General features: G+C 39.2%; 7 protein-coding genes across 27 annotated transcripts; 2 read left to right on the top strand and 5 right to left on the bottom strand.

The window, feature by feature from the left end:
• Nucleotides 1-58536: 58536 nt before the first annotated feature.
• Nucleotides 58537-85179, bottom strand: Ppp1r36 (protein phosphatase 1 regulatory subunit 36). Its single transcript, XM_076848326.2, has 11 exons — nucleotides 84826-85179; nucleotides 84160-84224; nucleotides 77916-78002; nucleotides 76977-77074; nucleotides 76813-76879; nucleotides 74382-74480; nucleotides 69207-69341; nucleotides 60063-60105; nucleotides 59567-59745; nucleotides 59290-59481; nucleotides 58537-58797 (listed from the first exon to the last, which is right to left on the bottom strand). The coding sequence occupies exons 1-11, from the start codon at nucleotides 85141-85143 to the stop codon at nucleotides 58650-58652; spliced, it is 1431 nt and encodes a 476-aa protein (XP_076704441.1). The 5' UTR covers nucleotides 85144-85179; the 3' UTR covers nucleotides 58537-58649.
• Nucleotides 85180-90978: 5799 nt separating this feature from the next.
• Nucleotides 90979-93786, bottom strand: Hspa2 (heat shock protein family A (Hsp70) member 2). Of its 2 annotated transcripts, none has more exons than XM_076848327.2 (2): nucleotides 93698-93786; nucleotides 90979-93359 (listed from the first exon to the last, which is right to left on the bottom strand). In XM_076848327.2, the coding sequence occupies exon 2, from the start codon at nucleotides 93352-93354 to the stop codon at nucleotides 91450-91452; it is 1905 nt and encodes a 634-aa protein (XP_076704442.1). In that variant the 5' UTR covers nucleotides 93355-93359; nucleotides 93698-93786; the 3' UTR covers nucleotides 90979-91449. The 2 variants fall into 2 exon arrangements, with proteins under 2 accessions (XP_076704442.1, XP_076704444.1); XM_076848329.2 differs by lacking the exon at nucleotides 93698-93786 and adding an exon at nucleotides 93598-93655.
• Nucleotides 93787-98319: 4533 nt separating this feature from the next.
• Nucleotides 98320-124245, bottom strand: Zbtb1 (zinc finger and BTB domain containing 1). 14 transcript variants are annotated; one of them, XM_076850375.2, is made up of 5 exons: nucleotides 121160-123675; nucleotides 119666-119772; nucleotides 117013-117142; nucleotides 107489-109404; nucleotides 98320-100019 (listed from the first exon to the last, which is right to left on the bottom strand). In XM_076850375.2, the coding sequence occupies exons 4-5, from the start codon at nucleotides 109384-109386 to the stop codon at nucleotides 99983-99985; spliced, it is 1935 nt and encodes a 644-aa protein (XP_076706490.1). In that variant the 5' UTR covers nucleotides 109387-109404; nucleotides 117013-117142; nucleotides 119666-119772; nucleotides 121160-123675; the 3' UTR covers nucleotides 98320-99982. The 14 variants fall into 14 exon arrangements, with proteins under 14 accessions (XP_076706490.1, XP_076706491.1, XP_076706484.1 ...); XM_076850376.2 differs by having other exon boundaries at nucleotides 98320-102120; XM_076850369.2 differs by lacking the exon at nucleotides 98320-100019 and having other exon boundaries at nucleotides 105906-109404; nucleotides 117009-117142; nucleotides 121160-123674.
• Nucleotides 124246-125099: 854 nt separating this feature from the next.
• Nucleotides 125100-162694, top strand: Zbtb25 (zinc finger and BTB domain containing 25). 6 transcript variants are annotated; one of them, XM_076850385.1, is made up of 5 exons: nucleotides 136255-136261; nucleotides 138993-139172; nucleotides 142823-143321; nucleotides 149711-149744; nucleotides 162622-162694. In XM_076850385.1, exons 2-4 carry the CDS (start codon nucleotides 139000-139002, stop codon nucleotides 149735-149737), a joined length of 699 nt encoding a protein of 232 aa, XP_076706500.1. In that variant the 5' UTR covers nucleotides 136255-136261; nucleotides 138993-138999; the 3' UTR covers nucleotides 149738-149744; nucleotides 162622-162694. The 6 variants fall into 6 exon arrangements, with proteins under 6 accessions (XP_076706496.1, XP_076706500.1, XP_076706498.1 ...); XM_076850383.2 differs by lacking the exon at nucleotides 162622-162694 and adding an exon at nucleotides 150540-150935; XM_076850382.2 differs by lacking the exon at nucleotides 162622-162694 and having other exon boundaries at nucleotides 149711-150935.
• On the bottom strand, nucleotides 159131-160417 carry Akap5 (A-kinase anchoring protein 5). Its single transcript, XM_076848330.1, has one exon. It carries the CDS (start codon nucleotides 160415-160417, stop codon nucleotides 159131-159133), a length of 1287 nt encoding a protein of 428 aa, XP_076704445.1.
• A 4988-nt stretch (nucleotides 162695-167682) lies between the features above and the next one.
• Nucleotides 167683-235790, bottom strand: Mthfd1 (methylenetetrahydrofolate dehydrogenase, cyclohydrolase and formyltetrahydrofolate synthetase 1). 2 transcript variants are annotated; one of them, XM_076850377.2, is made up of 28 exons: nucleotides 235566-235790; nucleotides 219350-219434; nucleotides 210159-210218; nucleotides 209702-209755; nucleotides 207162-207298; nucleotides 206916-207016; nucleotides 204860-204996; nucleotides 203351-203462; nucleotides 197403-197530; nucleotides 196885-196982; nucleotides 196526-196699; nucleotides 194860-194996; nucleotides 193325-193371; nucleotides 192595-192702; nucleotides 192404-192478; nucleotides 189364-189466; nucleotides 185591-185667; nucleotides 184819-184959; nucleotides 183129-183197; nucleotides 182733-182844; nucleotides 182499-182638; nucleotides 179547-179588; nucleotides 176784-176884; nucleotides 175788-175965; nucleotides 172842-172949; nucleotides 172263-172415; nucleotides 169408-169501; nucleotides 167683-167904 (listed from the first exon to the last, which is right to left on the bottom strand). In XM_076850377.2, exons 1-27 carry the CDS (start codon nucleotides 235604-235606, stop codon nucleotides 169412-169414), a joined length of 2808 nt encoding a protein of 935 aa, XP_076706492.1. In that variant the 5' UTR covers nucleotides 235607-235790; the 3' UTR covers nucleotides 167683-167904; nucleotides 169408-169411. The 2 variants fall into 2 exon arrangements, with proteins under 2 accessions (XP_076706492.1, XP_076706493.1); XM_076850378.2 differs by lacking the exon at nucleotides 235566-235790 and adding an exon at nucleotides 235507-235529.
• Nucleotides 235791-244106: 8316 nt separating this feature from the next.
• On the top strand, nucleotides 244107-282442 carry LOC143394652 (uncharacterized). Its single transcript, XM_076849323.1, has 9 exons — nucleotides 244107-244417; nucleotides 245617-245745; nucleotides 260480-260736; nucleotides 268128-268263; nucleotides 270618-270929; nucleotides 272040-272240; nucleotides 277607-277816; nucleotides 278811-279026; nucleotides 282281-282442. The coding sequence occupies exons 1-9, from the start codon at nucleotides 244301-244303 to the stop codon at nucleotides 282440-282442; spliced, it is 1740 nt and encodes a 579-aa protein (XP_076705438.1). The 5' UTR covers nucleotides 244107-244300.
• Nucleotides 282443-288358: the final 5916 nt, after the last annotated feature.

Below are 288358 nucleotides of genomic sequence, written 5' to 3' on the forward strand. Positions count from 1 at the left end.
CTTTGAACTGCTTGCAGAATTTGCCTGGACTATGTAACTATCGTTTGGTGCAGCAAATTGTGGTAGTGCTGGCATATCTTTGCTGATGGTGTCACCAGTGATGCAATTTTTCCCAAGGAGCCGTCAATTGGCTTGGTGTCTTGGCATTTCTGTATCCTCCTCCCTTCTGCTAGTGATGGTCTAAAATTGGGGGGGCAATGGCTATATGCTGGACCGGTAGTCAGTGATGGGTATGATCCAATTGCAGTGGTATCAACCTAAGACAGGAGGCTGATGCCTAAAGGTCAGTTTTCTGATGACGGGTAAGAACCATATGTTGAATTGGACAACCTCCCAGGCACGGTCCTTAAGCCACATTGCTTGTTGTTTAATTAATCAGAAGGGGGGAGATGCTGAGAGCCATTAGCCAAGTAGGTATGACAATTTCCTTGCCAGCGTACCCCATGTTGCTTAGAAGAAGGACTCGTGGTAAAATGGACTTGCCTTGGACATTTTGCAGTGACATTGCATGTAAGGTGACCTTGCTCAAGGACCAGGGCGGATCCAGGTTTAGGGCGGATCATGGTTTAGGGCTCTCCTTGGGTTTAGGGCGGTTCCAGGTTTAAGGTATACCCTGCTGGGAATAGGGCGTATCCTGCTGCCTCAGGCATGCCCGCTCCTGGAGTTCCCGTTGAGTTCTCACAGGATTCAGAGAGTATTTGGGATCCAGAACGTGGAATTTGGCGGAGAACATGGATTTCCGCAGAACGTGCTTGTAGAGTGTCGGTGTGAGTTCGGGAATAAAGAATTGCTGTTTGAATCTACAAAGCTGAGTGGCTCGTGATTTTGTGCCCAGCCAGACTGCGGCACTTCCCCTGTTCCCCCTTCTCTACTGGTTTTTCTTTTATTGATTTATTGTTTTTTAATTGGTGATTTGCAGATATGCATAAGGGTGGAATTCACTGTGGTATATTCATATACGTACATAACATAATTTGATCACTTTCATTGTGTAGCTCCTCCCTTTTCCTTGTCCTTTCTTCATTCCCCTCAATCCCCTTCCTCCTCCTACTGACCTCCATTCTATTTACATGGCCCCCCCTTCCCCCTTATTTTGCTTTAGCTTCCTCATAGGAGAGAAAACGTGTGGCCCTTGATTTTCTGGGTCTGGCCTATTTCACTTAGCATGATGTTCTCCAGTTCCATCCATTTAAGCAGCAAATGCCATAATTTCATTCTTACATGTGGCTGAGTAAAACTCCATTGTGTATCTCTACCTACATTTTCTTTATCCATTCAGCTGTCAACAGCACCTGGCGGGTTCCATAATTTGGCTATTGTAAATTGTGCTGCTATAAACATTGATGAGCCTGTATCACTAGAGTCTGCTGATTTTAGTTCTTTTAGATAAATATCAAGGAATGGGATAGCTGGGTCATATGGTAGTTCTATTCATGGGGTTTTGAGGAATCTCCACTCTGCTTTCCAAAGTGGTTGTACTAATTTGCAGTCCCACCAAAAATGTATAACTTACCTTTTCCCCCACATCCTCACCAGCATTTATTATTATTTGTATTCTTGATTATTGCCATTCTAACTGGAGTGAAATGAGATCTCAAGGTATTTTTTTTTTTTTTAGAGAGTGAGAGAGGAGAGAGAGAGAGAGAGAGAATTTTTAATATTTATTTTTTAGTTATCGGCGGATGCAACATCTTTGTTTGTATGTGGTGCTGAGGATCGAACCCGGGCCGCACGCATGCCAGGCGAGCGCGCTACCGCTTGAGCCACATCCCCAGCCCTCAAGGTATTTTTGATGTGTATTTCCCTGATTGCTAGAGATGTTGAACATTTTTTCATATATTTGTTTTCATAGTGCTTTGATGAAGGTGAATGAATTTGTGGGGTTTTTTGGTTTTGTTTTTGTTTTTTTGAGAAATGTCTGTTTAGTTCTTTTGCACATTTATTGATTTTTTTTTTAAGTTAAGTTTTTCTGAGTTCTTTATATATTCTGGATCTTAATCTGCTGTGGAAGGAGTAGCCTGCATTCTCCCATTCTGTTGGCCCTTTCTTCACTCCTTTCCTGGGCAGAAGATTGTAAATTCAATGCCTTCCTCCTTATTGATTCCTGGTTTATTTCTTGAGCTTTAGGGGTCTTATTAAGGAAGTGAGTGCCTATGCCAATGTGTTGAAGTATTGAGTCTATGTTTTTCTCTAACAGTTGCAAAGTTTCTGGTCTAATTCCTAGGTCTTTGATATACTTTGAGTAGACTTTTGTGTAGGGTGAAAGACAGAGATGGAGTTTCATTCTTCTAGATATGGATACACAGTTTTCCCAGCCATTTGTTTTAAAAGGCTGTCTTTTCTCCAAGGTATGTTTTTGGCACCTTTGTTAAATATCAGATGACTGTATCTGTGTGGGTTTGTCGCTGTTTTCTATTCTGTTCCATTGGTATTCATGTCTATTTTGATGCCAGTACAATGCTGTTTTTATTACTGTAGCTCTGTGGCATAATTTGAGATCAGGTATTGTGATGCCTCCTGCTTCACTCTTCTTGCTCAGGATTGCTTTGAATACTCTGGGTCTCTTATTTTTTTTTTCTTTTTTAAAGAATATTTTTAGTTGTGGATGGACATGATACCTTTATTTTACTTATTTATATGTGATGCTGAGGTTCAAACCCAGTGCCTCACACATGTTAGGCAAACTCTTTACCACTGAGCTACAACCTCAGGCCTCTTATTCTTCCAAATGAATTTTAGGACTTTTTTTTTTTCTATTTCCATGAAGAATTTCATTGGTATTTTGATGGGGATTGCATTGAATCTGTGTATTGCTTTTAGTAATATGGTCATTTTGTCAATATTAATTCTTTGTACCCAAGAATATGAGAAGTCTTTCTATCTTCTAAGGTCTTCTTTAATTTTTCTTTCTTCAGTGATCTATAGTTTTCATGGTAGAGATCCTTCACCTTTTTGGTTAGATTTATTCTTGTTTGTTGTTGTTGTTTTGAGGTTGTGAACAAGATAGTTTTCCTGATTTCTTTCTTAGCAGATTCATTATTGGAGTATAGGAAAGCTATTTATTTTTGTATGCTGATCTTGTATCCCACTACTTTGCTGAATTTATCAGCTTTAAAAACTTCTGGAGTTTTTTTTTTTTTTTGGTTGGCTGGTTTGTTTGTCCGTTTGTTTTTTGACTGGGGATTGAACTCATGGGCACTCAACCACTGAGCCACATCCCCAGCCCTTTTTTGTATTTTATTTAGAGACAGGGACTCACTGAGTTGCTCAGTGCCTCACCATTGCTGAGGCTGGCTTTGAACTTGCAATCCTCATGCCTCAACCTCCCAAGTCACTGGGATTACAGGCATGTACCACCAAGCCTGGCTGGAGTTTTTGTTTTGTTTTCAGATATAGGATCATCTTATCAGCAAACAAAGATAATTAGAATTCTTTTTTTCCTACTTGTATCTCTTTAATTTCCTTTGCTTGTCTGATTGCTCTAGCTAGAGTTTCAATAACTATTGAACAAGAGTACAAGAGTGGTAAGGAAGGACAACCTTATCTTGTTCCTGATTTTAAAAGAAATACTTTCAGTTTTTCTCCATTCGTTAAGTTGGCTTTGGGTTAGTCATAGATAGCCTTTATGATGTAGAAGTAATTTCTGTTTATTCCTAGTTTTTCCAGCGTATTTTTTTTAAGAGAGAGACAGAAAGAGAGAGAGAGAGAGAGAGAGAGAGAGAGAGAGAGATTTTTTAATATTTTATTTTTTTTTAGTTTTTGGTGGACACAACATCTTTGTTTATATGTGGTGCTGAGGATCGAACCCGGGCCGCACGCATGCCAGGCGAGCGTGCTACCGCTTGAGCCATATCCCCAGCCCCCAGCATATTTTTAATATTTATTTTTTAGTTATAGTTGGATACAGTATCTTTACTTTATTTTTGTTTGGTGCTGAGGATTGAACCCAGTGCCTCACACATGCTACGCAAGCGCTCTACCTCCGAACCACAACCCCAGCCCCTCCCAGCATTTTTAACATGAACAAGTACTGGATGTTTTTGAAGGCTTTTTCTGTATGTATTGAGATAATCATGTGATTTTTGCCCTTAATTCCAGATATTTCTCCTGTTGGTTCTCTCTGGAGAACTCTAATACAAATAAGTATTAAAAAGGTAATAAATAGGTAATAAAATATTTACACTTCAACAAATAGGTAATAAAAAGTAACACAACCTCCACTGGACCTTCTCTTTTTCTCTGGTTATTTACCTCTGGAATCAAGTCACCATGTGAGAAAGCCCAAGCCACATGGATTCAGAATCCACATGTGTGTGGTCCAGTGAGGCCCCCTGGGGGCAACATCCGCCTCTGCACACGTGCATAAGTATAGGAGCCTCAACTGCAGCCCCAGCCTTCAGCAGCATCCGCCACCTGAAGCCCCAGATGTCCTGGAGCAGACAGCAGTTACCTCAGTTTTCCTTCTGAATTCCTAACTAACAGGAGACATAAGATAATGAATAATTAAATCATTATGTTCGAAGTCTTGCTCAAAAATTTTTTTTTATTGAAATGATTTAATTCTTAAAAGACCAAGATGGGTATGATCTCTAAAGAGGGTGAAGATTAAAATTGCAATATGAGATTTGCAGTCAAATCTGTGAAGACCAAGCACGTCTTTTCTAATCTGAAGATGCACTAGGTTGGCCTCAGTGATGTCCTGACCAGGGGCTATCAACGATGAGACATTGTAGGGTCCAGAACACCATTTAATGTTTGGTGTGGACAATTGTCACTTTCCCTCTCCACATCGCTGGTCCCTCAGGGGTCTGGCCTCCTACCTGCACCTCCAGCTGTGGTCTTTCCACACTTTGAGAGGAACTGATGGCCAGCTTTGAGGGAGACGATGGCCAGGTGAAACTGGCTGCCTTCCAGATCTTCTGAAATGAGGAGAGTTAGATGGGCCCCACCCAGATCTCGAGTCATGCTCTTCTGCAGAGGCCCTGCAGAAATTGTCAGGCCGCAGGCTGTTCAGGAAGAGATAGAAGCTAGTCCCAGCTAGCCACCGCAAGGAAAGGGAAGCCCAAGCTCTGAAGTGAGGGTTTGAACCTGCAACAATCATTTTTCATCACTTTAGCTCAGGAATCTGACTTCAGGCCAAAGAAAAGAATTCTAGCCAGTCTTACTGAGACTCGTTTTTTTCATCTGTACAAAGGGGAAAGAAATAGCTCACAGGGTTGCTGTGGAGATTCCCTAAATCCTAGCCATAGAGTCAGCTTGTGTTGATTGTACATCTACTGTATGGCACCACTGTCCCATCAATGCTGGGACACAGCAGAGAACAAAACAGAAAGAATCCTACCCCCACGGAGCTGATGTTCTGGTGGACAGCCCACCACAGTGCTCTCCAAGCTGTCAAGCCGTGTGCCCATGTAAGGAATTACTCTCATTCAAAGATAATAGTGAGCCCAGCACAATGGCGCATACCTGTAATCCAGTAGCTCAGGAGGCTGACGCAGGAGGATCACAAGTTCAAAGCCAGCCTCAGCAACTCAGGTGCTAAGCAACTCAGTGAGACCCTGTCTCTAAATAAAATACAAAATAGGGCTGGGGGTGTGGTTCAGTGGTTGAGTGCTCCAGGGTACAAGGACTGGTACTCCCCTCCCACAAAAAAAAAAAAAAAAAAAAAAGATAATAGTGAATGTGATTCATGTATTACAGATGGAGAACTAAGTCACAGAAGTTATATAAGCAATGGTAGCACTGAGAAGGAAAGGGAGGTCATCTCTCAATTCTGTTCAGAGTCTATTCCCTGTGGAAGAAATGTGTCCATTGAAAACCAACCATGGAGCAGATAAGCTGTGGAAAAAATATTTACCAGGCTTCTTCCACAGAAGGATTATAAGCAAGCTTTCACTCTGTTCCATATTGTTTGACTATGTAACAGTCAACATTTATTAACAATAGAATGATTTTTTTGTGGTTTGAAAACAAATAAGACTATGGCTTGAAATAGACCCACAGCTGTTATGTCAGAGGCAAACTTTGTCTCAGTTGTTTTGGAGACAGTGATCTTGTTAAGAGAAAAGCTGGGGATGCATTTGCTGGGGATTAAACCCAGGGATACTCTGTCAAGAGCTATATCCAAGTCCTTTTTTTTTTTTTTTTTCTTTTAATTAAAAAAAAATTTTTTTTTTAGTTGAGCATGGACATAGTACCTTTGTTTTACTTATTTATTTATTTTATGTGGTACTGAGGATCGAACCCAGAGCCTCACATGTTGCAAGGCAAACGCTTTATCACTGAGCCACAACTTCAGCCCCAATTTCAGTCTTTTTATATTTTATGTTGAGACAGAGTCTCACTAAGTTGTGAGGGTCTTGCTTAGTTGCTGAGACTGACCTCAAATTTGCAATCCTCCCGCCTTAGCCTCCAGTGTGAACCACCACATCTGGCTTTGGTTCCTTGTTGCCATTCTGACTTTCCTCTTTCTCAAATCCACACCCTCCTTGAATCTTTCCAAATTCTGGAGCACACTGTTATCCTTTGAATATGAGTAGTGTCCCCCAATGTCCATAAGTTGCAGTCTTGGTCCCAGGGTGGCACTATTAGGAGATGCTGTCGACCTTTTAGAATGTGTAAGGTTCTTGCCCTGGAAGGAGATTATGGGACTTGCCCTGGAAGGGGATCATGGGACTCCAGTCTCTTCCTCTTCCTGTTTTTCTTCTCCTTGTTTCTTGGCTCATGAGGTGAGTGGTTTTGCTCTGCCATGCCCTCCCACCATGATGTGTTACCTCACCAGCAGTCCAAAGAATGGGACCCTTGATCATGGTTTGGAACCTCCAAGATCATAAGCCAAAATACATTTTTTTCTCTATAAATTAATTGCTGCAGGTATTTCCTATAGTGACAAAAGCTGAGTAGTACACACACGCACACACATGCACACACACATACACACACACACACACACACTTTTAAACATGCATCATGAATTCCAGTTGAATTTCATTATTTAAGCAGCTACCTCCTTCCCCATTTTATCACTTTTCCTTTATACTTACAGAGAGCCAATTTATATCCCTCCCTTCCAAAAAAAATTTAACAGAAGCACAAAAATCAAGCAACTCACTTAAAATTTTTCACTATGGTAAAACGCACAATATTTATTTTAACCACTAATAAGGTATCATTCTGTAGCATTAAATATATTCCCAGTGTTGGTTATCATTGCCACTATCTTATACCTAAACTTTTTCATCATATTTAACAAAAATTCTGTGCCCATTAAATTATAATTTCCCCTCTCCACCTTCTTCCCATCCATGATAACCTCTATCCTACTTTTTGTCTCTAGGGACTGGCTTGTAGGTACTTCCTATAAGTGGGATCACACAATATTTGGAATCACACAAGGCTTGTCTATGCTTTAGCATACATCCAATTTTATTTCTTTTTATGGCTGAATAATATACTTCTGAATGGATATACCACTTTTTAAAAAATTCATTCATCTACCAATGCTTCTGCCTTTGGCTATTGTAAATAATGCTGCTATGAATATTAGTGCACACATATTTGAGTCCCTGCTTTCAGTCCTCAAGGACATGTACCCAGAAATGGAATTCCTGGGTCACATGCTTCTATAGTTATCCCTTTGAAGTAACCTACTTTCTAGGATTAAAAATATAGATTGTCATTATGCCTCTATTTGCTTCCATAAAAGACTCGAGAAGCTTAGAAAAATGTGCACAATAAAAATAAATATAAAGTTAAAGCTTTCTGGTTAGTGCTGGGCAGGTAAATCTGCCCCATCTGAAAACAAATGCATCTCTCCTCTGCTCTTGGTGTGTGCTGCTGCCACATTCAAAGGGCTGCTTCATTCGGTTCTGCCTCTCTAAACGGAGCACTCCTCGTGGGTGGGCCTTACCATGTTCATGGAGCAGGTAGAAGATGGCGCCTCAACCACACTCCGCCTCTCATGGATTCACAGCTCTTGCTGGGTGGGCCTGGGAAGAATCTAGGGCAACCTTCTCAATTTCCAGATGAGGACTTACTTAAGAAAGTAAGACGAGGTTGGAAAGACGCGGAGTGTTCAGCAGCAGAACTGAAATTCCAACCCAGGTGTCCCCAGACCAGTCCTGTTCTCCTCCAGGCCTGCGCGGCCTCCCATCTCCACAAGCTGGCTTTCCTGTGCATCAACCATGCAAATCATTTTGTTCTCACTCTTTTTAAACTGTTCCAATAGTTATGTAGTTTCAAAATCCAGAAGGCTCAAAGTACTATTATGGGATACTAAACAAGGCCCACAGAACTATGACAGGGGAAGGGTGTCACCAATCCCGTTGCTGAAGCTTATGCTGTTACTTATTTTAGAAAACTTTCCATTAGTTGGTTCCTCAAAGAGACGTATTGCTTCCTGGTTTCCCTTGGTGATTTTTAAATTTTTGCTTAACCATTAGTATCCAGAAGAGACCGTACACAATTCCAGCATAACCAGGCTTGATAATGGCCTTAGTACTCTCCACCTATGAAGAAGCCTGTGTCAGCCAAACATTTACCCAGCTCCGGGTCACAATAGGCTGGGAGCACAGATCCACCAGCTCCCGCTACAGCTCGGTTTCTGTTCTGATGTTAACATGAACACAGTGGCTTGGTTTATTTGTGTATCTATCTCGTCCTTCCCTAAGCCAGTCCCCTCAGAGGCATTGCCACTTCCTCTCTCCCCCACCATGAGTCACCTACCTAACCGCACACTGGTGGTTTCCAGGATTTCCTCTGTCTTTCTAGATGTATCTGGTGTGCATTTACAGGCCTTTCCTGGAAGAAGAATGACAGATCTCGCTCAACTTATTTCAGTTCTACAAACTCCATGGATGTTGTAGAGACCACCCTAGTCCAAATCCCAGCTCTCATTTTATAACCTCCATTAAGATTCAAACGTTTTTTTTTGGTACTGGGGATTGAACCCCGACTGAACCTTCTGCCTCAGCCTCCCAAGTTGCTGGGATTACAGTTGTGTTTCCCTGCTCACCTGTACCAACCTCTTTTTTTTTTGTACTGGCTATTGAACTCAAAGGCACTTAAACACTGAGCACATCCACAGTCCTGTCTCAACCTCTTTATGCCCCTTTTTCTCATCTGAAAAGACTGCAGATAGTGATAGCATGACTGACCTCATTAGGTTCCTGTGAGAATCAAATGAGTTAATATATGTGTCAGCCCTGGAAAAGTGCCCGATGCATGTTGTAAATGCTCAATAAATTATTGACAAAATTCCAAGGCAGACATTGCCAGGCTTTGGATAGATAAAGCACAGAGCCTATTTTCAAGAAGTTTATTCAGAAGAGAACATACATACATACATATGGAAAAGTAGTAACATTGCATATTTTTATCATAAACACTTTTAAACAAGATAGAAAGAGATCTCCATATTTTTGGATTCCGTATGGAAACTTGTTGCTGTAGCACTACCACCAAATACCAATGTTCTCATCTAGAATTTGTTCAATGCCACCATCCATTCATTCTCCACATGGATTGAACTGTTACCATGTTGTAGGTACCATAGGAGGCACTTAGAATATAAATGTGATATGAACATAAAATTTTAAATTTCTACATTTATACATTTTCTGTGTCCCACTCAACAGTGTCTGTGATTATCTGCCTGGTCCTGGGACTTCAAGGTATAGAGGAGAGGAGAGAAAGGCTGACTTGATCTACATAACTGAGGTAAGGAGGAAGTAAAGATTTGAGCAAGTTTGATAGAGAGATTTGGGGAGCAATTGCATTGAGGAGTGGGAATTTGGGGAAACTGATGAGTAAAGAGAATTTTAGAATTTTTCTGGGTTCTCTGTAACGGAATTCCTTCCTTCTTTGCAGCTTCTAGAGACTTCCACTAAAACTTCAGTTGCTTTCTGGGCATTGTGGCACATACTTGTAATCCCATCTACTCCAGGAGGCTGAGGCAGGAGGATCACAAATTTAAGGCTGTCCTGGGCTATTTAGCAAAACTCTGTCTCAAAAAAGAGCTGGGGATGTAGCTCAGTGGTAGAGAGCCTCTGGGTTCAATCCCCAGTACTGGGGGGGCGGGGAAGAAAAGAAAAGAAAGAAAGACTTTGATTGCTTTTCAGTGTTCATGGATGTCACACTGGTACTTCTTTTGAGTATGGTAACAGGGCTGAGACTGGATGTAGTTAGTGGCTAGCTTCCAAGAGAGCCCCAGTGAGCTTTGCCTGCTGGTACTCATGCTCTTGTGTCATCCCTCCCACTCTGAATTGGGATGTAGTGTCGGGTAATAAGATAATTTAGAAAGGAAAGAGTGGAACTTCTGAGGCTATACTACTCATTTAGTCTTCTACTTGAGCCTGTTGGATCACTTGCTCTTAGGTAAGCCCACGGCCATGTTGTGAGGATGCTCAAGCAGTCCTATGGAGACATCCATTGGGCAAGAACTGAGGCCTCCTGCCTACAGCTAGGATAATCTGCCAGCCAGGTAAGTGAACCTGCATGGAAGTGGATCCTTCAGCCCCAGGCAAGAACTGGATCCTGTAGCCCTGGCAGGCATTTTGCTGCTACCTCTTGAGAGCCCTGAGGCAGAATTGCTCAACTAAGCAACTCCCAAACTTCTAACCTACGTGAGGTGAACAATGTTTATTGTCATTTCAAATCTCCGAGGTTTGGAGTAATTTGTTATGCAGTAATAAATAACAAAAACCCTGGTCATTAGGCAATCAACTGTATTGAGATTAGCCAAATATAGCCTGAGTTTCCCAGGTCACCTCAACCTATGGATCAGAAGGGGATGTGTGGCAGGAGTAATACTCAGATTTCACTGGCTTTTTCTTCTTTTCAGTCTGTGCCTAGAACCTTCTGCTAAGTAACGTCCTCTGTCCCATAGAAAATAAGAAGTGTATTTGCAAATTGGGAGGAGGATAGGTGTCTTGTGTATTTATGAACACATGTTCTCCCAGCATGCCATCTTGTTATCTCTCACTGGATATGGCTTATGATTTTTAAATGCCACGGTCTCCTTCCAGGTGCTGCTATTGCCATAGGGGCCAGTACCCTGGGCTAAGCACCAAAGTCTCCTGAAAGGCGCTGCCTCTACTTTCCAGGTATTGACCATGAAGAACTCACTGGACCAAAGTGATGGTCTATGATGAAGTGTCAGGAAGATGCTTCCCTCCTCTTCTATGTGCTGCCTTTGCTTTAGAAAGATTTTACTGATATAATTCAGTTTTTACTCACACCAATCTCCTTAGGTCTCAGACATGTGTCCATGGGTTGGACAGGGACAGAATCACATGATTATATGTTGTTACCAGGATTCTCACTCTTCTTTAATGTCCCAGACTTGGCTACTGGACCAGGCTCACCATGGCTTCGGACAGCTCCAGACTTGCAATGTGTCGGTTTGGCCACTCCTAGAAGAGAGAACATCCTGCTTTAGAAGATGTGACTTCCAGGGAAGAGCCCTGATTGGCTAGGCTTTGGTCTCAGGCCCACCTCTCTGCGCCCACCTCTCTGCTGTTGTGAAGAAGAAGGCAGGGGGCTACAATGGGCAGCCCCACCAGGATCGCATGGAGTCCTGCAAAGGACAGAGGCATGCACTAACCCTAAGGAGGGGAAGGAATGCTGGCCGGTAAAAACACAGCTTTCCTGAACCCCCATTTCCAGAGCTGCCTAGCAGTCTGAACTCCATCAGCGGACCCAGCAATCCTGGTCATTCAAGGACTTGAACGAGGGGCTTGCTGTGTCCAGAGAGTCCTGTTCATCTGTACCACCTCCTTCGATTCATCCGTTGGGCCCCTTCCTGGGACAGCAGCTCAAGGGTTCGAGCGTCATAACTTTTGCACCTTCTTTATCATCTTCCTTTAAAATTCTCTGAACATTTCTCTGAATTACCTTTTCCTGCACCTCTACGTCTGTCCCTGAATTTCCAAATGTTACTCCCATATAACTAACTAAAAACGCTTGCACAGATTCCTAACCTGCAGCCTGTTCCTTAGCCTTATAAATCCAACTCTGGTCATCTTTAGGCAAGATGCGGTGGAGTTCTGGTATGGAAATGTTACACAGAACAGGTCAACAGGTCTGGCAGGCTTCTTCCTTCCTACCTCATCCCTTGCAACTTTGGGGTGGGCAGAGAATTGCTCTTTTTTGTAAGCAGGAGAATCTCCTCTGCTGACAGCAATCTATAGGTCCTTTACCTCCTGCCAATAGCCCCTGATGACTGGATCTAGAAACTGACTGATTCTTGTGGGATGCAACACTTTACCGTGTCCTCGCTGAATGCCGAATGGTGTACTCAGTGTGGGACGACATGCCCTGCCATCTTCCCTCAGGCTGTTGAAGAGATGTAGGTATATCTCTGTGAATGGTCAGGTGGTTCTTCAAAGAGCAGGACACTATAGGAGGAGCAGAGATTCTACCTAAGTAATGTTGTCATCACCCCCAATGACACAAAAGGGGAGTGTGGCTGAATTCATTTGCTAGGGCCACAGTAACCAAGCACCACAAAAGGGTGGCTTAGGACAATAGGCATTTATTGTCTCACAGTTCAAAAGGCAAGAAGTCCAAACCCAGGACCACTCTCCCTGTGAGGGAGCTGAGGGATCTGTTCCGGGCCTTTCTTCTATTCCTTGGCCTGTGGAGTGAATTCCCACCTTCACACTGTTCTCCTTGTGAACATTTTTCTGTGTCTAAATTCCTCCTTTTCATAAGGACACCAGTCTTGTTGGATTAGAGTCCACTCTAATGACTTCATCTTAACTTGATTCTGTAGAGGTCCTATCTCCAAATAAGTTCACATTTTGAGATGCTGAAGGTTAAGGACTCTAACATATCTTTTTTAGGAGGACATGATTCAGCCTTTAACCATTGCATACCTGGGCCTTGAAAATAAGATGGTCCTGTGGCCTTAGGTGTGCTCGTGGGCCCTCTCTCTCTCTCTCTCTCTCTCTCTCTCTCTCTCTCTCTTTTCCAAATTCTCTCTCTTCTTCCCCCATTTCAGGCCACTGTCTCCCTTAGAGGTTGAAGTGATCCTTGTCTACAGTAGAAGTTCTCTTCTGGGGTCTGGTCTTCTGCCAGTGGAGGGCCCTCTGCTGAGCCATTGCGATGTTGGAGGGTGGGTGCCCCATGGAGGGAGATCACATTTTGGTTCAGTCTCCTCACCAGTCAGAGGTGTGATAGATCTGCCCATGGCTGTTCCCAAACAGCTGGCGTGCAAACCACTCCAAGATGAGCACTGGCAAATCCTTGGCCAGCTCTCGGGTTGGCATGTGTGTGGTGCCCAGGTGAGTCTGTCATCCTGTCCAATGCAGGCACCTGCCCGGTCAGGGCACACCCACTCCTCTCTTGATGGCCTTTCCCGTTCTCACGGATCACCTCTCCCTCCCTTCTCCCTCCCTGCCTGCTGCTCATAGGCACCGTCCCTGGACCTTCTGCAGGTCCTCGTCAGAGAGGTGGAACTGTTTTGTTTGCACTTCTAATTTTTTATAAGTGTCGTATTCTAGATGTCATGGTTTTTATTCTCATCATCCTACTGATGTTGCTTGTGACTTTATGATTTTATTCTCCCTCTTGTATACCATACCATTTATTGTTCCTGGGGTCAGCTTACATTACAAGAGCCTTAAAAGAGCTGTAATTGATACTCTTCCACATCCTGGAGGGGCAGTGCGGGTCTGATTAAATTGACTTCTCATTCCACATCTTGCCATACGTCTCCCATGGACAGGGCAGTGGGAGTTTCCCAGAAGATGAGTTGCCCATGTCACCTGATGTAGCCCATGCACTGTGAGCTGGGCATGATGGTGCACGCCTGTATTCATCTACTCAGGAAGCTGAGGCAAGAGAACACTAAAGCTCAGGATTTCAGGGCCAGCCTGGGCAACATAGCCCAGTCTGTTGAATAATGTAGTGAGGATATGAACAGCCAGATGCCGAATGTGGGATTTTATGGGACAAATGACCTGGTTTCTTCAACACATAAATGTCACTAAAAGAAAGCAAGGGAGTAAGGGAGAAATGCCAATGGATTAAAAAATACTCAAGAGGCATATTGTTCTGGTTTAAATATTAGGTGTCCCCCAAAAGCTCATGTGAGACAATGCAAGAAGGTTTAGATGTGGAATGTTTGGGTTATGAAAGCTTTAACCCCATGGGTGAATTAATCCTCCCAATAGGGATTAACTGAGTGGTAACTGAAGGCAGGTAGGGTGGGGCTGAAGGAGGGAGTCCCTGGAGAATGCCACTGGGCATAGATTTTGAAGTGGAGTCTCTTTCTCTGTTTCTTGGTACCATGTTCTCAACTGCTTTCCTCTGCTACACCCTTTTGCCATGATGTTCTGCTTGGATCTCTGAGACCCTGAGCCCTAAAATAAACTTTTCCTACTTAAAATTGTTCTTGTAAGGTCTTTTGGACACAGCAATGAAAATACTGACTAAAATACATATTAACCAAATGCAATATGTGAACCATATTTAGATCATGATGTAAAAGATATTTTTCTAAGATAATCAAAGAATTTTAAACACAGGCTGGTTTTAGGTGAGATTATAGAGTTATTAATTTAAGTATGATAGTTCTATAAATGGTATGGCATTTGTAAAATTCTTATCTGCTAATACTGATACTAAAGCATTTATAGATAAAATGATATATGTCTAGTGTTTGTTCTAAGAGTCTAATGTAGGGATTGACGAGTTTTTTCTTTCTTTCTTTCTTTTATTTTTAGACAAGGTCTCAGTAAGTTGCCCAGACTGGCCTTGAACTTGTGATCCTCTTGCCTTAGCCTCCAGAGTTGCTGGAATTATGGGTGTACAACCACCACACCCAGCTTACAAGGTTTATCTATAAAGGGCCAGACAGCAAATATTTTATCCTTGAGGGCCACAGGCTCTCAGTTACAACTTCTCAGCCTTGGTATTGTGATGCAAAATCAGGTATAGCTGATATATAAATGAATGGTCATGGCTGTGCTCCAATACATCTTTATTTATAAAAACAAGAGGCAGGCTGGGGCTGGCGCTGTAGCTCAGTGGCAGAGCGTTTGCCTAGCACGTGTGAGGCACTGGGTTCGATCCTTAGCTCCACATAAAGATAAACAAATAAAATAAAGGCATGCTGTCCATCTACAACTACCAAAAAATAAAAAAATAAAAAACAAGAGGCAGGCTGGATTTGGCCCAGTAGGCTTTTATTTGCCAATCCCAGAACTACTGCAAAAAGGAGAGAGGCAGGTGGGTGAAAAGCATTGACAAAAATGTTGGTCATCGTTGTAGCTGGATAATGGATACGTGGGGGTTCATTTTTCAATGTTGTCTATTTTTATGCATGTGTGAATATTTCCATGATTTAAAAAGAACATGATTTAAAAGTTCCCGGAGGGATCTTTTTGCAAGGAAAGAAAACTATCGGCCTCTCTCCTTGTCCCTCTCACTTCTTTTCCTTTGCCTGTATTCTGCATGGGTCTGTTTCAGACACCCTCTTGCACACCCTTGCACTTCCTAAATGGGAGGGGTGCGGGGGTGGGGGGGCTTCGCAGCTGAACCCTGCCCAGTTCTACAGCCAGTACTTCTGGAGGGGTCTCCTTATTTCCCAGGAGACTCACAGGAACATTTCCTCTCAGAGCTTTTTATCCTTATAAACACTTTTCCTAAAATGGAGATTCCAGTCCCCAGGACGGAGCACACCACCCTCAGGGAAGCAGTGTTGTTTTCTTATTTCTCTGCAGGAAATAGGAATGTCCCGGGTGGGATTAGACATTTACCAGACAGCTCTGGTGAAGGGCTGGGAACTTTGAGAGTTGGAATCTAGTCAGAACATCTGGGAGTTCAAAGAAAAAAAATGTTAAGCTATTCGTCAGACTCCATAAATTCTTTTCAAAGTAGATACTGTAATTACAAAACAGAGAAGACAATGGACGTCTTGTCAGGGGAAAGGAATCACATACACTCCCAAGACACTGTCATGAATGCGTAGGCAGAGCCTGAAGTCTCTTCACATCAAGGGAGCAGATCTACTAAAGAAAGAAGAGTTATGGATCTTTCTTTTCCAAGATCCTTCAGGGTGTGACAGGGGCCCTGTAAAAGTGGCCCTAACCTGTCTTCCCCTGCAACAACTAGACACTCTTATCTGTCCCTCATCAATTTATCTGCCTCCATGTCTCTGCTTCTACCTGGGATGATCTCACTCCTGTCACGTACTCAACCTGTCCTCCTCCATCTGAATTCCAACTGATATGAGGGGAAGAGCCTTTCCTGACCACACCGACTCCTGGTAGCCTCTCCAGCACATTCTGATATACCTACTATTATCACATAATTGTGCAGTTATTATGTACCATGGAGGATAATTAAATGGCTGCTATAAGAGATGACCCCAAATTCTCAGGGACTTACCACAATAAAAGTTATTTTCATTCATAATCACGATACAAAGTGGGCGTGCCTGGCCAGGTAAGCATTCCAAATGATCATGCAGGGTCACCCAAGCTCTCCCCACGTTGTGGCTCCACTCTCTTTCAGATCCTTGTCATTCAATTGGCAGATGATGAAAGTCAGCATGAGGAAGACATGCTCGCTGCTTCTTTTGTACAAAATTATGTCTGTGAGATTCATCTGTATTGTCATATGAAGCAGTAGTTCATTCTCTGCTGTAAAGTAATCCATTGTGTGAATATACTATGATTGGTTTATCTACTCTGCTGCTAATGTGTATTGGGTTGTTTTCAATTCAGGGTTAGTTACTGTCAATAAAGCTATCGTGGGAGAGTCTTTTGGTGCACATATGTGTATATTTCTCTTGTGTATATGTGTATAATTCTACTAGAAGTAGAATTATTGGACCCTAGAACATACATATGTAAAACTTTAGCAGATGTAGATGTTACCAAATAGTTTTCCAAAGTGCTTATGTAAATTGACACGCCTACCAGCGCTGTGAGGACTCCAGCTGCTCCAGAGCCTTGCTAACTCTTGCTATGGTCTGTCTTTCACATTTAGTCATACAATATCTCCTTGTGATTTTAATTTGCATTTCCCTAATGAGTAATGTTATTGAGCACTTTTTAATAGGCTCATTGGACACTTGGGTGCTTTTTCTTGTGAATTTCCTACCGGACTTTTTTTTTTTTTTTAAATATGGCAGTCTTTTTTTTTATTGATTTAAAGTTGCTATTTATGTTGCAGGAATCAGGCAAGAAGCAGCAAATGGCACTCAAAGACTGGGAGAAACCAAACTTTAGCACTCCAGATTCTGAGCACCGTTTATTAGTTTTTTCACAACATTTATCTGGTGTCATGAATTTTCTGGTCTAAAATGATACATGGTTGTGCACAAGGTTTTTTTAAAAAAAGATATGATTGTGCATAAGAGTTTTCAGGTGGGAGAGGGCAGAGTGCAGTAAGGGAGACTGGCTTCTCTTACAAGGCCTGTCTCCAAGCCTTCCAAGCCTTCACTGGGGCAGCAGAGTTTACATTCAAAGGAAAGTAGTTAGATCCTAGGGAAAGTCCTTTACAATCCAAAAGAGTGAATGGTACTAATTAGATTCCCTGGAAACAGCTGGCTGGAAAGGGGAGGAGAACTCTTCCTTTCCCAGGCACTAATTTTCTCTGTGTCCTAGGTTTATTTTGTATCCAGGCCTGGGTTAGTTACCCACTACATTTACATATCCTGGATATAAATTCTTTGTCAGATATATGCATTGTTCTTACATTCTCACATTCTATAGCTTTTCTTTCTTTCTTTCTTTTTTGAGATGAGATCTCCCCATGTTGCCCAGGCTGGTCTGGAACTCCTGGGCTCCAGTGATCCTCCTGCCTCAGCCTCCCGAGTATCTGGGACTTCAGGCATGTATCACCAAGCCTGATTTCTTCATGGTATTTTTGATAAACTGAATTTTACATTTTAATGCAACGTTTTCTTTTATGTTTAGCACTTTTTGTGTACTTTTAGTACTTTTTGCCTACTCCAAGGTCATAAAGATATTCTGTTGTCTTTTAGTAGCTTTATCATTTTGGCTTTCACATTTAGGTCTACGATTTATCTGTATTTTATTTTTGTGTTTGCCGTCATGTAGGGATGAAGATTCATTTCTTCCTATTTGAGTGTCCAGTGGGTCAACACTGCTAACTGAAAGGACCGTGCTTTTCCCATTGCATTGCACTGAGACCTTTGTTGCAAAACATATTACTACATACATGTGGGTCTATTTTGGGACACTACTTTATTATTTTGGCCTATTGTTTTTATGCTTTCATTGCTATCAGTTTTAATTTTGTTAGCCTAAAAATCATAACTTAAATCTTCTTTTTTTGGGGAAGGGGGCACTCAACTATTGAGCCACACCCCCAGCCCTTTTTTGTATTTTATTTAGAGACAGGGTCTCATTGAGTTGCTTAGCACCTCACTGTTGCTGAGGCTGGCCTTGAACTCATAATCCTCTTGCCTCAGACTCCCAAGCTTCTGGAATTACAGGCATGTGCCACTGTGCCTGGTAATTTAACCTTCTTGTCTTTGTTGTTTATCAAAATTGGTTTTGTTATTCTTGGCACTTTGCGTTTCAGAATGTGCTTGTAAGTTTTTATACATATACATATAAATCTGCTGATATTTTGATTGGGGTTGAAAGAAATCTATAAATTTGGGGAGAGTTAACAGCTTTATACCAGTCTTTCAGTCCATGAACATTGTATATGCTCCCCCCACCCCCTTCTTCAATCTCCTTAGAAGAAAAAGTAGAAGAAAAAAACCTATGTTTTATAGTTTTCTTATAAGGTATTCCACATCTTTTGTTGTTTATTCCCTTTTTTTTTTTTTTGCTGTTATTGATAATAGAATTATTTTTTGAAACTTCACTTTCAAAGTGCTTATTGTTACCATATATATTGGTACTAGGGATTGAACTCAGGGGCACTCGACCACTGAGCCACATCCCCAGCCCTTTTTTGTATTTTATTTAGAGACAGGATCTAACTGGGTTGCTTAGTGCCTTGCTTTTGCTGAGGCTGGCTTTGAACTTGTGATCCTCCTGCCTCAGCCTCCTGAGCTGCTGGGATTATAGGCATGTGTCACAGTGCCTGGCTGTAGAAATATTTCTGATTTTTTGTATACTAATCTTCTATTCAGTGAGTTGACACACCTTCTTTTTTGTTTCTTTTTAAAACTTTACATATTTTTATTATTTATACTCTTGTATAATTTGTTACTTTTATTGTATTTTTTGTAGTTGTAGATGAACAGAATGCCTTTATTTTATTTATTTTTCTGTGGTGTTAAGGATCAAACCCAGTGCCTCATACTGTGCTCGGCAAGTGCTCTGCCACTGAGTTACAACCCTAGCCTGCATAATTTATTATTATTTGCATTTTCTATTCTAATTGGACCGAGACAAAATATCAGACGCACTCAACCTTAACCATTTTGGTCACTCCCATTCACAGTCAATTGACCAGAATTCAGTTTCTTGGCCACACCTAAATTCAAGGGAGGCTGGGGAGTTGACTGTCTTGATGTAAAGGAAGAAAAGGAAAGGTGCATTATTGAATCCAGCAAATTCCTCTATACTCTACATTGAGATTTTAACATTCATGGGTTTGCCCTGCCATTTAATTATGCTGCATGGAATTCTAAAGCTCTCCAGGTCGTAAACTAATGTTCAGCCAACTTATAACTTGAGGATTGCTTTGGAATGCTTTAATTTAAAAAAGAGATTGCATCAAAAACTAAATTCTGATAAACAGTGATACCTCTATAAAATGGAATGTTATTCAGCACTAAACAGATATGAGCTATCAAGTCATGAAAAGACTTGGAGGGGGCTGGGGATGTGGCTCAAGTGGTAGCGCGCTTGCCTAGCATGCATGAGGCCTGGGTTCGATCCTCAGCACCACATACAAAGATGTTGTGTCCACCGAAAACTAAAAAATAAATAATAAAAAATTCTCTCTCTCTCTCTCTCTCCACTCTCACTCTCTCTTAAAAAAAAAAAAAAAAAAAAAAAAAAGACTTGGAGGTCCTGGGGTATAGCTCAGTTGGTGGAGTGCTTGTCTCGTAGGCACAAGGCCCTGGGCTCGTACCTAGCCCCCCCCACCCCCCACCCCGGAAAAAAAAAAAGACATGGAGGAAACCTAAGTACATAGTACTAAGCAAAAGCCAACCTGGAAAGAATCCATACTTCATGGCTTCAACTATATGATATTCTGGGAATGGCAAAACTATGGATACAGTGAAAAGATCAGTGGTTGCCAGAGGTTAGGGATGAGGAGGGATGAATAAGCAGAGCACAGAGGATTTTCAGGGCAATGAAATTATTCTACATGATAATATAAAGGTGGACACGTGTCATCTATGATCAAAACTCATAGAATGTGTGCCAAGAGTGAACCCTAATGTAAGCTACAGACTTTGGGTGGTAATGATGCAGAATGTCAGTTGTCAGGGGTAATACACTGGTGGCAAGTGGTGAAGCTGTACATGTGGCAATATGGGAACTCTCTGCACTTTCTGCTCGGTTTTATTAAGAATCTAAAACTGTTCTTAAAAAATGACATTTAGCAGGGCACTGTGGCACACACCTGTATAATCCCAGGGGTTTGAGAGGCTGAGGCAGGAGTTTAAAGCCAGCCTTAGCAAATCAGTGAGACCCTAAGCAACTCAGTGAGACCCTGTCTCTAAACAAAATACAAAAAAAGGGACTAGAATGTGGCTTAGTGGTTGAGTGCCCCTGGGTTCAATCCCCAGTACCAAAAAAAAAAAAAAATCTGTCACGTGCAAAACATTGCCTTGTAATCATTTGCAGTCTTCTGTCCATGATGGACATAAAAATAACCCCAATGACACCTATGTTTCTGTGATTGTTAGATTATTGTTGAAATCAAACATACCCCACACATCTCTTTAAGACCTTTCAAACTATATTCCCTACTCTGTCCCACCTCTCATTTATATTATAACCACCCAAAGCTGAAGACATACATACGTAATCTATACCAAAGCCAGTTTCTTAGTTTTTGAATGACCTGGTTCACATTATTTGCTCTTGTTATGTTGCAATCTCATGTTTTATTTAATTGCTGTTACAAAACAAAATCCATCTAATTTGCTTATAAAATGATATAGGAGCTAAGCCCATGGTTCTGTCACCGAATACAGACGGCCAGTGTTGAATTCTGCTGAGTTCTGATTGGTTGGATTCCAGGGTAGTCTTTAATCTGTCAACAATGCCTGTTCATGAGCATACAGAATATAGTTAACTGTGTTTATAGTGATATGATGTACCCTGGCTTTATATTTACACAGAAAGCAATTTATTGTTTTGAGTACACACCCTCAATGCTTGGTTCCGTGGATTCCAAAGCTGACGTATTCCAAGACAAGCTCCCTTCAAACAGCATCGAAAAATACATATGCATTTCTGCTTCATGGTTTGTGTATGTGGTGCTTCTGTGAACAAAGTAGAAACTTGAGTGTGGAATGTTCTCCCATCAGACCAGGCTGGTATTTAATGAAACTTATCAAGATCTGAATTCAAGTACAATCTTGCAAGGGTTCAAACCTCAAAGGAGGAAGCACCTCATTATGCTCCATGAACCTTACCCTAAGTCTAGCATAGAAAGGGGACATGGGAAGTATCCATGGAATGAAGAGTGCACTCAGCCAGGTGCAAGTGGATTACATGCCTGTTATCCCAGAGGCTTGGGAGGCTAAGGGAGGATCACAAGTTCAAAGCCAGCCTCAGCAATTTAGGGAGGTCCTAAAGCAACTCAGGGAAACCCTGTCTTTTAATGAAATATAAAAAAGGCTGGGGATATAGCTCAGTGAGTAGGCATCACTGGGCTCAATCCCTGGTACCCACACCCCAAAAAAAGTGGACTCAGGCGGTGTTTCCTGGCTCTGTAGAACTTTCTTTCAACTTTACTCCCTCCCTCTTCTCTCTCTCTCTCCCTGGCTTTGCAGATGCTGAACTGTTTCCGAACAGTTCTCACCTCTCACCCCGCCTCTTCCACTCCCACCCACCAGCACTCAGGGCCTTTTCCTTAGGTGGCCTCTCTAGTTTTTGTTTGATTTGCTTTGTTTCAATAATATTTCAAAAGTGTTCTCCTCCCTTCGCCCACTTGCTACTGAATTGCATGCTTTAATCAGTGGCTTAAATTAAAATGCGAAGGCGAGAAATGGAAGTTCTGAAGGCAAATTGGCCTCTAAGGGTCCAAGAGAAAGAATCCCTTCTCTTCCTCCCCTGCGTCAATTGTGGTTCTTCTGGCACATTCTGGTCAGAATTCTTGCTGTGTGTTGGAGAGCGTGTGGTTTTTTGTTTTTGTTTTTCAGAAAACCAAGGACAGTGGAGCAAGGTAGCCTTAGAATAACAGGGAGAGTAGGGCTGGGTAAGAATAGTCCCAAATTCAGTGTCTTACTTAGAACTGGACCTCAGCCAAAGAGAACAAAGAGGCTTAGTAAGTTAGTAGGGGATCTACATATAAAAACCATGTTTTTAGATTTCATATAATTTTAGAATCATATTAAGAATAATAAAAGCACTCTTTATTGAGCATTTACTATGTGCCAGGATTTTTTGTTTTATTTTTAAGGTACTGGGGTGTTTTGAACCCAGGGCTGCTCTACCACTGAGCTACATCTCCAGCCCTTTTTATTTTGAGACTGGTCTCTTTAAGTTACCCAAGCTGGCCTTGAACTTGTGATCCTCCTGCCTCTGCCTCCTGAGCCACTGGGATTTTAGGCATATCCATCATGCCTGGCTTGTGCCAGGATTCTAAAATTCTTATAACAGTCCTATGGGGTAAATATTACTACTGAATATAACTATTGACTTGAGGCTTGCCCCATGTCACATGTCTGGTAATGGTAAAGCTAGGAAAAAGGACAGTTTTGCTTATCTAACCTAATATAATTTGATTGTATTCATTTTTATGAAGGCAATTTCATTGTAAGACAAAATAGATTATTTTAGGAGGCAAGTATTGGAATGTTCATTTAGCACAGTTCTTTTAAAGATTAAAAATAAGGTCTAGATGATTATGTTTATATTCTGGTCAGTTGGGTAATTTCTCCCTGGGGCCACTGGAAAAGTCAGTCACAGATCTGGAATCCCATATGCTCCCCTTCTGGCTGCTGAAGGGAAGGTGGAACTGGGTTTGAAGGGCAGGGCCCACTGACATTCTCAAAATGCCCCAGCAGGTGGCAGTGTGTCCCACATCAGCAGAGCCCAGAGAGGCCTAGGAGCTTTGAAGTACAAGTTTGTGGGGGCAAAAAGACCAGACCATCTGCCTGCTTCTCTTTCATTTGTTCTGTTGTTTTGTTTTGCTGGGGATGGAACCCGGGGAGTTGCAAGGCAAGTGCTCTATCACTGAGATATACTACCAGTCTTCATGTTTTTTTTTTTTTTAATTTACCTTTCTATACACTTTATTTTTTATTTTAATTTTTTTTGTGGCATTGTGAATTGAACCCAGGGGTGCACTAACACTGAGTTACATCCCTAGCCCTTTTTATTTTTGAGAGAGGGTCTCACTAAGTTGCCTGAGCTAGCCTCAAACTTATGATCCTCCTGAGCTGCTGGGATCATACGCATGGGTACCGTTGCACCAACTTTATACACTTTGAAATTTTCTTGGTAGAAACAATCAGGGTAGATTTAGTGAAAATTTTTAGAAATAAGAGCAGGTGCCTCCTTCCTTGCATGTCACCAGCTACCATAGGTGTTGCTCCCCACAGATCTGTCCATCCAGAAACAGTCCCAGAGGATTAGTTCCAATCTCCACTTTCACTCACCTGTCCCATCCCCCACCCCCACCTACCTGTCCACTCCTAGTGCATCCTGTGTGCATCCGGTGAGCAGCTCTAGCCCTTGCCGCCTGTCCTCAGCTGTGGTTCTTCTGGGGGATCCACGTACACTTCCAGGAAGACCAGGAGGGAGGCTGTCTGGGAAGAATTCTGGTGCCCAAATGAGTAGCTTGAGGTGTCAGTTGTTTGCTGTGAGAAAGGAACTATATAGGCTTTGCCAGGTCTGTGCTCACATATCCATCAGAAAGCTACCCCAAGTTCAACCGTAAGCCACCATGAGAAGCATCTCCCTCCCATCCGTAGGCTTTTTTAATTTAAAAAAAATTTTTTTTAGTTGTCAATAAACCTTTATCTTTATTTTACTTATTGATTTATATGTGGTGCCGAAATCAAACCCAGGGCCTCACACATGTTAGGCAAGCGCTCTACCACTGAGCCACAGCCCCATCCTCCATCCGTAAGCTTTTTGTAAATATTTTTTCTATTGTCTGTCACATAGCCTGAAATCCCAGTAAGGGTGACATGCCTCTTTTGATTTTGAAGATGATCAGGTTTTCAAGAGCTTCTTTCTAAAAACACAAATGTATGTGGGCTAGGTAGCTTCGAGATGGGATATAAATACTCTGGAAATGGGGAGAGTGACTTAGGAGATGGGCGATGTGACAGAATGTGGATGACGATGCTAGGAGACTCTTGGGCAATTTTTCTAATAAAAACCTAAAGCATTTTCGCATGCAAAAATCATTAATTTGGGCTGGGGTTGTAGCTCAGTCGTAGAGAACTTGCCTAGCATGTGTGAGGCACTGGGTTTGATTCTCAGCACCACATAAAAATAAATAAATAAAATAAAGGTCCATCAACAGCTACCAAATAAATTTTTAATGGGAATGTTACGCATTTCTAGAAGTTTTGTTTCTAAAACAGACCACTTTAAACAACACCTCCAAGTTCTGGTTGGAGGGGCAGGAATTTGGCAGTTAGGATCTCACTCAGTTGTTGAGGGTCTTGCTAAGTTGCTGAGACTGGCCTCAAACTTGAGATCCTCTGCCTCAGCCTCCAGGAGCTGGGATTACAGATGTGAACCACCATATCTGCTTTGGTTTCCTTTTAGATAAGTCTAGCCTTAATCTGTTATCAGCAACTTTAATGAGAATTGCTAAATACCTACTGTGTGCCAAGTGACACAATGGACTCTATGGATGCATTATGTTCTTGTATTGAACTATTTTATTAATAGGAAACCAAGGCTTAGTGCAGTTGACTTTCCCAAGGTCACCAAATGTGTAAACAGTCGCCAGGATTCAAGAATTTGCTGGAGTGATCTTGGCCACATTAGTTAATGCCAGAGTAAATTGACAACAGACCTTGGGTAAGTGACCAGTTACTGGGAATCTCCAAATGACCCTTAATCTTTGTCCCAGGTCTATATTGAAATGCAAGAACAGAAAATTTGTGTAGCCTATTCTCTTGACTTCCTGGGTTCTCAAATGTTTCCATGTGAGAAATGCTATATTTGCAAGGATATCATATTTCTATACCCACAGTCAGGACTGGGGTTCTGACAGGGGGACCTCCAGGTGGACTACCACGCAGTCACAATTCAAGAGCAGGATCTTCTCAGTCCCTGGGACACGAGGTCATCACAGCCAAGCTCTGATTCAGATGGCGTGTCCTTTTCTATTCCCAGCACATAGACCTTGGCGCTCTTGCCTTGTCCTGCACGGACCTCCTGGGGGCTCCTCCTGCAGGTTTTAGGGCCCACCCACTTTTGCTGACAGGACAGCACCTGTTGTCATTCCAAGTAGGGTTGGGGATGATGAGCATAGCACATCAGTCTTCCAGTGATGACAAAGGACACGTTGTGCCCAACCAAGAGACAGCTTGTTCTGCTCTGAGCAGCAGGGGCCAGCCCATTGCAGTTTGTTTCCACAGGATGGAGACGACTCTCCTGAATACATTCTACTGGTGTATTTTTGTTTCTGCTTAAATCATGATGCTCAGTGGCTCTCCACCCACTTAATCAACAGGTTTCTATGCTTCGGGGTGAGAGACAGGCCGCTGAGAACAACCAGGCCAGTGCTCAGCTCTGGCTGCCAGAATCTTTTTTTTTTTTTTTTTTCTTTTCTTTTAATCCCTTGGAAGACAGTAGTATTGAAAAGTGGTATCCAAAGTGGGGGGTGTACCCAAGACAGCACAATGGGGTACAGAAAGAGAAAATAGGACATTTATTTTCATTTTTGTCTATCCTTTAAAGTACCTATTTGTGGATATATGCTTTATAATACATGTACAATATTAGATGTATAATGTTTTTTAAAAAGGTAGATAGTTTTGAGACTATCCCACATATATATATATATGCTGTCCATCCAGAAATAGCCCCAGAGGAAACTGGCTCAGGGCACAGTGCCTGTAATCCTAGCAGCTTGGGAGGCTAAGGCAGAAGGATCTTGAATTTAAAGCCAGCCTCAGACACTTGGTGAGGCCCTAAGCAACTCAGAGAGAACCTGTCTCAAAATACAACGTAAAAAAAAAGCTGAGGATGTGGCTCGGTGGTTAAACAATATCCCTGGACCCATATATATATTCATATATGTTATACATATACAAGTTGGCTGTCCATAACCATGCATTCTTAAAAAAAAGTGCTTTGTACTGAACATGTGAAGACTTTTTCTTGTCATTATTCTCTAAACAATGCAGTATGACAACTCTTTATATAGCACTTACATTTTATTACATATTACAAGTAAACTAGAGATGATTTAAAGTATACGGAAAGATGTGTATCGATTAGATGCAAATACCATGACATTTTATTTAAGGGACTTGAGTATCCACGGATTTTGATATCCAAGGGGAGTCCTACAACCAATCTCCTGCAGATACTGAGGAAAGTTTCATGTGTGTGTGTGTGTGTGTGTGTGTATATATACATAGAAGCATATATATGCTCAAATTTTTTATAAAGCATGAATATATATAGTTTGAGACTCTCATATGTATACATATCCATATATATATAATATATGTGTAAATGCTCAATTGTTGTCATTAGGATATATGATAAAAAACTAAGGCCAGGGACTAGGGTTGTGGCTCGCTTAGTACATCTGAGGCCCTGGGTTTGATCTTCAGCACCACATAAAATTAATAAAATAAAGGTATTGTGTCCAACTACAACTAAACAATAAATATTTTTTTAAAAATGAGGTCAGTGCAAGCCTAGCATGTGTAAGGCCCTGGGGTGATTCCTAGCACAATACACACACACAAAATCAAGGCCACTGATCTTGAAAAGCAAGACTTGACTGTTGTTGTTGTTTTGTTTGTTTGTTTTTGTACCAGGGATTGAACCCAGGGGTGCTTAACCACTGAGCTACATCCCCAGCCCTTTTTTGTATTTTACTTAGAGACAGAGTCTCACTGAATTGCTTAGGACCTCACTAAGTTGCCGGCTTTGAACTTGCGATCCTCCTGCTTTAGCCTCCAGAGCCCTGGGATTACAGGTGTGCACGACTGCGCTGAACTAAGACTTGGTTTTAAGAGAGAATTTTCACCCCTAAATTCCCAAAGCTCCCTTTTATTATTAAAAGCATAACTGAAGCTGAGTGTGGTGGCACACACCTATTGTCCCAGCTACTCGAGAGGCTGAGGCAGGAACCCTTGGCTTTGAGAGCAGCCTGGGCAACCCAGGAAGACCCACATTGCACACAGGCAAAAGTGCATCACCTTTCACTACAAACCTCAGGTAGAGATAACTTAAATACCTACCCTCTGGGGAAAAGGCAGACCACATTTCCAGTGTAGGAAACTTGGAGAAAAAGGAGGAAGAGAGGCCCATGGCAGCCGGTGTTGGGGGAGAGGGGTCACGTCTCACTCCGCTCCAGGTAGGTCTAGGAGGCTCCCAGAGCAGAGGGCTGCTGCTTCTTTCCTTAGACTCCTTAAGAAAGGTCCTCACTGGGGACATGGGCCACGTAGTCTGAAGGTGGGCCTGGGGGTGGTGTCACAGAGTCCTCCGCCCTACGGTAGTAGTGTAGGGGGGGGACTGAGGGTCCTAAGTCCCCAAGGGGGTGGACACTGAAAACTAGTGGATACAGGATTGACACGAGAGGTCAGACAATGGAAACCAAACCACCAGAGGGGCTTCAGACACAGGGGCCCAAAGAGCTGGGTGGGTCCAGCTTTGCCAGTGAACAACCTGGCTCAGGAGGCTGAGTCGGATCCGTCTCTCTACCGTGACGGCCCAGAAGGACACGGAGCATGGCCCGCAGATCCTTCACCCCCATGAGGACACAGGCATTTCCCTTTCTTTCCAGATTGGGTTAAATTGGTGATGAGTTAAATTGTCCCCCGGCCCCCAACCCAAATCTATATGTTGAATTCTTAACCCTTAGAACCTCAGAAGGTGCCTTTTTTTTAACAGGGTGGTGGCAGATATCATGAGTTAGGAGGAGGTCAGTGCAGTAGAGTGAGTCCTGATCCAATTGCTTGGGTCCTTCTAAAAGGGGAAGTTTGGAGCCAGACACTATAGGGAGGACTCAGTGAAAGACAAGGAGGAAGATGACCTACAAGCTGAGTGGGCCTGGGCTAGACCTTCCCTGCCTGCCCCCAGGAGAAACTAACCGAGCCGACACCTTGAATCTGCATTTCTGGATTCCGGAACTGAGAGACAAGGAATTTATGTTGTTCCAGCTTCTCAGTTTGTGGTGCTGTTACAATAACATTGCCAACTAATTGGCCGTCTTTGTTAAAGAAGTGAAACGGTTGGGAGAAATCAGAATTTCTGATTCAAGAGGGGCTGGGATAACCCAGAAAAGATCATTCTAAACTGAGAGAAAATGAGTTCTCTGGAGAAATATTTCATGGACAAGTGGAGTCCTCTGCCCCAGTAGAGGCAACTGAGGTCTCAGAGAAGGTAAGTGTCATGATCCATTTTCTGTCACTATAACAGAATACCTCAGACTGAGTAATTTACAAAGAAAAGAAGTTTATTTGGCTCACAATTCTGGAGGCTGGGAAGGCCTGGGGCATGGCGCCAGCATCTGTTCAGCTTCTGGTGAGGGTCTTCTGGCTGCTTCATAAAAGGCAAGAGAAGGCTGAGGAAAATAAACTTGCTTTTATAGCAACTCACTCTTAAGAGCATGAACCCGCTTATGAGAACTCACTCACTCCTGTGAGAATGGTAGCAATCCATTCACAAGGGTGTTCCTCATCCCCTAACCCCCTCTCAGGAGTCCAGCCCCCAACACCAACCCATTGCAGCTCAAGCCCCCAATATATACGTTTAGGGGAAACTTCCAAGCCATGGCAGTAAGATAGTCACCAACAAAGCAGCATGCCCTTTCTTGCACATCCTAGTAAACCAAATAAAATATCATTCCTGCAATACTTGAATCTTTCAGAGATACAGGCCTACCATGCCCCACTCTCTAAGTGTGACCAGAACTCACTTTCCTGTATATTTTAGTTTACAGACTGGTCACTGTCTTTTTTTTTTTTTTTTTAATATTTATTTTTCAGTTCTCAGCAGACACAACATCTTTGTTTGTATGTGGTGCTGAGGATCGAACCCGGGCCGCACGCATGCCAGGCGAGCGCACTACCGCTTGAGCCACATCCCCAGCCCCTGGTCACTGTCTTATAATAGATAGTGACCTCCTCATGCCTTGCCTGAGGTGGGTAGCAGGCATGTTGAAGTCTGCTTGTTCTCAGCTCACAAGAGTTGGCTGTTAAAGTCTCAGGAACTCTGGAATCCTGATGTTAAGCATAACCATTACCAAAAATTTAATTATCTTATTATAATTACTTATTATAACAACTTACAATCAAATAAATTACATTTTTAAAAAGTAACAGGCTGATTCAGGTGACGTGGCACATGCCTGCAATCTCAAAGACTCAGGAGGCTGAGGCAGGAGGATCGAAAGTTTGAGACCAGCCTCAGAAACTTATCGAGGCCCTAAGCAACTTAAGGAAACCCTTTCTCAAAATAAAAAGTAAAAAGGGTTGGGGATGTAGCGCAGGGGTAAAATGCCTCTGGGTTTAATCCCCAGTACCAAAAAAAAAAAAAAAAAAAAAAAGAAGTGAATGCTCAAAAATCATTACCTAGCCAGGCACTGTGGCACATTCCTATAATCCCAGCAGCTCTAGAGGCTGGGCAGGAGGATGACAAGTTCAAAGCCAGCCTCAGCAAAAGTGAGGCACTAAGCAACTCAGTGAGACCCTGTCTCTAAATAAAATCCAAATAGGGCTGGGGATGTGGCTCAGTGGTTGAGTGCCCCTGAGTTCAATCCCTGGTCCAAAAAAAAAAAAAAAAAAATCATTACATCTTAATTATTTATTTCCATCCATTTGTAGAAATACAGGTTGGTAGCTTGAAATCACCCGTGTTGTGGATATGGATACCATGGAAATTAGCAAATGCTATTTCCCAGCCCCTGCCCCCAGGAGAGCCTGTTGTGAACTCTCACGAGCACACTGCTCAGTGTAGACGCTGCCCTGGGCTCCATGTTCCGCAAATTAGTAGACCAAGTGCAAAAGCTTAAGAAACAACTAGTTCAACTGTGTGCCGGTCTGAGCTGGAGTTTTTAGGAATGAAGAAAACAAATCCAGACCCCACACTTACACAGAGGGACACACCCAGTGACAGTGACACCAGGAAATCCTCTTGCATCTTCCCAGAGTTGGGGTGGGACACTAAACAAGTAGTGACTTCTACCATGCGGCCAGCGCAATGGTTTCATTAATGAGGTTCTTGGCATAAAAATTAGCTAGCGAGATCGAAATAAACACACAGACTCAGTTACCTTTTTCTATGACCAGGTCCGAGACGGCTCCCCTCTCTGGTTCCCTCCTCTAACCGCCCAGCAGGGCAGCAAGGATTACTCAGGGCTAGCAGGAGAGAGAGAGAGCGAGCACGCCAGGGAGTAGCCTTTTATTGGGGAGCAAGAAATTCAGGGGAGAATTCCATCCAATGAAGGTTGAAGGGGAGGCCGCACTCCAAGGTCAGGGTCAGTGATTGGGCCTCCGGGGTCAGTGGTCAGTTACACCCCCACACGGACAGGTTCTCTCATCAGGAGAGGGCCGGGAAAGCTCCGACACAGCCAGAGCGCCTCAGACCCTAACCGGGAGTCACCCAGTCACGTGTGAGAATGGCTTCCAACAGTGACTCACCTTGATACCTGTGACACCTGCAATACCTGCATTGTCTTTTGCAATTGAGTAACAGTGCTGAACAGGGAACATCTGAGCAGGTTTCCACCTAACCATCCTCATAGCTATAAAATACCCCAGAGTGACTTTTTGCACTGCTTCCAAGAAAATGAGAGACTTCACATGGGCCCCAGGCCTCCAGGACTGTGCAATCTATTCTGTAAACACTCTCTTTCCACCTGCTCATGTGGTTTTGTTGGGGGGTGTACTGCGGATTGAACTCAGGGGCACTCGACCACTGAGCCACATCCCCAGCCTTTTTTTTTGTATTTTATTTAGAGACAGGGTCTCAATGAGTTGCTTAGTGCCTTGCTGTTGCTGAGGCTGGCTTTGAACTTGAGATCCTCCTGCTTCAGCCTCCCAAGCAACTGGGATTTCAGGCGGGCACCACCACACCTGGCTTAATGTGGCCTTTTAACTCTGGTTGAACCAAGTCCTTGGGGCAACAGCTCTTTTTGCACAGTAACAGGTATAAAAATAGCAGGCGACCCCACTTCAGCGATAGATGACTGTTTCAGGGACCACAGCAGTTACGCTCTGTGCTGTAGTAGTTTGGGGTTTGGGGGCTGACCTGGGCGGGCATCCAGCTCTACCACTTATCAAGTGCGAGGCCTGGACCAGGCATGACTTTCCCAAGCCTCCACTTTCTCACTTGTACAGGAGGGAAAGAAGAAAGATTGTCACAATTGAATGAACAAGAGATAGAGGTTTAAATACATATATTAAATCTCAAAATTACAATGTTAGCCAGGCTGGTGATGCATGCCTGTAATCCCAGCAGCTCAGGAATCTGAGGCAGGTTCAAAGTTCAAACCAGCCTCAGCAACAGCAAGGCCCTAAGCAACTCAGTGAGACCCTGTCTCTAAATAAAATACAAAACAGGGCTGGGGATGTGGCTCAGTAGTCGAGGGCCCCTGAGTTCAATCCCTAGTATCCCCGCCCCCCTCCCCAAATTACAATTTTAACCAATGCAATAAAAGGAAAATAGTCATTTAACTACAAAGAAGTTGGGATGGAGGTGTTACAGGGATGGTGACGACTCTAAATCCTTGTTATTTGGAGCAGAGCAATAGAAATTATACAGATTATTTAAAGATAAGGAGGTAGCCCCAGAAACATTAATAAAACAAAGAGCAGGGGCTGGGGATGTGGCTCAAGCGGTAGCGCACTCGCCTGGCATGGGTGCGGCCCGGGTTCGATCCTCAGCACCACATACAAACAAAGATGTTGTGTCTGCCAAAAACTAAAATGTAAATAAAATATTAAAAAAAAAAAAAAAAAAAACAAAGAGCAGTAGTTATCTTTAGGGTATGGGAGTCAAGTTGGGGGAAGATGTGGCCATTCTTTTCATTCTGGGCTTTCCAAATTTTTTATTTTCACATCCTGTTCACATATTACTCCAATTCAATTTTTTAAGTAAAGAAAATAGTTCTACGTTACATGAGCTAGATTTCTAATATGCCTCCCTCTAGAAAATTTAGTTGATTTCTTTCTGCTCTTTTTTCTAAAGTTGAGTTTACATGCCTTGCCATGGGGACATTGGAAATAGTTCATATTTATAGCCCCGATGTCTCTGTAAGTCTCTGTAGCTCTTTGAAGTCTGTCTTGTGTGTCTCTTGATTTATAAGATGCTGGCGAATCATTCCAAATAAAGCCTTCTTTCCTTGCAAAAATATGTAAAGAAATAGCAACCGATGATTCAGAGTTTGAAGCAAGTGTTTTCATCTCCAGAGCGCTAAGCTGCAAGTCTGAGCAACCTGGCCATGGCTTCAGAGCCAGGCTGCTTCCTGCTTGGTCCTCTCCAGCAAACCCAGCTCCCTAGAATTGAGGTCTCCAATCCTCCTAACAAAGCAAATTTAAGTGTTTTTTATACTCAGAGAAATAGTAAAATTTGTGGTTCTCTACCCTTTATGTTTCTAACGTAGCATGGTGGCTAGGAATATCTACTCTGGAACTGGCTGTCTGGCTTTGAAGTCTAACTCCATTATCTCCTAGCTGTGTGACCTCAGGCAAATTACTTAACTTCTCTGTGCCCTTTCTTTCCCAAATATAAAATGAGACAAATAATGGTACTTACATCATTGGCTTGTTATTAAATGAGTTAATACAGGTGATGTGCTTAGAACACAAGCTGGTACCAGGGCAGTTTTAGTTGGTCTTTGGTCCCTTTCTTGCACAGACTGACAACTCATAAGTGGTCAGTCTAAATTACTGTGTGACTATTTTCAGTGTGCTTGGGGTGTGACTGAAGCACATCCTGGGTGGCAGTGCAGCACTTTGGGGGGGTCCTGATTCATAGATGACATTGCACTGATCCTATGGAGAACAGCAGAACGTTTCAATGGCTGTGTGTGTGTGTGTCTGTCTGTCTGTCTGTCTGTCTCAGGATGACCTTGGTGGCTTGTGCACTGAACACTCACTCCCCTGAGGGCCTCCTGGGCCTCCTTCATCTGCTGGGCCTAGAAGGACCGTGTCATCCTTCGCATCACCATCCACTGCCGTACACTCTCCTCTCTGCCCACTTGGCCAGATCCGCTCATTCTGGAGGACTTAGCTCAAGCCTCTCCTCTGAGAGTTCTTTTGTGCACCTCCTACCCCACGTGGAACACAGTGTTCTTCCTTTGGGACTTGCAACCTTCATGCCTTAGCTCTTAATCACCACAACAACCCTTATAATAAACCAAACTGATCATTATCTCCCAGTTACAGATAAGAAAATTTAGGATTAGAGAAAAAAAAATTGACCTGTCGGAGGCCCTGATCCACTCTTCCAGACTTCCTTTCTGACTCTGCCCAACTCCTGGCCCATCATTTGGTTTTTCATTTATTTAAAGTCTCCTGTGACCCTTTTAATCATCTCTGTATCTCAAGCATCTATCCCTGTGCCTGGCATACCATGGGTGCTTACTAAATGTTAAATGGACAGAGCGATCTCGAATTTAGGCTCTGCAAAACTTTTACCATGGCTTTCCCCAGATTGCAACTTTTTAAGGAGGCTTCTAGCCTTGACCAGGTGGTTAGCAAATGCCTTATTAATCTGATAATCAAATATTTCCCTCATGGCTACTATGGGACAAGCACCAAGATTACACAGTAAACAAAGTGGCAAAGTCCCCTGCCTCTTGGAGTGTGTACTCCCCTTTCATTGAAGAAAGCTTCATGGGCCCCTCCCACTGGCAGTGCCACTGTGATGCCTCCCGCTGGGGAGATAGGACAGACCTCCTCTCAAGAGTTATATTCCAGATGAATAGATACATGGCTACTCCCACACTACAGCCAAAATGTAGTAACTTCCAGCACCCAGGTCAGCTGACAGCCCAGGGCCTCTGTCTCAGGTGCACAGTGACCTTGCAAGTGTGAGCAGCCCTTGTGTCTGGCAGAGGCCCTCGCTGAGCAGGTCAGGAAGGGCTCTTGGCTTCCTCCTCTGTGTTCACCCTTTGCATGTGCCCAGCTGTGGCCTCCTCCTCCTCTTGGCTTCTCAAGCCAGGGCAAGAGCCTGGGCAGGCCCCGTGATACTCCTATCTCACCTGGGCCGCTGTTAGCTTGGGGATCAAAGAGGCAAGTGCAGCCAAGTTTGCAGGGTGGGAAAGCTGGAGGGTGAGGCTAGAGCTGGCTCAGGGTTGGCAGAAGCTGGAACACCCAAGGTCAGGTGCAAGCAAGTACTCTCAAGGTTCTGACACTGACCAGGGGCCCAAGGTCACAGAATGCATGACACATATCCTTCCTGTCCTTTTCCCTCCATGCACAGATTTTTAACTATGAAATCCCTTGTATTCTAGAAGGGTGGAGAGGTGTATCTTGCTGCCTCAAAGAAAATCTTGCTATTAGATTCTGAAGGCTCCACACAGAACTCAGAGGGTGAATCCAGAACTGTAGTTTGATCTCGAATGTCTCTGAAAGACCATGTGTCAAAACATTGCTTGGCGCTACTAGCAGTCCAAACCTTTAAGAGGTGGGGCCTCGTATGAGGTTTTAGGTTGTTGAGGATGTTCCTTTGAAGGGGACTGGAACATCAATCTTTTCCTTTTTTCCCTAATTGGCCATGAGGTGAGGGCTTCCTCTGCTACATGTTCCTGCCATCAAAGGGCCATTCAACCACAGACTGAAACCCCCAAAACTAGGAGCCAAAACAAACTTTTTTTTCTTTTTAAGTTGGTTATCTCAGGTATCTTTTTACCATAACAAAGAGCTGAGTATAACACCCATGGGTCACATTAGCCTTTGATTCTGTCCTTCCAGTTACCTCTCTGCCCACCCTTCTAGCAAACAGCAATCTGTTTGTCTGACTGTCTTGTACCACACACGAATCTGGGCACTGATCTTCAGCATACTTTACCAGTCCTTTCTGGGGTCTCTCCCAACCCCTCACCTTCTCCCCTGACCAGCTTGGCACCCAGTGACGTCTCCCCCTGCTCCCTCCACCCTTGCCATGCCAGCTCCTGCAGCTAGCTGCCCTTACTTCAGGGATTATGTACTTGTGCTGGGGGCTACTTGTGACAGAGGCTCCTTCACCCTCAGATTTCTGGATTGAATTTTGATTTAGGAGCAGACTTGCGGCACAACAGGATTCTCTTTCTTGGTTAAACCAGTTGAAGGGGAAAATCCGGAAGAACTTCAAAGTGAAGGAGGGGACGCAGCGTCAAGGCTGGGAGGCCTTGGCTCACCTCACTTTTATACACCATGGGGCAGTTTTATGGTCCCCCTCGACCCCACCTACATAGTTCGCCTCTGATTTTGAAGATTCGGTTCAAGCAACCCCTCTTCTTTTTCTCCTCTGCTAAGCCCCCAGTCCACAGCCACCTCAGGCTGCTCTGAGTCTCTGGAGCTTCACCCAACACACAACACATCAAATTCCCACGACCCGAGTACCTTCTGGCTTGAGTGCTGACCTGCTTGTCACCAGCACGTGGGTGTGTGCTGAGCTGTTCCCAGTGCACAGCCTAGGTGGTGACCTCCGGGGCAGGCTGTTCCTCTGGGAACCTCCCACGGCCTCTTGGCATCTTCAAGGGTGGGGGTGGGGGGCATTTGCTTGCTGATGGATGGATCATTAAAGATGGAAACTTGCTCCGTCATCTGATTCACCTTCCTGATAACAGGCAGGTAGGTGGCACTTTGGGCAAGGGGCCCATATCTGGTCTGTTCTTTGCCAATTGTGCTGTCTCAGCAAAACCCAAGGTTGAACAGAGAGCCTCAGAAGAGTGGAAATTACAGGGAAGACTCTCCTTTTCTAGGCCTGTGTCCCAACGTGATGATAAAACATCCAGCTACACTTCCATTCCCAGCCTGGAAACCACACCGCACATGGAAGTCAGTGTGGGCGGTCATCAGAGGCCAGGGTGAGTGAACAGAGGCATCCTCAGGCAAGGGGAACCTCATCAAAGGAAATCTGCCCGGAGAATAAAGGCTCCTAGGTTTGTTTTGAAAGAAAGAAGGGGGGAAATATATCCTGGCTCCTTCAAGTACAAGAGACCTGGCACCACGTTGGACCATCCAAATATGAAAACCAGTAATTATGTGCTGTGGGCAGGGCCGGGCTGGTTTCTCGGTGCCACATCCATTTCCCGTGGTGGGCGGCAGTGCTACAAGGAGCAGCGATGCCAAGTTTCCTCAGCTGCCTCCTCCGCGTGGGGAGTTTAGAGGATAGTCAAAGCGTCAGGTTTGCAAACACAAAGTGAGCCACTGGGAAGGTCCTGCGAGCACAGGAGGCCAGGCTGCAACCAGAATGGCCAGTTTTTTTTTTTTTTCTTTTTTTTAAAGAGAGAGTGAGAGAGAGAGAGAATTTTTTTTTTTAATATTTATTTTTTAGTATTCGGCGGACACAACATCTCTGTTTGTATGTGGCGCTGAGGATCGAACCCGGGCCGCACGCATGGCAGGCGAGCGCGCTACCGCTTGAGCCACATCCCCAGCCCCAGAATGGCCAGTTTTTGTTTGCTTGTTTCTATTCTTTTAAAATATTTTTTTAGTTGTAAATGGATCTTTATTTTATTTATTTATATGTGGTGCTAAGGATCGAAATCAGGGCCTCACACATGCTCGGCAAGCGCTCTACCACTGAGCCACAACCCCAGCCACTGTTTCTATTTTTTTTATGGATATTTAGCCAAGCCATAGAACATTCTCCCATGGTGGAAGCAGGGCAGGTGAAAACAGATCTCCTGGATAAAGAGGCACTGAAGGCAGGCAGGGCGTGAGGAAGCACCTACTCAGATCTGGCCAGTGATTCCACAGGAGCATCCGGGGATTTCTGAACCCATGGCCCTGGCCCTCTCCTGTGGCCCTGCCATTAGCAGTCTATTAAGGGAGAGGAGCCCTGCCAAATCGACTGAATAGAAGCAACCTAATGGCTGGGTGCTGCAGCACACACCTGTAATCCCAGCCACTGGGGAGGCAGGAAGATTGCAATTTCAAGGCCAGCCTGGGTAACGTAGAGAGACCCTATCTCAAAATAAACAATAAAAAGGGCTTGGGGTGTAACTCAGTGGTAGGGCACCCCTGGGTTCAATCCCTAGTACTAGAAATAAACAAAAATGACCAGATGTAGTAAAATTAGCCATTGGGTACCTTCATGTGTAGACCTATGGGACAGGGAGGTACCAAGGAGGAAGAAGCTATGGACCACAGGGTTTGGAGCTCAGAGGGTGAGATGGCCACTGGTATGCCAGTTTAGCCAGTTTGTCCCTTTGAAAAGGAGTCCTTCCCAGTCATTACCCCAGGTCATCCGTCTCCTTCTGCTCACGTGACTGGCTTGCTTAAGCCCAGGGGAGGAGATGGTCTTCACAGAGTTTCTTTGAGGTCAAGTTTCCCAAGGGACCCCCCCCCCAATCTCTTCAGCTTCACTTCCCAGAAGGTTCTGGAATAGGGCCCTGTTGATAGCTAGTGCTTGGTGATCTCAGTGGGAAGCTTGGACAAAATGTGCTCACCTCATCTAAACCTCCACATTTTTAGGAGGCACCCACTTACTGAGATGTGTTGTTCAGCGCTGTGGGAGTTCCTTCTCACATTGCGATGGTTGGCACGGACTTCACTGCCTTGGGAAAGAGAGATGCCAGTTAGCTGGAGAACAATGCGCCTCTCTTGTTCTCCTCTTTCTATGGAGCTGACTCACCAAATAGTTCCTGAATTTTTTAAAGATGGAAAATAACCTTTTAAATAACTTAAATAATTTAAACAATTATTTTAAGATAGTACTTGCTAACATAAGAATATTTGTCCATGGGATAAAGGTGGAAGGAAAAAGCTACCAATTTATTAAAAGAATTTGTAACTGCACAACTAAGGACCCTTCAGGAAACATGCTTCCACTCTTCTTTCTCTGCCCCATCTTTTTGTTTTTAAAATTGAGACCCGTGGTGTATGAGTATGTGTATCACGTGTTTTATTTTGTCACATTACAAATAGTAATAACAAATTTTTCTTTATATACTCATAGAACCACTAACATATTGAAGACATGGAATATTTCCATTAAGAAAAAAAAAGATCCCCTTGTGCCCTTTCTGAGTCAATACTCTCAATCTCCAGCTCTAGGCAAATACTGGTTGGCTTTCTGTCATTATAAATTACACTTGTTTTTTGAGTGTTCATATAAATGAGATCACACAGGATGCATTCCTTTTGTGTGTGGTTTCATTTAGTCAGCATGTTTTTGAGGCTCATGCATGTCCCGTCAAGTGTAAGTGTAAGAACCTCACTTCTCTTGATGGCTAGGTAACAATCCATTGGATGGCTATACCACAATGTATCCATTCACCTGTTGATGAACATTTGAGTTGTTTCCAGTTTGGGGAAATCATAAAGCTACTATGAACAGATTTTTGTGCAAACATGTTTTCATTTCTCTCTATTTTTGGGTATGTGTGTGTGTACCAGTGAGTAAAATTGACCACTGAGCCACATCCCCAGCCCTATTTTGTATTTCATTTAGAGACAGGGTCTCACTGAGTTGCTTAGTGCCTTGCTTTTGCTGAGACTGGCTTTGAACTTGTAATCCTACTGTCTCAGCCTCTTGAGCCACAGGGATTACAGGCATGTGCCAGGGTGCCCGGGATGTGTCTTCATTTCTCTTGAGTCAAGGCCTAGGAGTGGAATTTCTGGATCATAGGTATGGATGTGTTTAAATTTATATATCTTACATATGAAAAGTGAAGTGTTTTCAAAGTCGTTGTACCATTCCACAGTCCTACCCATTGTGTACGAGTGGTCTAGTTCCTCCACATCATCACCAACACTTAGTATAATCCATCTTTTAATTTTAGCTCTTTTATTGGGTTTTCCATTACATACAGTCCTAAATTCTACATTTTAAAATTTATTATTAGATCATGCATGTTTATAGTATTTGTAAATGTCCTTTTTAATAGATGCAGTGTGTATTATTATATGGATGAACCATTGTAGTTAAGTAATTTCCTATTGGTGAACATTTAGGTTGTTTGTAGTCTTCTTTGTAAATAATACTTTTAAAACATCTTTTTCAGAATAGGCATTTTTTTTAGTAGAACAATAGATAAGAAAAAAGAAAAAAAGTTTATAATTTTAGCATCTAGAGAAAATCATTAACTTTTGGATATGCCCTTCTAACCAATTAGCTGTCTAATAACATTTTTTTGAGTCTATGTTCTTATTCACTGCAACAAACTGATAAACCGCATTTTTTTTTCTGTAATGGGACTTAAACCCATTAGAGTGTGTTTAAGAGCCTCACACATGCTAAGCAAGTGCTCTACTACTGAGCTACATTCTTAGTCCTTTTTATTTTATTTTCTCACTAAATTTCCTAGCCTGGCCTGGAACTTGAAATCCTCCTGCCTCAGCCTTCTGAGTTGCTTGGGATTACAGGGCACAGGCCACCGAACCCAGCTTGATACACTACATCTTGAAATGTGACGTGTATATCTGTGTGTTTAAAGCCATCTCCCCTTTTAAAGGAGAGGGATCATAGTGCAACGTGAATCTTTTTAGGGCTCTTGATACCAAGAGTTTCTTTCTAGCACCGTGAGCCAAGAAGAATTCTAGTGTTTCAACCTGTCCAGTGGGCAGCTGCTTCCAATAGAAGGAGTCAGAACTTCAGGATAATTTCTTGCAGACCTCAGGAAAGACTCCAGAGAACCACAAGAACCTCAAAGAGAGCCCCTGCTTGTCCACCTTCCCTCTGGCAAACACAGACATAAGCAAACTCTTAAGAGCATTCTGATGCAATCCTCCCATTTGTGAATTTAGGGGAAGAATGCATTGCTAGACACACGCTCTCTGGATCAGGGAGGAATTTTCTAAATGCTGGGTGTGTGTTAAAAGGAAGGAGCTGGTTTGTTAGGACAAGCCCCAACAGGCAAATGTCTCCAAGCTCCAGGCTGGTGAGTACCTAGTGAAGATAAAAACCACCAGTCTCAGGAGGGCAAAGAAGGGAAGAGAAAACCGCAGCTTTATTTTTGTCCAGAGATTATAGTGTAGGAGTGAACAACTACTTCCCAGGAGGACTCAAGCAGCAACACCTGGAAATGTGAGATGATGTTGTTGTCATGCCTCCTATGTGTCAGACACAGAATCAGGTGCTTTATGAACAGCAACCCCTTGAATATTTGCAGTGAACCTATGAGGTCATTGGTATTATCAGCCCAATTGTAGAGAAATTGAAGTAGATAAATTAAGTAACTCCTTTGAGGTCACACATACCCACATATGGACCCACATACCCCAGTAAGGCCAAGCAGCTCCCACAACAGTACTAATACAGTGCTCTGGGAATGATACCTCTGCTCTGCTTATAATATCCAGACCTGCCTCCCTAGCTGATCACACTGGTGCTTTGGAAAATGTGTACTTAAAGAATGTGAGTGATTCTCCTGGGGCACCTGGGAAGGAGGTAGCATTGTCTTGAGAAAGGGCACTGGCCTGAGGTCTGCCCTCAACTGCCCATTATCCACTGGCAAGTCACATGACCTCTCTGGGCCTCTGTTAGCCCCCTGTGACGCCTTCTGTACCCACTTTCCCATTCAATCATAAGGGTCCTGGTGAGGGTTCGCTGAGACCAAATATTTGACCTGCTAGGGCAGACTGCCTGCATGGAATCCTAGATCTGCCCCTTGTTGGCTGTGGGACCCCAGGTCATTTCTTTAACTTATGATGCCTCAGTCCTTCCTCTGCGGAATGGACCTACCGACCTCATAGGGTTGCAGTAAGGATTAAAGAGTGAATGCCTGGGACCTAGAAAGCAGTACATAATGTCATTATTTCCATTGGTAACATGTAGCCTTCCATCCCCATGTGCAGGCTAGCTTCTCCTGTTTTCTTGCTGTCTCAGCCATGTCACACCAGCCTCTGGCTCTCTTCAGAAGTTTGCAACAGAGGCCAGATACATGCTTGGTGTTGTTCTTTGAAAGTGTCTATCTCAGGGCCAGTGAGAGAGTTACTCCTACTCACTGAGGAGAGAACTTCCTGGCTCTTGATTCACTGCAAGGTCACTGTGTCAAGGGCAAGGAACACCCAGCATCAGTTGCCACCAAGTCTGAAGTGAGATTCTATTGTGTGTATTCACAAAAATGCACTTGTGCTCTGAAACCAGGACCCAATAAGGGATGCAGGAAGAAGGGAAGAGGAGGGTCCTGTGGACACAACCCATCTGCTCTTCATTTTAGAGACTGATGAGAATGCAGTTTCCTTGTTTCTGTATTTTAATAAAATCTCTCCAGTGGTACACTGCTTTATAACCAGCAGACAAACCACATTAATTCAAACCAGGTGAACTTTATACAATTTTAGCATTTTAGAGTAGTTTACTCAATTCAAAATGTTTTCTAATTTCCCTTTATTTTTTCTTCTTCAACCCATGAGATATTTAGAAGTGAGTTGTTTAATTTCTAAATAAGGGATTTTCTGATATCTTTCATTTATTGATGTCTGGTTTAATTTCATTATGAATGGAATTGAATAACGAGAGAACATACTTTGTTTTCAGTTCTTTAAATTTGAGAATGTTTGTTTAAGGCCCATATAATAATGGGAGCTCTTCTGTGTGCATCTGAAAAACATGGGTACCTACTATAGTGGAGTAGAATGTTCTATAACATTCAGTTATGAAACAGTTGTGGGTGGTGATGTGGGGATCTTGTCTATCTGTGATCCTTTTCTATATATTTTGTCCACTTATTGAAATCTCCATCTATATTTATGGTTCCTCCTATTTCTTTTTTTCATTTCTACCTGATCTTGTTTTGTTTTGTTTTGGTACCAGGGATTGAATCCAGAGGCACTTAACCACTGAGCCACATCCCTAGCCCTTTCTAAATATGTTATTAGAGACAGGGTCTCCCTGAGTTTCTTAGAGCCTTGATAAGTTGCTAAGACTGGCTTTGAACTTGTGATCCTCCTGCCTCAGCCTCCAGAGCTGCTGGGATCACAGGCCACCAGGCCCAGCTCCGATCTTTCATATGCATTTTGAAGCTCTGTTGTTAGATATATACACATTTAGAATTGTTATGTCTTCTTGATACAGCTATTACTTTATCATTATGTAATGTATCTGTTTATTCAGGTAATAGTTCTTGTTTAAAATCCACTCTGGTATTCTTTCAATTAGTATCAGCCTGATTTAGTCCTTCTCCATCCTCTTACTTTCAATCCATTCCTTTTTATATTTAAAGTGTGTTTCTTATAGTCATAGTTGGGTCTAGCTTTTTAAATATTCAATCTGACAAATTCTACCTTTGAATTGGGGTAGTTTAGACTATTCACATTTAATGCAATTATTGGTATGTTGGATTTAAGGCTACCATCTTGCTAGTTGTTTTCCATGTGTCACATAATTTTCTCTTCTGTCTTCTTTTGAAATGAGTATTCTAATTATTCTATTTTATCTCCACTTTAATTTTTTAATTGAAAGTGTTTCCCTGCTTACTGAACCCAAATTAATGATCCTTTTAATGTATGGCCAACTGCAGTTCCATTTTATTTTAATTAAAAGAGTATGGACTTTGGAGTCAACCAACCTGACTTTGATTTGAAACCTGACTCTCCGACAAACTGGTTATGTGGCCTTCATCAGTTTAACCTCCTTAGAGTTCAATTTATCCATTTGTACAAGTAAATGACCAATACTGCTTTTCAGAGTACCATGAGAATCAAATGAAATGTTTATTTAAAGTACTAGCATAGGTCCAAAACATTAAAAATAATCTTACTTAATGTTATTTGCTTTTATTTTATCTATGCGTTTGCTTTCTAAACAGCTCTCTTTCTAAATATACATGAGCCATTATCAGGAGGCACATACCTGGCCTATTGGCTAACCGATCCTTACCTTCTTTCCTGAGCCTAGAGCAGACATTGCTAATCAATCACAGAGCTGTTTCTAAATAAGCTCAGATATAATGTCTCTTCCTTTCCCATTCTTTCTTCTTTTTTCTTTTTATTAATGCCATACTGTTTCTCAATGTTTTGTCAGCCAGTTGTAGATTGACCATAAGAAAACCTAAAACATACATGAAGTCTTTTAAATGCATTTATTATTTAATTGGGTTAAATACCTCCTTTCTCCAATAAACTTTTACTTTGTTCATTTATGTGCCAAACCCTTCTTGAAAAGGTACTGCAAAAGGAGAACTTCAGTTTCAGTTTGTTCAGCTCAACGGTCCCAATTGCTGAATCAATGAGGTTTTTATTTTGTATCTGTGAAACCAGACACCAAGGGAGGGAAGGGGTTGGAAGAAGGGGAGCAGGCCAGAGGTTAGGGGCAGAGTCTTAGGGCTGTCTCATCACATTCTCCTTTTAAAACCACGCTCAGGCATGTGACAAGGACATGGTGTCTTGTGACAGGTACCAACTATTCCTCATGGAGCCTTGGGTATCATTTAGCTATGGATGGACAAAGGAGGATCTGTCTTTTGCTTGGAATGAAAGCCCTGACCTTGTATCATGGGAAAGCACTGAACATTCTTCATTCAGCTGCCTCTCCCCAGCCCTGCTCTGGAAAAAATGACTTCCTGTTAATGATGCTGGGGCTTTTTCCACTTCCAGAGACTTGGTGGAAGTGGAAAAAGCCCCAGCATCGGGTGCCCAGGAACATCGGGAAGCTTTGTAACCCTCAGATCCTGAGCCTTCTGGGCTGGGACTGATCTTGTCAGTGGCACCACCGCCGCCTCCTTGTGACCCCAGGGGAGGCTGATTTATAATAGAATTCACTTCTTATCACTTAGGAAATCATCACAAGAGAAAAACATGTTGCCTGAAGGAAATTAAAAAGTGATCCCCTCTCCACTGCCAGCCTGGATCCGCAGGGACAACGGGTGCCCTCGGCCTGAGCTCTTCCTCCCCCAACCTCCTCTTACTCTGCTTTCCTCCCTCTTTCCGGTAATGAAAAACAGTAACAATATTTAGGGGCTTGGAACTTCTTGAACGTTCCCACGTTACTTGAAGAGAGTTCATGACTTTTCACCAATTCGGAACATAGATTAAACTGGAATGAGTGTCTACTTATTTTTTCCCATATTTTTAATTGATGCATTATAATTATATGTAAGGGTGTATTCATTGTTACATACTCGCACGTGCACACAATATAGCAATATAATTTGGCCAATACCGTTCGCTAGTACTTCTCCTTTCCTTCCTCCTGGTCCCTTTCCTCTACTTGTGTCCCTTTAATTTTCATAAATTAAAGGGGCTGGGGTAGAGCGGTAGAGCTCTTGCCTAGCACATGTGAGGCCCTGGGTTCAATCCTCAGCACCACATAAAGATAAATAAGTAAAATAAAAGTATTTTATTTTACGACTAGAAAAAAAAATTTTTAAAAAAGACCCCTCTACACACCTTTATTTTCCCTTTTCCTCTCTAGTTTCCACAGATGTAAGAAAACAGATGACCCTTGACCTTCTGACTTTGACTTATTTTGATTAACATAATATTCTCAAGTTCCATCCATTTTCCTGAAAAAAACAATTCATCCTTCTTTGGCTGAATAAAAATGAGTGTCTATTTATAGTATATTTGTGTGATTTGGGGTGACACTACCAAAGTCTTTAGAAACAAAGTTCAAGGAAAGAGTTTCCTTCTTTTTCATTTACTACCAAGGCTTGCTCTGGCATTTTCTGTTTTACTATTTAGAAAATGGTCTTATTCCAAATGTAGAAAAATGGTTATAAACACACACACACACACACACACACACACACACACACGATTCTTATCCTAAAATCTTTCTGCAAGGCAGTGAGAGGGAGGGGTACAGTTTAAATCCATGGCCTCTGAGTTCTCATTGCCTCAAATACTGCTTCATGTTCAAGTGTATCCAGGAATGTCATAGCTCTATGCCAGTACTACTTAGGCAAAATAATAATAAAAATCCTCCCAACGTGAACAGAGCATCTCCTTAACGCAAGCTGCTTTCCTTTGACATGCAATCTGTTTTCATCCTCATCACATCCTCCGAGCTGGGCATTTCCAAGCCCTATTTGGAAAACTTGAGCAACCTACCCAGGAAGATGCTGCTACTATGGCGGAGCTGGTATTTGAACACAGATCTGGAACCTGATTCAGCCCTCATTCCACTACCTGTGATACATAAAGAGACAGGTTACTATCCAACACCACAATTATGAACTAACTGTGTATGTTTTTGTCTATTGGAAGATGGAGTTATTCATATAATTTACATGAATAATTTCCAGACACAGAAGGTGGGAGAGGAACTGTAAATCCTTCTTAGAGATTACCTACCAACCTTAGGAGAACTCTAGCAGAACCAGGAAACATGGCTCACCACCGTCAGCTCCTGGGATACCTGGTCCTTGTCCCCTGGTGTGTCTCCTCTTCCCTGGACTCCAGCCCTACTACGCGTAGTTCCTGGACCTGGCAGAAACTCTCACTTCCTGGCTGTCCTCTCAGCTTCACCTTAAGAAATTCTCCTCTCTTGACCTGCTTTCTTCCGGGCTTACTTATGTGTCTGGGCTTCTGTCAGCCTTTGGTGATTTCCCCAGGCAAAAAATCATCAGTCAAGCTCTCTGCTTCCATAGCCATTTGCACCTGAAATAGAGCATCTAGCACATGATATTAACATGAATTATTTCTGTTTCTTTTTTTGTTGTTGTTAGATAATGAGGTCTCTAACTGCAGGAAACTAGAGTTATTTGTCTTTCTAAGGGCCTACCAAAGGTCCTCAACCATGGTTAGTTGAATTGAATAGGGCTTGGGACGTTGCTCAGTAGTAGAGCGCTTGCCTGGCCTGCATGTGGTCCTGAGTCCCATCCCCAGCCTGCAAAACAGCAATCTGGCTTACCAGCACAGAATTCAGGCATGCATATATTTGAGGACATGTTATGGAGACTATTTGTTTATACCTCTGTAATATTTATTTTAGTCAGCTTTCTCACTGCTTGACAAAAAAAAACCTGGCAAGACAATTTTAGAGGAGAAAAAATTTATTTGGGGGCTGTGGTTCAGAGGTCTCTGTCCATAGCCAGCTGACTCCATTCCATGGAGCTCAAGGTGAGGCAAAACATCATGGCGGCAGAGTGTGGTGAAGGGAAGCAGTTCATATGATGATTGGGAAGCTGAGTGAGAGAATCCACTCCCCAGATACAAAATATATACCCCAAAGCTCATCTCCTCCAGCCACACCCTGCCCATCTTCAGCCACCACTCAGTTAATCCCATCAGGAAATTAATTTGCTGATTGGTTTAAGATTCTCATAACACTTTCTCTAAACCTTCTTGCATGGTCTCACATTTGGGGGACACCCAATATCTAAACTATAACATATTGAAAGGCAAAGGAATAAATATTCTCAAGAGCCACATCCAATTTGAAATGCACGTGATGGTACATGGGTGCCGTGTATGGGACAGCCATAGCTGCGTGTGCACAGTTTATAATTTTGGGATATAAATGATGGGATAGAATGAGGCAATTTTGAAATTATAACTAGAATATTGTGTCAGTGAGACGTTTAACATAAACATCACGTTCTGTCAGAGTTGACTCAAATAAAAACTATGAATTTAACTGTGAGTTTAAAATTGTCTTTTTTAAGTGTTAAGAATGGACTCAAGGTTCCCTTCCAGTGGCCTATTTTACTTTTTTTGTTTTCTGTACTGGGATTGAACCCACAAACCCTTAACCACTAAGCCACCTCCCCAGCCCTTTTTATTTCGAGGCAGTGTCTCATTAAGTTGGTTAGGGCCTCGCTAAGTGCCGAGGCTGGCTTTGAACTTGTGATCCTCCTGATTTGGCCCCCCGAGTCTCTGGGATTACAGGTGTGCACCACTGCACCTGGCCACCCATTTTACAATTTTTACCATCACAGATGATCAAGCCATAATCACCCTGTCCTCAGAGCTTTCCAAACATCGTCTCAGACCCATCTCCCCTTAGGAAGCAGACTTTATTAATCTCTCTACTTCTCTTATGGGGAAACTGAGGCAGTTTGAAGTGAAGGAATCTACCAGAGGCCTCGTAGGTGGTAAGTGGAGGAGCTGGGATCTGAACTCAAGCAGAATAGACCCGGAGTCCACATCCTATATACCTGCACGTATACTAAGTTACCAGTACTCTTCTGAACCTCAGGCAAACACGTCCTTGGATCTTGTGTAACCTGAATTAGTATCACAGGTTCAGTTCTTTGTTTTCAGTTGTACCCTCTGTAGATGACAGAATATGATATTCAGCTCTCTCCTGATAATCCCACCATCAACCCCTGAAGATAGCTTTTAAGTTGTTTGTGAGTTTTTCTTCTATGTTTGAATAATTCTAGTTAGCTTAAAATTTCTCCAAAAAGGTGGGCACAGTGGCACATGCCTAGAATCCCAATGACTAAGGAGGCTGAAGCAGGAGAACAGCTTGGGCAACTTGATGAGAACTTGTCTCAAAATGAAATTTAGAAGCCGGGCATGGTGGTGCACACCAGTGCCTTGAGAGGCTGAGGTAGGAGGATCTCGAGTTCAAAGCCAGCCTCAGAAACTTAGTGAGGACTTAAGCAACTCAGTGAGACCCTGTCACTAAATAAAATATAAAATAGGGCTGGAGATGTGGTTCAGTGGTACAACGCCCCTGAGTTCAATCCCAAGTCCAAAAAGAAAATAATAATAATAATTTAGAAAAAGGGCTGGGGATGTATCTCAGCAGTATAATTGAACCCCTAGGTTCAATCCCAGCACAAAACAAAACAAAACAAAAAAGCGTCTCTAAGATTCTCTCCTCCCTATAGCTTAAGCCACCCACATTTTTCCGTGCATACTTTACTCTGGGAGGTAGACTTCTCAAATTATAAAGTCTAAAAGTAGAGAGGAGTGTTCTCCAGTTAAGACCTGACCCATGCCATATGTGGGAAAAGAAATCAGGACTTTTGCTTATATTTTCTCATTAACATTCCAGAATTATGTTCTTTTGCTCTCCTGCTGGTTCTCTATTGCTGACTAATTTTGTACTTGTGTCAAAATTGCTAACTTTGAAAAATGACCACATTTTTTCTTTTTGATGCTAGCTCCTTCAGGCCACTTCTTATCTTGGATTTGCCGTATGGATCTTGTTCTTTCTAAATTTGTCAAGATCCATCTGAAAGGGTCGAACTGAGTTTAGTTCTCATCGTCTGTGATGTTAGCAACTCCGCCTAATTTGGTATCATCCACCAAACACAAGATACTTGTTCTCAACTCTATCATGTGGGTCACTGAAGAAAGTATTTATATAAACCTCTTTTCCCATAAATATACTTTTCTGGCTTCCAGATAACTTGGGAGTGGTGAGCTGAGATCACAATTTAATCCTTTCTAAGAACTGCAGTTGATTATCTAAACTGTATGCCTTCTTACAAAAAAAAAAAAAAAACAATCAAGATTCATTTCCAAATCTGAAGAAATGCTGATGTTTGGCTATTACTCAGTTCCTGGAGGACAACCAAAGTTGAATTTATTCTAAATACAGGAGAGACGAGAATGTGCTTTGGAAGCAAAGGCTTGGCCTGGATATCTGGAACCTACTCTCCAGACTACCATTCTTTTTTCTTATTATTAAGCAGAGCAAAACTGTGATTTGGTAGTCAGGGAGGGCAACTGTAAACTGAAGTACTGGACATCTTTAAACACAAGTTTCCATAACATTTATTTTGTATCTTGTCTCTTAGAAAAGTAAAGACAGGGCCTTTTTAAGGAAAAGAAAAAGAAGTCCTGGGCTGGGGCTGTACCTCAGTGGTGAATGGTTTGCATAGCATGTGAAAGACTGGGTTCAATCCCCAGCACTGCAAAAAGAAGTTCTGGGTCTTTCTATTTTCTTTCAAATTTTTAGGGAAATCTGGCATTGTTCATACCAATAAATCTCAGTCCTGGCTGAGATGATCAGGGCCACCAGGAGAACTTGGGAAAATGCACATGGTTGACCCTCCCCAGACTCCCTGAATCTCCAATATTGTGCCACTGATTGGAGGTAGGGCCAGGACATCTCCATTTTTCAAAACCCCCCCTAAATGCTTATGTTAATTATGTTTAAATCCATGTAATGAACCATGTAAAACAGATATTTTTAAAATGAAGTGAATTGTTGGGTGTGGGGACACACAGTTGTAATCTCACTGAATCCAGAGGCTGAGGGAGAAGGTTTGAAGGTTTGAGGCCAGCCTCAGCAACTTGTGAGACCCTGTCTCAAAATTAAAAAAAAAAAAAAAAAAAAGAATTAAAAGGGCTATGGATATAGCTCAGTAGTAAAACACTCTAGGTTCAACTCCTAGCATCCAAAAAAGAAAAAGAAACAAATCTAAATATGTTAATTTAGAAAGATCTCACATTGGCTATACAGAAGGTATAGTAAGTTTTCATTTGATATGAATTCATTATGAATTTGAAGAAATGTATATAGACTTATACCTTAGGTACACATACACTGTATCCATTTGAAAGTCTCATCCCCAGGTCATGACAGGCACCAATCAGAAAGAATGTCATGTGTAGTGCAGAGCACCTGTGCCTGTGGGGTGTGAGCCCTTTAGGTGATGGATTGCAGGAGAGAGGATCTCTGGGAGGGACCAGAGTAGATGGGTCATGGGGGGCTGGGGAAATGTCTGCTTACCAACTGCTGTGGAAGTATTTCAACATGCTCACAACCTATCGAGGATTCCTGAATTTATATGCAGGGAAAAAAAGTCTGGGATGATCCTCAATCAACATTGGTAATTAAAGCAGAAAGATGATTTGGGTAAAATCACCAGGAATATTTGGGAAATAGCCATGAGTATAGGGAGGGTGGATAACCAGCTATTATCTACAGGCAAGACCCCTCTGCTGAGCCAGTCCAATGAGCCCACTGCTGCCACTGCCCCTTGCAGACCCTGGAATACCAGTGTATTATCTTATCACTATTGAGATGTGCATCTCCCTCCCTCACTGGACTATGAGCCCCTTGAGCACAGGAATGGGATCCTATTAATGTTTGGATTTCTAGTGTCATGCCCTCCCCCCACACACACACACACTCCACAGGTCCACAGTTCTTGCCACAGAAGAAGCAGAATGCTGAATGAAATAAATGAGCAAATAGAATTTTCTGGATACACTAATAATAATAGGCAGAAAGAGTGAGAGCTGTATATAACTGGATGTGTCATTCCTGAACCTCAAAAACAAGAACAAAAAAATGCACACGCTTTCTCATTCTCCATTTCTCCACTGATGAATTGTCAGATGTAACTTCAACCAAAAACATGTGGCTTGGCTTTCACGGTGGACTAGCTTTGTCATTTTCTCTGAATTAAGCATTGTTTTTAGCAGAGATCTGTATAAAACCATGATTTCATAAAATGATTGTCTTAATTTTAAATGGTAGATTCTGATGAACCAAACTACCAACTCTATTGGGATTCCCTTCCCCCCACCCTTTGCCAGGGCCTGTGCACACCGGGCAAGTGCTCTACAACTGAGCTGCACACCAGCCCTGGGCTCTTTGTTTTAATTACTCATACCTTCAAAGAATTCCAAACACATACCTTAAACAAGCAACTTGAAACCAAACATGGTTCATAATGACCAGGATTCTGGAGCAATAAAGCAAAAATAAACTATATATTCAGAATTAGTTTTCATAATAAGCCAGGAGTCAGGAACACGTAAGAATCTGGCTCCACCACACCCACAAATTATGTAACAGTCTCAGATTTCATCTGCTTTTTCTAGGCCACAGAGAAGTTAGAGACTGGGAAGCTCTTTAAAAATGAAGGATAATGGCATTCTAATAACAATCATGATCCAAAGAAAGTTGATTGTCTTTGCTTATTTATGATCATTTATGATCCACCTCATACAATATACTATAAAAGGCAAAAGCTCAGAGAAATAAAAACTGATGTTCACACCAGAACCTGTATATGAATGTTTGCAGCTTTATTTGTAATAGTGCAAATCTGAAATCAATCCAGATGTCCTTCAGAGGATGAATTAAACTGTTGCATCTGCATCATGGAATACTACTCAGTAATAAAAGGGAACAAATTATTTGATATGTGCAATGAACTGGATACATTTCCAGAAAATGCTGAAAGTCAATCCCAAGAACTTACATACTATATGAACCCATGTATATGACATTCTTGAAATAAGATGTGTGTATGGCTATAAAAGAGTGACAGGAGGGATTCTTGTGGTGAAGGAATGTTCTGTGTCTGGGCTAGATCAATATTATGATCAATATCCACTATGAAATTATACTATAATTTTGCAAGATGTTACCATTGGGACAAGCTAGGTAAAGTTTTCATAGGATCTCTGTATTGTTTTTTACACTTTGATCTGGAATTATCTCAAAATTATCTCCAAATAAAATGTTTAATTAAAGAAGGAAACAAACAAGAAAAGGTATAAGCAGCACAAAAATAAAAATGGAAAATATGTATAAAAATGGGAAATAAAAATCTGAGCAACCAACCTTAAGCTCTGATAATTAAGTATTAGTTTTAAATTTCTGTGTTGTCTTGCAGTAAAGTGAAAAGAAGAAAACATGATAGGTTGAATACTATCATTCTCTGATGAAAGTAATCACAAGGAGAGATGATTTTTCCCCTCGTTTAGCAGTCAATTCTAACAGAGAAATTAACTTAGTTTAAAATACAACCCACTGAGCTCAGCCAGGTGCTGCTTAGTTTAATGATTATTAATCCAAGACTTGGTTATTTGGGATCCTAGGGAAAAAAAGAAACCCAATTTTCCGGTCGAGTCCTACACAGATGAATACCCAGAAGGAGTGGCTTTGGGGAAAACAAAACAAAACACATCATGCCCAACTGTCTTTTCCTATGCACGGTCTGAAAGCCCGTCATTTGGGATGAACTTCTTTGGACTAAGAAATTTTACTACCTGGATTTCTGAAAATTCAGGACCTGGTTGTTGCTGAAGTGATGCTCACAGAGGAGCTACTGGGCATTCAAGAGCCTCAAGAGAACATGGAGAGATTTATACCCTGAGCTTTCCCATCCAGGGCAGCCCCCAGCCCAACCCTCTTGCCTCCTCAAGTCTCACCTCTTACAAATATCCCCTGGCCCCCCTGCCTCATTGGTTTTCCATCTAACCTGGATCATGCCTATTAACACACACACATGTGTTCCAGTATCTCTGAAAAGCCAAAACCAAAACAAGTCAATAACAAAATAATGCCACCCCTTTGGCCCACTGCTCTGCCTATTGACTGTATTCCTTTCCTTTGCTTCGCAGCAAATCTCTCCTTCTCATAGTCCTGATCTCCACTTTGCCATCTGCCTTTCCCCACAGAACCTGTTTTGAGAGGGCGCCACACCTCCAGGCCTGCACAGCTGACTTCCATATTCCCAGATCGAAGGTCACGTCTCTGTTCTCATCCTATTAGTTCTCTCTGTGGCATTTCTCCCCAGCTCCCCGCTCCCTACTTCATGACATGCTTTTTCCTTCCACGATTCCTCGGTCTTGATTTTCCTCTTACCTCACAGGCTATTGGCATATTGTGAAGTTGATCTATGTTGCTGGAACTTATAAGGGATTTACTGCATTTTCCAGCTCCTCTTCTGCTCTTTCCAACATGTGGAAAGCTCTACAGCTAAGTAAGGACCCAGTGTCTTTTCTACTTGCATTAAATCTCTGCTTAGCCAATTGTATCCAATCTCAATGGCCACTTACTTCCAAATCTACATTTCCAGGTCTGATATCTCCCTCAAATCAGTAGCCTCTCACTGATCTCCCAGCCTCCATTCTCCATTCCCCACTGCCTTCAACCTCCAGCCTACTTTCCACACAGTAGCCAGATGAATCATTTTGAAAATAAATCGAATCATGTCACTACTTTACCTAAAACCTCCATCTGCTCCCCAGCCCTATTAATATGGAATCCTAACACCCTACCCACTTACAAAGCACAAATCATCTGGACCTTGCTAACTGCTCCTCATTCATCCAGAAAGACACGGACGACATCTACCTCGTCATGGGAGAATTTAGAGGTCATAGCATAGCAGGTGTACTATATAAATATTTCTTTGTGAATCAGAAAACCAATAATTTAGTAAGACAAACTTGTAATTCTAGACTGGTAGTGATAACTCTGTTCCTCAGAGTTCTGATTTGAAAAGTTAGCATCCATCACCAGCACTCTTCCTGGTTTGCTGTAAGAAGTCTTGGGGGTGGGGGAATTGTCTAGTTCTAAAAATCCACGCAATAGGCCTTTAATGGGTACATGTTACCACGGGAGTCCTGGGATGACACTTTGGGCTCCTCCCCCCTTGATTCTTGGTGTGAAACGACACAAGACTCTTGGATTCTCAAGCAGATGCTGCCTTTGTGTCTGCATCAGTGTGTGACTGTTGGCACATATTAAAGGAGGTGTGAGAAGAGAGATGGTGAGTGTGGGGGAGGAGATAATTACCCCAAGGGAAGCAACAGCACATTTATACAGTCAGAGGCTCGGAGAAGCAATACAAAAGAGCACGCCTGGAAATCTACTGCACTTCCACCCAGGCCTCAAGCCAGCTGCTGGCAGGGGCTGAAGTTGATTGGAGCAGTTACCCATCTATAGGATTTGTGCATTTTGTGATTTTTTTTTTGAGGGAATTTTTTTTTCAAACTTTTCATGTATGCTTTGGTCTGTGCTTGTTGCAAAGCAAAAGAATTATTGGGGGGGCCGGCGTTGTGACTCAGTAAAAAGAATTATTGGGGGGCCGGCGTTGTGACTCAGTAGTAGAGCGCTTGCCTAGCATGCATGAGGTACTGGGTTCGATTCCCGGCAGCACATAAAAATAAAAACAAAATAAAGGTATTGTGTCCATCTACAACTTAAAAAATTTTGAAAAAAAAAAAAAAACTGGGGAGGGTGTAATTCTCACCAATCACATCCTGGTAGTTCATGGAGAGCTGATACCTACTCGTTTTTATCTCCCAGTCTCCTTTCCACTTCTGCTCCCCCTGCAACTGTAAATATTTAAGTCTTTGCCTCTATTTTTTTTTTTAAAGAGCAAAAGCTTAGAAAACCACAATGACATTATTATACCTAACAAATTTACCAATAATTCCTTAATATCAAACATCCTCCCAGTATTAAATTTCCCTGATTGTATCACATACATTATATATGATATGTATTACATATATATCATAAAACAATTATTAGTTTGTTCAAATTAGGATCCAAACAAGGTCCACAATGTATTTGACTAATATATCCCTTAAGTCTACTTTTCTCACTTAAAGATTCACCCTTTATTATTTGTTGTGGAAACCAGGCCACTTTTTCTGTAGACTCCTCCCTTTTTAAAATTTTCCAACTGCATGCCTGAGTGCTATGTAGCATTTTCCTCCTTTCTTGGGTTTCCTAAACTGGCTATTAGGCTTAGAGACTCTGTTCTATGCAGTTTTAATTTTTTGGAGGGACTTCTTTAGAGGAAATGTTGTAGACTCCCTACATGATGCCCAGGTGTCTCTTAGGATGTCAGCTGCTACTGGCGATCATTGCCTGATCCATTATTCCATTTATGATTTACAAAATGATAATATTCTAGCTCTATCCCTTTGTTAATTTTTTTTAGTTGTTGATGGACACACAATACCTGTATTTTATTTATCTATTTATTTTTTGGGGTGCTGAGGTTCGAACCTCATGCCTCACACATGCTAGGCAAGTGCTCTACCACTAAGCCACAACCCCAGCCCTATCACTTCCTTTTAATTTATTTCCTGAAATAGTTCTACAGAGAAAAATTGTCCCTCATCCACTATTTGGGTTGCACTGTTCAGTTGGAAAGGGAAATTACTACCTGTCATTTGTTGGGTAGAAAGAGCCAAGGAAAAGAGAAGCTCAGAAGAACAGCTGTGCTGTTTTTATCAAAGCACTGGTGCAGGAGGAGGGGGAATGACTGATGGAAAAGAGATGTTCATTCCCCTCTCTGTGTCCTCATCACTTCTGAGGGGGTGATTTCGAGTTGGCCAGCTGCTTGGTCTGAGACTCCACTTCACAAGTCAGCCTTACCCGCTTGCTCTCCCGTTCTGTCACAGAGTTTTGCTCTTGACTTCCTAGTTCAGCTCTGAAGGCTGGAACCTCTTGATATGGTTTAGATCTGAAATGTCCTGCAAAAGCTCATGTGTTGAAGGCTTGGTCCCCAGTGCATCGGGTTCAGAGGTGACCTTTGGGAGGTCATTGGATCATGAGGGCTGTAACCTCGTTAATGGACTAATCCATTTATGGACTGAGGGCATAAGAGGCTATTGGGAGGTGGTAGAAACTGTAGGAAGTGGGACCTAGATGGAGTAAGTCACTAGGACTGTGCCTCTGAAGGGTATGATCTGTCCTTCTTCCCCATCTCTGCTTCCCATCAGCCATGAGGTATAGTTTTGCTATATCATGTGCTCCCCATCATGATGTTCTGCTTCGCCACAGGTCCAGAAACAATGGAGCCAAGTGACCATGAACTAAAACCTTTGAAATCTTGAGCCAAAATATATCTTTCCTTCTTTAAGTTGATTTTATAAGGTGTTTTGTCACAGTAATGGAAAACTGACTAATACACCCACCTTATACTTCTTCTTCTTCTTTTTTTTTTTTAGTTGTAGTTTGTCATAATACCTTTATTTTATTTTTATATGGTGCTGAGGATCGAACCCAGTACCCTGCACATGCTCAGCGAGCGCTTTACACTGAGCCACAACCCCAACCCCTCCACTGTATACTCCTTAAGTGTCTCATAAACCTAGCAAGGTACTGAGCACTGAGTAGGTTATCAATAAATTACTTTTTATAAGGTAACAAAATATTTACTTTATCATTGTTCTAATCATTCTAAAAAGAACTTTTAAAGTGCTTATTTGGTTACTGGGCTGAATAGAATGATACATTTCCACCCCTCAGTGAGTGGTAAATCAATATTGGACATCTTCAGAGATCAACATGAACAAGCCAGATATTTGAACTAGCCCTAAATGAATACACAAATATGCTTGAAAGGTAAAATATGTTATTGCCAAATTTCCTTCAGAAGGGTCACATCAGAGCATACTGCCACTCCCTCATTCATGTGTGAGAGTGCCTGGTTACCCACCCACTTGCCAATGTTGGTCATTATTTCTTTCAATCTTCGCAAATGCTATAGATAAAGAGTGAAATCATATAATCTAGTTTATTTTTCCAATTGTTTAATATTTTTTTACTGGGCACTTTACCCAAGGGTGCTCTACCACTGAGCTATGTTCATAGTCCTTTATTAGATTTTATTTTGAGACAAGGTCTTGCTAAGTTGTTCAGGCTGAACTTGAACTGGTGATCCCCCTGCCTCAGCCTCCTGAATCACTGGAATTACATGTGTGCACCACTAGGCCTGGAAAAAAATTGATTCTGGAAAGAATTTGATTCTAAATAGTGTCAATATTCTCAAACTAGCCAGTGGAGGTGGGAGAGGTGAAACCTCTACAAAGGTCCTCATCTCGAGTTGCCACCCACCATTATGCTGGGTTTCAGAGTGACCTGACTGAGGTTCTCAGACCTAGCACATTTTTCTTTTGCTCTGCTTAGGCCTCTGGGTTTGAGGTAGGAGAAGTAAAGGAAATGAGAATGAATCTTTGCCCAAAGAAGAAAAGGGAGATTATTTGCAAAAGAAGTGATCTGCCATACCAAGCCCTTTGGCATGGATCACCTAGACTGCCTTGGACATTATCGAGAGAGAGAGAGAGAGAGAGAGAGAGAGAGAGAGAGAGAGAGAGAGGGAGGGCATGCTAGCAGTATGTTGCTAGCAAACTCTGGACACAGAACAACTTTTTGAACCTACTGCCAATCAGACTGCTCTGGAGATGGAAGCACAACAGCCTGTCAATAAAACAAGGGGGGAGTTCACTGGGCTCTCAGCCCCAGAAACTTTCTTTTGCAACCTAAAACTTGTTTAGAGGGAGGTTCATGAATGGAGGAGTCAAATCTACTTTTCTTTCTTTGTATGGAGATTAGCTGAGATCAGAATGCCACATGTTAAGTCCTAAACAGGAATGGTTTGTATCTATGATGGAATTGAAGCCCAAAATAAATGCAAAGACAGAAATGTTGACACAGATAGGCATCAGAAGCAGAACCAGGGAGTAGGTGGCCTTAAAACGATGGCCAAACTAGAAGACAGTTCTGCAGCCACTGATAAAAGCTTAAGCAATAGAATAGCTTCATCTTTCCTAAGTGCTTACTACCCTCACCAACCCCACAGCTTACCTCCACTAAACAAGGCCTGGCCACTGGGTTTTCGGGTCTGAGCCCTGGTATCTTCCACCCATAGCTGCCTGTTCAGGCTCCATACAACTTCAAGAGCCATCTCCATATCCATCCCTCCATCCCCAACTTGAAAACCTCTCTCCTTTAAGCTGAGTAACACTGTTTCTCTTTATATCTGACTTCTAGCCTTCTTTTCCTTGCCCTGCTCAGGGAGAAACCTGAATGAAGACTGCATGTCAATCATCTCTACAATACCAGGTGCCACCTAGGTACTGGTTAAACTTTTTTCTTTTTCTTTTTTTTTCTTTTCTTTTTTCTTTTTTCTTTTTTTTTTTTTTTTTTTGGTGCATGTATGGGATAGTACTCAGGGGCACTTTACCTCTAAACTACATCCCCAGCCCTTTTGATTTTTATTTTGAGGCAGGGTCTTGCTAAGTTTCCCAGGCTAGCCTTGAACTGAACTTGTAATCCTCCTGCCTCAGCCTCCAGAGTTGCTGGGATTAGAGGGGGTGCTCCATCATGCCTGGCTTAGTGTTAAATTTTTAATTTGCCTTTTTTGTTTCTGAAATTTTATTTACACACATACCAAAGATGCTTTTTCATAAGGCAAAATTGGATTTAGAAATGAATGCTTCTTCACCAGTCAACTAAAATACTAGCTAAGTGGCCTAATACTCTTGAAGAGTCACACTGAAGTAGAGGAAGCAAGAAAGTAACAAAATAAACTAATAAAAATAAGAAAATGAGCTTTCAAGAGATTTCTGGAATTATTTAATAGTCTACTGAACTTTTAACAAAATAACTTGAACAAACAAAATTAACTTGAATAACTTAAAAAGTTTAATAATAATAACACACATATTGATCCTATATCAAGCAGTTAAGTTGAAGTAGTTTACCTCAAGTGCTGGACTTGATTACAGAAGTGGAATATACCAGATTATTTAGGGCATATTTAAGAAGACAATGTTTTCATGACTCCAGTGCATCCTGAATCTGGATGTTATTTCTCTCTACCAGGGACGGAAGTCTTTTAGATGATTTTGCATTTTCTTTTGGTTCAAGGGGGAGAAGGGTATGAGGGTTGAACAGACATCGTGGCTCCCCCAAAATGCCAACTCTGTAAAAAGAATTGTTGGTATAGCTGAGGTAGTATACTAAAACTAAGTCAGACAGACAGACAGACACACACACACACACACACACACACACACACACACTTTTTTGAAAGTTGTCTCTATTTCATGAATAACCACTGTAGTCTGACATATGAATCCAAAACTCAATCCACAGCAAGATTTTGTATTGACCCTTCCTAAATTTCCCAAAGATGATCCTTACAATGCATAACCATCAGCCTTAAAGAATCTGTACTTACTTCTCCAAATTACAACTATTTGGAGTCTAGCACAACTTTCTAATGATTTTTTTCTAATCTCAATGCATCTAACTAGAATTAATCTGGACAGGAAACAGATAGCCAGGAGCAGGGGATTCATGGAAACACAGATGCCTTGTCTTTATTCAATTCTCTGCAGAGGCATGGTGCTGAGCCCCTGCCCCTTCCAGGTCCAACCCTGAGGCTGTCCGGCCTCCCTCCTGAGTCACTTACACTGACATGGGCACAGAGTCCAGACTTTGCATGTGTTTTTGTACCCGGCCTGGGAGTTTGATGCCTACTAGATGATACTTTTTCTCAACGATATTCTGAGCTTTTTCTCTGAGAGATGGCAGCAGAGTAGACAGGACTGGAGAACGCATGTTAACGGCTTTTTTAATGGCTGGGCGTTTTGCCATCATTCGCCTGTGGGAGAAGAAAGATGCCATTTAGATCACCTTATCCAGCTGTCTAGATACAGCCTCAAGTTTACAAAAGACAGAGATCAAACCTGAATTGTACAAAAGTCATGCGTTTCTTCTCCCCTCCTGATTCTTCATCCTCCCGTTTCCTTCGAGGAATGTTGAACATATTGGAGCGGAAGAGCCTTCCTATTTCTTCCTCGATCTCTGTCAAGTGTTGACGTTGGAAGACAATCCATGCTACATATGTACAGAAAGTGAATAAGGACTATGACAAAAAACAGACAAGAATCACGATTTTCAGAAATCATAAGAAAAACTCTCAACTGTTCATATAACATTGCAAAGTAGCTACAAACCCAAATGACCCAATTTCTCAATATCCTTGAAAAGCCAAGAAAAATTGGACATGTACTCACCTTCATGGGAGGAAATTCAGACCAAAATCCTAAGGTGTACTATGTGGCTTGTTAGCATGTTTTTTAGAAAGCATATTCACCAAAGTAAGTGCCTAAGAAATGACTATTCATCATTGCTATGCACTATGTATCACAGCACAAAGAAAATCCCTAAAATGTGACTTACCTCGAAGAATTTCCAGTCTTTTTGTGTGTCTGACATTTTCTCCCTGCAACATAGCACATTATAACAATAGGCTGACAGGGAAGTTTAGTCTTTAATATTCTAGCTCTTATCTTTCCCAAAATGTAGGCTCATGACCTGTGGCTCCGAGACAATTAGCTACATGAATGCTAGCAAAAGGCAAAGAGAATACAAATGCCTTCTATTCAACTTCCTAAGTGACCCAGGTCAAAACCTCTGGAGTGTTTGGGCAAAAATTAACCAAAATCATCAGGCACGGTGGTGCATGCCTTCAATACCAGTAGCTCCGGAGGCTGAGGCAAGAAGATTGCAAGTTCAAACCCAGCCTCAGAAACTCAGCAAGGCCCTAAGCAACTTAGCAAAACCCTGTCTCAAAATTTAAAAAAATAAAAAAGAGTTGGGAATGTAATTCAGTGGTAAAGTGCCCTTGGGTTCAATCCCCAATACCCCAAAGGAAAAAAAAAAGCCAACATAAATTCAGAATAAACAAGCCAATGAGAAATTGTATATTTTCAAATGCTTCTGGTGATGTGAGTGTTGGGGACATGAGGAGAGTGGGAAGGTAATAAACAGGTTATGTGAAGTGATAAATAGATGTGGTTGCACAGAACTAGAGGGTAAGTATAGAATGAAGAAAAACAATGGTTTTGGCTGTTGGATGCAAAAAAGAAACAGAAACAAAATTAATAAAATCAACACCACACGATCAACAGACTAAGAACTATATTGTGCTCCTCCTTCTGAGTAACATCCGACATTAAGGAGCCTGGAGCTTTTTCTCTCTTGCTAAACCACACACCCAGACCTGAGCCTTAGCTCTTAAAGGCAGATATTTGCCCAGCAGTCCTTGCAACACAAATTCATTGTTAAGGCTATTGTACTGGGATGAGCAGGCTTAGTAAACCTGACCTTGCATCTTACACAGGTTGTTTTGATTTTGACTTTCAGCTTTAGGGAAGCAGGCATGTCCTGAAGAGTTCTTGAGAGTTGACTGTGGGGGCTGTGTACCTGCAGTCACTCCACCAGTCATGGAGAAGGAGGTCAGACCCAGGGTGCTCCAAGGTTGAAGCTGGTTTCACTTCTGCTTTTCCTTGTGCCTTCCTTGGATTAACTGTGATTCCTAGAATTCTAGTATTGGTCCTGGGACCAGGCTCTCCAGAACCATCCTGGAAAGTCTAGGGAAGATAATCCCCAATCCTCAGGACCTCCATCCTTCTTCCAGGGACTTTGGTTTTTACTGGCCCAAAGCGGCCTTCCACTGGGGCATGAGCCCAAAGAGCTGGCTCATCTTTTACAGCTCTTGTCCTACCTGCTTCTTTGTATACTGGATTCCTCATGTACAAGTCTTCAACACAAAATTAAGGCAACAATAATTAAATTAAGTGCAGACTATGGGCCAGATACCATGCTGAAACCTTTATACTGACTACCATATTTAGTCTTCATAATACCCATATGAAGTAGTCAGCACTATTATTCCCACTTACAACTAAAAAAACCAAAGTTGAGACTAAAAACCAAATATATATGTTTAAGTAGGGACAGATCTTGGGCTAAAATTCATGTCTGTAAGATATACACATCTGTCCTCATAACCAGAATGCTTGGGAAATGACTTTTTCTTTAGAATAGTTTGCAGATAAAAATATTGAACAACAGAGTCCAGCAGAAACTTCTTAGGGAAAGAAAGCTTCCATGTTTCTTTGGTTTATTCAGGCCTCACTGAAGAATTTCTGCCCTTTCATACCTCTACCAGATTGAAACTAGAGCCCATGCAGACCTGCCAAGCTGAAGCAGAAAACCAAACAAACTGTTTTTGGAATAATGAGTCAGCTTATGTTCTGGGAGAAAGTTTAGAGAGACAGCATCTTGGCAAGGTTTTGAAATTAGAGAGTGACGTCCATGAAACACACATTCTCCCACTCTTTCTCTCTCTCATTTTTTAGTTTAGAAGGAAAGGTAACATGAACGTCCTTCACTTTCCTTCAAATTGATTTAAATACCTGAATTCTTATCTCTCTTAAAACCTAAAGCAAACTGATGTGGCCCATACCAGGGAAATGAAGAATGGAAGACTGGGTCTTGCCATTCTGATTTATCTCTGTGAAGGAAACTGAAATGAGTCCAGGAAATGGATGTGTGACAGGGGCACTGTTTGGGATCTCACAGTTCAACCTCTGTAAATTCATCTGTTGCTGGTGAACTGTGGATCATTTTCTCTTTTTTGTATTTTATAATTTCTATATTAAGTACATAAAACCTAAAATCATTTAGAAATTTTTTGATTAATAGAATGTAAGACACCCCCTCCTCTGCCAAAATCACCTGCAAAATTGAACAAGGTTTGTAATACCACAATCCAATAGTAACATAAGGTAAGCCATAAATATAATTTTAAAATTTCTAGCAGCCATGGTAAAACAAACAAACAAACAGGTGGAGCTGAGGGTATAGCTCACTTGCTTAGCAAGCACAAAGCCCTAGGTTTGATCCCCAGCACTGCAAAATAAAAAAAAATAAATAAAATAAAATGGTGATGTTAATTTTAACAATATATTTATTTTATCCAAATTCCTGGAATATCATTTCAATATATACTCAATATTTTAAATTGATAAGGTATTTTATTTACCTTAAAGCTTTTTGTACATATTTTATATACTGCATATATTTCACATTTATAGCATCTCTCAATTTGAAGCTACATTTCAAATGCTCAGTAGCCACATGTGGCAAGTGGCTACCAAGCTGGTCTGCAAGAGCACTGTATAATCCACCTTTGAGGGCACAATCCAAAGGAAAGAAGGGAAAGGTGACCTGATAGTAAAACCAGAGATTTTTTTTTTTTTTTGCAATGGCCTATTAAGATTCTTTCTTATTCCTTGTTGCTACTTTAGATTGTTAGCTCTAAATCAAAATGAAGAAAGTATATTATTAGTTATTGTGAAAGGATATAAAGCCTAGAGCCAAAGTTTGAACCTAGGCTCTAGGCTGGGGAAAAGAAAAAAATTGTGTTTTCCCATTTGCCCACTATGACTTTAGGTGAAATCAAGTGTGTTAGTAAGTTTCCATCACCATAACAAAATTCCCAAGAGAGTTAACTTATAAGAGAAAAGGTGCATGGGGCTGGGATTGTGGCTCAGCGGTAGAGCACTCGTCTAGTGTGCGCAGGACCCGGGTTCGATTCTCAGCACCACATAAAAATAAAGTCATTGTGTTATTTCTACCAAAAAAAAAGTTTTCTTTCTCTCTCTCTCTCTCTCTCTAGAGAGAGAAAGGTTCAGTTAGAAAAGGTTCACTTTGGTCCACAGTGTTGGAGGCTTCAGTCCATCATCAGCTGGCCTATTGCTTTGGGTCTGCAGCAAGGTAGCACATCAAGGCCAAAGCACATATTGTAGCAAAATCACTCACTCACCTCATGAACCAGAGAGCAGAGGAAGAAGGGACCAGGGCCCCACAATCCCTTTCAAGGGCACAACCATAATGACCTAAGGATTTCTCATTAAGCTCCGCCTCTTCAAGCCTCTGCCACTTCCTATCCTGGGGACCAAGCCTTAAACTCATGAGTCTTTGAGAGACATTCAAGATCTAAACTAAATGAATGTCAAATTCTGCCCTATACAAGGAAAAAGAAGTTTCAAAGATGTGTTGGTGGAGAGGGGAAAGAGTCCTTAATGCATTTGACTGAACTGGGAGGCAGGTTTAAGAGTGATTTAGAGCTGTGTGTTGTGGCATGCATCTGTCGTCCCAGGCAGGAGGATAATTTGAGCCCAGGAATTTAAGACCAGTTTGGGCAATATAGTCACACCCACCACCCAAAAATTTTTTTAAAAGATGATGTTTTAAAAGAGCCTACTTTTCTCTCTATCTCTACCTCTACCACCAGCCTCTTTGGTCCACCATGAGGTGACAGCCACACTGAGAGTGTAGGAAGAAGGTTCATATCCTAGGATGGGGGTGAGGATGAAGCCTGTACTAGCTACAACCAAAGAACAGATCTAAGTCTATAGTTTACACCAAAAAGGAGGCTTTTGCATGTATCTCCAACACACAGATAAATTTTACTGAACACATTCTTCAAAATTTTGCTGATTTATGTGATACTGGATTTTCACAGATGTGTTTAGTATAGAGAAGCTTCTTCTCCTACTTCTCAAGCGACATGAAAGTACTAGATTAATAGCCCCAAATTAATTGTTCTACTGTAATCTTCACTTTAACCCCAGAGATAAATGGCTTGAGGTATTCTAGTCCAATATTAGCCATGTACATGTTAGAGGGAAAAACCAGAAAATCCACGTGAAAATATTAGCTTATTCAAGTTAAAGTGAAATAAAGATATGTTAAAATCAGCTAATTCTTATAACTGACAAAAATCACTGTCCTCATTTTCTACATAAAACCCACCAATGCCAGGCACGGTGGCACAGGCCTATAATACCAGTGGCTCAGGAAGCTGAGGCAGGAGGATTGTGAGTTCAAAGCCAGCCTCAGCAACTTAGCAAGGTCCTAAGCAACTCAGTGAGACTCTGTCTCTAAATAAAATGTTAAAAAAGGGGGCGGGGCTAGGGATGTGGTCTAGAAGTTAAGTACCCCTGATTTCAATCCCCAGTGCAAAAAAAAAAAAAAAAGCCCACCCAAAGAATACTATAAATCCCTGAATCAAGGATATAATCAACATCCATGGCCATTAACAACTCACTGGCAGAACTATCCTGCAATCTGCTTTCCTCTAAGTCCTTTGTTCCATACATGTCAGTCCTTTGACATATATGGAATTTGATACATAAATGGTGCATGGTGAGCTCTAAGCCTGTTCTTCTCCAAACTGCCATCCAATGGGCAGAAGAAAAGCAAGTGATGCTGCAGACGGTGGAAAAGGGACCAGGACCTTGTGCTAACCAGAGGCAATCACCTACTTTCAAACATCATAGTTTCTAAAAATTGTATTGTAAGAAGGAAAAAGGAGGAGGGGGAAAGGGGAAATATTGGAGGACAATAGTGACCAAATTATATTGTTATATCATGTGCATATACAAATATGTAACAATGAGCCCACTATTGTATATAATTTTACTGCACTAAAAAAAAAAAAAAAAAAAAAAAACATGGAAAAGATTGTAGCTGGGAGCAGTGGCACATACTTGTCATCCTAGGTATTCAGAGGCTGAGGCAGGAAGATCCCAAGTTCGAGGCCAATCTGGTCATCTTAGCAAGACCCTATCTTAAAATAAAAAGGGCTGAAGATATGATTCAGTGGTAGAACACTTGACTAGCATGTGCAAGGTCTTGTCTTTTGCAATCAAACCCACATTTGTTCTACTTTAGTCCCAAGCATTTGAATGCAGCTAAAGATTCTCCAGATGCTCAATGGTTTCTAGATTTGAATTAGCAGTACTTGATTTTCCAATGTTCCACTTATCTTTTTCTAAAATATAGGGGGAATTCAATAGTGTATTCAAATGGCCCAACAAATTAACACAACTGTCTAAATTGAACAATTAGCTGACAAACAACACTATGGTATAATTGCTTGAAAGGCTGAGCAAAGCAAAATTCTTATGAAAACACAAGAGTGCGTGTGGTACTGAAAGGATGCTGTAACGCAGTGGCTTTCAGACTCTTTAAATTGTAACTCACAGCAAGAAACATACTTAATATTGAGTCCCTAGAATACACACATTGACTGCTATGGTGTGAATCTGGTTTGTCCTTGCTGAAATACAAGCTGAGGCTTACTTACCCAAGGTGTCAGTATTGAAAGGGAGTGGGACCTTTAAGAGGTGAGTCTTAGTGGAAGATGGCAGAGTCACCACTGCCCTCTACAAGGGATTGATGCTGGTATTATGGAGAGTTGGGTTGGGTCTCATAGAAGTGGATTAGTTTCATAGCAGATTGTTAAAGAGAGAGCCTGGCCAGGCACAGTGGCACATGGGTGTAATCCCTGGGACTTGGGAGGCTAAGTCCAGAGGATCACAAGTTTGCGACCAGTCTTGGCAAATTGGCAAGATTCTGTCTCAAAAAATAGAAAGGGCTGAGATGTGATTCAGTAGCAGAACACCCTGGGTTCAATCTCTAGTATTAGTGGGGGGGGGGAAGCAAGCCTGCTTTCTCCCTGATTTCTTGCTTCCTTTCCCACCATATGATTTATCTTGTACACTGTGTCCCGACACCTGACTTCTCTGTCTTCTCTATCTTCACTCTCTCTCCACTTCCCACCTTTGATGCTATCTGCCATGAGGTCCTTACCAAAAGTGAAGCTTGGTACTATGCTCTTGGACACCAGTTCTATGAGCTCATTAAACATCTATTGTTTAGAAATAATAGAGAACCCAGCCTCAAGTATTTTGTTAAAGCAACTCAAAACATACTAAGACATAGACACAAAAGTATCCTGAAAAAAAAAATACATATCTTTATTTCATATGATATACTTGATTTTTTTTAAAAAAATTTTTAGTTGTCAGTGGATTTTTACTTTATTTATTTATTTATTTATTTATTTATTTATATGTGGTGCTAAGGATTGAACCCAGGGCCTTACACATGCCAGGCAAGTGGTCTACCACTGAGCTACAACTCCAGCCCCAGATATACTTATTTTTTTTTTCAGTTGTTTATTAAAGTATCCCTGGACTATGGATTTCTATTTATTACTTTCACACCAGATATACTTATTTTTTAAAACTATTTTATTTTCTTCACAACTACATTGATTTCAAGATCTACCAATACGCTATGACTTGTAATTTTAAAAACAAATTGGTTTAGGAGCATTACCATAAGAAAAAGTAGGCTGTGGATAGCCGAATGTGTAAGGACTATCTATACTTTTAAAAGATACAGAAAGAAATAATGACTGCAAGCTAGATATGTTGGTCCATGCCTATAATCCCATCTACTTGGAAGGCTGAGGCAAGAGGATCAAAAGTTCAAAGTCAGACAGGGAAACTTAGTAAGACACTATATCAAAAAATAAAAAGGGCTGGGGATGTAGCTCAAAGATAGAGTAGCCCTGACTCAATTCCCAGTACTGGGGGGAAAAATCAATAGGAATTTACCAAATTGGGTTAAAATGTTAGAAAAATTCAAAATTTAACCAGACATGTTACTGTGGAGAAAAAAATAGATATTATTAGAAAGTTTGATATTAGTTAAAAAAAAAAAAGCTTATATTCATAGTTCATCTGATATGTTGTAACAGATTTCAAATGGAGCAAAGTCACATTTCTTTAAAATGCTAATTTTAAAAAATTAAAAAGAAAGGTAATAAATTTAACCCAGGAACAGCAAGAACTTGTATGACTATCAAATATCAGAAAAAATGTGGACATGTTTGAATAATAAAAAACATTTTTCTAATGTTTAAACATATAAATATTCAAAAGAAAGCAACAAACTAAAAAATACAAATGGTCAATCCTTGGTATAGGATGTAAATAAAGAAATTAAAAAATTTTCCAATTCCCCCTTGGTAAATGGTTGAAACTAAATGAGTAGACAGTGAATAATTTTAAAAAGAAAAAGAGCGGAGACTCTAAAAGCCTGAAAAATATTCATTATGTAAAACATCTTTAAGCTTTTAATACACCTTTAAACTATCAAAAATATTAAAATAATAAAACCCAACACAACCAAATATGCTTATTGCTGAGGGCAATACAAAATGTTTTAATTTTTTTGAAATCACTTTTCCCAGCCTCCCATGCAGGAGGTCTGTGGAGAGCTCTGGATTCTTTTCAGTTGGTTGGTCTTGGTTGGTTGTTTGGAGATGGGGTCTCCCTATGTTGTCCAGACTGGCCTCAAACTCCTGGGCTCCAGTGATCTTCCTGCCTCAGCCTCCCAAATGCTGGGACTATCGGCACATACCACTACCTCTGAGATGAACCTTTTTGGAGCACAATCTGGCAATATGTTATGAAGAGCTTTTTAACAATTGTTTGTGCCCTATAGGTAAATACATTCTGGGTAATAAGCCATAAGGAAATAGTCCACATGAACAAAGTAATTTATGTAAAGCAATACAAACTACAATAAAACAGAAAAACTGAAACCATGTAAATGTTTACAAAAGGGATGGTTAAGCAATGGGTATACTATACAACAGGATAACTACAGCTGCTATGGAAAATGATAAGTGAAATTATGTATGCAGAATAAGAGAGGAGAGCACTCAGGAAATGTAGAACACAAAAAAATTCATAGGAACAACTGGGTAAGTATGTTCATGGACAAAGATATCTTTGAAAACATGGGGGATTTAGAGAGAGGTATATGATGTATTGTGTTCTTTTCCTATTGAGGTTTTTTTTTTTTTTTTTTTTTTTTTTTTAAGTTCTGGCTATGGCCATGGGATGGCTCTTGGGCTTGTCATGAAACTGTTCAGGGGAAGATTTGGAGTTAAGGATCAAAGTTTTTCTTCCTGTGATCTCCAACTTTCTGGTGATGAGACCCCTTTTTAAATTTCAATTACAATTATGCAGACATTGTCATCCTAAGACAAAAATTGTATTCCCATAGACAGTGTTATTTTATAACCCCCACCTCAGCAGCTCTTCCTGGCAGTTGCAAAACAAGCAGACATTCCACCCCCCACCAACATTGTTCTATCACTCGGTATATACTAGAGGCCACCAGTAGCCCTGCCTAGCATAGGAATCCCTCCTGGTTGAGAGCAAGATTCCACTGAGAAAGCAAGTCATTTAATCACAAACAGGGGAGAATTTTTTAATATCAGCTGAGTCGGGTGTCATGGCACACACCTATAATCTCAGTAACTCTGGAGGCTCAGGCAGAAGCATGGCAAATTTGAGGCCAGCCTTCAGGAATTTAGCGAGACCCTGTCTCAAAATAAAAAACAAAGGGCTGGGGATGCTACTCAGTGGTAAAACATCCTTATGTTCAATTCTGTACCTAAATAAATAGATATTAACTGAGATTCTGGGATGTCTTCCATACTCACTTGGCTCTCTCAAAGCAGACAACCCCCAGTGCTTGGGGAAGATTTTACCTGAGCCCAATTATTCTGGACAACAAAAAGGAAATGCTTTTCCCCTCAGTACCAGAAGTCAAATGCAAGGGTCCTAAGGATGTCATGACCTAATGGCATCTAGAGTGCACACTTACTTTCCACAGCACATGTGATGCTTATCAGGCATGCCCAACCCCAGCACGAGGACACAGTACTTCTGAGCCAAATATTTCTGTGCTGCTTCTAACTTACTTAAAACCAGCTCCATCTCTTTTTTCTCTACAAGGCCCCTAGAGGGAAGAAAAAGACAATATAGATTAATTTGAGTAAATGCCTATTAATTAGCATTTTAAAAGTCTGAATTATAAACTTTTTTGAAAGATATACTAGTGAGTCAACAGACCTGACTTACCAATTCATTTGTTTTATTTGAGCCATGACATAGGAAAATCCTCAAAGTCCCTTAAATCATTATTAATCACTAGAATCAGCAACTCAAAGTTTATGGTCAATTTTCACTTGTTTATAGATAGATTCTTTTTGCTATCTATGGAGCCTCAATTTTATATACAGCTAGTCCTAATATCTATAGAACAGCTCAACTAACAAGTGACCCATAACTGGTTGCTGAGGCAGCTGGCAGCTTTTCTTTCTACTGTGTTCTCAAAGCTGCTGTAGAGACTCCCTGCCACCTCAGCTTTCCCAGTTCCTGGTGTTTCTATTAAGCTTGGGGGCTTCAAGTACAGCACTGGGCCACTCTCAGTTCTGAGTTTAGGTGTGTTGCTAAAGAGGCATTTGTGGTCAACTATTCTGGGAACTTGGGTGTCAATTATAATAATATTGCTTCCCTGTGAAAACACAGCCCCAGCTCCAACTGAATTGCAAATGATCTTTGTAAAAGACAGTCTTTTCTTAGGTTGCAACATATCTGAATCCTAATTTTAATTTTTTTTTTTTTGCAGCACAATAGGGAACTATATTCTTGACAATACATTCCAGTGCACTGTTAGTCACTAGATACCAAATGAAATGCACAGTAAACAAAAACAAATTACTATCCCTTCTGAGGTTAACCACTACAATGACTAGATGAAGATATGCTGTGAGGGGAAATGGTGACTTTAAGGATAATATGGCTGTTTTAGAGCACAAAACATTATTACACATGATAAAAGGCTTGGAAATCACTAGAATAAAATGAGTTTCTTGAATAAATTTTGTTTTAATTTTTTAAGAGAGAGAGAATTTTTTAATATTTGTTTTTCAGTTTTTCGGTGGATACAACATCTTTATTTTTATTTTTATGTGGTGCTGAGGATCGAATCCAGCGCCCAGCGTATGCTAGAAGAGCGCAAATTTTATTTTTAATTTATTTAATTAGTTATATATGACAGTAGAATGTACTTTGATACATCATATATAATGGAGTATAATTTCTCATTCTTCTGATTGTACATGATGTAGAATCACACTGGTCATATAGTTATATACAAACATAAGGGTAATAATGCCTGATTTGTTCTATTATCCTTTCTAACCCCATACCTGTTCCTCTCTCTTCACTCCCCTTTACCTAATCTAAAGTAACTATATTCTTCTCTAGCTGCCCCCCATCATGGATTAGTATCCACATATCAGAGAAAGCATTTGGCTCTTTTTTGGGGACTAGCTTATTTTGCTTAGAATTAAGCTCCATCCATTTACCTGCAAATGCCATAATTTCATTCTTCATTAAGGATGAGTAATATTCCATTTTTTAAATCTATTCATCTGTTGAAGGGTATCTGGGTGGTTCCATAGTTTAGCTATTGTGAATTGAGCTGCTATAAACATGATGTGGCTGCATCACTATATAAGCTGATTTTAAGTCCTTTGGGTATAAACCAAGAAGTGGGATAGCTGGGTCAAATGGTGTTCATTCCAAGTTTTCTGAGGAATCTCTGTACTGCTTTTCATAATTTTTGCACCCATCTGCATTCCCACCAGCAATGTATGAATGTATCTTTTCCCAGTAGGCTCCAATTTTAAGTGTCCAAATGCCATGTAACCCAAACACACCCCTCCACATGAGCCCCAATGGCCACATCACAGTGCCTATCTCCCTGCTTCCTGCACCTTCAACCTTCCTTTGTCAAAGCTGCCAGTAGCTAGTAGCCTTCTTTTGCTGTAATCCCAGCAGCTTGGGAAGCTTAGGCAGGAGGATCTCAGGTTCAAAGCTACTCTCAGCAATTTAGCAAGGCTGTGGGCAACCTTGTGAGACCCTGCCTCAAAATAAAAGGCTGGGGATTTGGTTCAGTGGGTAAGTGCCCGTGGGTTCAATCCCTGGTACACAAAAAAAGAAAAAGAAAAATTCTATATCTGAAAAACCATTCCCTATAATGTTTCAGCCTTTTTACTTCATTCTGTAGCATTGCCTTAAACAGTCCTAAACACTAAATTAATAGTTCACCTGAAATAACATTCTTTAAAAATGCCAGGGTGCAGCTTAATGGTAGAGCATTTGACTAGCATGGCCCTGGGTTCCATTCCCAGAACTATTAAAAAAAAAAAAAAGTAAATGACAAGAATGACAAATTTTGCTGAAATTGATGCTTCAGTAAGAGAAAAATCAGCATAATACTATGAAATAAATATCTGAAAAGAATTTCAACTGGAGTGTGGTGGTGTACATCTGTAATCCCAGTACATCTGTAATCCTCAGGAGGCTGAGGCAGGAGGATAGCGAGTTCAAAGCCAGCAAAAGCGAGGCATCAAGCAACTCAGTGAGACCCTTCTCTAAATAAAATATAAAAAAGGGTTGGGGATGTGGCTCAGTGGTTGAGTGCCCCTGAGTTCAATCCCCTATACCAAAAAAAAAAAAAAAAAGATTTAAAGAACCACAGAAATGATCATATTAAACCTATGAGATTTAACCCAGCCATCAAAATATGCAACCTTAACCACTGTAATAAATTACCCTTTAATAGCTAAAGTCAAGTCATTTACTTAATGGAAAGTTATGCCACCATTAAAAAATCATAAAGGAGGTCATAACTTGAAAAATGTTTATGGTACAGTGTATATAAACTCAGGCAAAATTGTGTCTTGTTCAGAGTTATAAATGTTGATTCTGAATGGATGAACTCTGGAAACAGACCCATAGTTGATCAATAGAAGGTGCTGGGTGTGTTAAGCACAAGCTTTTGAGTTAGACCTGGGTTCTAGCCTCATCTCTACTACTTAGGAGGTATGTCATTTCAACAAATTACTTCATCTCTCTGAGCCTTAGTTTTTTCATCTTTAAATGGGGAAGAGCTTTCTTTTTCTGGAATTAGGGCTTTTAACCATCTAGTATTATCTAATGCATCTCCCCCTGCCCTTGGCTACACAATTTACTTTGCTGTATTTTTAATTTTTTTTTAATTTTGTTATATATGACAACCAAAGACATACAATTCATATTACCCATATACAGCACAATTTTTCATATCTCTGGTTGTACACAAAAGTAGAGTCACATCCTTGAGTCTTCATACACGTACTTAGAGTAATGATGACCATCGCATTCCACCGTCTTTCCTACCCCTCTGCCCCCTCCCTTCAACACCCTCCCCTTTTCCCCTTTGCCCTCTCTAGAGTTCATTTAATCTTCCCACCTCCCCACCCAAAATGCGTCTTTGACATCTTTCTCCATTTCTTTCTGCCCTCCTCTCACTGGATGCAAGCTTTCTTTCCAAGTGCGACCACTGGGTTAAGACAAGACACTATCTCGTTTATTTCTGTGCAACACTGTGAATTAGGGACTATTATCCCTATGCTAGTTGGATTGAAATCAATTTTTTTTCTGTGCTGATATCACATTGCAATCTATGTTTAATTCTAAATATAAGTAAATAGACTGACTACTGGAAAGCCTGAAAATGAAAGGTTATAATGCTTTTTTAGAATCAAACCCCAGAATCGATCATTTTAAGGCCTACTTTGCTTTTGGTCATTTCTGTAATTGATTCCTTCTAAGAAACAGTCTTACACCTCCATGTTCTAAAGAGTTTTCATGCATTTTAAAAATAACTAAGGAATTTTTCTTCTCTGTTACCTGTTAATTAAGATATAAAACAAATTTCTTTGCTAGATTAGCAATAAGCCTCAAAATTAGAAAAGACCACACAAAATAAGCCAAAATACCACCAAAGTCTAATAAGTTTCTACTTGGGAATAGTAAGAACCCTTGTATCTTCGAAGCTCACACTGGCTTTAGCCCTTTTGCTCGCTACCATAGAAACACTGCATGCTCTGGCTGTCTTACTGTGAAAGGTTGCCCTGAAACAACACCAGCATTGCACATTATGATAGCTTTACGGTAGCAGCAGTGTTTGAATATTTATTTGGTCCTTTACAAAACTGCTATCCAGAAACTATTTCTCTATCCATAAAATGTTTTTCAAACTGCTTGATTATATACAGGAGTTTTGCATTTCAAAATACTCTGTAGCAAGTTAATGGCTCTATTCAACATTCCTAACAGCTAAGTCACTGGGTTGGTTCCACATGTACGAGGAGGGCAGCTGGGCACTTGGAAAGTTCCATGCTTGTGAAAGGTCATGGCCAAGTCTGCAAGGCATTGTTCTGCTGTGGACTCCAAGTTCCCAGAGCTTGCCCCTGGGTGTATATCTCTAAGCCACCTCTGTGTAAAGCAATTAAGTTCTTTACAAGTAGCCTAAGAAAGTTTGGGGTATTTTCCTGTGATGACATTTTGGCCAATTCTGTTATTTAAAAAAAAAAAAAAAAAAAATCTTAGCTTTTTTATTAGATGCTTACAAACCCTTTAGCAAGAACTTTTGTTAGCATAGAAAGCATAACAAAATAAATCTATTTCTGCACTACTGGATATGGTAGCTACTAACTACATGTGGCTGTTGAGCATTTAATGTGGCTAGTTTCAATTGAGATATATTATAAGTATAAAAGACACCAGGCTTCAAAGAGTTATTTCATAAAAAAGTAAAATTAATCACTTCCTAGTATTGACTACTTGTTATAATAATATTTTCCAGTCATAGGTTTAAATAACTGTTAAAACTAATTTAACCTGCATCTTTTTAAAATATGGTTACTAAAATTTTTTAAATTACTAATGTGGCTTTCTTTAAATCTCATTATTGGGTACTGTTATTCTTTATTAGTTGGAATATTTTGTTGTATGGAATACCCATTATTCAATGAGCTTTAAAAACAGGAAAACTTCTCCCATGTACACCCAAAAGATTTTTAGAATTCCATTATCTCTTCACCTTAGGTAAAAGTTACTTTTAAACTGGCTGTGATAAAAAGCACTTATAGAACTTACTTACACCATATAGCTTTGGGGCTTCTTTTCTAGCGAGTTTTTTTCCAAATAATGAGATAAATAGTACAATAATGCCATGAGGAAATTGTCAAGATTCTTATTTCTATGAAGAAATTTAGAAAACAGAAAGAAAGAAATCAACACTAATCTATTCAAATATGAGGTTTTTCATAAAAAATATGGGCATAGGACATGAGTAGAAATACATGTTATCATGCCTATCACACAACTAATTTACTTACCATTTAAGATTCTATCTATTACACTACTGAAAGTTAAGAAATTCACTTTTTGTAAAAAAAAAAAAAAAAAAAAAAAGATTTATTTTTGGAAAGTCAGACACTAAATTCTTTTTGTTTCTTTTGTACTGGGAATTGAACCCAGGGATGCTCTTCCATTCAGCTACATTCCCAGCCCTTTTTTATTTTTTATTTTGAGACAGGTCTCACTAATTTGCTGACACTGGTCTCAAACTTGCAATCCTCCTGCCTCCGCCTCCCAAGTCCCTGGGTTACAGGCTCCATTGTGCCTGACTACTAAATTCTTACAGTTGTGCTTATTAATTAAATTTTTAAGAAGTTCTTACTATACAAGTTATATATATATCCATTGTTTAAAAAATGTACAGAAATTGGGGCTGGGGCTGTAGCTCAGTGACAGAGAGCCTGCCTCGCACGTGTGAGGCACTGGGTTCGATCCTCAGCACCACATAAAAATAAATAAAGATATTGTGTCCAACTACAACTAAAATATTTTTTATTATTGTTCAAAACATTACAATGCTCTTGACATATCATATTTCACACATTTGATTGAAGTGGGGAACTAAAATATTTTTTTAAACGTACAGAAATGTATAAAGTAAAATATTCTCTCTTCTATCCTACTCCCTGGTGGTGGCCACTATTAAGTCTTTGGAATGAATTCTTCCTAAACCTTCTAAAGCATAGTTGTTTACATATAACATCCTCCCCCACCAACATTAATACATATGTATAAATATATGCCTTAAAGTATTTTTTTATAGACATGATTTATTGCCACTTGCTTTTGTCACTTACATGTGTAGTGTGGACCTCTTTCTATGATGCTATGTATAGATGTCCCTTATTCTTTTAAACAGTTGAATATTCTCTCTTAAATTACTTAACTAGTCTTCTGTTGAAGGATATTGATGTCTTTTTAAAATATTATAGACAGAAGTGAAATTGTTAGAACACAGTACACAAGCACATTAAATTTTCATGTTTTGCTCTCCAAAAAGAATGCACTGATTTACAATGCTATCTCATTTTTCAATTAGAAGTTATTGTTTTCTTTATATTTTTATCAGACTTTTACTGCCTTCTTTCTAGCCCCTAAAGGACATTCTTACTCTGACATGCTTTCTTTTAACTGCACCTGTAGAGCAGGATGAAGGTGACTATTACAGATTTTTTTGTCAAGATATTAATAACTACTTATCTAACTTTGGGTTTCCCCAGAAAAAGATCCTGAAGCAAAGAACTGAGAGTAAGCAGATAAAGCAGGACATGATCTTAGGAAACATCCTATGGAGAGTGGAAATGAAATAGGAAAAGGAAGGAAGCCAGTGAATGGGGTGTTATCACCGTGAACTAGTATAATTCAGTTCTGCAGGGGCTCTGGGAGGTTGTATAGAAAATATAATGTAGAAAACAACTCTAAGGAATTGTCCTGCTTGCCAAGGTCAGTGCTCGGGCCAAGTGGGCCCCTGAAATGGAGCAAGATCTGAGGGAAGAGTCTCAGGTATTCATCACAAGCAACCTGCACTAGAAATCTGAGGTGATGTAGGAGAAGTGCCTATAGCATTGGGTGCCCAACTCTAATAGACCAGTCATATGTGCAGATGCCAAGAGAAGCCCAGGCACAGACGGCCATAGAAAGGAGACACTATTCTTAATTTTGTAGCTAAGGGAACTGATGCTTAGAAAAATCAAGAAACATTCTACAGGGGCTGGGGATGTGGCTCAAGCGGTAGCACGCTCGCCTGGCATGCGTGTGGCCGGGGTTCGATCCTCAGCACCACATACAAACAAAGATGTTGTGTCCGCCAAAAACTAAAATAAATAAATAAATATTAAAATTTAAAAAAAAAAAAGAAACATTCTACAGTAAATGGGTACATTCTGTGAATAGTATATAAATATAGTGCAGTCTGCATGGAACTCTGGCAACATGCACTCTATACTCCTTGCCCTGGGACTTTGTTGGGGTTTCCTGTGGGCTCCTGTGACTTCTGGATTCCTCTGCCAGACTTTTTGATTTCAGTCTTGTGACTGAGTGATGAGTTGATGGTTTACATAGAACCTGCTTCCTGCTGTTTCTCTAAAAATCAGATCTATCAGCACTTATCAGATGAAATTACTGCAAAGTAAAAGGGAAAAGACTTACAATGTCTTGCAAGCATTACACACCTCATAAACGTTGTAAAAGAACAGATCTTCTGCATCTCAGTATCTTGTAGCAAAAGCAAAGCAACAACTGAAAGGAGAGAAGATGGGTAATTGAAAGAGAGACAAAGTGCTGCCTTAGAGGTTCATACCAGGTAGTGTGTAAGGAGGAGGGAACAGCTACTCACACTTAACATCATCCAGTGTAACGTTGCCCTGCTGACCTCGTTTCTCTAAAGCTTTCGCTGACTTATCCTCTCTTGAAGAGAGCCTTTTATCTGTCAACCTGTTTTGGAACAATAGCATGTAGTAGTGTGTTTTTTTTGTTGTTGTTGTTCATTTATTTTTTGGTACCAGGGATTGAACCCAAGGGCATTTAACCTCTTAGCCATATCCCCAGCCTTTTTTATTTTTTATTTTGAAATAGGGTCTCACTAAGTTGCTAAGGCTGGCCTTCAACTTGCAATCCTCTTACCTCAGCTCTTGAGCCACTGGGATTACAAGTGTGCACCACCATGCCCAGCCCCTAGTGTTTTAAAAGGTTTTCATTGTATCTACTCTATCTTGCAGTGTGTGAATCATTTACTATAAAGTAAGGAGATCCTCAGAGTTATGCATGGGTTTCATTTAATGAAATATCATTTGGGGATGTATTTTATTAAACATTATATTTATTATGCTAGATGTGAAAGGAATACACACTGCCTGATATAAAATGTACACATAGGGCTGGGGATGTGATGCAGTAGGTAGAGTTAGTTGCCCAGCATGTGCAAGGCCCTGTTCAACCCCTAATATCATATGTACACACACACACACACACACACACACACACACACACATATTCCATCCAAAAGAGATCATTTCAATCATCTATTTCTGGATAGTTACAACATTCAGATTAAAAGAAAACTAAAAAATGAAATGTACTAACAGCCAAGTTATCACAGATACATTTATAGGGATGATTTGTAACTCCCACTATAATTCTGAGGTAGTGCCTCATTTTTCCTTTATTGGTACTGCATTTCAGCCTGAGATAATGGAACTTAGAGTTTGTAAAGACTTAAGTGATTCCACTGAGAGGCACCATTGGCAGCACTGGCATGGATGAGAAGTGAAACCACCTTTCTGAAGCGGGGCCATCAATTTCAGCAAAGTGAACGGCTTTGCCTTTCTTTCCTTTCTCCTTTAGTTCTACTGAAGATATAAAACTGTAATAGAAATGAGATGATTAGGAACTTGATGTTTTCCTAGGGAAAAAACTAATCACATCATGATCCTAACTCATACAACCTTAGGATAGCATATATTATGAGCAGAGGCCAAATATTTTTGGGCACAACAGTGTTCAGTTTAAGTATTTATACACAGAATGATTAAAACTTCAGATTTTACATTAGGCTCTCAGCCTCAGCAGTCTCCACAATACTACCATACACAAAAATTTCTATCTAAAAATCCTGTAGTACCTTCTCAAGAAGCAGAAACCTCACTAAGTTTGGAGGGATTTTAAAAATTTATCGAGTACTTGTTATGGGCCAGATGCTTTTAGGAATAATCTTATTTATTTATTTTTGGTACTGGAGATTGAACCCAGTGGCACTTTACCACTGAGCTACATCCCCAGTCCTTTTTATTTTTAATTTTGAGACAAGGTCTTGCTAAGTTGCTTAGGACCTTGTTAAGTTGCTGAGGCTGGCTTTGAACTTGATCCTATTGCCACAGCCTCCCTAGTCGCTGGGATTACAGGCATGTGCCCATGCCAGGCAGCACAATCTCATTTAATCCTCCTAGCAACTCTGTGAGAAAAATAATATTAACACCATTTTTATATCTGGGAAAAACTGAAGCTTAGAAGAGATTAAGTAACTTGATTGACATCACATAATAAATGGCAAAGCCAAGATGGGCACCCAGGTTCTCTAGCCACAGAGCTATGGGCTTAGCCACCAGGCAATCCTGCCCCCAAGAAGTCATCTTGGTAATTTTGAACCCCTCTCAAGAACTTGCCTGTCTCCAGGAAGTTTTCAGAACCCTTTACTTGACTCAGGGTTTCCTTACAGGCAGTATAAGACTTATTAGGCAGTAATGGATCTAACTAACAAGAGACCTCAAAAAACAACAAGTTTATACTGAGGCCCCTGAGACTCTTGTCAGCAATTGCTGACAGTGAACATGAGATGGTATCTGATTACAGCCAACACACGCTCTCAGAATATCAGCAAATGCTAACAGGAAAATAGAAGTCTTTCAAAGATCAGTAGGATATGGTTCCTACCTTAGAGAGAATACATTTTCCACAACTGTGGTGTTTGCTACATACATTGGTTTGGTGACCCAGTGTGGGTTATGAATTGCTTTTCTGCTTGGAAACAATATGGCATTGATAACCCAACCAGTAGCTTTATCTCTGCCCAAAGTTTTATGTGCCTCTGTTAAGCTGAAATGTAGATAGAGTAATGGAAGTACTTTCCCCCAGTTTTAGTCATTCTCTAAAGATGAATATCATATAGATCCTTATTGCCTCCTTATCAAATCTCAGCAAGGAAATATTTTGGAGGAGTACCTCCCCAGCAGCTTTGGCCAACCTCCTAATGTCCTGTTGTATCATATGTCAGCTCCAAAAAGTGAGTACATGATGTCACCTCAAGAGAATGGATTATTTGTATTTTTCCACCTTTCTTTTCCTTTCCTTTTTGAAGACACTGGCACCATGCTGGCCAATGGATGATTTCCACGCTTTTCATTCTTTCTGATGTTCCTCTTATCATTGGTCTCCAAGGATTGGGATCATGGGGGAGGGTGTACTGAGTTATTAGGGTGGGGGAAAGGCAAGAAAAATAAATAAATTTAAGAATACCAACTGTTAACAGTGGCTATTCCAATGAGGGGTGGAGGGCTGGGGCAGAGACGAGATAGTGGTAAAGAAATCTGTCTTCCATGTCTGTATGTTTCTGCATTATTTGAATTGTTTAATAATAAGAAGGTATGTTTATTACCTGTATAATTAAATCTTTCACCCCCCTCTACATGCTTACTGACTCACCTACTGTCCTAATCTCTCTATTCTGTTAGAATTCATCTAGGTCCTACCCCCTCCCTCTAAGATTATCCACCTAATTGGAATCTTGTTCCTCAGTGTTCCCATGGGAGGGGCTTTCTAAAGCAGAAATGCAGCCCATGTACTCAGTAAGGGTTCCTGGACAGGCCTGCCACCTCTGCAGCTTCTACTCCGACCACTGCCCACTCAGATATGTTCAGACTTTAATAAGAAATCAGCACCTATATTTCCACTGAACCCAAACACTAACTCTGGCCATAAAATATACAAAGGTCTATTTTCCTCCACCTTAGTACTGTCCCTAATAGCAGGACACTTAAGGTAACCTAAGTTTGCCAAACTGAGTTACTTAAACTTGAAAGAGCTTCATTATATTCCTTTCTACATCTCCTCAAACTGTCCCAGAATGTATGTGTGTAGGCCATATAATCTCTACTTGGGGTATTTAATTTTTTTTTAATTGGAGTTGTAACTTATAAGTACTAAAGCAAATAAATCCTAAGTATAAAGCGTGATCAAGTTTTTAATATGTATATACCCATGTAACTACCACCAACACATAAAAAAACATTTCCAGTACACGGGCAGGTTCCCTTGTACTGTCCCCCACTATGTGCCAGCTGATAATACCCCTAAAAGTAACTGCTATATTTTTACCTCTATCATGGCAATTCCTTTTGTTTTAAAAGTTTTACACATTTATAACCATTCATTCAACCATTTACTTTTTCGTTGGGGGGCTTTGGTGTTTGGGGGGTATTTATTTATTTTTGGTACTAGGGATTGGGCCCAGGGGCATTTAGCTACTGAGTTGCATCCTCAGCCCTTTTTCATTTTGAGACAGGGTCTAGCTAAGATGCTGAGGCTTGCCTAGAACTGGCTTGAGGCTCCTGCCTCAGCCTCCCAAATCACTGGGATTATAGGTATGTCCCACTGTGCCCAGCAGTATTTACACTTTGTATCTAGCCTTTTGGGGACAATATTATACCATGTGACTTAAATATTATTTTTAATACATTTAATCAACATATAGTAACTGGGGTACAGTGTGATATTTCAATACATTTATATAATATCATGATCAAATCAGGGTAACTGGTGTATCTATCACCTTAAACAATTATTACTTCTTTGTGTTGGGTACAATTATAAACCTCTCTAGCTATTTTAAAATAGACAATTACAACCAATATTTTAAGTCATACCATCTCTAAAACTAGGGGAAATCAAATCAAGTCATATTTTAATAACAATTTGGTAACAAAAGAAACTTTAGCTTGTGAATATGAATATTTTATAAATATGAAAAACTATGAAACTGATTATCTGTAAGTTTATTAGTAGGCTCAAATATGAAATAGTGCTACCTGAATTAGCACTGAAGATTAGTTTGAAATGTACTGCTAACTGGGCTGGGGTTGTAGCTCAGTGGTAGAGTGCTTGCCTAGCATGTGTGAGGCCCTGGGTTCGATCCTCAGCACCACACATAATAATAAATAAATAAAGGTATGATGTCTAACTACAACTAAAAAGAGTAAATATTTTTTTAAAAATACTGCCAATTAACTTCATTTATACAGAAGTTCAGTAAGTATGGTACAATTTTCATTAGAGAAGAGGGCTAAGATGGCCTTTATTTATATTTATTTTATTTTTCATTATTGAAGTTCAAACCCAGGACTTCACATGTGCTAGACAAGCCCTCTACCACTGAGTTACATCTCCTTACAGCCCTTTTGTAATTTACATCTTACAAAAGGGCTGTCCCTATCTATTCTTCATCATGTTCCTTTCTACACCTCCTCAAACTGTCCCAGAATGTATGTGTGTAGGCCACATAATTTTTTAAATTTTGAGACAAGTTCTTGCTAAATTGCTCAGGCTGGCCTCAAATCTGGGATTTTCCTGCCTCAGCCTCCTGAAGCACTATGTCACTACCTAAGATAGTCCCTTAAATATACATGAAGAGGGCTGGGGATGTAGTTCAGTGTAGAGTACCTGCCTAGCATGCTGGGTTTGATCCCCAGCACCTATATATGTCTATATCTACATATAGATACATAGAGATATACATATGGATGAAGAATAGATATGTATATCTGTATGTATCTATATGTAGATGCAGGCATATATAAGAAACTTTAAGACCCACATTCTATTTTGATTCCTGTGACTAGTCTTTCATTTAATACCACAGCTGTCTGTCTCACAGTCACCAAGTATACTGCTTTAGAAGCTGCCAAACAGAATCTTCTATGACATTTCGGAGGGAAAAAAAGCAAAACTAAAATTACTACTTTGGACATAAAAGATTCCTTAATCCTGGAACAAATATATTATATGAAACTTGATTTTGATGCTAATAAAATGTGAAGCCTTTTAATTATTTGTTTGATCTCCATGTCATTATATTTATAATGTAACTATATATACTTAGCAAAGTTCTTCCTGGCCTCCAGCCCCATTTGTCCAACAGCTGAAGAGTCATATCCATGTGAACATGTCATAGCAAACTCAAACACACATTTGTGTCTTTTAATCTGTATTTGAGTGAAGGGCAAGCCTAGCCACTCACTTTCTCCACTCAGACACCTGGGAGTCAATAAAGACACCTACTTCTCCCTCTCCTTTTATATCTAGCCACTTATATTCTATCAATTTTATCCAAACATTCTGTCAATTCCACCTCTTAAATATTTCTTTGTCCTTCACCCTTCTGTTTTTAACTGCATGGAGTTAATTCTGCTACTTACTATAACTATCTCTAATCCTGCAATCAACGGCCTTCTGATTGGTCCCCTACCTCTAGTATTCCTCCACTTGAATCCAGCTGGTTAACTGAACATCTCAATAAACATTTGTTGAGCACCCATTCTATAAAGTTCTGTAGATGGATCCTGGGACATGAAGATGAGTAAGGCATTTTCTGCTGCTGAGGGGCTTACAGTCTAGTAGAGGGAGACAGCTTGTACGTGGAAAGGGCTTTGGCATCAGACTAATTTTGGTTCAAACTCTCAGTTGTGCTACTCAATTTAATCTCACTGACCCACTGTTTCTTCACCAATAAAATGAGAATATTTTAAAAAATTTTTAAAAATATTTATTTTTTAGTTGTAGTTGTTTGGACATAATACCTTTATTTATTTTTATGTGGTGCTGAAGATGGAACCCAGGGCCTCGCATGTGCTAGGTGAGCACTCTACTCAAGTGCTAGGTGAGCCACAACCCCAGCCCCTATAAAATGAGAATATTAATGCTCATTTCACATAGCTATTTATAAGAATTAGAAAAATATGCACTAGATACACAAGTAGTGGCTAGTATTATCAGTTTAGTTATATAGTTTTAGAGTCAGTATTTATTTTTTCCATTGATAGCAGGGAACTTAACCACTGAGCAACATCCCCGGACCTTTTTTGTATTTTAATTAGAGACAGGGTCTCACTGAGTTGCTTAGTGCCTTGTTAAATTGCTGAGGCTGGCTCTGAACTCGAGATCCTCCTACCCAAGCTTCCTGAGCCACTGGGATTACAGATGTGTGCCACCACTCCCAGCTAGATTCAGGATTTTAGATTAGTTTTTCTAATCTAATTATATTTCCTTATAAAATGTACCATCATTGCAGGAGGTGTAATATGATCCCACTCATGTAAAATTATTTCTATAACTTACAAAGGCAATTTTACACAGTATTAAGAATATGGACTCTGGAGCCAAACATGCATACATTAAAATCTTCTTAGTCATTTACGAGCTATGCTATTGGACCAAGTTACTTAATTTTCAAATCACTTAGCCCTTTGAAACCTCAGTTTCTTTATCTGTAAACTGGATAGTAGCTGTTTCAAAGGGTTTGTAGACTGATTAGTAGAAAGGCTGGTTCATGGGAAGCAGCTGGTAAGGGTTAATTAACAGAAAGTGATGTCTGCAAGGCTGTTCAGTAAAATGATAATCTCCAGATAGTTGGACTTCACCATATATTTATTTTATTCTCTATACTTTTTTTTCAATACAAATTGTAAGTTTACATATTTGAAATTGTGGTCAAAAGAATGAGATAGAATTAGGCAATAATTCCAACTAGTAATATAAAATATCCTTTTTGTAGAATAATGCTAAATAATGCTAACTATAAAGGGAACATACTGGTTAAATATTTATTTTTCTAGCAGTAGGGAAGATATATATTCCTGTGTATTTCTTAGCTTCCGGAATCTCTATACTTTTCTACATTGCTTATTGCTTATGTTTTATCGCACATATATGTAATTTTATAAAACTGCTAATAAAGTTTTATTAAAATTTACCTTCTGAATTCAAGAGTTTTGGTTTCATCTTTCCAGTACCACATCCCTAACTGTAATCCTGATTGCTGCAAAATGAAATGATTGAAGCAAAAATAATTAAAAGTTCAATTTTCAATCCACGTTACATAAACCTTTAATAATTCACACGTCTTTTTTTAACTCTAGTCAATAAAGATGTAGAATCTTAAAAGTATATTTTTAACTTATCCTTTTTGATTGCTTTTTGGTTTGGTTTCAGTAGGAAGGGAGGGAGGGAAGAAAGTAGGAAGAGGAAAGAAGGGACGGCTCAGGTAAGGAAAGGGAGGAAGAAAGAAAATTTAAACTGCACATAACTCAAGATTCATCGGACAAAAATATTTGGGACAAAATAAATTGATGCCCAGCATAGCCACAACCTTTGACCTGAGTTGGACACAAAACAGCAGCCTGCTCCAAACCCTTCGCCCTCCGTTCTGAGGCAATCGCCAAAACCCTTTCAGGTAGTGGTAGAGAGCAACCCACCAGCCCTTCCTCGCCCCGGGTCCTGCTTCTCTGCCCCCACCCCCGACGCTCCTCAGCTGTTGGGCTACTTTGCAACCCTTCAGAGGTGGTGAGGCGGGCTTTCACGAGCATCTAAGCATCTGCGAGTGGAGCCAGAATTCAATTCCTACCGACTGCTCAATGTACCTCTCTAGGTCTGTTTTTGTGGGCAAATATGCCGGTATGTTTTTGAGAACTACCGGTCCCGGAGGAAGGCGGCGACCCGCCTGTGGAGGAGGTCACGGAGCGCAGCAAAGGACGAGGGCGTGCGGGTGCCGGTAGGCTGTTGTCCCGGGCACCCGCCGAGCCTGCGACCGTCGCCCGCGGCGCCGATTGCCGATCCGGGAGAGCAGGGCCGCCTTCACCAGCCCCCGGAGAGGGGAGGACACAGGCGGTTTGTACGTCCTGCCGGGAAGGGGCCTGCTTGTCCCACCGCTTCCTCTTAGACTCGGGCAGCCGGTACATGGCTGCACCCTGGCCGCCTCACAGCGTCGCCCAGGATACCGGCCGCGGGCGCTGGCTCACCGGACGCGGGGCGGGGTCAGGAGCTGCTTCCGCCACGTGTCTGCGGGACTCGCGCTTCTCTCCAGGTCCCTAAAGCCCCACCCGGTGCCCCGTTAGCACCTCGCAATCTTCGCTGGATCGGTTTACTGTCTGACCCAGTAGTAAAGCTGCGCAGGACTTGAGGGCATCCCGCGGTGATAGTACACTTCTGCGTTGTTTCAAAGCAGCAACTAAATTCCCTCCTATAGGGAAAAACTCTGTTCCCACCTTTCTACATTAAGTAGGTGGGACCTACGTTGATTTTGAGGTGTTGTGGGGGGGTGGGGAGAAGCAGTGTGGCCTAGTGAATGAGACACCAGAGGAGATTTTCAGAACATTTCTGCCTCTTCACCAGTTGTGGAACTTAGGGTAAAACAATCAGGAGTTATGAAGATTTTCATAATTGTGTGTGTAAAGCACCAGCCTTAATAAGTACTCAAAATTAGTGTTGCTCAACTCAGAAAACGTGCTCGGTGTCAATGTGTAGTTGAGTTGCTATTTTTACGTATATTTTTCACTTTTCAAATCACATATCTTGTAATTTCCTTTTGCAATTGAGTTAGTATGCAGATTTTGGTTGATATTTTCCCCTTCCAACACAGAAGCAAGCAATGCAACATGATTAGGAATACCGAATAGTTTGCTCTTGTATCCCCATAGTTTAAATGGCATAAAAGATACTCAGTAGCTTAGGGATTTTTATGCTCCCATAAACTTTAAAATTGTGGCTAGAGATACCCTGCTGATTCCTACCCCTACCCTCCCATCTCACTACTTGGTGACAATTACTGATTATATCAGGATAAACTATAAAATAGTAATCATCTAGATCCATTCTGGTAGCTGTTCAGGTTGACTCAGCTATATGGAAACCCATCTATACATTGGCAGTGCTGTTTTGAGACTGAGGATAGGCTTGCTTACTACCAAATGACTACCTTGAAAGGACAAGAGAAATATTCCAGATGCCAAAAGTCTTTTTTTCAAACAATGTACATAACTTGAGGTGGGGAAAACAGGGAGGAAAAAAATGAAGAAAAGCTCCCCGGAAAGTCTGAGAAAGAAATCTGGATGGAATCTGCATGGAATTCAGTCATTTCACAATCATACTCAGAGTGTGGTCATTAAACTCTTCAAATTGCTCCCCCAAATGTGTGAAGTTTTAATGAAAAACCAAAGATCTTATATACCATACCATAATGTAACTCAGGCAGTGTAATATACAAAACTAAGGTAAAAAATGTTATTGACAGAGAATAAAATTATGGTATTTTCAGGTAAATGGGTAGAGTTGGAGAACATCATGCTAAATAAGCAAAGTAAGCCAATTCCCCCAAAACAAAGACAGAATGGTCTCTCTGATAAGTGGAAGGTGATCCATAATGGGGAGGGGTAGGCATGGGGAAAATGGAGGAACTTTGATTGGGCAAAGGGGGGGGGAGGGTAGGAAGGGTGCATTCGGGCAGGAAAGAGGGTAGAATGAGATGGTCATCATTACCCTATATGTATATGGTCTAATGCTACATCATGTACAACCAGAGAAATGAAAAGTTGTGCTGCAATTGTGTACAATGAATCAAAATGCATTCTGTTGTCATATATACCAAATTAAGATAAATTAATAAAGAAAAATTATTTCCAGTACAAAAGGCATTTAAATAAATCTATACATAATTTGAATGCTAAAAAATCAGTTATTGAGAACTCAAAATATCTACACAAGTTATTTCACATGTTCTAGAAGAACAATGTTTAAAGAGAAACTTTAACTCTGATGGACCATCTTAGAATTCTCTATCACTTTACCTAAGAATTCTTTTTAGGTTTTTATTTTTAAAATAGCACTAGAAATTTATAACCTACACTAAAAATGTATTTATTTAAAGAAAAACAATTTGTGACCTTTAAAGTAGGAATATAAAGATGACTTATAAATAGCTAATAATTCCAAGTGCCCTACAAGACTTTTTTTTTTTTTTTGCCTAATTAAGGGAAAAAGTTATACTCCTCAAAGTATAACTAAGAGCATATAACACAGAAGTAAGCTGTTGGTCTCAAAACTTTAGGCTCAAGATATTAACTGAATACAGTGTATGCTTATACTATGAAAAAGTCATAAAGGCAGACTTACATAGTTATAATTCTACCTTAAAAATTAATTTTCCATAAAAGAAAATGGCAATACCAAATTTTGAATAACACCACTTTGGGTTTCTTATTTCCCTACCCATCAATTCACAAACAACCTGATCTACAATGAAAGGGGTCAAGGAAAGGGCCTATGACTTCTTGATTTGTTCTAAGGGAAAATAACTAAGTATCACACTATACAATTTCAAAAATGCAAAACCCCTAAAATATTTCCATTCCAAGAGTCATATCAAAAATAAAAACTGGGGGCTGGGGCTGGGGCTGAGCGGTAGAGCACTTGTCTAGCATGTCGGAGGCCTTGGGTTAAAATAAAGATATTGTGTTAACTACAACTAAAAAAAATATTTAAAAAAATAAAAACTGGTCTGGGGTTGTATGGTGCAGTGGTAGAGCACTTGCCTAACACGTGTGAGGCACTAGTTTCAATTCTTAGCACCACATAAAAAAATATACTGTGTCCATCTACAACTAAAAATACTTTTTAAAAAACTGCACTCTTTCTGAAGATCAATAATTTTTCTCCAAGGAACAAAATTCTGCCTCTAATTTCTAATCCTGTAATTCAAATCAGTTTACTCACATATTATAAGCTATATACAAATTCTCTTAGCAACTGTCTTGTGGCATATGATTTTAAAAAAATTCTAGTATTCAAAAATCAAGGTATTAAAAGTCTCTCAACAATTTTTTTTTTTTTGGTACTGGTGAACTCATGGGTATTCTTGAGTACCACTGAACCACATCCCCAGCCCTATTTTGTATTTTATTTACAGACATGTCCTCACTGAATTGCTTTGTGCCTTGTCTTTTGCTGTGGCTGGCTTTAAACTTACCATCCTCCTGTCTCAGCCTCCCAGCCATTGGGATAACAGGCATGTGCCACAAAGCCCACCTCTCAACCAATTTTTATAAACTATATTCAATTTAAAGTAGCAATGTCTTATAGGCCTCATTTAGCTTCATAAAAAGACCTTTGATTTCATTCAGAGAGAGCCACTGTATTCCTGGTTAATACATAATACCAATAATTAAATTATCATTTAAAATCTCTGACATACTGAACAGGTGGTATATTAAATATCCTATTTATGCATGTAAGTTTAAAGATGTCAATAGCATTAGTATCTCCTAATGTACAAGTTTTAATGCCTTTCCATTGACTAGTTACTGTACAAAACAAAGTGAGATTGTTTTTGAAATTTCACACATCTCAAATTCTGTAAATAATCTGTTGTGTCTTATTGTAACAGATTTTCTAGATTTATCACCTTAAAACAGGGACAACCTTTAATTATACATTCAGATAAGAATGTAAGTGCCTGGAGAAATATATCTTTCCAATCTCTTAGCATCTATATATAGTACATTTGCTTTAATCGTGATCAGTAGTCTCTACTGTAATTTACTACTTTTGAGTTCAAGTGATGTTAATGATTCCTTAAACTGTAATTTAGCCCTATCCTAACATCAAGTACTTTTTCCACTGTTATTTGACTATGGCTAGCTTATATCTTCTAAGGAGTTCCCAGGAGTTCTTGGGTTACCAGTTTCAACTAACTCCTGGGAAACACTAAATGGCCACTTTGGTGCCTTTATCTTAGTAATATTTGAATTCAGGTAAATTTGAGAAGAATTAAATTTAAAAACACTCAAGGCAGATAAAAGTTGTATAAATTACTTTTTAAAACAACAGAAAATAAAGCATCTAATACATTAAGGTTAGGACAATAGCTGGTTGCAGGAAGCCAGGCCATATGATCAAGGACCTACCAAAGGTCAGTTTAAGACTTTAGAAACTAATTTCTATGATGAGGTTTAAAATAGTCATACTAATACCAAATTGCACTTAAAGATATTATTTTTTGAAGTCAGAACAAAAGATCAACACTTTCAGCAAAGAACTGGAAAAGGGCAACAGTATGAGTATTAACTTAGTAAAACTCACGTAAAAAAGTCATTTTAGGGCTGGGGATATAGCTCAATTGGTAGAGTGCTTGCCTTGCATGCACAAGGTCCTGGGTTCAATCCCCAACACCACAAAAAAAGAAAAAAAAAGTCACTTTAAAGCCACTGTTCACCTGATTCTGTCAGTACTAACTAGTTTGTCAAACATTTATGTGATGCTGTGTGTAGACAAACACCCATTGCCAAAAACTTTCCACCACTATAACACTAACACAAATGGTAAACCCAAGTTACCATCAGCTTTTCTAATAATCACCTTTAAATTTCTTAAGAAGTATTCTGAAGTAATTTCACAATTGCCTATTTGTCTTCTTCTCTCTCCCCTGACCCAAGTGAGACTAAAGTAAAAATTATCTGCATGTAAGGGTCAACTATTGTGTGAGAAGCCCTAAATTATTACTCATACTATTATTCCAAAAATTAATCTCTTCATGGCCCCAAAGGGTCTGCTGCTAGATTGAAAATAAAGTTTTTATAATTCATAATTTATATAATTTATAATCCAATTATCTTTGAACACCATGAGGAAAATCTTTTCACTTGGAAAGAGATAAAAGGACATTTATACAGTGAAAACACTGGGTTAAAACTATGAATTTTTTCCAATAAGGTTTACTGAATTTCTCCTAAATTCCCTTTAAAGGAAATAAATGAGAAATAAAACAGAAGTGTCATTCCATTTAAAAAAATAATAAAAACCACCTTCTCCCAAGGATGTGGATTTCCAAAGGGTTTGAAATATTCTATTTGTAACAATCTCAAATCAGAAAGATAAATGGTCATGTTGTATATTAACAATATACAGTACTATCTTGTAGTTTGCCTTGTAAAAAAGAAGTTTATGGGTTGAGGCTGTGGCTAGGAGGTAGAGTGCTCGCCTACCATGTGTGAGGCACTGGGTTTGATCCCCAGCACCACATACAAATAAAATATATTGTGTCCACCTATAACTAAAAACATAAATATTAAAAAAAAGAAGTTTATTATAGTGATTTGTGAGGCAAGTACTGCAAAAACATTATGAGCTTCAAATGGGAGAGGGGCCTATATATCATCTTCCCCTATCTCCCAATAGTTACAACTGCTGGAAACATGTTCTTATAGAATTTTCCACAAACTCAGAAGTGGAGCTGTTTTGCTAGAAAATTAAAGTTAAAACAAATTTGACTTGATTTGTACTTAATGTTAAGTCACTTTTAAACTTTAAAGCAGGCAAGCTTTAAAGTGACTTACAGGCACCTGTATGTCACAAAATACAACTTTTTTCTACACTACCTTTGACTATTATGAGAAGATAACTTCTGCCTCCACTAGGTTAAGAAAAATCAATCATTTTTATACTTAACCCCAAAATATAGCTTGTATTTTCCTTGAATAGTCAAGTGGATTTTCAGTAGAACACTTAAACCAGGTCTTAGGAGCCTGGGTATATTAGAAGATTTCCCAGTTAGGTTAAAAAGGGAGAAGAAAAGTTTACCCAGATTCTTCTCCCCTTAAGTTGTTGATAATTCAAGGCAGGAACTTCATCTGAGAATTAGAGAAGATTGGATTAGATAAATTTCACATCACACTAACATTTTAAAAACCAACATGAATAAAACATGGGAAGGAGGTAAAATTGAAAAACTCCAAGACAATAAGTTTGAGATCAATTTCAGCTTTACTTGAAATTTGCATTTATTTGCAAAATATACCTGTCCTTAAGATCACTGTGATGCTTAGTCTTAAAGTAGTACATAAAAATAAACAATTTTAAGCATTTATGTATTTTGTTACTAAGCTTCCATAGGACAGGTGTGCAAAGGCCAGGTTTCCCATCTCAAACAAATCTCCATGCACAAACTAAAGTAAACCAAAAAATGCTCAAATCAGCAATGACACAAATGCATTAAAGAGAAACCGCAAATCTTTTTTTCCTCAAAATTAAACTTTAGAACTAACCTTTTATAGTTAAACTAAGTTGTTGTACCTTTCCTTTCGTATGCATACACCAGGCTAAAGATTTTCAACAATAGATTTCATACTTGGCACAAGGACATTTCAAAGAAACCAAAACAAAAGGGGAAAAAAAAGAGAAAGGAAAAGAGATTTACGCTGATTTAAGTGCAAGCCTTAGTCCACTTCCTCAATAGTAGGTCCCCCGGACGCTCCAGAACCGCCGCCAGGACCGCCTTGGTAAAGTTTGCTGATGATGGGGTTGCACACTCTTTCAAGCTCTTTCTGCTTGTGTTCATACTCGTCTTTTTCTGCCATCTGGTTTCGGTCAAGCCAGTTGATCACCTCCTGACACTTGTCGAGGATCTTGTTTTTGTCCTGCTCGCTAATCTTGCCCCTCAGTTTCTCGTCTTCCACCGTCTGCTTGATGTTGTAGGTATAGGACTCCACCGCATTTTTGGCTGCGACCCGGTCGCGATTAGCTTCATCTTCCGACTTGTACCGCTCTGCCTCTTGAACCATCCGGTCAATGTCATCCTTGCTCAGACGACCCTTGTCATTGGTAATGGTGATTTTGTTTTCCTTACCAGTGCTCTTGTCAGCAGCGGTGACGTTGAGGATGCCGTTGGCATCAATGTCGAAGGTGACCTCGATCTGGGGGACCCCACGGGGTGCCGGGGGAATCCCAGTCAGGTCGAACTTGCCTAGCAGGTTGTTGTCCTTGGTCATGGCCCGTTCGCCTTCGTACACTTGCACCAGCACGCTGCTCTGGTTGTCTGAGTAGGTGGTGAAGGTCTGCGTCTGCTTGGTGGGGATCGTGGTGTTCCTCTTGATGAGTGGGGTCATGACGCCGCCAGCCGTCTCGATGCCCAGCGACAACGGAGTCACGTCTAGTAGTAGCAGGTCCTGCACGTTCTCCGACTTGTCTCCGATGAGGATGGCCGCCTGCACTGCGGCGCCGTAGGCCACCGCCTCGTCGGGGTTGATGCTCTTGTTCAACTCTTTGCCATTGAAGAAATCTTGCAGCAGCTTCTGGATCTTGGGGATACGGGTAGAACCACCCACCAGCACAATCTCCTGGATCTGGCCCTTGTCCAGTTTGGCGTCGCGCAGCGCCTTCTCTACCGGCTCCAGGGTCCCGCGGAAGAGGTCCGCGTTGAGCTCCTCGAAGCGGGCGCGGGTGATGGACGTGTAGAAATCCACGCCCTCGTACAGCGAGTCGATCTCGATGCTCGCCTGTGTGGACGAGCTCAGCGTGCGCTTGGCGCGCTCGCAGGCGGTGCGCAGCCGCCGCACCGCGCGCTTGTTGGGCCCAATGTCCTTCTTGTGCTTGCGCTTGAACTCTTCTGCCAGGTGGCTGACCATACGGTTGTCGAAGTCCTCGCCGCCCAGGTGGGTGTCACCGGCCGTGGACTTCACCTCAAAGATGCCATCCTCGATGGTCAGGATGGACACGTCGAAGGTGCCGCCGCCCAGGTCAAAGATGAGCACGTTCTTCTCACCACCTGCGCAGCCTTTCTTGTCCAGGCCGTAAGCTATGGCAGCCGCCGTGGGCTCGTTGATGATGCGCAGCACGTTGAGGCCCGTGATAGTGCCCGCGTCCTTAGTGGCCTGGCGCTGCGAGTCGTTGAAATAGGCGGGGACCGTGATGACCGCGCTCTGCACCTTGCCCCCCAGGTAGGCTTCGGCGATCTCCTTCATCTTAGTGAGGACCATGGAGGAGATCTCCTCGGGGAAGAAGGTCTTCATCTCCCCCTTGTACTCCACCTGCACCTTGGGCTTCCCTCCCTCGCTCACCACCCGGAACGGCCAGTGTTTCATGTCCGACTGCACCGTGGCGTCCTCGAACTTGCGACCGATCAGCCTCTTGGCGTCGAAGATGGTGTTAGTGGGGTTCATGGCCACTTGGTTCTTGGCGGCGTCGCCGATGAGGCGCTCGGTGTCCGTGAAGGCCACGTAGCTGGGGGTGGTGCGGTTGCCCTGGTCATTGGCGATGATTTCCACTTTGCCGTGTTGGAAGACCCCCACGCATGAGTAGGTGGTGCCCAGGTCGATGCCGATAGCCGGGCCGCGGGCGGACATCCTGACTGAAAGATAAACGAGCGATATTAGGACGAGAAAACCAGGGAGAGGCAGTCCGCGGCGTCAACTAACGGTCACCTCGCACTACTCTCCGCGAGCGCAACCAGTCTCCCCGCTCCCCCCTCCGGGTTCCCCGCTCTTATAGCCGCCTTCTGGAAACTCCCAGAGCCAATCCGCTCCCGGGACCGCCCGCCCAAACTCTTCCAGCCCAGCCACAGGCTTGCCTGGGTCGGAGTGACCGACCTGAAGCCCAACAGATGTCTAGTTGGGTGAGGGGCGGGACCCCGACCCTCGCTCGAAGACCCAAGGATGGCCGTTATGCAAATGAGGCTCCTCCCAGTACCTCCAGCTGCTTGGGGGCGTTAGGCTCGTGCCCTGGGCCCCCAGCCCCTAGCCCCCGCCAGGTGTACGCGCTTTTTCCGCGGTCTTGGCTTTCCAGAAGCGGGATTCGTCGATGCGCAAAGGATTGGCAGGGCACGCGGCCAGTGAGCAGCGCGGACTCTTCAGTGAGGGCGGGGAAGGAAGGGTTGAGGCGTGGCGCCGGGAGGAGGTGCGGAAGGGGAGCGGGGTGTGGGGATTATTTATTGGTCCCGAGGCCGCGAGTGCTTTACGTGCCAAGTGTCCAGACTGACCTAGCACGAGGAAGAAGGGGAATTCATTTTGAGTTGGTTGTACCAAATAAATACGGCCAAACCCGGCCTGTTTGGCCCAAGCTGGGGGGATCCGACCGCTGCATGACAGGGGGTGGGGGAGGCTCCCCTGGACGAAGACAAAAATGAGGTTCTTTGAGTCGGTGGTCAGCGACTTCAAATTTTATATAGCGTGTTTCGTTGCAGCTCCGTGGCTGTGAAGCACTTGGTGAAAGCTGCGTGGCGCGGGGGAGGACGAGCCCGGGAAGGCCAGCCGTTTTCCTGCGCTGCGCGCGGGCGGCTGGCTGGGGCGAGACGGGAGTGTCGTCAGCCCGCCTCCCAGGAGCCTAGGGTTGCACTTTCTCGATTAAGCTTTTAGGGTTCCTTGCTCGTCCCGTCGCTGTAAACCTCCAGGTTTCCTCTTCCTGTTCTCTGCACTGCTTCCCTCATTTTCAGCTTCAAGTGCTTTGTCCGTCGCTTTGAGTTCTTTAGGGGAAAATCAACAAATTCACGAAACCCCGCACCACAAAAAACTTTCCGGGCTCCCTCCCCGCACGATCCCCGCACCCCTGGCGTTCGCACACTCTGCAGAGTTTATGACCTACTCGGGCTTATGTCTGAGCCCAGTGAGATAATTTTCTGTACCTGTGATGAAGTTACAGGTAACTTCAGGTGAAGGTAGATGAAAAAGTTCACGGTCCGTTGGTGTTCAACAGGAATGTGGGGATAGCTCAGGGAAGCACTGCCAGGAACCAGGTGACTGGAGTAGAAGCTGAATCCTGGAGTAGAAAGAGCGGTAGCTTCTCGGGTGGGCGGGGGCGGAGAGGGAAAGTGAGGACAGGGATTCCTACAAGCTTTAACAGGTACCTACTGTGGAGAGGAAAAAGACAAACGGCCCCCCATACGGGGTTGATAGTCTGACAAGGAAGTAACACATCTGGAGAGAAGTGCTGGAAAAAAGGGTGCTGTGAGAACCCAGGAGAACGATGAGTGAGACTGGGGTTGGTGAGGGCTTCCTGGAGAGGCCACATGCCCTAACCAGGTGCTGATGTTTGTCAGCAGAGTTGGAAAGGCAGTGTTTACATAGGTTGTAATATTGGCAACGATGAGACCAGTACATGAGCTTTGTACGGGAAGCTTACTGTTACTAGAAGGGGAGGGGTACAGACAAGAAAATCTCTACAGCTGGGCAGGATACTTTTAGGAGTCTTGTGCCAAGGTCTTTCCTGGGGCTACAGGAGAGGGGAGCCATCCTTTGAAGCTGGCTAAATGCTGGTGTAGCCTGGAAAAAAGTTGTGTAAGACAGTGTGGGAGAAGAATTTTGGCCTGAGAAACAAAATCTATATCTAAAAGGTAACGTTGACAGAATTCTATAAAATCAAATCAGTGAACACCTTAAGATTTTTTATTTAGTCATGTAATTCCCAGTTTTTAATATGAATTTGTTAATCTCACTGGTCAAGCAGTACTGGTTTTAACCATCATACCCATATTCTTTTCCATGAGAGCAGTTGAAAAAAAAATAGAAATAGGAAAACATTTAGAGAAAATATTAGGAAAACGAGGGGAAAAAATCAAAACATTCTAATTGAAGCTGGCATAAGTTGTGAGTACAGATTTCTTGGCTTTATTCTTGGAAATTCTTGTTTTTTATTTATTTTTTTTTTTTTAAGATAAAAGGGAATTAGTGGCCTGGAAAGAAATACTAGTTAATTCTTTGTAGAACTGATGAAATAATGTGATTTGGCACTAGGGTCCTACCTACATTTGAAAGAACCTGATGAGAAGCACAAGCTCTTCCTATTTCTTGTACTCACACGTTTACTTAAAGCAAAGCAGGACTGCAAAAAAACAAGCAGGCCCAGAGTTCTCCCACACAAACGCTAAAATTAGAGTTTCAAAAGGAGAGGTTCTTTTGCTTAGTAACTATGTTCTACCTCTGTGCACAGTTATAATAAAGAAATATTGTTATCCAATGACCACATTCATCTTAAACACAACTTTCTAAACCAGAGTAGCAATTATAACCATATTTTGATTAGCTATAGCTATATATTTTTTGCTCTAGTTTTTTACCTGGTAAATTGATTTTCAAATGTCTTATAGTTTATAAACTTTTCCCAAAATGATACAGTATCTGCCTGTTGATTTTATATGGAAGACATTTTTGCATTCATAGAATATTTTTAGCACATACTGATTATTCTTGGAATTTTTATATTTTTCTTATTTGTATTGGTTTTTAAAAAATCTTATTTTTCTTTTTGATAATTGATTCATAATTTTAAAAAGTCTTAAAAATTATCAGATTTGCAAATTTATGATCAAGTAATATTCATCCTTGCCATTAATGGTGTAGCAAAACAGATAAGCCCTACCAGTGAGGATGTCAGATATTATAGTCTTTCTGAAGGCTATGTGACAACTTTTTTTCTTAAGTACGACCATACTTTTCATTTAATATTACTTTTTATGGCTTCGCCCTAAGGAAATAATAGAAAATGCAGGTTTTATTATTTAAGTTAGCAACATAAATAAAAGGAAATGACTTAAATAGATAATGAGAGTGATTATGTAAATTATAGAACATGCATATGATGAATTATTATTCAGCCATAAAATTGTTTACAAGGTTTTTAATGTTACACAAAATTATTCTTGATATCAAGTGAAAAAAGAGGTTGCAAAACTTTTTTATTTTTTTTATCCTACACAGTAATTTACTAGCTCAGTATTTTGTTTCTGGCTAGTTTTTGTTTTGGTTTATTTTGGTTGCTAAGGATCAAACCCAGGGTTTTCACATATAAAGCACAGATGCTACCTTGGAGCTACATTCCTAGCCCTCTTCCTGTTAGAAGGGACCTTCAGCACATCATTTAACCTGAATCTTGTAGATAATAACTTCATTTTTCTCCTGTCTTAGAGAAAGATCTTCTGATTACCTCTCCTATTTCTACTTCAAAAGTTGAAGACAACTTTGCTGTCTGAAAATATTTGTACTAGAGATACAAAGATGAAGAAAATGAGGCCTAAAACTATGTACATGCCCAAGTAGATTGAAAAGAATAAATTTTCCCAGAATTACTATGAGAGAAAAAACTTGTGTATTTTCCAGGAACCCTTCTCAATCCTCAATCCCCACCCACTCACAATCTTCCTAAAGATTGTGGATTGTTTTGAGGAGGTAATGGTGGCAGGAAAAAGATAGAAAGAGTAACACCCTATAATTTGAGGACCTTTGAGCAAACTGGAGTTCAGCTAATGATTATATTTAAGATCTTTATAAATACTGCCATTTTATAATCCTTTGAAAGTGTCCTTTCTTAAAATAATTGTTCAATGACCTGTTGCTACAGGAAAAAAAAAAATTGCCTTTTGTTTGAGTCTTAAAATTCCAGTCTTTTAGTTACAGTTAAATTGTAGATACACAATAAGCTGGTTTAGGAAACAACTGTGTCTGGTATGGAAGAACTGAACCTGGAAGAAATCATTCTGTGACAGTAGTGGACAAATTGTTCCTCTTCCAGTTTTGAGGGCTAATTTTAAAGATAGACAGTTGAGGAATAGTCTTGAAACAATCCAGGAAAAGGGAGACTATTCTCCTGTACTTGGGGAATCAGACTCAATATGCCATTATTTTTAATACTTATTAAAATCTTTGAACATAAACAGAATTAATTGCTGGCAAAGAAGTCATTTTTCTGAATAATAAATTGTTTGCTATTTTGAGAAAGAAATTAACACTCTGAAAGGACTTTGTCAGTGGATTTTTTTTTTTTTTTTAGTTGTAGATGGACACAATACCTTTATTTTATTTGTTTTATTTTTATATGGTGCCAGGGATTGAACCCAGTGCTTAATGCATGCTAGGCAAGTGCTCTGTTGCTGAGCCATAATTCTGGCCCCTGTCAGTGGATTTTTTATAAAATATTCTTTTTATATTATGAGGAAACCCAATTTGTTGTCATCTGTGTTTGCCATGAAATAACATTTTCCAATCATTATTCTATATTCAAAGAAACATTTGTCACAAGAGTTTTAGCTAATTCTCTTTGTGCTTTTTTAAAATTGTGCAGAAACACCATAATTAAATATATTGTTTATTCTGTTATTATAGTATTAGAGAATGAGAGGAATTGATAACTTTTCAGACTAATTATTATTTTTTAATGTACAGGGCACTGTACATTAAAAGATCCAGGTTGAAAAACATACAGTACAAATAAAAGTAATATACAGACAGTTTAACTTCTGAACATAAAGGAGTAACTTTTATTAGGTAAAAGCATGTATTTAAAAATGTAACAAAAGTACTTTATGTAATCCAAAAGTTCCATTTTATACTAATGTACAGAAAATAATCATATCATAGAAGGCATTTATACCATTTATAATGATTATAATTCATGACACTTGTAGTTAATACAGTCAAAATTTAAGCCATTTTTCTTTAGTAAATCCAATTCAATAAAAATTTAGTTGGTCAAATTACTTGTTGTCATTTTCATATTGATCTGGCATCTTTAATTATTGGTAATATTCTTTTGTCTTTTGTTTTCTGTTTATTTTTAGAAGCCTGCAGTTCTGTTTCTAATCATCTGTTCCCAAGAGATGAATAGTAGTGTTTTTTAGACTCTAAAACTTCTCTAGACTTATTTATGTCTCTTGAAACATTTTCATGTTTGATCTCATTAATGGAGTTCTTTTCTCCCTTCTCCCATCTATTCCTACTATCCCATTGTAATAAATTCTGATTTTTCAGTTAGTCTAATTATTATAATAGATATTCAGTTATCATCCTACCTTGCAGCTAAGGTTTTTAAGTGACTTAATTCCTGCATATATACTCTTAAGTATATTTTTAAAGTTAGATCTCTTTGTGCAATTTCTTACTACAATATTTGAAGAAAAAGCATAAAAATAAGACAGCACTTCTAAAAATATATAACATCTTGGTATTGCACTAAAAACAATAAAGAACTGGTTACATAATTAATCAAAGGTAACAGTACAGTATATTCACAATAAGGAAATAATGTGGTCATAAGTCATGTGGTTAAGAATGTGTATATTGCAATGCATTTGTATCCAGGTTAAAATCTCAAGTATTTCTGCATGAAAGGTTTTTTAAAAAATGTTAAATGTTAATCATCATTTCACTCAATACTTTGTTGAATTTTATTTTGAAGTTGAAGAGCAGGGCACTGTACATTAATATTGAGAATATTTAACAGAAATTAATTCTACCTTATTAGATTATATTGCTAAATTCAGAAGAAAACAGCGTGTCTGTGATTTGTGAAAATCTACCACTATTGGGATTATACTACTCCGCTCTTGGAGTTAACAGAGTTAAAGAGGAGCTTATATTAATAACCTTGTGTGTGCCTGGTAAACACAGAAAGGAAGGCAAGTGTTACTTACAGTGAGTAATAACTAGATTGTCTTGTTATAATATTGGCCTTACATTTCCTTCTCTGTACTCCTGTCTTTTTACTTAACACTTAAACTACATATTTTTCAGTGAATTTTAAAAAACTGCCTAACTACATTTCTTAATATATAAGCTATGATTCTGGTTATTTTAAGTTTAGAATTATATGTGTTCTTTAGAGATATGTGATTATCTCTTTGTTTTATATTTACAATAGTCTACAAAGCCCTTTTATTTTAGAAGGGACCACTGAAGATAATTAGCATATAAAGTTTCATTTTAGTGCAGCTTTAACCACTGATGTCATAAGAATTTTACAGTAACTTTAGCATATTTTTCACAACTACTAGGAAAGTCACCATGAATCAATTTTGTTATAACAAAGTGATTCCAAAGTGATCTTTATTTTCTTGGATCTTTGCAACTGGAACTTTTGGGGCTGATGAAGTTTGTCAGGAAGACAGAAAAGATGGTGCCACTTCAGATCTGATATTCCTGGGTCTGCACTTAAAGATTATCTGTTGAAGATTGATTCTTCCCCATGTCCTCTCCAAATTCAGATCTGTCACTTCTCCAGAGGTTTAGAAGGCCCTATTTCACCACTGCCACACAGAAAAAGACAAAACTCAAGAAAAAAAACATTACAAGTTGACTGTCTACAAGATACAACATATTTTTAGGTCAGAATTTCTTAGCTTTTGGCACCAGGCCAGCACACTGTTAAAAAGAACAAAGAATAGGAATAAAAGAATAGTTTCTAGAATTTAAATTTACCCAATTACTTCTTGAATATAAGTCATTGCATCTTTCAAATATTATTATTACTAATACAATTCTGCTATATTTATTTAGCAGAATTTTATTTTTGTCTTGCATGTATGGTCTGAACTAAATGGTTGGGCACAAAAACGTAACATAAAAAAGGAGGTCAGACAAATAGAAGAGTAGGAAGGAAGAAGACACATTTTTCCTTCAAATAAAAAGTTTTACAATGTATTTTTTAATGACAAATTTCTGATTGAAACAAATTTAAAAGTTCATGTTCCTTTTACATTGCCTTCCTCAAATATTGTTATATATTCTGCAAATGAAAAGGAAGTACACACATATACAGAGAAAGAAGTTTTCCTTCAAATTCCTAGGCATATAACTGTATTAACCAGCCCCAGTGATTCTGGGTGGAATTAGATTTTTGCCTAGAATTATAATGCCTTGTATAATTGTAATTCCATAATTAAAAAATAAATTGTCCCTTAAAATGATTTTTTTCCATATCAGGGAACATAAACATTTGAAAGGTGATTTTCATTATCAGGGTGCTTAGAATTGTTTCATCAGAAATTGAGCTGAGCCTATTCAACTGCTATAAACTATTGGTTTTAAGTAGAATGTAAACATTAACACTTTTGAAATAAAGCATAGACCAGGCTTTATAGACTGAATGCTTGTCTGTTCTTTTCTCAGGTAAGTAGAGCATTATGCAAATTTTTCACATAAAATTATTATTATTCCTGACTGAAATGAAATCATGTTTTTAAAAAATTTGTCATTCTTTGACTCTGAGCTAATTAGTACAATAATGATTAGTACACTGACTATTCAATTCAGAGCCAAGTAATCTTTATATCACCTTTTTTTGGTCAGTTCATTGAGTAGGATATTAAGATATTATAATAGTTTCCTGCCCCCTAGTGATCTGTGTGGATTCTGATAGAACAATTTAGTCATTATTGAATGGCCTCAATGATTTGGTTCTCCTAAATACATTAAGGGAATAGCTTAAGTAAGATTTAAACTTAATGCTGAATTCTACTAAGTGTATGTACATAAATATGTAAGCAATATTACCTTGGTTCACAATTAGCTTGAATTTACAAGCTGTTATATTTACTAATTGTCAGTTACAGACACATTCTAAACTCCATTTTTGCCTCTTGCCTTTCATATAAACTTATAGTTAACTTTCATCTGGTTTTTGAGACTACACCCATGTTACCAAATGATGTCCTTGAATTTGACAGCAGTGAAAAGCAGGCCACTTAAATGATTATATAGACATTCACAGAATCATCTGCAATTCAATCTTCTCACTTGAAAAAAATGTTTGACAGATAGATGGTAGTTAAATCATTCTAGTAGTAGCATGAAAACTATTGTATAGAAATCAGGCAGTAGATGCAGAAGCTAGAATCAGATTGGAGGGGTTGTTTCACTTAAATGTTTAAATTTGCTGCTAGGTTAGGGTGGTTATGCAAGCTGTCATTTCCTGAGATTATTTTTCCTCTTTTATAAGAATATGTAAGTTCACCTAAAATCTATGCTTTCATAAGTTGAATTATACACTTTGGAATAACCAACTTTTGTTTCTTTTCTTTTTCGGCTATGCTGGGGACTGAACTCAGGGCCTCAAGCATGCTAGGCAGGGGCTATACCTCTAAGCCATATCCGCAGCCCTCCAATTTTTGTTTTTAAGCAAACTTTGATTGCTTTATAAATCTTAGCAATCACAATACAGTAATGGGAGAGGTTTTTTTTCATATTTTTTATTGGTGCATTACAATTGTACATAATAGTGGGATTCATTGTTACATATTTGTATATGCACACAATATAATTTGGTAAATTTCATCTCTCAGTATCTCCCTTTTCAGGGGTGTTCTGTTTTTTTGATCAAAGAAATGATGACTTTCTTATTCACATCATCTGTTAAGGCAAAAAGAGGAAACTGGTTATTCTGTCATTCTGCTTTTTCTTGGAAGCATTTGTTTTCAAATGAGTTCTTAACTCATCAGTGTCAAAACAAATAAAAGGAAATGGAGATTGATGGAAGAGATTAAAACAAAGGACAGCAATAGAGAAAATAAAGGGGGGGGAATCACAGACATAGAAATGTAGAAGTTGAATTTAAAGTAATTTTTAATTGATTTCTACCACAGGCCCCCACAAATGGCTGACATACCACTAAATGTTTCAAGTTTTAATGAAAGAAAATCAAAACATATCAGCATTTAATATTTATTTCTAAAACATCATTCTGAATGACTCATTCAAATAAAATTTTGTTTTCCATTCTCATATTTTCACATTACTCAGAATGTTCATTAGGTACCATTACTAGCCCCCTTACCAGGCATTGCAGATGAGATGAACAAGGAGCACAGCCTCACAGGACCTTTATCACATGAGCCTGAAAAGGCCCATCTTTGTACTTCTTGATAGGTGGAGCAAGTAGCTTAGTGGTTAAGTATAGTAATGTAGGCAAAGTTGGGTCTAGATTCAAACTCCAGGTCTAATACAGTTTCTATGTGATTTTAGGAAAAATACTCAGCCCTTCCGGACCTGGGTCCCCTGTCTAGAAAATTAGTATGATACTTACCTCAAAAGACTGTGAGGCTTAATTAAAATTATGTATGTAAAGCATTTGAGTATATAGCCCTAAATAAATAGACACTGGGATTATCAAGAACCCTATTATGAATGGATAATGAATTTCCAAATTTGTGATGTAGCTTCAAGTTCTAAACACCAAATATAACTCCACTTGCTTGAGTTTCCTACCATCCAACCTATCACCCTCAGACATTAAGGATATAGGGAGGATCTTACAAGGATATGTTTTCCCACAGTTTTTTGGTGCTCTGCAATGCTAGAAGTTGTTGATGCTAGGATGCCTTCAGAGCACTAGCATTTTATCCCTGGGAAGCATTAGTTACAACGGAGAAGGGGATGGTGAGGAAAGTTGACTGATCAAAACAGATTAATGGAAAAAAATTTTTCAATTTTAATCCATGATAAAACTCAGTTAAATTTGATACACCAAATTTCTTTATTCTTAACTATGTATGCACAGACATATCCAGGTTTTTTTCTGTTGGTACTTATTTAGCTTTTTGTTAATGACAAGTTTTATACTTAAATATTAACAACTATTACACTGGTTCTTTGGCAGATTTTCCAGAGATGCATTAAGTAGGAAAAGTTTCATAGTGATATAGAGGATTGAGTATCGTGTTACCAGTGAGAAGTTGCCAGCTATCACCAGCCTCTTCCCATTGTTTAGAATATAAAAGTATCTCAAGTATTCAGGCATAGCCTTGATATGTTCATCACTCTTATTCAGTTAGGCAGCCTATAATTATTTTAATCTAATCAATTTATTTTAATCTCTATTCATCTCACCTATAATTTTCAAATGTTTTATTTACTTCAATTTTTATATCCTATTCATATTTTTTTGCTTTTAATTACAGTACAACATCTTTCTTGCCCATTATTTTTCCTTTTAATTAGTGTCAGCTCTAGCAAAACCATCCTTATTTTAATTCTTATTATTGTAACTAGCTCCTCTGGAAGATTTTTTTCTAATTTAATTTTTGTCCATAGTCAAACTGTTAATTACTTTGTAGTAATTAAACATTTGCCAAATACCAGTTTACTCATATGGCTCGTTTCTCTGAATATTTTTACTTTAATAATATGGGAAATTAAGACAAACTTCTGAATCCTAATCTACTATGGCCTTGGCTATGTTTTATTAATCTCTGGGTGTGAGGGTCTTATTTACTAAAAAGTTACAGAACATCCAAATTGCACTGTAATTGGTGGCAAGTTTGTTAAAAGCTGACTATTCCGTCAGGATTTCTTGCTTTTTAGAAAAAATAGGCCTGAGGATGTAGCTTAGTGTTAGAGCATTTGCCTAACATGTCTTGTAAGGCACTGGGTTTGATCACTAGCACCACAAGATAAAAAATTTAGTCTGGGATTGCTCATTATACATAAAGAAATCCAAAAAACTAGCCAGGCACAGTGGTGCATGTCTGTTATCCCAGCTACTCAGGAGGCTGAGGCAGTAGTATGACAAGTTCAAAGTCTGCCTGGGCAACTTGGTGAGACCCTGCTTCAAAATAATTACAAAGGGCTGGGTATATAGCTCAGTGGTAAAGTGCCCCTGGGTTTAATCCCAGTATGGAAGAAAAAAAGGAATCCAAGAATTGGTAGTGGTAAGAACAAAAGGTCTTTTCAAACAAAATGGTGTCAGAATGAAACAGGAACAAGATCCTACTCCATCTATCTAGATTTTCCTTTTCTTAAGGAAAATTTGGAGCCTAAAGACGTGTGTTATATGAACAGCAGACAACTTCCAGTCTTCATTCTCTTCACAGCACAGGAGAGCAAGAAGCAATAGCAAAGGAGTTAGATCTCTTTAGTTCCAACAGAGGATGGAGGTGAAAGGAAGTTGAGTCTGGCTAAGGTGTTGGGCATTTTTCATTTCCCCTAATTTTGTTTTATTTTGATATGGGATTGAACTCAAGGGTGCTCTACTGAACTACATCCCCAGTGCTTTTTATTTATTTCGAGACAGGGTCTCACTAAGTTGCTAAACTGCCAAGGTTGGCCTCAAATTTGCATCCTCTTGCCTCAGCCTCCCAAGTCACTAGGACTACAGGCATGTGTCATTGTGCCGAGCTTCCCTTAATTTTAAAAGCCACATAGCCTTTGAATGAACTGTTTGATAAGGAAAATTAAACTTTCCACTTGGAGAAGCCTGTACTACCCTGTAGCTAATTCCAAAACTAGTGTGTCCTGTGACATATGAAACTAGAAGAAAACATCATGAGGTGTGACTTTGTGAAACTATAGTATAAACATCTGTGTCATGTAAAATTAAGATAATGTTTATATATTTGGTTGCTAATTGTTGGCTGTTAGCACATGGCAAAGTACAAAATCACACAACCCCTCCCCAGGGGAATAAATAATCCTTTCTTCAAAGAGGTAGTATTTAGAAAAAAGCCCTCCCCACCCCCCACCCCAATAGTGGGGAAAGCCATTACAAAAAAATTTTGATGAGGGTAGAAAAAAGTGACCCTGAAGATCATATCCACTAAGATATCATGTATTTAGGAAATTTGGTTTATCTTATCTCTTTACACTACTTTCTGAGAGCTTTTGGTTATCAGGTTCCTAACAGTAATATATACATGCATCTTATATTTCAATTTAACTTGCATTTCCAGTTTAAGTATTTGATAAACAACTAAATCTAAGACTAAGAGGAACTCATTTTTCCTGCATTCTCTGTTTACTGTGTGGCTTTAAAAAAAAAATTCTTGATTTCTTGTTTTATCTTCTTGTGCCTCTCTACTTCACATTAATTCTGCCCTGGCTCCTGTGCTATTCCTAACCTCAACAATTTGAACATATCCCTGTAAGTCTCTGTACTCACTCTGCTCTAATACTTTCAACCAAATCTTTACTAGCCAATATGTCAATAATAATATAATAATATCTCAATTCTCTTGGCAACTTGTTCTTTTATGTAAACTGTACAAAAATTACTTATTTAAAAATCTGATGTGAACAAAAAGCAATGCCATTAAACTATTGCTCATAATCACAAAATTATATTTTAAATATAGGAGAGTTAACTAAAATCCTTTTAATTATAAGAAGGGTATTATGTTACAAGTAATTCACATTAATAGGCATTCTATTCAGTAGATGTGTTTATTGGTGGGTCAGGTTTGCCAGTGTTTTAATTCACATGTAAATGATGTAGACCCTCTGTCAATAACAACTAACAAACTACTTTAATTGAAAATGATAAACTATTTCCATTTATATGCTGATTATTTTATAATCCTCAAATTTTGTATCCTTTACAGAAAATAATAATAAAGCATGGTGATAAACTGCAATTTGCCACGACACATTTTCTCCAAATCTTAGTATAAAACACAACACATTTTTTGTGCACTCTACTTTTATAGAACAACCAGATTTATAATTGATTTATTTTATTAGATTTATCAATATACATGGCAACTTTCTCGAATCTCAAAGTTCCAAAAGTATGTAATTTTAAATCATATTTTCCTTTAGATGTCATATTCTAGAGCGCTATTAAAGTCTATTTATAAACAAAAATAACTGGTAAACTAACACACTTTAGAAAATCAAGAATATTTTAAATTAAAAATATTTTTAATGAATACAAGATGTCTTTTTAATTAACTATCATAGTTAAATTTAATATCATAAAACAAAATGGCTTATCCCCACAAGTTTCTCAAGTGAGGGAAAGCCATTGGGATTTACACTTAATATAAGTTTTTAATGTGATTATTAAATGATAATATTTTATCAGTTATAGGAAATGTTCATTTATAGGAATTTCCTCAGGTCCATCAATCTTTTTAGACCAAGTTTGAGCCCATGTCAACCTTAAAGGTTAGATTCAGTGCACCTAACTTGCCTAATAAGCTTGTCAATTTAAGAATATGAATTTCATTGATAATAAGGGAGAATAAACAGTAGCTAACCCACTGTTCAACTGGGAAAAGAAAAAAGAAAAAGAAAAAAATGCTAACAATGAAATAGGGCAGTTTCAAATAAATTCTTTTTAAAATTTAAACAGGAACGGCCAATCATATTGGGTTTTAAATTTCACATGATAACCTTAAAAAAAAAAAAAAAAAACACATAAAAATAGTGAAGTCATCACCTTATTGATAAAAAAAAACTAAAGTTTAATAGTCACTGAAGGGGTAACAGCCACTTATCGTCTACATGTAAAAGTAATTTTAATCCAAGCTAAGAAAACTAGAAACAAAGAATGCTATTAGAAACAACAAAAAAATGATAAAAACATTTTAACGCCTAAAATGTAGAAACTTAATATCCTAAACAAAAATATTAAAGATAAAAGGGACTTGAATTTTTTTTAAAACAATTCATCTTATAAAATCAATTTCTAAATAGCTCATATCCTTTTTGCTTTGGTGTTTTGTCTGCTATCAACTAGACATTAGTACAGTAGAAAATCACTTAGGTTCTTTTCAAATGCTTGGCATTATAATGTGATCTCATATCTTTCCTCAAATTAAATTTTGCTCCACATATTCCACATGTATACAGATGAACATCCATGTGCTGCTCCAATTGTTCATTATTTGGGAATATCTGAAAGCAGACCTGGCATATAGTCTCACCAGCAGATAAATGAGAAATCATATGCCGTACATGGTCATGTTTTCTGAAGTTTCCTTGATCACAAATGGAACAGACATACCTGGCCATGCCTTTGTGCATATCATTGTGCAGACGCAACTGACGTTCTCTTAAAAACTGCTTTCCACATGTCTGACAAACAAACTGTTTTTCCTTAGTATGAACAGTATAGTGTTCCCTTAAATGACACCGCTGATAAAATCCTTTTCCACACAGATTACAGAAATGCTTTCGCCTGTGATCTCTTTCATTTTCTTCCATGATGGCACTCTTAAACATATCTTGGTCTAGGCAGCTAGACATATGTTCAACCACTAGATTTTCAGTTTCAAAACGCTGGCCACAGTTAGGACATCGAAAAGGACAGGCAGAATGCTTAAATAACTGCTTTTTTTGGATACTATTTAACTGGTAATGACTGTCCCTAAAATCATCCAACATTTCAACAAACATATCTCTTATTTCAGACTGCTCATCAGGATTTTCTTCCATGTCCATTTTCTCCTCAGTATTTCCTAACCCATTCATTGTCAGATCTTGGGGTTCTCCACATCTTTGGGCATGTTCCTGAAGTTGTCTACCCTTGACAAGTATTTGCCCACATTTACCACATGCACAGATATTTTCAATGTGTTTGGCTAGGTAATGAGATGACAGGTCCTCCTCGGTTATTGTGAGTCCACACAGCTCACATGATGCATTTTCAGTATCCTCTCGAACTGGACTGCTGTTGTTAGGGGGTCTCATATTTTCTAAACCAACTCTTTCATCAGCATTTATTGACATCCGAGGTTTTAGAGTTTTCCTACCACTTTTTTTAATGTTGACGTCTTCTTCAACATAGTATCTATAAAATGGCTCTTCAGGTTCATCTTCCAATTCATCGTTATCAGTGGATTCGTTACAGTCTTTATCATTAACTTTAATAATGTTAAAATCTTTCAGCTCATCTGTAGGAATATCTTCTGGCTCCATCTTGATAATGATTCTTTTCCTCTCAGCAGCTCTGCTTTTTTCTTCAGTGGCTATTTCAGACTCCACTGTGCTACTTTTCCTGTTTCCAGTGGTTGAAGCTGAATCATCAGGAGCCTGGCTTGTGTCTCCTCTGTATTTGTCGGTCTGTGCAGAAAATGTTTTAGAAGAATCCTTTTCACCAAATTCAGCTTTGATGTTACTGTCTTTTTCATCCCTAATATCTACTATTCGGTGGTAAGATCTTGTGTTTTGGTATGAATGTCTGTTAGTACAGGTCAACACATGCTCATCTAATAATTTTTCACAACTAAAGCCAAATCCACAGCTGTCACAGGTAAAACTCCGTCCAAAGCGACGCGATACACGTTCTTTTGGAGCAGATAATTTGGACACAGAACTTTTTTTACATACATCAAATAGTGGTTCAGGAAAATTACCTAATTGTAAAGATTCTTCATCAGGCTCTCTATTATGTGGTGTATTTACTGTTGAACTTGGCTCTGCACACCACCTATTGGCTTCACTTCCATTTCTAGCCACAGTGTCTTCATACATTCTTACTCCAAATATCATTTTGCTGTTCTGTTTGCTGGAAGCAGAAGATGAACATTTTGAACTAGAACAATCTGCATCCTGTATATCTTCTAAGCAGTCAGGAACATTGTACAGCTGTAGGTAGTTCATTGCCACTTTAAACTGCTCAAAACTGGAGGGAGCTGTCATAATTTTTCCTAAATACATAAATTGCAAAATGAGATCAAAACACTCAGCACTAATTTTCATATTGCTGAGATTCAGTTGTGCAGTACTATGTTGATGGTTCATGAAAAACATTCTAAAATAGGAGCTGCAGGCAGCTAGAACGGCTTTGTGGGCTTGAAAGTAAATGTCATCAATTGCAATACAACAGTCACAGAGAAAACCCCATTCTCTTTGGTTGTTTAGCTGCTGAAGGACGTAGCTGCTGTGGCTGGGTTTTGCCATCTTCTATTAATTAGAGACCTGTGTAAAACAAAAATATTAAAGTCAGATAATATAAGAAAAGCATTAAAATAATTTTTATCATTATTTCAGACTTGTCTGACTACTATTACATTCAAGGTATGAATAGATTTCCACCCTAATGTAGTAAAACCTGCTAATACATTATGAATAATTTTTTAAGTTTGAAAATGAAAACAGCCATTTATTCAGGTTTCCCATATTAAAAAAAGTCATCAAAAACAAAAAACCTTAATTTTGGTTTCAGGAAAAATATATACATTAAATATGAAAGGAAAAATGACATTCTTTTCCACTTTACTCTTAAAATGCACTGGCTTTCAAAAACTATATTTATGAAGATAACAGAAAAAAGTGGGAAAATTTTCAAGATTTAGAATGGAGTACTTAAAGGAAATGAACAACAAAAGAAATAAAAGATTAATCTGAACATTAGTAACCAGATTATTATTAAAAATTTCTTAGATGATTGACATTAAGGAACTATTGCTCATTTCTAAGTGTGATAAGGGTTTTTTGATTGTTAAAAATGTGCATATATGATTATACAACCAGTGTAACTTTACATAATGTACAATCAGAAGAATGAAAAGTTATACTCCCTTTATGTATGATGTGTCAAAAAATGCATTCTCCTGTCATGTAAAACTAATTTAAAAAGATATGCTTTGCCATTATAGGACTTAGTATGATAAAAAAATATAATCACTGTTCTATTTTAAAAAATTAAAAAGTACACCTATATCTCAAGTATAATATAACTATAAAAAATCTTTATCTTTTATATATATATGTATTGAAGTGTTTGTAGATGAAATGAGATATTCAAGATGAATGAAGTGGGTGAAGGGACTATATATGATACAAGATTGGCTATGTGGTGATAACTATTTGAAGCTGGGAGAAAAGTAAAATTCTATTTTTGTATATTTTTGGTTTTGTTTTGGGTAGTTGGGATTGAACCCAGAGGTGCTTTAACATTGACCTAAATCCCCAGGCCTAAATAAGATCCAATTTTAGCCTCAAATTTTAATCTGTATACATAAAGGTTCAGAATGTATCTGCTACTAAAAAAATTCCTACGTGATTTTACTGAACTTAAAAAGAACATTTAAACAAGCTGTTCAGAGAAATAAAATGTTCATTCTTCAGTCCCAAAACTCTTTGATCCCTGCTATAGTAATTAAGAGTATCTAAATTTACTTACTTGCTTTTATCTGTTCCTCATAGATCAAATATGGATTACATACCCTTTCCCCCTACAGGCCTAAATTACATCTTCCTTCCTATTTCCCTGCCTAAAGCCAGAGTTCCATGGGTAGGGATGTGAGTGTGGATTACATATTTTCAGATTTGTTGTAAGCATACATGCATGGCATACTGAGTACTTCCTATGTGTCAAACACATAGTTTTGCTTTTGTAGTGTGAAATGAAGGTGATGACATCTGCTGCCTTCTTAAAATGGCAACCACTGTGCCTTCTGGAAACCAGATCAGGTGTATCAAGTAGGTATGCTATTTCAAACCACTGTAACTTGAAAATCTGTACCAGAAAACTCCTGTTTTCCATGGATCTAAATACAAAAGCAGTTTATGCCAAAGATGCTCATCAATGTGTTATTTATAATTTGGGTGCCCGATAAAAAGGGAATTTTTAGTGAATAGTCTACTCCCTAGAATTCACTCTTAAAATTCACTGACTTTCGAAAATTGTATTTTTGAATGAAGACAACAGAAGTGAGAAAATTTTAGGATGGAGAATGAATTAAACAAAAGTACAAAATTCTATTACAATTGGAATTATATAAAACAAATCCAAACAATACAGTCTTATTCAAAAGGTTTAAAAAAAAAAAAAAAGTCTACAAAAATGTGGACCCAAGCTCATTTAAGTAGGGCGAGATTTCTAGTGTATAGTCATTTTTGTAGGATTCGAAGAGACCCTAAATGAAAACAAAGTAGAAGGATTGAAAAAAATTGCTTTCTAGTAATAAGAGTTGTTCATAAATTAAACAAACCTGTTTGGAGGATAATAAGCACCCAAATTAAAGAAGAAGCAAAATGTTATTGAGGATATTACAGTGAAATGAGCACAAGCCTTGAATCAGTCAGACCTGGGTTCCAATCTAACTAAAGAGTTTTGAAACTTGCTTTCCTAGTTCACCCTTAGTTTCAAGGTGGGGATAACACCTCAAATAACATTAAAATAAGCATTCACAGAGGTGGCGTATAAAATGTATAGTGCTTGGCAGGTAATCAGTTAATGGAAGTAACAGTAACTGCTGTCACAGCAGTGGTAATGCTTACTTAAGCATCAGGAAGTAAGTCTAAGTAGATAATCTTAAAGTTTCCTTTTAAATAACACAGTCCATTAGAAAGCTATAAATCTATAACAACTTTCAGGCATTAAATAGTCCACACTTGAAATAAAGACAAAGAGTTCCAAGAACTCTTATCTGTATGAAAAGCAGTTTTACAGCCATTAATTCAAATTAATACAACTACATGTAAGTCCAATTACATAGGACATCTGAAGCTATAATCACTATTCAATCAAAGTAGTAAAAATACATTCTGTGTTAACATAAACAAAACACTGAAACAAATAATGGTATTTATAGTATTTAATATATATTTATTCATTCAAAAATTTTACTGAATACCTTTGGTGGACCAGGCACTATTAAGTACTGAAATGAGCAATAGCATAGGCATTCCATAATCTCAAGGTTAGATCATTGAGAATTTTGACAGTTTCTAAATTAGTGATTTCATTCAACATGAACTGAGTAAAGTTCCTTCTCTATGGAAGAGGCATCATGCTGTAGTAGAACACAAGGGCTCTGGGTTTAAATGGGTATGAAACCCTTGCCTCCATCTGTCTGTCTACATTTTCTCTCATCATAAAGGTGGAAGCTGAACAAGGGCTGTCTAATTTTTGGTGCTAACCATACAACTACTAGGCTGACCTACAGTTTAAGCAATGGTATTAAGCAATTGTCCAAGTTCTGGGTAAAAATGATCTTAGGTAGAATAACTTCTAATAGCTGTAATTTACATTGTACCAGCAACTGTATTCTTGTTCTCTCTCATTCAGAAAAGCTTTAAGAAGGCTTAATACTTAAAAAAAAAAAAAAAAAAAAAAAGTAGGCATAGAGGATGAGGGATCTAATCCCTAAATCTCTTTTGCATTACATTTTTTATAATGCATTCACTTTTTTTTTGGTGCTGGGAATTGAACTTAGGGGCTTCACACATGCTAGGTAAGCAGTCTACCACTGAGCTACATCCTTAGCCCAGTGCTTTTGCTTTTATTACAAAATAATTTCAGCTGAGTGCAGTGGTGCACAGCTGTAATTCCAGTGACTCAGAAGACTCGGGGAGGAACATTACAAGTTTGAAGCTGGCCTCAGCAACTCTGTGAGACCCTGTCTCAAAAATAAAAATGACTGGGGTTTAGTTCAGTGATAGAGTACCCCTGGATTCAATTATCAAAACAAATAAAAAAAATCCACAAAAAATAATTTCACTCGAATTCCAAGTTTGATCTCTTTTCAATATTCTGATCTCTTTAATGATGCTATTAAAAAAAAAAACTTAGTGAACTTTCTTATAGTAAAACCTATAAAAAGTTTCACATAAAAGTATTGCTTATATTTCAGTTGCTCCTGTTTTTATGACTGAAATCTGTGGTTGCTTTTGTTTGTGTTACTTAGCTGCATCACTGGAAAAACAAGTTTATCACAGCTAGAAGTCAAAGGCTGGGCTGACAGCAAAACATTCAAGCGTGATTCAAAGGACTTCATGTTTTTTGGATAAGGACTGCTCCCCTAAGGCTAGGATACCCAATGTGTGGTACTTCAGCAAGAATTTAAAAATTAAAAAATTATGGTGGATTTTTAAGATTTTGATTTGAAAAGCTTATTAGCTCCAGCTCATCTCAAATTCAAAAACAGCCAACACATTAAACATATTAAGTAATTTAGATAGTCACAGACATGTAGAGCTTAGAAAGATCTACTCCAAGTCCAAATTCTTATTTTATAAAAGAAGGTTAACAATCTAGGGTCACTAAACCATATCTCTCAGGATATAGTTAGCTGTGGTGAAGTAGGTAGCAGGACTATAATACAAGGACTCCAGTCTACCTAGATGGTACTAAACACTTCTTTGGAACTATGAGGTGTGGCCCTCTGCAAAGAACACTAACAAAGACTGGGCGTGGGGCTTAGAGTTTATTGGCTATGTGCTACTGCACAAGTGACCACCTCCATTCTGAACACTATTTGTAATGTGATTTTACCTGCATGTGTCCACTTAGTCTTATTCAACAGATGTGTTCCCTAAGATATACTATGTAAGCTGTTTCAGTAAATTTCTTATTGACACTAAGATTTCAAAAACACTTACCCTCCATGGCTAAATCTCTTAAATTGGAAATAATAGTCTTGCTGGATTACCTATTTTCAGATTTGTTTATAAGCAGACATCACAGTCAGCACACTGAGTACTTACTATGTGCCAGGCACATAACCTTTCTTTTTGCAATAAGAAATGAGGGTGATGACATCTTTGGCCCCATCACTGGATAAATGAAAAGGGTCTACAAAAAAGCATGTAAAGCAAATAAAGTAACTTAAAGTAATTTTGAAGTGTCTCCTTTTGTAAAGCAAATAATAATTCCAAATTGTGACACAGACTTGCATTACCACTGAGAAACTTAAGGATGATTTGCACAGCCTCAGGAAAGTCTGGAGGAGAGCCTAGCACCAGACTCCCAATTCAACACCCCATCTCTGCACCTATTACAGTTACCTTCAGATCTCAAAGGGTTATTTAAGTATAGGTTGAACATACCTAATCCCCAAATTCCAAATGTTTCAAAATCTAAAATTTTTAAAGTACTAACATGCCAATAAAAGTCATAAAAATATTCTACAATCCAGGAAAATTTTGTCTGAAAGCTGAAACAATTCTGGTTCCAAGCATTTCAGATATGGGATACACAACCTGTATATATTTTAATCTCCTTTTACCTATTTCTGTGTCTTATAAGATTGAATGTATGTGTATGGATTTAATTAAGGACTGTAGATTACTTTTTTAAAAAATATTTTTTAGTTGTAGATGGATACAATACTTTTATTTATTTATCTTTATGAGGTGCTGAGGATTGAACCCAGGGCTCATACATGCCAGGTGAGTGCTCTACCACTGAGCCACAACCCCAGCCCAAGATTACCTTTTTTAAAAGCCTAAAATGTAATGAAAGGGTTCCCTCAAGTTTTATAATTAGAGTATCAGAATGTATTGAACACCTACTGTGTTCCTAACACTGTATAAAGCATGGGGGTGCAGAAAGATGGTGTATAGCTGAGCTAATTATATATGAGGGATTAAATTTGAAACTAAAAAGCAATTTGAGAACAACTAACTAAATTATATTGACTAAAATACAGCAAGAGTTTAGAAGGAGAAAAGCATGAATTATACCAGAACAGGAGGCTTTAGGAAGGATGTAGGATTTGAGTGGAAACTTGACAAAGGAGTAGGTGGATAAAAACATAGAGCAAGGGAAAGACATTTCTGGTATTTGCATAGGTATATATATAAACAGTTGTGGGGGAGGACTAACAATAGTTTGAATGGAAAGGAAGGTAGATTTGCTTTATAAATGGAAGGTGAAGGATGAGAGGTGTGGTAAATGACAACTATAATACAATAATAATATGAATAGCTAATATTTGTTAAGCCTTACTATAATGTCAGGCTCTGCTCTAGGCAGATATTTGTGTGTGTGTATATCTCAACACATACTACATACACATACATAAGTTAAAAAAACTAGATTAAAAAAACAGAGGTTGCTATGGTTTAGATGTGATTTAAGTGTGTTCAAAAGTGCACGTGCTGGAAGCCTTGTCAGACACGGTACTTTTGTTGTTGTTGTTGTTGTGGTGTTGGGGATTGAGCCCAGGGCCTTGTGCCTGCAAGGCAAGCACTCTACCAACTGAGCTATAGCCCCAGCCCTAAGATGTGGTACCTAGTGGGAGGACATTAGATCACTGGTAGCACCACCCTGGGAAAGGATTAAAACCAGGTAGCTCCTAAGAGGGAGTTTTGTTATAAAGAAAGCAAATATGCCCCTTTATTTTATCCTTATCTTCCCTGCCCTTGCGAGGCCTCTATTATCAATCCTGAGTTATTGTAACGGGTTCCTTAATGTGCTCCTCAAATACATCCTTTACTCCCAACATATGATCTAGCCAAGAGGTGACTTTACCAGAGCCGGTGCTATGCTCTTAGGATCTTTGGCATTCAAATTGTGAGCTAAATAAACTTTTCTTTATAAGTAACCCAGTCTCGGGTATTTTATTATGGTAATGAACAACTGACCAAGACAGAGGCATATAGTATTGCATGTATGCCATAAAGAGAGAACTTCTTTGGATTAGAGCACAAACAATATAACTCTCCAGTCTAAGATCACAACCTTAGAGATTTTGCCACCTAAAAGAATATCGAATCAGCAAAAGTTTTTTCTTTGAATACCATTTTCCAGGGTATACAGTTCAATCTCTGAAACTGATTAAATTCTTTAGGTTTTCTCCTTGAAACTGCTGGGAATAACTAGTTGTAGAGGGTCCTAAAGATAAAAGGTTTTACTTTAAGCCATTTAAATGATTAGAAAAATTATTAGAAAAACTTATTCACTATTTAGACCAAACATTCTGGCTGGTTATTAAACTCCAAATTCAGTTCTCAGTACAGGAAGTTCTGAAATTATAACTGGGTTATGTTCCAAAACTTATTTTTAAGTTATTTGGAACCTAAAACACATATTCCCATAGAAACAATGCTATAAATGGTAGTTTGGTTTCATGTTCACACCCTCAAGTCTTTTAAAAACACAACTCAGCTGTACATTAATGCTAACAATGCTGAAGTATTACTTGTATCGTTAGCACTGACAGAGACCCAAGGAACAGTCTGGTATAGTAATGCCCACTATTCTGAACCCTCAAGGACAGGGCCGAGACTTAACAGCCTGGGTGTTCCTGTGTCTAGCACACTCTTCTCACATAGTTGGCACTTAGTATAGCTTGTTAAATGAAGGAATTTTTTTAAAAGCCCAGGAAGCACACCCTACTAGATTTGAATACCAGCTCTACAACTTATGTAGGTATGAGGAAACTTTTTCTCTCTCTAGTTCTACTTTTCTCAACTATAAAATTGGCATAATTATACTCATCAAAGAACTCTTGTATAAACTAGAGATGGCAAATGTTTTTTGCCCTTTCAATCCAAGCATAATCCAATTTTTAAAAATTATTAATGTCATCATTGCACATTTTATAAAATTTTATGAAATGACAGGTTTAATCCACTATTCCACAGGCCCACAAAGCAAACCAAGTGATATGCTCACAGCCATTTGTAGGTTTAGTGGTTGTCAGGATAACCCTGGTCTCTTCAGTCCTGGTCTAGAGTTCTTCGCTACTCTAACTGCAGCTCCACACACGGCACCCCTGACTATGTTCTCTACATCAATTATGTTTTGCTGAGGTGCAGGAGCTGGTGAAATTTGCAAAGTTTGTTTATACCTACACCTGCTTTTGGAGATGGTGGTTTGTTGGTTGGTTTGCTGGTATTTTTCTGTCCCCTTGTCAAGCCAACAGCTGTTACTTCTAAAAGGTATGCTGACCTCCTTCTGTTCACCATTTCAGACTCTTATAGGCTGTGAAACAAGACAAAAACTCATTGAAACTCAATTTATAATAAATTAATTTTCTGTGAGAACTTAGGGAACAGCTCTAGAGTAAGATAAGTTTTAAATCCCTAACTGGGTATGGTGGTCCATGCCTGTAATCCCAGTGGCTCAGGAGGCTGAGGCAGGAGGAACACAAATTCAAAGTGAGCCTCACAAATTTAGCGAGGCCCTAAGCAACTTAGTGAGATCCTTTCTCAAAATTTAAAAATGGCTGGGGATGTGGCTCATTGGTTAAGCACCCCTAGGTTTAATCCCTAGCATCCCCCACCCCCCACACACACATACAAATTTCAATTTCTGTACTTTGATGATAGGCACTCAAATTGCCTTCTTCTGCTTCATGACAGGGATTAGGTAAGATTGCCAACCAACTAACTTATGAGATACCTTTGTAGTTCAACCGAATTACAGGTCTAGGAAATCAATTCAACCCGAAGGCAGAGGAAACAGTGGCTTCTAAAATATTCTCTTTCCTCCAGGAGTAAAGTATTTAATCCAGGCAGTTTCTACACTTTCATCCTTCATCTTCAAGACGCAGCATAACATATTTTGACCACCAGAGGGCACTGTATAAACAGTTGGCTTTTCTCCACTAAAAGTAGTTTTACCAGGAAGTCCCTTTTTGCACATGGCATTTGTATTCATTCTTAGGGTTCATTTTGTAGGATTCCTACCCATTCCAAAGTACTCACTTTATGCACTCAGACTTTGTCTGAGGCTCACCTAAAATTGCTCCTCCCCCTGCCTTCTGTTTCAGTTGCCACACTATGCACCCCCAGGCTACTTACAAATTACCTGGAACTTCTGGCAAACAATTTGCCAAGTCTTGCCAATTTTCCCACTCAGTATTTCTCAAATATGCCCCTTCATTTTATCCTTACCTTCCCTGCCCTTGCAAGGCCTCTATTATCGATCCTGAGTTATTGTAATGGGTTCCTTAATGTGCTCCTCAAATACATCCTTCACTCTCAGATGATTCACAAAGAATAAAATTAGACCATGCCATTCTCCTGCTATAGGTGCCCCCTCACATATCCCCAGGCCATATAACTCCTTGGCAAGGCATACAAGACCCTCTGTGCCCACCCATCTACCTGTATCTGTGGCTGCTTCCTAATTCAAACTTCAAAATTCAAGCAATAGAGTACTGCTTATGGCCTCACTCCCAGGCATCCTCAATATACAGGACTTCATGTCTTACCTCCAGTTTTACTGAGGCTGATTGATTCTGCTGTATGACCCTCCCACATATTAGAGGTTACTACCTCCTCCTGAAAGCATTTTATAACTTCCTCTCCCATTTTAACTGTGTATTATCACCTTATTTTGCACTTTACATTTTAATAATTAGAACAGCAATATATATAGTGAGCATTAAAGTACTGATTAACCAGACGGCCTGAGATTGGCCACTTATTAGGTGTGACCTTGAGTAGGCTGCTTACCCAATTTGTGCCTCTTTCTTCAACTGTGAAGGGATAGTAGCTTTTAGAGTTACCATAGGCATGTCAGTCACAAAGTACTAAATAGGAACTGGCTACAATTACATATGTATTGGTATGCCTCAGTAGATTGTGAGCAACTTGAAGGCAAGGACTTTGGCTTATTCCTTTAGGTGGAACATAACTATTCAGTGAACAGTTACTGAATGAAGAACCAGTAAGGTAGATCTCAGCAATGATGGCAGGGATTACCAGTTTCCTTCTTTTAGGAAATCTTACACATTTAACACTTTTCAACTCTGTGGCCCCAGTGTTTTTTGTTTGTGCATAATTCTTTATTTTTTTAAACATTTATTTTTCAGTCATAGGTGGACACAATACCTTTATTTTAGTTTTATGTGGTGCTGAGGATCAAACCCAGTGTCTCACACATGCTAGGCAAGCGCTCCACCTCTGAGCCACAATCCCAGCCACTTGTTTGTGCATAATTCTAACCACACTCCTAATTAAAATTCAACAAAATGAAGCTGAAAATAGTGGCACACCACTCTAATCCCAGCTACTTGGAGGCAGGAGGATCACCAGTTCAAGGCCAGCCTCAGCAACTTAGTGAGACCCTCTCTCAAAATAAACAAGACCTAGAGGTCTAATTCTTGTTCTTTATGAATCATTTGAGAGTAAAGGATGACCCTGTCTCAAAAAATAAAGAGGGGTAGGGATACAACTCAGTGGCAGAGTACCCCAGAATTCAGTCCCCAGGATGGCGGGGCAGGAAATTCAATGAAATGAAACCAATAAAGATTAGCATAAAAGTTAAGAAGCTCTGGAGCTGGAGTAATGGCTCAGTGCTAGAGTGCTCACCTGGCATGTGTGAGGCCCAGGCTTCAATCCTCAACAATGCATATAAATAAATAAAAGATCCACTGATGACTAAAAACTATTAAAAAAAAAAAGTTAAGAAGCTTAAACTTAACTCCATTTTAAGTCATAAATCTATTTAAGATTTTCCTTCATCCCAAATCACCTAACACTGTGAAAGCATTCCTACCTTCACACCATTGCTTAGAAACTTTTCCATGTCCAGCTCACATTCTCTGGGGAGTTCTTTCTGATCCCAGGAAGAGGCAGAGCACTCTCTTTTATGCTTTCCAAACTCTGTATACATACAACCATAGGGTGGTCAAAAATTTATCATCTAAACTGGATGCTACATCTATCACTGCGCTTAAGGTAGGTATTATAATTATTTAGTTTCTCTGCTTTATTGTAAGGTTTAGAACACTGTCTTAGTCATTACTGTAACCCCTGAGCCTCCAGTTGCCTGACATTTAGTTGATATTTGATGGTTTTTGGATGAATAATTGTTGAAGTAGGTTAAGTTTTATTTTGCTTAACAACTTTTTGCTTTGTCACATGGCTGACAATTTACAGATCATTTTTCATGCATTATACAACTAATTCTTACAACTACCCAAGATAGGGTTTTTATAAAAAATATTTTTTAGTTGTAGATGGACACAATACCTCTATTTTACTTATTTATTTTTAATTAATTAATTAATTTTTTGGTAGTTGGACAGCATGTCTTTGTTTATTTTTATGTTGTGGTGCTGAGGATTGAACCTAATATCCCACACATGCTAGGCAAGAACTCTACCACTGACCTACAGCCCCTATTTATTTATTTTTATGTGGTGCTGAGGATCAAACCGAGTGCCTCACACATGCCAGGCAAACGTTCTACCACTCTGAGTTACAACCCCAGCCCCCAAGATAGGTATTTTTATTATCCTCATTTTGTGAATGAAGAAACAAGTCCTGTGGTTGATTTACCCCAAACTGCTTGTCTTGTAAGTAAAAGTTCTAAGTTACAGTTTCTGTAAGCCAACCAACACTTTCTGGACATGACTATCAACCACACTGCTCTTTTGGAACATTCTAAGCTTCCCAGAATCTCCCTTTTTTTTTTTTTTTACAAATCTAAAAGTTCGCATCATTCTCATACTGCTCCATCTTACAGGCAGGCAGAATGCCCTGCCTTTTCCCTAACCAGATTCTTGCTGCCCACTATAGAATGTCCTCCCCAAACACTAGAATTTTAAAGTGGGGATGGACCTTCTTCAGTTATTTCTAAAAAAGAAAAAAGAAAAAAAAATCCATCTTGCACACACAACAGAAAATTTCGGCAACTATTTCTTTAATTTTCAGATTTTATTTTAAAACAGTTATAAATTCAAAGACAAAGTAGTGTTTAAAAAAAAAAAAAAACATGTTCCCAATACCCTCAAATAACTGATATGAACTATCTTGGGTCTTTGTTTTCAGAACTTCTTCATAGGTTATTCTTCAATACACCAGGATAAGGAGTGATTCTGTATTTTGACTAATATCTCTTGCAGTTAATGTAAAAATAACTATATATGCCAAAATGTAAGTTCATTACAAGTCTCTATCTTAAATATATGCCAAGATGCCAATTATTAGTAGCACTCAGGTTTGAGTCCCATCCACCCTTCCCCAACGGGTCCTTCTCATGCCATACCTGAAAACAGACTACTAACTTCTCCCTCTTTCTTCTCATTTCCTTTCCGTAATATTCAAAATTCAATCTCTGGATACTGATCAGGAGGAACCTCCATCATCCACATCAGCACAGGGATACATTGGGAGTGGTCTTTATCCCAATTACACCCACTCATACCCAACTATAAATAAGGAAATTTTCTACATGTGAGGGGTTTGTCTTGTTTTAATGCATTTGGCTTGGATAAAACAATCCATCAGAGACTAGATAAAATTAAAAAAAAAAAAAAAAATGTGTGAGAACCCACCCACCAAGGTACACTTCAGGAGAACAAAGTGAAGACAGCAACTCTGATAGTCTAAACTCTCATGCCTGCTACTCGATCATAGATTTTAAAATCAGCTCAATTCAAAACATTCCCTTTTTCCTACCTGGCAATTCTCACCAACTCAAGCAGTGAACAGGGAACATGAGCCCATGAATCATGACAGGCCATCCCTAGGCAGGGTAAGGCACATGCAGCAGCACAGTTGTGATCAAATGTTGCCTTCTTTCCTTTTTAAAACAAGGAATTGACTGTTCCTGGTGATTATCTCTGAGGAGTGGGAGTCAGAATGACTTTCATTTTTGTATTTTATGTATTTCAGCATAGATCGAATGTGTACAAAGATTATGTATTTTATAATTTTAAAAAAGTATTTCCATTTTGAGGAAAAAATAGACATGAATAACACTTGACTTGGTTCACATTAGAATATAAGAAAAATTACAAAGCAATCTATCATAAAAGGTACTGGCACAAGAAGAAAATATCAAGAGAAAACATCTGATAGAGACCAAAATGACCTCTCAAGGAGATGTTTCTCAAATATACCTTGATTTGGGGGAAAGACTGTAGCTTAAAAAGTAAAAAGCTAAGGAAAAATTTCTGAATTTCTGTCCCAAATGGTTTCTTTCCCTTTGGGCCAGAAGGTCAACAGTGAAGATTTAATGTCTTTCCTGGCCAGAGAAGGACAGGCCTGAAAGCAAGGCACTTCTTTTCTCCTACACATTTAAAGAGAGAAATGATGCTGCAAAGAACATGGAGACACTTTGAAAAAGGTCCACTATCTTCCTCATAGCCTGGCAAAAGAGGAGAATGAGGAAGCAGTACAAAAATAAGCAGTGTTAAAGTGAAATCAAAACACAAGGTCAATTGCAAATGGCTGTGACTGTGCTCATGCCCCGCTAAGGTCCTGGTTAAAACATGGTTTCTCTTCTCTGACAAAAATGATGCACTAGCCTCCTCACCCCCTCCAAAAAACACCTAAAAAGTACGCCATCATGTTAGAGGTGGAAACAAACAGACTGCGTGGCCTGAGTTACTGAATAGCAGGAAAATTTGGTCTTAATGAAGAAATCCTGCTATAAAAATCAGTGTGTTAACTGAAGGCTTCCTGTAGATTTTCTGTTTATTAACCTTTGGAGAAAAGCATTTCACCTCCACTATGCTTCAGTTTCTTCTGTGTAAGAGGAGGATGCCCCATCTGGCTCTCAAAGCCATTCAGTTTTACTGAGACTTAGATACTTAGCAAGTGATTCAAAATAAAAGTTTTAATTCTGAGCAAATGATGGCTTGCCATCAGTCAGGCTTCATCTTCCTGTATCTACAAATCTCCCGACTCTCCAGATCATGTCCAATTTTACCAATAAGATTCCACAGAATCTAATTTCTTCGTTTCAAAGCAAATCATGAGTGCTTTGAAGTTGTCATATTGCAACCTTCAACAAATTTGCCTTAGAGTGCCTCGACCTTCACTCAAGAAATCGATTCTAAGTTGCCTCAAAAAGCCTCGGACCGCTCCTTTGGGTTCGAGTATCAATGGGAAAATTGTTCCGGTCGTAATACGGTATGAAAATACACTTTGGCCAACGCAGAATCTGCATGTACCTGAAACTGCATGTACACTGAAACTCGACTTAGGAACATTATCACGACATACAAATGCCTTAAAGCACTGAAAACAACGACTTTTATCAACCTCTTCCAGACGCGCCCAACTAGGAAAACGTCTTGTCAACCGTTCAGATCATGTGGACGCGTTGCTTAGGTGGAAAGCGAGACAGAGCGGAGCGGAGCTCAGTCAGAACCATGCCTACACACTCCAGTGGTAACAACTCCTGATCTACAGCCAACAACACATTCACCGAAACTAACCGAACTTCTAGTAAGCGGCCACCACTGGAGGCGAAAGCACTTTCTTCCCAAGAAACAGAAGATCTTTCCCACTGAAAATTCCCGATACCCAGACCTACCACTTTTTACTGAACAAAAAAGCGTGTGTGCCGGCGAGAGCGGGTGGGAAGGCGCGTAGGAGAATTTGCAAGGCTCTTATGCCTCCTCCCTCGGAGCGCGCCCAAGTCTGCGGCCTCGGGCTCCGGGACACTTCCCCTCCCACCCGCCGAGGAGCCGCAGCTGTAAGTTGAGAGAAGAGGGCCCTGGGCCCGTCAATCAACCGGGTCCTCCCGCCTCCCGTCTACACCTCCCCTCCCCCCTTAAAAAATAAAATAAAGGCAGAGAAAGAAAGGGAAAAGATGATAACTATTTGGTAACTATTCTCCACCCGGGCTTCGCCTCCCACCCAGGGAGGCCGCACGCTCGGGACCTGGAGCGCCGACATAGAGCAGGCGGCCCAGCAGCCGCCGGTCTCCAGTTCCTCCCAGCGCCTCCGCCTTGCTCCGGCTTCCCGCACGGGTCGGCGCCCCTCTGGCCCCGCACTCCGCTAGGCCCGCGACCCGCCGCCCTCAGGCCAGGGCCAAAGTTGCGCAAATAGCCCCACAACTGGCAAATACTCACCCGCCGCAGCAGGAACCCGGGCTGCGGAGATTTTAGGGAGTTTAAGGCAAATCAGCCGCGGGAAAGGCGGGCGGAGGCGAAGGGGCCGCGAGCTGCAGTGGTAGCGGCGCGCTGAGCTCGGGCTGGGCTGCGCGGAGAGACTCTGGCTCTGCCAGGGACTGTGCTGCAACAAAGGACTTCCGCTGCCGCACAGCCGCGCCTGCCGCACCGCACTGAGCCGGCCCCGCTTACGCGGCGACTCCGGGTCTGCCCACCAGTTCGCTGCGGCGTCCGCCAGCCTTCCCCTCCCTCTCGCCCGCCCACCCACTCCGCCGCCGGCTGCTAGGGGCACCCGCGGTTGCCTGTTTGTTGCAACAAGTTTCTGCGTCGGGCTCCGAGGAGGCTGGCACTACCCGCACCGCGGGGGCCGTCGTGGCGGCGGCTTGACCACCCCTCTCGCCCCTCTCCCAAGGGTAGGCTTGGGACCTCCTTCTGTTTGCACAGCTGGATGGGACTGGGTTCCTCCCGACTCCTCAAGGGCAGGATGATGCTTTACCACTCGTCCCAGATGTTAGACCCCCACCCAGCAGGGCCCAGCTGCTGGGCCCCCTCCCTCGCGGTATGCCCGGGGCGTTCTGGGGGCGCCGGTACCCTCGCCCCATCCTGTCCGCCGCTCATCCGCTCTGGGACGCCCATTCCCCGTGTTCCCCCCACCCTGCCTTCATTGGGCCTGTCCGCCTCTGGCCTTGAGTCACTTCCCCCGCCATGCTCCACCCCGTCCAGACCGCCTCGCCTCCCAGGCTCCCGCGGCTCGGCCTGGCTGGCTCCGCGCCCTCACCCGCCGAACACGCGGGCACATCTTCCCCGCCCCCACCCCAGCCTCAGAACTGCGGGGGTGCCCGTGCTTTTGCACACCCTGGGGAAAGTCCCCAGGTCACGCGGTTGTATGTGGGGAGCCTGTGACGCTCAGGCTTAGCCCCACGCTTCCGCTAACAGAGTCAGGACTGGGGACCGTGGCGACACCCAGAGCGCGGGCCGACCCCCGTCTGGCCACTTAGGCGGGCGGGCGCACACGTACGCACGCAAGCACGCACACCCGGCCCCGTCGTCGCTGGTTCCCCCAGAAACTAGGCGCACGATCACGTGGGCCCATCGCGCGGCGGCCGACGCGGGAAGCCGCGCGAGAGCCCGGCACCGGGTGCGTGAGTCGGCGCTGCCGCGTGCAGTGCGCGGCGCGGAGCCCGCCCCTCCCGCATAGAGAAGCCAGCCCGCCGCCGCGGCGGCGTCTGGGTAAGCGTCGCGGCCCAGCCCCTGTGGGCTGCTCTGGGTTCAGTCCCTCCCGCCGCTAGCCACCGGGGCTGTGGCTGCAGCTGCATCGGCCGTGAGACAGATGCAAGTAGCTGGGGAGAGGGGTGTTTTTGATCTGTTTGAGATGTCATTCAGGGCGCAGGAGGAAAATGGCAACCTTGAATGAGCGCTGGGTGGATGACCAGAGCTGCCCTTTGGTGCCACGGCTGGGACCTGACGCAGGCGGGTGTGGCGCGCGGTCGCGCCGCGCAGGCCTGGAACCCTCCTTGCTGAGGGCCTGGGTGCGACCCCTCGCCAGAAGCCCCGATACTCATGACGCTTCTCCCCCTCCCGCCCCCTCCCCCCGCAACTGGGCCCACCCATCTTACAAGCGGGAGGGTCTGCAGGTGCAGCTGCGCGGACGCAGCGGCCAATGTCTCCTCCCCATCCCAGTTTGTGAGTACCCAGTTTCAAGGGCAGGAAGCTAGGTCCCTAATCCCAATAATTTCTCTCTCTCTCTCTCTCTCTTTAAAATGTTTACGTCATTCTAAGCAAATGCAGTTTTTCTCTTTAAAGTTGGTTCCATCTTATCAGCGCCTCCCTAGCACTTACTTGGAGAAATCAAGCGCTAATCAATTCCTTGGGCAGCGACCAGCGCTGTACCTAGAACCTGGCAGTAGCTAACGTGTTTTATAAGTTAATGTTTGTATTTCCCTGCAAGGGGTTAATTTTGGTATTCTTTCTCTTTAGACTCAAGTCCTTTTGGCAGAACTGTTGATTCACTCAGGATTCTGTCAAGTATGTGAAGGACATTTCATAATCTCAAACGTTTGAGCTGAGAGAAGCCTTACATAAAACTCAGTTCAGGGCTTCAGTAGTAGAGCGCCTGTCTACCATGCACGAGGCTCTGGGTTCCATCCCCAGTACAGCAAAATAAGAAATCAAAACCCAGATATTTACAAGGACACCAAGCCTAAAGGGCATGGTGTTTCTTGATCTGCTTGATCTAGGGCCTCCATCTCTCAGATGGACTTCATAGTTACAGACATCTCGGACATTGCATCCTCCACCATGCCAGGACTGCTGTGCCAGTTTAACCCGCTCTGTATGTATTAACCAAAGGAGATTACACTTGGCTTGTAGGATTTCTCAGGTTTATTGAGAAATCAGTCTTGGCTAGTATGTGATGGCTCTGCAGTAGGGAGATAGCACCATTTCTAGGCAGGTTAGGTAGCAGGTGATGTGCTTTGGGGCCAAAAGCCCATTCTCCCTCCCAATACCTCCCACCAAAACCAAACAACAACAAAACCCTTTAGCTCTATTCTCTGCAAGAACTACAACCTTGTGGCATGGGTTGGTTTTTAGGTTTGGGCATCAAAGCCTCTAGGAGTCTGAATGTGTTAGTTAAGGATAAACTATGAATCCATCATGGGACAAAATACTAATGACATGAAATAAGTTCTGATGACAGATGAAACCAAGAGGCAACACAACATCAAGGGATAGTTAACAAGAAAGTTGGAAGGGACCCCACCTTATCTGCTGTATCTTTTTTGCCCAGTCCTGTCCTGAATGTCTTTTTTTAATATAGCTGAGATGGATCCTGCTCAAGTTAGGTTTATTGAGTACATTTAGTGGGTCAGGTCCCATACCAGCTGCTTTCATAGATGAATTCTGAATTCTTCCCAAGAAGAAGAAAATACTGTCTCCATGTTATAAATGTGTTAAAACTCTGAGGAAATGGGCCCAGAGAGATTTACCTGACTATGATGATAAGTCATTTACAGAGGAATTTCAACCTAGATCCCTTATCTTCCAAGTCTAGTCTGTACTCTTTTGCATTATATGTTGCTCCCAATTCAAGCCAGGAAGGGGATGAGAGAATAGCCTGTGGCTGATTTATTGGCGCCTGTGGTTGCCCATAGAGGCCAAGCAGGACTTTCAGCTGCCCTCTATGCCTCAGAAAGTGGAGCTATGTGCTTCCACCCTATCTCCTGAGGGGAATGCAAAGGAGCCAGGCTGTCTAGCTGGGGAGGAGGGGCCCAAGTGTCTTGGTCGTAAAATAATCCTGGTCAGGGCTATGCTGGGAAATATTGCATAATGCCCTCTCTACCGCTGAACCAAAGTGATTTATTTACTATGCTCCATAGGTGGTGCTTGACCAACTTGTCCATCTTAGTAATAACAGACCAGAAAAGAGTTGGGGTCTTAAATGACTGCAGATTCCTCCACCCCCCCAATCTTGTTTTAAAAAAGCAGTGCAGGTGCTCTTATCTGGATAAATTATAAAGTACTTCTATACTACTTCTGTGCTCCCTTTCTGTTTTGTTCACAGAGCATGTGAATATCAGTCCTTTGAGAGGAGAGATCTAACAAAACTACTGCTCCAGTTTATAGTGACCAGTATAAGCTATGGAGTGAGACCTGCTAGTTGTTTTGTTTGTTTTTTTTGTTTTGTTTTTTAACTTTTTTTTTTCATGTGGTGGTGCTGAGGATGGAACCCGGTGCTTCACACATGCTAAGCAAGCGCTTTACCACTGAACCTCAACCCCAGCCCAAGACCTGCCTTTTTTGATCTCCATGTTATACTACTTGCTAGTTATGTATCCTAAGTTTAAATTTTTTCCTCATCTCTAAAATGGAAATGAAATAATAAACATTAGTCACAGGGTTACGAGAGAGACTGGGGAGCGAGCACTAACATACAGCCTTACATATAGTAGTATAGTAATAGTAGCTGTGGGAAGTAATCTGGATAGTATTTATTCTTCCTAGAAAAGGAAGGATGTTGCTTCTTAAACCTGCTTAGGTGGAGGCTGGGGATGTGGCTCAAGCGTTAGCACGCTCGCCTGGCATGCGTGCGGCCGGGGTTCAGCCTCAGCACCACATATAAACAAAGATGTTGTGTCTGCCGAAAAACTAAAAAATAAATAAAATTCTCTCTCTTAAAAAAAAAAAAAACCTGCTTAGGGAGAGTGGAGGAAGAAGTGGTGTTAGAAGCAAGCAGTTTCAGGATTATTAGTTGATTTTACTTACATTCTGCTTTCCTTTTTTATTAGGAATTTCATTTTTTTCTTGGTCTTATTTGGAGGAAAAGTGTTTATAGTGTTGAGTCAGTTATTTTTGAAATTTTTCTAATTCAGTTTTTCCCTAGTTACAAATCAATTATACATGGATGTTTTATTTCTTCTGGAAAACTCTAGGCAATAGTAGCAAAGAATTTCATGGTTATGTGGATTATGTGTTCATGGAACTGTAATTCCTTGGCAAAGAAAGTTTTGTTTCACTTATATTCAGAAGTTATTATCACTCTTGTCTGTACTGTATTCCAGGTCTATACTAGCATTGCCCTTTTCAACTTTCTCTGATTCTTTGAGGAACTTTTTTTTTCCCTGTCAGAAATTCAGTTTTTATGTTTTTTTCCTCCCTTTTCTTTTTAATGGACTAAAAAGAATCTTTTTCTTCACATGGTTCTGATTTTTTTTTTTTTTGGAAAGGTCCATTAGCAGTTTGTACTCACTGCTGTTAGCATTGTTGTTGGCCTAATGCTGTGGCTTATCAGGCATCCCACAATGTTGTTTAGATGGGGGTTAGAGGTGGAGAAGCCTGGCTGTGTCTGCCAACTGGCAGGAGGCCCCAAACTGACATTTGCCCATTCTGTTAAAGGTTTCTAGAGAATAACTGCTCTTTCTTTATCATCAACAATGTCTATTTCTCCTCTTTAACATTCTCTGTGGATTTCATAAGCCAATATCAAGAATTTATGCAGAATTTCATCAAACATTTTCAGATTTGAAATTTCTGTATCATTTTTAGATATTATGAAAGTAAATATAACGGAATATGAGAAATTTCTAGTGTTGTTTTTTTTTTTTTCCCCCCTTCTTGATACGGGAAAGCTACATCCCCAACCCTTTTTGTTTTTTGTTTTGGGGCAGGGTCTTGCTAAATTGCTGAGGCTAATGTCAAACTTGAATCTTCCTGCTTCAGCCTCCCAAGGCTCTGTGTGCACCAGGCCTGGTTTTCTAAATACTTTTTTTTTTTTTTTAAGATATCAGAAAATAATGTATTCTTCCTCTTTCCTATCCCTAATCACCCTACTAGTTTTAGAGCCTTTTGTTTCTTATTTTGGCCAATTTTTTTAAAAAGTTGCAACTGGAATTATGGTTCATTTAATATACACACTATCATTCCCATACTTTAAACATAAGTTGCTACTTATAAATAACTAGTATAAAATTGTTCCATTTTACTTAGTTTGAATTAATCCAGAGTTACTATAATCTAGAAAGTAAATAAGATTTTGTTAGCCTCCTAAATAACATGTAATTTTAGAGTATGAAGTACTTCCTTGGTTCTGTGCTCTTCCAAGGCAATGGTTGTTAATTGTGGTGTCATATGAAAGATTCCTGGGAGCTTCTTTTAAAAGAAAGGACCTATGCCTCACCCCCAGGAATTGTTTGGGTGGCCTGGGGTGGGTCTCTGGCATCAGTCAACTTTACATAGAAAATTTTATAATTAGTGATAGCAAACAGTTTTTCAGGATAAAATAATTTCTAATTTCCATACCTTTTCTTTTGTTCAGTGCTGGGGATTGAACATGGCCTTGTGGGTGTTAAGCGAGCAGTATACCACTGAGCCACACCCCCAGCCCTATTCTTTGATTTTTCTGGGTAATCAAATGTCATACCTCTGCAATCATCTTACAAGTTCTATTAAAAAGTTAAAATCATTGTAGAAAGTATTTTGTCACGTAGCACTTGGAATATTTTGTTTTTACATTTGTATTTATAGCCATAAGTAAGGAGCTCAAAAAAACTGCGAGCATTTCTCTGCCAGCTTTCTGTCTTCTTGTCTTAATGCTAATGGTAAAGTCTCAGTGATAGAGACCTACAGGAGAAGTAAGACTATTTTCTTTCAGAAACAGATGTCCTAATCCTTTTTTCCTTTTTTATTAAGGATTGTACGGCCTGGAGAAATAGGAGTTGTACGGTCTGGGATCTCATTCTGGCTACTATAGAGTTGCGAGTGCAATCTAACTAATAAAATATATTTTTCTAAATTGAAAAAAATTAACATCAAGCCAATTTTAATATATATATGTGTTATAGATGGACATAACGCCTTTATTTATTTATTTATTTATTTATATATGGTGCTAAGGATACAGTCCAGTGCCTCATACATGCTAGGCAAGCGCTGTACCATTGAGCCACAACCTCAGCCCTCAAGTTAACTTTTAATTAAACAACCATATGGTATTAAACTTCCTTATCTTACTTAGTTTGAACTAATCCTGATTTAACTACAGTTTAGAAACTAAATAAAGTTTTTATAGTCTCTTAAATATCATATTAATCCTGTTATTTTATTACTTTGATAACAAAGCTTGATTTATTTATTTTTTTGCAGTACTGGAGACTGAACCAAGGAGCACTTTACTGTTGAGCTACATCCCCATCCCTTTTTACTTTTTATCTTGAGAGAGGGTCTTGCTAAGTTGCTAAGGCTGGCCTCCAGTTTGCGTTCCCCTGCCTTAACAAATCTCTGGGATTACAGGCATGGGCATATAAAGCTTTAAAATGAGACACTCTAATTGTTTCTAGTATTTACAAATATAATAAAAGGATAACTTTTTTGCATCCTTTCTGTCATCTTAAAACTTCCACCAAAAATTCTTAAATGCAGCTTCTAAGATTTTCTGTTTGCTTGGGAAACTGATTATTTGCATATCAGAAAGTAAAATGGATGACAAAGAAATGATGAACAAAGTCTATATAAAAAGGCTGGGGCTGGGGCTCAGCAGTAATGCACTTGCCTGGCATGTGTGAAGCACTGGGTTTGATTCTCAGCACCATATACAAATAAATTAAATAGGGCTGGGGATGTGGCTCAAGTGGTAGCATGCTCACCTAGCATGCGTGAGGCACTGGGTTCAATTCTCAGCACCACATATAAATAAATAAAAGCCTATCAACAACTAAAAAATATTTTTTTAAAAAACAAATAAATTAAATAAAAGTCTATCAGCAACCAAAAAATATTACTAAAAATAAAAAATGCCTAACTAGGATCATGCATGGTGTGCATGTCTGTAGTTCCAGCTATTTGGGAGGCTGAGGCAGGAGGGTTGAAAATTGAAAATCAGCCTAGGAATTTCATAAGGCCCTGTCTCAAAAGAAAAACTTAAAAAAGGGCTGGGGTAGAGTGCTTGCTCAGTATGCAATCTCCAATACAAAATGGAAAAAAACAAAACTCAGCTAGGGCTAGAGTATAAATCAGTGGTAGAGTACATTGAAGGGTGTATTAGAAAATATTGTAATAACTTTGCAGTGGATTGGCACTGTTGACTAGATATAAAATATGCTGCCTTAAAATATTAAATGTCTTTTATTATGCAAGCAAGCTTGTATGAACCTGTTATGTGTGTAAGGTATATGTATGTGTGTGTGTGTGTGTGTATGTGTGTGTGTGTATGTGTGTGTGTGTGTGTGTATGTGTGTGTGTGTATCTATCTTTTTAACAGTTCTGAATTTATTTCATTTTATAAACTTGGAAAATTTACCTCTGTTTGCAATTATATTTCAACATAATGGAAAAATCTGCCATCAATCTAATAAATGTTTTAAAGTTCTAGATGGGGGTTTGGAGAAAAGGCACTGGATTTAAAAAGTCAGAACTTGAACTACCATTAGCCTTACTTAACAGCTAGTTTTCTGACTTTGTGTACCTTTCCTGCCTTTTCTGATTTTAAAGTTTCTCAGTTAAAAATTGGAGCTGATAATACCTGTTCTACTACCTCATGGGATTTAAAAAAAAAAAAATGTGTAGGTTAGTAGTTCTTGAAGTGTAGTCCAAAGACCCTTGGTGATTCTGAAACCCTTTCATTGGATCTACAAGTATCGTCCTTTGGCAAGATTTTCAGTATACTTGAACCAAAACAACACACAGCAATCCATTGAATGCAGAAGCCAATAAGTTGCTTAGGTCATCATGAAGTTGCTGAGGCTGGCTTTGAACTTGTGATCCTCCTGCCTCAAGTCTCCCAAGTCAGTGGAATTATAGGCATGTGCCATTGGACCCAGCTCTAGCTGTATTTTTTTTTTTTTTTTTTTGGTACTGAGGATTGAACCCAGGCGTGCTCAACCAGTGAGCCACATCCCCAGCCCTTTTTTGTATTTTATTTAGAGATGGGGTCTTGCTGAGTTGCTAAGTTCCTCGCTAAGTAGCTGAGGCTGGCTTTAAACTTGCAATCCTCCTGCCTCAGCCTCCTGAGCCACTGGGATTACAGGTATGCTTCACTGTACCCAGCTCATTTAAACATTTTGTACTTTTAATTTCTTATTTTTTTTTAAGTTGTAGGTGGACACAATATCTTTATTTTATTTATTTATTTTTATGTGGTGCTGAGGATGGAACTCAGTGCCTCACACATGTGAGGCAAATGCTCTACCATTGAACTACAACTCCAGCCCCTGTACTTTTAATTTCTAACATGGTAAATATGGATAAATATTATCCACATAAATAATATCTTCATAACCATTTTTTTAAGTGTGTAAATATACATTGAAATCAGAATTTTTAGAGCAGCTGATAAAGACTAATGGCTAATTTGTTCGTGTTGGGACAGTTCTGCAGATTAAAAACTAAAAACTAGGGGAACCTTTTTTTTTAATTACCAGATGACATTTAATAGTTACAAAAACTGGGGTAAAATTTGCAACTGGAAGAGGGAAATACCAGTGGGTAAGTTTACACTTTAATGAGTTTTAGCCTGAGGGTAGGCTCCAGTTGGTGACACAAGGGGATGGCTAAAACTGGGGTAACAAACCTGTACCCTTGCTTAAGGAAGAGGCCAGAGTTCAGAATGTCAGTGTATCTGGAAAGTGAAGGAGAAATCCTAGAGAGGATATTGGGGTGGTGGAATCATAAATGCTGAATATAAACTTGCAGTATATATACTTGCTGTGTATATATACTTGCTGTGCATATATACTCTGCTGATTCAGGGTTGAATCTCTTGCCCATTCTTGATATGCACATGTATAGAATACCTTCCAAACAGCACACATAAGGCTAAAAAAATCTGAACAGGTATTTTCAACTGTTGCCCAACGTTGGGGAGGCCACACATGGAGTTTAATTCCAACCAAGTTAATTGTCTACAAAAGTAGCACTCTTTGAGGAATGTGACAGATTCTGAGAATCTCTTGTATTAATCACAATTTTTAGCATATGATCTAAAATGACTACACATGGGAAAGACAACATCAGGGAACCATCACCCTAATCAATGGACCCCCACAGCAACCCAAAGCTAGATTACAGAGAAGATTTAAAACAGATATTATAACCATGGTTAAGGATATGATAAGTAAGGTTGTAAAAAATAGGAAATCTCAGCAGAGAAATAAGAAACTTCCAAAAAAGGAATGAAATGAAAATGTGAGACCTGAAAATACAGAATGTGAAATCTTAAAATCTCACTGAATGGGCTGGGGTTGTGGCTCAGCTTGCCTGGCACACATGAGGCACTGGGTTTGATCCTCAGCACCACATATAAATAAATAAATAAATAAATAAATAAATAAATAAATAGTATTATGTCCATCTACAACAAATTTTTTTAGTTAAAAATTAATATAACACCTGTGAAATAAATCCTGTCATCTGTATTTTATGAGTGAAAACTGAGACCCAGAGTGCTGAGTATGTTGTTAAAAATCACAGTTTAGTAAGTTAGCCAAGCTGGAGTTTTAAGCTGGCTTTCTAGAATCTAAACTTTCACTACTGTGCTATTCTTCTTGCAGAATGAGTAACTGATCATGCTGTTCTCACTCAGACATCTTAGCTTATTGCAAACACAACTGGGGTAACTTATATTCAGTCTCCTCTGTGAACTGACCCCATCTTTCTTATTTCCTTTTGTTTGTTCTATGCCAAACTGAATTCTTCTGTTATATAATTATTCATATACCTCTCAGTATTTTTTTTTTCTTTTTTGGTACTGGGGATTGAACCCAGGGTGCTTTATCACTAAGCTACGTCCTCAGCCCTTTTTATTTTTTATTTTGATGCAGGTTCTCCTTAAGTTGCTTAGGGCTCCCCTGAGTGGTCGGAGCCTGACCTTGAACTTGTGATCCTCCTGAGTCAGCCTCCTGAGTCAGCCTCCTGAGTCACTGGGATTAGAGGCATGTGCCACTATGTTCAGCCTTCCCAGTAATTTTTATCATTATAATTATTATCATCATTATTTTCCCTATTTATGTAAGACCAGTTCTTGTGCCTTGTTTTCCATTAAGTTACCTGTACTTATCTCCCCCTCATAGCATGTCTATAGCATGTTTTCTGAACTGTTCTGATGGCACCACTTAATGATTTTTTTTTTTTTTTGTCTCCAGGTCTTGAAAAGTACATGCTTTCAAATATTTTTTCTCTATTAGGCTTTTCTTCAAGAGTATTTGTTGAGTAAATTAAGAGTAATGAGTAAATGTTACACATACTATTTGTATGTGCGGTTTTTTAGTGTAGTATTCCTCATTTCCATATGGTTCAATAGTTCATTACAGTAATGCATTTTATATATATATATATATATATATATATATATATATATATATATATGTATGTAGAGAGAGGGAGGGAGGGAAGGGAAGAACTGATGAAAATGTTTAGGATCTGAGGCTTTTTTTTTTTCTTTTTAAAGCAGTTTGTAAAGCTGGCTTAAGGTATTTCAATTTGAGACATTTCAATGATTTTTACATAATAAAATTTCTAAAAGTGTTTTTTTGTGGGGGCAGTACTGGGGATTGAGTCACACACATCTCCAACCCAATTTTGTATTTTATTTAGACTGGGTCTCACTGAGTTGCTTAGTGCCTCACGGTTGCTGAGGCTGGCTTTGAATTCTGGATCCTCCCGTGCTGCTAGGATTACAGGAGTGAGCTACCGTGCCTGGCTCTAATAAAGATTTTTATTTGTTTATTTTTTTAAATCTCCCTGATGGTGTTTTGAAATTGGGAAAATGTGGGAAATACAAGTAGTGGTTTTTGGTGAAATAACTTCTTGGAACAGTACCTACAATTTAAATTTTTGTTTATATTTTAGAGGATTGAGTTAAACTTCTGTATTTTCTGTTACCTTGTTGATGCTTAAGATGTTTTAAAAATGAGATGCGGGCTGGGGGTATAGCTTAGTTGGTAGAATGCTTGCCTTGCATGAATAAGGCCCTGGGTTCAATCCCCAGCACCACCAAAAAAAAAAAAAAGAGAGAGAGAGAGAGAAAGAAAGAAAGAAAGAAAAAGAAATGGCAAGGGTTAAGAGGTTTTGTTTTAATTGAGGGAGAAATGGGCACATGTTTGAATAAATAGGGTTTAAAAGTAATGCCTGGTGTCACACACCTATAATCTCAACAATCTGGGAGACTGAGACATGAGGATAACAAATTTGAGTCCAGTTTCAGGAATTGAGCAATGCCCTAAGCAACGTTATGAGACCCTGTCTCAAAATAAAAAGGGTTGGATATATAGATCAGTGGTACACTGCCCCTTAAATACCAAGTAACCACCTCCCACACACCAAAAGTAATGTATGAATGTGGAGTCAAAAGAATCAAGTTACAGTATTCCTAAAGAACAATATTATTTATATAAAATTTTAAGACTTGCAAAGCAACACTATACCTTGTTAAAGAATATATACCCTTAGAGTGGAAATGTGCAAGAGAGCTGTAAACACCAAGTTCAAGATCTTGGTTATCTTTAGAGGCAAGGAAGATGGAGGGACAGACTGAGGGAGAGATGCCAAGGAGTATCTACTGTGCTTGTGATATTTAGTTTATTAATTTTTTTAATATTTATTTTTTAGCTTTAGTTGGACACAATATCTTTATTTTATTTATTTTTATGTCGTGCTGAAGATCGAATCCAGGGCCTCGCACGTGCTAGGCATGCGCTATACCGCTGAGCCACAACCCCAGTGCCCCCGTGATGTTTATTTTCTGTGTTTTGCAGTAGGTGGGTAGTTTGTTTTTTTTTTCCCTCTGTATCTACTTGTCCATCTGAAATACATTATTTTAAGTTCAGATCTTATAGTTCCCTATCCATCCTTGACTTCTCCTACTCCTTAGTTTCTCTCCCAGAAGTAAACATTTTACTGGTTTCTTGGAACCTTCCCAGAGATGTGTAGTAGACATGTATAAAAGAAAAAATATTAAATCCTCTTATAGATAAAAAGCTGAATCAATACAGAGTTAAGTAAGTCATTTACACAAGGCCATAATGCTAGTAAGTGTCAAAGGATTCAAACCCAATCTCTAGAGCTCAAATTTCTGGAGTCCTTGGGTCTGGGGATGTGGCTCAAGCGGTAGCGCTCTCGCCTGGCATGCGTGCAACCCGGGTTCGATCCTCAGCACCACATACAAAACAAAGATGTTGTGTCTGCCAATAACTAAAAAATAAATATTAAAATTCCCTCTCTCTCTCTCTCTCTCTCTCTCTCTCTCTCTCTCTCTCTCTCTCTCTCCCTCCCTCCCTCCCCCACTCTTTCTCTTTAAAAAAAAAAAATTTTTTTCTGGAGTCCAAACTTGTGTATAAATAAATCTTTCTCCCACTTTTCCAAATAACCAGCAGCTGGTGAGGCTAAGGCAGGAGGATCACTAGTTCAAAGCAAGCTTCAGCAACAGCAAGGTGCAAAGCAACTCAATGACCCTGTCTCTAAATAAAATACAAAAAAGGGCTGGGGATGTGGCTCCGTGGTTGAGTGCCCCTGAGTTCAACCCCTTGTACCCCTCCCCACAAAAATAAATAAAATTACCATTCATTCCTTTTATACAAATAGTCTTCTGTATACATTTTACACTATGCTAGATTTTATTTTACTAATAAGAATAAGCATTAATTTTGCTGTATCACATCTGTTTAACCAGCAAAAAATTCGATTTTCTCTCTGATTCCTCTTTCTAAATACTCCCAAGGCTTCATAGGGGTGTTTTTATGTGTAATCCTTGTGTTTTCTTGGCTCTTCCAGTTTGTAAGTCATGTTCACTCTGGGAGGTGGGGAGGAAGGAAATTTGGACTCTAGAGTTTGGCTTTGAATCTTCTGCTCTGCCATTTACTAGCAGTATGACCTTGGATAAGTGATTCAAGTCTGTTGATTTTTTTTTTTTTTAATCTGTAGGAGGCATTTAGTATTATTTCTTTTAGAGTTGTATTAAGAATTAAATGAGTGGAAGGTGCCTAACACATAGAAAGCATGGTAAAATATCAGCTATTTTTATTATATTATTGATTATCAGCTGTCTACTGCTCAAACTATTGCCAGTCCCCAGACAGCTAATCCAGACCTCCACCATTGACCTCCTTTGACCTTGATCTATCTGGCTATCGAGGAAACTTCATTCTCTTTTTCAGGATCTGCTCTTTCAAAGGGTGTTCTCTCAGTCACCTGGTGATGCCCTTTATAAGTACCAGAACACTTTGCACAGCTAGAACAGAGAAGGTGGTGAAGAATATCCTTCCACGTGCCTAGAATGATGGCACTCCTGAATATCCTTATGCTCACAGTAGGCCTCTTGGCCAGAATTTTTCTTACAATTTCTTCCTTATGTAGGACTTTGTCCCTTGAGACTCATTTGTCTTATCCTGCCTTTCTTTTCTTCTTCTTCCTCCTCCTTCTCTTCCTCTCCTTCTCCTCTTCCTCCTCCTTCTTCTCCTCTTTACCACTGAGTTACATCCCCAGCTCTTTTATTTTTTTAAATTATAGATGGACACAATACCTTTATTTATTTTTATGTGGTGCTGAGGATTGAACCCAGTGCCTCACACATGCCAGACAAGTGTGCTACCACTAAGCCACAACCCCAGCCCCACTAACCCTTCTTTTGAGATGGGTTTGCTAAGTTTCTTAGTGCCTAAGTTCCTGAGGTAGACTGAAAACTTGCCATCCTCCTGCCTCAGCCATCTGAGTTTCTGGAATTATAGGCATGAGCTTCTGTACCTGACATCCATCCCTGCCTTTTTTTACCTTCAGGCATATATGCTTATCTGTTGGAGTCCAGTTGAGAAGAGATCAGGAGTTAGTTTCTTTCTCATGGGGCTCCTGGGCTCCCATGTAAATCAGGGGATGTGGCCTGACATCTTTAAGGGCTCCTAAACTTAGTGTTACTGATCATTCCCCACAAACATTTTAGAATAGTTGAGCAGCTGTGTCCCCTGAGTGCCAGAGGATCCATAAGGAACAATGGCAGCTCTACCCCAGACAGTATTCCTTATGTTATTCACATTTATAGCTAACATTTGAATAGCAGTATCTATTGCAACATGATTTTCATGTAAGTTAGCTCATTTAACTCTGAGGCAGGGATAAGTATCTCATTTCCATTTTTCCATTGAGGAAACTGAGCATTAGAAACATTGTGGTTGCATAGATAGAAAAGAACAGAACTTCCTTTTGTTCATGCGTCATTCATATCAAGCTACCGTCTTACAAGGTGATCAAGGGCCTTGTTTACTGTTCAACAGAGTTTATATCAGTTATCATAATGGAGGAAATTAATATTAGCAAGGTTTGGGGTGAAATTAACAGGATTGGAAATCTATGATTTCATTTATATTTAGGTATCCTTGCTGCTCTGTAGGTTTGTGTCAACTGTAAATAGTTTCTATAACATACACACACACACACACACACACACACACACACACACACACATACAAACATATATTTTTATATTGCTCTTTTTCTCAGAGCCACAATGGATACTGCTAGCCATAGCCTTGTCCTTCTGCAGCAGCTGAACATGCAGCGAGAATTTGGTTTTCTATGTGATTGCACAGTTGCTATTGGAGATGTTTACTTCAAAGCCCATAGAGCAGTGCTTGCTGCTTTTTCTAACTATTTCAAGATGATATTTATTCACCAAACAAGGTAAGGATGTGTTTTTGTATATTAGAAGAGGATTATGTATATTTCTCACATTACAATATTGAAAAAAGTATGTCTTATACTATCATTTTGTGTGCTATCATTATAGTGAGACCCCTTTTTCTTGGTACTGGATCATCATGTATTATCTATCATTTTATCAGTATACTATTGTTATACTCAATTTTACATTTTTATCTAAGTGTTCATTCATTCAAATATATTAAGCAATTTTATAATTGTCTTATATATCAGTAATTAAACTCAATATGTAATAGATCTGTGGTGGAAGGTTAGAATGAAATTATAACTTAAATGTATTGAAGGCTTATCCCATATTGAAGTGCTAAATCTTATAATGTAATTCTACAGTTACCCCTATATTAGAGAAAAGAAACAAACTGAGTTGGTAAGATTGAGTTGCCCAGCCAGGATTATATAGCTAATATGTTAGACTCAGGTGCAGATCTATCTGAAGCTAAAGGTCTATGCTCTCTTTTTTAAAAATATTTTTAGTTATAGACGGATATAATAACTTATTTTTTTATGTGGTGCTGAGGATCGAACCCAGTGCCTCACATGTGCTAGGCAAGCACTGTACCACTGAGCCATAAGCCCTGCTCAGGTCTTTGCCCTTAATCATTAAGTTGTTGATTTGTATTTTATGATACTTTCATAGCAAGATTTTGGTGTCATAATTCTACCTACCATGAACTCCATATTACAATTCAAAGGTCTTTTGTTTAAAATATTTTTTCAAAGACTTCCTTTGTGTTTTTTGAATTTTATACAAGACAAATTTAGGTATTCAGATTACGGGGTTGAGGGATACTGGGGATTGAACCCAGAAGTGCTTTACCACTAAGCCACATCCTAGTGGTTTTTATTTATTTTTTGAGAAGTGGTCTCACTAAATTGCTTAGGGCCTTGATAAATGCTGAGACTGGCCTCAAACTTGCATCACCTTGCCTCACCCTTCCAAGTCACTGGGATTACAGGCGTGCACCACTGCACCCAATTTAGATATTCAAATTTGAAGCTCTGTATAGAGAGTAATTTTAGTCCATTCTAGATTAAAAGTGATTCAGCAGTCTGTTTTTCTTTAAAGAACCTTACATAAATACTTAGGAATCCAACCTCAATTATACATTTGTATCTAAATGTTCATTCATTCAAATATATATTCATTATTTGTTGATGTGTTGGCACAGGCCTATAATCTCAATGAATCAAGAGACTGAGCTAGGACTTGAGGCCAGCTTCAACAACTTAGTGAGACCTTGTCTCTGAATGAAATAAAAAGCTCTCGAGATGTAGCTAAGTGGGTACCACTGTATTCAATCCCTAATACCAAAAACAAAAAACAAAAAAAAACCAAGCCTGCACGTTTTGTATATTAAGTACCTATGTGCCAGGCACTTAACTAGACCCCAGTAAGTGAAGTTATACACCCTGCCCTCAAGAAATTTGTAGTCGTGAAAAAAAAAAAAAAACATAGTCCTATAGATAGTGCATGTAAAACAAATCATTACAATGTAATTTACTTCTCTATACCTCTCTTCTGTCTTGCCTGTAAAGTTTTAGAATAGAATGATCACCCCCTAGGGTATTTGAGGAGATTAAATAGATCAATATAGATTAAAATGCTTAAAAACAAGAGCTTTGTTGTTACTAATAATACAATGTATTATTACTAATAATACAATGTATAATACAAGAGTATACAAGGTAAAATAGTATTTCAGCAGCCGTATTGTGAAGAGACTTTACAGAGGTCCTAAATCTTGAAAGATCAGGAGTTATTCAGATAGAGAGGCATATAAGAAGGTATGTAGCAGATAGAAGGGGGAAGAAAACATTATATATATATATATACACACACACACACACATATATACACACACATACATGCACATATATGTATGTGTGTGTGTATATATGTATATACATGTGAACATTCAGACATTCTGAGTAGATCAGAATGATTGGAATGCATGGCACAATAGGGAGAGCAAGTTGGAGTGTAGAACAAGTAACAGGCAGCTTTTTCTGCCAGTCTAAGGAGTTTCTTCTCTGACCTAAGTGTCACAGTAGATTGCTTTCACTGCTTTAGAAGTGGCACTTTGTCTTTAGTCTCCTGAGAGCCATGAATTGGTTCAGTCCCTAAAGTACATGTTGTGTGCCAGGTGCAATGCTAAACTGAACCTAGGAATTATGAAGGTTGCAGACCTGCTCTGTATTAAGCAACTAAAGAAGCCCCTCAGTTAATAGAGTTCTTAACTGGTATTAAAAAAAAAAAAAAAAAAAAAAAAACTTGCCACAGGCCATGTCATTGGGTAGCTAGGTCAGAACAAAGAATGAAGACCAAGAGAGGAAGAGGGAATACGAGATATCAGGACTAAAGAAATGTATTGCAAGCATACTGACACCCAGTGCATTCTGATGCATTGACAGTGAGCTTCTGCTTCTGAAAGGTAAGTCCATTGACTGATTTCCATTTTCCCTTCATATTCAACAGTTTCCCTTAGGTTGTCTCTTTTCCAATTTTATAGGGATTTCCTGATCTCTTTTTTACTGTTATTTCCATCTATTAACTAAATTCTAGATTCATATCTAAGAATCAGGTTTAGGATTACCTTAATTAAAGTTTTCCAGAATTGTACCTATGTTCATTTGAGATTTAAAGAATAGAATATTAATGTATTTTGGAAGCCAAAATAAGGTTAACATAATTTACATTTTAAATATTACCAATTTCAATAGACTTTTTTAAATTTTAAAATATTTTTATTGTGTATGGAAATGGTACATATCACTTCTATGTGTATGTATATCACCATTTTAGCCATTTTTAATTAAACAATTCAGTGGTAGTAATTACATTCACAATGTTGTACAATCATCGCTGCTATTTACAAAACTTTTTCATCACCCTAAACAGCTTGTTGTAACTTCCAATTTCTGTGTTTGAATTTGCCTATTCTAGGTATTTCATGTAAGTGGCATCATATAATAGTTGTCTTTTTGTGTCTGGCTAATATTACTTAACATAATGGTTTTAGGGTTCATGCTTGTTATAGTCTGTATCAGAACATTATTCCTTTATATGGCCGAATAATCTGTTGTAAGTATAAAGCTGCATTTTGTTTATCTATTCATCTTTTGATGAGCACTTCAATCGTTTACACCTTTTGGCTACACTGAATAATGCTGCAGTGAACATTGGCATGCAGGTATCTGAGTCCCTATGTCAGTTCTCTTGGTTATATACTCAATAGACTGTTAAATTCCTTAAGAACAGAACGTCTATCTTACTCATCATTTTTCTACCTCCTGGCATCTAGTATAGTATTTATCACTTAAGAGTCATTGATTAATGTCCAACTAATCAGAGTATCTGTCTTCATTTCCTAACTTTATCCAGTAGATGAAATATATGAAGGCTTAATGTTAGACCATAAAATTGGTGTAAAAGGAAGTGTAAACTTTTGTTATAGTGTTTTATCAAGACAGATTGCTAAATTAATTTGTACTTCGTAAGAAGAAACTGCTTTAGACTAAGATTGCTGTTAACTGAAAGGCCAACTAGGTTGTGTTTTCATTTTGCATGGTGTTCTCTCTCTCTCTCTCTCTCTCTCTCTCTCTCTCTACAGTGAATGCATAAAAATCCAACCAACTGACATTCAACCTGACATATTCAGCTATTTGTTACATATTATGTACACGGGGAAAGGGCCAAAACAGATTGTGGATCATAGTCGTTTGGAGGAGGGGATTCGATTTCTTCATGCCGACTACCTTTCTCACATTGCAACTGAAATGAATCAAGTGTTCTCACCAGAGACTGTGCAGTCCTCAAACTTGTACGGCATTCAGATTTCAACAACCCAAAAAACAACTGTGAAACAAGGGCTGGAGGTCAAGGAAACTCCTTCCAATAACAATGGAAACAGAGCTGCTGACCAGGGTGACCACCCTCAGTTGCAGCTGTCTCTCGCTATTGGGCTTGATGATGGCACTGCAGACCAGCAGAGAGTTCATCCTGCTGCCCAGGCCTTGGAGGAGCACCAGAAACCCCCAGTGTCCATCAAGCAGGAGAGATGTGACCCAGAATCTGTGATCCCCCAGAGCCACCCCTCACCCTCATCAGAGGTAACAGATCTCTCTTTTACAGAAAACAGTGTCAAAATACATTTATGCCATTACTGTGGGGAACGTTTTGATTCCCGTAGTAACTTAAGACAACATCTCCATACCCATGTGTCTGGATCCCTTCCATTTGGTGTCCCTGCTTCCATTCTGGAAAGTAATGATCTTGGAGAAGTACATCCACTTAATGAAAATAGCGAGGTTCTTGAATGTCACAGGCTCAGTTCCTTTATTGTCAAGGAGAATGAGCAGCAGCCTGAACACTCAAATCGTGGTACCACAGAGCCTTTGCAGATTAGTCAAGTATCTTTGATCTCCAAAGATACAGAACCAGTAGAATTAAACTGTAATTTTTCTTTTTCAAGGAAAAGAAAAATCAGTTGTACCATCTGTGGTCATAAATTTCTTAGAAAGAGTCAATTGCTGGAACACATGTATACACACAAAGGTAAATCTTACAGATATAACCGATGCCAAAGGTTTGGTAATGCATTGGCCCAGAGATTTCAGGCATACTGTGACAACTGGTCTGATGTACCTGTGAAAAGTTCTCGCTTATCACAAGAACACTTGGACTTGCCTTGTGCCTTAGAGTCAGAGCTCACACAAGAAAATGTTGACACTATCCTTGTTGAATAGCAACTCCTCCTACAGAATTTTTATACCAATCCTGAAAAAAAAATTCATGTGGTATTTTTTATTTATGAATTATTTTCCTTCTCAAGTGCTTGACTTTTTTTGTAATCCAGTTTTTAAGGTTGTATATATTAGGTCTTACAAGATATAATATATATATTAGTACATACCTATTAAAATGTAACCTTCAGTTAATCCTATGAACCTCTCATAAATTAAATCTCAGTTTAGAAATCAGAAATCAGTGTGGAAATTTATAGAAACTTAGATGGATATTTATAGAATCTAAGTTTTTCCAGGTTTCAGAATCAGTAAAATAAAATAGAATATGAAATCTGTTTTAAAGAATATTTTAGGGGCTGGGGATATAGCTCATTGATAGAGTGCTTGCCTAACATGTGCAAGGCCCTAGGTTCAATCCCCAGCACTGCTAAAAATAATATTCTAAACTATCATTCATGGCTTATGTTTCATATGAATTTAGTCCCTATGAGGATTATTTTAAAATATTTTCTGCCATGTAGGAAATTTGTAGCTATTTTAATACATAATTATCAATAATACATATATTTGTCGTTTTAGAATCTTTTTTTTCCCACTTTTTTTTATTGGTGCATTAGAGTTGTACGTAATGATGGAATTTGTTGTTACATATTCATACATGCACACAATATAACAATATAATTTGGCCAGTATCACTCCCCAGCACTACTTCCTTACCATCTCCCACCCCTTAGTTCTTTTCCTCTACTGATCTCCCTTTGACTTCCATGAGATCTGCCCCAACCTTTCTTTTCCTTTTTCTTCTCTAGTTTATGCGTATGAGAGAAAACATAGGTCCCTTGACCTTCTGAGTTTGACTTTACTTAACATAATGACATCTAGTTCCATCCATTTTCCTTCAAATTACATAATGTAATTTTTCTTTATGACTGAAATATATAGTATATAGGATTAAGACATGGCTATACTGAATCATGAGTAATTTTGTTGTGTTGGGTATTTTTGGTTTTTTTTTTTGGTACCAGGGATTGAACCCAGGGGCACTTAACCACTGAGCCACATTCCCAACCCTTTTTTTTTGAGACAAGGTCTTGCAAAATTGCAAAAGCTGGCTTCGAATTTGCAATCCTCCTGATTTAGCTTTGCAAACCGCTGGGATTAAGGAGTGTGCCATGCCTGACTTGTTTTTTTTTTTTTTTTTTTTTTTTTGTGTGTGTGTGTGTGTGTGGTACTGGGGATGGAACCCAGGGCATTCTGTCACTGAACTACATCCCCATCCTTTTTTTTTTTTTTTTTTTTTTTTTTTTAAAGACAAGGTCTCCCTCTGATTCCAAGGCTGGGCCTTGAACTTGTGATCCTGCTTCAGTTTCATACGTAGCTGGGATTACTACAGGTGTGTGTCACCATACCCAGCAAAATTTTACTAGCTTTGCAACATCTTTTATTTGCTAAACATTGAGTATAGCTCTTTTAAAAAATATATTTCATTTAAAAGAGGAGTCGGGAGGGCTGGGGTTGTGGCTCAGCGGTACTGCTCTCCTAGCACATTGGAGGCCCTGGGTTCGATCCTCAGCACCACATAGAAGTAAATAAAATAGAGGTATTGTGTTCAACTAGAACTAAAAATAAAAATAAAAAATAAAAGAGGAGTCAGACTAAAAAATAATCTTAAAGAGAAATACATAAGCAGATCTACCTTAATCTCTGTTTTTATATGCTTAACTAATACCCTGGGGTTGTAACCTTCATCCCAAGCATTAAGAACAATTTGAGATATTTCTGAACATAGATTTACATGAGTGTAAAGACAAAAGTGATAAAATACAAATCATCTTTCTACCCTCTTCTGTCAGGATTTTTTAGGCTATGTGGGTTAATGTTAGTTTTCTAAAAATCACTTGACATTTTTTAGAGGCATAATGGTCACTTTTTCTGTTCTTAAAACAAGCAAAGTAGATAAATTCAGTAATCTAGAACCACATTGAAAATCTGTGATGGTAGCTTTCCCTGTGTGAATAACTTAGTTTCCTTTTATAATGATGATATAAACCTAAAATCCCAGAAAAATTAAAGTTTGTAGAATAAGTGATAGATACTGCTGCTCTCTATACCTGAGAAACATCTGGTCAAATTTCACCATAAAAGATAGATTTAAATTGTTTCTGAAGAATTTAAATTTCAAGTACTAATAGTGAAGAATAATAGAGGAGAACTGGGGTTGTGGCTCAGTGGCAGAGTGCTTGCCTTGCATGTGTGAGGCACTGGGTTCGAGCCTCAGCACCACATAAAAATAAACAAATAAAATAAAGGCATGCTGTCCATCTACCATTATTTAAAAAAAAAAAAAAACAAACAAACAGAAGAGACTCCAAACAGTCTCATCATTTTTGTCTATTGCTCTATTAAATTCTAAGCCTCACAGACATTTGAAGAACATTTGAGAGTTCCTACTCTTATTTTTATTTATTTATTTTTTCCTTTTGAGATGGGATTTTGCTCTGGTTTCCCAGGCTAGCTTTGACTTCCTGGGCTCAAGTGGTCCTCCCGTTTTAACATCCTGAGTAGCTAGCCAGGACTACAGACATATGCCACCGTGCTTCAGCCTTACAGACATTTGAATATATCTCATAAAATTGATTTGTAAGACTTGGAATTTAACCACCACATTCAAAAAATCTTTGAGCTCCTTCCTAACTGCACACTTCTTAGGACATTTGGTGACGTACTCAACAATCTTGATATTCAATCAGGAGTAAGCTCAGAATAATCCACCTAATAAGAACATAAAGATTTTCTCTAGGTAAGCAGTTTAGGTAAAATTACAAAGTGTTAATTTTTTCTTGAGGTCTGAATGAAGAATACTTCTAGGCATTGTATAAGGCGGTTGAATTTCTGCTGAAGGTGAGAAAAACCTCTTGGTGTCAAGAATGATTTGTGCTGAGAGCAAATTTCTTTGTTAATATGATCAATTGTATTGGGAATTGTTAAAAACAAATGTATTGCTCTTTGGATTCAGAACTTCATCTAATCTTAAAATTTTTTCTACTAATTCACATAAACAATTACTCAAACTTATACTGCCCTTCAAGATTTCAACTCACAAGAAGAACACAAATATTAACACTGATTTTATGTATTTTGGGCTATTTGTGATATATTCTGTGATCTTCTATGTATTTTGGGCTATTTGTGATATATTCTGTGATCTTCTTAAAGTAAATTTTTATTCTCATTAAGTTTTCTTATAGCTGATTAACTATGCTAGACAATACTTTAAAATTAAAGTACAAATGAATCTATGTGAGTGTTAAGATGATAGTGGTCAACTGGATTTCTGTTCTTATACTTTCCTTTTAATATTAAGAATTCAAAGCATTGGGGTGTTGTGGTACACACTGTAACCCCACTAACCCCAATTACTCAGAAGGCTACAGCAGGGGCATTACAAGTTTAAAGTCTGTCTGTGTGATATAGCAAGATCCCATCTCAAAAAAAAAAAAAAAAGGCAAGCAAGCAGATGCTCTTTCCTTGGTCCTTCCCCCCCCCCCCCTTGGTCCTTTAATATTCTGTCTTACAGTGTGGAAAGTGTTGTTGACTTCATTTTATTGGAAAAAAAAAAATCCCAAAAGCTGAATTCCAGATAACCAGTAACTGTTTTCTTTTTTCATTCATCAGGCATTTTTAAAATAACTGTCATAAGCCTAACACTGGGCCCTGAGAGTTTTTTCTTTTTTCTTTTTCTTTCTTTTTTTTTTTTTTTTGGTACAAGGGATTGAACTCGGGTACTTGACCACTGAGCCACATCCCCAGCCCAATTTGATATTTTATTAGAGACAGGTCTCATTGAATTGCTTAGCATCTCACCATTGCTAAGGCTGACTTTAAACTTGGGATCCTCCTGTCTCAGCCTCCTGAGCAGCTGTGATTACAGGCGTGCACCACCGTGCCTGGCTGGTTTTTTGTTTTCTTTAAGACATGATTCCTCACTAAAATTTTTAAAGTTCTTGTATGTAAAGCCTTTTGTTATGACCATATCATCTGCAAAATAGAACTATGCTTTTAGAAAGTATTCTAATAATGTAGGTTTGCTTAATGATTATCATTCTTAAAACTGGAAATGCCATGTGTTTTTTCATCTGTATATCAGGCAAATACTAAGTAGGCATTTTCCGAATGGGTCAGCTTTAAATTTTCTCTTCTTTTCAAATCTTACATATAGTTTTTTTTCTTGGAAAAAAAAATAGACATTTTCAGTATTTGTCCTTATGAGTGTATTATCAAAATGTAATGTCTAATAAGTAGTCTGCCTTATAAGAAAACCAAAATTCTTGATCTGTAATTTTTGAGATTCTTCTTTCTTGCTCTGGCTTTCTGATTTCCTACCTGTAAAATAAGTACACGTAATACCTACCTCATAGGGGTGTTGTGAGGATTTGTATTAAAGTTGTGTTAAATTCTGTTAGTATTAATGATTAAAAAACAACCATAAAGAGAAAACTACATTTATTCTGTGACTAAAAATATAACCAATATTTCAGCTTACAAATTCTAGAACATGTTAGAAGCAGTCGTGTACTATTTAATATTCAATAATTAATTAACAAAACTCATTTTTTACAAATAACAAAATTGCTCGAATTCTTATTCTACTGTAACAATTTCGCTTTAGCCTTCAGCAAAGAAGATAGGCTTTTGGCATTATTGGGAATAAAATCTTGCCAATTTCAGCTTTATTAGAAGTTTCTCCAAATGTGTTTTTTTCACATAGGAAATGGAACAAAGATAATGAAGAAATAACCATTCATTTTTTTGATGAAGATGATTTTAATAATAAATAGGAATAGAAAATGGAGTAAGGATATTACATGGTACTTCATTAATATTACTTTAAAATAGTATTAAAATAATTTTCACTAAAAACTGAAGGAAATATATATTATGGAAAAAGATAATCTGGAGAGTGTATAACTCCATTAAAATTTATTTGTACAGGCAAATGTTTGATGTTGTAACTCAGATTCTTGATGATCAATATCTATTTTTTTTGTAGTAATTGAGGTAAAAATAGGCCATGTCAGAGTTTTCATAATGTAACTTGTGTCTTTGTATGTTTTAAACTGAATGTAGGTCTTTCGCATTGTATTACAATTAATTTTTAAATTCTTAAGAGTGAAATGTGTAAATATGCTCTGCTATACTTACTTTTTTTTTTTTTTTTTTTTTTTTTTTTTTTTTAAACTGGTAAGGTTTTACTGTCCCATACCTGGATGTCTTAGATCCGAAACTGTGATTATTATCAAGACCTGGAAAAATGTTTTTTGCTTCAACATGTGTCTGTACAACACTTGATTACCTAGTAGATATTGCTCCAGTGCAATTGACATTAAGTGTCATCAATTATATTTTGTGCCAAAAAAGCTCATTTAGTCAAAATCAAAATATAAATAAAATATTTTAAAAGAAAGTTGAACTATAAATGTTTGCATAATAATAAAGGACATACTGAAAAAATCTTAAAATTATAGGTAATTCATAGCAAATGCAGGAGACTAAAATTAATAATACGTTGTATAATTAACCCTTTCACCTAATGTACTATGAATTTGCTTCAGAAACATTCTTTTAGAAAGTTTTGTATTCTTCAGTTGGAATAGAAACAATAGATTCTATGTACTTTATCAAGACAAATTAATGTAATTTGTAAACAAAACCTTTTATTAGCTCAGCTTATAGGTTGTGTTCTTATTTTACAGCAGTCCTGCCAAATATTGTCTTCCTAGTGTTGAGGTAAGTAGTCTTTGTGCTGGGTAACATTTTGGAGGTGTAATGCAAAAAAGTATCAGTGAACCCTGTTTTTCCCAACCATAATCTGCGGTAAAAGAAAAGGGGTATCCTAATCAAATAAGTGCCTTCCAACTGCCATTTCTGCAAAGAAAGGTAATAAATGTCTAGTCATTTCCCACAAGTTTCTTTGCTCCTATCTTCCCTAATTTACATTATATCTCCTTGCCCCCAGTAACATAATCTACATCAGCAGTTCTCAACCATATGTCAGTCTGAATGGGATTCTCCAGTGAAAAGGAACCAACAGGAGATAGAAAGATGTGATAGATATATAGATGTGTTACAAGAAATTGGCTCATGCATTTATGGAATTGAGAAGTCCCAACATCTATATTTTGCAAACTGAGAAACAGGGAAGCCAATGGTGTAGCTCTAGTGTGGTCCAAAGGCCTCGAAACCAGTAGAGCTAATGGCAGAAGTTCCAGTTCAAAATTGGGCAGGCTTGAGACCCAAGCCAGTATTTCAGTATTCATCCAAAGACAGGAGATCAGTATCCTAAATAAAAAAAAAAAAAAAAAAATGCTTACAGACACCCAGAATACTGTTTCACTAAATATATGAATACTTCATGATCCAGTCAAGTTGAGACATTAACCAGCACACACAGATATCCCCCTCTCCATGGTAACATCTGGCAGTATGGAGATGGTTTTGGTCATCTACTGAATAGGAGATAAGGGAAGGTTGCTACTGGCATTTAATGGGTGTCAGTCACGGATGCTGCTAAAAATCTTACAGTACAGAAGACAGCCTCCCACAATGAAGAACTACCCAGCTCAGTGTCCGTGGAGCTGAGATTGACCAACCCTGGTGTAAAAGCTTAATGTAAGTTTTGTGGTAGTTGTCAGGAATTAAAGAATGCAAAGAAACTTATTTTAAGATTTCTATCCCAATTATTTTTGAAGTTAATTATTATTTTAATGGAGTATGTGATATGTTTGTTGTGAAGTGAATTCTATTTGTATTATCCTATCCCCCAGATTATAAAAAATTAAAAATGTGATTATTTAAAAATCAGAGGTGTATTAATTGGGACAGTTTTAAATCTATTCATATACTATTTGAATGAAATAATTGTGTCTCTAAATTCTCTTGGTGAAATTCAAATGGGATTGTAGGTTATAATTTTGTAAATCTTGGGGGCTGGGGTTGTGGCTCAGCGGTAGAGTGCTCGCCTACCATGTGTGAAGCACTGGGTTCCATCCCCCGCGCCACATAAAAATAAAATATTGTGTACACCTATAACTAAAAAATAAATATTTAAAAAAATTTTTTTGTAAATTTTCAATTGGCCAAAAGGTGGCACCAGTGTACTTTTTAAAAATGCACCAAGTTTGGTGTTACTCTTAATTGTTAGCTACTTCTGGATTTGCCTTTACTTTATAGTCAGGATTTTTCTAATATTTTCAAGTTAGGTATTACAATATCTTAACATCCCTCTTTGATTAGGGTGCCTCCACTTTACATGTAAATATATCAGTAGATAACTTTTTAAAGCATCCCACTTTTATTTTAATATTGAGCATTTCTAAGGATTTTTACAAGTCATTAACCAAAGGTCATGGAGTTTTGGTCCAGTCATGTTGGCTCTTCTGATCAGGTGTCAAATTCAGTTGATGTTTTGCTGGTGAAAGGATTTGAGAAAATGGAGACATTTGAGAAAATGATTCCTTGCTTTTTTTTTTTTTTTTTTTTTTTTTTTTCACATCCACAATCTGAGGTAGACCATTTAATTTCTTTTACAACTATGGTTCAGCAACTCACTACAATGGTATTGTTTTTATTCTTCCTCATTTCCTTCCATCTAGTTCTAGTCTGAGTAAGCTGAGAATTCCTTTCTCTTTAATAGAATCCTCTTACCCTCAGCTCTTCTTGCCTTCCAAAAATTAGTGAATGTCCGTCTTTTAAATTTGTTCCCATTTCTACTACAAGGTTATTGTTAGTTTTCTCGTAGAACTTAATACCTAGCCACCAATTGCTTTCCTGTTTTATTTAACAGTTGATGAGCCAACTTGGAAAATGAACCCATTTCCCTTAGATAAATTTTCTTCCAGTGTTTATACAATGTTATACTTTTTCCATTGAAACAACTTGGTGATACCATATTAAAATAACAGAAATAAAGTATCCCTTTACCATTGTCCTTTACTGTCAGAAGTCTGAAGGAGTAGCAGTGCACTGGGAGGGATTCCTTGTACACAGCACTAGTCCCTTCCCTTCTCAGAGCCAGGGAGAGGCTTATGGAAGGAGGCAGCTGGAGAAGGTGTCCCTTACCAGCTATAGTTGTGTTTTTACTGAGTTTCAGGAAGGTCCCACATGAGATTTGTGTGTACCTAGTGAGTCTTTGAAGAATGAGACCTTATGAATTTAGCCTGTTTTTCTGAAGACATATGTGTAGGTTAAAAACAAAACAAAGGAATGGGAGAAGGGAGGGACTGAGATTTGTAGAAACTGCTTTGTAGGGAAGGAAATCTAAATAAACTGTAGTGGTTCTTCAGCAAATATTCATGTGTTAACTTTTTGAATGAGAAAATGAAACATTTGCATAAGGAAGGGGAAAGGTCTTTAAATGCAGACCAAAGATTCCAGAGAAATGATATAAAAATTTTTCTTAGCCAGTCAGTTCTCATTTCTGAACACTTCCCCTTTCTCACAAATATGCAGTCTCATACTATGAGTGAAGTGGTTCCTGTCCTCTTTTTTCCAACCACAGTATTTTAAAGTATGGGAGACATATAAAGGGAAGACTTTTTTTTATTATTATTATTTTACGCATCTCTTTGTAGACCTCTCAAACTTTGATGGCTACACTCAGCCACCATGATGGCCCTGCAGATTATGTGTAAATACACAGATGGTATAGAGGTCATAATAAGTTTAAAGACTTGTCAAAATTTGTTATATGCTACAAATAGGTGGATTTTTTTTTTACTGTTTGTAAAGTATGGATTATGAAAAAAGATGCATACCACTCAGATAAATACAGAAAAGTCTTATTAGAGTTTAACAAAACTTAATGATTGCTATTATTCACAGTTATTCATCATCTTTCAGGAGAAACACATCAGTCAGATATTGAGCACATAAAGAGAACTCAGAAAATTAGATAATTCTATGCAAATTCATGCTGAAATCAGGGAAATAGCTGACAAGGCTATTTGTGATATATTTGGATAAAATATAGAAAATCCCAGTTCATTTTTTTTCATCTGAATTGTGTAGTGACCATTTGTTTTGGCATTCTATACATCTCAGCCTTCTAGCATTTAAGGGCAATTCTACTGTAGTCATTCTGTTAGGAGGATGGAAATACTTCAGTTTTGTATGACACTTAGAGATATTCTGCCTAAATACCTGATTTTGCAAGTGACAATTACACATGAAACCTATGTCCTGAAATTTATACGTGAGGCTATTTGATGAGCACACACATGCATGCCTATAGCTGCATTAGCTATGGTGATGGATCACCAGGGTATCCTAGAGTCCCCTAGTGACCATATTGGCCAGACATTTCTGTGTGACCCAAAGATACAGATGTTAAAGCAGGGATTTGGGGATAAAAGATTTAGATACAGGCTGGGAGTGTGGCTCAGGGCAGAGCATGTGCTTAGCATGCATGAGGTCCTGGGTTCAATCCCTAGCACTTAGGAAGCATAAGCAGTTATTTGCACTCAATCTCCCAGGAGGGCAGAAGTGGAAAACCCTGGTTATGGCCCCAAGTACACCTATGAAAAATATATGAAAGGCTTAATCCTGCCCCATAATTGCAGTGTCATAAAGGTCAAGGCTGAAAGTCCTTTTTAAGTTTAGTTACAAAGCAAATGGTGAGGAAAGTGTTTAGTCTTGCTAATGTACAGAAACCGCTAGAGACTGCTTACCATGGTTATAATAGGTTGAAAATCAGTTTTAAGGCTGGGAGTTTTACAAGCTAGGAGCTATCACCATCTTCTCTAGGTTTTACTTTTTTATGGTGCCTGCACCCAACATTGCTGAGAATTCACTGCAGTTCTGACAGTGTGTCATGTGTACATGTACAAACACACATGTATTCTTTGTAGAGCTCAGGAACAACCTTTGGTAAGCCTAAACTGGAAGTGGGGAAGGAACTCACAAAACAGTTGGAGCCAAGGTGGCTTTAACAGGGATTAGCAGAGTTGCCTGTGAAGACAAGTTTGCAAAAGGTAGTATATATTTCTAGAAATATGTAATTTGATGAAAATTTTAAAAATTTGATAACTGAGCCAGGTGCAGTGGTGCAGTCTGTATTCCCAGTGGTTTGGGAGGCTAAGGCAGGAGGATCGTGAGTTCAAAGCCAGCCTCAGCAAAAGTGAGGCGCTAAGCAACTCAGCGAGACCCTGTCTCTAAATAAAATAAAAAAATTACAGCTGGAGGGGCTGGGATTGTGGCTCAGTGGTAGGGCGCTCACCTAGTATGTGAGAGGCCCTGGGTTTGTTCCTCAGCACCACATAAAAATAAGTAAATAAAATAAAGGTATTATGTCCAACTACAACTAAAAAATAAATATTAAAAAAAAATACAGTTCAGCGTAAAGTGCTCTCCTAGCATGTGAGGCACTGAATTTGATCCTCAGCACCATATTAAAAAAAAATAATAAATAAAATAAAGGTATTGTGTCCATCTACAAAAAAAAAAAAAGACATTAACTGGAACTAGGTTTAGTTTTAGAACTTTGAAGGTACTATCAACTTTTAAATGGGTCGAAGTCTTTCACAGAGCCCAAATATTATTATTGGACTGTAATTAAGAAAAACCAGCATTATGTTAGCAGAATGAATCAGTGTCTTAGTAGTCATATAACTTTTGACACACCCAGCCTTAACAGGTACTACCTGGATAATTTAAGCATTTTTTACATCAAGATGGCTTGATTATTTGGGAAACCATAAAGATCATTAAGAAATCATACATTAATATAATTCAGAAAAGACAACTAATGAGTATATAGCAAGAAAAGATGAAAACTGCCTTTTTTGTTTCTATTATTGTTTTGTTTTGTTAAGCAGCATTGGGGAGCAAACCCAGGACTTCTTGCATTGCTAAGCAAGAGCTCTTACCACTGAGCTACACCCCCAGCCTCCCAAACAATTTTCGTTAAATTCACAGGTGGCCACATTCAGAACTTCCCTTTAGGTTGAATTAGTTAAGAATTCTAGTTCTCTTGCTGAAAGTAGACTCCTTCAGGCACATATTATAAAGTCTATCTGATGCCCAATCAGCTGAGTGGAACTTTTGGTAAGGCTAACTAAGTGGTTTTATCAGTATGATATTTATAGTTTTATGAAGTGAACATAATTTACCATTTTTTAAAGCTGTGGATAAATAAACATTCTTTATTAATAATTAGTATCTAAATTAATTCAGCTTGAAACCTTTTTCTCATAGTATTATTTATTTAATACTAACATCTGATCCACAGTAATACAATACCAATTTTAATGAGAAATACAAAATGGAATTCTTAAGACTTTCAGAATAGCTCATCCACTTAACATTTTTACAGACAATGAACTACTATAAATATGTAACGTTATGCAGGCCTTTTTCTGTACCTAGGCACAATTCAGAATGAATATACTGTTTAACTATTTTGAAACTGCTAGTGTATTCAGATGACACTTTCCCCCACACAACCCAAAATTACTCTCTATGCTTCCCTATCTGGCCTCATGTTGCTGCACTGTCTGTGGCTCTTTGCCTTAACCTCTGTCCCAGCTTCTGCTGTCCTGCTCCCTAAACTGAGCTCTTGGAAAGCAGAGAGCCTGTTCCATTATCAAAATGTTTGGCACGTGTTATGCCTAACAGAGGCTGAATCAAATAGTATTTAATCTGCACACCTAAGTTTTATGTAGCTTCATTCTAATAAATGTAACTAAATAAGGATCATTATTTTAAAAAAATCTTTCATAAAATGTATTATGGAGGATATTTTGAATTGTAAGAAACCTCATGTTACACAATAAAACACAGGAATTTGAAACTAAAGAACTCTAAAACTTAAGGGATTCAGAAATAGCAGGCAGAAAAATCAAACCCTGATGTATTTAATAGCAGATGAAATTAGAAAGTAGACTTTTTTCAGTAAAGTTGATATTAAAAGGATGTTTTCGAACAATAAGATTCTAAAGTCTCACAATTATTTTTTAAATTCTGCTGTAAAATCCTAAAAAAATCTTAACTTTAAAAAGTAAGGCAACTTGAAGTTAGTTAGAAATTTATGGATAAAATTAACTCTGGAATGCATGCGGATTTGACTGGAGCCCTCTCATGATCTCTGAAACAACCTTTAGCAAGATGCTTATTCACATATACTGGTGAAATAATACAAGTTCTCAAAAGTAAATTGGAAAGTTTCTAAGACTCCACTGCATAGTAGCCCAATTAAGATCATTGCAAACTCTGTGCTGTCAAATATATTACCTTGAAAGAAAATTATGCAGACAGCTTTTATATGAAGAACTCCATTTGTGCCACATGCTTATTATTCTTTGAGGTGGAGGAGGTGGCAGGGAACATAATTTCTGTTTGAAAGTTCTTTTGTTTTCTTCTACCTTTACTGGGTACTATTTTTATATCTTGTAAAGTGCTTTAAAAAATGTTAGGTGAATAGTGCTACATAAAATAGAGGAGAATTTTAATATCCTGTGTTGTAAGAAGCAAAGTGAATAATACTTGACTCTTAAAAGGGAGAAGATAATATGCTGAAAAGATTAATAAGAATCTGATAAACTCCCCCAGGCTTGCAAAAAAAAAAAAAAAAATCTGAGTTCAAAGTGAAGCTAAATCCTAGCTAATAAATGTTCATTAAAAGCAATATTTATACCATAGCAGATTTAAATGAAAATATGGTGTTCTTAAGTTTAAGCTTTTTAAATGATCAAATGGTTGTGAAATGAATCAGAACCTATTAATATTCACACAGTATTTTGCATATATGGTAAAATTACTTAAAATAAATACTATTATAATAAAAAATGTTTTATGAGAGACTTCTAGGCCATCCAATTCCTGCTTATTTCTGTAACAACAAAGCAATTTGGATCCCTTTAGAAATTTACTATAATAGGATTTGGCCATGTAACAGATATAATAGATTGAGACCAATTAATTTGAGGATTGTATTTTCAAATAAATACTAGTTATTTAATTCACCAGAAAAGATTGAGGAGAAACCACTTAATAAAGAACACAAGTAAGAGTATACATATCATCATAAAAACAATCATAATGCATTCTAACCAAAATTATATTTATCAAATAACAGTGTGAAACCTAGATATTTCACTATACATATTTAGCTTGTATCTGTTTTTTTTTAAATCCTAAATAAATGTCTAAACCTTCCAAACTGCTTTAAATAATTGATGAATGCTATACTTTTGCTTGTTCATAAGCAATTACTGGAAAATTATAATGCAAGTATATTGGTTTGGAGCAATCCTTGTAATAAATGAAGACAGGATTCTTCAAAATACTATACAATGCACCAACCTTAATCAGGTTTTTAAGTTGTTCATTTTAATATGTGATATTTGCTGGTAGCTTTCTAAGTCTATTAGCACCACATATAGAGAGTTAAAGAGTTTTTCAAAGAATATGACTTAATCTTTAAAAAATAATGGTAGAAGTTGTATAATTAAAAGACAAGGATTTCTTGGGTCATTTTTTTATCTTGCTACTGAAGGAAACTTCCCCACCAATATTATAAACATGAAGGTAGGAAAATCTAGGAGAAATATTTTTGTACTGCAGCAAAGAATCTTACTAATAATATCCATTATTTAAAGGATCCATTATCCTTTAATTCCAAAGTCAGACTAGCTTTCTCTGTCAGAGGTCTCAAAACTTATTTACCAAAAAATGAATTATAGGAAAAATTAGCACATAACTTTGTGTAAGCAATCTTGAAATGACGCAAGTCGTCACCCAGATCATTTAAAAACATCTAATGTGCATCCTTCCTCTAAGATGTTCTTCAACAAACCTTACCATTTATACTTCCATTTTTTCATGTGTTTCAAGTAGTAACACCATAACTCAGTTTAGAAAATGGGAGACTATACAATATGAACCCTAACCTGTGAGGCAAGGAAGTATGTTAGGGTATCGTGGCCATTTCATACAAGAAAACATAGAGGATAGAATTTTCTCCAAAAAACATTGCAATCATTAATGTGATTGAATGCTTCTCTTTAAATAACTGAATAAAATGCAAATGAAGCCCTTCTCGTTTCTGTAAAATATTAGCTGGACTGGAAATTGTGATGAAAAAGTTAATTTTCAATATCCATGTAAAATACGTTTTACTGGTTTCTCTTAACACATAGACACGCTGAAAATATGTACCTTATAAATAACTATACATGGCTCATTCTTGGCCAAGAATAAACAACATTTTCACTAGAATATTATGATTTCCTAGGATCTTTACCATCGGATCTCTCCCCTCCTTGAGGAGAGGTTGGTAAATAAGGTCTTTAAAGAAGAAATTCTTCAAGAAGAACTCTGTGCTGTGACCATTTGTTACTTCTCCTGAATGAAAAGTAATATTCCCCTCATTTTGTTTTCATTGTTTTGTTTTACACTTTTCAGCAGACCAGCCGGTATCGGCTGGTATAAAAATGGATATGTACAGATCTGCTGGGGCTAAAGCAAGGTGGAAAGGGAAACTGTATCCCTTATTTCCACACTATTTGCCTATTTGAAGGATCTCATGAATGGCTTTTGTAAGGGACTTGAGCAAAATGAGAAAACCACTTACGTTTAATTCCAGTATGCATATTATGCATACTCTCTGCTGAAATTAGAAATGCAATATATTTTTTGAGGTAATACTACTGCTGAGGAATATAATAACTATAAAATACACATTCACAAAAATAACTCACCTTATTCACCATTTTAAACAACATAAAAGTGCAGTGTAAAAAAAGTTTTTGAAAACTGAATGCGATGTTACACAGCATTGAACTATTAAAAAGAAATCAGACTTTGTGACATCAGAGAACAGTAAAGAGCTTATGGCATACTGCAGTGCTCAATAAATATTTCCTTCCCCAAACAATCTCCATATGCCATTTTAGTACTCCCTGTATGTCACTTTGTGTTGCAATCTGTGCTGACTTCCTGCAATCCAGAAGTGACTGCATTTCAGTGGTAGAGTTTTATGAACTTGATTTACTCTTTAGCACTTGTAGGCCGGGATTTTACCTTTAATTCCACAAGTGATAAATCTTATTTGTTTCTGAATAAGAAATGCCACAAATGTATAAATGGTTAAGCTTTTCTTCCTTGACCTGGAAATTAAGTCACTGTAGGAGAGTGTTTATCTTATTATCATCAGAGGCCATTTCATTAACCAGCTGTTCTATAGACAACTGGATAGCATTCCTGACAAGAGAAGAAGCTGTTTCTATTAAGAGTGTTTCATATTGTTCTGGAGTTCTACCCTCAAAACCACTATCATTAGCAAAAACCCCTACTTGCTCATTTTCTATTGAAATTAAGAATTGCTTAGGGACATTTTTAGATTTCTTAATATCAAATTCACTGATTTCAGTGTCTGTAATAATAATAGCAATTGGCTCCATTCTTTTGCTTTCTTCTGATTTGAATTTCTCTGCATTGATCCCATTTTCTTTTAGATCTGATTCCTGGCTCAATTCAGTATCTTTTGGCTTATTCTCTTCAGCTGCCATCTCTCTACTTTCATAGTCTTCACAGTATGGTCTACTTTCTAGAACACTGTTACTGGATTCTTCCACAGTTTTCTGATCTGGGATTGCAGGTGATGGAGGAACATCAGAAGCCACTAGTTGCTGGTTGTCTGTTTCTGAACTTGCAAGCTGGCTTGCTTGTTGGGGTTGAACACTTTGTTTTTCTTCAATCATTTCAATTTCTTTTTCAAGGATTAGAGTTCCTGTTTGAATAGCAGAATGCCCATTATCTAATTCAAGTTCTACTGAAATCACATTCTCTCCAGATGTTATGGTGCTGTTCACATTTGATTCACAGACCTCATCACCATCTTTGTGCAGGACGCCTTCACTTAGGTCCTGGGCTGACTTAGCCTTTGTTGCCTGGTCATTTAATTGGGTCTGAGTTTGTATATCCAACCCTTCAGCCTCTTTTTGGACTTTGATGGTGCAGTCTGAGTCTTCTGTAATTCTGGAATGATTACTTCTTTGTGCACCTTTTGAGAATTTTATGCAGGGAATCTTAATTCTGGATTTTACCTTTTTCTTAGGAAGATCAGTATCCTCATCCTTTATTTCAGGTTGCACTTCAGCCTTAAATGACTTTTGCTGCTTTGAAGAATCTGACCTTTTCCTGTGTGTTACTAGACGTTTGATTGAGGCCCAGGTGCCCCCTGGGTGCTGTGGCTGATCAGAAGCTCCTGCTTCTACCGGACACTCCCTTGCCACATTGGCAGCCTCAGAGACAGCTTTGGGCTTCGCTGCCTTGACTGTTTTCTTTCTTCTCTTGAAGCAAAGAATGGATGTTTTTTCCTCATGTCTTTCATTCTGAGGACTGACTTCTGCTAATTTCATTTCATCCGTATTTTCTACTTGAATTTCAGAAACTGTGGTCTCCATATTTACACCACACTCTTTCATTCTCTAGAAAACTATATTATTTCTTCCTTAGGCAGCCTTTTAGGGCAAACCGGTGGACAAAAATATTCACACTGAGTAAAATCTCTCCCGGGTATATTCATTCCTTTCATCCTACTTTATACGGTTGTTTTAGGGCTTTCTCTAGTATACAGATGCCTCATTTCTCTATTGGTTGCAATTTCTTTTTTAATTTCTTCATGAAAGGTCTTCTATTTTAAGACCAACCTGATGAGAATAAAAAAATAGTATTTTATTTGACCATGAGAATATTATTTTCTGTGAACATTATTTCAGTTGAATGTAGATTCTACTGGGCATGTTTTCCATATAGTAACTTCCTAAATGACTAAAGAGTAGAAATTGGGGTCTACTTTTGCCCTACCAAAAATATTTTGATATAAATATGTATTTTCTTTTTGTGAAAATTTCATTTTGGATTACTCTGCAAGTCTGATATTGTCAATTCTTTAGTTGCGCTTGTCTTCATGAATTATTAAAGACCGTAAATTGTAAGTTTAGCAAACAACAACTACAAACAACAAAAAACAGTGAAGGGCAGGATGACAAATAATCTAATATAAAGAATTTTGAAGCTGCAAAGGACATCAGAGATTACTTGAGGTCATTCAAGTCCAGCCAGATGACAATATTGAGCTCCAGAGGGGGCACTTGGCTTATAGAAAGCCAAACAGGCAGATAAGGTCATAGCCATAGTTGGAAGATTTTGACTCTCTAGAGTTCTTTGTACCATAAGGTTTCTGTTCTAAAAATGTATATTCTATCAAGAAGGTGCTAGTTTTCATATATACTCTTAGGAAAATTTAACATCACTGTCAATCTCCATTCTCAAATTAGTTCTATAACTTTGGTGTTTCACTTAAGTGTTTGATGTTCATACTTTTTCCACTGTGGTATGCACATAGTTGGAGGTTGGTACAAGTTAATGATAATAGCTGACATATGTTCAGCAACTCTTGTGTATTAGTCCATGCTGAGCACTTTTACATACATCTCTAACCTGAACCAGGATATTACCAAATGAGTGGGTGGTAGTATCTCTGACTACAGATGAAACAGCTTTCTTAAGATTACAAAGTTAGGTAACAGGCTCACATTCAGCCCAGCACTGCCTGTTTCTAAAACCTATGCTCTGAAACTGGGCTTTAAGAATTTCATCAGAAAACGATTTTTTTCTTATCTGCAATAAATCCATTAGTCAAATTTTAAAAAATTGTTTAATGGTCATTTAATTAACCATAATGCAGCCCATCAACTCGTAACTGAACCTAGACTGAGTTCTTATTATTTTAAAACCAAGCTTTTGAAAGTCTTTATTTTTTGGTTCTGGAACCAATTTAAAAGCCAAATATAAATTGATAAGTCATGCAATTGGCAAATTGATAGGCTAAACAAAAATATGAAGGAGTATTTAAAATTAATCCACAGAGTAGTATGATAGCATCAAAGAATGCAGATATGAAGTGATTACCTAACAAAAAATCCTATAAATTTTAGTTGGTATCCTAAAATAGGCAAGTGAATTCTTATAACTGTTTTTTATGTAAATCCTAAATGAAGTTTCATTTGGGTAGCCCTTGGTGTTGTGAACTGGAATGCTGGAAAATCAGTTTATGATCTAAGGAAATATATTTTTAGGTTCAGTATGGCATACTTCATGCTTCTAAGACAAAGTCATTCTAGAATGATGGCAGAAAATATGAACATTTTACAGTATCTTTCACACATAATGCTTCAATCAGCACCAGAACCTCAGCTGATTGTAACTCAAGTCTTCTCATCTCTTGTGTATTCTCAGAGCTTAAGCATGTTTAGTAAGCAGAGGATGTATTACTAATAGAAATATTGAAAATAGATTATTTTTAAGAATGTATCATTAGAAACTAACCTGAATTGCCCTAAGACAACTGCTTGTAAAGCTCACTTGAGTGTATATCATGCTGTAGAAACAAACACCCAAACAGAAGCCTAACAGAAATGGGGGTGGGGGAGGGCGGGAGGCAGTCTGTAGACATTAAAACTTAGAAGAATGTTAGATTGCTAATGACTCGTCCTTAACCTGCAAGGGTAGCTTCACTGACTCAGGAAACCTTAAAGCCCCCGTTGTTTACCGAATCTTATGTCTAATGCCACAGAAAACACCACCTCCCCTCTATCCCTTGCAGCAAAGAGCAACCACTACCTGAGGAAAGCAAAGCATCTTTCCCGAGCACCAGATATGGACCACGAAGCTTCCTTCTGCAGGAAGGAATCTCTCTGGCTTGATACCCTTTATGGCAGGATATGGAGCGCGCAGGATAAAGTACTCAAAAAGGAAAATGTCGGGGGCGTGGAACAGATAACCAAGCTTCAAGCTATCTGTAAAATTATAATGGTCAGGAATCTCAAGTCACATTTTCCAAAACAGGGTAAAGGAGAGGGAAAAAATACCATAACCCATGCTTCTGGTACTAGCGGTAAAGCGAAGTGGGTAGGTGGGAGACGCCTGCGGACTAATGACCTTCTAGGTTCTCACTCCTGGCCATCTCGGAGGACCCGGATCCCCCTTGTAGTGAGGGCACTTCCCACCCACTCTGCCGCACAGGAGGTGAGCCGACCTGACACTTCACCGACCCACCGCCTCCGCAGCCTTCTAACCTGCCTTCACTTACCGTTAGCGCTGGCGTGAACTCCACTGCTGAGGTCGGGCAATCTTGCGCAGCACTGCGCCCAGCCAGCCTGGGAGCCACCTCGCACCCTGAGCAAACAGCCCTCTGCAGAGGGACTGCAGCCAGGCTGCGCCCCTTCCCCAGCAGCTTGGAGATTGACAGCCGGCCTCACCAATGCGCGAGGAGCGGCGGGGCGGGGCGGGAGGCGAGGCGGGGCAACCATAGGGGCGGGGGCGCTGGGAATGGGGGATCCACCTGTGAATAGTTTACAGCCCGCTGGAGAGCTCCCTTCTGGATCGTAGCCTGGGATGCGAATCCTCCCTGCGGTCTCAAATCAGGGCAAGGGCAGAGGCACCACCGAGAGAGTGGGAAGATGGGGGAGGTGACCAAAGAAGAGAACCCCGCATTTTTCAAAGTAGCAAAATCCTGTTTTAAATTATAGGCACTCCCATTAAATTACCTCCACGAATATTTAAAGACAAGGCAGACGTCTAATTTTAAAAGCAGGATTCAAACTGCATAGAGTAGTGAAGTGTCAGTTGGAAAGAAAATTACATATAAATCCAAACAAAAAGAAACAAAACTTTCCCAGCAGTGGCTTTGAATATGAAGTTGTCATGGTTCTTGCCAAACAGGCTCTCAGACCTGACTCCCAGTAGAAGGAGGTGGAGATGATGATGCGTAGCAACATCTAAGCCAACAAGGTGAGAAGGGCACAGATTGCAGTCCCACCACTTCTTCTTCTTTTTTTTTTTTTTAATAAATATTTTTAAGTTGTAGCGGACACAATACCTTTATTTAATTTATTTATTTATATGTGGTACTGAGGATCAAACGCAGGGTCTCACATATGCTAGGCAAGCACTCTACCCAGAGCCACAACCTCAGCTCCAAGTCCCACCACTTTTAATAACTTACATATATTTCCTAAAATAAGTTGAAATAGCTTTAAGTTGCTTATTTACTGTTAATCACATTCATTATGTGATTAACTTTGTCTCTCTTAATTAAGCAGGAGTGGAAGAGAGGACATTTCTTACTATTCCAGTCTGTCAAAAGGTTCAGGCATTTTCTACCTTCCTGCCGGATGGCCTATGTTATTTTCATGGATTTTCTGAGCGTTTACCTAAACATGGTTCTAGTCGTGGTTAAAAGCTGCACAAGTATTTATTTGTAAACACAAAGCACGAATGTAACACCCAATGAAAGCTTAGGATGACTTGCTTTGGGAGCACTCCTGGGAGCTCCAGCTGTGAGGTCCAGCCTCCTCCCTGAATCTTTCCAGCAGAACCTCCAGATGGTGGAAGGAAGAACTCCTGAAAAACAGCAGCACTTCTTTCTTCAATGGGACCATCATCTTAGACAGTGTGTGTGTGTGTCCATTTTTGAATGTTTTCCCAGGAACACATTTTACCTTTGTAAGATTTTTTTAATCCTTTTTTTCCCCCAGAGCTGAGGACCAAACCCAGGGCCTTGCGTGTGCTAGGCAAGTGCTCTGCGGCTGAGCTAAATCCCCAACCCCACTTTGTAAGATCACTCCACCAAGACTTATTAAGGAACAAACTGCACAAAAACAAACTGAAGCTGGGCACAGCAGTCCACGCCTGTAATCCCAGTGGCTCAGGGGGCTAAGGCAGAAAGATTGCAAGTTCAAAGCCAGTCTCAGCAACTTAATGAGGCACTTAGCAACTCTTCAAGAACCTGTCTCTAATTGCAATATAAAAAAAGGACTGGGGATGTGGCTCAATGGTTGAGTACCTCTGGGTTCAATCCCTAGTACCCCCCCAAAAAACAAACAAATAATCCAACAAAGCTGAATTGAAGTTGTCAGGATCTTAAATTTGCAGATAAGAGCTGTAAAGCAGGAAACCCATAAACATCTATAAGCATCTGAATTAAGAAATTCAGTTTAGCACTGTTTATCCAACAATCATAGGTGTGTGAAAATGGCTTTGATATCTCCTTATGGTCTGCTAACCCCGCTTCTGCCAGTTTTGAAGCTTAAACAAGGCAAAAAAACTGAACTTAGCGGTCCACACCTATAATCCTAGTGACTTGGGAGGTTGAGACCAATCTCAGAAACACACTGAGATCCTGATTCAAAATAAAAATAAAAAGTCTGGGGATGTAGTTCAGTGGCAAAGTGCGCTGGGCTCAAACCCCAGTTCTGCACAAATAAATAAATAAGAGCAAAAAGAAATCCATGCCATTTATAAGCAACTGAGGTTCTGTTACTCATACTCAAACTCCAAGATTCTTCAAATCTAGTGGACCTGAGAATTTGCAGCAATTTTAGGCAACAAATAAGGATGGTTTACCTAGATGAGGACAGGGCAGAATAGCTGTCTTAGTAGAGAGCACTGGGAAATGAAGAAATATTCGTGTTGAATGATATAAAGTCTACCTTAATGACTCGTAGATTTTATTCTATTTGCTTAAAAAAAAAAAAAGTAAAAGGGAGCTGAAAAGCAGTTTGAGGTCAGAGGTAAATTTATCTTGTATTTGAAGGACAAATTAAGAGATTTCTTTGAGGTACATTACAAATAACTTGTCCCTGACTTCTACCACACATAGTCATTCACACTGAGTATAGTACTATAAATAAAATACTGCACTGTGGTTTTTCTTTAGGATTTGACTAGAACCCGATGCCAGATCTATTTTTACAAAATGTATCCAGTACCTCATACATGAAAGAAACCTGTCATCCCTGAATGCACTTAAGTGACAGTTAAGACTGTTGAAATTATTACCCATATCATTGTCTACTACTCTATTAGTAGCTTTGCATTATGTAATAGGAAATGGGCTATAAATGTCTCTCCAATTTGATGAGAAATTACCCTACTTACAGTTTATCATGTAATATCACCAGATATAGTGTGACAATAAAATAGTTTACACATTTATCTGAATCATACCATCATACCATTTCTCCAACTCTGATCACTACCCACCCACAGTCCAGGCCTGAGCTGTGGAAGTGGGTAAGCCCTTCAAGAGTCTTAACATTTCAGAGGTCTTCTGAGAAGAAGTCCTTCAGCCCCTTTCCCTAGCACACCATGAAGTGAAACTGTGGTTCCAATTTGCTGATGGTTGATCTGCCTGGGGGCAGCATGAAAGTTGCAGAGAGCCACCAGAAACCCAACAGCAGTTCTTCTGGAATCTGCTTTAATTGGCAGCACATAAATGTTGCTGACTCTCTTGAATTAAGTGTCTATACATTTTCAACTCACAGCAACAGCCTAGCTGTAAGATGACTAATATGGGGAAGGAACGCAGTCACAGCCCAGAGAACAGTAAGAACAGACACAGGGAAGCAGTGATCAAAAGTAACTCCCTGGGCTGGGGATGTGGCTCAAGCGGTAGCGCGCTTGCCTGGCATGTGTGCGGCCAGGGTTCGATCCTCAGCACCACATACAAACAAGTGTGTCTGCCGAAAACTAAAAAATAAATATTAAAAACAAATTAAAAAAAAAAAAAAAAAAAGTAACTCCCAACCTCAAGGTGAAAACACTGGGCCTTCTCTGGTGACACACATAAGCACTCCACGCACCAATGCTTCTATGGTCTTTAATACAAGTCTTCACTTAACCTGCTGTTATTTGGCTGCTTGTGCCTTGTTTCATTGTGGAAATAGCATCTGTAAGCTGGTACATGTGACACATCTTCTTTATCAAAGACTGAAAAAGCAATTCCACAAAACCCATGCCATCAGGACTGCTCAGCAGCCTTCTAACCTCTATTTCCTCTCTTAGCTTCTTCTACCCTTATCATTCCTTCCTTCAGGAGGGATATGAAAAGGGCACAGCTTACCACCTCTCACAACCTGGCAGGAGTTGCCTTCTAGATAGAGCTTGGAGAGACAGACTGATGGTACAGAAAAGACTTTGGAAACAAAACAACTTACAAGTTCATGGTACAGGCCCTGGCAGTGCAATCTTGCAGTTTGCCTTTCTGTAAAATGGGGATACAAACTTAATTTAGAGATCTATTCTATTATAGTTAATATTTACACATTTTTAAGCAAAGGTTAGCTCTTACTTTGCGATGACAGGTCTCTCACAAGAAAAGTTAGAATATTCTAGGAAAAATTAAATTCTATAGAAAAGCCCAGACATTTAGTAGCAACTCAATAAACAACTGCTGAACCAGCAAGAGTAAAAAGGGTTAACCCATGTCTAGTGCTATGACCATCCTTCCTAAGGACTTAATGGTGCTAATGCTATGATAGAAATGGGAATTCCAAGGAAGCTCAGGGCGAAAACCTATATACGCAATACTTCCCTGGGATGGGGGTGGGAAATGAACAATATAGAAAGGTATTAGATAAAAAGGCAAATCTTCCTCCATACCCTACTTCCACTCTGACCTTCTTAGGTCTCCTGAATCATGTGTCCTTGCAGAGATACACAAGCATGCACATATTCCCCGCTTTAAAAACAACTGATCACAAAGTACATACTGCAATTTGCTTCTTCAGCCCCAGGGGACTGCCCAACAGATGGGTTCAGATAGGATGGCAGTGATACTGCAGCACAGTCTATCAGTGCTGTGATTTACATTTTAACACCAAGATAGCAAAATTATTTTCTTTTTATTCTGTAGAACTTCATTAAAGTAAATAGGTACATGAGCTATGTTAATTTGTACATAATCATGAGAATTAAGGCTGAAAAAAGGCTTGTAGGCAAACTCCCATTATTCATTTCATAAGACCCTCCAGGCAGCGGCTGACTTCTCTCAACTTCCCACCACAGTGGGCCAAACTTTCAAAGTGGCTTCTTGGAGAAGGATGATCTAGAAAGAAAAACAAAGAAATAAATGTTTTCTCTTTGCACCAAAATGTTTCTTCTTTCCTTACACACTGCATTATTCCCCACTCATATTGCTAAAGCTGTTGACATTTACATGCTCTCCCACCAATAGTCTTCTAGGGTCTGCCCATAATAGGTTGGAGAATAATGCATGGCATTTACATGAAGGTTATGTTAATACTGCTCAGGAACACACCAAGCAGTAAGCCAGGACCGCATTTCCAGTAGTTCACATGCCCTCTCAAAGAACACAGTTTCCCTGGCATTGAGCTCAAAGTCTCTCTTCTTAGCATCCTCACCATGACTTAAATGGTTACATTTTGCTTCCATCTGGACCTGTACTTTCTTAAATGATATAAGAGCTTTTATTCTGCCCTTTGATGCCCTTGTCTTTTCTAGCTCTTTCCATCCTCTCTCAAGCCATCCCTCCTCTGGTTCCAGTATGGATTTGTAACTCGAGATCATTTACATAGTAGTACACCTGTTACTGTCAAAATCAGGACTCAATTTCCTAAAACTCACCTTCCTCTTTTCTTGGTTTATTTCCTCATTTTTACAGAGTACATTGCTAAATAATTTCCTAAGAGGAGATGTGGAAGTGGCAAATCTGTGCATATCTGAAAACATCTGGACAGATCTGAATGGGTTAACATAGAGGGAAAGTTATCTTTCCCTGAACTTGGAAGATATTGCGTTGCCATTGTTTAAAAGCCTCTTACTGATGATAAGACAGGTGTTCAGTGTAATTCTCATTTTTTCACAGGCAAATCAGGTTTTGGGTTTTTTTTTTCCTTATTTGGAAAAGATTGTTTAGGATTTTCTTGTTAGATGTTTTTGAAATTTCAATTGGATGTGCCTAGGGATAGCTCACTCATTGTGATTCACCTAAGAACCCAAGGAACTCCTGAACTGGTCCTGTTTTCTTCTTCTTCTTCTTCTTTTATTTTTAAAATATTTTTTTAGTTGCATATAGATACAATACCTTAATTTTATTTGTTTATTTTTATGTGGGATCGAACCCAGTGCTTCACGCATGCTAAGCAAGTGCTCGCTCTACCACTCAGCCACAACCCCAGCCCCATTTTCTTCTTTACTCTGCTTTCTGGGACATTTACTCAACTCCTGCCTTCTGTCTGTTCAAACTTGTTGATACAGATCTCTAGCTGGTCTGGCCTCCAACATGCCATCAACTTTTAGCTCAAGCCTAACCTTCTCTGCTGGCCCTCCATAGTTCATTACAGCAACACTCTCCCCTGCACAGCCAACCCAGGACAAGCCTGCTCTTTTCCTGAAGATGTGTTGAAATACAAATATCTCATTCACTGGCTATTGCTAACTCTCATTCTTGATCTCCTCCCCTCAGTGAAATCCAAAAAGAAATGTTTTGAAAGCATTAAAATTTGAATTTTTACAATTGTTGATTTCTGTAATACTAAATATAGTACAGAGGGAAAGAAAAATAAAACTCTATCCAGTAACAACTTACCTGTTTAAAAGAGTCCATTCACCTGTTCGGTTTCAGGGTCTAAGTCAATGTCATAAAAACAGGGCCGGGTAGGGAGCCCAGGCATTGTACTCATCTAGGATGTAAAACAGCATGAAAAATGAACTTAATGTGATTTTTTTGGGGGGGGTGTGCAGAGTACCATGGATTGAACCTGGGGCACTTTACCACTGAGCCACATCCCCAGCCCCCTTTTTTAAATTTTGAGACAGGGTTTCACTAAATTGCTTAAGGCCTTGCTAAGTTGCTGAGGCTAGCTCCAAACTTGCAATCCTCCTGCCTCAGCCTCCTGAGTAGCTAGGATTACAGGAGTGCACTACTATGTCCAGTACAATCATTACTCTTAAACTTATAGTGCTTATATGTTTATTCTTGCTTCTTTTCTAAAGTCTTGACTTTAATAAATACCTGCTTAGATGCAAATTCACATGGATTGTAAGTGTGAACTTGGTATATTTTTATGTGTAACCATACCCTGTATAATGAACACACACAAGTTCCAAATCAGAACCAGACAGGAAAACAAGTTAGACTGAATTTCTAAAATTTAAGTATAAAAACACTGTTAAGTAGGATGAGTCATCTTCTGTAAAACAAAACATTAATACTCAAGAAAACCTAAATTTTGACATGTGAGCACCAAACAATACACGCTATAGGGATCTGATAACTGGTTTCTATTCCTGTGTTCTGCAAGAGATAAGGACAACTATGGAAAAGAAAAGGACTAGTTTTTAGACCTAGCAGAAAAATCTAGCATACTGCATATTATGAAGACAAGAGGCATGTGCCCACTGGGGTAGATGTGCATGTGCCTGTCAGCAGAAAGCTCTAAAAACGGTTCCCCAAACAGCAGTAAGATTTTCAGAGTTTTTACTCCTTCCCAAAGATGATTTTTTCCTTAAATATTGGTTATTAATAAGCAGAAAAAAATAAAATGATGTGTATACATATATAAAAACCTAGATATAAAATTCTGAAAAGAAGTCACCATGCTTTGAAGTGATACATAAATAAATCCTCTGAGCACTGCTGAGGCCCCACAGCAACCAAGAGGTATTAAGAACAGAATTATTAAGAGTGTTTAAGTCATTTGATTATGTGTGCAAGTCTTGGTCAAAGTTAAAGCTGAAGGCCCCTGAAGCCAAGTTTTATTCTCCATGAGAAAGTCTTGTACTGGGCAGGCTGGCTGTCTGAGCAGGCAGATGTGCACTGGCCTGACCACATCCAGCTCTGCTTTCATCTCTATGATTACCCTTCTTCATATGAACATGGAAAAGTAACCAGGCAGAGTGCAGCTACTGCTCTTGTGCTGATAAGTGCTGACAATTTCTCCAAAAGAACAGCATACATTTCTGCAGGTGCTGGTTTAACATTCCTATCAAAACAAAATTTCTACAAGCCCCAAACTGATGACCTTACATCATAAGACTAAGCCTCCTATTCTCTGGAGTGGCCAAGGAGGCAATAGTGTGCTGGCACTCGTGCTGATGCCATTGTTCCATGGTGATGTTGACCCACGCTGTGAGCTAGGGTCAATGGGCTCACACCTCTCATACCTTGCCTGAGACCAAAGTCAGCAGAGGTAAGAACTGAATTCAGCTCTGACATCATGCACTTTCAAAAGGATGCACAATGTCACCCCCTATCACTTTCTTACTATACTGAAAGAATGGCATAGCTTTAAAAGTACATCCATGCATTTCTTTTCTTTTTCTTTTTTCTTTTTTTGGTACTGGGGATTGAATTCGGGGCACTGAGCCACATCCCCAGCCTATTTTGTATTTTATTTAGAGACAGGGTCTCACTAAGTTGCTTAGCACCTCGCTAAATTGCTGAGGCTGGCTTTGAACTCTCGATCCTCCTGCCTCAGCCTCCTGAGGTGCTGAGATAACACGGGTGCAGCAATGTGCCTGGGGCATTTCTTTTTTATTATACTAGTCTAGTTTAATATTTCAATTCTGTTTTGCATGTGAGTACAATTTGTAAATTCAGGATAGCAGGCAGACCTAAGAGGAATCTTAGGCGAAAATCTATGTTAACGTTAGGACAACATTTGTCTAAACTACGATTATGTCCTTAATCATCTCTCTACCTTCCTATTATGTGTGTAAAACCTGTAAGTAAGCAAATTTGCTTTTTGTCTATGTATGATTCAGTTGTATTTTATGAAAGAATTTTGAGTAACAAAGATGATGACCTCCCTGAATTTTCGGCATAAACTCTAAACTTTTAGTCAGTAAAACCCTGGACATATAGAACCTCAGTCCTTACTCCTAGGACTGCTGGGAGGACTGAGTTATCTAGTATAAGGTGCCAAATAAACACTAATTATGATTATAATTGTCCCTCAGTAACATCAGGGGTTGGTTCCTGGATCTCCATGATTTCTAAAATCTGTAGATGCTCAAGTCCCTTATTTAAGATGATGTAATAGTTGCATATAACCTATGCACATCCTCTCCTATACTTTAAATTATCTCTAGATTACTTATAATGCAATGTAAATGCTATATAATTATTGAATCTACAGATACAGAACTCATGGCTATGAAGAGCTGCCTATATATTACCACTGACCCAACCTATCAATCGGTCCATCCTGGACTCAATCAAGGGCAAGTTACCACTGAATTTTTTATGCAGTAGTAGTCACAGTATCACATTTGAACTAACATCAATATGGTCCATAGCATGAGGATTAATCACAATAGGCCTAACTCCAACTTTCTTCTCAGCAGTGAACTTTGTTAATTTGGCATTTTATTGTCAACTTAACAATACATTTGGGATGAGAAGCACACATAAGTAGGCTCCTCTCTTGTGGCCTCACTTACCGTTCCTACTAAAGGGTAAAGAAAACCAGCCCCGACACTGGCACGGATGTCACGAATGGGCAGAACAAAGCCTGTGGGCACGCCTTTTTGCTCTGGGTTATGAGACAAGGACAAGTGTGTTTTGGCCATGCAGATGGGTAGATTCCCAAAGCCCTGGGAGGAAAGAGAACAAGAGTAGGACAAATGAAAAGTTGACAAATACAAAAAAGGATATCAGGGCATTCTGATTACAAGCTTCTTTAATTTATTTGAAATAGCTGATGACCTTCATGTTTATCTCTAGTTCTCTATCCTCCTGCTTAATAGAGGATGAGGATAAAACCGGGGAAAGGTTCTTGATATTTCAGTTATGACATTCCTCATATCCTCAAGGCTTTTCTATACATTCACATACGACATATGGGTAAAGGAAGACCCTGGATGGAATCACCTATCCAAACCCAGGATTTCAGAGATGAGAAGGCTGCTATTCAAAGAAGTGAAGCGGTGGGTGACTGGCAGGGCTGGGAGAACTCAGGGATTCTGACTCCAAGGCCTGCTTTGCAAAGGGAGGAAAAAACAAACTAGCCCAACGTCTACCTGCTTTGTGTAGACTTCAGCTTTCTGCTGAGCTTCAGGGAGTAATTCAATGTCATCAGCCCCATAGATCTTCTGCGCAATGATCCTGATTTTATCCTCAACTGGGAGCTAATACACAAGAAAGAAAAGAGAAACCATGACATGCATGAGGACTCCTCACAGGGACATGGTCACATTCCAGATCAGTGTCACTAAAAGGGTCATATTTTTTAATATACATATATTGATATGCAAATAATTTGAAGTTTATTGGTTTAGGAACATGTTAATTCCAAGCCCCAGATTTTTTTTTAAATTTTTATTTATTTATTTATTTTTAGTCATTCATGACAGTAGAATGCATTTTGATATATAATACATACATGGAAAGTACATACAGCAATCATATTGTCTATTCGATTCTGCTGCCCTTCCTATCCTCCCTACTCCTCCCCTCCTCTCCCACCCTTTCTCTCTATCCAATCTAATGTGACACACTTCTTTTTTTCTCTTTTTCTCATTACAACATCATATATGTATTCTGTATAACAATGAGGTTCTCCTTCCATCTTCTGTGCAACTCCCCTTCTCCCTCTTTTTCCCTCCCACCTCTCTTCCCTTTTTAGTGGTAGTCTTCTTCTCATGCTCTTCCTCCCTATCCCATTTTGAGTAACCCCCCTTATATCAGAGAAGACATTCGGCATTTTGTTTTTTAGGGATTGGCTAACTTCACTTAGCATAATCTGCTCTAATGCCATCCATTTGCCTGCAAATGCCATGATTTTATTATTTTTTTAGTGCTGAGTAATATTCCATTGTGTATAAATGCCACATTTTTTTAATCCAGTCATCTATTAAAAGGCATTTAGGTTGGTTCCACATTCTAGCTATTGTGAATTGTGCTGCTATAAACATTGATGTGACTGTGTCCCTGTAGTATGCTCTTCTTAGGTCTTTTGCTAAGCCCCAGATTTTTAAAAATTTTAATTTTTTAATATTTTTGTGATACTGGGGATTGAATTCAGGGGTGCTCTACCACCCCAGCACTTTTTATTTTGAGACAGGGGCTCATTAAGTTGTCCAGGCTACCCTCCAACTTGTAATCCTCCTGCCTTAGCCTCCCAAATATCTGGGATTACAACATGCCCATCCCAAGCCCAAGGTTTGATAAGTCCCATGGAAGTGAAATTATTTTGTCTGTATATAATTATACGTGAGTGTGTGTGTGTGTGTGTGTATTGTGTGTGTGTGTGTGTGTAGAGGGTATGGTTAGATACACTAATAGAAAGGTATACACACACACACACAAAATACTGTATTAAAATTAGTATTTTAACTGGTTCTCTACTCCTTAGCAATTAAGATTAAAAGAATATATTGGGCAAGTTTTTTTTTTTTGAAAGAAGTAATAAGCTTTATAAAAGTAAGAATTATACCTTTAAATAGTCATCATTTATGAAGGGGCTTTGTTTAATGGTCATGAATAAAATGAATATTCAATAAAAGTTTTAAAAAGATGCAACAGATTACTTTCATATGCATCTTATACCTGGGGCTTATTAAATGCCAAGGCACATTGAGAACTTCTGAAGCAAAAAGCACTTTGGCTGAGGGGTGATCTAAAACTAGCAGATATTGAATAAGACAAAAAGCAGTAGCTTTGTCTTATGTCAGAGCAGAGAAAAGCTCCAAGCAGAAATGGGTTAAAAAGTCCTTGTTACCCTACTTCTTCCATGTCTCTTGCTTGCTTTAAGAACTGTGGTTTCTGACTTAAGTGCTGTGGATAGGGGTTTAGAGAGAGTAACTGTAAGTACTTTGCACTTTGTGTACCATTTTCTAGAATGATGATTGGTTGAAAAGATTTTCAAACCCATCTATAAAAACCAGAGTTCAGGAGCTAGGGAGTAGCTCAGTGGTAGAGCACTGGCCTACCATATGAGAGCACCATTAAAACAAAATAAACACAAAATTCCATTAAAAAAAAAAAAAAAAACAGAGTTCAACAGGAGAATGTCTGTCAATAAGAGATTTTTTTTTTTTTTTTTGTACTGGGGATCGAACCTGTGTGCTTTATCACTGAGCCATATCCGGAACCCTTTGTATATTTTATTTTAAGACATAAAGTCCTGGGGCTGGGGATGTGGCTCAAGCGGTAGTGTGCTCGCCTGGCATGCGTGTGGCCCGGGTTCGATCCTCAGCACCACATACAAACAAAAGATGTTGTGTCCGCCGAAAACTAAAAAATAAATATTAAAATTCTCGCTTTCTCTCCCCCTTTCTCACTCTCTCTTTAAAAAAAAAAAAAAAAAGACATAAAGTCCTGCAAAGTTGCTTAAGGGCCTCACTAAATTGCTGAGGCTGGCCTTGAACTTGCAATCCTCCTGCCTTAGCCTCCCAAGTTGCTGAGATTACAAGCATGTGCCACCACTCCTGGCAAAGAAGTTAATTAATTGGCAGTGTATTATATCTGCAAGTGACAAAGAGGAACAAGACAAAGAGGAATCTGGCAGTGTATTATATCAATATAAATACTGTATTAAAAGCAGTCAGTATTTTACCTTTATTTTACAAGAGTAATTGAGTTTCTTCCTTCTGCTTTTTTATGTTTTTAATTTTTTTTTCAAAGTCTATGATATCTTGTAAAAACCAAGCCAGGAACTAGCTTATAGAATTACAACCAGAACTGCACCATACATTCCATATTCCTAACCGAGTTGCCAATTGTGGACATACTACTTAATGTTCGACCACATCCTGAAGTACATGGGACAGAGAACTGAAAACAAAATGCAATCTTACAGTTAACCGGAGCTGAGAGTCCAGTCTTTGGTCCTGTAACTCACCCATGTAGGAAGTGAAACCACAAGGTTGAGAGGCTGAAGCTGCTACACATGGGCTCTACAGAGTTAGCCACACAGAAACCTCACTATACTTTTTTTTTTCTTCCCCATATAGCAAGTAACCCACCTCAAGGTCATAAAGGAGCTGGAAGCTGCTGGGCACCTGTGCAGCTCTCTGGACAGCCTGAGCCAGGGCTAAAGCACCCTTGCCCCCTTCCGCCCAGTGAGTGCACTTGACGGCATCAAAGGCCCCATGTTCTCTGGCAAGGCGGCTAATGAGGTCCAGCTCGGCCTCTGTGTCTGTCCTGTAAAGGAGTGCTTCATGTTAAAGCATGGAAGATGGCTGGAAAGGACAAAGTACAACTTCTTTATGCCTTTAAAACCCATGTGAGATACCCACTGATAAATGGAAATCAGTCAATACAAATAATACTGCCTGGGTTTGAATCCTATCTTCACAACTAACTCCCTAGGTAACTTTTGGCCAAAACATCTTTATGTATCTCAAATCCCACATGGGTTAAAATGGCAATAATCACAGCACTTATTTCATTGGACTGTCATGAGGCTTAGATGGAAAGTACTTGGAACATTTCCAGAACACTATCAGGAATCAATAAATACTGGCTTTTCAAAAATTTGCTTTCCACTCTACTGCAGTGAGGCCATTATAACAAAACCCAAACCAGTACCAAAATGCCAAACAACCCACACAAGTCCTCGCATGAGCATTTCCAGCTCAACATGTTCAACTCCATCAAGACACCATCCCACCAGACCTAGAGAAATAATGGAAGACTGCAGGCAACAATCTTATGCTAGTACAAAAGGCCTCTATCAGCCAAAGGCATTAAACCTCCATCCTGTGTGCTATCTACCTTACTCAGTGTTTGAAAAGGGACCCCACAGGGACTGAATCTCACTTCTGGACCTTCAGAAGGTAAGGCAGTGAGTTTGCTGTGATATATGTGGTACCTGTCAAATTACAGGCTCAACCCGCAGGCTGTAACCAGTAGCAGCAACTGAAGAACAAAATGAAGCTAAAAGCACCTCTCAACAGTTAGCTATAGGAAATGCTTCCTGGCTATTTTCCACATTCCCCCCCTTTTATGCTTATACTTACTTGAATGCATTCACAGCCACCACTACAGGAACTCCAAACATTTTGGCATTTTCTATTTGTTTCCTCAAGTTACCGAAGCCTTTTTCAACCAGCTCCAAGTTCTGTAAAACAAGAGTGACAGGTCTGTAAGATCAGAGAGCAGATGGTTGCAGCTTCTTCTTAAAAGGCAAACGGCCTCCTTGAGTGAGTAGCCTTTCATTGCCAGGACACAGAGGCAAACCAACAAGTAAGAGAAAGGCCAATGAGGCAACTCACTCCTGGTGAGTGGATGCTGAGGAGGAGGAAGGAGCTGTAACTCCTCCTGCAGCACTGGAGCTATGCCTGTACCCTCATCACTTTGAAAACACAAGAGCTAGGGGATTTGTGGTCATTATACCACATCTATTAGCCACATCTTAATAGCTCTGCTGCTGTTTGAAGGGGATGAGTTGCCCCTACCTAAATGATGTTTATGGATTGTATACACACATATGCTACAAAAATACAGACTCTTTTCAGCACAGTATAATCCCTTCCATTAGAAAACAGAGCCTGGCACAAAAGAGGCATTCACTATCCTTTACTGTAGAAGACCTATGACGACATCAGTGATGCTCTCACAGGCTTGCAATCCTAGTTATTTGGGAGGCCAAGGCAGGAGGATCTCTTGAGTCCAGGAATTTGAGACCAGCCTGGGCAACATAGTGAGAACCTCATTTCAAAAACAAAAAACAAAACAGACAAAAAAAGGCCAGGCCCAGTGGCAAACACATATAACCTATAATCCCAGTAATTTGGGGGGCTAATTTGAGAGGCTAACGTCAGAGAATTGAAAGTTCTAGGCCAGGCTCAGCAACATGAGACCTGTAAAAAATAAAAAAGACGAGATTCAATGTAGTATCACACACAAAAAAAATAACCAAATACTAAGGAAACATATCTTTAAATGTTACTGCAGTTCTGCTTGCACCATTGGAAAATTGCAAATACTACTAACCTCTGTTACAGGGGTTCAGGCCACGGAAGTATAACCTCACTCAATAAATATTCATCATGCAGATGTTATGAAAAGTGACACTGATCTGTGTTAGCATAGAGTCCACCCAAGATGTACTAAAGTTGCACAACTAAGGACAGCTTACTTTTTTTTTGTACAAAAAGTACTTGAATAATTCAAGAAAAATTTTTAAATATTAAAATTTACAGAAATTCCAATCACTTATTATATTCTTGTAATGTTTAACTTAAAAAAAAAAACAAAGGGTATGTTACTGTCATTAGCTTAAAAATATATCAAGAGACTGGGGTATAACTCAGTGGTAGGGTGCTTGCTTAGTATGAGTAAGACCTTGGGTTTTATCCCTAGAATTGAAAAAAAAATTAAATAAAAATAACCCCAAAAGATTATATATTTAAAAAAATATATATAGTCATCATCTCCAAAAATACATATACATAATGATATGTACACATATATACCATGAAAAAACCCTAGTAGTATTAGTGCCTGATTGTGAACCCCTCAAACAGCAACAGGTTAAAGGTAGAAAACAAATAGGCTCATTATAAATGTGACTTATGGGTTTTTTTCTTTAATAATTGTAAACTAAGGTTAGGATTTATCTGGCATTTTAAAAAGCATTGCTAATTCTTAACCTCTAATAACATGAAATCCAATTCATATGTAAGACTGATTGAGAAGGGTTTAAACAAGTAGAATTTCTTAAATGAAGACACCAGCTGGGCCAGTTTGGGGCAGTCACTGTAATTAGACACAGGAGAGGCTGTGGGGTGGCAGAAGGGCCAGAACTGTGAATTCCCCTCCTACGCATGACTCAGACGAATGACCATAAAAGGCAAATCATCACGCAGAAGACAGGCAGATTCAAGGCACCAACAGTTTTTTTCTAGCCAATTTTGAAATACTTTATTTGAGACCTACATAATGACCCTGTATTACTGGATAATGTAAAGGCCTCCAAAAGGCAGAAAAATTGAATTAACCATGACAGTAGATGACCCTGCAACTTATCTGAGGGCCTGTTTGTCATGGAGCCACCAAATCTGGCTCTAGAGATGTTTCTTTGATGGTAAACATTATCAATATGAAAAGGTTTGTTCTCATAAATTGTTCTCTGGCTCCTGCTTGATACTATAAACGAATCAGCTTATGAAAGATGTCCCTACAAAACAACCAGAATATTATTATCTTGGCTCTTTAATATGTGCTTAAATCTGCAGAGGAAAAGGTTATTTCTAAAAGGTTCCTACTTGCTTCTGATTTCAATGGCATTAGGGACTCATCCTGCCAATGCAGGGAAGACAGTCCAGGAAACTTCCTTTGGGTTAGTTAGGGCTGGGTTTTTCAACCTCAGTACTACTGACATTTTGAGCTGGATAATTCTTCACTGGGGGGCTATCCTGCTCACTATAGAATTTTAAACAGCATCCTTGTCCTCTATCCACTAGATGCCAGGTACACTCCCCACCCCCAGCTATAAAAAATGTCCTTAGACACAGCCATGTCCCATATCCCAGGAGATCAAAATCACCCCACTGAGAACTAGTTATGGGTCTGTATCAGTGGTTTACTGATATCTTCTGTGAGGCAGTTCCACTTACTACTACTCATTTAATACAACCTTCAGTATGTTGCCTTTTAGCATCCTGAACTCCCAGGAGCAACCCTGGATCATAACCACATCCATTTCATTTCCCCATGGGCCAGGTTGATTTGGGATATGGTGCTTTCTAAGGCAAATAATTAGAAATAACAGAAGTTACCTCTTCTATGTAATCCTTCGGAAGAGGCAGTCCAGCAGTGACCTGCAAGGAAAGGACACGAAATCAGATGCACTCCCTACTTACAATTAGGCTCTAGCTTAAAGTGGTGTTTGTCCTGGGTAACGCGTGCAAGGCTGCATGCTTGGGGGTTATACAGCGGTAGAGGTTGCTTCCTGCCCCAAGGACTTAGGGCAAGTGACCAAGCACACAGCACAGAGCAAGAACTCCTTTGAGCAAAGTGGAGGACTTCCCCCCCGCCCTAGGATTTTGTTGTTGTTGTTTAATGCCTTTATTTTTATTTATTTATTTTTATGTGGTGCTGAGTATCGAACCCAGGGCCTCACACGTGCTAGGTGAGCACTCTACCATTAAGCCAAAGTGGGGGACTTTTGTGAGGTAAAGTAAGAGGTGAGAAATGACAGATCTATGACAGCGGAGGTCAAAAGGAACACGTTCCAGGCAGGACCAGTGTCCTCAGCAAGTGAAGAAAACTGCAGCAGGGGAGGAGTAAAGGTGAGCATGAGAAAGGCAGCAGCCAGGCCTGCAAAGATCACCCTGGGATGTCAGTTGATGGAACCTGTGGTGACCCTGTCATAGATTCAAGAGCTGGTCCACAGGGCCAGCCAATATCTTGGGGGAGCCAAACCCTGGCACAGGTATAATACAAGCGAGGGAAAACAACAGAATTCCATCATAGAGGACAACTGAAAGCAACTAAATACTTAAGCAGTGGGTTCATTGTGTGTAGATGCCTGGGTACCATGTCCTGATCTCTACAGTGGTTCAGCTATGCTGCATCCCCAGGGATGAGCAAGGGGATCAAGGTGCTAATTCCATGGACCCAGCATGGTTGGCAGATGGTAATGAAGAACACTCCAGGTCAGTCTGCCTGAGTTCTTCAGGGAGACTACCATGCTCCAACTTCAGGGGGCCATGTGGAGGCAGGGCAGGAAGCAAGGAGCTTACACATCTTTCCATCTGCAAGGTCATGTGGGCAGCAGGTCTAAGTTCTTGATAGAGTTGTACATGCAAAGCCCCCTCTCGGGGCTGGCCAGAGTAAGTACCCAGAATTCTTGCTGTTCAGATCACAAGGTCAGGAGGAATGAAGCAAAGGAGGGACAATAGTATGTAGATGAAAGAGAGGAATATTGGCTACGAAAAGGGGAGCTTATCCTGCACTGCTAGCAGAAAGGGGTGTCCTGGGTCAGAAGTGCCTTTAGTACCCCAGGAATAACTAAGATCCAGAGCTCTGGGAGGTGTGTTGGAGTGTGGAGGGCACCCACTGTCACACTGTGGTCTGAGAAACCTAAGTCTTCAAACAGCCCTGAGGCCAAAACTGTTTTCCTAATAGAGTCAAGATCTCAGGGTCCTTTTCACGCATTCTCTCATTAAGTATAAAATGGACTTTTCAGAGATTATTATGTGACACAAGATATCACAACAGGTCAAATACAAAGATGAGAATCCAGCTGTCTTCAGCTAACCAGATACAGAAGTGATCTAAAAATAGATGATACCCATTTTTTTTTCAAAAACTATAGTAACTTTCATAGAAGTTCTTTATGTTAATGTATAACTCAATGCTAGTTTCTAATATAGTATAACTCACATAAGCAGAAGCTCTCATAAGCCTTCAACAATCTTTTTTTAAATGCCAGGAATCAAAATCTTCAAAGAATTTTAAGAGTACCAAAGAGGATCTGAAGCCAAAATACTTGAGGATCATTACAGTAGGAAATGCTGGTCACCTCACTAAGAAACACTGATTTTATTCAGTAGATGAGGGAGATCTTATTTCCCAAGTTATAATACAAGTTCCTAGAGAATAGGAATTTAATTTCAGTGTTTTCTGAAAACTAGCACCATGTCTTTCTATGCTGGTGCTGATTAAAACATGTTAAAATGCTAGAATAAATAGTGTAATGGCGGGGGGGGGGGGAGTACTGGGGATTGAACCTAGGGGTGCTTTACCACTGAGCTATATCCCTAAACCTTTTATTTTTTATTTTGAAAAAAGTTCTCACTAAATTGCTTAGGGCTGGATGTGGTGGTGCATGCCTATAAATCCCAGTGGCTCAGGAGGCTGAGGCAGGAGGATCATGAGTTCAAAGCCAGCCTTAGCAAAAGTGAGGCCCTAAGCAATTCAGTGAGACCCTGTCTTTAAATAAAATACAAAACAGGGCTGGGGATGTGGCTCAGTGTCCAAGTGCCCCTGGGTTCAATCCCTAGTATTTAAACTAAATTGCTTAGGGCCTTTCTAAATTGCTGAGGCTAGCCTCAAACTTGTGATCCTCCTATCTCAGCCTCCCAAGTCAATGAGACTGCAGGCATGCAATACAATGCCCAGCAAAAAGTGCAATTCCTAAGGAATTGGAATTCAGGAAAACCTAGTACAGGTTGAAGCAGAAGATAAGCTAGTCTAATACCTGCTTCTTTATCACCCAGTAGTCCTAAGAGGCTCTATCATTCTCCTTCACCTGCCCTCACTGAACAGGCCTCTGCCCTCCTGCTGTCAGTGGCCCTGTCCACCAAGAACTTCTCAAGGAACTGACTTGTGCCTCAGCTCAATGGTGTGGTTGGCTGGCTGCCAATGTCCCTATTTAGAAGTAAAATGAGATTCAGATTTACAGAGAACAGGCTGACATAAAGGAGCTTTTTTGTGCGTCGTATAGCTAAGCACATGTCCTTGGAGGAGTTTAGATACTGTCAGATGTTTCCTTAGAAAGGCAGGCCACAAAGCCAATTTCAGCCCTCTTAAAATGCCAAGAGCTGACGACATGCCTATGAGTGATAAGGCGGACAGCACTGAGCTGTGTGACCACCCCTTGCTTTAGCACCCTGTTAACTATGAGGACAAGAGCAGGTTACTGTTGATGCAGGCAGAGTTATCCAACTTCTTTCGAGCCGCTGAACATTCCTGATAATCAGACCCTTCTGACCCTAGATCCTCACCGTGGGGCCGCCACCGTGCATCTTAAGAGCTCTGACAGTTGCAACAAGCACCACCACATGAGGGCGGAGACCAGAATATCGGCATTTGATGTTAAAAAACTTTTCCATTCCAATGTCTGCTCCGAATCCTGCTTCGGTCACTGCAAGGGAGGAGAAGAGCAACTGTAAAAATGCCATCCCAACCCCCCAAGTTCCAGGAAAAAGCCTGTTCACTGACGTTGCAAAAGTACTCACCGACAAAGCCCTCTGGGCCAACAAGCTTGAGCGCAATCCGGTCTGCAATGATGGAGGAATTCCCGTGTGCAATGTTGGCAAAAGGTCCCGCATGGACAAACACCGGGGTGCCCTGTGGAAACCAGGACACCATGAGCAGCACCATCAACCCTGCTTCAAAATGGGATCATGCAGTCAGGAGCATGGAATTTAGTTGGAATTTTAAAGAAAACTTCCCACAGGGAAAGTACAAAGCCATCTCGTATATTTCAGTATTCTCCCAGTCACAACTGTCAGAAAGATAAGAAAGAGATGAGCAGTAGAAAAGCTCTCTGACTGCCCAAGGAAAGCGTACTTTCTAATCACTGCTCTGAAAGTCAAAAACCAATTCTGGAGGACAGGGATTCCTCTGCTCACCTCTAATGTCTGCATAAGATTGGGCTTGATTGCATCCTTCATCAGTACCGTCAGTGCACCACTCACCCCCTACGAGACAAATGCAGGAAGTATCAGCTCGAGCCAGCAAGAAAATAAACAACCTTTGACATTCTAACTGTTCCCTTTTTAGTCATCTTGGACCAATTAGTAGTTTCAGCTAAACTAGACCATTCATTGAAGCTACCAGTTATTTTAAGCAGGGAAAACAAGTGGAATGAAAATGATATTCACATGCAATTTCTGGAAAAACATGTTCTAGAAACAAGCATCTCAATCAAGCTCTGTTGCTGACTAATGTGAAGAATCCATTTCAGGCTCATTTACAACACAGAAATGCTAGTTCCTAGAGGAATGCATTATTTGTAACTTTGGAATCTGAACAGAAATTCATTATGTGTTTCCCAAAACTGAAATTAAAATATTACCCAAAAATTCAATACCAACTCTTAGACATCAGGTCCCCCATTTTTTCTTTCAGTGCTGGAAATTGAATCCAGGTCACTCTACCACTGAGCTACATCCCCCAGCTCTTTTTATTTGAGACAAGGTTTCCCTAAGTTGCTGAGGCTAGCCTTGAACTCGTGATCTTCTTGCTCCAGGTTCCTCCTTTAAGCCATCCATATAGCCAAACAAATTGGTGACAATGGGAAATAAAGCAATAATTCCCATTTATACTAAATTTTTTTTCTTTTCTTTCGTGGGTGATTGCTAGATATCAAACCCTCATGCATACTAGGCAAGTTCTCTAATACATAATCCTATATTCAATATTAATGAGTTTCTAAATTTAAGGCAAGGATGTTAAAATTTAAAATACATATTAAATTCATATATTTGACTATGAAAACAGAAAGTTAATACTTTCTCTCTTTTCTAAATTCTTCTGCCATACCACTATCACAAGTCAACTAATTTGGTTAATACAATATAGGTTTTAGAAGTTGAACTATAATAAGATTCTCATTCTGCAGGGTACCACAGCACACACCTGTAATCCCAGCTACCTGGGAAACTGAAGAAGGATTTCAAGTTCAAGGTCAGCCCCAGCAACTTAGCAAGATACTATCTCAAAATAAAAAGGGCCGTGGATGTAGCTTAGTGTTACAATGCTTGCCTTACATATATGAGGCCTTAGGTTCAACTCCCACTACCACAAAACATACAAAACCCCCCAAACAAAAAAAATTCTCATTTCAAATCTCCTATTACCAGACAGTTCAGAAATAACTCTGAAGTAGACAGCCAACTTAGTATGACCATCAACGAAATGGCTAATGAGTTTTTCCAATGCAGTTATCTGGATAGATGCAGGGCTAAAAGCCCCAAGAGGCCTCTGTGCAGGAAGCCACATGTCATGGGGAGGAGGCCAGGAGTGACTCCAAATTCACTTACTAAAAGCCTCACTTGGCCTCTAGATGTTCTCTGAAAATTGAAGCCATAAACTAACAGGATGAAGACATTCCTTAAATCATCTGGAGCATAACACCTATTATTCACTATGAATTACTATTTACAAATTTCATAGTTATCTTATCATTAGCATAATCATACTGATGAGTAGATTACAATGTCTTAAGAAGGGCATAGTTTTTGTTAGTAGTAACCACTGAGAGACCCTAGGACTGTGGGCTCCAATGTGTCATCAAGCCTGGCATGCCTGGGCACTCACCAGATCTTCAGCACTGATGGGCTCCCCTTTCTTGCTGGATGCCACCACCATTTTGCCCAGCCTCTCTCTCATGTCTTCCAGAGAACTGGTGAGAGCCAACACCGCCATGATTTCACTGGCCACAGAGATATCAAACTGCGCCTGTGGGCAGGAAAAAGAGATAAGAACAAAACCTCTGTGTTAAACTGATTTTTTTTTTTTAATTGCAAAATGTCATCCTATTTGGCATCCTATGCCTTAAATAAATACTTAAAAAGTTGGTATAGCAGATACTACACAAAGAATTTCATAAAAATGATCTTGTAATAGAAAATTTTTAAATTACTTATTCCAAGTTCTTGAGTAGCCAATTTTAAAAAATAAATGTTCTAGAATGACCAGATAGCTATTGTTTTATCCCTGTGAAGGCAGCTTGGAATTGTGTTTATGGTTTCCCCAAACAAGGGACAAAACAGTCACTTTTATGGAGAGACATTTTGTCAAATGACCACAAAAGAGGAGGAATTTTAACCAATTTATATACAAGGATATTCACTTGGACCTCTCCACCTCCAGGAAAAAAATGCTGGGGGAAAAACACACAGGTGACACATGGGATTTATTGCAAAAGCTGTCAGGAGTGCTCAATATCACACCTACTCACTTCCATTTTAAAAGGGAGAAGGCAGAAGAACACCTGGCAGTATCAGTCGTACAGGGAGGATGGAGGAGGATAGAGCAGCAAGATCTAGTTCACACAAGCTAATTTACTTGGGAAGGAACAAATAGTTACCGTCCGTGTGTGCCCTTTCTCTGTTGGAGCCTGTCCAATGGTGATCTTCCTCAGGAATCTGTCATTGGTGTCCAACACTACAATGGAAAGGGAAGACATAGAATGGTGTTTAGTAAAAGGACCTGCTTAAGGGAGCAGCAGAGCTTTGATGGCAAAGTTAGAGTATGAGTTAAGAAATAATATTCACATACCAGAAATGTACAGGAATTATTTTTAAAGCAAGTGAATGTGGAGTGGCTATTTTTATTTCATCTAGAGAATTCAAACAACTAATTAGAAATCTGGAATCTATTTTTTTTGTACCAGAGATTGAACCCAGAGGTGCTTAACCATTGAGCCACATCCCTAGCCTATTTTATTTTTTATTTTGAGATAAGGACTCACTAAGTTGCTCAGTCTGGCTTTGAACTTGTAATCCTCCTGCCTCAGGCTTCCAAGCCACTGGGATTATAGGTGTGCACCACTGTGCCCAGCTGGAATCTATTTTTAAGCAAATTCTATATTACAAGAAACATAGAGCAGTCCACTCTTTAAAATGGTTGAGGTTTGTGTTGCTCTGTGGAGGAACTTGTTAACCTTATTCCATTCTAAGAAACCAGAGACATAAACTCACAGCAAATGCCAATGCCTTTTGAAAACATACCAGGTAAAAGGCTTGGTCTTTCCTTTGGCACATTCTATTCAAATGATAGAATATACATCTAATTATATAACTTTGGAAAACTCGGCACAGGTCACCCAACTATATATAATCCTACCTCCTAGTACTATGGTAGTGCCTCCCTAACTTTGGCTTTTTTATGCATGATATAGGAAAAATATATGTGTGTCCTACATTCCTGGCACAAAGCTCCGAGAGCCTTTGGAATTTTAAGGGTGATAGGAGTGTCTTGTTATTCATAAAAAAAATCCCTTTTAATCACATGAGTTTATTCTAATAAGGTAACAGTCCCCTAAAGAGAAGAAGGAGGGTCCTGGTCACCAAAAGATTAAATGATTGGAAGTCTGGAAATTCCAGCCCCATCCACCAACCCCAAGAAGAGTATTAGGGGAGAGAGATCAAGGTCTATGAAAAACTCTTGAATAATAAGATATCTTGATGAGTTTGCAGGCTGGGGAACACATCAAGGTGCTAGGAAGGTGATGTATCCTGCCTATCTTCCATCTGACTATTTTTTTTTTAATTTTTATAGTTATACATGGACACAATATCTTTATTTTGTTTATTTATTTGTATGTGGTGCTGAGGATCAAACCCAGTACCTCACATGTGCAAGGCAAGTGCTCTGCCACTGAACCAAAACCCCAGCCCTCCGTCAGACTAGTCTTTTTTTTTTTTTTAAATACTTATTTTGTTTTTAGCTGTAGTTGGTCACAATACCTTTGTTTTTATTTATTTATTTGTGGTGCTGAGGATCGAACCCAGGGCCTCGCACGCACTAAGCAAGCGCTCTACTGCTGAGCCACAACCCCAGCTCCAGACTACTCTTGAGTTATATCTTTTATAATAAACTAGCAAGCAGGGAATGGTGGCATAGGCCTGTAATCTCAGTGATTTAGGAGGCTGAGGAGGAGGATCGCAAGTTAGAGGCCAGACTAGGCAATTTAGCAAGATCCTGTCTCAAAATGATTTTTAAAATACAAAGTGCTAGGGGTATAGCTCAATGATAGAGTTCCCTGGGGCAGAGTGCCCTGGGGTTCAATCCCTAGTACTGAAATAAATAAATACACACACACACACACACACACACACACATACACAAACAGATGAACATAAATAGCATATCCTTGAGTCCTGAATTGGATTTAGCAAATGATCAAACTTAAGGAGGAGGTCATGGGAGCCTCCAATTTACAGCCAGGTGACATTTTGGGCTTGGGATTAAAGTATGCAGTAGGGAGGGCACATTGAGAGATGGACCCTTGGGCTGGGGAGGTGGCTCAAGTGGTAGCGCTCTCGCCTGGCATGCGTGCGGCCCGGGTTCGATCTTCAGCACCACATATAAACAAAGATGTTGTGTCTGCCGAAAACTAAAAAATGAGTATTAAAAAATTCTCTCTCTCTCTCTAAAAAAAAAAAAAATTGAGAGAGAGATGGACCCTTAACTTCAGACTGTGTCAGATGGGGTTAAATTGGGAGATACCCCGTCAGTATCCACTGGAAAACTGAACTGAATTATTCTGGGAGGAAAAAACAAAACCTCCAGACATCTGATGTCAGAAGGAAAGTACTGAGAGCAGTGTGGGCACACAGGGGAATAAGAGCAGCCACTTCTGCATGAAATGCCAAGCACACCAACAGCAAAGCCCAAAACAGACAACCACCAAGCCAAAGTGGAACCCAGTTCATAGGCAAAAGGAGTCAAAGAGGAGAAGCATTTATATTTTTCCAATTTTGAGGATTAAACCCAGGGCCTATGCATATGAGGTAGGAGCTCTACCACTGAAGAACCAAGGAAAAGTATTTTTAAGGAACTCGGTAACATGAATTAGTTTGTATAAGAACTACAATAGGGCTGGGGTTGTAGCTCAGTGGTAGAGTGCTCACCGCGCATGTGGAAAAAACTGGGTTTGATCCTCAGCACCACATGCAAATAAAATAAAGGTATGTGTCCATCTACAACTAAAAAAATATTTTAAAAAAACAAACTATAATAATGTTTGGAGCATGTACTTAGCATACACAAGGCTTTGGGTTCAATCTCACCAAAAAAGACTAATGACTTAAACACCAAAAGCAGTGTAATCTGCCATACTCAGGAGACACACAGCCTTACTCAGTAAGTGCACAAAACAATGTGTTGTTGGAGTTACACCTTACTTTTCAAAATACATACTATCCAGTTCCTTATAACTAATTTTTCTGTATCAAATAGCTAGTTGATATTTGTGATCCATTTTTTGTCTGTCAAGAATAGACACAAAGCAAAAAAAAAGTAAATGAGATATTAAATTTTCAAAATGGATCTTTAGTTTATTCCTGGTAAAACATTATACCATCTATTTAAAACTGCTGAAGCAAAGGCAGACCTACCAGTGTGGTTTTAGATATTAAGCGTGTCATCTTAAAAACACCATTAACAGTTTCCATGCCAATAAAAATCACAAAAACAGCCAATATATTGCCCTTTAGCTGTATTCTGCATGATGATGAGAATTTTTTCTCAGCAGTAATATAAAATAGATGGATGCACCCTTGGTACAAAATAAAATTGTAAGCCATGCTAATTGTGCGTGGAGAAAAGCAACATATGGTGGTGGAGCCGGGCAACTCACTAGCTAAATTCCTAAGTACTTAAACCCTGGAGGCTATCTAATTTGCTACAAAAGAATCCAATAAAATGAAGTAAAAATGATTAGGCAAGCTGAAGAGCTACAAGAAAAATCAACTCACTGATGCCAGACAAGAGTTCTAGAATAAAGGGCACACATGATTCAAGAAATGATTAAACATAATTTCTCTACTTCATGACACCAAAACTTTTTGCATAAAATGGAACTTTAAAAACGTTATTTTTGGTTTATGCATGAACATCCTTGAAACCACCCTCATTTCAATCAACACTGAATAGATAGCAAAATGTTCTCCCCATCCAGCCAAGGGGGTTTGATGGCAGCTGATAAGAGGGGGTGGCAAGAAAAATAATGTCACCATCTTGGTCATGCCTTAACCATGAAAATACCAACCCAGGAGCTTCTGAACTTCACATTTTCACAACTCTCTTGGAGGGCATGGGGCGTGCAGTATAACCGAACACCTTGGGCTTTAGTACCTCTTTGCCAAGTTATGGTTTCCGGATCAATATCCAGTCTTGCAAATCTGTTTATCTCTTCATCTGTTAGTGTGACAGGGTCAGTCTTTTCAATGCCTAGTCTCTGAAGAGGTAGAAAATTGAAACATGAAATAAGACAGAACAAACATCATAATTAAAAAAAAAAAAAATGAATCCTTTTCTTGAGATTGGGTCCCCTTGTAGGAAAAGCAAATCATCTTAAATTCAGAAGAGAATATGATGATGCCTGAGGCTACACCTAGAGGTTATTTCTTCCTTACACATGCACAATATTGACAGGTTGGTCCCTATGACTGAGTACTAGAGGCATTTCCCTCAACTTAGCTCTAAAAAAGCATAGACCAAGAAGTGTTGTACGACACTTCCTGATTCACCAAGCCCAAATATACTGAAAGGAAAGAAAAGCAATATACAAAGATTTTTTGTTTCTTTCTTTCTTTTCTTCTTTTGGTGCTGGAGTTCAGACCCCAGAGTCTCATGCATCTAGGCAAATGCTCTACCAGTGAAATCTACTCCCAGCATTTTTTTTTTTTTTTTTTTTGATACTGGGGATTTTAGCCAGATATTCTTTACCACTGAGCTACATTCCCAGCCTTCTTTATTTTGGGACAGAGGGCCTTGCTAATCTGCTGAGGCTAGCATCAAACTTGCAAACCTCTTATCTCAGCCTCCCCCATTGCACCACTGAGAGCTGCCTTTTCTTTTTTTTTCATGTTAGGGATTGAACCCAAGGACTCATGCATACCAAGCATATGCTCTATCACTGTGACAAAGATTTTTAATCAGACAACCAAGAAGCCCAATTCAAATGGAAATTTTAGGGGATGAGGAGGCAGCTTAGTGGTAGAGTGCTTACCTAGCATATGTAAGAACTTGAATTCTATCACCAGTACCAAATAAATAAATAAAATTTCAGAAAGGACAGAAATGAATATCAATAAAAAATCAACATAACTTTTACACGCTTTTAATGTAGTATTGTACTTTTGTTAACTTCTCATCATTCCCAAAGATACAAAAATGGTTTTTATTTTTCTCCTCCCAACAGTGTCTACACAGGTCACATCTTCCAATTCATGGTAGTTCAGAGTGGGCCCCAGTAAGATCTGCTCTGCCTCGCAGTTTCTTTCTTGTGTTATGAGGACCTGCTTTGAAACCTCAGATTGTTTGCAGAGCTGGCCACTCATTGGCTTGTCAGAGAGCCCCACAAAACCTAGAACATGACATTGCTCACTAAAGCCAGCAAAACCCTTGGTCATCCTGTTCAGAATCTGCTGTTGACAATCTACTCTTCAGCAAGTGTCCAGGGCAGACTATACAACACAGAATGCCAGGACAGAGGGACAAGAGGCCTAGGCCTAGTTCTATCCCTGCAAGAGGTACTATCACCTTGTGCATGTTTCTTGGCTTAAGAGCCTTTCCCTCCTCACCTCTGATAGAAATTTCTATTAGCAAAGGTAAAATCAGAAGTCGCCTGCTCTTTCCATGGCACCTCGTGCCTCATGGAGCACCACTCTGTTGTGAGTGGAGTAACAGCTGAGCTACCTGATGGACAGCACTGCAGGGTGGGGTGCAAAAGCAAAATAAGCTATTGAATGCCAGACTGCGTCATGGTTGGTTGTTCTCAATGGTCCACCAAAAAATGCACATGTATTAATAGTAACAGAGTTGTAATGCAAGTACAGCAACATGTGAACAATTAAGGCATCTGGTACAGGAGAGCTCCGTGGACTATTCTTGCAGCATCAAAATATAAAGTGGCCAAGAATTAAAAATAAAGTGAGTAGAAGTGTTGTTGGTAATAAGCACCCAAAATTTATTATATGCTTACATGTACCATGTTATCTAAAGAGCATATATATAAAATTTATCTTCCTTACTTCTTCAATAAAGAAATACATGAGTTTACTTATTTATTTTTAATTTTTGGTACTGGGGATTGAACCCAGAGGAGCTTTAACTCTTAGTCACATCCCCAGTCCTTTTTTGCTTTTTATTTTGAGATGGGGGCTCACTAAGTTGCTGAGGTTGCCCTTGATTTTCAATCCTCCTGCCTCAGCCTCCTGAATAGTGGGGATTGCAGGAGTGTGTCATCACGCCCAACATGAATTTATTTTTTAATTTTACAGTCCTTTCATGGTCACACCCTGCCTTGTCTCATGACTCTTGGCACTACTGATGTGTCCTCCATCACTACAGTTTGTCTTACTGAGAATGTCATGTAAATGAAACCACACATATTCCTTTAAGACTGGCTTCTTTCACTCGGCACAATGTCTTTAAGATTCACCCAAGTTGTTGTGTGTACCAATAACTCATTTCTTCTTATTGTGATTCACCCAAGTTGTTGTACCAATAATTCATTTATTTTTATTGTATAGATGTACCACAGTTTGTTTATCCATTCATCCTTTGAAAGCAGAATATTCTCAGGTTTTGGAGATTATTAATGGAGCCCCTAAAGACACTCATACACAGGTTTTTGTGTGAACACAAGTTTTCATTTCTTTTGGGAAAAAAAACCTAGAAGTGTGGTATAGTATATGCTTATTAACTATATATTTGTTATTAAATTTCTATTAATATTTCAAAGTAACTACTCCTTTAACTATTTGATAGCCCTCTATCTATGCAGGGCAACAAGGCAAGTACAGATGAGTAAACTGCAAGGCAAGTTTTATAACAATTTTGCTTTAAGGTCCCAAGGCTGGGAAAGGCAGGGAATCAAACTACAATGTTACTGCAATGGCATCTTGACTCTTTTCCATGCTAGAAAGGGAGCATCAGTTTTCTTCTTAGCTGAGGGCAGGTTGTCAGTGCTCTCTTTGTTCCAGGACTAACTATTTATAATTTATAAATAAATGAGAAATAACCTTGACCACCAATCCTTGCCACCCACATCATGACGACAGGACTATGATTGTTGACGTAACTTGACACAAAATATGATATTTTAAGGAGAGTTTTATATCCTTATCACCAAATTTTAGACAATATCACAAAGAGGGAAAAAACTTACCCGTAACCTTCGAATTTGAATGTCAGAGAATTTTCTTACTCCATTTACTGATGGCACCAAACGATTAAAGAGAGCCTTAAAGAAAAGGAGGGAAAGGGCTTTTAGGTCAGAGGAACCCCTCTGCCTTGCTACCCAAGGGGCCAACACTAATCTGGGTGCTTCAGCCCTTTCAAAAGCCCCTGGCACCCTACCTTGTCTGTCTGGGTCAGCTCATGGAATATCCGAGCATCGATGGCCGCAGCGACGAGGTTATTAGCTGCGGTGATGGCATGGATGTCACCAGTGAGGTGGAGATTAAACTATAACAGAACAGAAGCCACATTGGTCTCCCAGCTGCTCTGTCTTTCCAACTTTCATTCTACTGCAACCAGTCAACCTCCATCTTAACGCCAGGGGAATACCAAGGTCAGCAGTTAGTGGAGAATGCCCAGTGGCGGGAGCTCCTAGAAAATGAGTGACTGGCTGTCTTCAAGAGAAACTCCTCCCCCACACAGTACAGTTTTCTCTTAACAGCACAGAGATCATAAATTCAACACCATTGGAACCAACAGCAACACAGACTGCTGAGGACATACTCAGATCCCTTAACCAAAGAGCAAGAAGGAACACACTGAGGCGGTACCAACTGCATTTCCTCTCTTGTTCCCATTCCTGTTGTCAGTAGCCTGAATTCACTGTGTCCTGGTGCTTCTCAAAATCATGCTCCATTTGATCACTTGCTTATGAACTAAAAGCCAGACTTTGGAACTAAAATGTCAAAAGTTTATGAATTAAAACGATTCTTCCATTTGCATTGCTTCTACTGGGAAACAAGTCATTTGTCCACTAACAGTGCTATTTTTTAGGAAAAAAACCCTTTAATCTCTGGAGGTTTAAAGATATAAAAAGGGTCTGATTCAGCCAAATCCCAGATTACCTTACCTCTTCCATAGGAATGACCTGGGAGTAGCCACCTCCTGCAGCGCCACCTAGGGGAGAGTAAAGGTTGGAGGCTCATGTTAAAAACGCTTCTCCATGACTTGGAATCCAAAAAAAAAAAAAAAAAGGATTTTGTAACTAAGCATATTATTTGTTTATTTTTAATAGTCATTTGGACAGATTTGATCAAGTATTTTCTAATTTTCTTTTATCACAGTAAAACACTTGATCATGTTCATGCTGAATAGTCTCTCAATTGAAATCTGAGTCTAAATGACAAAATCACGAACACATACATACATACCTAGTCATTATCTTTAGAAATAGGTTCCCTGTGATTCCTAACACATTAAAAGACTCAGCTGACAGTTACATAAAGGCAAGCCTGTTTAATTTCCTACTCTCATAAAGCTACTCTGGCTTTCAAAATAGGAATTTCTAAAGTATTCACACCTAACACAGAGACTAATCCTTCCTGAAGTAGACATATATTAGAAAACAGCTTAACTGCTAGAGTTATGCTGGACCATTTGGATTATTAACACAAGGCCAGTCAAAAACATCCAGGTTACCACATCATTAGTGAGATAAATGTCAACTTGGAGTATACATTTTATTTTTGTGAGGCAGAGACCATGCAATGAGGCAATAAGAGGAAAAGGAGAATAGTGGGTTCACTAAATAGAACAAGGAGAAAGGCTCCTTCCAAAGTGGAAAGGGGGCTGTTAAGACAAGCTCGAAAGCAGAACTAAGTCAAAACACATTCATAAAACAGGTAGAAGGGCAGAGGTGTGCCTGGTGTCGACATTTGCAGTAATTACTGAAACAAGAATGGATACCCTGTCACCAAACAAATGAGAAAGGTGACTTGAACCTATTATAATTAGTAAAATAATTTTAATTAGAAGAGCAGGTCTACACTATTGCAGCAATCAAACTCTGAAAGATGATTATTGATGTCGTGTTCTCATCCAATCAGAAGCATGTGTGAAATATACATGGGAAGCTGCTCTGGTCCTTAATAAAGGCGCCTCTGACCAAGTTATTGCTAAAATTCTGTTGCTGCTATTATAAAATGGTGATAATACTATGTCATGTAGAACTATAAAATGAAACAATATGCATAGAAATAATATGCTTTGCACAATAGCTGACAAAAAAGCATTCAGTAAAAGTAGGCTTTTCTTATTTCCAACAAGACATCTCTAGAGTCTGTCTCAGACGTGTCAGCATGAATCAATAGCTAGGATAACTTTATTGTTACTGAGACGGTAGACTATTAGGATCAAATAAAAGCACCTCCAGCTACATATTACCAATCCCAGAGAATCCCTGTGCAATGTCCAATAGCTACAGGAGCTGGGGTGATCCAAGGAGAGCCTTCACCAAATGCACTTCTTTGGAGGACTTGAACAACAGGTGTTCCTAGTGTCTAAATGAGGTGAAGACCTCAGACATATTCAGGAGTCAAGTGGGTCCGAGAGGAGTGAAGGAGGGGTAGGTGCCCTCTGGCCTCCTTGGCCTTGTCCCATAAGTACCTTTTATTCCAAAGGTGGGCCCTTGGGAAGGCTGTCGCACACACGCAAACACATTCTGATAAAGATGGGCGCCAAGAGCCTGCACCAGACCGATCGTGGTTGTGCTTTTTCCTTCTCCCAGGGGTGTTGGAGTGATTCTTCAAGATTAAAGCAAAAGAGGAAAAGATTTATTCATAGAATTATTTATCTTTCACTAAGTCAGACCTAACAGATACTAGAGAATGACTCTAAATCTAAATAAGGACAAAAGCCCTGAAAGTGATCTTTTCTAAAATTCTTAGCTGTAATTTCCAAAAAGCTTAAAAAAAAAAAAAAAAAAAGAAAAAGAAAAATAAAGAAAGAAGGAAAAGCTCTAATTGTAAGAAGCAAATATTCTTGACACTTGATCTTGTAGACAGATGCTATAATTTTACTTTCTTTAATTTCTTCCTTTGGGGTGGAAATGTGGCTCAGGTAGAGCACTTGCCTAGTGTGTACAAGGTCTTGGGTTACATCCTTGGCATTGAAAAAATAAACCTAGCTATCGTGGTGGCACATGCCTATAATCCCAGCAATTTGGGAGGCTAAGGTAGGAGGATCACCAATTTCAAGAGCAGCATCAGCAACTTAGAGAGACCCTGTCTCAAGATAAAAAGGGCTTGGGATATAGCTCAGTGGCAGTACATCCCTATGTTGAACTCCCAGTACTGTTAACAACAACAACAAAAACTAGCTTTAAATATAACTTCACCCAGCATTAAAAAATGACTGCTCAGTGTGAGGATGTGGGGAAAAGTTTCACTCCTACATTGCTGGTGGGACTGCAACTTGGTGTAACCACTCTGGAAAACAGTATGGAGATTCCTTAGAAAATTTGGTATGGAACCACTATTTGACCCAGTTATCCCACACCTCGGATTATAATACCCAAAGAACTTAAAATTAGCGTACTACAGTGATGCAGCCACATTAATGGGTATAGCAGCTCAGTTCACAATAGCCAAGGTATGGAACCAACTTAGGTGCCCTTCAACCGATGAATGGAAATAAGCCAGTCCCCCAAAACCAAAGGTTGAATGTCCTCTCTGACATGTGGATGTTAACCCATAACAAGGGAAGGTAGGGAGGGGATGTATAGAAGTTCATTGGATCAGACAAAGGGGAATGAAGGGAAGGAAGTGGGGATGGGAATAGGAAAGACAGTAGAATGAATCAGACACAACTTTCCTAAGCTCATATATGAATACACGACCGATGTAACTCCACATCATGTTCAACCACAAGAATGGGATGAAAATTATAATGGGTTGCACACCATGTATGTGTAATATATCAAAATATACCCTACTGTCATGTATATCTAAAAACAACAAATAAATTGAAAGAGAACTTCCAAAAAAAGGACTGCTCAGGAGATCTATTGAATTAATGAATTAGGGGTTTAATTAAAAAAAATCATACTCTTCTCTCTACAAGATGGAAAACTAATTTTCTCATCTCTGAAAGACTTCTACTCTTCCCTACTTCAAGAGGTTGCTATAAGGATCAAATAAGATCAGGTGTGTGTGAAAACGCCAAGGCAAAATTAAAGGCACCTCCACATATGCATGCCACATGCAAATGCAAGCCCTGGTAATAGTCAAGATGGCTCTGAAGACTCAAAGGGCAACACAAAGCAACACGGTACCCAGTCACCACCACGTATTTCCCATCAGGCTGGTGCTTCAGGCGTTCCAGTGCCGAGAGCAGGACTTTGGCCTTTGTTTCACCATATGGTTCAACCTCTTCAGAAAGCAGGCCGATTTCCCGAGCCAGGTTACCAATGGGTTTTGGTTTGCAAGATCGTGATATATCAATGTCACTTTAAAAACACAGAAGATAGGCATCAGTCTTTATTCAGTGAATTTAATCCTAAACTGGTAATGGCATTACAACTCCCACCCCAACTGATGGTACTTTTCTTGGGAGCATTCATGTGCCCATGGTATCCATCAGCTTGAGCCCAGCAATCCATAACATTCGAGATCAGGAAAATTTCATTTTTACCTTGGAACAGGTGTCTTGAGGTTAAGGGTGCTATATTGAAGTGTCCACTTCCCTGGCTTAAATTTCTCCAGGAAACGCTTTGCACTCTCTACTGTGCTCTAGGCAAAATGACATAAATGAAACTTAGAAGAGGTGACTATTTTAACCCCCGTGTCAGTTCCAAACATCAGGGCCCTCCAGTTCAATCCCAAAATGAGCTGATTCATAATCCTCCTAGGAATGTGCTTTGATTCTAGGTGAGTCCACGTGTGCCTGACATGCTCTGGGGCTGCTTGCCTCCCCCCAGACCAGCTACTATGTGTCATAAAGAGCAAGCAAACCAAAACAGATGGAGCCAAGTCAGCCTGTCTGTGCTTTTCTGTTTCTGGAGAGAATTACATTCCAAAGGAAATAAGAATTATGCCATTTCTTCTGTTAATGTGACTGATACTATTTCTCCATTCTTCCATTTCTTTTTTGGGAGAGAAAAGCAGTGATGACTCTTCAGAACAATCACAGCAACTTTCACTCATCAATACCTGCATCAGCATAGCCACCGTCATGGGCCCGACGCCGCCAGGGACAGGCGTGATGAAGCTTGCACGCTCCTTGGCCTCGTTGTATGCCACATCACCCACAACTTTCCTCCCATTGGGTTTTTTATCATCTGGTTGAGTGGGAATAAATCAAAGCAGAGTCTCAGAATCGAAAGCTAAGTTTATCTCCAAGCTAAGTGATCAATTATGACTGTTTGTTCCAAAAACTAAGGCAAATTTTAGGGTGTATAACCCCATGAGGCTCAAGTGTCTAATTAAAAGCCACAGGATAGGGTTGCAGTGTGGCTTGGTGGCAGCACGCTTGCCTAGGGATGCATGAAGCCTGGGTTCCATTGCCAGCTCCACTGTGGGATGACAGGTGTCTCCTATTTCCTAGGAAGATCATATTTCCAGCAAAAATTCACAAGACAACTAAGTAGTTTTTCAGAACCTGGAGAATCCTTTTGTAGTCCCTCAGGTGGCAAATAAAACACTGTTTTTTATTCTTAAAACCAACTACCCAATATATAATGAGAACCTTTTAAAATGTTAATTTGCCAAGGCCTACAAAGGAATTTTTTTGGGTGCAAAAAACTCCAACTATGTCACAGCTGCCAGATACCGTTTCTACAGCAACTGTCAGCGTTTTGTAAGCTCCATGCGTGAGCTGGAGGAACAATTCAACACCCAATTCCAAAGATGAGCAGTTACTTAAATGTATGCTGAAGGCAAAGAATATAATTACACTTCCCTTAAATGGATACAAGAACAACTACAAATCTTACCAGCAAAGAATAGCTGTTCAAGAGAACAAAACCCAATGATGCATCATTGCTCACTCACACAAAGAACATCCTACACTTGGCTTGGTGCACTTCCGGGAGGGGCTGGGGCACAGGCCTAGACCTTGAAGCAATGAGGCTGCCAAAGCAGGATCTGGTAGAATCTTAGCCTCATACACTTCTCCTTCAGCAGAACTTCACAGCTGAGAGGGGAAGCTTTCAGATGCGGCCAAAAAGCCAGAACTATGCTCTAGGATAAACCCTTTAACTGTTTGTCCTCCACTCTGCGGTGCCCATGTTCCTTGAAAGTGCAAAGATGCAAAGAAGAAACATCACTACCTATCTCACAAGCTTGCTGAGAACCAAACAAGAAAGTGCAAATTCTCTGTGTTGTTTGTGTGTGTGCGGCAGTGATACTAGGGATTAAACCAGGTGGCCGCTATCACTCAGCTGCAACCCCAGCCCTTTCTCCCCCCCACACACATATTTTTGATATAGAGCCTCACCAACTTGTTGAGGCTGGCCTCAAACTTGCAATCCTCCTGGCTCAGCCTCCCAAGGAGGTAGAATTATAGGTGTATACCACCATGCCTAGTGAAAGTGCACATCCTTGAAACTAAAAACGCGTTCTCTAAACATTAAGGTTCTTCTTCCCAACCTAGATATGTACTAGAGGAAGCTGGTGAACACAACTCCTTGGAGTAGTTTCTGGTTTCTAGAAGATTATGAAGCAGCAAACTATGGTATAACATTTCCCCTCATAACCCCTGAAATCGTTTCAAAATGCCAAGGAAATGCAGTTATACACTGATATTAGCCTAAAATGCTCCTTTCATTTCTATTTATTAGTCATCTTAGTTTTTGTATTTTAGTTTTGAACAATGTGCTCAGGGGAAAAAGTGACCACTTCTGAACCTAAGTATACAGCTTCAATAGCAGATAAACATTGGGATTATCAACCCTGGCCCTAGAATTTCTCTTTCATTGGAAAGTTGCATATACAAAACTCAATTGAGGGGCTGGGGTTGTGGCTTGGCGGTAAAGTGCTTGCCTGACGTGTGGGGCTCTGGGTTCGATCCTCAGTACCACATATAAATCAATAAAATAAAGGTATTTGTGTCCAACTGCAACTAAAAAATAAATATTTGTCAGTACAGGAAACATTATACTGAATGAGTTGAGACTGAATAAGGGTAGGGTGGGAAATCTATTACCTCTTCTTCTATGCCTTTCAAATAAAACACTATTAATCTAGGTCTTTTCAAATTATCTTTAGTAGTATGTTAAGGAAGAAGAACTTTTCACACATTGCCCTGGCCAATACTTTTTGCTCTGCACGTAAATCTTAATAAATAAATAAATAAATAAATTCCTTGTTTGCATGTGCAAGGACCTAGACTCGATTCCCAGAACTATAAAAGAAAAAAATTCTTTTTTGAAAAACATAAATTCACCTTAATTCATTCTTTTTTTTTTTTTTTTTAGAGAGAGAGTGGGAGAGAGAGAGAGAGTGTATGTGGTGCTGAGGATCAAACCCGGGCCGCATGCACACCAGGCGAGCGCGCTACCGCTTGAGCCACATCCCCAGCCCCTTAATTCATTCTTAATTTGTCAAGTAATTTATCCCTGTTAACCTTGACTAGGTCATGCAAATGATTTAATTTAATTTTTTTTTAGTGCTGGGGACTGACCCAAGGCTCAGAGAACCAAGGCTTTACTGAGTTATACCCCCAGGCCCCATACAAACATTTAAATAAAGTATGAACCAAGAAGTGACCTAGTTATAGAATATATTGCTTCTAAAATGAATATTTGCAAAGAATGGTTTTTAGGTCCTGCACCCCACCCACTGGTCTGTAATGCAATGATTCTACCATCCCTGGGGCACAATAACATCCAGGCTTATCGATATATTTGCCTATATACACAGGATCACCAAAAACACTGAACAGAAAGGATGATATTGCTTTAATTTTATTCATGTGTTACCATATACACAAAGAATCAATGTGAACAGGATGATAAGTTTCATGTGTAAACAAACATTTCAGTCTTATCTTCCAGATTCCAGATCCCCACCCAGGTTTTTCTTCTCCATATCTCACATCTAATCCAAAAAATGCCCACAGCAGGACTAGGATACAGAAGATGCAAGGACTGAAAGACAGTGAGCTTGAATGTCATGCTGTAAGTGTTCAAATTGAGGAGTTGTAGGAGAGCAATTTCTTTATCACCCATGAGATAATTACACTACCAGAAAATGAGTGATCATTTATGAGCTACTGTCTTAAAATCGAGGTAGGGAGAGTGGGAGGGAGGTTAAAAACAGTGAGGACTTGACAGTGACTAATGCTCCTGGCAGGTCGGTGTCTACATTTCAAACTTGAGATGGGAAGGGAGGGAAAAAAAAAAAGATTATTCTTGCTATAACTCCCTGAACAATTCAACAGATCTGAGTGCCAGCTGTCAGAAGGCAGGAAGCTGGAGAAGACTCCCCAGAGATGATGACTGGGAGGAGCCTAGCAGGGAGCGTACAGGACACTAAACATGAGACAGACAATAAAAGAAATGCCAAGTTTTGTGGGAGGGGAGGGGAGGGAAGGAAGGATTTTCAAAAGAAGGTGAGACCACTCCTGGCTAAGGGGAAATAGGACAAGGTCTGGAAGGAGGAACAGACATCACAAACAGAGAGGAACTATGCAATTCGAAGTGAGGTCTGAGTGACTCAGGAGGCTGAGGCAGGAGGATTGCAAGTAAAACTAAAAGATCAAAGTAGCTCCAGTGGTAGAGTAGTAGAACTCCACTTGCCTGGGATGCACAAGGCCCTGGGTTCCATCCCCAACACCCCCCAAAAATAAAGTGAAGTTCAAGACTGAATATGTGGCTCAGTGGCAGAAAAGTATAAGGCCCTGGTTTTGATTCCCTGAGAAAGAAAGCAAGCCAGTCAGCCAGCCATAGCCAAGCCCTATTTGGTTGTGTAGTCCAAGTCCTGGCATGGCCCTTGCTGCAAAGAAGGAAGCACTCAATTAGAGACTGCTATTTTCTTTTTTAATATTTTTTAGTGTTGATGGACCTTTATTTTATTCATTTATTTATATGTGGTGCTGAGAATTGAACCCAGTGCTTCACACATGTGAGGCAAGCACTCTATCACTGAGCCACAACCCCAGCCCCAAGATTGCTACTTTCTTGAATCTATGAGGTATGCAACAATGCAGGTATTACTGTATTGCTCTTTGAAAATTTTATGTTTGAACAGCCTACTCCACTAAGGATGCAGCACAGAAATTGCAAAGGACAAACAAGGAACTGGCAGGGAAGGCAAAGTGGTCCACTTCCAACAGCTTACGCCAGGTATTCACTAAATGCAAAGAAGAAAAAGGACTATAGGGGTCGCTGAAGCTCATGTGAGGAGTCTGGCAAGAGACAAGGGAAGACAAAAGGCATATGGGTCCTGGCCAGCAGGCAGATCTGCGTGGGAATTAGCTGCAGATAGGCAGACCAACAAGAAATGGACAGCAGCTACCCAGCTGAAAGGGCAACTCTTGGGATGACACTGAAAACAGGGGAGAGGGGAAAATGGTACCTAACATTTAAAAATGAATCCAACAAAGAGAATGATTGGAAGGGAAATGAAAAGGTTTCAGATATGCAAAAAGAAAGGATGACGATATCACTAGCCAAAATAATAAGGAATAACCTGGGGATAAGGAGGCCACATACAGCTTTTGTTTTGTTTTGTTTTGTTTGTACCAGAGATTGAACCCAGGGGCGCTTAACCATTGAACCACATCCCCAACCCTTTTTTTTTTTTTTTTTTTTTGAGACAGGGTCTCCCTAAGTTGTTAAGCTAGCTTTGAACCTATGAACCTCCTGCCTCAGCCTCCCAAGTCACTGGGCCACCATGCAGCCACATAGAGTTTTGGACTTGACTAAAAAGCTGAATTTCTCTCCTCTGAGAAAAAAAATCCAGGTTGAACATTTGTTTGTTTTTTTTTTCATTTGGCAGTGCCAAGGGTGGTACCCAAGGCCCCACATGTGCTAGGCAAATTCTCCACCACTGAGCTACACCCTCAGCCCAAACAACTTTGTAAAGCCCTTCCAGAGAACTTTTGATAGAATGTGTCTCTCTTCTGGACACTCACAGCACTTTGCAACAATTATACAATAGATCCACCTTACCTGTGGGGGATAGTTTCAAAACCCCATCTCCAGTTTCGCCTAAAACCATGGACAGTACCAAATCCTATATATACTATTTTTTTCCTAAACATCCAAATCTATGATAAAGCTTAATTTATAAATTAAACACAGCATGAGATTAACAACAACATTGGAATAGAATAGTTACAACACTACACTATAATAAAAGTTATGTGAATGTGGTTTCACTTTCTTTCAAAATACCTGATTATACTTTAACCTCTTCACTTATAGGAAGCACTCTACAGCTTCTCTTTCACATATCCAAATCGCCAGCATCACTACTCTTGCATTTTGTGGTTGTGATTAAGTGAAGTAAGGGTGAGCTGAACATCAACTCTACAACTCCATGACAGTTCATCTAACAATTGAGATGGCTACGAAGTGACTAACAGGCAGGTAGTATATTCAATGTGGACACGGAGAAGGAAGAGATGACTCATATCCCAGGTGGGATGAAACGGGACAGCACAAGAGGCTCACCAAATTACTCAGAACAGCACACAATGTAAAACTCATGAATTGCTTAATTCTGGAACTTTCCATGTAATATTTTCAGAATGAGGTTGAACATGGGTAACTGAAATCATGGAAAACAAAACTGTGGGTAAGAGTGGACTAACTGCGCTACATTTTAAACCCACCCATCACCTTTGTTAAAACAAACTGATCTCTACATGAAGACAAACAGCAGCGCCCTCCCAGCCCCTCTGCCACCCTCTCCCTGGATTATCAACGAGGATTATGTCACTACAATACAGCAGTGAAAGTTCCAGATTCTCACACCAGGTGGGCCTGCCCACAAGAGGCAACTATCTCACCTATTAACCACGTGCACCCTCAGGCAAGTCAGTCTCTCTAAACCTCAGTACTTCAAACATAAAATAAGGCTAAAGGTTCTCTCTCAGGTTTCCTGTCCTTCTGGGCCTTTCCCAGAAACCACCTTTCCTCCCCAGCAATACTCACCTGGGACATAATTGATTCCACAGTCAATGACAACTGCCCCAGGTTTGATCCACTCTCCTTTCACCATTTCAGGCTGACCAGTTGCGACCACCAGAATGTCACCTTTATTTACCTAAGGGAAGGGATTCAGTTTTCAGAAACTGAGTAATGACACACACTAAAAATTCTGAAAGTGGGGGCTGGGGATATAGCTCAGTTGGTAGAGTGCTTGCCTCGCATGCACAAGGCCCTGGGTTCAATCCCCAGCACCATGAAACAAACAAACAAATAAATAAATAAAGTTGTGTCCATCCACAACTAAAAAACTTTTTTAAAAAAATCTAGAAGTGGAAAGGACACCTTTGAGCTTTATACTATTTTTTTTTAATTTTTTTTTTTTAGTTTTGGCAGACACAACATCTTTATTTGTATGTGGTGCTGAGGATCGAACCCAGGCCGCACACATGCCAGGCGAGTGTGCTACCACGAGTCACATCCCAAGCCCCTATACTAATTATTTATTATCATCAGCTATTTCAGAATATCAGAGTAAGGCTTCCAATGGAAACCACATGCCTGTTTCTGATGGCCTTTCACATGCTATGCATTTCTACATTTGCCTAGAGCCCCCCTTGCATTGAACAAAATGGGGAAAAGCAATGAAACCTTTAGGGTGAAGGGGAGCCTGGACTCAGCCACAGACTCAGGACAACAACCCTGCATAATATAATGCCTGAAAACTGCATTCTCTCCTACAGAACCTTCCACAGAGCACTGCTTTAGGAAGATTAAAAGAGAAGATGTTAGGCCTCTCTTCTGCTCTCTCCCCATATCTTGCTAAGCTGTCCAAGCTGCCCTTGAACTTGCAATGCTCCTGCCTCAGCCTCTCAAGTAGCTGAGATTACAGGCATGCGCCAGCCACCAGGCCTGGCCATGCAAACATTTTTGAACTCAGGAATCTGATGTGAGGATCAAGAATCAGCAGCCATGGCTGGGCTGGCTGGCACACAGCCTGTAATCCTAGAGGCTTAGGAGGCTGAGGCAGGAGGATCATGAGTTCAAAGCCAGCCTTAGCAAAAGTGAGGTGCTAGTAACTCAGTAAGACCCTGTCTCTAAATAAAATACAAAATAGGGTTGCAGATATACTCAGTGATCAAGAGCCCCTGAGTTCAATCCCTGGTACCTCCCCCCAAAAAGAAGAAGCTGCCATGGGTGTCCGCTGCTCAAGCCTTTCTCTGAACAGTTCCTCTTCTGCAGTACACTCGGGATCTGGATACCAGAGGCAATCCCAGTGCCTACACTGCTAACCTCTGTTTGCCAAGAGGCAAATTACTGTCAAAATATACAGTCAAACAAAATCTTAATGTATAAACTTGGGCAAGTTTGTAATTTGAATTTGTTCCTTATCTTGTAAAATGAGAAAAGAAACATATTAACAACATTATGAGGTTAAACAAGACAGTGAGGGTGAAGTACACACATGCAGCACACACACACTGAACACCTCCTACTCTATCCCAGACCTCCTACCTCCTTGTCCAGATTGGCAGTCTTGGAGTGACAGGTGGTCACTGTGGCATTGTTCCACAGAAGCAAGTCATGCATTGGGGCACCAACTATTTTACTACGCCCGACCACCACCGCATGCCTTCCAGCAATCTGCACCCCTGAAAGAAAAGCCAGTGTGCGTCAGAGTTGGAACAAAGCAGCTGCCCTTCTTCACCTGCCACCTGAGTGGAAAAACAGAACAAGTGCACGAAAGCAGGTTCTTAGCATCGAACAGAAACCTTCCTAAAAACACTCCTTCTCTGGCAATGAGATTCTTAGCTCTAATGTTTCACATCCAGATTAGGAACTTGTATACTGTCCTTGTTGTGGTTTTGGAGAGCATCTTAGGCCAAGATCCATTTACTGAGTCATAGAGGAGTGGGAAGAAATCCTACACTCAAAAAGAAACCCTGAGATACAGCTAAACAACCATATGGAAAAAGTTATCAGATTAAATTACTTGGGAAAAATGGTTATAACTACTTGGGTGTATGGAATGGGGTAAAGAGAAGTGAAGGAAATTAGATTAGTTTTGGTGATTCTTTCCAGCTTTAAGTTTATTCATGCAGTTCCTTGTCAAAGTTTCTCATTTGACTTATAACCTGAACCACAGAGTCATTTGCAGGGAAGCGATAAAGGGGAAATTTTAATTATAGTAGAAAGCTTTCTTTTTGCTTACTAAGCGTCCATTCTTCTGGAAATATACTAACATCCTTTTCAGGACTGACTCCTACTATGCTCAACAGAGATGACTAGGGTGAGTACCCAGTAGTAGACGAGTGGCCCTATTTCATCCCCTGGCAAAATCCCATTACTATTATGCCCAAGGATGGACAAGGAACCTGAGAATGAGCTGCCCACATACACTAAAGCAAAGAGAATGTTTTTAGGACTCTGTCTAAGGCATAGGATCCAGTCATGGCTGAAGACTGTGGATCATTGCTTGAGGTAGTTTTGAGTTTAAACTATGCTTCATTTATAAAATCAATTTTATCAGAAAAAGATCAGATCTTATATAGTATTAACATCATGAATGTTCAAAAATAGACATCTAAGTCTAATATGTTTAAAAGGTTTATCTTGGTCAGGGTTGGGGATATAGCTCCGTGGTAGAACACTTGCCTAGCATGTATGAAGCCCTGGATTCAATCCCCAAAAGAGCTGGCTAGCTAAATACACGCAGACATACAAACATATAAAAGATACCTCACTATGCTTTTTAGGATTCAGCAAAAGACTTGAAGCTGACTTAGGGCAAATGGTAGCTTCATTATCACTAAGAGGAAGTAGAAAGCTTATAGCTGCTATATAGTTCATGGGATTTGCTTTTATCACATTGTAATAAGCATTTGCTCAGTATGCTGAAAAATATAAATTTAGTTGTAGGACTGAACTGTAATAGCTGTCCCAAGGCTTATGGCTTGATCTTTTCTTGTCAACCATACAGAATTTTCATTTATACTGGCCAAACTTTCCATATGAAACTTCTGGCCTACTTTTTTTTTAAACAGGACCCATTTCCTTGCAAAAAATAACCTCTGCTAAAAGTATTCATAATGAAATTAAAAATACCAAGGAACTAACTACGTAATAAGGAAATATGGCCAACTGTTCAAGATATCCATTTCCAGCCATCTGTCTAGTCTTGAAACCACTATCTGTGCCAGTTTCAGGGATGGGGACTTTTCACTTTGTACCCTTTCATACTCTCTGAATTCTTATCACCATACAGGATATTTTTTTCACAAAAATAAATTGCTTTCAACTCAAATAACTCTGAGTTCAAATCATGGTTCTGTTGTCTCTTAGGCAAAATACTCCATCTCCCTGAGCCTATTTTCTTAGCTACTGAATGTTAATAGCACCTACTTCACAGAGTTTTCAGGAAATTGTGACTTTAGGTAAAACCCCCTAGTAAACAGGCCTGCTGCCAATCAAATCCATCACTTAAGCCCACAGTGTGTGCCCTCCTCTGCACTCCACATGTCTACACAGGCACTCAGAGACATCGCCATCTTGTTATTTGTTTTGTTTTTACCTGTCTCTTTGATGAGTTCCAAGCATCCTTTAGGTGTACAAGGGATGAAACAGTCTTTGAGATCACCTCTAGCAAGTTTTCCAGCGCTGATGCTAGTCAATCTAAACAACAAAGTGATAAAAATGAGGGGGAAACAAAAATCATTAGGTGTCTATTCTTCAGAAACAAATATGACGTTTTCCCCAAACAGAGATGTATTATAAATGGAACCATCCAATGCAGTGTAGGAAGACAAGCCACACTCACCCATCTACATCCTTTTCAGGTACAATAGCATTGATAACTGCCTCAGTATTAATGGGATTCTCTGAATCTAAGGGTAGCTGTACTATGAAGCCATGTACAGTAGAGTCTTCATTCAAGGACGTGATGCTCTTTAACACCTAAAAGTAAGATCACATGTACATAGTACATGTACATAGAAGTCAAAAGCTGGGAGAAACATGTTTCAAGGGAAAAATCAAGTGGCCCCATTTTCCCAAAGAATTTAATTATAGTCTTCTCAGAATGTAACTCACCCTTGAATGCTGAGAGAAATTCTACTTTAACATAAAATGTATCTGCTATAGTTTAGACCTGAAATGTCCCCAAATGCCCATATGTTGAAAGCTTTGTTCACAGTCTGTGGCACTAAAGGAAAGAGGTGGGACATATGGAACAAATTGGGTCAATGGAGACATGCCCTTGATGAGAATAAGAGAATGCTGGCCTCTTCCTCTCTCTCTTTGCAGCCCCCAAGGGTTTAGCAGGCCTTCTCTCTACACCCCCTGCCATGACGTACTGTGCCACTGCAGGCCCAAAGCAATAGAGCCAAGTGACCATGGACTGAAATCTGAGTACTGTGAGCCAAAAATAAATCTTTCCTCCTTATAGATTGATTAGCTCATTTTACCACAGCAGCGGAAAAGCTGACTAACACAATTCCCCAGGTGTTTGCTAAGAAATCTTAACAAAAAAGCTGGGTACAATGGCACATGTCTGTAATCCCAGTGACTCAGGAGGATAATACAGAAGGATATCAAGTTTGAAGCCAGCCTGGGCTTTTCACAAAATAAAATACAAAGGGCTAGGGACACAGCTCAGTGGCAAAGCATCCCTGGGTTCAATTCCCAGCACACACATACACACAAAAAAATAAGAGCTTTAACAACTCACTACTGCAATAGCAAGGCCTATGTTATAACCATCAAAATCCAGATACAGAGAAGCCCTTTTTGCTTCTGCTGCTCCCATGGTGCATATTAAAAAACTTGTGGCAAAGTGGGGCAAAAAAGGAAGTAGATTTTGAGGTTTACCCTTAATTAAGCCCATCCTAGAGAAGATGGAATCACAGAAGCTGCCAGTTTCAAGCAGTCTCTCCAAGAGAAAATAAAAAATGGAAAAGCTGGGAATCTCAGCGGATGGGTTGCAACCCTCGAAAGGAAAAAAGGCAAGACCACCATAACAAGGTAACCTGTTCTGAAAGGTAGTTGAAGTATTTTACCAAAAAACATTGGCAACTGGTTGCATGCAGTTGCTAACAAAGCAGTTATAATTTGCATTATTCCCATACTGACTAAATGAAGAAGAGGAGGAAGATGAGGATTAAAATTTATTCATCTAGCATATGAGTTCTGGTACACATTTATAATCCCGGTGACTTGGGAGGCTGAAGCAGGAAGATCGCAATTTCAAGGCTAGCTTTAGCAATTTTAGTGAGGTTCTAAGCAGCTTAGTGAGACCTGTCTCAAAATTATCAAAAGTAATAATAATAATAATAAAGATTTGGGAACAACAACAACAGAGATACAGAGCAGCAATGTGCAATAATCCTTTCAGTGATGACAGGAATGTTCTGTAATTTGTATCTTATAACACAATGACATCTACTGAATACTTGAAATGTAGTTAGTGCAACTGAAGAATTGAATTTTTCATAATATTTCTTTTTAATTCAACTTAAAACAGCTTCCTAGGGTTAGAGGATACCATGTTGGACAGTACAGGCACAGAACATTTCCCCAGAAAGTTCTTTTTCCTTCCTACCCTTTATAGTTATCCCCCTACAAGTAGGCAACTACAGTTCTGATTCCATTTATTTATTTCTTATTTTTTTATATTTTTGCAGTGCTGAGGATTAAATGTAGGGCCTTACATATTTTAGACAAGTGCTCTAACACTGAGCCACATCCCTAGACCACAGTTTTTTTTCTTTTCCCTTTTCTCTCTTGAGACAGGGTTTCACTATGCTGCCCAGGCTGGTCTCAATCTTGTAGGTGCAAGAGCTCCTCTTGCCTTAGCCTCTGGAGTGATTTCGACTACAGGCATGCGCCACCACCCAGCCCACAGTTCTGACTTTAATCACCACTAATTTTTTTGCCCATTCTCGAACATCAATAAATAGAATATGGGACTGGGGATGTAGCACGGGGGTAGGACACTTGACTAGCATGAGCAAGACCACATTTCAATCCCCAGCTCTGCCAAAAGAAATAAACAAACAAACAAACAAATAATACATATTTGGTTTTTAAACGGAAGGTAATTACAGGTCAAGGATCAGTTTTAATGAACACGATAGGTGATCTAAAGCAAATGGAACTGCAATCAGCTTTGAGTACCAAATATTCATACCATAGGATGCACTATTTCCTCTGTGGGTATTTCTAAGGATTTTCTGGAGGAGAAGTCAATAAAGAGAGATCTACCTGGGGATCTTATGTATCTCAGTCCTTAAAATGCTACTAACAAAAGCCAGAGAAGAAAGCACTCTAGCTGCCTCTTCACAATCAGTCCCTAAGGCTCACCTCAGATTCTGTAGCCGTTCTTGGTAATTTAATGTGAATGGCTTTGATCCCAATCTGTAAAAATGAACATTGAAAACAGGTAAATGCCAAGAGAAATTAAGATATGGGCCTGCTTCTTTTAAGGATATGACTAAAATAAACCAGGTTGTTAGTCATGATTTCGCCCTCATGTTCTGAAGACTTAGTCCCTCATTCCAACCGCTCATTATTTACTTTTTCACTGTCACCACATATCATATCCATTATTCCTGCTCTTTGGGAAGAAGAAAATCATGGATGAGAAAGCATTCAAGGGCAAACCAGAGGCTGCCACACTGTCACCCATTTCTGACTTGCAAAATAAATACTCTAATGTTTGCTGGTGGCAGTAAAAGTCCTATGGGAAGGGCAAAGGGTAACTGGCAGGACCTGGAATGAGGGTGGGGGAGGGTGACAGCACCATTTCTCTAGGCTTTACCTCCTCAGCAGCCTTCAGCTTCACGTTTATATAAAGATTGGAATCATCTCTGTCGCCAACCTAGAATAATAAATACATGCAAATCAGACAATTAGGGAAAGGCAAAGTGTACAGAAAAGCTTCTACAATTTTAGTTATGATAAAAGGAACGTTCGAGCATGTCTCTCTTGTTGGAGAGAACTTTTATAGGAGAAAAAGGAGGCTGTCAGGACAGGATGGGGACATGAACGCTGGTGGCATCATTATATCTGCCCCCACTCCCCAAACAAGGTTCACCCGACTCTCACCAAAAAGGCCAAACTAAAAGAAAATGTCAAGCTGGGAGAGGTGGCTGGTGCCTATAGTCTCAGTTACCCAGGAGGAGGGAGAACCGCTTGAGCCTAGTTCAAAGCAGCCTAGGCCAATATGGGGGGAGACCCTATTCCAAAAGAAAAAGTAGGGGCTACTTGCATCTGTATTAGAAATGAAGCCCTAAGCAAGGGGGCTACAGAGTTACCAGAAACATGAAATTTCTGCTGACATACCAGAATAAGGCATGGAGGGCTATGAAATTATTGTCAGGCAAAAAAGACACCCGAAAGGCAGAGTACCCTGCCTTCCCCCACACGCAGGCCAGTGGAAAGCTCTGGTGCCCAGCCACACAAAGAGCAACCAGGAAGAGGACCTTGTTCACAGTACAGACAGCCAAGTCAGGCAGAGGGCAGTCTGCCACCCTCACAGCGAGGAAAGTCGGTGCAGGAGCCAACCCCTTCGGGTCACTCTGCTGTGGCTCCCTGCGTTCCCTCCATTTTCTTAATTATGAACATATTGAAAGTTTTCCATTATAAGCATTTATCTGTAAAATTTAATTTTCCAAATATTTTTCTACACTCTAGTAGTCAACCTTTCTCTCTTTTGAGGTTAAAAAAAAAAACCACTAGAAGTATGGTTTCTCCCCAAACTGCAGAGGGAAAAGCAGGTGCCTTGATTCCAAAGATGACTAGAGCCCTGCTCCTCTGAACAGGACCACAGAACCTGTGCAACTGTACTGCCAGACTCTGCCACACAGATGCTGCCCTTGCACATCAGAACATGGCCTGAATCCTGACTTCAGACATCCCTTCCATACATAGTTCTAAGTTTTCTATAAAGTTAATTTGAGTTTTGAAAGAATCAGAAGAGTCCTGTTAGGGGAAATTGGTTTGGGGGGATTTGTCTGTTTTTTTGCAGGGCTGGGGACTGAACCCAGAGCCTTGTATATTATAAGCAAGTGCTCTACCACCAAGCTACATTCAGTGTACCTACCAGTCCTTTTTAAACTACTTCTCTACTTCAGAGTTTCTCTTCATTTATCTCTCAAGCAGCTGAAATACTACCATAAGTCATGATTCCAGGAAAGGTATGCAGGCATTTTTCTGAGTCTATATATACCTGAAAATATTTTTTGCTGTCCTTTGTATTTGAAGAACCTTGGCTAAATTTGGAATCACAGTGTGTTCCAGAAGAAACTAGTTCTAGTATATGAGGACTGACCCCAAAGTACTGTAAAACTAAAGAATAAGAGGCAGACAGATCCAGTATTGCAGAATGCAATTTATTTGGGGACTTAGTGACAGAAGTGTGTCTTGGATGGCAACACAACCAATTAGATCCCACAGTTTGGGTCAAGAAGAGAGGCATATCTAGGTTAGGACAATGACTTTATCCCATCTGGAATGTACCTGGTTTATCTTATGCTAACATCAAAAGAGTCCGATGAGCCCCTGGGGCAAGGTGCCAGCTGGAAAGCTCCACATAACACTCTAATGATTTTATCTATTTGTAGCTTGCTGGAAAACTATATAGGAACAACTGGCTAGGGTTATTCTGGGGCAATCATTCAAGAATGGCTACAGTCATGTCAAGTTGAATCCGTGTAGTGTGTTCCTTCAGAGATGTTGTCTTTGGCATCTACAGAAGACAAATCTATTTTCTTTTTTGTTTAGTCCAGGGATTGAACCAGGGGCACTCAACCACTAAGCCACATCCCATCCCTTTTTTATATTTTATTTAGAGAAGGGTCTCACTTGAGTTGCTTAGGGCCTCCCTAAATTGCTGCAGCTGGCTTTGAACTTGTGATCCTCCTGCCTCAGCCTCCTGAGCTGCTGGGATTACAGGTATGCAACACTGTGCCCAGCCAGAAGACAAGTCTAAAGTCTTTATACATTAACTATTTTATATATTAACTATTTTCTGCCTTAATATTTACGAAGGAATTTTTCTAAAACTCAAAAAACTGCCCCTAGTTGCAAAGAAGCCTTAGTCATGAGTTTATGCCCACATTTTAATATAATCCAAATGTAAAGGAAGAGGTATCTAAGGTATCAATTCAAAGATTACTCTCAGTATATGCATTTTATTTTATTCTTCTGTTGCTCGGGATTGAACCCAGGGCCTCACACACATGCTAGGCAAGCACTCTACCACTGAACTATACCTCCAGTTTTAGGCATTTTATATGGAAAAATAGTTACACAATCATTGATGGACTAGGTGCAAGAATATTTAGTTAAAGAACATTAGATTCTTGACTGGCAGTCAAGTGGGTGGGTGGAAGACTGGTGTCTCAGAACAAAATCTTAATCCCATTAGTTTATCAAGAACAGTGCTTCAGCATTTTATCAGGAATGCTAATCTCTTCCTTCAAAGTAGCTATGCATTATATCATCCCCCCACAAAAAAACAGCCCTATTCCAGAACAGGATATCTTTCTTTCTTTTCTTTTTTTTTTAACAAAAGGAGTTTGCAAAGGACCAGATAGGGTATATTTCAGGCTTTATGGGGCACATACCCTGTCACAGCTGCTGCTACTTCTTTTTTAACTGGTTACAATCTGGGCAATGTTTAGACATGGGCCACAGTTTACCAATCCCTATTTTTATACCAGAAAATATCTTGGGTATTGGTCTACTCATTGATTAAAAAAAAAATTTAGTTATACATGAATACAATATCTTTGTTTTGTTTATTTATTTTTATGTGATGTTGAGGATCAAACTCAGTGCCTCACACGTGCAAGGCAAATGCTCTGTCACTGAGCCACAACCCTAGCCCCTACTCATTAATTTTTATTTCTGTCTTAGGAACTTTTTAAAGATACTCAGGTCAGTCAAATTTATTACTTTTTCTTTTTCTTGCTTTTTTTTTTTTTTTTTTTTTTGGTCCACATATTTTGTGGAAACTGAGTGAATTACTATATATAAAGCACTCAAAATAAATTCTGATAGGAAGCAAGTACTAGATATTATGTTATTAATAATTAAGATTGCCAGGTGTGGTGGCACATGCCTATAATCCCAACAGCTCGGGAGGCCGAGACAGGAGGATCGCAAGTTCAAAGCCAGCCTCAGCAAAAGTGAGATACTAAGCAACTCAGTAAGATCCCCATCTCTAAATAAATACAAAACAGGGCTGGGGATGTGGCTTAGTGGTCGAGTGCTCCTGAGTTCAATCCCTAGTACCAAAAAGAAACAAACAAATATATTTTATGTACTAAAGAATAGAAAGACCTACAACCTTATTTGTATTTCATAAACATTCAAGTTTGTTTTATTTTTTTTTGGGGGGGGGGGTGCTAGGAATTGAACCACTGAGCTATATCCTCAGCCCTTCTTATTTTTTATTTTATATAGGATCTCACTAAATTGTAGAGGCTGGCCTTGAACTTGGGTTCCTTCCTAAGTCACTGGGATTACAGGCAGATCATTAAACTGTAGTAGACACTGGATGATATGTAATTAGTACTGTCATCTCTAGATGTAGTTGGACAGTTGTGATCAAATATGCATTTTAACAAGCACTGCTGCTGTAGTCAAGAGGACAGAGAGGAGGAGTTTACATCAGAAGCTTAGAAGCAGTGAGTGCTGACTGTAATGGCTCATGGGCAGGAGCAGCAAGAATCAAGAGGAGGGTGCAGACTCCCAGAGTTTAAGAGTCAGAATCACAGGGAGTGGGGCAGAGAGACGCTCTAAGAGAGGACCTCAGGCATCTGGCATGGTCATATAGGAAGATGGTGGTGTTAGCAATGCTAGAATTGTGAAAATGAGAGATGTGATTGGAATAGATTACGTAAGCCTTGAAAGTGTCGACTCAGTGCTAAAGTACAAGACTGAAATATCCTACCACTGTTTTATCAGCAAGGACATGGAGACAAGCTGTAGAACAGTATTTATATAATAAAAACTCTTGTAATCAATGCATTTAAAGTCAATTCTGGAAGTAGATTTTTAAAAAGGGGGAAAAAAAGTTGCTAAGAAAAGGCTTTGTCAAAGTAGAAAATTTCAATAGTTTAAAGATCTTAATTGGTTATTTGCAATTCTGGAATTGGGCAATAAAATAGCATCAGTGTTCCAATGAGCTGAGCAGAGGAGGCTGGTTTTATAAACAGAAACGAGCTCAAAAGGAGCAGAAACAAAAAAACAAAAAGGCCTAGGGATGTATCTCAGTGGTAGAGCACTTGCCTAGCATGCACTAGGTTATGAGTTTGATCCCCAGCACCACTAAACAAACAAATAAAATGTGTGTATGTGTGTGTGTGTGTGTGTGTGTGTGTGTGTGTCTGTATGATTTCAAAATGACTTTCCTTGTAGACTAGGAAAGGGAGTTAGAATGACAGAAATGTAGCTGATTGGTTAATTAACAGCTGGCAAAAGTATTAAGGCAGAGGTAACTGCAATATTAATCGAAATTGGCCTCTCTGGGAAAGGTCATTACTATCTCTCTAGTCCTAAATTCTCAGAAGATCAGATAAACATCTTAGTTTCAGCTTGGTAGCAGGGAACATCAGCATTAGTGATTTCATTTTGATTTTTAGATTTAACTGATGGGGCCTAGTGCAGGATCTTAGCCCAGATAAAGACCTACTATAATTTTTATTTAACGGTTTACAGAAACAGATTTGGCTTTTGTTTGGGTGGTTGTTTTTCCAGTGCTGGAGGCAGAACCCAGGATCTTACACGTGCCAGGCAAGCACTCTACCACTGAGCTATACCCTCAGTCCAGAAACAGATTTCTCACCTATGACATTTACTTTCTTTCTACAACAAACAATAATAAGCCAAGAAATAACCAGTCCCCAAATGTACCAAGTATACACCCACAACCTATTACTTTCTTAGTAATTTGCAAAAAGAAAAAAAAAGAAAAACTCACCATAGCAGAGAACACACCACATACTGAGTGGCAGGCCCTCTGTGCCTTTTCCCTCACCTAAGGCCTGTGAGATACACAGTAATGGGAGGGGAATTTGAGTAGCATTCACGCTGAAATTCTTAACAAACAAGGAAGGGAAACTTAGCAAGGGGTTAGATGATGTATGTGGAGACATACAAATAGAGAGAACATGAGGCAGGAAGCTGGTGTTTTAAGGGAGTTTCAAAGGAAAACTGTGAGATCCTGTCATCCAAATCGAATCTTCAACAGTCAATTATACCTTTGCCCATACAAATATTTATAAATGCTTCCCTTCTGCATGCAATCAAACTCAGGGAAGAAACTCCAGTTAGAGACCTAAATTTGGAAGTATTCCCTCATGAAACTATGGGATTGGGTAAGGTCACTTAGGGAAAAATTAAGATGGAGAAGGGATATGAGAGCTGAACCCTAAGTCATTCATATGGTTTAGGTATCAGGAGAAGACAAACAACAGCAAAGGAGGCTAGAGAAGGAAGGGAAACAAGGGATGTTCTCTCCAGGAACGATGAGTCTGGATCTCAGAAGGGATCCAGAGTTCACAGTTACTGAACCACCTAGGGCAATAGTTCTCAAAGTGTATCCTGCACACTCTTGAGGGATCCCAATACCTTTTCAAAGATCTGTGACTTTGGGGGGAACATCTATACCATTCCCCATAATGCCTGAACTAATTTACATTCTCTCTGTCAGGCATGAGAATTCCCTTTTCTCTACATCCTCACCAGCACTTGTTTTGTTTTTGATAATAAACAATGATCTAGCTACCCCACTTCTGGGTATATATCCAAAGGAAATGAAATCATCATACCAAAAAGATACCTGTTTATTAGCACACTATTCATACCAGCTAAGATGGGGAATCAAGCTGGGCACACTGCTACACACCTGAAATACCAGTAACTCAGGAGGCTGAGGTGGGAGGACTCCAAGTCTGAGACCAGCCTCAGCAATGTATCAAGAACCTGTCTCAAAATTTAAAAAAATAAATAAAAAGGACTGGGGATGTAGCTCAGGGGTAAAGCTCCCTTGGATTCAGCCAGTACCAAAAAATAAATAAAATAATTAAAAGAGCTGGAGTTGTAGTTCAGTGTTAGAGTATCTTTAGGATCAATCTCCAACACAGTTTAAAAAAAGATATGGAATTGGTTTAGGTGTCTATCAACAGATGAGTAGATAAAGAAAATGTGATAAATATATATGCACAATGGATTTTGTTCAAAAATAAAGAATGAAATCTGTCATTAAATAGTAAAATGGATAGTACTGAAGGACATTATATTAAGTGAAACAAGCCAGACACAGAAAGACAAGTACTGCAAGTTCTCTCCCAAATGTGGAAGCTAAACAAAGTTGATCTGAGTTCTAGAAGTTTGGAAGGGTGTGGGAGTGGATGGATAAAGGGAGATTGAATTTGATTATGCATGTGCTAAAATATTACACTAAATCCCACTAATAGGTACAATTAATACAGGATGATTAAAACTAAAATAAAATAACTTAAAGGAGAAAAATTACCATTAAATGAAGATAAATCTGAGGGCCAAATTATTTTCATAATAGAATTTGTATCTAAATAACATTCCATCTAAGTAAAAAATGGAGAGAGATTCTCCAAAGATAATAAATTTATTCCAGAATGAGTATTGCAATAGAAATACACCTGCCACAGCAAACTATGTGCATATTCAGAGAAGTAAAGGCAAACAAGGGTTTTTAAAGGCAAACTTAGTGTTCCATTAGTTGTTTTGAAACAATAACCCTTGGCCACAAGGATCAATAACAAAAGTGGCATCTAATGTTGGGTAGGCAGTTGCTGGGTAGATAAACTTGCAGAAGTATTTTCTGGGTGAGGCTGTAGTACTTTGGCTTTGTGCAAGTCTGTGCTTTGGGCAGTCTTTGGTGATAGATAGTTGGTTTTTTTTTTTTTTTTTTTTTTTTTTGAGACAGTGTCTAGCTAAGTTGCTGAGGCTGGCCTTGAACTTATGATACCCCTGCCTCAACCCCCTGAGTTGCAAGGATTAAGGCATGCACCACCACTCCCAGTTGATGATAGTTCTTATCAGGCAATTAAGCATGAGAACTCTCCCTTCATGGCCTTTTCTGGCTTCATTCGTCAAGATTTGACACAGTGACTCCATTTATATTCTGACAACTTCACATACTACTATGTTGTTTGCTGTTTCATTGTGTTAACTTTTATACTGATAGCACAAAAATAATGCTAGATAAGACTGTTGGTGATAGCACAAAATGAGACAAGGGTACCAAACCATACTCTGGTTGCTAAGGTATCTTTCACTGACACATAAATCTTAGTAAAAACAGATAACAGTTTCACTTATGAATGCTCTTGAAGTAATACAAATTACTGATTTTATTAAACCTCAACTCTTGAATACATGCCTTTTTATTATTCTGTGTAAAGAATCAAAAGCATTCATAAAGCACTTCTGCTGCCCAGGGAAGTACAGTGGCTGTCAGTAGGAAAAGCACTTGGGCTTTTGTGCCTTGGCAGCTGAACAAGGTGCATTTTGCTATAGAACACCACCGTTTTTTTGCTTTTAATTAAAAAAAAGATTTTTTTCTTTTAGTTGTTGATGGACCTTTAATTAATTAATTAATTTATTTATTTATTTATATGTGGTGCTGAGAATTGAACCCAGTGCCTCACACATGCTAGGCAAGCTCTCTACCACTGAGCCCCAGCCCCAGTCCCTGGAACACCATGTTTACTTATAAGAATAGTTGGAAAAACATGATTGTCAAATATTTTATCAAAACTGAATAAAGCAAGTAAGAACTTCAAGGAGAACAACAAATTGCCAATGATAACACTTCTAGGCTAGGGGTTCAGCTTGGTGGTAGAGATATGCTGAGCAGGCACAAGGTCCTGGGTTCAACTTCCAGCCCCCACCCCCCCAAAAAAAAAAAATCAAGCAAAGATTAGAACTTAATCAACCTTTGTGAATTTGACAGCTTTTTAATACTTAAAGACTTTTCTGATGAGCTTGCTGGTGATACCATTTTTTTTTAAAATATTGAATAATGAAGAATGTTAGCATTTAGAAAATCTGCCTAATTCAGGGAACCATTGTTTTCCAAATGAGGAATGAAGGATGTTACAAAACCAGTCATGGGTCAATATCCATTCCTGTTTTGTAACATTTTCATGCTTTGTTACTTTGAAGTAAAAAAGCATGAAAATAGGAAAAGAAGTTACAAAACATGAATGTTCACTGAGAGACTTTCAAATTCCACATGGAGACTAACCTTTGAAAACTTCACTCAGTGAATCCTGGTACAGTATCAAAGAAAAATATCTACAATTATCTGGACAACTATATTAAAAAAAAAAAAAATCTTCCCTTCAACAGCTACACATCTGAATGAGGCCAGATTCTCTTCCTACATTTCAACCAGACCAGCACTCAGCAAGAGACTGGATGCAGACGCGGTTGGGAATCCCCCCTCTTCAACTCTACCACATCTTTACATTAGACAGTAGAGCTCTAGGAAGCATGTAAAATAATGCCCTTCTTCTCATTAAATTCTATTATCAAAAAGGTTTTTTTTCCATTTATTTTACAGAATAATAACTTCCTATTGGAATTTTAACATGAACGAATATTTTTAAAACGTAGTTTTCATTTCCAATACAGTAAATACGAATAGGTAAGACCATATAAATAAAAGCTCCTTGGGGTCTTCAATTTTGAAGCGCATAAAGGGTTCTATGAAGATCAAAGGTTAAGAGACATTGGTCTGGGGAAAAGGCATCCAGAGAGAGGGGCAGGGGACAGCTTAAACCAGCACATGGAATTTGAGGAAAAAAAGGAGTTGTCTGCTAAGAGAAACTGTAAAGGCATGGGGTTTCATAAAAGCCAATAAAGAAAAAAAATGGAGGAAGAAGTCAGCTTTTGCCTGAATTGCTACCATGTGTCTTCAGGGAGGTCATTAGAGGAAATATACTATGATAATACCTGTAAAATTGCCAGGCCTGGGGTGAAGTCAGGTACTTGCTCCTTCATCTGAATGACTTGGTTCTTCAATCTCTCCCTTATTTGCCTAGAGAAAAAAGAAAGGTTGAAGATAACACTTCATGTTTCAAGCATAAATAAGTGACATGGATTATTAGATGTATTTCTCTTAAATTAAAAATACTTTCACTAAATGAATCTAGGATATAATGTACGATGATCACCTCATCAATTTTCTAAATTTTAAGTTGATATGGATCCTTTCTAACATCCATTGATGATGACTAGGCTGGGGGTGTGAGGACAGTCAATTTAAAATGTATTAAGTAGGGCCAGCCATCATGATACGTGTCTGCAATCCCAGCTACTCAGGCCTCTGAGATAGGAAAATCATGAGTTCCAGGTCAGTGTGGGTATCTGTCTCAAAATAAATAAGTACCCTGTCTCAAAATAAATAAATCAGGCTGGGTTATAGCTCAGTGGTAGAGCACTTGCCTACCATGCACAAAGTCCTGGGTTCAATCCCTATCAACCCTCCAAATAAAATAAAATATATTAATTGATGGCATTCTAAATAATATAGTGAATAAGTAAAAATCTGAACAAAATTTCTAGAAGGTGCTGGTTCTAATCTTTTTCAGCCTTTCCACTCACCAGATGCTGTCATGAAAAACTTTTACAGGGAAGAACTCAAGCTCACACCTTTTGCTCAACCTACCATAGTAAGAAGACCACAGAGTGTCCACATAAGGCTCAATAACAAATCAGTGAATTCCACGGCAAATTCAACATGAACTTACAAATGGCATTCTAATTAATATAAGAATTTTCCTTACAAAAATATAATAAAAGGTTTAAAGAATAACCTCAAATGAAACTCAGATAACCCATTTATCAACATATAACTTCTCAACAACATACAACATTAAGCAAGTTAAATTACATCCATAAACAAATATTCAAAATAGCTCAACTTTGTCCAGTTATGATATATATAATTACATCTGAACAGGATTTGTCTCTCTTGGAGATCCAGTTTTGCCTATCTTTTTTCTTCTTACCTTGAACTGCACTTGACATAACAAATAAACATGGACCCTCATTCTAATTGGGGTACTCCTGGCTCTACTTCTCCATGCTTTACAAAAACTGTCATAAACAGGCATAGAAGTTAAAAGAAAAAGCTCATTTGAACTGGTCTAGTAAACATCAAGATTGTTGAATGGTACAAGAAGTCATCCCCTAGCCTTCCAATTTTTATCGAGTTAGTGACCTTGTTTTTCAAATTCATATTCTTTACAAGAATATATTTCATGAGAATTAAGACAGGCATGGTGGTGCATGCTTGTAACTCTGGCAACTCAGGAGGACTTTAACAATTGAGCAAGATCCTGTCTCAAAAAATAAAAAAGGGCTGGGGATGCAGCTCAGTGGTAAAGCACCCCTTGCGTTCAATTCCCCACACTGTACAAAAAAAAAAAGAAAAAGAAAAGAAAAAGGAAGGAAGGAAGGAAGGAAGGAAGGAAGGAAGGAAGGAAGGAAGGAAGGAAGGGAGGGAAAAGGCACAAACAACAGGGCAAGAAGTAAAAGTTCTGTGTCTCTCAGGGCTCTCCAAAAAAAAGGGTAGGTAAAGGTTTCCACTGGTTCTACTTCACTTTTCCCAGCCTTTTTTCACAAAACTCATGAAATAACTTACTAGCACAACATAAAAGGAGCCTAAGAAGTGGAAAGACAATAGCAGATAAAGATGGTGAAAACAAAGAACAATTCTGAGACTCAATCACCTGGTGAGCTAGGAGAGCTTTCTTATTCACAGAAGTCATGTGACTTTCCTTAAGGCCAAGTGGCAGAAAGATGAACAAGAGTGATGACCCTGAGTGAGCAAATGAGTTCCAACTAGAAACGGGAAGCAGTTTAACCAGATCTGGTGAACTGTCTTATTCTGAATGTGATAGGAAGCCGTGAGAGGGTTTTGAACAGGTCTGCCATGATCAGACTCAGGTGTTTAAAAGGTTGTTCTGGTTGCTGAATTGAGAACACACAGTAGGGATGAAAGTCAGGTATACCAGCAAGAAACTGCAATTGCCAAAGTCCAGGCAGAGATGCTGCTGCTGTCTGGATTACAGTGTTGATTGTAGGTTGGTACAAAGTGATTGGATTCTATACACATTAACATAAGGCCCAGAGAAAATACCAGGGCCACATATAAAGGGCTGAGCTTTGGGGCTATGAAATGGAGATGGAAAGACTGCCCACTACAAATATCCTAAGGCACTGAGCAGATTTCATTCTGATACAATGAATTTACTTAGCAATTCTTAGAAAGATTCTAGAATAAGTGAGCATTTTGAAACCTAAAGACAAAAAATAACAACAAAAAATACACCCAGCAGGTGGCAAGCTATGGGAACCTGGGACCACAGGTAGTACAGGTGGAAAGTGGTGTTTTAGTTCAGTAGGTTAACAACAAAGAACTGTTCCATATTTCTATTCTATCACTTAAATAAATCTAACTTTGGAATTTTTTTTTTTTTTTTTTTTTTTGTACCAGGGATTTTTTAAACTAGGGTGCTTTACCATTGAGCCACATCCCCAGCCCTTTTTATTTTTTATTTTGAGACAGTGTCTCACTAAGTTGCTTAGGGACTCGCTAGGATGCTGAGGCTGGCTTTGAATTTATGATTCTCCTGCCTCACCTTCTGAGCTGCTGGGATTATAGGCACAGGCCACAGTACCAGGCAAGCGCGTGCACACACACACACACACACAAAAAAAAAAAAAAAAAAAGATTACAGCTGGAGGGCTGGGGTTGTGGCTCAGCGCTAGAGCACTCACCTAGCACATGGGAGATCCTGGGTTCAATCCTCAGTACCACACAAAAATAAATAAATAAAATAAAGGTATTGTGTCCAACTACAACTAAAAAAATAAATATTTAAAAAAAAAGATTATAGCTAAACTTTTCCTAAGAAGCAGACTTATCTTTGCAATTGCCTTAATGGGGAAGTTCTTCCAATTAGAAAGGTCTGTTTAAAAGCAGGCATTAAGGCCCTTTTAAATCATAACCAGCAAGAACTAACTGTTCATAACTAAAGCAATAGGGTAGAAAGTTTTCAAATCAGGGAGGGAGTCAAGCCCATTGGTTAAGTCCCCTAAAATTTTGTGCCCTGTCTTCATTTTCTGGGTTAACCACTAACTGAAGAACCCTACCATGAAAAGCAGAATAAAAGCAAAGGTCAACAATGACTGAAATTAAGAAACTACAAAAGAGAAAAATGGAGAGAAAAAGTGAACATTCCCTCATCAGTCTTTATTTTAGGGTCATGAAGCTGTGGTGAATTAAATGGTGAGAAGCCTGTAAATTCCAGAAAGTTTAAATGTTGTAACAGAACAACTTCCTAATCATAAAATCTTCTAAATCATCCGAAACTTCCTTGAGTTGAAGCTGCCGCCAGTTTCTCTCCATCCCCATGAGTTACATATACCTTCTAAGTAAGGATTCCCGAACAAAGTGAGACCAAAATAGATCGCTGGAGGAACACTCACTGTCCCTGAATACCAGAACTACATACATCGAACTCACACCATCCTCCATCAACATTAACTCTAATATCTAAGGGAAGACATATCTCAGTCTCTATGCAAGAGAAATCAGCACTTAAGTGTTAACCAAAGAATAAAAAGTAGCAATATACCATTAAAATCTCTTTGGTTCTGATGGATAGATACTAGTAAAATAATTTATAGCTACTTAGATATGTAAAAAGCACAAGCAAGAACAGATACAGGTGCAGTTTTAACTAAGATGCTACTGGCATCTAGTGGGTAGAGACCAGGGGTGCAACTAAACACTCTACAATGCATAGAATAAGCCCCCATGACAAAGAATTATCCAGCCCAAAAGTTAATAGTAATAGTGCCAAGGCTGAGAAATCCTGCAATAAAAGGTAATGTTTAGGATTATCTTTTCTAAGGAGCAGAAATCAAGCAGGAATTATTTACTTGACAAAATTTCCTTAAATCTCTGTTAGATAAGAGTCATCTGCCACTATCAATTTTCTCCAAGTTAATCTCCCCCACAACAACTGTAAAACAGCCTCATCAACGAAAGTCAAAAGTGAACATCCCTACAGAACCACATACTCCCCCTGGAGAGTCCTTGTCACACAGTCTAATACCCTCACCATCACCAGTCATCTCTTTGGCCCAAAGGCTTATATAATGATTCTTGACAGCCTATGATGAATTCCAATTCTACCTTTCTAACACGATGACACAGGTTCAAATCTTTTGACATTTTATGGCGGAGCAGAAAAGCACTGCTGAAATATAAGCTAAAAAGGACATTTCAACATGATAGACAAAGGAGGCAGCAAAAGGTATTCAGGGACATGGCTAAGAAATGTTCAGGAAGAAAACAAAGCTGCTGTTAGACAACAAATGCTGAAATGTAGTACAAGCTGACAATAACTCTCCATTCTCACAAGGTACACAGAAGGTAGCTCAGTGGTAGACTGCATGTTCAGCATGTGCCAAGCCCTGGATGCAAATTCCAGCACCAAAGTGGGGAAAAAAGGTACCCAGAAATGCCTTTAATAACCGTCAGAGAAAAAGAACATTCATGGTCAAAATATAAGTCTTTAGCCAGGCATAGAGGGGGTGCCTGTAGGCCCAACTACTCAGGAGGTGAGGCAGAAGGACCATCTGTGCTCAGGAGTTCACGGTCATCCTAGGCAACACAATGAGACCCTCCTCTCAAAAACACAAAATATAGAGCTTTTCCTAAATAAGGACCCAAATTTATTTTCCCCTCAAAGGAATAGATTATTCTTATAAGATTTTAACAATGCAATTCAACACAAAAAAATTTAATTAATTTGCTTTATCTCCATTTTGTTCATTTTGTTGCTTTTTCATTTGTTCACCTGCTACTAACAGGTACTTCAAATTTCTTTTTTTTTAAATATTCACTTTTTAGTTGGACACAATACCTTTACTTTATTTATTTATATGTGGTGCTGAGGATCGAACCCAGGGCCTTACACATGTGAGGTGAATGCTCTACCACTGAGCCACAATCCCAGCACCTCAAATTTCTTTAAAAACTTAATAAGTATTTTCTTATAAAAATAATTTTGATTGTGAGGCCATCTAGTGTTTTAAGAACTACATATATCTTTTTTTTTTTAAGAACTACATATATCTTGAATTCCTAGTCCTTTAAATCAAATTAAAGACAAAATTACCTTCTTGTTGAAAAGTCTGACTGATCATAAACCACCAACATAGCAAAAAGCTACATTAAATCAGTATATTGAATAGTCAACTAATAACAGTATTTCATATTATTACATATAGGAATATTTATAACAGAAACTCTTAAAATTCAACCCAAGGGTTGGGGTTGTGGCTCAGTGGTAGAACGTTTGCCTAGCATCTGTGAGGCTCTGGCTTCGATTCTTAGCACCACATATAAATAAATAAAATAAAGGTCCATCAACAATTAAAAAGTATATATAAGTACAAAATTCAACATAAATATTATTACATTTGACAGATATCTCTCATACATTCTTTTTTAAAATTTTTTATAATTGAACATGGACAGCATGCCTTTATTTTATTTTTTTATTTTTATCTGGTGCTAAGGATTGAACCCAGTACCTGACACATGCTAGGTAAGCGCTCTGCCACTGATCTACAGCCCCAGCCCTCTCATACATTCTTGAAAGTTTAATGTGAAGAAATTATTTTATGCTTCATTGAAAATTTACAATGTCTCAGGAGGCGGAGGCAGGAGGATCTCGAGTTCAAAGCCAGCCTCAGCAATTTAGCAAGGCGCTAAGCAACTCAGCGAGACTCGTCTCTCTAATAAAATACAAAATAGGGCTGGGGATATGGTTCAGTGGTTGAGTGCCCCTGAGTTCAATCCCTGGTACCCACACCCCGCAAAAAAAATAAAACAATAAGTTCTTTCATCCAATTATAACTCTTTCAAAGATCCAAGAAAGGAAAAGTAAATTGCCTGATACTTATGACAGGAAAATCAGGTATACATTTTTAATGAATTCTCTTTGAGGTAAAAGACCATCATTTATCCACATACACAATGTACATAACTACTTATTTTAAGCTTCTAGATCAGGGTTTCTCAATCTCAGTACAACCAGATAATTCTTTGTTATAGTGGCTGTCCTGTACTTTGCAGGATGCTTAGCAGCTTTCCTGCCTTCTGCCTTTAGATTGCAAATAGCACACAACTCCTCTCCTGTCCTATGTAATAACCAAAAAGGCTCCACTCATGTCCAAATGCCCTGAGGTAGAGGAAAGGAAAACCATTCCTCTTCAAGAACCACTGACAGAGAAACAAATGGAGCTAAGGAAACAGACTGAAAAGTGGGTTACAAATTCATTAGAGAAGGGTTACAAAGAGAAAAGCACCTTTGGAGTCCTGGGGCATGCAACCCAAGGTGGTAGGTTTCCTGAACACTGTGGTCCCACCTCCCCACCCCTGCTCCACCCAGGGAGGCAGGGCGGCATTGATCACACAACATAATGGCAACATTAATACAGAGTATGGTTTTGCTAAACTTTCCATCTCCTTTTAAAAAGTGAGGCATCCAGATTTTTATGTGTTATTACAGACATAAATGTGTTGAGATGTAATCCAATTTTTAAAAATACTTCTGCAAGTCAAACAAAACAAAGCATTTGGCTTCTAGACCACTGTTTTGTTACCTTCTGCCAATAGAAAGAGTTATGAGACAAGAGTTATGGCTCTGAGTATGAGGACCTAGAAGCTGTGCCCAACTATATGCCAACAAGGGAGAGTAGTTGCCAGATGCCTCCCAACCAGGGCCTCCCATCCAGAATCAGTCTCACTGATTAGGATTACCTAACTACAGATCTGGCCATCAGAGCTAGTTATGGCTCCAACAAACAGCTTCAAGTCCCTTGCGAGGCCTCTGGATCATCATCCAGGGGCAGTGTGGAAGCTTGAGCCACCTCCTGTTGGAGGGCAAGAGCAACCCAACAGCTCTTCCATGAGAAAAGCTTCACAAAGAGCAGGCCTTTCTGTTCTTAGAGGAGACTAAAAGAAAATCTTAGGTAGAAAAGACATTGGACTTGAGCTGCTTACTAAATAAATAGGGACTAGTATTTGACACCAAAACCCAAAGGAAAGATCATTTATCATGAAGAAAAGTTCCTGACAGGCTCCAGCAAAATGCTGTACAGAAAAGCTCCTTTATCTTCTGAGACTCAAGCATCAAGAACCTAAAGGTTTACCTCTACTACTCAGACTAGTAGCAAAGACCTTCTCATCAAGGAGGTGGGGAGGGAGACAATCCTTAGCCAACAAAGTAAGATGGTTAGATTCTATAATCAGTCAAAAATCTCAAAAATGACTTTTATTTTATTTATTTATTTTGGTACTGGGTGCTCTACCACAGCTACATCTCTAGTCATTTTTTTTTTTCCTTTGAGACAGTGTCTAAGTAGTTGAGGGTTTCATTAAATCGCTGAGGCTGGCCTCAAACTTGCGATCCTCCTGCCCCAGCCTCCTAAGTCGCTGGGATTATAAATGTGTGCCACCTCACTGAACTCAGAAATGACTTCCTGAAGAGGATCAGTTTGAATGCTTCCCAAACAGATTGACTGAGGCATCTCCTAACAGTGACAAGGCTTCAGGGAGAACCAAACCAAAGACATCTCTTAGTGGGGATAAAGGTTTGCACTTCCTTTTAGTAAGCAATCCACAAACCCTTGGTAAGGAAGGAAGATGCACTGTTGAGCTTCTGTCACCAGCACTGGAACTCTGGGGCAAGGCATGTCACTTGTGGTTAAAGTTTCATGAAATACAAAATGGAGAGAGAGATGGCTGAGGTGGCGGAGGAATCCTGACCACAGCACCACCAGCCACCCACTCCTTCAAGGTCAAGGATTTCCAGGGCACCAGTGCCAAGGGGAACAAAGTGCATAGTGCAGGGATACTGGGGCCTTCCTCCTGTGCTGTGAATCAGATGTCAAAGAATACAGCTGTAACCACAGTTAGCACACGGGCTTTACACATTTTTTTAGTCTTCCAGACAACTTCCATGACATGATAGTTACCATCAGTCCCACTCAATGGAGAAGACAGAGAAGCCACACACCCCTGCTCAAAACCCCACTGCCAAACTCCCTGGTTCCAACTCTCCTTATAAAGACAAACACCTACTTGCAGACCATATCCCCATTTAAGACTTGCTGGTGCCATGACCACAGTAGTTGCTGCCAGCTCTGTGCTCTGCCACATTCCAGCTATAACTCTCAACAACCTGGTTGGGTGCCTTAAGACCTAGCAGAAAGTCTCACCTCTCATGAACTCCCACCTGCTTTCCTGCATAGGATCCCAAAGCTGAACCTGCTAGGACCCTCCAGGTTCCATGGAACTTTTTTCTTTTTTCCTGGTACTGGGGATTAAATCCAGGGGTACTTAACCACTGAGCCACATCCCCAGCCCTTTTTAAATATTTTGTTTAGAGACAGACCCTTGATAAGTTGCTGAGGCTGGCTTTGAACTTGAGGTTCTCCTGCCTCAGCCTCCTGAGCCGCTGGAATTACAGGTGTGTGTAACTGTGCCCAGCCCCATGTAACTTTGAGTGACCTGGAGCACCAAAAATTGGAGCATATTACAGACAAATCTTTTTAAGCATAAAAGAGCATATAGGTATTTCATGTATAGGACAAAAAAAAAAAAAAAAAGACTTATCAATGTTGATTCAGTAGCCAAAAAGACTTGCCCTTTGCCATGATATCAGGGACTGCTCTAAATACTTTATAAGTAATAACTCATTTAATTATAACAACCTTGAGTTAGGTATCATTAGTACCCCAATGTACAGATGGAAAAACCAAAGCACAAAAGTTAACTATTATCCAGTGATCCATGGCGGCCATGCCTAGGCTTCAGGACTACAAGGAATTTACAAATGTATCCAACTTCCCTCACTCGACCAACAAAAACTCTGAGCACCTACTCCTGGTGTCTGCCAAGTGGCAAACCATCTGTCTCTTTACAACCAGTCTTTTTAGAAAAGAGAATAAATAAAGAAAAATGCCCCTATTGGAGAAAACAGGTCTAATTATAGCAAAGGAAAGTTAAAAAAAAAAAAATCACAAAACACAGCAGACCCCACTTTGAAATACACAGATAGGGTTTGCTTTCACCTCCAAAATACAAAGCAAAATGGTTTTTCCAACACTGTCTAATATACACCCCTTCCTCCCTATGTATAATCTCTTAAAAGACTTTCACACCCAAGGTATGTGTCACCACATTCCACAGGGCCATCCGTTAACCCCAAGCCAGTCATTTATTAACTGGTTACGTTAAAGTCCAGGGCACAAGCTGTTTTGGTCAGGAGACCTCTTCCCCATAACATCAACAGGCTGGTGGCTCCACCTCCTTCAAGTCTTTGTCCATTGGTCACTTTTTCAAAGACTATAACCTTAACTCCCATATCAAAAATTACAACCCCCATACCACAGAAATTCCTGACCCTTTTCCCTGCTCTGGTTTTCTTCTTGGCACTTCTTATACCTCCTGTAGTTTTACCCACTTTATCATCAATTACCCATCGGTCCACACATTCCATGAGAACAACAGATTCAAGTTGTTTTGTTCACTGTTAGAATCTCAGGGCTGGGGGCTGGGGTTGGGGCTCAGTGGTAGAGCACTTGTTATCACATGAGGCACTGGGTTCCACCCTCAGCACCACATATAAATAAATAAATAAAGGGTTTTTTTGTTTGGTTTGGTTTGGTTTTGAAGACTCTGCCTGGTACCATGGTTGGAGCCTGTAATCCCAGCGGCTCAGGAGGCTGAGACAGGAGGATGGAGAGTTCAAAAGCCAGCCTCACCAACGGTGAGGTGCTAAGCAACTCAGTGAGGCCCTGTCTCTAAATAAAATATAAAATGGGGCTGGAGGGCTGAGATGTGGCTCAAGCGGTGGCGCACTCGCCTGGCATGCATGCGGCCCGGGTTCGATCCTCAGCACCACATACAAACAAAGATGTTGTGTCCACCAATAACTAAAAATAAATAAATTAATTAATTTAAAAAATTCTCTCTCTCTCTTGAAAAAAAAAAAAATGGGGCTGGAGATGTGGCTCAGTGGTTGAGTGCCCCTAGTACCAAAAAAAAAAAAAAAAAAAAAAACAGATTCAGGGCTTTGAAGATTGCCTGGCACAGAGAAAACACACAAATATTTGTCAAACAATACTCAAAAAGGACACATACATGTCTCTAACCATGTTATGGTTGGGATAGACAATTCAGAAATGTTCGGAGGTGAAATTATTAGATTATGAGAGCTATAATCCACCAGTGGATCAATTAATTGGTGGACTAATAATTTGAAAGGACTACTGTACTGTAGGCAGGTGGGGCCATATCCTTGGGGATTATCTCTCTCTCTGGCTCCTCCCTCTCTCTCTCTCTGCTGGCCACCAAGAACTCAGCAGCTCTCCTCTGCCATACCCTTCCACCATGATGTTCTCTCTCATCTCTAGCCCAGAGCAATGCAGTTGGTATACCTTCGATTGAACCTCTGAAACCAAGAGCCCCCCAAAAAACTCTTCCTCCTTTAAGTTGTTCTGGACAGTTATTTTGATCACAGTGACAAAACAACAACACAAAACAAAAAAACCTGACAATACAAACCTCAGACCTCCTCCCAATTGTCAAATTCAGGCTGAAATCTCAGAGCTCTTGTCGGGGAGAAACTGGGGTGTTACTTTCAAAGGGAGGTAATTTCACAAAGGGCAGAACAAGCAGAGAAGAAAGCTGGAATGCTGAACTTGGCTTTCACAAAGACATAAAGGCAGACTGAGAGAAGACTGAAGAGAAACAGATGAGCTTATGAAATTCCTTTTAGCAAGCAGCCAGTGCCTGACAGAGTGAAAACCACCAAGTACTAGATGAAGACCATGGTCCTAGTTGAGCCTCTGTCATGAAGAAGTCTAGTGGCCATTAGCCAAATCACATTGCTTTTCTGGTCTATTTCCCTATTTGCAGGATGGGGTGGGGGTAATGGACTGGATTTTGGAGAAATTCTGACTGTGAACTCGTGGTCTTTTTCCCACCCTCTCCTCCAATCAAGGAAGAGATTTTTTTTTTTTATAATTCAAACACTGTATCAATACTATTGATCCAGAGGAAGAAACTGCCCAAGGTACTTGAAGCCTTACAAATGTGACTCCCAGGAAGGCCCATCAGTTAGTGGCAACCAAGGAAGTTGATCTGTAAACTTAGCAAAGAGGGACCCTTTCTCTGGACTCCAGGATCCCTGACTGCAATGGAAGAAGCTTGCTTACCTTTCCTCTCATGAGTGTCCTTGGCCTAGCAAAAGAGAAAAGGTAGGGAAACCTCACCAAAGGTCTCCATCTGCAGCCCAACATGCTCAAGCTTTAAGAACCACCTTCTTGCTGGATATAGTGAAACATGCCTATGATCCCAGATACTTAGGAGGCTGAGACAGGAGGAATACAAGTTGGGAGGCTAAAACAGGTTCAAATCCAGTCTGGGCAACTGAGGAGACCCTGTTTCAAAAAAAAAAAAAAAAAAAAAAAGAAGAAGAAGAAGAAGAGAAGGAAGAAGAAAAGAAGGGGACTGGGGATATAGCTCAGTGGCTGAGCACTTGCCTAACATGTGTGAAGCCCTGGGTTCCAATCCCTGTACAGCAAAAATAAAGAATACCTTGTTGTTCAGGAGTGCCCCGGGGCCATGGCCCCAAGAGTTAGCTTCCTGCTACAGTTTCAACACATGGAATCTAGAAGAACTATGATATCCTTTGGGTCCTGCAGGCCACCTCCCCTTTCAGAGCTCCTACACTGTGAAGAATTATAAACACTGAAGCATAGTTCCTAGAGTCAAACTCTCTAGGCAGGTCAAAATGCTAAGATACAGCCACCTTATAAGCACATTGAAGAAAATTCTTCTGTGTGCAAAAACAAGCCTTTGTGTGTATGCATATGTGTGTTTTGCTTTCTGTTTTCAAGTCTTCATGCTCCTTTATAAATAGCACTTATAAGAACTGGCCATTCATCAACAAGATGATGCAAAAAGGTCAGCCTGGGTTGGGGATGTAGCTCAGTAGTTATGTGCTTGCCTGACATGCATGAGGTCCTGGATTTGATCCCAAGCACTGCAAAAATTAAAATTTTAATTAAATTTAATTTTATTTAGCTGTTACTTCTGAAAAGACTGGAGAGAGAAAACCTTCTAGTACATGGAACAGGTTTTTTCTAGAAAGTGTCTTCAATACCTATGGCCAAATCATTGATACCTCATTCTTCAATGACAAGAACTTGATTTAGATTTAAGAATTTGGATATATGGTCTCAAACTTCAGGATGCCTGCAGGGAGCTTATGGCAAGTGAATCCAATTATATCAGTATGGTATTTGCACCAAGCACTGATATTTTTCAAAGCTCCTTATGAGAGTAAATTGGTAAAACAATCTTGGAAAGATTGGCAATATCAAACAAAACTGATCATTTACCTGTTCTATTGTCCTATAATTCTATTCTTGTATATATATATATATATATATCTCCTATAAAAAAGCATACCACATTACACCAAAAGACATGTAAAAGAATGTGCATGGTATCATTCAAATTGCCAAGACCTGGAACTTATGCCACTTATGTCCACAGATAAGTAAATAGCTGTACACAGAACACTATACTGCAATGAGTCAATGAAGTATGAGTAAATGAATTATTAATTTCAGAAATGGAGTATGATGCCATTTATAGAAACTCAACTACCTAGTTTTAGAAGTCAGGATAGCGATTGCCTCTATGAAAAATTGGTAACCAGATGGCACTTCTCAGGTGCCAATAATGCCATTTTTTTTTCTTTTGGTACTAGGGATTGAATCCAGGGGTACTCTACTACTGAGTTATTTCCCCAGACCTTTTTATTTATGTTTTTTAAATATTTTTAGTTGTGGTGGAGACAATACCTTTATTTATTTTTTTATGCAGTGCTAAGGATCGAACCCAGTGCCTCACACATACAAGGCAAGTGCTCTACCACTGAACTACAACCCCAGCTCCTTATTTTTTTTATTTTGAGATAGTCTCACTAAATTACTAAGGCTGGCATCAAATGTGCAAAAACCTCCTTCCTCAGCCTTCCAAATCACTGGGATTAAAGGTGTTTGCCTCCATAACTGCCAATACTGCCATTTCTTGATCTGGGTGCTTATACAAATATGTTCAGTTGAAAAAATTCATTGAGATGTATAGTTATAATAGGTATACTATTTTATATGTATCCACATTTAATATAAAAATAACAAAAAGTTCCCAAAGTGATTCAAGGCAGCTATCCCTGTCAAAAAGAAAATGATTCTAAGCCAGGCACAGTACTGCACACCTGTAATCCCTGTGGCTGGGGAGACTGAGACAGGAATATTGAGAGTTCAAAGTCAGCCTCAGCAATGGTGAGGCGCTGAGCAACTCAGTAAGACCCTGTCTCTAAATAAAATATAAAATGGGGCTGGGGATGTGGCTCAGTGGTCGAGTGCTCCTGAAATCAATCCCCAGTACCCCCCCCCAAAAAGATTCTATCATTTATGTATATATTAACTAATTACAGATCATTAATACAGCTAACATATATTGAACACTTATGTGCCAGGAACAATTCTGAATGTACCTGTTTGGAACTCATTTAATTCTCCTTAGAACCCAATAGCCTAGACAGTATCTTTATTTTACATCTGAGGAAATTTTAGCACAGACAGATTAAGGAATTTGCTTAAAGTTGCACAAGTAGTAAAGAGAAAAAAAGGGTTTTCCAGGTATTTGGGTTACACACAAAAAACAAAACAATCTATTTGTCCTTATGGAACTTATAAACATATTTAATATGCTCTCTATCCAAATAAAACATGCCCAGTATGCACCAATTTTTGGTAGCCTGCCAAGACAGAAACCTAAATTATCTCTTTACAACCAATCTTTCTAAAAGGACGTTTTTATCAAGAAAAAGTCACTGGTAATGGGCTGGGGCTGTAGCCAGGAGCAGAGGGCGTGCCTAGCATGTGTGAGGCCCTGGGTTCAATCCTTAGTCCTACGTAAAAATAAATAAATAAAATAAAGGTATTCTGTCCATTACAACTAAAAAAAAGAAAGAAAGAAAGAAAGAAAAAGTCCCTGGTAAAAGGAATAGGCTTGAATATAAGCAAAAATAAACAAAAAGGAAAGTCAGGCAGAAACTATGCAGTTTAAGAAGCAAGGTATTGAAAAACAAAGAAGACTTTTAAAAATAGCCAACAAGTATATGAAAAGTTGCTAAACATCAATAATTATCAGGGAAATGCAAATTAAAATCACTTCAGATCCCTTTGGATGGCTATTTTCAAAAAGACCAGAGAGAACCAATGTTGAGGGATACAGAGAAAAGGGAATCCTAGTACACCACTGGTGGGTATATAGATTAGTACTATTATGGAAAATAATATGGAGGCTCCTTAGGAAAGAAAAAATAAAAACTACTACATGACCCTGCAGTTCCTCTCCTAGATATATAATCAAAGGAGACGAAATCACCCCCTTGTAAAGATAGCTGCCCTGTCACTATGCACTGAAGCATCATTCAAAACAGCCAAGAAATGGAAACAACCTAAGTATCTGCTGATGGGTGTATGGATAAAGTGGGAAATATTTACCATGGAATATTACCAGCCAAAACATGGATGGACCTGGAGGACATTACACTAGGTGAAATAAGCCAGAAACAAAAAGAAAAATATTGCATAATTTCGCTCATATATGAAATATTTATACATAAGATTAGGTCAAAGAATAGAAAGTAGCAGTTATGTAAGAGGAACATGTCTAGAATTCTAATGCACAACATGAAGACTATAGTTAACATTTATATTGTGTGAGTTTTTTTTAATTAAATAAGTAGATGTTAGCTATTCTTGTCCCAAAAAGTATCTATGAGATAATGTAATTTGCTTCACTATAGAAACCATTTTATTATCTATATGTATACCATGATATCATGTTGTAAACTTCAAATATACCTAATAAAATATATTTTTAAAAAAGCACTCAGGGATTAAGTATTGCAATTTCTAGTGCAAAAATCTGGGATTCTTCCTCACCAATGTGGAAGATTCACCACCATCTAATTTACATCTCTCCATCTTTGTTCATATTCTCTACCTTTCAGGAAACAATCATTTTGTCCCAAGGTAGGCTTTACCACCAGTAACTTTCTAATGCACTCAAAAGCTTCTTTGAATAAAGTTAAGGATTAGAGGACAATTGTTATTGTCAGCTACAGCAGATACTAAATAACTGGAGATGCCAAAGGTCCCAAATGCAACTTCAGTAAAGTCAGACAGAATAGATCCTTCTCTATTCTTTCTACACTCCTCTTACCCCGCAAATCACTTCTAAAACAAAAAGCAGGGGGCGTGGTTAGGGGTGTAGAGAAGTAGTAGAGCACAAGTTGTATAAGGCCCTGGGTACAATCCTCAGCTCAGTAAAGAGCAGGAGATGTTCCTTTCTGGGAGCAAAGTTGGCACCCATATCCACTTCAAATCTGAAGGGGTAGAACGGGCAGAGCTCAAATGGAATATGGAATATTGTCAGGACTCATGAGCCAAACTAAAAATTAACTCTAGAGTCAGAACAGAAAGATGGCTGTTAGGAGCACGAGATGGAAGGGAAAGGAATAGTCAGACTCTGGTGCACTTGGAAAAACCATGGACTGAAAGAAGATCCTCTGTCACCAATCTTATAAAGTGCTGTCACAATGTAATCACCCCCAAATCATAGGAGAAAAGAGTGGACAGGATTTCTGAGTTCTTCCAACTGGCGCCCCAGAGCAGTCCCAACTACTCTCTCAGAAAGTTGCCAGCACACTGCACTTTGGGAGCAAAGTCAGGCCAAGACTTGCCTCCCCCACTCCCCCCATAGAGGAGCCCAAGGGCAAACAGACTGGGCCTGGGACCTTTCTTCGCTTGCAGGAGACCGGTCGTAAGGTGATATGGGCCCAGTCAATGTTCTTCCTCCCTACGCAACAGACCTGACACTACTTCTACAAACGTCCCTCCTGCAAAAATTGGGTCCGTGGGGAACTGCACACCTGGCTCAAAGATCTCGTCAGCGGCCCAATACGCCCTAACAAAAATGACAAGTGCTTACGCAGAGACCACCTTCCCGTTCAGGACTTCCGCCGGTGCCATGGCCTTGAACAGACCGCTGCCCACGATTGACACCACCAAAATCGAGGTTCCACTCCCTTCGCAGCGGCGGGACCCCGGAGCCTAACCCACGTGCTTAGTGACTGCCCACAGAGCTCGTACTACTGCGCCTGCGCCCACCCGCACCCCTCCACCCCCCAGGAGGCGGAGGCGCGTGCGCAATCCAGGAAGACGTCGTTCCCTTAGCTAGCGAAGAGCGGAGGGGTAGGGGGCTGCAACAAAGGGAAGAAAGTAGGTGATGACTGGCTGGCGAGAATGATTGGCTGGTGGAAAGAGCCGGTGCCGAGCGCGCCTTTATCTGGGGCGGGAACCCGCGGAACAGCGAGCTGGAACCGACTCCGGAACCCGCCTTTGTTTCAGCCAATCAGGGCCCGGCGGTCTGGCGGGAGGGCAGTTTCGCGGGCGCGGGAGGCGCCTCTCCGCTACCTCTCTGTGCTGTGGGGACTTCTGGCTGAGGCTGAGGCCACCCGGCTTCTCTCAAGAGTTCTGCCCCGCCCCGCCTGGCACGGCTGGGGACCCTTAGCTTGTGGGCAACTTCCGACTCTCACACCCGCGCTTGTGCGGTCCGGGTTGGTCTCTGATTCCAGGGTACTGAGTTGGCGCCAGCGGCTGTTTCAGCCCCGCTGTGCTGGGAATGGTGACCGAACTGGAGGGCGCATGGCTCCCCGCCCCAGACCTGGGGTTGGAGCACGGACGCGGGCCGCGGGGCCGCGAGATGAGGTTGACCCTCCGAGCGCACGCTCCTCCCTGTAGGCGTCCCTCCGGGAGCAGGACTGAGTTTGGCATTCGCTTCGGGAACCTGCGGGACCGACAAGGCAGCTGGGGTGTGGGTGAGGACGGTCCCGCTGGGCGCCGAGTCCGCTGAATCTGCGTTCTCTGCACCAGCTCCCTGGCTAGGTTCTTACCGAGCCCGGGTTACAAACCCCCCATATAGTTCAGTCGTCCAGATAGATCACTTAGGACCTGACCAGTTAGCTGGGTTTCTTCTGACAACCGTCTCTTTTTCTTTTTTTTTTAATATTTATTTTTTAGTTGTAGTTGGACACAATATTTTATTTATTTTTATATGGTGCTGAGGATCGAACCCAGGGCCTCACACGTGCTAGGCAAGCGCTCTACCCCAGCCCTAGCAAGCGTTTCTTAATGGCAGAGCTTATTTATTGAACTTGATGGGGGTGGGGGGGCGGTCATTGACATTTGTCTAAATTCTGAGAATTCCTAAATTCTTAGAATATTTTGCAATACCCACTATGTGGAATTATAGAATCTTTTTCTTGTTTTATTAACAGTTTGGGGGTGTGACTTACATATCATAAAATTAACCCTTTTTTAATATTTTTTTTTTTTAGTTGTAGTTGGACACAATACCTTTATTTGGTTTATTTATTTTTAGGTGGTGCTGAGGATCCGAACCCAGGGCCTCGCACGTGCTAGGCAAGCGCTCTACCACTGAGCCACAACCCCAGCCCAAAAATTAACCCGTTTTTAAATGTCAATGATTTTTTTATATATTTACAGACTTGTACAGCTACCACCATGATACATTTAGGAAATATTTGGCGATTTTTTTTTCCAGTGTGTGTATATGTGTGTACACTTAGGCTAAAGATTGAATCCAGGGCCTCCCATATGTTAAGTGGCTCTGCCAGTAAGCAACATCCCCAGCCCCTAAGTGGACACAATATAACACATAGTGATACAGTAATTACCGTATAATAGTAATATAATGACTTCTGAACACACACTCATATTGTTTTGCCTGAACAAATGAAATTAACAAGAAAACTTTCTGATGAATTACAGGTAGTGAATCTTTTTGTATCTTACATTACCAGATAGTGACCGTTTCTGTTGTTTTGTTTGCTGAGAAAGATATCCAAACTCCATTTTACAAATGGGCAACTGAACTTTGAAGTATTACTTGCCCAAAGCTGTTGTTGGCCCTAGGACCCAAAGCTGGATGCCTCTTCTTTAATTTATTGCCTTTGCTATCTGAACAAGTCTAGTTTTCAGCTGTCGTATCTATGACCTGTACAGTTCATTCATTCATTGAGCAAGAAATTGTTGAGCAGCCACTATGTGCCAACAACACAGCTCTAGAGGTATATTGCTGAACCAAATATATTAAGAAGCTGTTCCTGCCCTCAGTTCATATTTTGGTGGGGGGAGAGAATGATCAATCAGTTTAAAGAATATACAGCTTTAGAGATGAAGGCATGCTATTATTTGTTTCGTCATTTACTAATTTTGCAGTGCTAGGGATCAAACCCAGGGCCTCAAGCATGCTAGCAAGCCCTATAGCTATAACCCTAGCCCAGAGAAATGCTATTTTTAAAAAATAGGCTAGTTAAGAGGATAGACAGTGATGGTGGGGAGGCGGAAGGTGATGGTTGATATGTTTATTCCTTTTTCCTTTGCTGGAAATTGAACCCAAGGCCTCACACATGCTAAGCAAGTGTACTACCACTGAACCACATCCCCAGCAGTGCAGTTTTGGAATTGTGGTAAGAGAAGTTTCTCTGGGCAATGATTAAGCAGAAACCTAAATGAAGGGAGAAACTTGGAATATAATAGAAAGATAACAAGGACTTGGCCTGAGCTACAGGGAGATGAAAGGATTTTACCTTTCTGTAGAAGGACCAGGTTTTAGGGATAAGATCATGAATTCAACTGAAATTATTTCAGATGCCTCTTCAACATACAAGTGGAGATATAATATTTAAGTCCATGAGACTGGATAAGAGCTCACCAAGAAAATTGGATATAAGTAAAGAAAGAACCAATGACTGATCCCTGGAACACCCAAGAGGAAAGACATAAAGTGAATCCGGTGTGTTATGAGGAAAACTACAAAAGCACATTGTCTTAAAAGACAGTATATTTGGGCTGGGGTTGTAGCTCAGTGGTAGAGTGTTTGCCTAGCATGTATGAGGCACTGGCTTTGATTCTCAGCACCACATATAAATAAGTAAAATAAAAGTCCATTGACAACTAAAAAATAATTTTTTTAAAGAGAGAATTTTTTTTAATATTTATTTTTAGTTCTAGGCGGACATAACATCTTTATTTGTATGTGGTGCTGAGGATCCAACCCAGGCCGCATGCATGCCAGGCCAGCGTGCTACCACTTGAGCCACATCCCCAGCCCTAAAAAATATTTTTTAAAAAAGTATATTTCATGGGAAAAGGGATAATTAATTCTGTCAAATGTTGCAGATAAGGAGGATTGCAAGTTCAAAACCAGGCTCGGCAATTTAGCAAGACTCTGTCTAAAAAATAAAAGAAAATGTTGCACATTGGTTAAAGTAGGGAGTAAAAATTGACTACCTCAGAGAGAACAGTAAGACAAAATTTTATTTAAATACATATAATGGCAGTTGCTAGAAGATATGTGTCACTTTTTTGCCCAAACTTCATTTTTACAACCTTTTGGAGGAGTGATTTAATAATATATTGATATTATTGTAATTCTACTTCTTGGAATTTATCCTTAATTTAATATTCACACAGATACACAAAGATATAGAAAAATGTTAATTGCAACATCAACTTCAATAGTAAACCTCAATAGCCTTCATCATAATGAATCTCTGTAAAGGCAGGTTATAAAATGTATATTACCATTTAATTTATTAGTATATCCCCCAAAGGCCTTCTTTGGTTATACTATTAAAAGTTGCCCTCTAATTTACCTCTCCTTTACTTTCACATGAGCTTATTTTATTCATAGCACTTATTACCATAAAAATGATTTGTTTTTAAGTTATTTGTGGACTATCTGCTTTCTCCACCAGAGTCTGAGCTTTATAAGATTTCCTTTGTTGTTCGTACTTACCTACCTACTGCACATGGATATTTTTTATTTTATTTTTATTTTTTGTATTGTTGAGGATCGAACCCAGAGCCTCGCATACAATAGGTAAGTGCTCTATCACTAAGTTACACTCCTATCCTCAGTGAATATAATTTTAAAAAAATCTTGTAGAGGGAAAAAAGTGCTTCCTGTTATCCTGGAGTAGTTATCTATTACTCTCATTTCTATAACTTAATTTCTCCAGCCTCATTTTTATCATATATAGGTGAAGACAGTGGGCAGTTATTTTCAGCCCTAAATTTACTTTTTTTTTTTTTTTTTTTTTGGTGCTGGGGATTGAACCCAGGGAATTGTGCATGTGAGGCAAGCACTCTACCAACTGAGCTATATCCCCAGCCCCTAAATTTACATTTTAATGACCTATATAGCTTTTAGTAGGAAGTTATGCCTAGGTTCTACCTTTGACTAATAAAGTCATAAATTGGGGTAAGGTCAAGGTATATCAGTATTCTTTGAAGATTTATTTGATATTAAAAGATATTTCTGGTTATTTCAAGATCAAGAATACATTATAGAGCCAGCAATGGCTGTGCCTAACTATATTCTCAGGAGACTGAGGCAGGAGGATCACAAGTTCAAGGCTTACCTGGGCAACTTAGCAAAACTCTGTTTCAAAATCTTTTTTTAAAAAGGGCTGGGGAGGTAGGGATGTAGCTCAGACATAGAATGTCCTGAGTTCAATCCCTAGTACTGAAATAAATAAAAAACTAAAAAATAATAATACATATCCAGGCATAGGGGCACATTCTATAATTCCAGCAACTCTGGAGACTGAGGCAGGAGGATTGCAAGTTCTAGGCCAGACTGGGCAACTTAGCTAGGCCCTAAGCAACTGGGGATGTGGTTCAGCAGTTAAGTGCCCCTAGATTCAATCTCCAGTCCGCATACACATAATAATTGTAATAGTAATAGCGACCTACTTTCTCTGCTGTGAAAATATTTTCCCAGAATTAGAATCCTGATTTTTCAGACAAAGAATCTTTTGCTTTAGAAATAGTAGATGGGTGACTGGGGTTGTGGCTCAATGGTACAGCACTTGCCTAACATGTGTGAGGCACTGGGTTCGATTCTTAGCATCACATTTAAATAAATAAAATAAAGGTCTTTCAACAGCTTAAAAAAAAAGAAAGAAAAAAAAGAAAAAGAAATAGTAGATGGAATAATTTCCCATTCTCTCAAAATAGTTCTCCTTTGATGAGATATATGTTGGAGTACAAATGTTTGACCTATTCTAAGAATTTCACAAAAGGAAGATCAGAAATATGATTTGCATGATTGCTGGAGTGTTCCCTTTTTGGTCAGATCACTTTCTTAAGATTTCCTAAGATTACTAATGCTTGATGAAAATCACTTTGTTTTTTCATTTTATTAATTAGGGAAATAACTACAAGTCTAACTGTCACTTTGGGAGATTTTTTTCTCCCTCCTTGAACCTCTGTGATGCAGTTGCCCAGCAACAGCTCCTTTGATGTGCTAACATTCTACTGGCAGGACTGCTGCTTACAGTGGACAATTCAGGTGCCTTCTGGGATTGACCTTGGATTTGGAATTTTCTCTTATTCTTCATGTGGTAAAAATTTTTGCTTTCTATTAAATTTTACATAGCATACTTTATCTTATGAGTATATAAAATAGAATAGTTATATACAAAACTAAAAATCCCAGAATAAACATGTCATTTTGTTATATTTTATTTTTACTTTAGATATCTCATACATTTTTATTGAATTTTCATGAAATTCATTTTAGGGAACAATACTAATATCTATTAAATTAACTTTGTATTAAGGATTTTTTTTCTTTTGTTGTTTTCTTTGGTTGTTCAGTTTATATTTTCTGTGGCTGTTGTGAGACGATAAGGACAAACCAGAAGTAGATCCTACTGTTAAATGCCTTTTATTTAGCAGGAGAGATGAAAATTTGACATAATACAATATCAAATGAGATAATAATGAAGTGAATAGTCTGTGGGGCTAGAACAGAATACCCAGGCTGGGTAATTTATAAAGACTGGAAATTTATTTCTCATGATTCTAGATTCTGGAGGCTGGGAATTCCAAGATCAAAGCACTGGCATTCAGTATCTGGTAAAGTGATAAAAGCCTTCTTCTTTTTTTTTTTTTTCTCAGCACCAGGGATTGAACCCAGGAGCATTTAACTACTGGGCCCCTTTTTTCTTTTTTCATTTTTAGAGGGGGTTTCCCTAAATTGCTCCAGCTGGCCTCAAACTTGGTAATCCTTCTGCCTCAGCCTCCTGAATGGCTGGGATTACAAATGTGGGGTACCACGCTCAGCTTGGTGAAGGCCTTCTTATTTCATCCTCACATAGTAGTAGAAGATAAGAGAGTGAACTCTCTCACTCAAGTCTTTTTTTTTTTCTTCCTGTACCAGGAATTGAACAACCCAGGGGCACTTTACCATGAGCCATATCCCCAGCTCTTTTTATTTTTAATTTTGAGACAGGATCTTACTAAGTAACTTGCAGTCTTCCTGACTCAGCCTCCCAAGTCACCACCTGCACCCAGCTACCTCAAGACTTATTAAGAGTCCTGATGCCATCCGGGAGGGCTTGCCCTCTTAACTTATCACCTCCTAAAGGTCCTACCTCTTAATTCTATCACACTGACAACCAAGTTTCAACATATTAATTAAGGGGATACATTTAGACCATAGCAAAGTTAAGAGGACAGAGAGATCACTTTTGCTTTGTAGAAATCAAGGAATCCCCTTAGAGGAGATGGTATTTGAACTGACACTGAAGAATTTTTATAAAAGTTCACCCTCTGGGAATGGCCTGCACAATAGCTTGTTTTTTAGAGAATATGAGTGAAAATCAATAAATAAAGTTTTTAATAGAGCACAAGGGGGTAGGGAATAGCTCAGTGGTTGAGTGCTTGCCTAGCATGTACAAAGTCCTGGGTTCAGTCCCCAGAACTGCAAAAAGAAAAAAAAAAAAATAGAGGCCAAGATTCATAAGATGGTAAGAAAATAAAAATGAAAGTAAAAACTGAGAATATTAAGAAATTTAAGAAATTAAATTAAATTAATTTAAATTAATTAAATTCTTAAATTTAAGTTTAAATTTAAATTTTCAGTATCATGATTATTCCAGGACTAAGGAGGAATTTATTTTTCCTTCCATGAAAACTTTAGTTCTTTTGATTCTCTTTTTTGGCTTTTAGAAAAGTAATTGATATAGTAATTATCTTAAGTATCAAATAATGAGAATAGGGGAGAGATTAAAGTCTCACTAGACATATTTATACTTTAATATTTGCTTTTGATAATATTAAATTTAGAATAAATTATTAGATATATTTTTTAAATATTTATTTTTTAATTGCAGTTGGACACAATATCTTTATTTTATTTACTTTTATGTGGTGCTGAGGATCAAACCCAGGGCCTTGCATGTGCTAGGCAAGTGCTCTACTGCTGAGCCACAACCTCAACCCTATTGGATGGATTTTAAAACAGGCTTCAGAGTTAGTAAAGAAAACACAAGCCCTTATTGCATTGTGTTCCATGCTCCTCAAGTCACAGGGTCCTTGGGGCTAGGGGTGTGGTTCAGTGGTAGAACTCTTGCCAGGCTTTTCTGGTTTCCATCCCCAGTATCACACCACACACACACACACACACACACACTTGCGTGCGAATGCACACACACCTGCACACACAAGTCACATGATCCTGATTTTTTCTCTTCCCCTGAAAATTCCTATCATTCTGAGACTGTCCAATTCTATGGGAGACAACACTCAGCAAAGGAAAAACATACCCCACACCTACATGAAACCCCTTCAGGGCAGTTCCTAAACATCAGAATGCATTCCCTGATTTTGTTTTGTTTTATTTGTTTATTTATTTTGGTACTGGGAGTGGCTCTACTACTGAGTTACATCCCTAACCCTTTTTATTTTTTAAATTTTGTGATAGGGTCTCACTAAGTTGTTGAGGCTAGCTTCAAACTTTCTGTTCTGCCTCAGTGCCCCCAAGTAGCTGGCATGTACCATTGCACCTGTCTATTTTCCTGGTTTTGAAAAAGGATCCCGTTGCTTGATAAAACATATGGACATTGATCTAGAAGGTCAATTTTTCAAGTTTTCTCTATTCTTTAAGATTTTACTTTAGAAAAGAAAGATAATATATGGAATTGAACTGGGTAGAGAAAATAGATTTAAGGCAATGCTGAAATTCTTAGAGAATTTAATTTACAAAAATTACAATATGAGATTACATTTTATTTTCCTCTAGGGTATAAAGAGCACTATGAACTATCACATTCTACGTTATCAATTCATATTTGACTTTTATCTTTTAGTGGTATCTTGAGGGACATAATATTTCTAACAGATTAAAAATAAGGGAAAATTTACAAGTCAAATAACTAAAAACGTGATTAACAAACAACATTGGGGGTATAACTCAGTAGTAAAGCGCTTACCTAGCATGCACAAGGCTCTGGGTTCAATCCCCATCACTAAAGGAAAAAAAAGGGAATGATATTATGAGTGTACATATACCTGCATTCACGTGCTACTTTCACCAGTTATAATCTAAACAGAGTTTGGTCCTGTCTCTAGAAACCAGCTCTTCCTTTTCTCTAAGCAATAGGTTCATTGGGCAGCTTCTTCTGAGGTCTAACTAAGCCCTGAGGATCTGAAGTAGAACCTTCTAGCAGACATTGCTTTTGATGCCCAACAGACCTCAGCATCTCTTCTTAAGTACTCTATGGAAACTTCCCTGGGAAGCATCTGGGGTCACCGTTAGTAGATCCGTTTCATGCTGCTTGTATCTCCAGCATGTCAAGCCCTCTCCGATCTCTAAACCACTCACATCCAGGAAGGCTTCCTACTAGGCCCCATGAGGCTAAGTCACCACAAGTCAAGCAGCTATCAGCCTGGAAAAACCATCCAGTGGTGAGTTGTACTCTGGTGTTTATTTTTTCCCCCATTCTCATAAGGAAGTAAATCAATCTCTCCCACCCAACTGAGAGCTTGAAGAAAGGGAAAGTCCATTCTGTTTGTCCATTTGTCTATACTAGTGCCCTGACCCTTTCTTTGCTAGTGAATGAATACAAGAAATGAGGTCAAATGATATCCCACTTCTTTTGATTTCTGGCTTGATTCTAGAACAAGGAGCAAGGAAATATTAGAATCTAATAAAACCTCAAACGGATTTTGGTTTTGACTGTTTTTGTAGTTCTGGTATTTCACTAATGCCCATTATCCCCAAAATAATATAAAAATAGACTATAAATTGAGTTTGATCTAGTTCAATTATTTTGCAGATTAGGATACTGAACCCCAGAGAAAGGCCACAGTGATTAAGTGGTGGAACTAAGTAGTCTGACTCTCATTATCTTTTTAGTGCACCACATTTTTTGTTTGTTTATTTGCTTTTTGTAGTACTGGGGATAGAACCCAGGGCCTTACCCATGCTAGGAAAGCATTGAACTATATCCTCAGACTGTTTTAATTTTTATTTATTTATTTACTTTCTGTTTTTTGCAGTACTGGGGATGGATTGAACTTTAGGGTGCTCTACTACCAAGCCATATCCCCAACCCTTCTATTTTTTTATTTTAAGACAAGGTCTTGCCAAGTCATCTAGGCGAGGCTTGAACTTGCCATCCTCCTGCCTCAGCCTCCTGAGTTGCTGGAGGTAGGGTCTCACTAAGACTGGCCTCAATTTGAGATCCTTCTGCCTCTGTCTCTAGTAGCTGTGATTACAGATGAGCACTACCAGGCCCGGAATCAATTACCTAGTAGTTCATGTTTCTGTAAACTTTTTATTAGATGCACATTAAAATTTCCCCATTTTCTTGATTCCTATGTTTTCAGAAATTGTGTCTGCACAATTTATAGATGTGCAGCATTTCCTCATGGCTCACATTACAAATTGTTTTAGAAAATGTGAAGTAGCTTTTTGGGTCAGCATGTTGTTGCTTGCTGTTTTCTTGGGACCTAATGTGTTTGTTAGGGTAGCACCTCAAAATGAATATTTTAAAGTTTGGTCTATTTAAAACTACTTACTTGAGTTAATATAAGCCAGAATATTGTGGGTTTTTATTCACAGGGTACATGTTTAGTAATTAATTGGCTATTTCTCTTTGTAGGCTTGTTTTGATCTACCTCCTGAGGTGATTTCTACCAGGAACCCAGTTACATGCAACAAAAGGGCAGCTGACCCAGTCCATCCTGACTTTGCTGGTTTGTTGGTGAAAAACAAGAATCTTTTAGCTGAGGTATAGAGATTATATAAACAAAAAAGAACACTAGAAAATTATATCTTCTGTAGAAGTAGGGAGAGTAAACATTCTGATACAGAGCTCAAGGTATTATCTATCCCACTTTTGCTTTTTGTGTGTGTGTGTGTCTCAATATTGAATTCTTTCATTCCTGAGGAGCAATTTTAATTTAGACTCAAATCTGTCTTTTGACAGAGAATATCCACTGGAGATGACTGGCAAATTTGGGATATTAGAACACAGCTTACAGATTACCATGCTTAAAATTTATGTAAAAATAATAATCAATTATATGTACTAAGTTGTTTGATTGTTTGTTTTCCAGTGCTAGGGATTAAACCCAGGACCTTGACCAAGCTAGGCAAGTGCTCTACCACTGAGCTATACTGCCTACCTTTTTTTTTTTTTTTTTTGGTACTATGATTGAACCCAGTGGTGTACTACTATTGAGCTATACCCTCTGCTCTCTTTATTTATTTTTGAGACAATGGCTTACTAAGTTGCTAACGCTGGCCTTCAACTCACAATCTTCCTGTCTCAGCTTCCCAAGTAGCTGGAATTATAGGTGTGCACCACCATGCCTGACTCCTAAATATTTTTAATGAAAAAAATGAGCTCCTATTTTCAGCATACCACCAAATGGCAAAAATTCACTAGTTTAATTTAATACTTGATATATCTCATTGGCATCAATAGATTAAAAAACAAAAACAGAAAACACATTTGTAGGAAATCCCTTGACTTTTACTCCCTCTGATGAACACTAGAGAGCACCTGTAGAAATTCTTTAGTTGAGCCTAACTATTCTCAGGATTTGTTGCAAGAAATAGTTCCATAGGTAGCCATGGTTGGAAGCTCAAAGGTCATTGTTAAGGGTACTGTGATGTAGCCATTCATGTCTATGCTGCCTCTATGGTTACCTCTAGGCAAAATGCTGGGAATGCTTACATTTGAGGGGCAATGACCAGCCCTTTGAATAAGTAGCAATCTATGGTGGCTATTTCCTAGGGCAGCCATAACAAAGTGTCATAGACTGAGTAGATTTAACAACAGTTTATTTTTTCACAGTTGTGAAGGCTAGAAGTCTGAGACAAAGGGCTAAAAATGTGACTTAGAGGTAGAGTGCTTAAAGCGCCTGGTATATGTGAAGACCTGGGTTTGACTCCTCAGAGTGGAACAACAGCACCCCACCCCCGTCACATTAAAAAAGTCTGAGACAAGGTGTCAGTTGGGTAGTTTTTTTGGTTAGCTTGTAGCTGGTGGTCTTCTCCCTGTCTTCACATGGTTTTTCCTATGTATCAGCCTATGTCCAAGTTTCCTCCTCTTATAAGGATACCCATCATATTGAATTAGGGCCTACCTTAATATAATTTTAACATAATTACTTAACATAATTACTCAAATTCAGGCACATGCTGAAATATTAGGAGTTAGGACTTCAACATACAAATATGGGGGCAGGGACTCAACATAGTCCTTTATAGTGGATTCTTTGCTGCCCAGAACCATATAAAAGTACTTTTCTATTATTTCCTCTATCAATGGCCTAATTGATTCCAGATTTAATTTAAGTAGATACAATTATAGATACAGATATCTAGGTAAATATATATATGTATATACATATATATATATTTCTTTCCATTTTATCTACACAAGAGTGGTAGAGCTTAGATTTAAATGGAGCTTATATAGACATAGTATATCTTATGAAAGCTTTGATAGAATCATAGATTTTTCTTTTCTTTCAGGAAAAATGATGCCAATCCCTTAAAACTATAGAGATCTTATTATAACAGTGTAACTTATTAATAATCTCAGAAATTTGAATTTTTTATAATTCATATTTGTATTAGATTAAGTTTTATGTCTATGCATAATTCATTTAAAAACTTTTAAACCATCAAGTATAGTGGCAAATACCTATAATTCCAGCAACTCAGGAAGCTGAGGCAGGAGGACCACAAGTTTGAGGCTAGCCACAGCAACTTAGGGAGACTCTGCCTCAAGATAAAATCAACAGATTTGGGGATATAGCTCAGTGATACAGCACTTGCCTAGCATATGCAAGACTCAAGTTCAATCCCCAGCACTAGGAAAAAAAAAAAAAAGCTACTTGTCACGTGTACATAAATCATTTCCTAATTACATATATGTCTTCACCTATTTAACAAGGTAAATATCTGAAAGGCTCTGTAAGATCTCATTTCGACATGGTTTTAGATAGCTCCCATTGGCATTGTCTAAATTTAATACAAATTAGTGTCAGCCAGGTACAGCAGCACATGCCTGTAATTGCAGCAATTTGGGAGAGTGGGGCAGGAGGTCGCAAATAAAGAAAAAAAGAAAAGAGAGAAAGAAAAGGGCTAGGAATGTAACTCAGTGGTAAAGCACTCTCAGGTTCAATCCCCACCCCCACCCCCAAAATTAGTGACTATTTTTGCATGGTTTCCTAGTGTTAAAGTCATTTTAAAAAGAAAAAGTTTAGTGATTTCAACAGAATACCTGAGCATCAGCATGAGTCATCTTTCCTTTTTCCAATAACCTATTATTTAATTCCACAGGAACACAACTGTCTTGATAGGGTAGTTCTCTTCTCACTGCATGCATTTAAAATTTTTAATTATAATTTATCTCTTTCTGGGACATACAAAAATAATTGTTTTTGCCGTTTAATGAAGAAACAGGTGCAAGAGAGCTATATTTGGCTAAAGCTGGATATAGAAGGAAAAAATATTAACCTATTCAGTTGGTTATTGTGTTGTCTAGTTAAAGCAGTATGATACTGAGCTAAAACTCTTACATAGTGCTAGGTGGGCTGCCATGTTAAAAAATATGAGTTCAGAACAAAAAGTCATATGAATATGTAATAACAAATCTCACTAATATGTATAATTATAATGCACCAATAAAAAGGAAAATGTATAATGAATTATGGTGTTCTAAATTTAAGATAATTTAATGTGTCTTACCAGTACTTTTTAGTTTGATTCTCATGGAAACTTTTATTTGTAAGGGAATTGACTATATTATGCAGATATTTTTCTTGCCAGAGAATAATAATAAGGCTAATAGTAGAACCTGGTAGATGAAGCCAGCTCTGGAGAGGGTAGATGAGAGTAATAAAATTTTTTCAGGTAAAGAAAATTATTACTCTTTCTAATTGATTTTTTTTACTGAGATAATCATAAATATACTTGAAATTATTAAAAGAAATGGCAAGCCAATCATGGTGGCACATACCTATAATCCCAGTGACTTGGGAAGTTGAGAATCACAAGTTCAAGTGGGATCACAAGTTCAAGGCCAGCCTGGGCAACTTAGCAAGACTAAAAATTTAAAGAAAAAGTAGGGGGCAGGGGCGGGGGGATGTGGCTCAATGATAGACTGTGGAGCAGTGAGGTCTTGGATTTGATTGCCAAGGTGTACCACAAAAGAAAAACAAAAAGTTACGTTGAGATCTCTGTACACTGTATCCAATTTCCCTTTTTTTTTTTTTTTTTGGTATAGGAATTGAAACCAGGGGTGCTTAACCAGTGAGCCACATCCCCAGCCCTATTTTTTGTTTTATTTAGAGACAGAGTCTCATGAGTTGCTTAGGGCCTCACTAAATTGCTGAAGCTGGCTTTGAACTTGTGATCCTCCTGCCTCAGCCTCCCCAGCTGCTGGCATTACAGGTATGCACCAATACACCCAGCTTGTTTAATTTCTTTTAATGGTAAAATATTACAGAACTATAGTATAATGTAACTGCCTGAGTATTAACATTGATATAGTCTACCAATCTTATTCAGATTTCCCCAGTTCTGTTTGTACTCATTTGTATGTTTATATATTAAATGCTTTAAGCCAGTCAAGATACTGAATAGTTCTAACATCACAAGAATCCTTCACATTGCCATTTTACATCTACACCCCCAACCCTTGGTAACCACCAATCTCTCCTTTATTTTTCTTTTATTTTATTAATTGTAGATGGACACAATACATTTATTTGTTTGTTTGTTTGTTTGAATGTTTATATGTGATGCTGATGATCAAACCCAGTGCCTTACACATGCTAGGAAAGCACTCCATCACTGAGCCACAACCCCAGCCCCTTTCTCTTTTATTTATGAAATGTTATTCAATTTAAAGTATATGAGATGATTTTATATAAGGGACTTGGGCATCTGCAGATTTTGGTAATGTGTAGGGAATCCTGGAATTGATCACCCACATATACGCAAAGGACAACTGTACTTTAAATCACCTCTATATTACATATAATTCCAAATTGTAAGTGCTATGTAAATAGTTGTTATACTATGTTGTTGGAACAAAGACCAAAAAGTCTGTGTGTGTTCAGTGCTGGACTCATTGGCACATGCCTGTAATCTCAGTGACTGGGGAGGCAGAGCACAAGGATCACAAGTTTGAGGCCAGTCACAGAAATTTAGAGAGAACGTCAGTGTTACGGTTTACATATGAGGTGTCCCCCAAAAGCTTATATGTGAGAAATGAAAGGTTTAGAGGTGGATGATTGGGTTATGAGAACCTTAAAGCAATCAGCGAATTAATCCCCTGATAAGGATTAACTGAGTGGTAATTGAAGGCAGGGTAGGATATGACTAGAGGGGGTAGGTCATGGGGGTGTGCCTTTGCAGTATATATTTTGTCTCTGGCAAGTGGAATCTCTCTCTACTTATTGATGGCCATGTCCTGACTTGCTTTCCTCAGTCACATTATTCCATCATGATGTTCTGCCTCATCTCAGGTCCTGAGGAATGGAGATGGCTATCTATGGACTAAGACCTCTGAAACTATGAGCCCCCAAATAAACTTTTCCTCCTCTAATTGTTCTTATCCGGTCTTTTGGTGACAACAATGAAAAAGCTGACTCAAATGTGCAGCAACATAGCAAGATCTTGTCTCAAAATTAAAAAAAAATAAATAAATAAAAGGCTGGGATTGGGGCTGGGATTGTGGCTCAGTGGCAGAGGACTTGTCTTGCACATATGAGGCACTGGGTTCAATCCTTAGCACCACATAAAAATAAATAAATAAAGGTATTGTGTCCATCTACAACTGAAAATAGGTGGGGAGGCCTGGGGATGTAGCTCAGTGGTAAAGTGCCCCTGGGTTCAATCCCCTGTACAAATAAAAAAAAGTTTACACATGTTCAATATATAAACACAATAGTTTTTCAAACATTTTGATACATGGTTGAATTCATGCATGTGGAACCTGAGGATAATAGAACTGAACTGTATATTAAAACACTAAACATGGAGTTATCATATGACCTAGTAATCCTTCTACCAAGTATACTCTCAAGAGCGGTGAGAAACATTCACAAAAAAAACTTGTACATAAATATTTCTAGTAGCATTATTTGTAAAGTCAAAAAGTGAAAACTCGGGCTCGAGAGAGAGAGCTCAGTTGGTAGAGTATTTGCCTTGCATGCACAAGGACCTGGATTTTTTGATACAGGGGATTGAAACCAGGGCACTTTACCACTGAGCTATATCCCCAGCCCCTCTTTTTTAAAAACATTTTTTAGTTGTAGATGGACTCAATACCTTTATTTTATATATTTATTTTTATGTGGTGCTGAGGATCGAACCCAGTGCCTCAGCAACACTCATACACACACACACACACACACACACACACAAAAGTGAAAACTCAACCTGGAACATGCCTGAAATTCCAGCAACACAGAGGCTGAGGCAGGAGGATTGCAAGTTCAAGGCCAGCCTGGGCTAATTAATGAGACCCTGTCTCAAAATAAAAAATAAAAAGGGCAGCAGCTGTAGCTCAGTGGTAGAGTGCCCTTGGAATCAATCCCTAATCTATCTCTCTCTCTCTCTCTCTCTCTCTCTCTCTCTCATATACTCACGGAAACTCAAATGTCCCTCAACTGATAAGTGAATAATCAAAATAAGGTTTACCACATAGTAGAATATTGTTCAGCCATAAAAAGGAATTAAGTATTGATATATGCTACAATGTGGATGAACCTTGAGAACATTATCTAAGGGAAAGAAGAAAACATATACAATTCCATTCATATTAAATGTACAGAATAAACACATCTATGGTTTCCAGGGGAGTATGTAACTGCTATAGTGAGTATGGGGCTTCTTTGGGAGATATGAAAATGTTCTGGAATTAGATGGTAGTAATGATTGCAAAAACTAGTGAAAATATGAAAAAATACTGAATTGTATTTTTCCCCACATTTCTTTCTCCTGTCCTCCTCCTCCTCTTCCTCTTCCTCCTCCTCGACACTTGACCACTGAGTCACATCTGAAGCCCGTTTTTTGTATTTTATTTAGAGACAGGGTTGCTTAGCACCTCACCTTTGCTGAGACTGGCTTTGAACTTGTCATCCTCCTATCTTAGCCTCCCAAGCCGCTGGGATTACAAACTTGTGCAACTGCACCCGGTCCCACATTTCTTATTGGTGCATTATAATTGTACATACTGATGGGATTTGTTTTTACATGTTTATACATGTACACAATACACAATATAACAATCTACTTTGGCCAATATCACTCCTAAGCACTTCCCCCATCCTTTCCCATGAATTGTAATTCTGAAAGGTGAATTTTATGTGAATTACATCTTAGTTTGTAATGGGAAAAAATGAATCTACTGTGATTGCACAATTCTGTGAATACAAAAAACCACCCAACTATATAAACTTTAAATTGGTGAATTAACTGGGTGTGGTGGCATACACCTATAAACCCAGTTACTTGGGACACTGAGACAGGACAATCTCAAGTTCAAGGCAAGCCTGGACAACATAGCAAGACCACACCTCAAAAACACTCCTCCCCCACAAAAAAAAGAAGTGATGAATTATATCTCAATAAATTTGTCTTTAAATGTTATATAAATAGAATGTTACATATGTAACATCTGGAGATTGGCTTTTTCACTTAGGATAATTTCATAGAGATTTATTCAAATCATTGCACTGATTTGGTTCTTTGCATTGTTGAGTAGTATTCCATTGTATGTATGTACCATAGTTTGTTGAATATTCACCCATTGACAGAAGTTTTAGCTTTCCCACAGTAAGACAAAATATCTGAAAAAAACAACTCAGGATGGAAGATTTAATTTGCCTTATAATTTCAGAGGTTTCAGTCCATGATGGGCTGGCTCCAAGGTAGAGACATTATGGCATAGGAAAGTTTCTGACCTCATGGCAGCTATGAAAGCAGAGCAAGAGGGAGAGGTGCAGGGGACAAGATATGCTCCCTGTTGTGGCAGTCTGGCTGGGCACAAAATAACCGAGCCGCCACAAAGCCTTGTAGGTTCAAACAGCAACTCTTTATTCCAGAACTCTCTCCGGCACTCTACATACACTTCCCGGGAATACACTCCCTCCACTGGGCTCCACGCACCAATTCTCCAGGAACCCCAGGAGAACTCAATGGGAACTCCAAAGTAGCGGGCGCCTGAGGCAGCAGGATCCGCCCTAATCCTGGAACCGCCCTATTCCCAGAGCAGGGTCACCTTTCAACCATTCCCTCTAGCAAAATGCCAGGCATCATTCCGACTAAACTGTGGCTCTCAATACCCTGTGACCTACTTCCTCCAGTGAGACCCCACTTCCTACCGTTTCCATCACCTCCCAATGATGCCATCAAATTATTATTCCATCAGTTAATCCATTGATGCAGTTAGAGCCTTCATGATCCATCCATTTCCCAAAAGCCCCAATTCCGAACATTCCTATATTGGGCACAAGCCTTCAACACATGAACCTTTGGGGAATATTGTAGATCCAAACCATAATAATAAATATCTGGGTTGTTTACAATTTTTTTGGCTATTACAAATGAAGCTGTTGTGAACATCAATGTGCATATTCTTGTAAGAACATAACTTCATTTCTCCAGGATAAATACCCAAGAGTGCAGTATCTGGTTCATATGGTAACTGAATTTTTACTTTTATCAGAAAGTTGTCATACTATGTTCCAGAGAGGCTGTACTATTTTACATGTCTACTAGCAATGTATGGGTGATCCAGTTTCCCTGTATTCTTACCAGCATGTGGTGTTGTAATTACTTTGTATTTTAGATATTCTGTGAGTCGTAATATTTAATTGTGGCTTTAATTTGCATATCCTAATGGATGATGATGTTGAACATATCTTTATGTGCTCATTTGCTATCTGTATGTCCTTTCTGGTAAAGTTTCTGTTCAAATATCTTGCCCATTTTCTTTCTTTCTTTCTTTCTTTCTTTCTTTCTTTGCTAATAATTTCTCGCTTTCTTTATATCAATTTTTAAATTTATTTTTAAAATTTATTTTAACTTTTTAATTTGTTCTAGTTAGTTAGTTTGCCCATTTTCTAATTGGATTGTTATGAGAGTTCAGAGAATTCTTTATATATTCTGAATTCAAGTCCTTCATTGACAGTTTTTATCAAAAAGTCATATCTCAGTTTTCACAGTAGCCTAAAGTTAGCTAAGTCCTGAGTATATTTCTGGTTCATGATCTCTAAATCCAACATCTGACTCTTCAAGTTTGGATTTTTTTTTTTACCTAAAAAGTAATGCATGAATGTCTTAAAATCTTAGAGTTTACAAATCAATGGTCATGAAGAAAAGGTAAAAAAATTAGGAAATGGAAGTAACAATGAGAAGTACCAGGAAAACTACATGAATATAGGCTTCTTGAAGGTAGTAGCAGTTAGGGTGGACTTGAAGAACACAGAATGTTTCACAGAGTTTGAAGAGGGGGACTGTAAAAAGTGATTGGAGAGAATGGGTGGGCAAAATAACTTGCCATTTGAGTTTATCCTCAATGGGCAGGGGGATCATCACAGGGTTTTCAGGAAGATTTGAAGTGACAACTGAGGGCAGAATTAGATATCCTTTGTGTTCTCTGTCCATTCTTTTCATACCACTATTACTGTATTTATTAAGGTAAAGTTTTATCTAAAAAATTATTGTCTTCAAATTGGTTTACCTGGTGACCTGGAAAAAATCTTGAGAGCATTCTTAATCTTCTTTGGATCCTCAGCACCTGGCACATGCCTGGAAAACAGAAGGCAGTAAGGGCTTATTTGTCAATTAAATGAAAGGATGATTCTGAGAAGTGTTAGAGTGGCAGGGCTAGTACTGGCAGCCAAGCCAGGAAAACTGCCTGGATCCCAGTTGGCAGGATTCAGCCACCTGCCTACATGGGAAATAAGCAATGATATAAAAAGGAAAAGTTAATTTAATGCAGCTTGATGAAACTGGGGAGAAACAGCTAGATTGTTTCTTCAGTGGCTCTACAGAAGCAGTTACAATTTGTAGAAACAAAACCCAGGGGATATATACATAAGCAGACTTAGGTAGGCTATACAAGCTATAGAAAATGTCAGTCTTACCTTTCTTGGCACCCATCAAGGCTGGGAGAAGTTTCTCAGTTTCCCTTCTCAGTATGAGGAAACTGAATGCAGAAAAGCATTTATCAGGAAGTTTCTTTTCATTTTAAAGAGGCTGTGTTTCATTTGCATTCCTTCTAAATAGTTTTACTTTAATGAAATAATTTTTAAAGAACTTTAGACTGAAAAACTGATTTATGTTAAGATTTTGCCAGAAGGGCCTAAAAAAACCAATTTCATACTCTAAGTTAATTACCATTTTCATTTTCTCTAGGATAAGAAAGCTGTACTTAGGAGAATTGCTTAGGGATAAAGACTATAAATCCTCTCTTTAAAATTTCTTTTCTTTTTTTCTTTTTTGAGATGGGTCTTGCTGTGTTATCTAGACGGGCACACTCCTGGATCCAAGTGATCCCTTCACCTCAGCCTCTAGAGCAGCTGCGCCACCACAGTCATTCCCAGCTTGTAGGGAGTTTTAATAGGCATATGGTAGAGGAAATGGAACAGTATTTTTAAAAGATTGGTCATGTTCTGGGAATGGAATTAAAAAGCATTCTTGCCGGGCATGTTGGCATGTACCTGTAGACCCAGCTGCTTGGGAGACTGGACAGGAGGCTGGGCTTGAGCTCAGATGTTTGAAGCCAATCGGGGCCACATAGTGAGACCCTGTCTCAAAAAAAAAAAAAAAAAAAAAAGGAAAGAAAGCTCTTTCAGTGATGAAATCAGTGTAGGCCTGACTTTGGGGTAATTGGACTGACCAGAAAGTGTTTATTGAATTCCAGAGACTCTTCTTTTCTGGGAAGCTTCATCTACTTTTCAAACAGTAAGATATATTTTTTAAAAATTTTGTACATATTTTATGATTATTTAAACAGGAAAAAAAAAAGAACCCTGCACCCACAATATAGGGTGTGTTATATCCAGCTTAGCACTGCTCAGCAGCAGCAAAGCACTTTCTAGAAACACTTACCTAGATTTTATAAATATAGATTTAGGAAGTTTTACATATTACTTTCATGTTTGATGTGTGTGCAAGTTAACTTTCCTTAAACTTTTTTTTGGGAGGTGGGGGTAGCAGGAATTGAACTCAGGAGCACTGAACCACTGAGCTACATCCCCAGCCCTGTTTTGTATTTTATTTAGAGACAGAGTCTCACTGAGTTGCTTTGTGCCTCGCTTTTGCTGAGGCTGGCTTTGTACTTTCGATCCTCCTGTCTCAACCTCCTGACACTGGGATTACAGGCATGCAACACCGTGCCCAGCTTCCTTATGTTTTAATGCTCTTTCGAGGATAACCCCTATAAATATCAACTGCTGAAAATAAGTCATTGTATTCATATTGTCTTATTTCAGTTTGCTATCCAGCCTCAATGAAACAATTTAAGAAATAGTGTTCTTGGTTGTTTATGGTAATCATGGATGCCTCTTTTTCTTTTCATAATAAAGAGCAACAAAAAATGTTCAAAGTTATTCAAAGGGTGGCAGTACTATTTATTTTTTATTCTTTTTAGTTAAATATGACAGTAGAATGTATTTGACATACATACAAGGAGTATAACTTCCCATTCTTGTGGTTGTACATGATGTAGAGTTACACATTTCCTATATGAATATAGGAAAATAATGTCCAGTTCATTTTACTGTCTTTCCTATTTCCATCCCTCTTCCATTTTCCCCCAATTCACAGTACTATTTATTGAAGTAAGGAACATAAGAAGAATTATTAGAGCTGGGGATGTAGCTCAGTAGTAGAGCTGTTCAATAAAAGGGAATTGAAAGCATTTCAAAATCAATCACTCCACATAAATATGGCCAAATATGAGTCTGATATATACCATAATCTCTTCTTATGGTCTTACCCTTTGCTGCACATTTGTTTCAATAGGATTCCATATTTTGGGTATGCATATCAAGAGATGACACCAAACAGAAGTTGGAATCATTATGGTTAACCTGAGTATGTTGGAAACGAAGGAGAGGCTGAACATTATTATACACAGGCCATGAATCAGAGTGAATGTTAGCTACACTATAAAACAGACAGCAAAGTTTGGGTGGAATAGTCACCAGCAATTTCCGAATAACCAATAGCTGATTGACAGGTAATATCTCTCATGTCCCAAACCCATATTTGCTGCATGGCTGCTATGATACTTGATTTTTTGGCTAAAATAGGACTCATCAATTTGCAAGTAGTGAGCTGTACCACCACCTTATTTCAGAAATGCTTGTATGGGGCTGGGGATGTGGCTCAAGTGGTAGCGCGCTCACCTGGCATGCGTGCAGCCCGGGTTCGATCCTCAGCACCACATGCAAACAAAGATGTTGTGTCTGCCGAAAACTAAAAAATAAATATTAAAAAATTCTCTCTCTCTCTCTCTCTCTCTCTCTCTCTCTCTCTCTTTAAAAAAAAAAAAAAGAAATGCTTGTATACTTGGAGATAGAATTGTAGATATTCAATCAATGGAAGAATTTGAACAATTTGACCCAGGGAGACAAATTGTTCAATTGACCCAATCTTCTGTTGAAATGCCTCCAAGCAAGATAAAAAAAAAAAAAAAAAAAAAAAAAAAACCACAGTAGAAGACTGAAAAGAAGTCTTCAGAGAGGAAAAGAAAAAGGAGATAACCAATTTGTTGAAAATCAAGGAGGAAAAAGTTGCGAAGAGGGATAGATCAGTCTTGGTTTCGCTGTAGAAAACAAACCACTCTAAATCAAGCAGAAAATAATTTATTAAGCCGGGGAATTAGATGTATAGCAAATGATTGGAAGATCAGTGTGTGGGAGCCAGGGCCAGCACTGAATGGATGAGGGAGCTCAAGACATCTGTAGACACTATCCTGTGGTTAGGAAGTTGCTGCTGTTGAGATTTATTTATATATTTATTTATTATACATGACAGAAGAATACAGTTCAATTCATAGTACACATATAGAGCTTAATTTTTCATGTCTCTGGTTATACACAAATCATTCGTGTTTTCACACATGTACTTATTATAATGATGTCTGTGGTTGAGTCTTTATGGCACAGCCACAGTGGCCTCTCAACCTCTGCAATGGTGGAATGTTCATTTTGACCCCATCCTTGACCTGGCTCACCAAAAGAAATAATAATGGGAAAAACAGCCTCTTCCTAATCTCTGTTTGTACCAAAGAGACAAAGTCCAGTTTGCATACAGCCTAATTCTCAAAGTGTAATTCCCCAGACCAGCCACATGAATAAAATCTGGGAACTCAGAAGAAAAACAAATTCTCTGTTCCCACATCAAAATTTAAACTCTTGAGGTAGGCCTAGCCATCTGTTTTGCTTCTTTGTGTTATTTGTTTATTTGTCTTTAGAGGCATATGTTGGGGATAAACCCAGGGCTTCACGCATGCTAGGCAAGCACTACCCATGAGCTACATCCCCAACCCTAGTAACCTATTTTTTTTTTTTTTAAAACAAGCCCTCCAGGTGATCCTAATACATGCTAAATGGGTTTTCAGCTGGAGTTCAAATCTTCTGCTTCCCCCACGACCAGGTCTGTGCCCTGTACCATCCCGGCTCCATTTTTACAACTTTTTTCAGGATCTAATATGTACCAGACACTGTACTAGGCCCTATGTCATCTTTAATCCTTATAGCCACCTTGTAGGATGAGTAGGAAAATTTAGCTGAATTGCCTGTGGCCACAGTCTGTCTTGCTGCTCTGAGGTTTGAGGTCTGTCCCTATGCCTTCCATTCTTGCTCTAGAAATTCTCTGGACTCACTGAGATGTGTTTTTATGAAAGATATAAGTTTTAAAAATACATGAAGGTATGTTTTTAGTGAGAATATAGAAGATTCAGTTCATTTTATTCATTTTGTTTTCATTTCACATGATTTTTTAAACATAGAGGACAAGGACCTTATATACATATACTGATGAAAAACTTAGTTTAAAATGCTTGGTTCTCATACAGACTTCACTATTAGAAAATATAGCTTGTGTGTGTGTTTGGGTGCAGGGGGAAGAAGTACTGATACCCCTGAGCTATCTCTCCAGCACTTTTTAGGCAGAATTTCACTAAGTTGCCCAGGCTGGCCTTGAACTTATGATCCTCCTGCCTCAGCTGGAATTATAGGCATGTGCCAATACACTTGGTGAAAATATAGCATTTCTAAGTATTTTTTTTTCATAATAGTATTCCTGAGCTACTTCTGGTTATGAAACTAATGATCTTTCACTATGTAAAAAAGGACTAAATCTGGGGCTGAGGTTGTGGCTCAGCAGTAGAGCCCTTGCCCAGCATGTGCAAGGCCCTGGGTTCCATCCTCAGCACCACATATAAATAAGTAAATAAATAAAGGTATAAAAACATTAACAGTTAAAAGATCCCTGAATATTAGCAGTACCTCACTTTTCCTTCATCTGGTGAACATTCTCCACTTATCAGAAGAGATGGCCCCCATTCCTTACAGTTCTTTCTGGGCTCCTCCTCCTATTCCACACACCCCCACCCCCACCCCTGTCCCGATTGGTGGGTGTGGCTTCCCTACTCCCCAACAAGCCATTACTCTTCTTTCCACAACTTTATAATCTCTTCTTCCCTTTATCTGCTTTATGTATATATAGCCTATTTATACCTTGCTTTTCCTCCTGACTTCCTCTCCGCTTCTCCAATGAGCACAAATAAGACCAGGAACCAAGTGTTATAAACAGGCACCTCTCCCGAAGATAGACTTATGAACCCTTTTCTCTTTACAACTCATTGGAGGCCTGGGGCTGTGGCTCTCAGTGGTAGAGCACTTGCACGCGCCAGGCGCTGGGTTGGATCGTCAGCACCACATAAAAATAAATAAAGGTATTGTGCCCAATTATAACAACAACAAAAAAATCAAACAAACAACTCATTGGAAAGCAAAACAAACATCTAGCTGGATGTGGTGGTGTGCATCTGTAATCCAATGATTCAGGAGGCTGAGGCAGGAGGATCACAAGTTCAGCAACTTAGTGATACCCTGTATCAAAATAAAATGTAAAAAGGACTGAGGTATAGTTCATTGGGAGAGGGCCCCTGGGTTTAATCTCCTGTACTGAAAAAAAAGAAAGGAAAGAAAATACATTTTTAACATTGGAATATATGGTTAGGAGTTGATTGAAAGGCTTCCTTTTAGAGTTGGGGATATAGCTCAGTGTATGGTAACTGGCATGTGTGAGGCCCTGAGTTTGATTCCCAGCACTAAAAAAATAATAAAATTTTAAAAATTTAAAAAGCCTCATTTTTTAATATAATGTGTAACTTAAATACTTGTAATTACTTAACATTATGAATGTTTAAAAACCAAATTATAAATGATTTTAATTAGTATTTACTTTCTCATTAGCTAAGAAATCTTCAAAGCAAACTTCTCATAAAGGAAAGTATGTTGCAAGAGATGAAGAGTGAGCTAGAAAGTTATAAAGAAAATAACACCCAACAGTCATTCCAGATAATGTCCCTGAGAGATGATATCCAGGACCTACAGGAACTCATTGCTTCTCTAACCAGAATTAAGTCTTTGAAAAACACCAACATTGAAAGTCTTGAAAGAGGCAACTGGGAACTAACTGAACGAGTTACAGCACTAGAAAACCTTCTAAAGTAAGGAATTTTCTGGTTTGTTTTAAAACAAGTCTTTTGCCATTTGTTTGCACATAGTATGTGAACATTATTCTCCTGATTAGTCACAGAATTTAAATCTAGTAGAATTTCACCTAATACCTGAATCAACATTATAATAGTTAAAAAAAAAACCTTTTTGCTGATATGTCACATACTATAAGAATCATGCCTTTAAAGTATATAGAATGCAGTAGTTGCACAATCATCACCACTAATTTCAAACTATTTTCATCATCTTCAATTTACCAGCCACTTACCAGTTACCCCCCATTCTACTCTCCCCCAGGCCCTGAAAACCACTAATCTTTCTGACTTATGGATTTGCCTTTTCTGGATATTTCATATGATGCAATTATAATGTATGAGGCCTGTGTCTGACATCTTTCATGTGCCAAAATGTTTCAAGGTTCATAGTTCAGTGTAGGGTAGCATTAATCAGTTCTTCATTCCTTTTTATAGCTGAATAATATTCTATTATATGTATATACCACATTTGGTTTATTTATTTATGTAGGGGTCATTTGAAGCAAAAAAGTTTTTAATGAAATTTAAAATTTTCTAGTCACTTATATCTTTGGTGTTATATGTAAGAAATCATTGATTAATCCAGGGTCACATTTACATCTATCTTCCCCCGACCTCCCCACCTTTGGAACTGGGGATTGAACTCAGTGATGCTTAACCACTAAGCAACATCCCTGGCATTTTTTTCCCCTAATTTTGAGACAAGATCTCCCTCAGTTGCTTAGGGCATCCCTAAATTGCTAAGGCTGGCTTTGAATTTGTGATCCTCCTGCCTCAACTTCCTGAGTCACTTGAATTACAGGCATGTTCCAACCTGCCTGGCTTGGCTAAGTTTTTGACTGATATGGGAGGTGGCATCCAAATTCATTCTTTCCCCTATAGATATCCGGTTGTTCCCAGCACCATTTGTTGAAAAGATTATTTTTTCCTCCATTGAATTGTCTTGGCATCTTGAATTTTGGTAATTCTCTTGTCAAAAATCAATTGACCATAAACATATGGATTTATTTATGGATACTCAACTCTGTTCCCTAGGTCTATACATCAATCCTATGCCAGTACTACACTGTTAATTACTGTAGCTTTATAGTAAGTACATTTAAAGATCATTTCAGCTTGTCAATTACCCCCCAAAAACGTAACTTGAATTTTGACAAAGATTATGTTGAATATACATATATATATTATTTTTTAATTTGTTCTTTTTAGATATACATGACAGTATATTTTGACATATTGTATATATATATACATATATACATACATATATACATATGTATGTATGTATATATATGTATATTAATATATTTCTATTGTCTTCATTCCATGCACATGGGGTGTACTTCCATTTATTTGGGTCTTCTTTAATTTATTTTAATAATTTCTTTTGGCACTGGGGATTGAACTCAGGTTTGCTTTACCTCTGAGTTTGGGATCATCATGTAGTTCTGTCCTTCATACAACTTGTTACTCGTAGACCTATGGTTACTTAGTAGGTTTATAGAGAAAGAAGGCATTTATTTGATCATGTGTCCTTGGCTGACGGGCAGAGAAAAACATCATTAATTTTCAGTCCTATTATATGAATACTATTTTAAAAAGTCACACAATGATGAAAAGATGTTCTGTGCAGATATGAATACTAGTGTAGCCTGTTATTATTCAGGTTGTACTAGACTCTATTAGCTCACCTGATAGGTTGAAGTTTCTTCTGTGTCTTGTATTTTCCAAATCACTTTTTAAAAGAAAACAGGAATGGGGGTATGTAACTCAGTGGTGGAGCACTTGCTTAGCCTGTGTGAGGACCTGTGTTCAATACCTAGCACAAAAAAAAAAAAAAAAAAAAAAAAAAGGAAAAGGAAGAAGAGGAGGAGGAAGAGCAGAGGAGGAGAAGAGAATTAAAAATGTACAGGGAACTAAAATTGATAGGAAAACAAATCTTTACTTAAAGGCCTGCAAAAAGGAGAATGGGACTTCCACTTTTCTTCTACTTATGCAAAGTGTCTAGAAAAAGAGGACTGACAAACTTTAAGTGAAAGACTGATTAAAAGCAATTCATCATTCAGATATCTATATGAAGTTGCTTATAGGTTGATCCAACAGCTGACCAGCCATGGCAAGCTATTCAACACAACTTTGAATATTGCTATAGAATGTTATGGATTGGATAGAAGTGTCCCCCCAAATCTTCTGTGTTAATGCAAAAATGCTCAGAGGAGAAATGATTGGGCTGTGAAAGCTGTTACCTAATCTGTCTATCCTAGTTTGAATAGACTGGGTGGTAACTGTAGGCAGGTGGGTGTGGCCAGAGGAAGGTGGGTCACTGAGGGGGTTCCCTGGAAAGGTGTATCTTTCCTGCAGCCCCTCCCTCCTTTCTCTCTCTCCCTCTGCTTCCCGGCCAGCCATGAAAGGAGCAGCTTTCCTCTACCACACCCTTCCACCATGATGTGCTGCCTCACCTTGGTCCCAGAGTAAAGGAGTCAGCTATCTTCGGAAAGAGTCCTTGAAACTGTGAACTCCATAGAAATTTTTCCTCCTCTAAGTTGATCTTCTCAGTTATTTTGGTCATACAACAAAAAACTAACTAAAACACAGAGCGAGTCACTACTGACTTGTTTTTTATTATCCTTAGTGCTAAAGAAAAACATGGCTGTATCTACTGTGATGGTTAATTCTGTGTCAACTTGACTGGGCTATGAAGTGCCCAGTATTTGGCCAAACATTATTCTAGGTGTTTCTTTTCTTTTTTTTTTTTTAATTGGTTGTTCAAAACATTACAAAGCTCTTGACATATCATATTTCAACATTAGATTCAAGTGGGTTATGAACTCCCATTTTTACCCCAAATACAGATTGCAGAATCACATCCGTTACACATCCACATTTTTACATAATGCCATATTAGTAACTGTTGTATTCTGCTACCTTTCCTATCCTCTACTATCCCCCCTCCCCTCCCCTCCCATCTTCTCTCTCTACCCTATCTACTGTAATTAATTTCTCTCCTTGTTTTTTTTTCTATTCTAGGTGTTTCTATGAGAGTATTTTTGGATGAGATTAACATTTAAATCGGTAGAACAAATAAAGCAGATTGTTCTTCTCATGGGTGGATCTCATCTGGCTGGTGAAAGGCCCAAATGGAGAATTTTTGCTGCTTGATGGCCTTTGAACTGGGACATCAGCTTTATTTCTGCCTTTGAACCTTAACTGAACCATTAACTCTTCCTGGCTTCAAGCCTGTGGGCCTTTGGACTGGAACTCCACCATCTGTTCCCCTGGCCTAAAGCCTTCAACATGGACTAGAACTATGCTGCTGTTTTTCCTGAGTCTCCAGCTTGCTGACTCACCTTGCAGCAGATCTTGGAAGTTGCCAGTCTCCACAGCTGCATGAACCAATCTTCATAATAACTCCCTTTCTATTCATTTAAAAATCCTGTTTCTCAAGAAAACCTTGATTAACATGCAAACTATTTTTTAAAGGGATTTCATTATTTTATTAGTGTCTGGGGGACAGGAGGAATGGAAACAGTTCCCATGGAATGAATTTGGGAGGACACTCTGGACAAGAATTGTTCTTAAGCCATTTCTGGTTCCCAGATCCTTTAACTATTGTCTCCTTGCATTTAGTGAATCTGGGACTAAGATTTCATGGGCTGTGAATGTAGTCAATGGTAGAGCACTTGCCTAGCATGCCTGAGTCCCTGGATTTGATCTCTAGTATCACAAGCAAAAAAAAAAAAAAAATTAGGCCTAGTACTTTTTACTTTTATTCTACTGGTATTGAAAGTATGAAAATGTCCAATTATGATTGCAGATTTGTATTTATTTCTTCCTTTTAGTGTTGTCAAAATTTTGCTTTATATATTTTGAAGCATCCTAAAGATATTGATATGTTTCTATTTAATTGTCCACCCTGCTTTTTTTTTTTTTTTCCAGTGCTGGGAAATGAATCCAGGGCCTAACATATGCTAGGCAAGCACTCTACCACAGAGCTACATCCCCAGACTGTCACTTTTTATTATGAAATGACCCTCTTTATCTTTTTATATACTTTTTTCCTTTGTGTGTGTGTGTGTTGTTGTTGTTGTTGTTGTTGTTGGAGGTCTAACCTAGGGCCTTGCACATGCTAGGCAAGCACTCTGCCACTTAGTTATACCCCAGGCCCTTCTCGCTTTAAAGTCTACTTCAATATTAATAATTTTACACCAGCTTTCCTTTTGTTAATGTTAGCATAGAATGTATTTTCCCATTTTAATTTACATTTTTCTGTGTTCCTATATTTAAAGTATGTCTCTTGAAAAATGTTTAACATTGTCTTTTTTAAAATTCAGTATAATAATCTTACATTTTAATCAAATGTTTATAACATTTGTCTCTAAAGTAATTACTGAAATTGTTGGATTTCAGCCAGTCATATTGTTATTTTATATTTTCCCCATCTGTTTCTGTACCTTTATTAATCCTTTATTGCTTTATTTATTTATTTATTTATTTGGTACCAGGGATTGAACTCAGGGGCACTCAGCCACTGAGCCACATCTCCAGCCCTATTTTGTATTTTATTTAGAGACAGGGTCTCACTGAGTTGCTTTGTACCTCGCTGTTGCTGAGGCTGGTTTTGAACTCATGATCTTCCTGCCTCAGTCTCCTAAGCCAAGGGGGATTACAGGCGTGATTCACCACACCAGTCTCTGTTTTATTTTTGATTCATAAGTTTTTATTTCATTTTCTTCTGTATTGAGCTTTTAATACTTTTTTAAAATATCAGTTTTCACCCCAAATTTAGTGATTAAAAAATATATATTTGATTTATTAGTTTTCTTTAAATTAGTACTTTTACAATAACCCCTCAAATAAAGTATTTATGACAGTTTAACTCCATTTACCCATTTCTTGCTTTTGTTCTATTGTTATATTTTACTTTTCCACATGGTAAATAATATATTATTGGTTTTTTTTAACCATCAGGTTTTTTTTTTCTGTAAGTATTTTATTTATCACTGAAGAAAAAACACAGCAGCAAGTTCTGTGTTGGCTTTAGTAAGACCAAATAGTTAATCTTTAACATAGCTACTACACTCCAAAAATTGAAGTCAACACAGTCATTACTACAAATTACTTGTTGAAAGAATCTATTCTGAAGAGAAAGGAAATTAGGAAAAAGAATATAAAGAATTCCTCCAAATCACACATTTATAAATATTGTCATATTTAAAATGCTTGAAAGGCATGAAGTCTCCATTAATGGAAAAGCATTTTGCTATTGGCAACAGAAAAAAAACAGCAATAGTTTACCAAATGCTTTAAAATTTAAAAGCTGTACTGTTTTGGGTTTGCACTTGAACAGTATTGTCATTACAATAATGACTGCAAATTGCTTTATACTCACCTCTTCTTAAGTAAAATCTGCAGAAAATCCCACTGTATCCAATGTCTGTAATATTTACTGCACTTAGAGTGAACCTAAAGACTTCCTAAATTTAGTTAATAGTAAATACCTCAAAACACCTAAAGAGGTAGGTTTCAACTGCTAATGGTGTGAAAATTGTTTTGGATCCACTGGTTTAAAAGGTCTTCGAATACATTTTAACAGAAGCTTAACACCTCATTCTAAATTATATCAGATATTTCAAAATCAAACAAATATCAGTTCTAAACCAAGATACAGGTGTTACTCCATACCCGACGGGTTTAACCATCAGTTTTAATTTTTGTCTATGCACTCATTCCCTTTCTGATGTTCTTCATTCTATTCCACAGTTCTGTGCAAGCATCAGGGATCATTTTCCTTCATCTTGAAAAATTGCCTGTCATATTTCTTATAGAGTGATTCTTGACATTTTTCCATTTTATCCCCTCTGAAACTGTTTATTTTATCTTCAATTTCTTAAGTACCTTTAGTTTATTTTTTTTTATGTGCTGCTGAGGATCGAACCCAGTGCCTCACATGTGCAAGGCAAGTGCTCTACCACTAAGCCCCAGCCCCAGCCTCTCATCTTCAATTTTGAAGAGTAATTTCACTGAGTATAGATTTTTGTGTTGTCTGTACTTTCCTTTCAGTTAACTTTTGGTATTATAATTTCTGTTGAAAAACCAGTCATCAGTCTTTCTTTTGTATCTTTGAAAGTAATGTGTGTTTTTCCTCTAGCTGCTTTTAATTGTTAGCAATTGACTACATGGGATTCACAGAGCTTATCGAATCTGCCAATTCATGTCTTTCATTGGGTTTAGAAAATTCTTGGGAATTAGTTTTCCAAATATTTATTCTATTCCATTCTGTCTCTACTTTCATTCTTTCATTGAAGTTACAGGTTTGTTAAACATTTTGAGTGTGTCCTGCATGTTAATAATATCATTTTTTAAATTAAATTTTTCTCTTTTGATAATTTGAATACTTTCTTTTGGCTGAGTGACTTAATTTGTTAATTCTGGGGGGTGCAATTCTTAGAAGAGTCACCTAAAAAATATGGAAGATAGATTGATTGACCTCAGGGGCACTCAACCACTGAGCCATATGCCCAGCCCTATTTTGTATTTTATTTAGATACAGGGTTTCATTGAGTTGCTTAGCACCTTGCTATTTTTTGCTAAGGCTGGCTTTGAACTCTCGATCCTTCTGCCTCAGCCTCCAGAGCCACTGGGATTACAGGCATGCACCACCACACCCTGCTAACCTAGTTTTAGGATAGAAAATATTACCAATATGTGCAATTGGTAATCAAAGAAGTACCAAATTATTAGCTGCTTATATCAAAGAACATGATTTAACAAGTTTTTACATATGCTATTCTTTGTTTTGCATTGTTATTTTTTCTTTTTTTTTATATTTATTTTTTAGTTTTCGGCGGACACAACATCTTTGTATGTGGTGCTGAGGATCAAACCTGGGCCGCACGCATGCCAGGCGAGCGTGCTACCGCTTGAGCCACATCCCCAGCCCATGCATCATTATTTCTAATTCCTTATTTCCTCATCAAACTCCAGTTGAAGTCCCACTTAGGGATTGTTAAAATAAGAATGTTTATCCATATGGATCCTCTGGATGATCACAGTATTTCCACAGTGGCATGTATTCATATCTAAATTTCACCTAAGAGGATTGTTTCACAATGATGTCCCCTAGGGGAATTACTACAAGGATTGTTTTTCTTTCCATTTCTCTAGCATTTCTAATCTCTTCCTAGAAATACTTAGATAACTGCCTAGCTCTTTTCATAAGAAATATGTTTTTACTTGATACACTTTTAAATTTATTTTGAATGGAGGCATTTGAAAGTTATTTTTAATTAATTGAAATTTAGTTGAGTTGGTTTTACAATATTGTTTTCTACTTTTATCTTACACAGAGTACATCTGGTTGAAAGAGAAAAAGCAGAGCGAAAAGCTGATCTTTTGGAGAAAATGTTGTCAGGCACTAGCAGATTCCCTTCTTATATGACTATGAAAGGACAAGAAGATTTATTGGATGTTTTCCCAGTGAAGGTAAGAACAAATTCCAATTAATCTCTGAAGAAACAGGATTTTTATTACCTATTGTTACTCCAGAAGATAATGGGTAGAGTTGAGTAACTTATTAGTTAGTTAGTTCTCTCTCTCTCTCTCTCTCTCTCTCTCTCTCAGGGATTGAACCCAGGAGGGTTTTACCACTGAGTTACATCCTTTTTTGTTTTGAGACAAGTTCTCACTAAGTTGCTGAGACTGGCCTCAAACTTGTGATCCTCCTACCTCAGCCTCCCCAGTTACAGGCATGCACTCCCACACTCAGCTGCCCTCTTCTTAATGGAAGATGAAAGGAAGGAGGAGAGTGTGGCAGGCTGGAAGCTGTTCTGATACATGGAAAGAATATGCAAAAGGATCTGAAGATCTCTCTGATTCTAAAGAAAAGGTTATCGGAAATGGGGCTGTGAGAAAACTGGGAAAGAGGTGATGGTGAAAGTGAAATATCAGATTTGTTTGCGTGTTTGTTTTTGCAGTGCTTGGAATCAAACCTAGGGTCTCACACATGCTAGGCAAGTGCTGTCCCACTGAGCTGTACTCCTAGCCTCCAAAATATTGGAGTTTAAATTTCTGGTATGGATTAGTACCTGCGGCTGACAAAATCTGGCTTAGTGCATCTGAGTGTAGATGGTTGAAGAGGAGAATAGAAGTGAAGGTCACTGGGGCACAGGAATCATGAAGCTAAATTGGTGGGTCATCTCCATTGGTCATTGACATCTAGAATGATGATGTAAGTTGGGTTTAGAGGAAGGAAGTGAGCCTGGGCTTTAGGTAGACAGTGATTGATAGGGTGAGTTGAAGGTATTGTAGAAGTCTGAAGGAAAAGAAGGGGAGCCAGATGTTGTCCAGGAAGTGGTGAAAGTTTATTGTGAAATCCTTAGTATATTATATAATGTGAATCTAGAACCTGGCATGGTGGCACACACCTTAACTTCCCCCCCAGTTACTCAGGAGGCTGAGACAGAAGGATCCCAACTTTGAGGTCAGCCTCAATAACTTGATGAAACTCTGTCTCAAAATAAAAAATAAAAAGGGCTGGAGATGTAGCTCAGTGTAAAGTGTCCCTGGGTTCTCTATCTAGTAGTAAATAAATAAATTAAAATGTTTAAATCTGAATGTAAGACAAGATCCTATACGATCTGATTAATGGGAGGAGTTTCATTAAAAAAAATTCAGCAACTACTTTCAAAGTATTTTGAAGTATTCTTTATTTGCCCCCTCAAGTAATTTAGAATTCACAGTCTCTCTCTCTCTCTCTCTCTCTCTCTCTCTCTCTCTCTCTCTTTCTCTCTCAAATATTGTTGTAAAACTCACACATTTCTGAAAAACTCTCAGAGTCAAAGTTCATGCAGTTCATGCAGTTTTGACCTTTTCTTCCCTTAGTCTTTATTCCTGTGGCTGTTTCTTCCTAATCTTTTAGTGATACAAACCCACCATTACTTCCGCAATTCTTGCTCTTCTTGAATTTCTCTTTCTTGAAAAAGCCCAGAAACTGAACTTGCTTACTTAGCTCCCAGAACTGAAGGTGACAGGAAGGTGGGAAGAAAGTCTTGTTGAAGTTATAAGGTGGAATTCTGTTGTGGGAGGTAAGGGAAAGAGGTACATACATTATCTGTAATTTTTTTTCCTGTCATGTTTACAGTAATTTTTTTTCCTGTCATGTTTACAATGGAAGCAGAATGACTACAGGAGCATAAAGGAAAGATTAGGGAAAAGAAATATGACTTTCATTTATATTCTCATGTTATCAAGGTTGTTTTTATTAAATTATATTTGATAATCACAACTCTTTAGGAAAATATTCAATTCTCTGCCAACTTTTCACTAATGGTCTTAGCATTCATTGATGATTTAAAAAAATTTTTTTTTAGTTGTAGATGGGCACAATACCTTTATTTTATTTATTTTCATATGGTGCTGAAGATCGAACCCAATGCCTCATACTTGTGAGGCAAGCACTCTGCCACTGAGCCACAATCCTAGCCCATCATTGCTGATTCTTGCTTAGATCAGTTATTACATTAGGAGTTACAAAATGATGATGATGATTTTTTTTTCACATTCCTATCATTCCTTCTACACTTTTTTAGCTCAATTTTTTCTACCTTCATCAACTGGGGATTTTTGGTTAGCTGCTTCTTTAAGCTTAATTTCTACTTTTGCTGTTCCCATTTGTTATTTTGAATATATGCTCAAGTTTCTCTTGTGAGTCTTAATTCTTTCTCTTGAGGGTCTCCTGAAGTTTTGTGCTACTACTATATTTTGTAGTTCAAAAGAAGGAAAATAGAAGTCTCTGTATTTAATGTCAAGTGAGAAGTTTAACTTGTGTGCATATTTAGGATAAGACCGAAGCTTTTCTGGCCAACAACTTTGAGAGAGACATTTTTCATACTGAAGAACCAAAGCACAAGCAGAAAATTTGGGATGGATGTCAACAAGATTTGATACAAGAGGATAAACAAGCACCAGAGTTAGACAGACAGCCATATTCATGCGGATGGGAAACTGAAACCGCACAATCTCAATATCAAAATTTCCTCAGTCAATTGTCTACTCTTCTGAGTGATAGCATTGTTCCCATACCAGCCACAGAGGAAGCTGTGAAAGAAAGGATACTGGAAATCAGTGAAAATGAACTCTCTTGGAAATCTGTAAGTACATCAAAAGAAAAGTTATTTTTTCCTATTTGATTCTTTTAAGATATAGACTTTGCTATTATCTAATTTAGTATACTGTATGGCTCTGAGTTGTAATTTTGATTAGTATTTCCATAGTGAAAGAAGAGAAATAGGTCATCTTATGACATTGGAAAAAGTATAGCATAGTCACTAAGAGCACAGAGGCCTGCTATGAATCCCAGCTCTGCCCTTAGCTAGCTGTGTGATCCTGGGCAGATTACTTATTATCTCTGTGCCTCCATTTCATCTGTAAAATGGTGGAGAGGGGTATAGTTCCTATCTCACAGAGTGGTTGAAAGGATTGAATTGGTTAATACATGGTAAATGCTTAGTACAGTTTGGTATAAGTTCAATAAATATTAACTTAAAAATATTGCTATGGGAAGATAGTATTTTCATAATGCTCCAACACTGGTTAGTTTAGTTGGTCAGTTAAACAACTTGTCAGGTCTGAGGTGTAGCTTACTGGTAGAGCATGTGCTTAGCATGCATGAGGCCCTTGGTTCTGTCCCAGTATCAAAAACACATTCATAAATAAATTTCAGATCAGTTAGTTTAATTTACTGGTCAAGTCTATCAAAAGACTGAATCAACATGTTCATGTGGATATATCTTCTTGTCCGTGTCCAAATCATTTTAGTAAAATTTTGTGATTCCTCACCCTGGAATTCAGCTGATGATAAGTATTTCTTAAATTCAATGTGTTAGTGAAACCTACTGCACAATAATCTGTGTTCCAATTTTGGGTTTTTTGGGGGTGGACACAGGGACAGTGGCAGTGCTGAGGATTAAACTCAGGGCATTGTGCATGCTAGGCAAGCACTCTACCACTGAATTATATTCCAACCCCATCCATTTTAAAAAAAGCAAAACCAAAAAACTCTGCACACTTAAAATTCACTATACAATTTCCTCAGTACTAAAAATCTCTTAAAAGTACCTCTTAAAAGGCTTCCCTATTCATCTATTTTGTAATTTAATGTCATCACAAAATCAATGTAATTAGAACATACAGTTTTGAAATGATGCAGAAAGCATGGATCATCAGGAAGTTTTTGAAAAATATCTCCTTTTTTTAAAAAGAGAACGGAAGGCCTACAGCAGGAAATTCAGATGCTCACTAAGCAATTGGAACAGCTGCATCAGATTTATGAAGAAACTGCTCAAGAATCACCTCAGGGTGGAGAAAATTATAGGGAACAAAAAAAACCCTTGAAACGTCTAGATGGAAACATTGGTATCAATGACTTTTTTCAAAGGAAATCAGACTTGGACAGGAATAAAGTAAGAATATACTGAAGCATAGGCATTTCTTTGATAAAGGAAATGATCATATTTTATTTTATTAATGACTTTAACATTATTTAATGTTTAAAGCTATTCATACTATATATACTTCTCCTAATGGAAAAGGGAAGGATTTGCTATAGATCCTTGAAGGTTTTGATTTTATCAAAAAGCCTCTCCTCTTTCCATATCTCCATTTCCTTACTGTGCACATATTTGATGTTTATTATGACAGATATGTTAATAAATATCTTAATACACTTTTATTTTATTATTTTTTTTAAAGAGAGAGGTGAGAGAGAGAGAGAATTTTTTTTAATATTTATTTTTTAGTTTTTGGCGGACACAACATCTTTGTTTGTATGTGGTGCTGAGGATCGAACCGCACTACCACTTGAGCCACATCCCCAGCCCCTTAATACACTTTTAGAAGAGAATTAGAAGGAAAGGAATGCCAAGGAATGATTCTCTAATGGTAGAATTTCAGGCTCTGTGACAGCTAAATATGATGAGTGTCAGTGAGGTGCATTGATGATATTCCTTGAATAATTACTATATAAACTGTTATCTTCTCCAATTTCTGTTTCCCTGAATGTATAAGGAAAAAGGCAGTCCTAAAAGTGGGATGGACACGAGTAGGTTGCAATTCAATTTGTTTTCAGGAAGTCCTGTTTCTATTTTGCTATCTCTTCACTGAATTACCTGTCGAACCTTAACCTATTTTATACTATTTCTATAATTGCTGTGGCTTAAGGTGTAATATCACTCACTTATTTACTAATGACTCAGTTGGCCTTTCAACCCATTCATGCATCGAATGTACATATATATATATATATATATATATATATATATATATATGCACATATATGTACATTTTTTTTAATTTTTAAATTTTTGTGGTGCTGAGGATTGAACCAAGGCCCTCAAGTATGCTAAGTAAGCACTCTATCACTGAGCTATGTCCTCAGCTCCAATCCAATATTTATGGAACTCTTTTTTTTTTTTTTTTTTTCATTTTGCAGTGCTGGATGGTAGGCAAGCCTTCTACCATTGAGCTATACCTCTGGCTGGAGCTCTAAGTTTTTCTTCCAGCACTTTAGGAAATCGTGTTTAAAAAAAAATACCCATAAACCAGTACAGTGGTACACACCTATAATCCCATCTGTGTACAACTTTACCTCTAAAGAAGCTGAGACTGGAGAATTGCAAATTGAAACTAGCTTCAGCAATTTAGCAAGACCCTATCTTAGGGGAAAAAAAAAAAGACAAAACAAAAACCAAAATAAAAAAACTGGGGATACAGCTCAATGGCAAACTACATCTGGGTTCAAACCCAGTACTGGGGGAAAAAAGACATATTCCATAGAATTCAAAGATGAGTGCAGCTTCTATCTCTGCTCTTACGTATGTGACTGATAATGATTCATTTCCACACAAAATTATTTTAAATGCTATATTGAAATTTAAGAATATGCAATCCAGGCGTAGTTGCACGTGCCTGGAATCCTAGCTACTCAGGATGCTGAGGCAGAAGGATCGCAAGTTCAAGGGCCAGCCTCATCAACTTAGTGAGACCCTGTCTCAAATAAAAAATGAAAAGGCTAGGGATATAGCTTAATGATAGGGTACCCTAGGTTTCAATTCCCAGTAAAGTGTGTGTGGGGGGAGCTAATAACATATGATTTCCACAACCCTTTTAATCATGTTAAAAGATTTTAAGAAAAAATAATAATTTTTCATCCCTCTTTCTTCCTCTTTCTTATCAGTAACCAATTGTGTATACAAGCATTCTTTGTATTAACCAAGAATAAATTGTACCAGAAACATACAGGACTTATATGAAGAACATTGCAAAATCCTAATGGGGAATATGAAATAAGATCTGCAAATGAAACATACTAAATTAACAAACAATGTCAATCACCAAAATTATAAATATGTAGATTATTAATATCTGAAAAAGTGACCCATCAGTATATTAATATTTATTTATTTATGGGTACTAGAAATTGAACCCAAGATGCTTTACCATTGAGCCACTTCCTCAGACCTTTCATTTCTCTGGTTGTACATGATGTAGAGTCGCACCATTTGTGCAATCATACATTTACCTAGGGTAATGAGTCTGTTTCATTCCACTCTCTAACCTACCCCCATGCCCCTTCCCCTCCTCCTCTCCCCTTTACCTAATCCAAAGTGCCTCCATTTTGCCTCCATTTTTCCCATTCTCCCTCCCCCCATTAAGGATCAGCATCCACTTATCAGAGAGAACATTTGGCCTTTGGTTTTGGGGATTGGTTTACTTTGCTTAGCATGATGATGTTTTCCAACTCTATCCATTTACCTGCAAATGCCATAATTTTATTCTCTTTTAATGCTGAGTAATATTCCATTGTGTACATATACCACAGTTTCTTTATCCATTCATCTTTTGAAGCGCATCTAGGTTGGTTCCACAGTTTAGCTATTGTGAATTGAGCCTCTATAAACATTGATGTGGCTGTGTCATTATAGTATGCTGATTTTAAGTCCTTTGGGTATAGACCAAGGAAGGAGTGGGATGACTGGGTCAAATGGTGGTTTCATTATAGGTTTTTTTTTAATATTTATTTTTTACTTTTACTTATACAATATCTTTATTTTTTATATTTATGTGTTGCTGAGGATCGAACCCAGTGCCTCACACATGCTAAGCGAGTACTCTGCCACTGAGCCACAACTCCAATCCTCATTCTAGGTTTTCTAAGGAATCTCCATACTGCTTTCCAGAGTGGTTACACCAATTTGCAGTGCCACCAGCAATGTATGAGTGTGCCTTTCCCCTCACATCCTCGCCAGCATTTATTGTTGAGTGTATTCTTGATAATTGCCATTCTGACTGGAAATGAGATGAAATCTTACAGTAGTTTTGATATGCATTTCTCTAATTGCTAGAGATGTTGAACATTTTTCATATATTTGTTGATTGTTTTTATATCTTCTGAGAAGTGTCTGCTCAGTTCCTTAATCCACTTATTGATTGGGTTGGTTTTGGGGTATTAAGATTTTAGAGTTTTTTATATATCCTGCAGATTAGTGCTCTATCTGATGTGCATGTAATAGAGATGTTCTCCCACTCTGTGGGCTCTCTCTTCACGTTATTGATAGTTTCCTTTGCTGAGAAGAAGCTTTTTAGTTTGAATCCATCTCATTTGTTGTTCTTTTAAATGTGTTCTGTGGAACTAATTCTTCATCTGCCATTAAGTGAAATGTAGGACAAGGCTGTGTTTTTTGTTTTTTGTTTTTTTTTAGTCCATACATTTTTAATAACAGGATTTCTCCTGGGGATATTTAAACAGACTATAAAAAGTACATAGACAATTTTACTATTTAGTATGCTTAACTCCTCTTTTGACCAAAATGCAGTACAAGAATTCCAGACTTCCCTGGAGACAAGATAGAACAAGGGCTGTGTTTATTTTTAACTCTTTTGATTGTTGCTTCTGGTAGTACCTTCATTTCCCTAAATAATTTTATACTACTACATCTTGAATTTTCTATTTCAGACATTATCTGTTGATTTCATATTAAAGTTTTATCTCTCTTATACCACTTTCCCATCTAGCTATTTCCCAAATATAGTTGATATATTGATATTTGGGGAGAGATCCATAATCAATATTTACTTCACTATGACAACTACATATTTACAAAAGTTACAAAGTACTATGTTCTTGTTACATGTCCTTTCTTGCATTGCACTTTTCCTTAGAGTGAATATACCTTCCTTGTGTTTTCATATGTGTAATTTTCAACATTCATTTGTTTTTTTCCCTTAAATATTATCCACTAGTCTATAAAAATATGACATTTTTTCCCCTCTCTCTCAAAATTTTCATTTTCTTCCTTAAGACTGGGGATCTTGATTTTTACTCTATGGGTCTGGACCCAGCTGTGATCCTGTGACTTTTCTTCTCTAATCTCTGAATCTCATATCTTCTTCTTCTTCTTCTTCTTTTTTTTTTTTTTTTTTTTGGTTTACTTTCTCATTTTGCTTGGATACATCCTCCAATAACTTCCTAAGAAATGATACCGTGGGAAAGATACTTTTTCTTTGAGTACTTGCATAAATAAAAAGGTCTTTAAAAAAAATCTTCACATTTGATTGATAATTGAGTTCACACAGAGATTAGAAAACATTAATTCTTCTAATTATCTTTGGGGCTCCTGTGTTGTTATTGAGAAAAATGTGCTATTCTTATTTTTGTTATCCAGTGTTATCTATTTTGTTTCTTTGAATGTTTTAATACTTTTGCTACATTTGTCAAGATATTTTAAATAACTATTTTTTTCTCATAATAAAATTAATTCATGTGCACTTTAAAGATTTATAAAGCACAAAATAGGAAAAGAATAAGACCAAAATCACCAGTAATTCCACCATTTGGAAATAACTGGTGTTATCATATATCATATTATAATGTTTTCTTTTGATTACTTTCCATACATATTATTTTTGTCTGGTTTGTTTGTTTGGTACTGGGAAGTGAACCCAGGGGTATTTTGCCACTGAGCCACATCCCCAGCCATTTTTATTTTTTATTTAGAGACAGTGTCTCACTAAGTTACTCAGGGCCTCACTAAGTTGCTAAGGTTGGCTTTGAACTTGCAATCTCCTGTTTCAATCTTCTGAGTCACTGGACTCACAGGAGTGTGTCACCATGCCTGGCTCTTCATGCATTTTTTAAAAAATATTTTCTTAGTTTTAGATGGACACAATACCTGTATTTATTTTTATTTGGTACTGAGGATCAAACCCAGTGCCCCACACATGAGAGGTAAGTGCTCTATTATTGAGCTACAGCCCCAGCTCCTCAGTGCATATTTTTAACAACTGAGATAAGCATAGTTTTTCTTAATCCTGTTTCTTTCATTTAACTATATATTATTATTTTCTTTTAATAAATATTTTTAAACAATTTCTAGGGAACGTATTATTACCATATGTAATTTTCCTGACACTTGTATTTCTTTTATTTTTCATTATGAATATAGAGTAGTAAATAATATCTCTGTACATGAATCTTTATACAAATACTCATTATTTTCTTAGAATACATCCCTAGAAAAGAAGAATTAATCTACACTATTGCTAAGTATTTACAAATTGTCTGTTTAACTGTTACCCTTGATAGCAATAGACATCACTTTTATTGTAGCATTTTAGTCTCCTAATAATATGTATTTATGTTGAAAAGATATTTTACTTATGTAAATATTATTAAGTCTACAGTTTATTGTTCTAGAATAGATTGGTATCATGCTAGTATAGAACATTTTAAAGCCAATTATTTATTTCAATACTGTTAATTTCTGCAAAGGAAAACTTCAGAACTCCGAATTCTCAAGTAGATAAGCATAACAAGAAGTTCAAACAATTAGAGATGTTGTTGAATATTCGGCAAAATTTACAGATTATTACAACACCAATATTGGAGGAGAAAATTCAGAAACTTCAGAAACAGCTCAGTGATTTGAAATTATCAAATAAAAATATGAAAACTCAACTGACAAAAATAAATGTCCTTAAAGTAAGTAAAGGAAATGAAGTTTTCAAAAATTCATAAAAGTTTTGGTCCATTTAACTCATATAGCTCTCATTGAACTTTTTAAAGAACAAATAAATTAAAATAATTTTATATACAAAAAGAATAATATGTAACATTAATATATAATATGTTATTCTATAATATGTATTACTATAGGAAAATAAAATTGGATGCCTGTGAATCCATCAATCATTTTAGAAAACAGAATGTTACCAATCCCACTGAAGCCCCCAGGTATCCTCCTCCCTATTTCTCAAAGGTAACTGGTATTCTGAATGTTATGATTTTAAATCCCTTGCTTCTTTTTGTTTTAGTTTTATTGTAGTTTCTTATTGGGTTAATGGATATTTTTTTTCTCTTCTTTGGAGCTAGATTCAGTTTTCCTATATCAAAAGTAGATTGTGAGTTAAGTCAAATACACACTAAATAATTGATCAACTGATATGCTATTTTATCACTAATATTTTTCTTACTGTAGAACCAATTATTTTATCCATTTCTGTATTTGTTTAATGTAGGCTGTAAGACCTTTAAGGACATGAAAATGTGTTAAGCTTCTTTAAATCCATGAATTCAGTTTATATAAATGCTAAATGATCGTGAATGGTAAAAATGCCTCTTAATTGAAAAATTGTGGACTGTTTCTCTTTTCCAAATGTGGTCATCAACTTTTCATTGCGGTGACAAAATACCAGAGATAATCAACTTAAAAAAAAGAGAAAAAGATTTATTTTGGCTTATGATTTCAGAGGTTTCAGTCTAGGATCACTTGGCTCTATTGTTTTTGGATATGTGATGAGACACCCTTCAACACATGAGATTTTGGAGGAAATTTCAGATCTAAGTCATAATCATAACTCTTTTCAAAGAGAGATGGGAAAAAAAAAAAACACGAGTTATCAAGCCTGTCTGTTTTTTATAGGAGATCAACTCACAGTCATCTCCTCTCTTTCATCCACATTTTACCCTCTCATAGGACAAAACAATTATGAAGCTCAGGCAATCTTTAACAAAAGTTGAAACAATGAAGGAGAAGGTAGTTATGAATATAGATGATTTGAAAACTACATCCGACTCTGCAGAGCAAGAGGCAAGATCAGACAAAGAGAAGGCCCGTCAGATGTTAGACACTGTCACTCCTGAGCTCTCCATAGCCAAGAACGCGCTTGAAGTGTCAGGACAAGAACAAGAGGTTTTCTTATTATATATATTAAAGTTAATTTAGTTGGAATGATAAACACACCCACCTCAGCTTACACTAACTTAGACAAAACAGAATTTATTTACTTATGGTATCAAAAACAGGTTAAACTAATCTCTGTGAAGTCAGAGATGAACCTAGGCCCCAGGACTAGCACCGGGCACTTTACAGGACCTTTTTCACTGTCTTCTTGGCATCTGTGTGACAGTTTGTCTGACTACCAGTGTTGTGTTTTTTTTTTTTCCTATGACAGGAAACATGGTCAATGACAGCCATGGAGTTTCATATTTAGTTCTTGTGATGGGAGAGAAAAATTCCAGAAGGGATCTTATTGGGCCAGTTTAAATCAAGTGTTTCTCCCTGGAGAATCCCACATTGGCTTAGGAATGGGATATGTGATTATTTTAGTTTGGAGGATAGGGTCATGTTAGAGAATGGAAGCTCAGATGAAACCATGTATGTTATTGTTTGTGTCACATTCTAGAATAGAATGAGACTTCTAAACTTGCTTAGATTTTTCACTATACTTATAAAGCAAATTTGTTTCCTTTTCTCTTCCTTCCTTTTTTTTTTCTTTTTCTTGTTCCTTTTCTTTTCAGTGCTTGGGATCCAATCCCATGGCTTCACTACAAGGCAAATATTTTTTTAAAAGGCTAACTGATCATTTTGGGCCACTCTTAAAGTATATGTCACATCTCCATATTAGTTGCTTAAAAAATTTGAAACTTTTCGAAATTCTTGATGATATGCTCAAAGCAGACTCAGGAGGCTGGGACAGGAGGATCACAAGTTCAAAGCCAGCCTTGGAAACTTAGCAAGGCCCTAACCAACTTACTGAGACCCTGTTTTGATTAAAAAACAAAAAAACAAAAACACCAAAGTCATAAGATTAGTGTTTTCTCTTCTTTCTCTCTCTCTCTGCATCTTTGTCTCTTTCCCTCTATTTTCTGCATATTCATTTTCTTTTCTTTTTATTTTTTTTAGTTGTAGTTGGACACAATACCTTTATTCCATTCATTTATTTTTATGTGGTGCTGAGGATCGAACCCAGGGCCCTGTGCATGCCAGGCGAGCGCTCTACTGCTGAGCCACAATTCCAGCCCCTGCATATTCATTTTCTATGTTGTTTTTATCCCTCTTTTCAATGCCCCTTATATTTTCAGTAAAGTCTATTCCCTTTTAGTCACTTTTTTTTTTTTTTTTTTTAATGTGCCAGGGATTGAACCCAGTGCCTCACCACATGCTAGGCAAGTGCTCTACCACCGAGCCACAACCCCGGCCCTCCTTTGGTCACTTTGTAGTTCACGCCTCATTTCTGAAAAGATTTTCTGTTATTCTTGCCTGATTTCAATGATCATATCTTCTGTATTCATTAGACATCTTGGACATGGTTTTATTCTGAATTATTAAATGTATAATTCAAAGAAAGGTGTTGTTGTTTTCCATGTCTGCAAATCCTCATTTAATTAAGATTTAATTCACTTCAGGGTTTTGTGTCAAACATGTTTCCTGTGCTTTGTGACTGTTTTTTTTTTTTGGGGGGGGCATATTTTCATCACCTAAACAGTTTTGATAATACTGCTTATTCTTTTTTTTTTTTTAAGATAGAGTGAGAGAGGAGAGAGAGAGAGAGAGAGAGAATTTTAATATTTATTTTTTAGTTATCGGCGGATACAACATCTTTGTCTGTATGTAGTGCTGAGGATCGAACCTGGGCCACACGCATGCCAGGCGAGTGCACCACCGCTTGAGCCACATCCCCAGCCCCAATACTGCTTATTCTTAAAGCAATTATTTTTGAGGGAGAACTGAGGATTGAACCCAAGCGAGCTTTACTACTGAGCTACATCCCCAGGCCTTTTTATTTTGAGACAGGTTCTCACTAAGTTGCTGAGGCTGGCCTGAAACTTGGAATCCTCCTATCCTCAGCCTACCAAGTTGTTGGGATTATAGCGTGTGCCACTCCACCTGACTCTTCCTAAAGCAATTCTCTATGGATATTAATTTGCCATTTATCTGTTCAATTTGAAATCCTTTTAATTGTCCTGGTTTTCATATTTCTTCTTTAGTAGCTGTAGGTTGGGTTTACTTACTAGGTTTCTTAACTCAATACCGCCTTCTTTTGTTGAGGTGGTAGATGCAGTTTTTGAAGTTCACTAGAACAAGTCTTTTATTTTGGGGGTAGGAATTTGTGTGATGTATGATTCTGCCATACTCTCCTGTTTGTATATGTCTCTTAATTTCATTGTTTAGTTCTTCATTTTCCTTTATTACCAAGCCACTAAGAAACACTTCACCCTTCCAAACTCTCCAACCTCCCCTTGCCCTCTAGAACTGCCATTTCTGGTCTTTATGCTTTCAGGCCTCTTTCTTTTCCTTCCTCACTATCAGGTTTCAGATTTATTCTCTGTATTTCCCCATTTGAGAACTATTCCATTTCCTGGGGGTAAGGCTATCTGTGTTCTACAGCGGTGGAAACGAGTAGCACCCTCCTCTAGAGCTGCCCCTACTAGTTTAGGATATTCATTTCCACTCAATGCAGATTGAAGGCTGTTGTTTTAAGTTGGATTTATGGGTGATTTTTTTTGTTTGTTTTTTAGTTTTAGGTGGACACAATATCTTTATTTTATTTTTTATGTGGTGCTGCTGAGAATTGAACCCAGTGCCTCACACATGCTAGGCGAGCGCGCTACCACTTGAGCCACATCCCTAGCCCCTTATGGGTGGTTTTTTTTTTTTTTTTTGTGCTCTTTCTAGATCACTGTGGCTTTTGGAGGATGGATGGATATATATTTAAGGGACTTCTATTATCATAAAGCACACCAGAAGTCTAAAAAGTGTGGTTGTGCATATGTTGTCCCAGTTCCTTAAGAGGCAGAGGCTGGAGGATCACTTGAGCCCAAGGGTTGGAGGCCATCCTGGGCAACATAGTAAAATCCCCATCTCAAACAACAGCAGCAACAAAATTTAATTGCCTTATGGGTGAAAAACATTAAGATGTAAAAAAAATAGGTCTAATCTACTAAAGTGTAAACATAAGAAAAATATAAAGGAAATTTTAAAGAATTATTGGAATAGAAGAGACTAATTTTCTAGCTTTAAACTACCATTTGAATGTAGCATATATTACATTTAAAAAGAAAAGCTGAATAAGACCAAATTTCTAATATTAATTTCATTGTGCAAAATAAATTGGTAACTGAAACTAATGACATATCTTGATTTTTGTGGGTGGTTCTTTATAGCTTGGTGACTTTCGAGAAACTATTTTGAAGATGTTGGGATTTGACATGAAAACAGCAGACAAAGAAATCATCAATCAGTTAAAGCTTATTATACAAGTTTATGAAATATCTAACAAATCAAAGATTGCTTCTGATTGTGAGACTGGACAAGATAATGAATAAACAAGTTCTGCCTTTTAATTGCTGCCAAGAACTGAGCAGATACAGCTGTTTCCTACGGCATCTTGAATATGCTGTATCATGAATAAAATGCAGTGGAAAAATTTTACTTAAGTCTCTTCTGTGATGTTTGGCACTTAACATGTCTTTGTAAATAATCTTGTTCAATACCTTTATTATAGTCTAGTTTGGATTGCTACTTTGTAATACATAACAATTTTCTAATGACCTTTAATCACTAGCTGTATTTTTAGCAGAATTCGAATCAGAAACTTGTATTCTTAGTTGAAATATTTATATTCATAGTTAACAGTCTGTTTCTAGAATGAACAAGTTATTGGGTTAAAAAAATCCCCTTTAAAGAGGGGCTATGGCTGTGGCTGTAGCTAAGTGGTATAGTGATTGCCTAGCATGTGTGAGGCACTAGGTTTGATCCTCAGCACCACTTAAAAAATAAGTAAATAAAGTATTGTGTCCATCTACAACTAAAAATAAAATCCCCCTTAAGAATCCAGGTAAAGTTAAATTCTGTAATTTGAATCTATCTTATACATTTTATTAACAGAGTATGAATAGCAAATATGAAATGTTGAGGGGTAGGAAAGTCTTTGACAATTCTTGTCAGGCAATAGACTACATTGGTTTTTATTTTCCTAACATTTAATAGTGTCTGTCAGTGTTTCCCTAATGGTAGGCTGATTTCTAAGTTTATGGGCTTTTTAAAAATAGTATAATTTCTAATATATTTCATTTAAAGTAGGAAATTGTTCATCTTCCAAGGTGGTCTTAGATTTACCCAATATGTCCTCTGTGGGAACAGGTCAGAATCTGAACAAGCATGTGGGATTCAATGTCTGTTGTGGTCACTGCAAAGGGTCTCCTGTTTGGCTTAGTTTTGGAGGGCTCCTTAGCATGGGAGGGATCAGGTTATATTGGACCTTACAGAAGTAGCACTTTGGAAGAAAATGATTATATAAAATACCCATTTAAGGAAAAATGAGAATCAACTTCTAAATCGTCATAGTTGTGACTCTCAAACTGTATGCCAAGGAATCTTGATATACTTCAAGAATTACAGGATTTTAAGCAGAATGTGAATCAGAAACTTGTATTCTTAGTTGAAATATTTCAAAATTTAAGGGGAAACAGTGATATTTGACATTTATCAGGAAAGTACATGAGCACTAGCTTCAAGTAGTTTATAATTTCAACATTTGATCACTTTGTTTCTTTTGATAACATCTTTGTGATAAAAACTGCCCAGAACTTTTGTAAATTTACTGCCAAGTGAGGCCCATCAGTTGGTGTCCTTACCAAGGAAGCTGACGTGCAAACCTGAGGAATAAGGCACTCTTTCCCTGGACTTTAGGATACATGGCTGGAACATAAAAAACTTGCTTATCCTTCCTCTGAAGAATTTCCTTGATCCTTGGTTTAATCCCAGTATATGGGGGTGGGGAGTAATATTCTTGGTCTAGCAAAAGAGAAAATGCGGGGTACACCCTGCATGGAACAGGAACTGGCTATTCATAGAAGAGGGATTGTAAAAAGTGTTAACTATGTTAATTCTGAGCAAGTTAGGGAGAGTTACCCTTCAAATATCTGGGACAATTTTTTCTAGAAATGCTTTCTATCCAAATCACTGCACATTATTCTTCAAGGACAGATGTAGACATAAGTGTTTAGATAACTGGTTCTCAAGATGCATCAGAATCACCTAATAAACTTTCTTTTTTCTAGTCCTATTAGAGGTTCCAGCTCAGTTATTTTTATCAAAGCTTCCTAAGTATAAAAATTGATAAAATTACTTGGGAAAACAGTTAATTAATTTCCTAGGTTACCATAACAAATAAAGCTTGTTGGCTGAAATAAAAATAGGTAAATATATAAGTAGAAAAATTAAGATAATAAATACAAATTTTTTATCTTACAGTTTTGGAGGTCTCACTGGGCTTAAAAATCAAGTTGTTGGTAGAGCTGTGTCCCTCAGGAAAGAGGAAAATCTTTTTCTTTGCCTTTTCCAACTTCTAGAGGTTACCAACATTATTGGCTCATTGCCTCCTTCCTCCATCTTTAAATCTAGGGTCAGTAGGTGCAGTAGGGCATGCCTGTAATCCCAGTGACTCTGGAGGCTGAGGCAGGAGGACCTGAAAGTTTGAGGGCAACCCCAGCAACTTAGCAAGACATGTCTCAAAAATAAAAAGGGTGTGGTGGTAGAGCATCTCTGGGTACAATTTCTAGTACCACAGAAATAAATCCAGGGTCATCAGGCCATCCCCAATTTTGCCATACTACTATTTCTCTGGTTCTCCTCTGCTCTACTTGCCTCCCTCTTCCCCATATAAGAGCCCTTGTGATTATATTGGGCCCACCTGAGCAATCAAGAATGAAGTCCCTTTTTAAATTGTTTACTTTGTCATACTAGGGATAGAACTGAGGGCTCACACTTGCTTGGCAAGTGCTCTCCAGCCCTGATGTCCCTATTTTAAGATGATTAACAACCCTCATTCTTTTTTGCCATACAACTTAATACAGGTGCCAGGGATAAGGGCATAGTTATTTATTGTGCCTACCATAGTTAACAACTACTAAAATTGAATACATTTATGATTTATGAATAGGCAATTCTACTCCTACGTATAAGTAGCAAATGTGTGTATATTATACAAAAAGACATTTACTAGATTATTCATGGCAGCATTGCTTATACTCGTCCCAAACTCTCATCTACCAAAAAATAAAAAAAGTAAATAAGTGTGGCAACCAAATGCATTGGTTAAGCATTCAGAACTCCTTTGGGATTGAACAAGAAGTCAACTGAAATGCTAAATTTCTCAGGGTCAAAACTAGAAGGTGGTTATGAGGCCAAAACCTAAGAGATGGCAAACATAGGTTTGAGGAAAAGGGGTAAATTTATGGGGTTCTCTTAAGCAAGGTGATAAGATTCAAGTATGAATGGTGGGGAAAGTAATGGGATGTAAGACCTTGTTCTTACTGAACTTGTCACTAAACAGCTTTGCACACTTGATAAAGTCCTGGCACTTCTTTGAACTCGAATTTTATATCGAAGTTAAAGAATGTGACCTGGATTCCTGAGTTCTAACTGTGAGATTCCAGGCAGCCCCAACTACTCTGGCAGAACATGTTCTGGTCAGATTAAAGGAGCTCTTTACCCGAAAAAGACAGGAGCCAGCGGGCACAGCCACTAGGTACATTCTGATACAGGCTTCTTTCCTCAACTCCAAACAACGTGTCTTCAGGCGTTGACAGTCTGAGATCAGCCTCCTCCCTCAGCCACCTAGCCCCGCCTTTCCCCTACAAGTGTCCCCTTCCGCAAAGAGGAACACCCTATTCAATGTCCTACGGTGCAAAACGTCCCAGCCCCAAGTCCTCCGCTTAACGTGGCGACCACGTTCTAGTACGTGAGTCCCTAATAGAATTCCCACTGTAGGTGCGGCCAAACTGGCGGAGCGACTTCTCGGGACAGTCCGCTAGCGTCCAACAGTTCAGGGAACCCGCGCTACTGCGCCTGTACGGCGAAAGGGTGGGGTATTTAACTGTGGTGGGTGCTGGTACTCTACGCTGCTGGCGGGAGAGAGCAAAGGAAAAACGAAGGCCGTCAGAAATGGCTGTTAGGTTGGTGGAAAGAGCTAGTGCAGAGCGCGCCACTGTCTGGGGTGGGACCCGCCTCCGTTCCAGCCAATCAGGGCGCGGGGCGGGGCGGCCTGGCGGGATCCGTTTCGCGGGCTCTGGAGGCGCGTCTCTGCTACGAATCTGCGCCCTGGGGACACTTTGCTGTGTCTAGGCTTCTCGAGAAAGTTCTGCTCCGCCCCGTGCAGCAGCGACTGCAGACCTTGAGCTTGGTCATTTGGGCGGCTCCCGACTCTCTCACAGTCGCGCCACCGACAGTGTTCAGGGCTGGCCTCTCATTCCTAGGGTCTGAGATGGAGCCAGTGACTTTTTTAAAAAACTCGTGAGCGAACCTGGTGCCAGCCAAGGTTGAAGCCCCGTGGCTGTTTCAGCCCCGCTGTACTGGGACTGGTGACCGAACTGGAGGGCGCGTGGCTCCCCGCCCCAGACCTGGGGTTGGAGCACGGAAGCGGGCCGCGGGGCCGCGAGATGAGGTTGACCCTCCGAGCGCACGCTCCTCCCTGTAGGCGTCCCTCCGGGAGCAGGACTGAGTTTGGCATTTGTTCCGGGAACCTGCGGGACAGACAAGGCAGCTGGGGTGTGGGTGAGGACGGTCCCGCTGGGCGCCGAGTCCGCTGAATCTGCGTTCTCTGCACCAGCTCCCTGGCTAGGTTCTTACCGAGCCCGGGTTCAACCTCCCCGTGTAGTTTAGTCGTCCAGATAGATCACTTAGGACCTGACCAGTTAGCTGTTTCTTAAGTAGCCTGTTTCAACTAATGGCACGGTTTATTATTATTCGGGTTCTTTTTTCGGGGGTGGGTGCTGGAGAGCTCTTTGGGTATTTTTTTTTCTTATACTTAAATTCGGAGACTATTTTACAGTACCCCCGTATATGGAATTAGAAAATTTCGTTTGATTCCATTCGCAGTTTTGTTGAGGTATAATCTACATACCATAAAAATGCACCCATTTTAAGTGTATGATTTGGTGATTTTAGTGTACAGTCATGTGTGGATTTATGATAGGAACACTTCAACAAAATGCGTTCTTAGTCAATTTCGACCATGATAGAGTATGAACTAAGAGGACTACATGGTCACTAAGCAATATAACTTTTTGGACCCCATTGTAAATGTGGTCAGTCCTTTACTGAAAAGTCATTATTCCACACATGACTATTTCCAGAGTTGTTCAACAGGAAATCTTGATAGCACCCCTACCACCACCACCACCACACACACACAATTTGACATTCTACAGATACGATGTAACTTAAGGGCCCTTGAAAGTGTACACTTAGGGCTGGGGTTGTGGCTCAGTGGCAGAACACTTGCCTAGCATGTGTGAGGCACTGGGTTTGATTCTCAGCACCTATTATCAATCAATAAAATAAAGGTCCATTGACAACTAAAAAATATTTAAAAAAATGTATACTTAGATTGTGTCATTATCTGAACAAGTGAAATTTAGAGGGTAATTAAAACATGTTCCTGTAAATTGCAGGGAATTAAACTATTGTGTCTTTTTAAAAACATATACTACTATTTTTTTTTTTTGAGACAGGGTTTCACTAGATTGCTTATAGCCTCACTGAATTGCTGAGGCTGGCTTTGACCCTCCTGAACCTCTGGGATTCCAGGGGTGTGCCACCACGCCCAGCTTGACTGTTTGAACTGTCTCTTATGCTGAGGAATATGGTATAAACCCCACTGTACAGGTGAGAGTGTGAACTTTAAAGAATATTGCCTAAAGCTGTGTCTGGACAAGGCCCCAAACCAGATGCCTTCTCTCTAAATTTGTTGCCTTTGGCACCTCAAACACCTTGATATGTCTATGTATGAGGGAGTACTTAATAAGTGGCCACTGTGTGCCAACAGTACTGCTCTAGATAAAAATACTCTAGTGGCTTTACCACTGAACTACATACCCAGTCCATTTTATTTTATATTTTGAGACAAGGTCTTATTAAATTGCTGAGATCCTCACTTAGTTGCTGATGCTGGCCTCAAACTTGCAATCCTCCTGCCTCAGCCTCCCAAGTCCTTTGGATTACAGGCATGCACCACCATGCCTGACACATTGAAGATTTAACACCTAATTTGATGATGTTATGAAGGGAAGGCTTTTATGAGAAGTAATTAGGTTTAGATGAGGTCATGAAGGTGGGGCCTCATGATGGGAGAGAGAGAAACTAGAGCTCTCTGCTGTGTAAGGACATAGTGAAAAAGCAGCCATTTTAAAAATGGGAAGACAACACTCATCATGATTGAATGGCATTTTGATCTTGAA

Source organism: Callospermophilus lateralis, chromosome 3, assembly GCF_048772815.1.
Source record: "Callospermophilus lateralis isolate mCalLat2 chromosome 3, mCalLat2.hap1, whole genome shotgun sequence".
NCBI classification, from domain to species: domain Eukaryota; kingdom Metazoa; phylum Chordata; class Mammalia; order Rodentia; family Sciuridae; genus Callospermophilus; species Callospermophilus lateralis.

What these genes read in the sequence shown, in the direction of transcription:
- Ppp1r36 (XM_076848326.2), bottom strand. Translation starts at nt 85,143, where the DNA reads ATGTACCGGCTGCCCGAGTCTAAGAGGAAGCGGTGGGACAAGCAGGCC. An exon ending in TACACTGGATGATGTTAAGT is followed by an intron (nt 76,880 to 76,976) that starts GTGAGTAGCTGT and finishes CTCTCCTTTCAG; the next exon opens with TTGTTGCTTTGCTTTTGCTA. An exon ending in TCTTTTACAACGTTTATGAG is followed by an intron (nt 74,481 to 76,812) that starts GTGTGTAATGCT and finishes ATTTCTTCATAG; the next exon opens with AAATAAGAATCTTGACAATT.
- Hspa2 (XM_076848327.2), bottom strand. Translation starts at nt 93,354, where the DNA reads ATGTCCGCCCGCGGCCCGGCTATCGGCATCGACCTGGGCACCACCTAC.
- Zbtb1 (XM_076850373.2), bottom strand. Translation starts at nt 109,386, where the DNA reads ATGGCAAAACCCAGCCACAGCAGCTACGTCCTTCAGCAGCTAAACAAC.
- Zbtb25 (XM_076850379.2), top strand. Translation starts at nt 139,000, where the DNA reads ATGGATACTGCTAGCCATAGCCTTGTCCTTCTGCAGCAGCTGAACATG. An exon ending in ATATTTATTCACCAAACAAG is followed by an intron (nt 139,173 to 142,822) that starts GTAAGGATGTGT and finishes CTCTCTCTACAG; the next exon opens with TGAATGCATAAAAATCCAAC.
- Akap5 (XM_076848330.1), bottom strand. Translation starts at nt 160,417, where the DNA reads ATGGAGACCACAGTTTCTGAAATTCAAGTAGAAAATACGGATGAAATG.
- Mthfd1 (XM_076850377.2), bottom strand. Translation starts at nt 235,606, where the DNA reads ATGGCACCGGCGGAAGTCCTGAACGGGAAGGTGGTCTCTGC. An exon ending in CCTGAAAAGGATGTAGATGG is followed by an intron (nt 207,017 to 207,161) that starts GTGAGTGTGGCT and finishes TTTGTTGTTTAG; the next exon opens with ATTGACTAGCATCAGCGCTG. An exon ending in TGCACGGTGGCGGCCCCACG is followed by an intron (nt 179,589 to 182,498) that starts GTGAGGATCTAG and finishes CTTTCCTTGCAG; the next exon opens with GTCACTGCTGGACTGCCTCT.
- LOC143394652 (XM_076849323.1), top strand. Translation starts at nt 244,301, where the DNA reads ATGTCAAGCCCTCTCCGATCTCTAAACCACTCACATCCAGGAAGGCTT. An exon ending in CCTGGAAAAACCATCCAGTG is followed by an intron (nt 244,418 to 245,616) that starts GTGAGTTGTACT and finishes TTCTCTTTGTAG; the next exon opens with GCTTGTTTTGATCTACCTCC. An exon ending in TGTCAGGACAAGAACAAGAG is followed by an intron (nt 279,027 to 282,280) that starts GTTTTCTTATTA and finishes GGTTCTTTATAG; the next exon opens with CTTGGTGACTTTCGAGAAAC.